General features: G+C 44.3%; 2 protein-coding genes across 4 annotated transcripts; both read left to right on the top strand.

The window, feature by feature from the left end:
* Window positions 1–13,852: 13,852 nt before the first annotated feature.
* Window positions 13,853–19,637, top strand: LOC130282301 (uncharacterized). The gene is made up of 2 exons (XM_056530392.1): window positions 13,853–14,318; window positions 19,558–19,637. The coding sequence occupies exons 1-2, from the start codon at window positions 14,063–14,065 to the stop codon at window positions 19,578–19,580; spliced, it is 279 nt and encodes a 92-aa protein (XP_056386367.1). The 5' UTR covers window positions 13,853–14,062; the 3' UTR covers window positions 19,581–19,637.
* A 7,261-nt stretch (window positions 19,638–26,898) lies between these two features.
* Window positions 26,899–179,973, top strand: LOC130282704 (peroxisomal N(1)-acetyl-spermine/spermidine oxidase-like). 3 transcript variants are annotated; one of them, XM_056531231.1, is made up of 7 exons: window positions 26,899–27,363; window positions 112,236–112,719; window positions 122,153–122,346; window positions 123,098–123,353; window positions 126,321–126,433; window positions 146,229–146,386; window positions 179,080–179,973. In XM_056531231.1, exons 1-7 carry the CDS (start codon window positions 27,108–27,110, stop codon window positions 179,227–179,229), a joined length of 1,611 nt encoding a protein of 536 aa, XP_056387206.1. In that variant the 5' UTR covers window positions 26,899–27,107; the 3' UTR covers window positions 179,230–179,973. The 3 variants fall into 3 exon arrangements, with proteins under 3 accessions (XP_056387206.1, XP_056387205.1, XP_056387207.1); XM_056531230.1 differs by lacking the exon at window positions 26,899–27,363 and adding an exon at window positions 37,057–37,596; XM_056531232.1 differs by lacking the exon at window positions 26,899–27,363 and adding an exon at window positions 39,945–40,399.
* Window positions 179,974–206,267: the final 26,294 nt, after the last annotated feature.

Genomic DNA, 206,267 nt, shown 5'->3' with positions numbered 1-206,267 from the left:
CAGACATCAGTGGGGCCCTTATCGTTGAAGCCCCGGCTGCTGATAGCGTCTGGAGCTTACCCACTATGTATCGAGCGCTGCTCCATGAAGTTACTTGCTGCAGCGCCGTACATTTAGAGCGCTTGTCCTTAAGGGGTTAAAGGGTCTTTTAACCTGCACTGAATTTTGTTTGTCTGTGTCCACCATGCCATTGATGTATTAATGGCTGCACCTTAAATGAAGAAACACTTTGGAGGAATTTTTTTTTAAACATGCGGGACATTGGTTCCTCATAGCAAAACAATCAGATTGGTTTCTTTATTTTTTAAAAGGCCTCTGAAAATTAAAAGTAGAAATCTGGTTGTTATGGGCAACTGCTCCACTTTTCTACAGTCCAAGTTTTGATAAATCTCCCCATTCAAGAGCAGTAAGTGCTGTCCATTTGTTCCATTTATGGCCTTTGCAAGCTGCTTGCACTATTACATGGGAGTAAGCACCTCCGTTCAGTAGAGTCGTCTAAAATAAGTGTATGTACTAATTTTTTACTTCACTCACTCCTATAAAATACCAGACACCCTATTGACACCATTCAAGTCAATAGGATCCGTCTGGACCTGGCAATGTCCGTTGTTCTCTGACCTTATCAGGGTCCGTTTTGCGCAAAAAATAATAGACATAGATAATAGAACAGACCCAAAATGGGTCAGAGCACAACCGCAGTGGGAACTTAGCCTTAGCAGCAGTAGTTCTCAACTAGTGGAATGATGGTTAACTCCTGCAAGTCCCTCAATGCATCTGAGTGTTCTCAGTGAACATGGCCTAATACTTGTAACCGGGGTGTTCAGAGATCTCCTTATAGTTTCTGCAGCAGAACAACCATCACGGATCAGCATCTGGAAACACTTAAGAAATTGGCCGTCGTTCTGTGCTGTGCAGCTGAGGAGCTTCCACTCCCTCCAGAACCCAGGCAAGACTGAGATGGAGAACGTCTCAGCCTCGGACTTTGCTCGCCACTTTCTGGAGGAAGAAGCCGCACAATGAAAATGCAGCCCTGGCTTGGAAGCAGACTCCTCCTCCTCCTGCTCCTGCCTCTCACTGCCCTCCCGGACACCCAGTCTCTGGGCTCAGAGGATCAGGCACTCATGGCTCTCGGGGACCAGTCGTAGTGATCGTAGGGGCCGGGATCTCTGGTATTGCAGCAGCCGAGAAGCTCCACATAAGTGTGCTTAAAAAATGTGAAGATCCTAGAGGCTACAGGGAGAACCGGAGGCCGGATTCCACACTCAGAGTTTCGGTAATTCTAGCCTGTCAGTGTGTGTGACTAACAGAATTTTGTAGAGACAAGCTTTCGGGATTCCTCCCTTTATCAAGTCCAAAGCAAATCTAAGCTCACTAGCAGAAGACACAGTTTACATTTTACAAATATGCAGGGGTTAAGAACAATGAGAATGTGGAGAATTCACACTAAGATGGGCCATAAATTGTCTTGCTATAGGAACAAGACTAAATAGATAAGCATGAGAAAAAGGGGGAGGGAGGGGGAGCAGGGGAGAGACTGATAGTTTAGCAGGACAAAGTGAAAAGCAAAAGAGAATCCAGTACAGCTAAAGGTTATAAGAAATGTTGATAATGAGATAAGAAGCTCAAATCCACATTGAGTCCCCTGTTTTTCGAGTCAAAAAACAGTATCATTTTGTCTTCAAATGTTTTTCTCTCTTGTGTGTTTTTGAAATTCCCTCTCAGTATCCTGATTGTAAGGTCATGTATGGAGTGGCATGTTTGGGTAAAATGATGTCCAACTGGGGTGCAGTAGTCCTATAACAAGACATATAACATTAGAGGACTATACTCCTGCACATCCCCAAATGTGGTCTACATGATACAATGCACCAAGTGTTACATGGGATGCTACATTGGTGAAACCAGCAGGAAAGTCAATGAAGGATGAATTTACACAGACATTCCATCAACCGCCCAGTGGCGTTGTGAACCGGGGTGCGGGGGTGACACCGGGCTGATGGGTCGACACCACTCTGCCAGCTCCCCCACCCAGTCCTCAGTTAGCGCTGACAGCAAGCCCCCCCCCCGGTCCTCAGTTTAGCGCTGACAGCACCACCACCGCCCCCCACCGGTGCTCAGTTAGCGCAGACAGCACCCCCCCCGTCCTCAGCGCTGACAGCACCAACCGACACCCCCCCCCCCCCTGTACTCAGCGCCCCCCTGACAACAGCCCCCCCACGGTCCTCAGCGCTGACAGCACAATCCGACCCCGGTCCTCAGCGCTGACAGCACCCCCCCCTGGTCCTTAGTTAGCACTGAGAGCCCCCCCCCCCCGGTCCTCAGTTAGCGCTGACAGCACCACCGCCCCCCCCACCGGTGCTCAGTTAGCGCAGAAAGCACCCCCCCCGTCTTCAGCGCTGACATCACCAACCGACACCCCCCCCGGTACTCAGTGCCCCCCTGACAACAGCCCCCCCGGTCCTCAGCGCTGACAGCACAATCCCACCCTGTCCTCAATTAGCGCTGCACCAAACTGTTTCCCCCCCCCCCGTAGCTCCGACACACGTCCCGGCTTGTGACGGAACGTCGGCGGGCGGAGCTAGATGGACGGCGCTAACAATCACGCGCCGTCCCGCACTGATCAGGCTCACACTAGTGAGCCCGGGGACAGTTGGAGCAGCCGAGCCAGCCAGGTACAGAGAAAAAGGGGTGCTGTGGGAGTTCTGGGAGGGTGGGTTGTTGCTAGTGGATTATGAGTCTGCACCCAATCATCCACCAGCACCCCCCAGCAGTAGCACCACCATCATCCAGCAGGGGGTAGGGGGGGTTTCTGGTGGATGATGGGGGTGCTATTTCTGGGGGGGGGAGGTGTTGCTGGTGGATGAGGAGGCTGCACCCCATCATCCACCCAGCACCCCCCCCCCCAGCAGTAGCACCACCATCATCCAGAAGGGGGGGGGGGGTGCTGGTGGATGATGGGGGTGCTATTGCTGGTGGATGATGAGGCTGTACCCCATCATCCACCAGCACCCCCCAGCAGTAGCACCACCATCATCCAACAGGGGGTAGGGGGGGGTTCTGGTGGATGATGGGGGTGCTATTTCTGGGGGGGGGAGGTGTTGCTGGTGGATGATGAGGCTGCACCCCATCATACACCAGCAACCCCCCCCCCAGCAGTAGCACCCCCATCATCCAGAAGGGGGGTGCTGGTGGATGATGGGGGTGCTATTTCTGGGGGGGGGGAGGTGTTGCTGGTGGATGAGGAGGCTGCACCCCATCATCCACCAGCACCCCCCAGCAGTAGCATCACCATAATCCAGCTGGGTGGGGGGTGCTGGTTTATGATGGGGGTGCTATTTCTGGGGGGGGAGGTGTTGCTGGTGGATGATGAGGCTGCACCCCATCATACACCAGCAGCCCCCCCCCAGCAGTAGCACCACCATCATCCAGCAGGGTGGGGGGTTCTGGTGGATGATGGGGGTGCTATTTCTGGGGGGAGGTGTTGCTGGTCATGGTGGATGATGGGGGTGCTATTTCTGGGGGGGAGGTGTTGCTGGTGGATGATGAGGCTGCACCCCATCATCCACCAGCACCCCCCCCCCCATTAGTAGCACCACCATCATGCACCAGCACCCGCCCCCCTCCCCCAGCAGTAGCACTCCTATCATCAACCAGCACCCCCCCCCAGCAGTAGCACCCCCCAGCAGTAACACCCCCATCATCCACCAGCACCCTCCCCCAGCAGTAGCACCCCCATAATCCAGAAGCTGATTCTATTACCATAAGGGGGAATGGGGGGGTGTTGGTGGATGATGGGGTCCTACTGCTGGGGGGTGTTGCCAGGGCACCCCCCCCCCCACCCATTCCCCCTACCCCCCTGTTCTGTGGTAAAAGCATCAGCTGGTGGATGATGGGGGTGCTACTGCTGGGGGCACGTTGTGTGAGGTTTATATTCATAGAGTGTAGTGTATACTAGGGCTGCACGATATGGTAAAAATGTGCGATTGCGATTATAGCCTAAATATTGTGATTTCGATATGTGATGCAATGTAATAAATAAATAGTGAAATCCCCTTATTTCATGTTCAATCTCCTCAATGTTACAACTATTCACCCATTTTATGCCCACCGCCCATTTCACATCTCACATCTCCCCCCCTTTTGTCATATTCTGCCCCTCTTGTCACATTCTGCCCCTCCCCCTCTTGTCACATTCTGCTCCCCCTTGTCACATATTCCCCCTCCCCCCCTTGTCACATATTCCCCCTCCCCCCCCTTGTCACATATTCCCCCTCCCCCTCCTTGTCACATATCCCCCCTCCCCCCCCTTGTCACATATTCCCTCTCCCCCCCCTTGTCACATATCCCCTTAAGGACTCAGCCCATTTTGGCCTTAAGGACTCAGACAATTTAATTTTTACGTTTTCATTTTTTCCTCCTCGCCTTCTAAAAATCATAACTCTTTTATATTTTTTCATCCACAGATTAGTATGAGGGCTTATTTTTTGCGCGACCAGTTGTCCTTTGTAATGACATAACTCATTATATCATAAAATGTATGGCGCAACCAAAAAACACTATTTTTGTGGGGAAATTAAAACGAAAAACGCAATTTTGCTAATTTTGGAAGGTTTTGTTTTCACCCCGTACAATTTATGGTAAAAATGACATGTGTTCTTTATTCTGAGGGTCAATACGATTAAAATGATACCCATTATTATATACTTTTCTATTATTGTTGCGCTTAAAAAAAATCACAAACTTTTTAACCAAATTAGTACGTTTATAATCCCTTTATTTTGATGACCTATAACTTTTTTATTTTTCCGTATAAGCGGCGGTATGGGGGCTCATTTTTTGCGCCATGATCTGTACTTTTTTTTGATACCACATTTGCATATAAAACTTTTAATACATTTTTTTTTATAAAATGTATAAAAAAAAGTAGGAATTTTGCACTTTTTTTTTTTTTTTTTCGTTCACGCCGTTAACCGTACGGGATCATTAACATTTTATTTTAATAGTTCGGACATTTACGCACATGGCGATACCAAATATGTGTATAAAAATTTTTTTTTACACTTTTTGGGGGTAAAATAGGAAAAAAACGGACGTTTTACTTTTTTATTGGGGGAGGGGATTTTTCACTTTTTTTTTACTTTTACTTTTACATTTTTTTACATTTTTTTTTACACTTGAATAGTCCCCATAGGGGACTATTCATAGCAATACCATGATTGCTAATACTGATCTGTTCTATGTATAGGACATAGAACAGATCAGTATTATCGGCGATCTTCTGCTCTGGTCTGCTCGATCACAGACCAGAGCAGGAGACGCCGGGAGCCGCACGGAGGAAGGAGAGGGGACCTCCGTGCGGCGTTATGAATGATCGGATCCCCGCAGCAGCGCTGTGGGCGATCCGATCATTCATTCAAATCGCGCACTGCCCCAGATGCCGGGATCTGTATTGATCCCGGCACCTGAGGGGTTAATGGCGGACGTCCCTGGCTGCGATCAGCTCCGATGCCCGCGGTTATGCTTAGGACGTAAATGTACGTCCTGGTGCGTTAAGTACCACCGCACCAGGACGTACATTTACGTCCTGCGTCCTTAAGGGGATATTCCCCCTCCCCCCCATGTCACATATTCCCCCTCCCCCCCTTGTCACATATTCCCCCTCCCCCCACCGTGTCACATATTCCCCCTCCCCCCCCTTGTCACATATTCCCCCTCCCCCCCTTGTCACATATTCCCCCTCCCCCCCTTGTCACATTCTGCCCTCCCTTGTTCCATATCCCCCCCTTGTTACATATTCCCCCCTTGTTACATATTCCCCCCCCCCTTGTCACATTCTGCCCTCCCTTGTTACACATCCCCCCCCCTTGTTACATATTCCCCCTCTTGTCACATTCTGCCCCCTCCACCCCTTGTCACATATTCCCCTAGGTTTGTGTGTGTTTGCAGACCTTTGAGGACTTTTACCTTTTAGCCAATCACTGGCTTGACATGTGACACCGCTGCGGCCAGTGATTGGCTGAAGGTAAAGGTCCTGCAGCTTGTATAGAGACACCGGGACCGCACAGAGGTGTACAGCTGCAGGGATCGGGAAGAGGTGAGCATAATGTTTTAATTATTTTTTATCCCTGCGCCCTTTACTTAGATCAGTGTTTCTCTACCAGGGTGCATCCAGCTGTTGTGAAACTACAACTCCCAGCATGCCCGGACAGCTTTTGGCTGTCCGGGCATGCTGGGAGTTGTAGTTTCATAACAGCTGGAGGCACCCCGGTTGGGAAACACAGACTTTTAATATTTAAATTTGTTTTTATCTGCCCTGGCCGGCCCGCACTGCAGCCGCACACGGGATCTGCCCGGGCAGATAATCGCAAATTTTCCAGGGGGCCAGATCGATATATGCCAAAAATTGCGATTCGATTGTTTTTGCGATATATCGTGCAGCCCTAGTGTATACTAGTTTATTATATTTAGAGGATACAGTGTCTGGCAGGTTTATAATAATAATTATTATTTTCATATAGAGGATGAGAATGCGCTGACATAGTGAGGAGACGTCTGGGCGTCACATTCTGCAGAGAGAAGTTTTAGCTGGACCCAGCGGTATGTACCATCTGAATTAGATAAGGAAAGACTATAGAGAAGACGTCACCTGTAGTCACTGATATCATTGTGTATTCTCCTCACTATAGAGAAGACGTCACCTGTAGTCACTGATATCATTGTGTATTCTCCTCACTATAGAGAAGACGTCACCTGTAGTCACTGATATCATTGTGTATTCTCCTCACTATAGAGAAGACGTCACCTGTAGTCACTGATATCATTGTGTATTCTCCTCACTATAGAGAAGACGTCACCTGTAGTCACTGATATCATTGTGTATTCTCCTCACTATAGAGAAGACGTCACCTGTAGTCACTGATATCATTGTGTATTCTCCTCACTATAGAGAAGACGTCACCTGTAGTCACTGATATCATTGTGTATTCTCCTCACTATAGAGAAGACGTCACCTGTAGTCACTGATATCATTGTGTATTCTCCTCACTATAGAGAAGACGTCACCTCTAGTCACTGATACATGTAGACACTGATAGCGCTTTACCATTCTGTGACAATTGGTATATTTAATTATTATACTGGAATTTTTCACAATGCGCTACACCAGTGGCATCCGTCACAACAGGCTAAAAACGTTATTATGTGGAGTGGGGGGGGGGGGTAGGTATGGGGTGACACCATTTTCTACCGCACCGGGTGACACCAACCCTAGCAACGCCACTGCAACCGCCATAAAGAAAATGACTACTGCACCCCAGTTGGACATAATTTTACCCAAACAGGCCACTCCATACATGACCTTACAATCAGGATACTGAGAGGGAATTTCAAAAACACACAAGAGAGAAAGACATTTGAAGCCAACATGATACTGTTTTTTGACTCCAAAAACAGGGGACTCAATGTGGATTTGAGCTTCTTATCTTATTATCAACATTTCTTATAACCTTTAGCTGTACTGGATTCTCTTTTGCATCTCACTTTGTCCTGCTTAATTATCAGTCTCTCCCCTGCTCCCCCCTCCCTCCCCCTTTTTCTCATCCTTATCTATTTAGTCTTGTTCCTATAGCAGGACAATTTATGGCCCATCTTAGTGTGAATTCTCCACATCTATTGTCTTAACCCCTGCATGTAAATGTAAGATGTAAACTGTGTCTTCTGCTTGTGAGCTTAGATTTGCTTTGGACTTGATAAAGGGAGGAATCCCGAAAGCTTGTCTCTACAAAATTCTGTTAGTCCAATAAAAAGGTATTACAAGATACTGCAACATTTTTTGATTTGCATATGAAAAATTAGAAAATTTAGCATTTTTCTAACTTTGAAGCTCTTTGCTTGTAAGGAAAATAGACATACCAAATAAATTCTATATTGATTCACATATACAGTATGTCTCCTTTGTGTTGGCATCATAAAGTTGACATGTTTTTACTTTTGGAAGACATCAGAGGGCTTCAAAGTTCAGCAGCAATTTTCCAATATTTCACAAAAATTTCAAAATTGGAATTTTTCAGGGACCAGTTCAGCTTTGAAGTGGATTTGAGGGGCCTTTATATTAGAAATATAGTGTGTTTTCTGAATCAGGAGAAATTGGGCTTCAAATTTTGGGGGGTATTTTCTGCTTTAACCCTTTGTAAAAATGTAAATTTTTTGGGAAACCAAGCATTTTAGGTAAATTATTATTATTTTTTTACATATGCAAAAGTTGTGAAACCCCTGTGGGGTATTAAGGTTCACTTTACCCCTTGTTACGTTCCCCAAGGGGTCTAGTTTCCAAAATGGTATGCCATGTGGTTTTTTTTTTTTTTGCTGTCCTGGCACCAAAGGGGCTTCCTAAATGCGGCATGCCCCCAGAGCAAAATTTCCTTCAAAAAAGCCAAATGTGACGCCTTCTCTTCTGAGACCTGTAGTGTGCCAGCAGAGCACTTTTCACCCCCATATGGGGTGTTTTCTGAATCGGGAGAAATTGGGCTTCAAATTTTGGGGGGGTATTTTCTGCTATTTCCCTTTTTAAAAATGTTAAACTTTTGGGAAACCAAGCATTTTAGGGAAATTTTTTTTTTTTTTTACATATGCAAAAGTCGTGAATCACCTGTGGGGTATTAAGGTTTACGTTACCCCTTGTTATGTTCCCCGAGGGGTCTAGTTTCCAAAATGGTATGCCATGTGTTTTTTTTTGCTGTTCTGGCACCATAGGGGCTTCCTAAAGGTGACATGCCCCCCAAAAACCATTTGTCGCTCCTTCCCTTCTGAGCCCTCTACTGCGCCCGCCGAACAATTAACATAGACATATGAGGTATGTCCTTACTCGAGAAAAATTGGATTTCAAATACCAGTAAAAATTTTCTCCTTTTTACCCCTTGCAAAAATTCAAAAATTGGGTCTACAAAAACATGCAAGTGTAAAAAATGAAGATTGTGAATTTTCTCCTTCACTTTGCTGCTATTCCTGTGAAACACCTAAAGGGTTAAAACGCTGACTGAATGTGATTTTGAATACTTTGGGGGGTGCAGTTTTTATAATGGGGTCATTTTTGGGGTATTTCTAATATGAAGAACATTAAAGGGTAAGCATGTTGGGGCAGAGTAGTGGAACTGAGTAAAGGTAGGTAGGTGATTTGCCCCCGGTAGGGAATCCCCCAGCAGATAGATAACCCTTTTCCCTAGTAGTGATGTAGATAGGAACCCCCCCCCCCCCCCGACCCCCATTAGGTAGATGATCCCAGTAGATAGGTAGGGAATCCCAATTGTAAATATTATGTCCCCCCCCCCCCCCCCCGGGTGAGTAGGTAATGGCCCCCTGGCAGGCATGTAGGTAGGTGTATAGGGCAGGTAGGTATCAGGTGCAGGTAGGAAGGTATATAGAACATGTAGGTATATCGTGTAGGCAGGCAGGTATATGTGGTAGAGCAGTTAGGTATTTAGTTCAGGTAGGTATATGGGGCAGGAAAGGTAGTTATATAGTGTAGGCAGGCAAGCAGGTATATAGTGTAGGTAGGCAGATATAGAGACTACATACCTGCCTGTCTACACTATTTATCGACCTACTTGCCCTATATACCTACATGCACTATATAATATAGTTCAGGTAGATATATAGTGTAGGCAAGCATGCAGTCCCTCCCTCCTCCCTCTCTCTTTCCCTCCTTAAATAAAAACTATCAAAAATCCCACTCACCTCTGCTCCAGCGCTGACATCAGGGCTTCCTCTAGACATCTTCACGCTGCTCGGCACTCTGCTTGCCTTGCATGCTTTGTGTGATTATGTCATGCATGTTGGGTAAGCAGAACACCACCTATGTACAATATTGGAGCAGGGATTCATGTTTCCTGCTCTTGTACAGTACTGATTTTATGGCTTATGGTAGCGGCGGCCCTGCCCTGAGTTTAGAGGCAGGGGGCCCTAAGGTCCAACCCCACCCGGCTATATGGCCCAAATTAAAAAGAAGTCCGCTATTTTGCAGATTTTAGGGGATGCCGTTTTTACGCAGTGCACTTCATGGTAATGTTATGTTTTCTTTAATCTATGTGTTAATATGATTAACATGATGCCCATGTTTATAGCTTGAGGGCTCTTTTTTTGCGCAATGATATTTAGTTTTTATCGGTACCATTTTTTTTTTTGATGGAACATTTTGATCACTTTTTTTTAATTAATATTGATCATATTTATAGGGTTAATAGCAGACATCAGTGGGGCCCTTATCGTTGAAGCCCCGGCTGCTGATAGCGTCTGGAGCTTACCCACTATGTATCGAGCGCTGCTCCGTGAAGTTACTTGCTGCAGCGCTGTACATTTAGAGCGCCTGTCCTTAAGGGGTTAAAGGGTCTTTTAACCTGCACTGAATTTTTGTTTGTCTGTGTCCACCATGCCATTGATGTAGTAATGGCTGCACCTTAAATAAAGAAACACTTTGGAGGAATTTTTTTTTAAACATGCGGACATTGGTTCCCCATAGCAAACAATCAGATTGGTTCTTTATTTTTTAAAAGGCCTCTGAAAATTAAAAGTAGAAATCTGGTTGCTATGGGCAACTGCGCCACTTTTCTACAGTCCAAGTTTTGATAAATCTCCCCATCAAGAGCAGTAAGTGCTGTCCATTTGTTCCATTTATGGCCTTTGCAAGCTGCTTGCACTATTACATGGGAGTAAGCACCTCCGTTCAGTAGAGTCGTCTAAAATAAGTGTATGTACTAATTTTTTACTTCACTCAACTCCTATAAAATACCAGACACACTATGGACACCATTCAAGTCAATAGGATCCGTCTGGACCTGGCAATGTCCGTTGATCTCTGACCTTATCAGGGTCCGTTTTGCGCAAAAAATAATAGACATAGATAATAGAACAGACCCAAAACGGGTCAGAGCACAACCGCAGTGGGAACTTAGCCTTAGCAGCAGTAGTTCTCGACTAGTGGAATGATGGTTAACTCCTGCAAGTCCCTCAATGGCATCTGAGTGTTCTCAGTGAACATGGCCTAATACTTGTAACCGGGGTGTTCAGAGATCTCCTTATAGTTTCTGCAGCAGAACAACCATCACGGATCAGCATCTGGAAACACTTAAGAAATTGGCCGTCGTTCTGTGCTGTGCAGCTGAGGAGCTTCCACTCCCTCCAGAACCCAGGCAAGACTGAGAGGAGAACGTCTCAGCCTCGGACTTTGCTCGCCACTTTCTGGGAGGAAGAAGCCGCACAATGAAAATGCAGCCCTGGCTTGGAAGCAGACTCCTCCTCCTCCTGCTCCTGCCTCTCGCTGCCCTCCCGGATACCCAGTCTCTGGGCTCAGAGGATCAGGCACTCATGGGCTCTCGGGGACCAGTCGTAGTGATCGTAGGGGCCGGGATCTCTGGTATTGCAGCAGCCGAGAAGCTGCACAAAAGTGGCTTAGAAAATGTGAAGATCCTAGAGGCTACAGGGAGAACCGGAGGCCGGATCCGCACGGAGAGTTTCGGTAATTCTAACCTGTCAGTGTGTGTGACTAACAGAATTTTGTAGAGACAAGCTTTCGGGATTCCTCCCTTTATCAAGTCCAAAGCAAATCTAAGCTCACAAGCAGAAGACACAGTTTACATCTTACATTTACATGCAGGGGTTAAGACAATAGATGTGGAGAATTCACACTAAGATGGGCCATAAATTGTCCTGCTATAGGAACAAGACTAAATAGATAAGCATGAGAAAAAGGGGGAGGGAGGGGGGGAGCAGGGGAGAGACTGATAATTTAGCAGGACAAAGTGAGATGCAAAAGAGAATCCAGTACAGCTAAAGGTTATAAGAAATTTTGATAATGAGATAAGAAGCTCAAATCCACATTGAGTCCCCTGTTTTTCGAGTCAAAAATCAGTACCATTTTGTCTTCAAATGTTTTTCTCTCTTGTGTGTTTTTGAAATTCCCTCTCAGTATCCTGATTGTAAGGTCATGTATGGAATGGCCTGTTTGGGTAAACTGATGTCCAACTGGGGTGCAGTAGTCCTATAACAAGACATATAACATTAGGGGACTATACTCCTGCACATCCCCAAATGTGGTCTACATGATACAATGCACCAAGTGTTATATGGGATGCTACATTGGTGAAACCAGCCGGAAACTCAACGAAAGGATGAATCTACACAGACATTCCATCAACCGCCATAAAGAAAATGACTACTGCACCCCAGTTGGACATAATTTTACCCAAACAGGTCACTCCATACATGACCTTACAATCAGGATACTGAGAGGTATTTAGTATTTAGTTCAGGTAGGTACATGGGGCAGGAAAGGTAGTTATATAGTGTAGGCAGGCAAGCAGGTATATAGTGTAGGTAGGCAGATATAGAGACTATATACCTGCCTGTCTACACTATTTATCGACCGACTTGCCCTATATACCTACATGCACTATATAATATAGTTCAGCTAGATATATAGTGTAGGCAAGCATGCAGTCCCTCCCTCCTCCCTCTTTCCCTCCTTAAATAAAAACAATCAAAAATCCCACTCACCTCTGCTCCAGCGCTGACATCAGGGCTTCCTCTGGACATCTTCACGCTGCTCGGTACTCTGCTTGCCTTGCATGCTTTGTGTGATTATGTCATGCATGTTGGGTAAGCAGAACACCACGTACAATACTGGAGCAGGGATTCATGTTTCCTGCTCTTGTACAGTACTGATTTTATGGCTTATGGTAGCAGTGGAACTGCCCTGAGTTTAGAGGCAGGGGGCCCTAAGGTCCAACCCCACCCGGCTATATGGCCCAAATTAAAAAGAAGTCCGCTATTTTGCAGATTTTAGGGGATGCCGTTTTTACGCAGTGCACTTCATGGTAATGTTATGTTTTCTTCATTCCATGTGTTAATATGATTAACATGATGCCCATGTTTATAGCTTGAGGGCTAATTTTTTTGCGCAGTGATATTTAGTTTTTATCGGTACCATTTTTTTTTTGATGGAACATTTTGATCACTTTTTTTTATTAATATTGATCATATTTATAGGGTTAATAGCAGACATCAGTGGGGCCCTTATCGTTGAAGCCCCGGCTGCTGATAGCGTCTGGAGCTTACCCACTATGTATCGAGCGCTGCTCCATGAAGTTACTTGCTGCAGCGCCGTACATTTAGAGCGCTTGTCCTTAAGGGGTTAAAGGGTCTTTTAACCTGCACTGAATTTTTGTTTGTCTGTGTCCACCATGCCATTGATGTATTAATGGCTGCACCTTAAATGAAGAAACACTTTGGAGGAATTTTTTTTTAAACATGCGGACATTGGTTCCTCATAGCAAACAATCAGATTGGTTCTTTATTTTTTAAAAGGCCTCTGAAAATTAAAAGTAGAAATCTGGTTGTTATGGGCAACTGCTCCACTTTTCTACAGTCCAAGTTTTGATAAATCTCCCCATCAAGAGCAGTAAGTGCTGTCCATTTGTTCCATTTATGGCCTTTGCAAGCTGCTTGCACTATTACATGGGAGTAAGCACCTCCGTTCAGTAGAGTCGTCTAAAATAAGTGTATGTACTAATTTTTTACTTCACTCAACTCCTATAAAATACCAGACACCCTATTGACACCATTCAAGTCAATAGGATCCGTCTGGACCTGGCAATGTCCGTTGTTCTCTGACCTTATCAGGGTCCGTTTTGCGCAAAAAATAATAGACATAGATAATAGAACAGACCCAAAATGGGTCAGAGCACAACCGCAGTGGGAACTTAGCCTTAGCAGCAGTAGTTCTCAACTAGTGGAATGATGGTTAACTCCTGCAAGTCCCTCAATGGCATCTGAGTGTTCTCAGTGAACATGGCCTAATACTTGTAACCGGGGTGTTCAGAGATCTCCTTATAGTTTCTGCAGCAGAACAACCATCACGGATCAGCATCTGGAAACACTTAAGAAATTGGCCGTCGTTCTGTGCTGTGCAGCTGAGGAGCTTCCACTCCCTCCAGAACCCAGGCAAGACTGAGAGGAGAACGTCTCAGCCTCGGACTTTGCTCGCCACTTTCTGGGAGGAAGAAGCCGCACAATGAAAATGCAGCCCTGGCTTGGAAGCAGACTCCTCCTCCTCCTGCTCCTGCCTCTCACTGCCCTCCCGGACACCCAGTCTCTGGGCTCAGAGGATCAGGCACTCATGGGCTCTCGGGGACCAGTCGTAGTGATCGTAGGGGCCGGGATCTCTGGTATTGCAGCAGCCGAGAAGCTCCACAAAAGTGGCTTAAAAAATGTGAAGATCCTAGAGGCTACAGGGAGAACCGGAGGCCGGATCCACACTCAGAGTTTCGGTAATTCTAGCCTGTCAGTGTGTGTGACTAACAGAATTTTGTAGAGACAAGCTTTCGGGATTCCTCCCTTTATCAAGTCCAAAGCAAATCTAAGCTCACAAGCAGAAGACACAGTTTACATTTTACAAATATGCAGGGGTTAAGACAATAGATGTGGAGAATTCACACTAAGATGGGCCATAAATTGTCTTGCTATAGGAACAAGACTAAATAGATAAGCATGAGAAAAAGGGGGAGGGAGGGGGGAGCAGGGGAGAGACTGATAGTTTAGCAGGACAAAGTGAAAAGCAAAAGAGAATCCAGTACAGCTAAAGGTTATAAGAAATGTTGATAATGAGATAAGAAGCTCAAATCCACATTGAGTCCCCTGTTTTTCGAGTCAAAAAACAGTATCATTTTGTCTTCAAATGTTTTTCTCTCTTGTGTGTTTTGAAATTCCCTCTCAGTATCCTGATTGTAAGGTCATGTATGGAGTGGCATGTTTGGGTAAAATGATTTCCAACTGGGGTGCAGTAGTCCTATAACAAGACATATAACATTAGAGGACTATACTCCTGCACATCCCCAAATGTGGTCTACATGATACAATGCACCAAGTGTTACATGGGATGCTACATTGGTGAAACCAGCAGGAAAGTCAATGAAAGGATGAATTTACACAGACATTCCATCAACCGCCCAGTGGCGTTGTGACCGGGGTGCGGGGGTGACACCGGGCTGATGGGTCGACACCACTCTGCCAGCTCCCCCCCAGTCCTCAGTTAGCGCTGACAGCAAGCCCCCCCCCGGTCCTCAGTTAGCGCTGACAGCACCCACCGCCCCCCCACCGGTGCTCAGTTAGCGCAGACAGCACCCCCCCCGTCCTCAGCGCTGACAGCACCAACCGACACCCCCCCCCCCCCTGTACTCAGCGCCCCCCTGACAACAGCCCCCCCACGGTCCTCAGCGCTGACAGCACAATCCGACCCCGGTCCTCAGCGCTGACAGCACCCCCCCCTGGTCCTTAGTTAGCACTGAGAGCCCCCCCCCCCGGTCCTCAGTTAGCGCTGACAGCACCACCGCCCCCCCCCACCGGTGCTCAGTTAGCGCAGAAAGCACCCCCCCCCCGTCTTCAGCGCTGACATCACCAACCGACACCCCCCCCGGTACTCAGTGCCCCCCTGACAACAGCCCCCCCGGTCCTCAGCGCTGACAGCACAATCCCACCCCTGTCCTCAATTAGCGCTGCACCAAACTGTTTCCCCCCCCCCCCGTAGCTCCGACACACGTCCCGGCTTGTGACGGAACGTCGGCGGGCGGAGCTAGATGGACGGCGCTAACATCACGCGCCGTCCGCACTGATCAGGCTCACACTAGTGAGCCCGGGGACAGTTGGAGCAGCCGAGCCAGCCAGGTACAGAGAAAAAGGGGTGCTGTGGGAGTTCTGGGGAGGGTGGGTTGTTGCTAGTGGATTATGAGTCTGCACCCAATCATCCACCAGCACCCCCCAGCAGTAGCACCACCATCATCCAGCAGGGGGTAGGGGGGGTTCTGGTGGATGATGGGGGTGCTATTTCTGGGGGGGGGAGGTGTTGCTGGTGGATGAGGAGGCTGCACCCCATCATCCACCAGCACCCCCCCCCCCAGCAGTAGCACCACCATCATCCAGAAGGGGGGGGGGTGCTGGTGGATGATGGGGGTGCTATTGCTGGTGGATGATGAGGCTGTACCCCATCATCCACCAGCACCCCCCAGCAGTAGCACCACCATCATCCAACAGGGGGTAGGGGGGGGGTTCTGGTGGATGATGGGGGTGCTATTTCTGGGGGGGGGAGGTGTTGCTGGTGGATGATGAGGCTGCACCCCATCATACACCAGCAAACCCCCCCCCCAGCAGTAGCACCCCCATCATCCAGAAGGGGGGTGCTGGTGGATGATGGGGGTGCTATTTCTGGGGGGGGGGGAGGTGTTGCTGGTGGATGAGGAGGCTGCACCCCATCATCCACCAGCACCCCCCCAGCAGTAGCATCACCATAATCCAGCTGGGTGGGGGGTGCTGGTTTATGATGGGGGTGCTATTTCTGGGGGGGGAGGTGTTGCTGGTGGATGATGAGGCTGCACCCCATCATACACCAGCAGCCCCCCCCCAGCAGTAGCACCACCATCATCCAGCAGGGTGGGGGGTTCTGGTGGATGATGGGGGTGCTATTTCTGGGGGGAGGTGTTGCTGGTCATGGTGGATGATGGGGGTGCTATTTCTGGGGGGGAGGTGTTGCTGGTGGATGATGAGGCTGCACCCCATCATCCACCAGCACCCCCCCCCCCCATTAGTAGCACCACCATCATGCACCAGCACCCGCCCCCCTCCCCCAGCAGTAGCACTCCTATCATCAACCAGCACCCCCCCCCAGCAGTAGCACCCCCCAGCAGTAACACCCCCATCATCCACCAGCACCCTCCCCCAGCAGTAGCACCCCCATAATCCAGAAGCTGATTCTATTACCATAAGGGGGAATGGGGGGGTGTTGGTGGATGATGGGGTCCTACTGCTGGGGGGTGTTGCCAGGGCACCCCCCCCCCACCCATTCCCCCTACCCCCCTGTTCTGTGGTAAAAGCATCAGCTGGTGGATGATGGGGGTGCTACTGCTGGGGGCACGTTGTGTGAGGTTTATATTCATAGAGTGTAGTGTATACTAGGGCTGCACGATATGGTAAAAATGTGCGATTGCGATTATAGCCTAAATATTGTGATTTCGATATGTGATGCAATGTAATAAATAAATAGTGAAATCCCCTTATTTCATGTTCAATCTCCTCAATGTTACAACTATTCACCCATTTTATGCCCACCGCCCATTTCACATCTCACATCTCCCCCCCTTTTGTCATATTCTGCCCCTCTTGTCACATTCTGCCCCTCCCCCTCTTGTCACATTCTGCTCCCCCTTGTCACATATTCCCCCTCCCCCCCTTGTCACATATTCCCCCTCCCCCCCCTTGTCACATATTCCCCCTCCCCCTCCTTGTCACATATCCCCCCTCCCCCCCCTTGTCACATATTCCCTCTCCCCCCCCTTGTCACATATCCCCTTAAGGACTCAGCCCATTTTGGCCTTAAGGACTCAGACAATTTAATTTTTACGTTTTCATTTTTTCCTCCTCGCCTTCTAAAAATCATAACTCTTTTATATTTTTTCATCCACAGATTAGTATGAGGGCTTATTTTTTGCGCGACCAGTTGTCCTTTGTAATGACATAACTCATTATATCATAAAATGTATGGCGCAACCAAAAAACACTATTTTTGTGGGGAAATTAAAACGAAAAACGCAATTTTGCTAATTTTGGAAGGTTTTGTTTTCACCCCGTACAATTTATGGTAAAAATGACATGTGTTCTTTATTCTGAGGGTCAATACGATTAAAATGATACCCATTATTATATACTTTTCTATTATTGTTGCGCTTAAAAAAAATCACAAACTTTTTAACCAAATTAGTACGTTTATAATCCCTTTATTTTGATGACCTATAACTTTTTTATTTTTCCGTATAAGCGGCGGTATGGGGGCTCATTTTTTGCGCCATGATCTGTACTTTTTTTTGATACCACATTTGCATATAAAACTTTTAATACATTTTTTTTTATAAAATGTATAAAAAAAAGTAGGAATTTTGCACTTTTTTTTTTTTTTTTTCGTTCACGCCGTTAACCGTACGGGATCATTAACATTTTATTTTAATAGTTCGGACATTTACGCACATGGCGATACCAAATATGTGTATAAAAATTTTTTTTTACACTTTTTGGGGGTAAAATAGGAAAAAACGGACGTTTTACTTTTTTATTGGGGGAGGGGATTTTTCACTTTTTTTTTACTTTTACTTTTACATTTTTTTACATTTTTTTTTACACTTGAATAGTCCCCATAGGGGACTATTCATAGCAATACCATGATTGCTAATACTGATCTGTTCTATGTATAGGACATAGAACAGATCAGTATTATCGGCGATCTTCTGCTCTGGTCTGCTCGATCACAGACCAGAGCAGGAGACGCCGGGAGCCGCACGGAGGAAGGAGAGGGGACCTCCGTGCGGCGTTATGAATGATCGGATCCCCGCAGCAGCGCTGTGGGCGATCCGATCATTCATTCAAATCGCGCACTGCCCCAGATGCCGGGATCTGTATTGATCCCGGCACCTGAGGGGTTAATGGCGGACGTCCCTGGCTGCGATCAGCTCCGATGCCCGCGGTTATGCTTAGGACGTAAATGTACGTCCTGGTGCGTTAAGTACCACCGCACCAGGACGTACATTTACGTCCTGCGTCCTTAAGGGGATATTCCCCCTCCCCCCCATGTCACATATTCCCCCTCCCCCCCTTGTCACATATTCCCCCTCCCCCCACCGTGTCACATATTCCCCCTCCCCCCCCTTGTCACATATTCCCCCTCCCCCCCTTGTCACATATTCCCCCTCCCCCCCTTGTCACATTCTGCCCTCCCTTGTTCCATATCCCCCCCTTGTTACATATTCCCCCCTTGTTACATATTCCCCCCCCCCTTGTCACATTCTGCCCTCCCTTGTTACACATCCCCCCCCCTTGTTACATATTCCCCCTCTTGTCACATTCTGCCCCCTCCACCCCTTGTCACATATTCCCCTAGGTTTGTGTGTGTTTGCAGACCTTTGAGGACTTTTACCTTTTAGCCAATCACTGGCTTGACATGTGACACCGCTGCGGCCAGTGATTGGCTGAAGGTAAAGGTCCTGCAGCTTGTATAGAGACACCGGGACCGCACAGAGGTGTACAGCTGCAGGGATCGGGAAGAGGTGAGCATAATGTTTTAATTATTTTTTATCCCTGCGCCCTTTACTTAGATCAGTGTTTCTCTACCAGGGTGCATCCAGCTGTTGTGAAACTACAACTCCCAGCATGCCCGGACAGCTTTTGGCTGTCCGGGCATGCTGGGAGTTGTAGTTTCATAACAGCTGGAGGCACCCCGGTTGGGAAACACAGACTTTTAATATTTAAATTTGTTTTTATCTGCCCTGGCCGGCCCGCACTGCAGCCGCACACGGGATCTGCCCGGGCAGATAATCGCAAATTTTCCAGGGGGCCAGATCGATATATGCCAAAAATTGCGATTCGATTGTTTTTGCGATATATCGTGCAGCCCTAGTGTATACTAGTTTATTATATTTAGAGGATACAGTGTCTGGCAGGTTTATAATAATAATAATTATTTTCATATAGAGGATGAGAATGCGCTGACATAGTGAGGAGACGTCTGGGCGTCACATTCTGCAGAGAGAAGTTTTAGCTGGACCCAGCGGTATGTACCATCTGAATTAGATAAGGAAAGACTATAGAGAAGACGTCACCTGTAGTCACTGATATCATTGTGTATTCTCCTCACTATAGAGAAGACGTCACCTGTAGTCACTGATATCATTGTGTATTCTCCTCACTATAGAGAAGACGTCACCTGTAGTCACTGATATCATTGTGTATTCTCCTCACTATAGAGAAGACGTCACCTGTAGTCACTGATATCATTGTGTATTCTCCTCACTATAGAGAAGACGTCACCTGTAGTCACTGATATCATTGTGTATTCTCCTCACTATAGAGAAGACGTCACCTGTAGTCACTGATATCATTGTGTATTCTCCTCACTATAGAGAAGACGTCACCTGTAGTCACTGATATCATTGTGTATTCTCCTCACTATAGAGAAGACGTCACCTGTAGTCACTGATATCATTGTGTATTCTCCTCACTATAGAGAAGACGTCACCTCTAGTCACTGATACATGTAGACACTGATAGCGCTTTACCATTCTGTGACAATTGGTATATTTAATTATTATACTGGAATTTTTCACAATGCGCTACACCAGTGGCATCCGTCACAACAGGCTAAAAACGTTATTATGTGGAGTGGGGGGGGGGGGTAGGTATGGGGTGACACCATTTTCTACCGCACCGGGTGACACCAACCCTAGCAACGCCACTGCAACCGCCATAAAGAAAATGACTACTGCACCCCAGTTGGACATAATTTTACCCAAACAGGCCACTCCATACATGACCTTACAATCAGGATACTGAGAGGGAATTTCAAAAACACACAAGAGAGAAAGACATTTGAAGCCAACATGATACTGTTTTTTGACTCCAAAAACAGGGGACTCAATGTGGATTTGAGCTTCTTATCTTATTATCAACATTTCTTATAACCTTTAGCTGTACTGGATTCTCTTTTGCATCTCACTTTGTCCTGCTTAATTATCAGTCTCTCCCCTGCTCCCCCCTCCCTCCCCCTTTTTCTCATCCTTATCTATTTAGTCTTGTTCCTATAGCAGGACAATTTATGGCCCATCTTAGTGTGAATTCTCCACATCTATTGTCTTAACCCCTGCATGTAAATGTAAGATGTAAACTGTGTCTTCTGCTTGTGAGCTTAGATTTGCTTTGGACTTGATAAAGGGAGGAATCCCGAAAGCTTGTCTCTACAAAATTCTGTTAGTCCAATAAAAAGGTATTACAAGATACTGCAACATTTTTTGATTTGCATATGAAAAATTAGAAAATTTAGCATTTTTCTAACTTTGAAGCTCTTTGCTTGTAAGGAAAATAGACATACCAAATAAATTCTATATTGATTCACATATACAGTATGTCTCCTTTGTGTTGGCATCATAAAGTTGACATGTTTTTACTTTTGGAAGACATCAGAGGGCTTCAAAGTTCAGCAGCAATTTTCCAATATTTCACAAAAATTTCAAAATTGGAATTTTTCAGGGACCAGTTCAGCTTTGAAGTGGATTTGAGGGGCCTTTATATTAGAAATATAGTGTGTTTTCTGAATCAGGAGAAATTGGGCTTCAAATTTTGGGGGGTATTTTCTGCTTTAACCCTTTGTAAAAATGTAAATTTTTTGGGAAACCAAGCATTTTAGGTAAATTATTATTATTTTTTTACATATGCAAAAGTTGTGAAACCCCTGTGGGGTATTAAGGTTCACTTTACCCCTTGTTACGTTCCCCAAGGGGTCTAGTTTCCAAAATGGTATGCCATGTGGTTTTTTTTTTTTTTGCTGTCCTGGCACCAAAGGGGCTTCCTAAATGCGGCATGCCCCCAGAGCAAAATTTCCTTCAAAAAAGCCAAATGTGACGCCTTCTCTTCTGAGACCTGTAGTGCGCCAGCAGAGCACTTTTCACCCCCATATGGGGTGTTTTCTGAATCGGGAGAAATTGGGCTTCAAATTTTGGGGGGGTATTTTCTGCTATTTCCCTTTTTAAAAATGTTAAACTTTTGGGAAACCAAGCATTTTAGGGAAATTTTTTTTTTTTTTTACATATGCAAAAGTCGTGAATCACCTGTGGGGTATTAAGGTTTACGTTACCCCTTGTTATGTTCCCCGAGGGGTCTAGTTTCCAAAATGGTATGCCATGTGTTTTTTTTTGCTGTTCTGGCACCATAGGGGCTTCCTAAAGGTGACATGCCCCCCAAAAACCATTTGTCGCTCCTTCCCTTCTGAGCCCTCTACTGCGCCCGCCGAACAATTAACATAGACATATGAGGTATGTCCTTACTCGAGAAAAATTGGATTTCAAATACCAGTAAAAATTTTCTCCTTTTTACCCCTTGCAAAAATTCAAAAATTGGGTCTACAAAAACATGCAAGTGTAAAAAATGAAGATTGTGAATTTTCTCCTTCACTTTGCTGCTATTCCTGTGAAACACCTAAAGGGTTAAAACGCTGACTGAATGTGATTTTGAATACTTTGGGGGGTGCAGTTTTTATAATGGGGTCATTTTTGGGGTATTTCTAATATGAAGAACATTAAAGGGTAAGCATGTTGGGGCAGAGTAGTGGAACTGAGTAAAGGTAGGTAGGTGATTTGCCCCCGGTAGGGAATCCCCCAGCAGATAGATAACCCTTTTCCCTAGTAGTGATGTAGATAGGAACCCCCCCCCCCCCCCCCCCCCGACCCCCATTAGGTAGATGATCCCAGTAGATAGGTAGGGAATCCCAATTGTAAATATTATGTCCCCCCCCCCCCCCCCCGGGTGAGTAGGTAATGGCCCCCTGGCAGGCATGTAGGTAGGTGTATAGGGCAGGTAGGTATCAGGTGCAGGTAGGAAGGTATATAGAACATGTAGGTATATCGTGTAGGCAGGCAGGTATATGTGGTAGAGCAGTTAGGTATTTAGTTCAGGTAGGTATATGGGGCAGGAAAGGTAGTTATATAGTGTAGGCAGGCAAGCAGGTATATAGTGTAGGTAGGCAGATATAGAGACTACATACCTGCCTGTCTACACTATTTATCGACCTACTTGCCCTATATACCTACATGCACTATATAATATAGTTCAGGTAGATATATAGTGTAGGCAAGCATGCAGTCCCTCCCTCCTCCCTCTCTCTTTCCCTCCTTAAATAAAAACTATCAAAAATCCCACTCACCTCTGCTCCAGCGCTGACATCAGGGCTTCCTCTAGACATCTTCACGCTGCTCGGCACTCTGCTTGCCTTGCATGCTTTGTGTGATTATGTCATGCATGTTGGGTAAGCAGAACACCACCTATGTACAATATTGGAGCAGGGATTCATGTTTCCTGCTCTTGTACAGTACTGATTTTATGGCTTATGGTAGCGGCGGCCCTGCCCTGAGTTTAGAGGCAGGGGGCCCTAAGGTCCAACCCCACCCGGCTATATGGCCCAAATTAAAAAGAAGTCCGCTATTTTGCAGATTTTAGGGGATGCCGTTTTTACGCAGTGCACTTCATGGTAATGTTATGTTTTCTTTAATCTATGTGTTAATATGATTAACATGATGCCCATGTTTATAGCTTGAGGGCTCTTTTTTTGCGCAATGATATTTAGTTTTTATCGGTACCATTTTTTTTTTTGATGGAACATTTTGATCACTTTTTTTTAATTAATATTGATCATATTTATAGGGTTAATAGCAGACATCAGTGGGGCCCTTATCGTTGAAGCCCCGGCTGCTGATAGCGTCTGGAGCTTACCCACTATGTATCGAGCGCTGCTCCGTGAAGTTACTTGCTGCAGCGCTGTACATTTAGAGCGCCTGTCCTTAAGGGGTTAAAGGGTCTTTTAACCTGCACTGAATTTTTGTTTGTCTGTGTCCACCATGCCATTGATGTAGTAATGGCTGCACCTTAAATAAAGAAACACTTTGGAGGAATTTTTTTTTAAACATGCGGACATTGGTTCCCCATAGCAAACAATCAGATTGGTTCTTTATTTTTTAAAAGGCCTCTGAAAATTAAAAGTAGAAATCTGGTTGCTATGGGCAACTGCGCCACTTTTCTACAGTCCAAGTTTTGATAAATCTCCCCATCAAGAGCAGTAAGTGCTGTCCATTTGTTCCATTTATGGCCTTTGCAAGCTGCTTGCACTATTACATGGGAGTAAGCACCTCCGTTCAGTAGAGTCGTCTAAAATAAGTGTATGTACTAATTTTTTACTTCACTCAACTCCTATAAAATACCAGACACACTATGGACACCATTCAAGTCAATAGGATCCGTCTGGACCTGGCAATGTCCGTTGATCTCTGACCTTATCAGGGTCCGTTTTGCGCAAAAAATAATAGACATAGATAATAGAACAGACCCAAAACGGGTCAGAGCACAACCGCAGTGGGAACTTAGCCTTAGCAGCAGTAGTTCTCGACTAGTGGAATGATGGTTAACTCCTGCAAGTCCCTCAATGGCATCTGAGTGTTCTCAGTGAACATGGCCTAATACTTGTAACCGGGGTGTTCAGAGATCTCCTTATAGTTTCTGCAGCAGAACAACCATCACGGATCAGCATCTGGAAACACTTAAGAAATTGGCCGTCGTTCTGTGCTGTGCAGCTGAGGAGCTTCCACTCCCTCCAGAACCCAGGCAAGACTGAGAGGAGAACGTCTCAGCCTCGGACTTTGCTCGCCACTTTCTGGGAGGAAGAAGCCGCACAATGAAAATGCAGCCCTGGCTTGGAAGCAGACTCCTCCTCCTCCTGCTCCTGCCTCTCGCTGCCCTCCCGGATACCCAGTCTCTGGGCTCAGAGGATCAGGCACTCATGGGCTCTCGGGGACCAGTCGTAGTGATCGTAGGGGCCGGGATCTCTGGTATTGCAGCAGCCGAGAAGCTGCACAAAAGTGGCTTAGAAAATGTGAAGATCCTAGAGGCTACAGGGAGAACCGGAGGCCGGATCCGCACGGAGAGTTTCGGTAATTCTAACCTGTCAGTGTGTGTGACTAACAGAATTTTGTAGAGACAAGCTTTCGGGATTCCTCCCTTTATCAAGTCCAAAGCAAATCTAAGCTCACAAGCAGAAGACACAGTTTACATCTTACATTTACATGCAGGGGTTAAGACAATAGATGTGGAGAATTCACACTAAGATGGGCCATAAATTGTCCTGCTATAGGAACAAGACTAAATAGATAAGCATGAGAAAAAGGGGGAGGGAGGGGGGGAGCAGGGGAGAGACTGATAATTTAGCAGGACAAAGTGAGATGCAAAAGAGAATCCAGTACAGCTAAAGGTTATAAGAAATTTTGATAATGAGATAAGAAGCTCAAATCCACATTGAGTCCCCTGTTTTTCGAGTCAAAAATCAGTACCATTTTGTCTTCAAATGTTTTTCTCTCTTGTGTGTTTTTGAAATTCCCTCTCAGTATCCTGATTGTAAGGTCATGTATGGAATGGCCTGTTTGGGTAAACTGATGTCCAACTGGGGTGCAGTAGTCCTATAACAAGACATATAACATTAGGGGACTATACTCCTGCACATCCCCAAATGTGGTCTACATGATACAATGCACCAAGTGTTATATGGGATGCTACATTGGTGAAACCAGCCGGAAACTCAACGAAAGGATGAATCTACACAGACATTCCATCAACCGCCATAAAGAAAATGACTACTGCACCCCAGTTGGACATAATTTTACCCAAACAGGTCACTCCATACATGACCTTACAATCAGGATACTGAGAGGTATTTAGTATTTAGTTCAGGTAGGTACATGGGGCAGGAAAGGTAGTTATATAGTGTAGGCAGGCAAGCAGGTATATAGTGTAGGTAGGCAGATATAGAGACTATATACCTGCCTGTCTACACTATTTATCGACCGACTTGCCCTATATACCTACATGCACTATATAATATAGTTCAGCTAGATATATAGTGTAGGCAAGCATGCAGTCCCTCCCTCCTCCCTCTTTCCCTCCTTAAATAAAAACAATCAAAAATCCCACTCACCTCTGCTCCAGCGCTGACATCAGGGCTTCCTCTGGACATCTTCACGCTGCTCGGTACTCTGCTTGCCTTGCATGCTTTGTGTGATTATGTCATGCATGTTGGGTAAGCAGAACACCACGTACAATACTGGAGCAGGGATTCATGTTTCCTGCTCTTGTACAGTACTGATTTTATGGCTTATGGTAGCAGTGGAACTGCCCTGAGTTTAGAGGCAGGGGGCCCTAAGGTCCAACCCCACCCGGCTATATGGCCCAAATTAAAAAGAAGTCCGCTATTTTGCAGATTTTAGGGGATGCCGTTTTTACGCAGTGCACTTCATGGTAATGTTATGTTTTCTTCATTCCATGTGTTAATATGATTAACATGATGCCCATGTTTATAGCTTGAGGGCTAATTTTTTTGCGCAGTGATATTTAGTTTTTATCGGTACCATTTTTTTTTTGATGGAACATTTTGATCACTTTTTTTTATTAATATTGATCATATTTATAGGGTTAATAGCAGACATCAGTGGGGCCCTTATCGTTGAAGCCCCGGCTGCTGATAGCGTCTGGAGCTTACCCACTATGTATCGAGCGCTGCTCCATGAAGTTACTTGCTGCAGCGCCGTACATTTAGAGCGCTTGTCCTTAAGGGGTTAAAGGGTCTTTTAACCTGCACTGAATTTTTGTTTGTCTGTGTCCACCATGCCATTGATGTATTAATGGCTGCACCTTAAATGAAGAAACACTTTGGAGGAATTTTTTTTTAAACATGCGGACATTGGTTCCTCATAGCAAACAATCAGATTGGTTCTTTATTTTTTAAAAGGCCTCTGAAAATTAAAAGTAGAAATCTGGTTGTTATGGGCAACTGCTCCACTTTTCTACAGTCCAAGTTTTGATAAATCTCCCCATCAAGAGCAGTAAGTGCTGTCCATTTGTTCCATTTATGGCCTTTGCAAGCTGCTTGCACTATTACATGGGAGTAAGCACCTCCGTTCAGTAGAGTCGTCTAAAATAAGTGTATGTACTAATTTTTTACTTCACTCAACTCCTATAAAATACCAGACACCCTATTGACACCATTCAAGTCAATAGGATCCGTCTGGACCTGGCAATGTCCGTTGTTCTCTGACCTTATCAGGGTCCGTTTTGCGCAAAAAATAATAGACATAGATAATAGAACAGACCCAAAATGGGTCAGAGCACAACCGCAGTGGGAACTTAGCCTTAGCAGCAGTAGTTCTCAACTAGTGGAATGATGGTTAACTCCTGCAAGTCCCTCAATGGCATCTGAGTGTTCTCAGTGAACATGGCCTAATACTTGTAACCGGGGTGTTCAGAGATCTCCTTATAGTTTCTGCAGCAGAACAACCATCACGGATCAGCATCTGGAAACACTTAAGAAATTGGCCGTCGTTCTGTGCTGTGCAGCTGAGGAGCTTCCACTCCCTCCAGAACCCAGGCAAGACTGAGAGGAGAACGTCTCAGCCTCGGACTTTGCTCGCCACTTTCTGGGAGGAAGAAGCCGCACAATGAAAATGCAGCCCTGGCTTGGAAGCAGACTCCTCCTCCTCCTGCTCCTGCCTCTCACTGCCCTCCCGGACACCCAGTCTCTGGGCTCAGAGGATCAGGCACTCATGGGCTCTCGGGGACCAGTCGTAGTGATCGTAGGGGCCGGGATCTCTGGTATTGCAGCAGCCGAGAAGCTCCACAAAAGTGGCTTAAAAAATGTGAAGATCCTAGAGGCTACAGGGAGAACCGGAGGCCGGATCCACACTCAGAGTTTCGGTAATTCTAGCCTGTCAGTGTGTGTGACTAACAGAATTTTGTAGAGACAAGCTTTCGGGATTCCTCCCTTTATCAAGTCCAAAGCAAATCTAAGCTCACAAGCAGAAGACACAGTTTACATTTTACAAATATGCAGGGGTTAAGACAATAGATGTGGAGAATTCACACTAAGATGGGCCATAAATTGTCTTGCTATAGGAACAAGACTAAATAGATAAGCATGAGAAAAAGGGGGAGGGAGGGGGGAGCAGGGGAGAGACTGATAGTTTAGCAGGACAAAGTGAAAAGCAAAAGAGAATCCAGTACAGCTAAAGGTTATAAGAAATGTTGATAATGAGATAAGAAGCTCAAATCCACATTGAGTCCCCTGTTTTTCGAGTCAAAAAACAGTATCATTTTGTCTTCAAATGTTTTTCTCTCTTGTGTGTTTTTGAAATTCCCTCTCAGTATCCTGATTGTAAGGTCATGTATGGAGTGGCATGTTTGGGTAAAATGATTTCCAACTGGGGTGCAGTAGTCCTATAACAAGACATATAACATTAGAGGACTATACTCCTGCACATCCCCAAATGTGGTCTACATGATACAATGCACCAAGTGTTACATGGGATGCTACATTGGTGAAACCAGCAGGAAAGTCAATGAAAGGATGAATTTACACAGACATTCCATCAACCGCCCAGTGGCGTTGTGACCGGGGTGCGGGGGTGACACCGGGCTGATGGGTCGACACCACTCTGCCAGCTCCCCCCCAGTCCTCAGTTAGCGCTGACAGCAAGCCCCCCCCCCGGTCCTCAGTTAGCGCTGACAGCACCACCGCCCCCCCACCGGTGCTCAGTTAGCGCAGACAGCACCCCCCCCGTCCTCAGCGCTGACAGCACCAACCGACACCCCCCCCCCCCCCCTGTACTCAGCGCCCCCCTGACAACAGCCCCCCCACGGTCCTCAGCGCTGACAGCACAATCCGACCCCGGTCCTCAGCGCTGACAGCACCCCCCCCTGGTCCTTAGTTAGCACTGAGAGCCCCCCCCCCCGGTCCTCAGTTAGCGCTGACAGCACCACCGCCCCCCCCCACCGGTGCTCAGTTAGCGCAGAAAGCACCCCCCCCCCCGTCTTCAGCGCTGACATCACCAACCGACACCCCCCCCGGTACTCAGTGCCCCCCTGACAACAGCCCCCCCGGTCCTCAGCGCTGACAGCACAATCCCACCCCTGTCCTCAATTAGCGCTGCACCAAACTGTTTCCCCCCCCCCCGTAGCTCCGACACACGTCCCGGCTTGTGACGGAACGTCGGCGGGCGGAGCTAGATGGACGGCGCTAACATCACGCGCCGTCCGCACTGATCAGGCTCACACTAGTGAGCCCGGGGACAGTTGGAGCAGCCGAGCCAGCCAGGTACAGAGAAAAAGGGGTGCTGTGGGAGTTCTGGGGAGGGTGGGTTGTTGCTAGTGGATTATGAGTCTGCACCCAATCATCCACCAGCACCCCCCAGCAGTAGCACCACCATCATCCAGCAGGGGGTAGGGGGGGTTCTGGTGGATGATGGGGGTGCTATTTCTGGGGGGGGGAGGTGTTGCTGGTGGATGAGGAGGCTGCACCCCATCATCCACCAGCACCCCCCCCCCAGCAGTAGCACCACCATCATCCAGAAGGGGGGGGGGTGCTGGTGGATGATGGGGGTGCTATTGCTGGTGGATGATGAGGCTGTACCCCATCATCCACCAGCACCCCCCAGCAGTAGCACCACCATCATCCAACAGGGGGTAGGGGGGGGTTCTGGTGGATGATGGGGGTGCTATTTCTGGGGGGGGGAGGTGTTGCTGGTGGATGATGAGGCTGCACCCCATCATACACCAGCAACCCCCCCCCCAGCAGTAGCACCCCCATCATCCAGAAGGGGGGTGCTGGTGGATGATGGGGGTGCTATTTCTGGGGGGGGGGAGGTGTTGCTGGTGGATGAGGAGGCTGCACCCCATCATCCACCAGCACCCCCCAGCAGTAGCATCACCATAATCCAGCTGGGTGGGGGGTGCTGGTTTATGATGGGGGTGCTATTTCTGGGGGGGGAGGTGTTGCTGGTGGATGATGAGGCTGCACCCCATCATACACCAGCAGCCCCCCCCCAGCAGTAGCACCACCATCATCCAGCAGGGTGGGGGGTTCTGGTGGATGATGGGGGTGCTATTTCTGGGGGGAGGTGTTGCTGGTCATGGTGGATGATGGGGGTGCTATTTCTGGGGGGGAGGTGTTGCTGGTGGATGATGAGGCTGCACCCCATCATCCACCAGCACCCCCCCCCCCCCATTAGTAGCACCACCATCATGCACCAGCACCCGCCCCCCTCCCCCAGCAGTAGCACTCCTATCATCAACCAGCACCCCCCCCCAGCAGTAGCACCCCCCAGCAGTAACACCCCCATCATCCACCAGCACCCTCCCCCAGCAGTAGCACCCCCATAATCCAGAAGCTGATTCTATTACCATAAGGGGGAATGGGGGGGTGTTGGTGGATGATGGGGTCCTACTGCTGGGGGGTGTTGCCAGGGCACCCCCCCCCCACCCATTCCCCCTACCCCCCTGTTCTGTGGTAAAAGCATCAGCTGGTGGATGATGGGGGTGCTACTGCTGGGGGCACGTTGTGTGAGGTTTATATTCATAGAGTGTAGTGTATACTAGGGCTGCACGATATGGTAAAAATGTGCGATTGCGATTATAGCCTAAATATTGTGATTTCGATATGTGATGCAATGTAATAAATAAATAGTGAAATCCCCTTATTTCATGTTCAATCTCCTCAATGTTACAACTATTCACCCATTTTATGCCCACCGCCCATTTCACATCTCACATCTCCCCCCCTTTTGTCATATTCTGCCCCTCTTGTCACATTCTGCCCCTCCCCCTCTTGTCACATTCTGCTCCCCCTTGTCACATATTCCCCCTCCCCCCCTTGTCACATATTCCCCCTCCCCCCCCTTGTCACATATTCCCCCTCCCCCTCCTTGTCACATATCCCCCCTCCCCCCCCTTGTCACATATTCCCTCTCCCCCCCCTTGTCACATATCCCCTTAAGGACTCAGCCCATTTTGGCCTTAAGGACTCAGACAATTTAATTTTTACGTTTTCATTTTTTCCTCCTCGCCTTCTAAAAATCATAACTCTTTTATATTTTTTCATCCACAGATTAGTATGAGGGCTTATTTTTTGCGCGACCAGTTGTCCTTTGTAATGACATAACTCATTATATCATAAAATGTATGGCGCAACCAAAAAACACTATTTTTGTGGGGAAATTAAAACGAAAAACGCAATTTTGCTAATTTTGGAAGGTTTTGTTTTCACCCCGTACAATTTATGGTAAAAATGACATGTGTTCTTTATTCTGAGGGTCAATACGATTAAAATGATACCCATTATTATATACTTTTCTATTATTGTTGCGCTTAAAAAAAATCACAAACTTTTTAACCAAATTAGTACGTTTATAATCCCTTTATTTTGATGACCTATAACTTTTTTATTTTTCCGTATAAGCGGCGGTATGGGGGCTCATTTTTTGCGCCATGATCTGTACTTTTTTTTGATACCACATTTGCATATAAAACTTTTAATACATTTTTTTTTATAAAATGTATAAAAAAAAGTAGGAATTTTGCACTTTTTTTTTTTTTTTTTCGTTCACGCCGTTAACCGTACGGGATCATTAACATTTTATTTTAATAGTTCGGACATTTACGCACATGGCGATACCAAATATGTGTATAAAAATTTTTTTTTACACTTTTTGGGGGTAAAATAGGAAAAAACGGACGTTTTACTTTTTTATTGGGGGAGGGGATTTTTCACTTTTTTTTTACTTTTACTTTTACATTTTTTTACATTTTTTTTTACACTTGAATAGTCCCCATAGGGGACTATTCATAGCAATACCATAATTGCTAATACTGATCTGTTCTATGTATAGGACATAGAACAGATCAGTATTATCGGCGATCTTCTGCTCTGGTCTGCTCGATCACAGACCAGAGCAGGAGACGCCGGGAGCCGCACGGAGGAAGGAGAGGGGACCTCCGTGCGGCGTTATGAATGATCGGATCCCCGCAGCAGCGCTGTGGGCGATCCGATCATTCATTCAAATCGCGCACTGCCCCAGATGCCGGGATCTGTATTGATCCCGGCACCTGAGGGGTTAATGGCGGACGTCCCTGGCTGCGATCAGCTCCGATGCCCGCGGTTATGCTTAGGACGTAAATGTACGTCCTGGTGCGTTAAGTACCACCGCACCAGGACGTACATTTACGTCCTGCGTCCTTAAGGGGATATTCCCCCTCCCCCCCATGTCACATATTCCCCCTCCCCCCCTTGTCACATATTCCCCCTCCCCCCACCGTGTCACATATTCCCCCTCCCCCCCCTTGTCACATATTCCCCCTCCCCCCCTTGTCACATATTCCCCCTCCCCCCCTTGTCACATTCTGCCCTCCCTTGTTCCATATCCCCCCCTTGTTACATATTCCCCCCTTGTTACATATTCCCCCCCCCCTTGTCACATTCTGCCCTCCCTTGTTACACATCCCCCCCCCTTGTTACATATTCCCCCTCTTGTCACATTCTGCCCCCTCCACCCCTTGTCACATATTCCCCTAGGTTTGTGTGTGTTTGCAGACCTTTGAGGACTTTTACCTTTTAGCCAATCACTGGCTTGACATGTGACACCGCTGCGGCCAGTGATTGGCTGAAGGTAAAGGTCCTGCAGCTTGTATAGAGACACCGGGACCGCACAGAGGTGTACAGCTGCAGGGATCGGGAAGAGGTGAGCATAATGTTTTAATTATTTTTTATCCCTGCGCCCTTTACTTAGATCAGTGTTTCTCTACCAGGGTGCATCCAGCTGTTGTGAAACTACAACTCCCAGCATGCCCGGACAGCTTTTGGCTGTCCGGGCATGCTGGGAGTTGTAGTTTCATAACAGCTGGAGGCACCCCGGTTGGGAAACACAGACTTTTAATATTTAAATTTGTTTTTATCTGCCCTGGCCGGCCCGCACTGCAGCCGCACACGGGATCTGCCCGGGCAGATAATCGCAAATTTTCCAGGGGGCCAGATCGATATATGCCAAAAATTGCGATTCGATTGTTTTTGCGATATATCGTGCAGCCCTAGTGTATACTAGTTTATTATATTTAGAGGATACAGTGTCTGGCAGGTTTATAATAATAATAATTATTTTCATATAGAGGATGAGAATGCGCTGACATAGTGAGGAGACGTCTGGGCGTCACATTCTGCAGAGAGAAGTTTTAGCTGGACCCAGCGGTATGTACCATCTGAATTAGATAAGGAAAGACTATAGAGAAGACGTCACCTGTAGTCACTGATATCATTGTGTATTCTCCTCACTATAGAGAAGACGTCACCTGTAGTCACTGATATCATTGTGTATTCTCCTCACTATAGAGAAGACGTCACCTGTAGTCACTGATATCATTGTGTATTCTCCTCACTATAGAGAAGACGTCACCTGTAGTCACTGATATCATTGTGTATTCTCCTCACTATAGAGAAGACGTCACCTGTAGTCACTGATATCATTGTGTATTCTCCTCACTATAGAGAAGACGTCACCTGTAGTCACTGATATCATTGTGTATTCTCCTCACTATAGAGAAGACGTCACCTGTAGTCACTGATATCATTGTGTATTCTCCTCACTATAGAGAAGACGTCACCTGTAGTCACTGATATCATTGTGTATTCTCCTCACTATAGAGAAGACGTCACCTCTAGTCACTGATACATGTAGACACTGATAGCGCTTTACCATTCTGTGACAATTGGTATATTTAATTATTATACTGGAATTTTTCACAATGCGCTACACCAGTGGCATCCGTCACAACAGGCTAAAAACGTTATTATGTGGAGTGGGGGGGGGGGGTAGGTATGGGGTGACACCATTTTCTACCGCACCGGGTGACACCAACCCTAGCAACGCCACTGCAACCGCCATAAAGAAAATGACTACTGCACCCCAGTTGGACATAATTTTACCCAAACAGGCCACTCCATACATGACCTTACAATCAGGATACTGAGAGGGAATTTCAAAAACACACAAGAGAGAAAGACATTTGAAGCCAACATGATACTGTTTTTTGACTCCAAAAACAGGGGACTCAATGTGGATTTGAGCTTCTTATCTTATTATCAACATTTCTTATAACCTTTAGCTGTACTGGATTCTCTTTTGCATCTCACTTTGTCCTGCTTAATTATCAGTCTCTCCCCTGCTCCCCCCTCCCTCCCCCTTTTTCTCATCCTTATCTATTTAGTCTTGTTCCTATAGCAGGACAATTTATGGCCCATCTTAGTGTGAATTCTCCACATCTATTGTCTTAACCCCTGCATGTAAATGTAAGATGTAAACTGTGTCTTCTGCTTGTGAGCTTAGATTTGCTTTGGACTTGATAAAGGGAGGAATCCCGAAAGCTTGTCTCTACAAAATTCTGTTAGTCCAATAAAAAGGTATTACAAGATACTGCAACATTTTTTGATTTGCATATGAAAAATTAGAAAATTTAGCATTTTTCTAACTTTGAAGCTCTTTGCTTGTAAGGAAAATAGACATACCAAATAAATTCTATATTGATTCACATATACAGTATGTCTCCTTTGTGTTGGCATCATAAAGTTGACATGTTTTTACTTTTGGAAGACATCAGAGGGCTTCAAAGTTCAGCAGCAATTTTCCAATATTTCACAAAAATTTCAAAATTGGAATTTTTCAGGGACCAGTTCAGCTTTGAAGTGGATTTGAGGGGCCTTTATATTAGAAATATAGTGTGTTTTCTGAATCAGGAGAAATTGGGCTTCAAATTTTGGGGGGTATTTTCTGCTTTAACCCTTTGTAAAAATGTAAATTTTTTGGGAAACCAAGCATTTTAGGTAAATTATTATTATTTTTTTACATATGCAAAAGTTGTGAAACCCCTGTGGGGTATTAAGGTTCACTTTACCCCTTGTTACGTTCCCCAAGGGGTCTAGTTTCCAAAATGGTATGCCATGTGGTTTTTTTTTTTTTTGCTGTCCTGGCACCAAAGGGGCTTCCTAAATGCGGCATGCCCCCAGAGCAAAATTTCCTTCAAAAAAGCCAAATGTGACGCCTTCTCTTCTGAGACCTGTAGTGCGCCAGCAGAGCACTTTTCACCCCCATATGGGGTGTTTTCTGAATCGGGAGAAATTGGGCTTCAAATTTTGGGGGGGTATTTTCTGCTATTTCCCTTTTTAAAAATGTTAAACTTTTGGGAAACCAAGCATTTTAGGGAAATTTTTTTTTTTTTTTACATATGCAAAAGTCGTGAATCACCTGTGGGGTATTAAGGTTTACGTTACCCCTTGTTATGTTCCCCGAGGGGTCTAGTTTCCAAAATGGTATGCCATGTGTTTTTTTTTGCTGTTCTGGCACCATAGGGGCTTCCTAAAGGTGACATGCCCCCCAAAAACCATTTGTCGCTCCTTCCCTTCTGAGCCCTCTACTGCGCCCGCCGAACAATTAACATAGACATATGAGGTATGTCCTTACTCGAGAAAAATTGGATTTCAAATACCAGTAAAAATTTTCTCCTTTTTACCCCTTGCAAAAATTCAAAAATTGGGTCTACAAAAACATGCAAGTGTAAAAAATGAAGATTGTGAATTTTCTCCTTCACTTTGCTGCTATTCCTGTGAAACACCTAAAGGGTTAAAACGCTGACTGAATGTGATTTTGAATACTTTGGGGGGTGCAGTTTTTATAATGGGGTCATTTTTGGGGTATTTCTAATATGAAGAACATTAAAGGGTAAGCATGTTGGGGCAGAGTAGTGGAACTGAGTAAAGGTAGGTAGGTGATTTGCCCCCGGTAGGGAATCCCCCAGCAGATAGATAACCCTTTTCCCTAGTAGTGATGTAGATAGGAACCCCCCCCCCCCCCCCCCCGACCCCCATTAGGTAGATGATCCCAGTAGATAGGTAGGGAATCCCAATTGTAAATATTATGTCCCCCCCCCCCCCCCCCGGGTGAGTAGGTAATGGCCCCCTGGCAGGCATGTAGGTAGGTGTATAGGGCAGGTAGGTATCAGGTGCAGGTAGGAAGGTATATAGAACATGTAGGTATATCGTGTAGGCAGGCAGGTATATGTGGTAGAGCAGTTAGGTATTTAGTTCAGGTAGGTATATGGGGCAGGAAAGGTAGTTATATAGTGTAGGCAGGCAAGCAGGTATATAGTGTAGGTAGGCAGATATAGAGACTACATACCTGCCTGTCTACACTATTTATCGACCTACTTGCCCTATATACCTACATGCACTATATAATATAGTTCAGGTAGATATATAGTGTAGGCAAGCATGCAGTCCCTCCCTCCTCCCTCTCTCTTTCCCTCCTTAAATAAAAACTATCAAAAATCCCACTCACCTCTGCTCCAGCGCTGACATCAGGGCTTCCTCTAGACATCTTCACGCTGCTCGGCACTCTGCTTGCCTTGCATGCTTTGTGTGATTATGTCATGCATGTTGGGTAAGCAGAACACCACCTATGTACAATATTGGAGCAGGGATTCATGTTTCCTGCTCTTGTACAGTACTGATTTTATGGCTTATGGTAGCGGCGGCCCTGCCCTGAGTTTAGAGGCAGGGGGCCCTAAGGTCCAACCCCACCCGGCTATATGGCCCAAATTAAAAAGAAGTCCGCTATTTTGCAGATTTTAGGGGATGCCGTTTTTACGCAGTGCACTTCATGGTAATGTTATGTTTTCTTTAATCTATGTGTTAATATGATTAACATGATGCCCATGTTTATAGCTTGAGGGCTCTTTTTTTGCGCAATGATATTTAGTTTTTATCGGTACCATTTTTTTTTTTGATGGAACATTTTGATCACTTTTTTTTAATTAATATTGATCATATTTATAGGGTTAATAGCAGACATCAGTGGGGCCCTTATCGTTGAAGCCCCGGCTGCTGATAGCGTCTGGAGCTTACCCACTATGTATCGAGCGCTGCTCCGTGAAGTTACTTGCTGCAGCGCTGTACATTTAGAGCGCCTGTCCTTAAGGGGTTAAAGGGTCTTTTAACCTGCACTGAATTTTTGTTTGTCTGTGTCCACCATGCCATTGATGTAGTAATGGCTGCACCTTAAATAAAGAAACACTTTGGAGGAATTTTTTTTTAAACATGCGGACATTGGTTCCCCATAGCAAACAATCAGATTGGTTCTTTATTTTTTAAAAGGCCTCTGAAAATTAAAAGTAGAAATCTGGTTGCTATGGGCAACTGCGCCACTTTTCTACAGTCCAAGTTTTGATAAATCTCCCCATCAAGAGCAGTAAGTGCTGTCCATTTGTTCCATTTATGGCCTTTGCAAGCTGCTTGCACTATTACATGGGAGTAAGCACCTCCGTTCAGTAGAGTCGTCTAAAATAAGTGTATGTACTAATTTTTTACTTCACTCAACTCCTATAAAATACCAGACACACTATGGACACCATTCAAGTCAATAGGATCCGTCTGGACCTGGCAATGTCCGTTGATCTCTGACCTTATCAGGGTCCGTTTTGCGCAAAAAATAATAGACATAGATAATAGAACAGACCCAAAACGGGTCAGAGCACAACCGCAGTGGGAACTTAGCCTTAGCAGCAGTAGTTCTCGACTAGTGGAATGATGGTTAACTCCTGCAAGTCCCTCAATGGCATCTGAGTGTTCTCAGTGAACATGGCCTAATACTTGTAACCGGGGTGTTCAGAGATCTCCTTATAGTTTCTGCAGCAGAACAACCATCACGGATCAGCATCTGGAAACACTTAAGAAATTGGCCGTCGTTCTGTGCTGTGCAGCTGAGGAGCTTCCACTCCCTCCAGAACCCAGGCAAGACTGAGAGGAGAACGTCTCAGCCTCGGACTTTGCTCGCCACTTTCTGGGAGGAAGAAGCCGCACAATGAAAATGCAGCCCTGGCTTGGAAGCAGACTCCTCCTCCTCCTGCTCCTGCCTCTCGCTGCCCTCCCGGATACCCAGTCTCTGGGCTCAGAGGATCAGGCACTCATGGGCTCTCGGGGACCAGTCGTAGTGATCGTAGGGGCCGGGATCTCTGGTATTGCAGCAGCCGAGAAGCTGCACAAAAGTGGCTTAGAAAATGTGAAGATCCTAGAGGCTACAGGGAGAACCGGAGGCCGGATCCGCACGGAGAGTTTCGGTAATTCTAACCTGTCAGTGTGTGTGACTAACAGAATTTTGTAGAGACAAGCTTTCGGGATTCCTCCCTTTATCAAGTCCAAAGCAAATCTAAGCTCACAAGCAGAAGACACAGTTTACATCTTACATTTACATGCAGGGGTTAAGACAATAGATGTGGAGAATTCACACTAAGATGGGCCATAAATTGTCCTGCTATAGGAACAAGACTAAATAGATAAGCATGAGAAAAAGGGGGAGGGAGGGGGGGAGCAGGGGAGAGACTGATAATTTAGCAGGACAAAGTGAGATGCAAAAGAGAATCCAGTACAGCTAAAGGTTATAAGAAATTTTGATAATGAGATAAGAAGCTCAAATCCACATTGAGTCCCCTGTTTTTCGAGTCAAAAATCAGTACCATTTTGTCTTCAAATGTTTTTCTCTCTTGTGTGTTTTTGAAATTCCCTCTCAGTATCCTGATTGTAAGGTCATGTATGGAATGGCCTGTTTGGGTAAACTGATGTCCAACTGGGGTGCAGTAGTCCTATAACAAGACATATAACATTAGGGGACTATACTCCTGCACATCCCCAAATGTGGTCTACATGATACAATGCACCAAGTGTTATATGGGATGCTACATTGGTGAAACCAGCCGGAAACTCAACGAAAGGATGAATCTACACAGACATTCCATCAACCGCCATAAAGAAAATGACTACTGCACCCCAGTTGGACATAATTTTACCCAAACAGGTCACTCCATACATGACCTTACAATCAGGATACTGAGAGGTATTTAGTATTTAGTTCAGGTAGGTACATGGGGCAGGAAAGGTAGTTATATAGTGTAGGCAGGCAAGCAGGTATATAGTGTAGGTAGGCAGATATAGAGACTATATACCTGCCTGTCTACACTATTTATCGACCGACTTGCCCTATATACCTACATGCACTATATAATATAGTTCAGCTAGATATATAGTGTAGGCAAGCATGCAGTCCCTCCCTCCTCCCTCTTTCCCTCCTTAAATAAAAACAATCAAAAATCCCACTCACCTCTGCTCCAGCGCTGACATCAGGGCTTCCTCTGGACATCTTCACGCTGCTCGGTACTCTGCTTGCCTTGCATGCTTTGTGTGATTATGTCATGCATGTTGGGTAAGCAGAACACCACGTACAATACTGGAGCAGGGATTCATGTTTCCTGCTCTTGTACAGTACTGATTTTATGGCTTATGGTAGCAGTGGAACTGCCCTGAGTTTAGAGGCAGGGGGCCCTAAGGTCCAACCCCACCCGGCTATATGGCCCAAATTAAAAAGAAGTCCGCTATTTTGCAGATTTTAGGGGATGCCGTTTTTACGCAGTGCACTTCATGGTAATGTTATGTTTTCTTCATTCCATGTGTTAATATGATTAACATGATGCCCATGTTTATAGCTTGAGGGCTAATTTTTTTGCGCAGTGATATTTAGTTTTTATCGGTACCATTTTTTTTTTGATGGAACATTTTGATCACTTTTTTTTATTAATATTGATCATATTTATAGGGTTAATAGCAGACATCAGTGGGGCCCTTATCGTTGAAGCCCCGGCTGCTGATAGCGTCTGGAGCTTACCCACTATGTATCGAGCGCTGCTCCATGAAGTTACTTGCTGCAGCGCCGTACATTTAGAGCGCTTGTCCTTAAGGGGTTAAAGGGTCTTTTAACCTGCACTGAATTTTTGTTTGTCTGTGTCCACCATGCCATTGATGTATTAATGGCTGCACCTTAAATGAAGAAACACTTTGGAGGAATTTTTTTTTAAACATGCGGACATTGGTTCCTCATAGCAAACAATCAGATTGGTTCTTTATTTTTTAAAAGGCCTCTGAAAATTAAAAGTAGAAATCTGGTTGTTATGGGCAACTGCTCCACTTTTCTACAGTCCAAGTTTTGATAAATCTCCCCATCAAGAGCAGTAAGTGCTGTCCATTTGTTCCATTTATGGCCTTTGCAAGCTGCTTGCACTATTACATGGGAGTAAGCACCTCCGTTCAGTAGAGTCGTCTAAAATAAGTGTATGTACTAATTTTTTACTTCACTCAACTCCTATAAAATACCAGACACCCTATTGACACCATTCAAGTCAATAGGATCCGTCTGGACCTGGCAATGTCCGTTGTTCTCTGACCTTATCAGGGTCCGTTTTGCGCAAAAAATAATAGACATAGATAATAGAACAGACCCAAAATGGGTCAGAGCACAACCGCAGTGGGAACTTAGCCTTAGCAGCAGTAGTTCTCAACTAGTGGAATGATGGTTAACTCCTGCAAGTCCCTCAATGGCATCTGAGTGTTCTCAGTGAACATGGCCTAATACTTGTAACCGGGGTGTTCAGAGATCTCCTTATAGTTTCTGCAGCAGAACAACCATCACGGATCAGCATCTGGAAACACTTAAGAAATTGGCCGTCGTTCTGTGCTGTGCAGCTGAGGAGCTTCCACTCCCTCCAGAACCCAGGCAAGACTGAGAGGAGAACGTCTCAGCCTCGGACTTTGCTCGCCACTTTCTGGGAGGAAGAAGCCGCACAATGAAAATGCAGCCCTGGCTTGGAAGCAGACTCCTCCTCCTCCTGCCTCTCACTGCCCTCCCGGACACCCAGTCTCTGGGCTCAGAGGATCAGGCACTCATGGGCTCTCGGGGACCAGTCGTAGTGATCGTAGGGGCCGGGATCTCTGGTATTGCAGCAGCCGAGAAGCTGCACAAAAGTGGCTTAAAAAATGTGAAGATCCTAGAGGCTACAGGGAGAACCGGAGGCCGGATCCGCACGCAGAGTTTCGGTAATTCTAACCTGTCAGTGTGTGTGACTAACAGAATTTTGTAGAGACAAGCTTTCGGGATTCCTCCCTTTATCAAGTCCAAAGCAAATCTAAGCTCACAAGCAGAAGACACAGTTTACATCTTACATTTACATGCAGGGGTTAAGACAATAGATGTGGAGAATTCACACTAAGATGGGCCATAAATTGTCCTGCTATAGGAACAAGACTAAATAGATAAGCATGAGAAAAAGGGGGAGGGAGGGGGGAGCAGGGGAGAGACTGATAATTTAGCAGGACAAAGTGAGATGCAAAAGAGAATCCAGTACAGCTAAAGGTTATAAGAAATTTTGATAATGAGATAAGAAGCTCAAATCCACATTGAGTCCCCTGTTTTTCGAGTCAAAAAACAGTACCATTTTGTCTTCAAATGTTTTTCTCTCTTGTGTGTTTTTGAAATTCCCTCTCAGTATCCTGATTGTAAGGTCATGTATGGAGTGGCCTGTTTGGGTAAAATGATGTCCAACTGGGGTGCAGTATGCGCTCCCGTATGGGAGAAAACGTAGTGTGAACCCAGCCTTAGTGTGAATTCTCCACATCTATTGTCTTAACCCCTGCATATTTGTGAGTTGTAACCTGTGTCTTCTGCTTGTGAGCTTAGATTTGCTTTGGACTTGATAAAGGGAGGAATCCCGAAAAGCTTGCCTCTACAAAATTATGTTAGTCCAATAAAAAGGTATTACAAGATACTGCAACATTTTTTGATTTGCATATGAAAAATAAGAAAATTTAGCATTTTTCTAACTTTGAAGCTCTCTGCTTGTAAGGAAAATAGACATACCAAATAAATTCTATATTGATTCACATATACAGTATGTCTACTTTGTGTTGGCATCATAAAGTTGACATGTTTTTACTTTTGGAAGGCATCAGAGGGCTTCAAAGTTCAGCAGCAATTTTCCAATATTTCACAAAATTTTCAAAATCGAATTTTTCAGGGACCAGTTCAGCTTTGAAGTGGATTTGAGGGGCCTTTATATTAGAAATACCTCATAAATGACCCCATTATAAAAACTGCACCCCTCAAAGTATTCAAAATGACATTCAGAAAGTTTGTTAACCCTTTAGGTGTTTCACAGGAATAGCAGCAAAGGGAAGGAGAAAATTGAAAATCTAAATTTTTTACACTAACATGTACTTGTAGACCCAGTTTTTGAATTTTTACAAGGGGTAAAAGGAGAAAAAGCCCCCCAAAATGTGTAACCCAATAAGGAAAGGAAATACCTCTTATGTGAACGTAAAGTGCTCTGTGGGTGCACTAGAGGGCTCAGAAGGGTAGAAGTAACAATAGGATTTTGGAGAGTGAGTTTTTCTGAAATGGTTTTTGGGGGGCATGTCCCATTTAGGAAGCCCCTATGGTGCCAGAACAGCAAAAAATAAAAAAAAACACATGGCATACTATTTTGGAAACTACACATCTCAAGAAACGTAACAAGGGGTCCAGTGAGCCGTAAAGGGGCACCCCGGTGCTTAGACCTCTTATCCCCTATCCAAAGGAAAGGGGACAAGATTCCTGATCGCGGGGGTCCCGCCGCCGCTCGCAGCACCCCAGTTAAAATCAGTCACCGGAGCGGGTCTGATTACCAGTGACCACGGGGCAGGCGGCGTGTGATGTCACACTCCGCCCCTCAATGCAAGCCTATGGGAGGGGGCGTGACAGCGGTGGATAGGGGATAAGATGTCTAAGCGCCGGAGTACCCCTTTAACACCCCACAGGTGTTTGACGACTTTTTGTTAAAGTTGGATGTGTAAATTTATTTATTTTATTTTTTTCACTAAAATGCTGGTTTTCCCCCAAATTTGACATTTTTACAAGGGGTAATAGGAGAAAATGCCTCCCCAAAATTTGTAACCCCATCTCTTCTGAGTATGGAAACACCCCATGTGTGGACGTCAAGTGCGCTGCTGGTGCACTACAATGCTCAGAATGGAAGGGGTCACATTTGGCTTTTGGAAAGCAAATTTTGCTGAAATGGTTTTTGGGGGGCATGTCGCATTTAGGAAGCCCCTATGGTGCCAGAACCGCAAAACAAAACCCACATGGCATGCTATTTTGGAAACCACACCCCTCAAAGAATGTACAAGGGGTACAGTGAGCCTTAACAGCCCAGAGGTGTTGGACAAATTTACGCTAAAGTTGGACGTGAAAGTGAAAAAAGGAGAAAAAGCCTCCCAAAATTTGTAACCCCATTTCTTCTGAGTATGGAAATACCCCATATGTGGATGTCAAGTGCTCTGCGGGTGAACTACAATACTCCAAAGAGAAGGAGAGAGCATTTGGAGAGAGAATTTGTTTGGAATGGAAGTCAGGGGCCATGTATGTTTACAAAGCCCCCAGTGGTGCCAGAACAGTGGATCTGCCCCCCACATGTGACCCCATTTTGGAAACTACACCCCTCACAGAATTTAATAAGGGGTGCAGTGAGCATTTACACCCCACTGGTGTTTGACAGATCATTGGAACAGTGGGCTGTGCAAATGAAAAATGTTATTTAATTTTTAAGGACCACTGTTCCAATAATCTGTCAGACACCTGTTGGGTGTAAATACTCACTGCACCCCTTATTACATTCTGTGAGGGGTTTAGTTTCCAAAATGGGGTCACATGTGGGGGGGGGGGGTCCACTGTTCTGGCACCATGGTGGCTTTGTAAACACACATGGCCTTCAATTTCGGACACATTTTCTCTCCAAAAGCTCAATGGCGCTCCTTCTCTCCTGAGCATTGTAGTTCACCAGCAGTGCTTTTTACATCGACATATGGGGTATTTCTATACTCAGAAGAGATGGGGCTACAAAATGTGTTTTTTTTTTTCCTATTTTCCCTTGTGAAAATGAAAAATGTAGGATAACACAAGCATTTTAGTGAAATTTTTTTTTATTATTATTTTCTCATTAAATTTTAACGAAAATTCGTCAAACACCTGTGTTTGGCTGAGTGTTAAGGCTCACTATACCCCTTGTTACGTTCCATGAGGGGTGTAGTTTCCAAAATGATGTTACATGTGGGTATTTATTGTTTTGCGTTTATGTCAGAACTGCTGTAAAATTAGCCACCCCTGTGCAAATCACCAATTTAGACCTCAAATGTACATGGTACGCTGTCACTTCTGAGCCATGTTGTGCGTCATAGAGCATTTTTCGTCCACATATGGGTATTTCCATTACAAATTTTGGGGGTCTTTTTTCCTTTTACTGCTTGTGAAAATTAAAAGTATGAGGCAACACCAGCATGTTAGTGTAAAAAATTTATTTTTTTTACTCTAACATGCTGGTGTAGACCCCAACTTTACCTTTTCATAAGGGGTAAAAGGAGAGAAAGCCCCCCAAAATTTGTAACACAATTTGTCCCAAGTACGGAAATACCCCATATGTGGCACTAAACTGTTGCTTTGAAATACGACAGGGCTCCAAAGCGAGAGAGAGCCATGCACATTTGAGGCCTAAATTGGGGGTTTGCTTCTGCCACCAAAATACCCTACGCCAGTGTTTCCCAAACAGGGTGTTTCCAGCTGTTGCAAAACTCCCAGAATGCCTTGACAGTCAGTGGCTGTCCGGCGATACTGGGAGTTGTTGTTTTTCAACAGCTGTAGGTTCCGTTTTGGAAACAGTGCCGTAAGTGGAAAATTTGCCGCATCTCAAACTTGCAGCAGAAAACTCACTGTAAACCCTCATCCGTGGGAATGTACCCTTTATATTCACATGGGGGGGGCACACCTTCAGCTGTTGCAAAACTACAACTCCCAGCATGCACTGACAGACCATACATGCTGGGAGTTGTAGTTATGCAACAGCTGGAGGCACATTGCTTGCAAAACACTGAGAGTTTGTTACTTAACTCAGTGTTTTGCAACCAGTGTGTCTCCAGCTGTTGCACAAGTACAACTCCAGCTGTTGCACAAGTACAGCATGTACAGTCTATCAGTGCATGCTGGCAGTTGTAGTTTGCAACAGCTGGAGGCACACAGGTTGCAAAAAACTGAGTTAGGCTAAAAGCATGCCCTTTGGTAGTTTGTGCATGCTGGGGGTTGTAGTTATGCAATTGCTGGAGGTACAGGAAAAAATGTGGCTCCAGCTGTTGCATAACTGCAACCCCCAGCATGCGCAAACTACCAAATGGCATGCTGGGAGTTGTAGTAGTGCCTTCTGCTGTTGCATAACAACAAATCCCAGCATGCCCTTTTGTGTTTGCTGGGAGTTGTTTCTAAGCAACAGCAGGAGGCCAGCCTTACCTCCTGCTGCTGCTGTGCACACACCGGATCCCCCTGCCACCGCCGCCACAGGTACACACTCCCGGCACCCGCTCCTGCCCTTCGGAATAGGGGTGGAGCGGGTGCCATTAGGGACACCCACACAGCAGGCATCCGGTAACGCCCGAGGAATCAGGACGATCGTGAGGTGGCACCAGTGCCACCTCACTCCTGCTGCTATTGGGTGATAGGTGCTGTGTCGGACGGCATCTATCACCCTTTTTTTCCGGGTCACCTGGGACCCGATTGACCTGGAATCTCCGTAAATCGCCGACATGTGGGGGTCTCAGGACCCCCCAGGGGTTTGCACGGGGTGCCTGCTGAACAATTTCAGCAGGCATCCTAGTCTGGTCCCTGCCCGGCGAGCGGCGGTTACCGGAATTCCCACGGGCGTACAGGTACACCCTTGGTCCTTAAGTACCAGGATGTCAGGGCATTCCCATATGCTTGTGGTCCTAAAGGGGTTAAAGGGTAGCTCCCACCATCCTATTTTTCCACTACTAAGATGGAGATTTATCATTGTTGTCTTTGAAAAGTTTTGAAGTCTTTTTTATTTATTTATTAATTTTTTTGCTTTGGCTTTGCTTACACGTGACATGTTTGCTTGTTAGTTTTTTCAAAATTTTTGTTTTTATTTATTTCACAGTTATTTATTTGTTCTTTCCACCAATTTTTTTTCCCACCAACCAAAGGCTGTCTGGGAATGATGGGGGTTGTAGATTCGCAACACCTGGAGGCTCCCTGTTTGGGAAGACACTGCTTTATGGGTGTTCTCCCCAGGGGAGAGCGCACAAATTGTAATAACCTATTTTTCATGTTTTGCTTTTCTTCTCTTTTCAGATCCATAAATCTTATATCTTGTGGGGGAGTGTTTATGGAATTAAACATTTTTAAAACATGTTGTTTTTTTTTAATTTACTTTACAGGCTTAGTAGTGGAAACTGTTTTATAGATGGAATCCATTACTAAGCTGGGCTTAGCATTAGCCCCAAAAACAGCTAGTGTTAACCCCCAATTATTACCCCAATACCCACCGTCACAGGGGTGCTGGGAAGAGCTGGTACCAACAGGCCTGGAGCGTCAAATATGACGCTCTTGGGCCTAGGCAGTAACAGGCTGGCATTATATAGGCTGTGGAGGGCCAGTAACAATTGTCCTTGCCCATCCTGGTAAAGTCAGACTGTTGCTGCTTGGTTGGTATCTGGCTGAGAATGAAAATAGGGGGAACCCTATGCATTTTTTTTCTTTTTTTCAACAATAAATAAAAATAAAAAAAAATGCATAGGGTTCCCCCTATTTTCATTCTCAGCCAGATAGCAACCAAGCAGCAACAGTCTGAGGTTACCAGGGTGGGCTAGGACAATTGTTACTGGCCCTCCCCTGCCTATATAATGCCAGCCTATTACTGCCTAGGCCCAAGAGTGCCATATTTGACGGTCCAGGCCTGTTGGTACCTGCTCTTCCCGGCACCCCAGTGATGGTGGGTACCGGGGTAATTTATTGGGGGTTAGCGCTAGCTGGTTATGGGCTTAACGCTAAGCCCTGCTTAGTAATGGATTTTGTCTATAAGATGGCTTCCACTACTTAGTCTGTAAAATAAATGTTAAAAAAAAAACACGTTTTAAAAATTTTTTGTTCCAAAAACACTCCCCCACAAGCCCTCGCTAACCATTTTATTAAAAGATTTAAAAAAAAAAACGCTGGTCATCAACGTAGTACACCAATTCCAAAGTAGTCCTCCGCATACACGTATCTGAAAAGAGAAGAAAAGAAAAACACGAAAAAAGGGTTAGCACATTTTGGGTGCTCTCCCCTTGGGAGAACACCCATAAAAACAGTGATTCCAAACAGGGAGCCTCCAGGTGTTGCTAAACTACAACCCCCATCATTCTCCAGACAGCCTTTGGCTGTCTGGAAATAATGGGAGTTGTAGTTTAGCAACAGCTGAAGGCTTGTTGTTCTTAAACTACAATCCCCCATATATGTATAATCCAAACAATCAAAATGTCTATGATCAGATGAATAGTCTAAAAGGGTAAGACTGTTAATCACATCTTATAGTGTAAGCAGGGGCGTAGGTAGAAATCATAGGGCCCTGATGCAAAAATTTTCCCTGGGCCCCCCTTTGTCCCGACGACATCCTTCCCTGACCAAGGATGACCCTCTTTCCCGACATTGGCCACACAAAGATATCAGCAACTACAGCACTGATCAGTGACTCACAAGTGGCATCTTCTCTGCAGTGTTTTCGATGCTCCACCAATCACTGATGTAGCATAGATTGGAATCCCCATGCTTAATTTCTGAAGTGTGAATGGGAGTGCGGAATCCCATTAAAGTCTATTGGGCTTTAATTTGATGCGGAATCCGTGCAGAATCAGCTGTTTTCTTATGCTGAATAACCCCTTTATCCCCTTCAACCCCTTCGTGACCCATGACTGATCTAATCCATCATGGTGCCACTAAGGGTGTATGGAGTGGTCTCCTGGCTTGAGCCTGCTCTATACCCGGCGATCCTCTGCTGATTTCAGTAAATCGCTAATAGCTGCCTAGCTATGGGCTCGTTCACATGGTGAAAAATTTGCTGAATGTCCGCCCGGAAAACACAGCCAGAAATTTCACAAATGCCATGTTCAGCAGCACTAGGACTGCCAGGTACCTATATAAGGGTGCTTCCCCCTTCCTGTAGTGCCTGAGCAATAGTATGGTTTTGCCATACCAAAGGCGTTTCTTACTGTGCTGATATCCTGCATCTGACCATAGCCTGTTTCCTGACTCTGCCTTAACTCTGATCCCTTGGTGCTTCCGCAGTGTATGACCAATCATGATTCTGATTCTGTTTACTAGTAAGCTGGGCTCTTCAGCTGTGCTATTTTAACAGCACCAGCTCTACTTTAAAACCAAGTCAGCTCTGCTTGTCTCTGGGGCATTCTGGCCTGCTTGGCCTGCTGTCAATTAACTGGGACCACTCTTGTTCCAGCGACCTTGTGTCTCCTCTGTAGCTAAGACCAGCTTCTGCATCCTGGAACAGGATAAAGGGTTAAAATCATGGGAATATTTAGACTTTGCTTCCAAGTTTGAACCAAAGCCAAACCGGTAACTGGCACAGCAGGTCAATGCAGTTCAATAGAACTGCATTTAACACCTTAAGGTCAGAAGTGACCGACCAATAGCAGTTCAGGGTTGGGGAAGGGGTTAAAGTTCGGTTCCCCAGTTCTGCCCACCCACAGTAGTCCGGGCAGAGCGGGGGAACCAACGGTAACCGACGCCGGAGGTCCACTTACCATCGGTGGTGGGCGGCATGGTGCTCTCTCACTTACCTGTATGCCCGTGGGAATTTCCGGGGACCGGACCGGTATGACTGCTGATGTTTATCAGCAGACATCCCGTGCCAATGCCCGGGGGGGGGGTCCTGAGACCCCCCCTATGATCGCCGCAAATGGTCCACTTACCATCGGCGATGTGCGGCAGAGGACGGTGACGCGGCTCCCTGGTGCGGCGATGCTATGGAAGCCGGTGAGTATTTGCCTAGCAAAATCTGGAGGGCTACAGTTTTGAGACCACTATTCAGTGCTCTCTAAACTGTAGCCCTCCAGATGTTGCAAAACTTCAACTCCCAGCATACCCAGACAGCAGTTTGCTGTCTGGGCATGCAGGGATTTGTAGTTTTGCAACATCTGGAGGGCCACAGTTTGGAGATCACTATGCAGTGGTCTCTAAACTGTAGCCCTCCACATGTTGCAAAACTACAACTCCCAGCAACAGATCAGTACATGCTGGGAGTTGCAGTTTTGCAACAGCTGGAGGCACACTGGTTGGAAAATACTGAGTTAGGTAACAGAACCTAACTGAGGGTTTTCCAACCAGTGTGCCTCCAGCTGTTGCAAAAGTACAACTCCCAGCATGTGACACAGGGCGGGTTTACAGTGAGTTTCCTGCTTCAAGTTTGAGCTGCTGCTAATTATACTGTCCCCCCCGCCCCCCCCCCCCAATAAAAATTAAAAACGTATCGTACGGCATTGTTTCCAAAACAGAGCCTCCAGCTGTTGCAAAACAACAACTCCCAGCATTTCCAGACAGCCACTGACTGTCCAGGCATGCTGGGAGTTTAGCAACAGCTGGAGGCGCCCTGTTTGGGAATCACTGGTGTAGAATACCCCTATGCAATCCCTAATTTAGTCTTCATATGCACATGGCACTCTCTCACTTCGGAGCCCTGTCGTATTTCAAACAGTTTAGGGCCACGTAGGGCCACATATGGGGTATTTCTGTACTTGGGAGCAATTGCTTTACAAATTTGGGGGGGCTTTTTCTCCTTTTACCCCTTATGAAAAGGAAAAGTTGGGGTCTACACCCGCCTGTTAGTGTAAAAAAAGTAAAATTTTACACTAACATGTTGGTGTTGCCCCATACTTTTTATTTTCACAAGAGGTAAAAGGAAAAAAAGACCCCCAAAATTTGTAACAAAATTTCTCCTGAGTACCGAAATACCCCATATGTCGGCGTAAAATGCTCTGTGGACGCACAACAAGGCTCAGGAGTGAGAGCTCACTATGTACATTTGAGGCCTAAATTGGTGATTTGCACAGGGGTGACTGATTTTACAGCGGTTCTGACTTAAACACAAAAAAAAAAAATACCCACATGTGACCCCATTTTGTAAACTACACCCCTCATGGAACATAACAAGTGGTTTAGTTAGCCTTAACACCCCACATGTGTTTGACACATTTTCGGTAAAGTTGGATGGGAAAAGGAAGAAAAAAAAACATTTCACAAAAATACTGGTGTTACCCTAAATTTTTCATCTGGTTGAAACATCTTCCTAATCAGTTACACACGACCCCCTGAATTGAATTAACCCAATGAAGGAGTACTGGGTATGCACATATAGAAATGACCATTTTGATGTCATCATTACCATATATTACCTTACTTCCGGTATAATGACCATTGTACCTTTTCCATTTATACACTAGGTGGCACTATTGCATAGGTAATTAGACTCATTAACAGTTAGGGTTAGTTGTTTTAAAGCTAATTTCAACTTGTCAAACATCAATCAGATGGGGACTCTTAAATTAAAATTTAAAAAGTAGACACTTAAATTAAAAGATGAGGATTACCATGACACTTCAGAGCAATAAAAAACAACTCTGAAGTAGACTTTTTGGCATCTTCAAAGTATAAATCTATGAAATAGACATTCACATATTGGCCCTGATTTACTAAGGGTGGAGTGTAGGTTTCTTTGTCGGTTTTATCCCTACAATTTTTTCCACAGTATTTACTAAGGTTTCCCTACATTTTGCACTTTTCCCTACACTTTGCTTTTTTTACACATGCTCTGATCTGTAGGGTTTTCCTCAGCTCAAATCCACCACATTTTCTGTGGAAACCTTAGTAAATATGTTGGGTTTTTGTGAAAATGTTGGAGACACGCCCCTTTTCTGTGACCACACCCCCTTTCCTCAACAGTAAGGTCCCTTTTTCGGGTTCTCTTACAAAAATGGCAAGTTTGTTGGATTTTTAATTATTTTTATTTTTTTTACAAATAATTTTTTATTAGAAATTTCACAAACAGAATACCATAGACAAAATAATATTATAACACATAATTACATTAATGCGCCTAATTTATCAAAAGGCACAAGGCTCTTGATAAATTCTGCGCACAGACTTTGGGATCTATGCTTTAGACTGTATTTAAACCTGCTCCAACATAGTCTGATTTCGGCGTACTTTCAGCCGATGCGACTTGTCGCTGAAAAGTCGCTTTTGATAAATTCAGCACCAACGCATTTCCAATGCATTTCCGTCTAAAATAGACTAGAATGCATCATGTTCTAAAAATCCTCTCGAGCAAAAGTCGCAGAAAAGTCGCACATATTTAGACTGCGACTTTCTGTGCGACAAATTTAGACAGGAAAAACCAGTCTAAATCCTTTGATAAATATCCCCCAAAATCTGGTAACCCCCCTCCCCCTTCTCCTTCTAACTGTACCCACCTTAGATATTTTATGTGTTTTTCATTTCTGATACAGACAGAATTCTGGCATAATAAGACAGAATTCTGGTGCAGATTCCGGCACAGACAGAATTTCTGGCGCACAACCCGACAAAATATGTCGGGTTGACAATAGTAAATCAGGGCCATTATGTCAGAAGATAAGGTAAACAATAGATACCTCTCTAAAACAGATATGTTAAGTCTCCATGTCCATACAAATGTGTAATTATTGATAGTTAAATTAACACCGGTTTTCATAGACAGAAACTCTGGGGATGTCCCTATTCTCCCCTAACACAAATGCATATATTCACATAGTTCATACAGTACACACCGGTGCCTATCTAGCACAGACTGGGGATTTATAACCTCCCCACATGTCTTAGAAAAGCAAACGCTGTGTGTGTAATAAATACTATTAGGTGAGAAGCATAGTACAACCTATGTATGATAACTATATGTAAAGTGTTTATAAAAGAATAGGTGCGTGTGATCTCATTGCTAATATTTGATTGTATACATGACAATAAAACATAAGTCCTTTATCATTAGAATTTATTCATTAGAATAAACATATTTAAATACCAATCCCACTATTTCTTCATTCCCCCAACCCGTTCTGCTCCATCAGCAGATACTAAGCCACTTTGGCTATCCTAAGAATATAAACAATCTCTCTCTTATGACCAGATCATAAATATCTAAGGTGACAAGAGGTTACTGGCAGAGTATGTGAGAAGAAACCTGGTGGGAATTTTTCAAAGCAATTAGAGTTTTTTTGAGCCAAAGCACTGCACTGCCAATTTGAGAGAAATCACTGCTCACTATGAAATCTCTATATGCGGATGCAGTGGTCATGAATTTATCACTGCGATGTTTCAGTAGGTAAAGTCGCAAACCCCCTCCTTTTTTTTTTGGCACAAGTCACCGTCACAAGTCCTTTGCAAACTGCTCCAGGTCTCTCTTATTGGAGGTTCAATGGGATTTAGATCTGGACTTATTGCTACCACTTCAGAACTCTCCAGCGCTTTGTTGCCATCCATTTCTGAGTGCTTTTTGACTTATGTTTGGGGTCATTGTCCTGCTGGAAGACCCAAGATCTCGGACGCAAACCCAGCTTTCTGATATTGGGCTGTACAGTGCGACCCAAAATCCATTGGTAATCCTCAGATTTCATGATGCCTTGCACACATTCAAGGCACCCAGTGCCAGAGGCAGCAAAACAACCCCAAAACATCATTGAACCTCCACCATATTTCACTGTAGGTACTGTGTTCTTTTCTTTGTAGGCCTCAATCCATTTTTGGTAAACAGTAGAATGATGTGCTTTACCAAAAAGCTCTATCTTGGTCTCATCTGTCCACAAGATGTTTTCCTAGAAGGATTTTGGTTTCTCAAGTTCATCTTGGCACAATGTAGTCTTGCTTTTTTTATGTCTATGTCAGCAGTGGGGTCCTCCTGGGTCTCCTGCCATAGCGTTTAATTTCATTTAAATGTCGACGGATAGTTCCCGCTGACACTGATGCTCCCTGGAATATCTTTGGAACTTGTTTAGGGCTGCTTATCCACCATCTGGACTATCCTGCGTTGACACATTTCATCATTTTTTCTCTTCCTTCCACGCCCAGGGAGATTAGCTACAGTGTGATGGGTTGCAAACTTCTTGATAATGTTGCGCACTTTGGACAAAGGAAAATCTAGATCTCTAGAGATGGACTTGTAACCTTGACATTGTTGATATTTTTCCACAATTTTGGTTCTCAAGTCCTCTTTCTGTTGTCCATGCTTAGTGTAGCACACACAGACACACAATGGAAAGACTAAGTGCACTTCTTTCCTTTTTATCTGCTTTCAGGTGTGATTTTTATATTGCCCACACCTGTTACTTGTTCCAGGTGAGTTTAACCCCTTGGGGATGGAGCCCATTATGACCCTAAGGATGGGAGCATTTTTTGCAAATCTGACCACTGTCACTTTAAGCATCAATAACTCTGGGATGCTTTTACTTATAAATTTGATTCCAAGACTGTTTTTTTCGTGATATATTCTACTTTATGGTAGTGTTAAAATTTCCTTCGATACTTGCATCATTTCTTGGTCAAAAATTCTAAAATTTGATGAAAAATTAGAAAATTTAGCATTTCTCTAACTTTGAAGCTCTCTGCTTGTAAGGAAAATAAAATAAAATAAATTATATATTGATTCACATATACAATATGTCTACTTTATATTTGCATCATAAAGTTGATATGCTTTTTCTTTTGGAAGACATCAGAGGGCTTCAAATTTCAGCAGCAACTTTCCAATTTTTCACAAAATTTTCAAAATCTGAATTTTTCAGGGACCAGTTCAGTTTTGAAGTGGATTTGAAGGGCCTTCTTTTTAGAAATACCCCACAAATGACCCAATGATAAAAACTGCACCCCTCAAAGTATCCAAAATGACATTCAGTAAGTGTGTTAACCCTTTAGGTGTTTCACAGTAATAGCAGCAAAGTGAAGGAGAAAAATCTTCATTTTTTACACTCGCATGTTCTTGTAGACCCAGTTTTTGAATTTTTGAAGTGGTAATAGGAGAAAAAGCCCCCCAAAATTTGTAACCCAATTTTTCTCGAGTAAGGAAATACCTCATATGTGTATGTCAAGTGTTCGCGGGCGCAGTAGAGGGCTCAGAAAGGAAGGAGCAGCAATGGGATTTTGGAGAGTGAATTTTGCTGACACCGTCACCTGCTGCCTCTGGATGGTAAGTGGATCTTCGGCGCCCAGTCCCCTTAGGTTTTCCCATCCTGCCCCGCCTATTGTGGGTGGGCAGGATGGGGAAAACGAAAGTTAACCTTCCCGCCCCCGATCTGCTATTGGTCGTCGCTTCTGATGACCAATACCAGGGATAGGAGGGGTGGCACCCCTGCCACCTCACTCCTATCCCTTCAGGGGGATCGTAGATGTCTTAGACAACCGCAATACCCCTTATATTCCAAGTCACCATAGATCTCGTATGACCCGGAATTGGCGCGAATCGCAAGTGTGAATTCACTTGCGATTTGCGCCGATCGCCGACATGGGGGGGGGGTCTGATGACCCCCTGGGCATTTGCACGGGGTGCCTGCTGATCGATATCAGCAGGCATCCCAGTCCGGTCCCTGCCCGGCACACGGCGGGGTCCGAAATTCCCACGGGCGTATGCATACGCCCTTCGTCCTTCAATACCAGGACGCAGGGGCGTATGCATACGCCCTTCATCCTCAACAGGTTAAAGGAGCATCATATGCTTGAAACAATATTATTTTTCCACAATTTTGAAAGGGTGCCAATAATTTTGTCCAGCCCATTTTTGGAGTTTGGTGTGACACTATGTTCAATTAGCTTTTTTTCCACCATTTTTTGGTTTAGTTCCAATACACCCAAAGGGAATAAACATGTGTATAGCAAAACATGTGTTACTGCAATCCTTTTCTGTGATAAATACTTCATTTTCTTGAAAAATTTCAGGGGTGCGAACATTTACGGCCATGACTGTAGAAGATATTAGTGTAAGGTCATTAGCAGAGCGAAGGGAACGTGCTGGATGGTAGACAGAGATGAGAGATGAGATGTAGGGAGGTGCAGCACTGTGAAGAGCTTTGTGTGTGAGACTGAGGATTGTGTACTGTATTGTGGACTGAATGGGTAACCAGTGTAGTGACTGGCACAAGGGGAGGCATCAGTGTATCGGCTGGAGAGGAAGAGGAGTCTGGCTGAGGCATTAAGGATGAACTGGAGATGGGAGAGTTTAGAGAAGGGAAGGCCTATTAGTAAAGAGCTACAATAGTCAAGGCAGGGCCTGCCTTAGGTGTTCAGGTGCCCTGTGCGAGCTAACCTTGTGGCGCCCCCCTATTACCCAATAAACATACACAAAGAGGAAAAAAATCTTTGTAACAAATATTTTCACCAGTCCCCCTTAAGCAGACTCAGACCCCCCCTTGACCAGTCCCATGTTCTTATTTCTCAATCCCCTGTCACTCATAATCAGACCATCTCCCCCCTTCACCCCTTAATCAGACCCTCCCACCTTCACCAGTCCCTCTTAATCAGACTTAGGTTGGCAGTATAAGTCCCCCACATTAGGTTGAAAATAATTACAAAAAAAGAAAAAGACTGGGCAGTGGCTGCAGTTCACTTCCAGTATATAACAATGGTGCCAAAAATGATAATATGACTTACACTTTGTGAGTGGCCAAAAAAAGACCACTCACAACTTTATCCCGCGTATCAATTTAAAAAAGGATCTTCTCTGGTTGCCGCTTCACTTCTTTCTGGTGGGATCAACCACCCCGATATAAAAACTGGAAAAAGAAGAAGCAACGAGGTGTGGGCACACCTATTCCCTCTATGTCTTAATGCACATTTAACATTGCCGGTACACTTACTTCATCTAGGGGAGCTAGGTCCATATTGCTCCTCTCGTGCCGATTCAATTGTAGATTTCACTCTCGCACAGGTAACTTCCACTTCTTTTTCTCATACACTGATCAAGGTGGTAACTGTGAATTTTGTATGGAAGACGAGCACTTCTTGAAGAAAACACCATTTATTACATACAATAATATGATACATCCGACGCGTTGCAGAGTTGACTCCTTCCTCGGTGAATAACCAATACCAATCCTATCTTCCTTTTTACAACCCACGCAGCTCCTTCCCCCGGAAATGAAATGAAATCCTACGAAAAAACATTTTTACATACCCTTAAAAATCATTTAAATATCATACACGTTCCAACATCTCATGAAAACCTTTAGGTAATAAAGTATTCAGTTTAAATATATAAAAACTTTCCCTTTTACATAATGTTGAAAATCGTCTTAAAAGGGTAGTCCAGTGGTGAAAAACTTATCCCCTATCCTAAGGATAGGGGATAAGTTTGAGATCGCGGGGGGTCCGACCGCTGGGGCCCCCCGTGATCTCTCTGTACGGGGCCCCGGCTCTCCGCCGAGATAGCGGGTGTCGACCCCCGCACGAGGCGGCGGCCGACACGCCCCCTCAATACATCTCAATGGCAGAGCCGGAGATTGCCGAAGGCAGCGCTTCGGCTCTGCCATAGAGTTGTATTGAGGGGGCGTGTCGGCCGCCGCTTCGTGCGGAGGTCGACACGCCCCCTTCCCGCGGACTGTCGGGGCTCCGTACAGGAGATCGCGGGGGGCCCCAGGGGTCGGACCCCCCCCCCGCGATCTGCAACTTATCCCCTATCCTTAAGATAGGGGATAAGTTGTAAACCACTGAGTCACCACTGGACTACTCCTTTAAACCTTTTTCTACCTGCTCTATTGGAGTAACCGTTAGTAATTCCGGGTCTGCATTATGCGCTAAAGCAAAATGTCGGGATACGCTATATTTTGTGCATCTATGCCGAATATTAAACCTATGGGAAGTAATTCTCTTTCTTAGGGATTGTGAAGTCCTCCCTACATATTGAATGCCTCATGGACATTCCAAAACATAAATAACATAATCTGAACTGCAGCTTAAAACAGATTTAATTTCTATTACTTCCCCTGTCATTTTACTAGTGATATATTTTGCACCATGTTTAATATTATTGCACATCCCACATTTTTCATGTCCACATTTCTGGACTCCTTTTTCTAAAATCTTAGTATTTTTATATTTATTTATGCAAGAATAAGAGGGAGCAATTTGTTGAGCAATCGTTTTTGCTCTTCTATAAATAAATCTCGGTCTATTTTCACCGAATGCTTCTTTTATGAAAGGATCACTTTCTACAATTTTCCAATATTTTAAAATAATTTTTTCTATTTGTTTAGTATTTTTTGAAAAACGAGAAATAAACGCTGTTTGGTATTTTTTATGATATCCTAATCTTTGACTATCTATTTGTTCTTTCCGTTTTATTAGATTTGCTCTTCTTCTTGCTCCTTTTACTACCTGAACAGGATATTCTTTTTCTAAAAAACGATCTTCTATGATTTTTCCTTGAATTTCATAATTCGTATCTTCCGAACAGTTTCTTCTTATTCTTGTAAGTTGTCCAAAAGGAATGTTAATGTTCCAGCTTTTTTTGGTGCTCACTTTTAAAATGTAGATATCCATTTGCGTCTACTGTTTTAAAATGTGTTTTAGTGTGAAATAAATTATTTTTTATATACATTTTTAAGTCTAAAAAGGTAAGAATACTCTTACTCTTTACTGATATTTTCCGTTAATTTCATCCCCCAATCATTTAAGTTAATCATATTAAAGAATTCATAAAAAAGTTCTTTACTCCCCTGCCATACTGTAATAAGATCATCTATATGAGGGGCATGGCTTGGCACCATCTGGAAAGGCCGCGTGTTGAGGGAGCTCCTGCTCCCCAGGCCACTAAAAATCTGCTTTAAATTGCCCCTGATGACCCTGCCATCTGATGGGGAGACACTCCCGCAGGACTAGGAACCCCTCCGCACCCTCCAGGCTGGCCAGCCCTACACCCGGGGGAATCCGGCACTTCCTTCAGCTGCCCCCTGCGCCTGCTCTGCTCCAGCCGCCATTACGGGCCCGGCGCTGGGCCTGAGGTCCCGCTCTGCCAGCTGTGCCGCGCATCGCTGTGAGGACTCACCTTCCTGCCGCTCTCCACCTCCGGAGCCTGAACGGGAATCCTCGCTCCTGCCTCCACACTCTACCGAAGCTCCGTCTCTGCCAGAGGCCACTGCCTGGCTGTGTGAAGACTGCGCTGCAGCGCAAGGACCGGAGCCCCCCCCCTGCTGCTGCTCCCCCTGCTGTGGACTCTCCTTCAGACTCCGTGCTGCCAGGACGTGCGGTGAGTGTGCTGAGGGCTCACCTTTAAGTCCTGCGGCTCCTTTCAGTGCTGCCTCTGTGTCTTCACCTGCAGCTTCCTCCTCACACTCTCCCTGCAGGCTGCCTGGGGCTGCATCTTGGGCCTCCCTGCTGAAGTCAGGTCCCTCAAATCCAGTGGGTTCCCTGTGTTCCCCGGCTTCTCCACATTGCTCAGCCTCCCCCTCCTCTGTGCCTCTCCTTAGGGGCTCTGGACTGGCTCCTGCCGTACTGCTGCCTCTGATTGTGCCTGCTGACACTGCCTTGGCACATATCACGCCTGCTCCCCAGACCCCATCTGCAGCCTGCTACCCTCCTTCTTGCTCTCCAAAGCTGCTGCAGCGAAAGCAGTTCGCCATGATGCCCTCCGGAGCCTTCCCTCCTTCCACTCGGGGGACCCCACGTCCATCTCCTGGGCCGCTGGAAGCCACTGGATTGGCGCCTGGATCCGTGCCCTGGGATGCGGCATCTGAGTCTGGTTTGCCCTGCTCGAGGGTGTCCCTACCTTCCTTGGCATTCCCTGACCTGGATCACCTCCTATCCCAAATTCCAACTAAAGAGGACTTCCGCTCCCTGATTGCTGAGGTCAGGGATGCTTGCCGGGCGGAGATTTCCTCCATGCGCCAGGATCTCCTCCATGTCTCTGAACAGGTGGATGGCCTGGAGGATGCCCATGACCAAACTTGGGCCTACATTGCACAACTGCACTCTACCATTGCTTCCCGAAAGGACTTTCTTGGAGATCTCCATACACATGTTGAGGATCTGGATAATAGAGGAAGGCGTAATAACATCAGGGTGAGAGGTCTGCCAGAGGCTACCGTGAGGAGGACCTTTTTGTAACTCTGGAGGCTATCTTTAACATGATTCTTGGAGAATCTACCTCGCACAGGATCAAGCTTGACAGCGCCCATCGTGCACTTCGCCCTAAGTCTACCACGGGCACTCCGAGGGATGTCATTTCCTGTGTGTATGATTTTCAAGTCAAGGAGGCCATTAAGGCTAGATTTATCCTGCTTAACTCTTCGCAAGAGACGCCTGCTGCAGCCCCTGCTCGAGGTACTTCATTCTCATCATATACCATATAGGTGGACCTTCCCGTTTGGGCTGCATGCCGCAGAGATGGACCCTCCGCTGTTCTACGCTTCTTCCCGGATCTTCAGGCCTTCTGTGCTGCTTTGGAGCTGCCGGTTCCTCAGATGGTGGACTGGGATCTGATGCCCCCCCCCTGATTTGCCCCCTATATGGCAGCTCGTCAGACCCCGTAGAGCTGGATCCCGGAGGAAATCCCCCCCTGGGGTCTTGGGGACCTCTCTTCGGGCTCCCCCCTGAAATGAAGATTGAACTCTTGTGTTTTTCCGGAGGGGCTTTGGTCCTGGACATTTTTGTTTTTGAAACCTTGGTTGTTGGAGGGGGTCCCCCCTCCATGGGACTTCTCAGTGTAGCTCATTCTCCCCTGTTCTTCCAGTATTATTGGATTTTGTGGTCACCAGTGGTTTTTGTTCTTTATGTACCTTTGCTATGGCCTTGGAGTGGGGCGCTTGCTTTTCTAGTGGTTGTCCTTTGATAGTGTCCTTCCATATCCCCTCTCGAGGCCATAGCAATGGATTGCCCATGCCTTGGTCCATGGTCCACTTGGATGGTCTTGGCCTCTGCATTGGCTGATTGGTCAATGGTTCCTTTTGTTCATGATTATGGTTTATTATCTGTTTTCTGATGTCTAGTCGGTTTGTTGTTTGTTTGTATATCCTTTTGTTTCTCCTTGTCTCCCTTTCTCTTTTGTCTTTTTCCCACCTTAGGTTGCTCTTTCCTGCTGCCTCTCCTGGTGACCCAGGTTCTCCGGCTGCCTCTCTGTGGTTTTGTGGTACCCATCCTGACTGCTTCTGTGAGTATGCTTCTTAATGTGCTGTTTGTCCTCTCTCCTTTTCCGCCATGGTTAAGTGTATCTCCTTGAATGTTAAAGGACTGAACTCCCCCTCTAAGAGGCGCTTGTTGCAAAGGGAGTTAGTTGGGCTACGTGCCAATATAGTTTTCCTTCAGGAGACGCAATTCTGGAACCTTTCAATTCCTTCATCTTTTCCCTCTGACCTACTCTGCCATTTCTGACAGAAAAACTGCTGGCATAGCTATTCTAGTCTCTAGGTCCTGCCCCCTGCAAGTCTCTTCTTCCTTACTTGATCCCCAGGGGCGTTATGTAATTGTGGAGGGTGTGCTGGGTGGGGTCCCGATTCTTCTTTGTAATGTTTATGCCCCCAATACTTCCCAAATCCCTTTCCTGCGTAGAGTCCTTGCTAAGCTCCATAAACTCCCTTCCTCCACTTGGTTGTTAGGTTGGGACTTTAACCTTATTTTCTCTCCCTAGATCGTCATTCCCTCTCTGACACCCCCCCCCCCTACTCCCGCTCAGCTACGCTTGGCCTCTATTTTTCGATGGCTCGTACGTGATTCATTGTTATATGATATGTGGTGGATTAATCACCCAACAGAGTGCTCCTTTAGTTTTTATTCCCATCCCCATAAAATGCATACGCGTATTGAATACTTCTTTGGCAACCTCCCTATGGTGCGCATGCTCTCCGCTGCTTCTCATGATCCCATCTCTTGGTCTGATCATTGTCCTGTTCTCCTTTCCTTTGACTCTTCTCCTTCCGCTCTCCGTTCCTGCCACTGGCAACTAAATGATACAGACGTGTCTTATAGATTATTTCGCTAATAATGAGGGCTCGGTCTCTTCTCAGGCAATCATTTGGTAGGCTCATAAGTCAGTTGTCCATGGTCATTGTATAGCTTTGGGTTCACGCCTTAAGCATGATGCTCTGGCTCGCTCCCGGGAACTCCGCGCAGAGATAGCTCGCTTGGAGGCCCTCCTACTATCTATTCCCTCTCTGTCGATCCTACAGAGCTTGGTGGCGGCTCAGGCGCAGTTGGGAGACCTGGCCCTTCATAGAGTGGAGCACCAATTGTTATTTGCAAAGCAGCGCTTCTAGAAGGGCAATAAAGCACACACCATGTTGGCCAGGCTCCTCCGGGACCGGGTCGTTGCACAATCTCCCTCAGCTCTTAAAGACTCTTCTGGTGTCCTTCATTATCATCCAGCTCATATGACGCCTCTTTGTTGACTACTATACTAAACTTTCCTTTCTTCCCTCTCAGTTTCCATCTGACCCAGGGGAACGGGCTGCGGCCCTTGATTCTTTTCTCTCGCGATGCGGGAGCTACTTTGTCGGGGGCTGACCGCGAGGTCCTCAGTGCACCTATTACTGGGGATGAGCTCTTAGAAGTTCTCAAATGCCTTCCTGCTGGTCGTTCCCCTGGCCCGGACGGCTTAACATACCTCTACTACAAGACCTATTCCTCTGTGCTAACACCTAAACTGGTACCCCTTTTTATCTCTTTCATGGGTGGGGGAGGGGATCCAGCAGTCTTTTTTGCATTTTCTCATCACCCTGATACCTAAGCCTGGAAAAGATCTTCATGATTGTTCAAGTTATCGGCCTATTGCCCTCCTCAATTCTGATTTGAAATTATTTTCTAAGGTATTAGCGGTTAGGCAATGCTCCTTTCTCCCATCCCTAATCCATAGGGATCAGGTAGGGTAGTGGATCTTGTTGATCTGATCAATCGGAGATCTGAACAGGAGCTCATACTTAGCCTTGATGCTGAAAAGGCTTTTGATAGACTAGGATGGCCATTTCTTTTTGCTACCCTTCAGAAGTTTGATATTACGGATAATTTTTTGACTGCACTGCAGGGTCTCTACTCTTCTTCTACTGCCTCTTTGAAACTCCCTCACACCCCTTCTCCTACTTTTCCTTTGTTCAATGGGACCCATCAGGATTGTCCCCCTTGATTTTTGCCTTATGTATTGAGCCTTTGGCTGCCATGATGAGGGGGGACCCAGCAACTGCAACATTTTCTATCCTCTACCACTGGCTCTGCAGTGGTCTCTATGCACACTGGATTTGAGAAACTGTGCCGTGGTGGGCGAGGGGCCTCCTCTCCGACATTTATTCCCTGCTTAATCAACCTCCTGTGGGTGTTCCAGTATCGCACCGTTTTATGGGCCGTTGGGAAGATGTTCTCAATACTGTCATTACTCCCCCTCAATGGAAGGTTATTTGGGAAAGGGCCTCAAAGGCGTCCATCTGCACGGCCTATAAGGAAACCCAATATAAATTGCTTATGGGGTGGTATCATCCCCCGGAGCTGTTAAATAGATTGAACCCTGACATTCCCCCTTGCTGGCGGTGTGGGCACGCTATTTCATATCTTCTGGTCCTGTCCTCTTATAGTAGATTACTGGAACAAGGTGCAGGGTCTGCTCTCTGAGGTTCTAGGTGTTGGTTCCCCTTGACCCCCTTATCTACCTTCTTCAACTTTCTCATTCTGCTTTGTCTAGAAAGTTGTTTAAGCTTTTTATGCATATAGTTTTGGCCGTTAAAACTCTTATTGCTAAATACTGGAAGAGAACCCTCCTTCCCTCCGAGTCTGATCTGTTGTCTCGTGTACGTGAGATTTGTTCTCTGGAATCTTTAACAGCCTCCTTGAATAATGCTATCCCTTCCTTCCTTTCTGTCTGGGAACCCTGGGATCGCTTTTCTGATAGGCAACCACCTTGACTTTCCCTTCTTTCTTACTCTTTCATACCTGCTTCCTTATGTGTGTACATGTCCTCTTTGTAGGTCTTCGTGCTTCCCCCTGTTTGTCTCTCCCACCCCCCCCCCCACCCCCTTCCCTTGTTTTTGGGTTCCGGCCCTTCATGCGGATACAAGATGCTGATAGGTCCTTTCCATGTGTACATGCTGCTGATGCTACCTTCACGGATTTCTCTGTTGGTGCCAGGAACTGCCGGAGTGGTTTCCGTTGTGGAATTTGCTTAACCTGATCCTGTCACTAGCAAGCGTTATTGTACTGTCTGTTTTTGCATTGACCGTTTCTAGGCTTTAGCCCACCTACTGCTTTTGCATTGTTTTTTTCCTTGTTTGGATTTCTATTTGTGAAAATTCATCAATAAAAAAAATATACAGTTTAAAAAAAAAAAAAAGATCATCTATATACCGTTTAAAAAAACTTTATATGTGGCATAAAAACACTATTTTCAATTAAAAAAAACTCTGAAACGCCCCCATATACAAATTGGCAAAAACTGGTGCGCATTTCGCGCCCATCGCCATACCATTATGTTGTAAAAAAAAATCCTCATTGAACACAAAAAAGTTTTTTGAAAGAATAAATTCTAGACTATTTATTATAAAAGCTTTTTGTGTATTGGGCATTAAAAGGTCTCCCTTTAAAACATCAGCGATAACCTGAACTCCCTTCTTTTGGGGGATATTTTAATATAATGATACCACATCAACGGTCACCAACCACATTTCTTCATTCCAAATAAAATTTTCAAGTTCACCTAGTAATTGCCCCAAATCTCTTAAAAAAGAAGGTAATGACATAATGTACGGTTTGTAAAATCCGATCGATGTATTCCCCTAAATGACTGGTTAGAGAATCCACTACTGCAATAATGGGTCGCCCCGGGGGCAATAACGGCTTTTTCTGTATTTTTGGTAAAATATAAAAATATGGTATAGCCGGATAATTACTATACAGATAATCTTTTTCCATTTTATTTAAAACATCATCATTAAAACCTCTGAATATCAAAGGCTCAAGCTGTTTTTTAAAAATATCTATTGGGTCTCCTTTTATTCTTCTATAGTAATTGACATCATTTAGTATTTTATAACTTTCCTGTAGATAATAATCTTTATTCATAAGAACAATTCTGTAGAAAGTTGAACGCCGCGTCTAAAACGAAAGTGAAACCTTCCCGGCTGCTCAGTCGGGCTGATCGGGACCACCGCAGCTAAAATGCGGTGTCCCGATCAGCTGGGACGCGAGCGGAGGTCCTCTTACCTTCCCCCAGCGTGTCCCTTTGGCGATTGATTGCTCCAAGCCTGAGATGCAGGCTTCAGCAATCAACCGCCAATAACACTGATCAATGCAAAGATATGGCTTTGCAGTGAACAATGTATAAGATCAGTGTGTGCAGTGTTATAGCCCCCTATGGGAGCTATAACACTGCAAAAAAAAGTGTAAAAAAAAAGTTAATAAATGCCATTTAACCCTTTCCCTAATATAAGTCCAAATCACCCCCCTTTTCCCATAAAAAAACCATGTAAATAAAAATAAACATATGTGGTATCGCCGCGTGCATAAACGTCCAAACTATAAAAATATGTCCTTAATTAAACCACACGGTCAATGGCGTACGCGCAAAAAAATTCCAAAATAACATATTTTGGTCACTTTTTATATCATGAAAAAATGAATAAAAAGCGATCAAAAAGTCCGATCAATACAAAAATGGTACCGCTAAAAACTGATGCTAAAAATAAGCCCTCATACTGCCCCGTACGCGGTAAAATAAAAAAAGTTATAGGGGTCAGAAGATGACAATTTTTAACGTATACATTTTTCTGCATGTAGTTATGATTTTTTCCAGAAGTACGACATAATCAAACCTATACAAGTAGGGTATCATTTTAACCGTATGGACCTACAGAATAAACATAATGTGTCATTTTTACTGACAAATGTACTGCGTAGAAACGTAAGCCCCCAAAAGTTACAAAATGGCGTTTTTTCTTAAATTTCATCGCACAATGACATTTTTTGGGGGGTAAAATGACTGATGTCACTGCAAAGTAGAATTGTTGTTGCAAAAAATAAGCCGCCATATGGATTTTTAGGTGCAAAATTGGAAGGGTTATGATTTTTAAAAGGTGAGGAGGAAAAAATGAAAGTGCAAAAACGGAAAAACCCGTGGTCTTTAACCCCTTAAGGACTCAGCCCATTTGGAACTTAAGGACTCAGACAATTTTATTTTTACGATTTCGTTTTTTCCTCCTCCCCTTCAAAAAAAAGTATGAGGGGTTGTTTTTTGCGCGACCAGTTGTCTGTTGTAATGCCATCACTCACTTTATCATAAAATGTATGGCGTAACCAAAAAAATACTATTTGTGTGGGGAAATTAAAAAGAAAACAGCAATTTTGCAAATTTTGGAAGGTTTTGTTTTCACGCCGTACAATTTATGGTAAAAAAGACATGTGTTTTTTATTCTCTGTGTCAAAACGATTAAAATGATACCCATTATAACATAGTTTTCTATTACTGTTGCGCTTAAAAAAAATCGCAAACTTTTTAACCAAATTAGTACGTTTAAAATCCCCCTATTTTGAAGACCTATAACTTTTTTCATTTTTCCATATAAGCGGTGGTATGAGGGCTCATTTTTTGCACCGTGATATGTACTTTTTATTAATACTATATTTGCTTATAGAAAACTTTTATTACATTTTTATTAATTTTTGGGGAATAAAATGTTATAAAAAAGCAGCTATTTTGGACTTTTTTTTTTTTACGTTCATGCCGTTAACTGTACGGGATCATTTACATTTTATTTTAATAGTTTGGATATTTACGCACGCGGCGATACCAAATATGTATATAAAATAATTTTTTTACACTTTTTGGGGGTAAAATAGGGAAAATGGGACAATTTACATTTTTATTGGGGAAGGAGGTTTTTCAAATTTTTTTTACTTAATTTTTTTAACTTTTTTTACTTTTATTTTTACACTTTAATAGTCCCCATAGGGGACTATTTAAAGCAATCACGCGATTGCTAATCCTGTTCAGTGCTATGTATAGGACATAGCACTGATCAGGGTTATCGGTGATCTTCTGCTCTGGTCTGCGGGAAGGCAGATCAGAGCAGAAGACTCACAGAAGGCAAAGGAGCCAGGTGAGGGGACCTCCGTCTGCCGTGCAGGATGATCGGATCGCTGCGGCAGCGCTGCGGGCGATCCGATCATCCTGTTAAGTGACCGCGATGCTGCAGATGCCGTGATCGGTATTGATCACAGCATCTGAGGGGTTAATGGCGGACATCCACGGGATCGCGGGTGTCCGCCATTACCGGCGGGTCCCTGGCTGCCATCCACAGCCGGGACCTGCCGCACATGATGCCAGCATCACTCCGATGCCCACGGTTATGCTCAGGACGTAAATGTACGTCCTGGTGCTTTAAGTACCACGTCACCAGGACGTACATTTACGTCCTGCGTCATTAAGGGGTTAATATCTCTTCATCTGGATAGGGCATTTGTGTGACTAAAATTCTTCTTTTTTTCTTTTGCACACGTTGTCCTCCTCTTCTTCGTCTTCTTCTTCCAGTAATTGTCTCTTCTTGGTCTCTATTCTCCCTATCGTTGGGAAAAAATCTGTCACTTTTTTTCGGGCTGGTCAGGATTAAATTAATTGTTGACATATAGGGACTGGTAATAAAAGTTTCTATCATTTTCTTTGGGGAGTTTTTTGCATGATTCAAATGGGGTTCTGATAGAACTTGAGGTAGTCCAAAAAAACGGGTGATATTGGTGGGGGTGTTTGTGGAGAAATAGTCTCCCTGTATTCCACTATTGGGCTTTTTTTTAGGTGTTATTTCTTTCAATAATATGTCCATATTTGCTGAATCTTCATCAGTTACTTCTATATTTACTGCATCTTCATCAATTAATTCCACAGTGGAGATTTCATTATCCTGTTTTGCAGTAATGGTAGTATTCCACGAACCATAAGAGGAATGTGAAAAAAAATCATTATTCTTTTTTTTGGGTCTTTGGCGTTTATTGAAATAATTCTGTGGAGTTGGAGGTGGAATATTACTATTGTAAAATATCCTAGTGAACTGAACAGATTGATTAGAATCTGTATGGTATTTATATCATATTTGTACATGAAACTGTAGTTTTTATAGGAATCGATTTATACTTTTGGGGAAATTGATTATTTTTAAGCTGTATATGGGATTTGTTAAGAGAGGGATCCATTCGATGAACATTTTCTTTATTCACCCAATTATTTTTTTGCTGCTCAAAATATCCAATGTCCCTAACTTTATTTTAACATTCAATATTGAAATCTCTTTTTATTTTATTTTATTTCTTTGTGCAAAAAATATTTTTCTGCTTTTTCTAATGACCTACATCCTTCTAAACTAATTTTGCATCCTATACCTTTACTTAGAATTTTTTGAACAACATGTTGCAGTAATTTCCTAGGTTTTTGTGCAATCTGTAACCCTTTAGGTAAATTTTTAAACTTTAGATAACATGTTTAAAAAAACCTCATCAATATCATGTCTAATAAAATCTTCCATATCTCTCACTAAAGAGTTCTCCGCACATATTAGGTTGGAAGTATAAGTCCCCGCACTTTAGGTGGGCAGTACAATTCCCCCACATTAGGTTGGCAGTACAGTTCCCCCACATTAGGTTGGCAGTACAGTCCCCCCAGATTAGGTGCAGTATAATTCTCCACATTAGGTGCAGTATAATTCTCCACATTAGGTAGAGTATAATTCTCCCCACATTAGGTGCACTATAGTTCTCCACATTAGGTGCAGTACAGTTCCCCACATTAGGTGCAGTATAGTTCCCCACATTAGGTGTAGTATAGCTCCCCCACATTAGGTACAGTATAGTTCCCCACATTAGGTGCAGTATAGTTCTCCACATTAGGTGCAGTATAGTTCTCCACATTAGGTGCAGTATAGTTCTCCACAGTAGGTGCAGTATAGTTCTTCACATTAGGTGCAGTACAGTTCCCCCACATTAGGTGCAGTATAGTTTCCCCACATTAGGTGCAGTATAGTTCTCCACATTAGGTGCAGTATAGTTCTCCACATTAGGTGCAGTACAGTTCCCCCACATTAGGTGCAGTATAGTTTCCCACACATTAGGTGCAGTTGCAGTATAGTTCCCCACATTAGGTGCAGTATAGTTTCCACATTAGGTGCAGTATAATTCCCACATTAGGTGCAGTATAGTTTCCCCCACATTAGGCGCAGTATAGTTTCCCCACATTAGGTGCAGTATAGTTTCCCCACATTAAGTGCAGTATAGTTTCCCCACATTAAGTGCAGTATAGTTTCCCCACATTAGGTGCAGTATAGTTCCCCACTTTAGGTGCAGTATAGTTTCCCCACATTAGGTGCAGTATAGTTCTCCACATTAGGTGCAGTATAGTTCTCCACATTAGGTGCAGTACAGTTCCCCCACATTAGGTGCAATACAGTTCCCCCACATTTTGGTGCAGTATAGTTCTCCACATTAGGTGCAGTACAGTTACCCCCCACATTAGGTGCAGTATAGTTTCCCCCCCACATTAGGTGCAGTATAGTTCCCCCACATTAGGTGCAGTATAGTTCTTCACATTAGGTGCAGTACAGTTCCCCCACATTAGGTGCAGTATAGTTCCCCCATATTAGGTGCAGTATAGCTCCCCACATTGGGTGCAGTATAGTTCCCCCACATTAGGTGAAGTATAGTTCCCCACATTAGGTGCCGTATAGTTCCCCACATTAGGTGCAGTACAGTTCCCCCACAGTAGGTACAGTATAGTTCCCCAGATTAGGTGCCGTATACATTAGGTGCAGTATAGTCCCCAACATTAGGTGCAGGACAGTTCCACCCACATTAGGTGCAGTATAGTTCTCCACATTAGGTGCAGTATAGTTCTTCACATTAGGTGCAGTACAGTTCCCCCACATTAGGTGCAGTATAGTTTCCCCCACATTAGGTGCAGTTGCAGTATAGTTCCCCACATTAGGTGCAGTATAGTTCCCACATTAGGTGCAGTATAGTTTCCCCACATTAGGTGCAGTATAGTTTCCCCACATTAGGTGCAGTATAGTTCCCCACCTTAGGTGCAGTACAGTTCCCCCACATTAGGTGCAGTACAGTTCCCCACATTAGGTGCAGTATAGTTCACCCACATTAGGTGCAGTACAGTTCCCCCACATTAGGTGCAGTATAGTCCCCCACATTAGGTGCAGTACAGTTCCCCCACATTTGGTGCAGTATAGTTCTCCACATTAGGTGCAGTACAGTTCCCCCCACATTAGGTGCAGTTTAGTACTCCACATTAGGTACAGTATAGTTCCCCCACATTAGGTGCAGTATAGTTCCCCCACATTAGGTGCAGTATAGTTCCCCCACATTAGGTGCAGTATAGTTCCCCCCACATTAGGTGCAGTATAGTTCCCCCACATTAGGTGCAGTATAGTCACGCACATTAGGTGCAGTATAGTTCTCCACATTAGGTGCAGTATAGTTCCCCCCACATTAGGTGCAGTATAGCTCCCCACATTAGGTGCAGTATAGTTCCCCCACATTAGGTGCAGTATAGTTCCCCCACATTAGGTGCAGTATAGTTCCCCACATTAGGTGCAGGTTAGTTATCCACATTTGGTGCAGTACAGTTCCCCTACAGACATACAGCCTTCAGCCATATAGTGTATGACTGGAGGCTGTATGCCTGTTTACTGCCCCACTTCAGTGTTCTGACCACCGCTCCTCCGGTCCGGGGACCCCGGGGAACGGGGTCACGATTTTCTGCTATGGCCTATGGGCCATAGCAGTAGGTCCCGGGACTGGGGAGCGGAGGTTGGAAAACTGAAGATGATGTGCTGCTGGTGACTTACCATGCGCGCGCGTCCTCCTCGATGCTTCGCTCCACTCTGTTTTTCTCCTATGGGCGCACGCACGGGACATCAGTGACGTCCCTGCGTGCGCTACCTCCCGGTGGCACCTGCATTTTTAAAGTTGTGGGGCCACCACATAGAGGTAACCGCTGGGACTTCCTTGTGTCCTGAAAATGTTTTCAGGACACAGGGATGTCCAGAATGTGACGGGGGCTGCAAGCTCGCACACCCCAAAGGCTGGCCCTGAGTCAAGGCCGGAATGAATCAAAGCAATAATGAGAGCTCTAGAAGTTTCAATAGTGAGAAAAGAGCAGATTCTAGAGATGTTTTTGAGGTGCAGGTGACAAGAACGTGAAAGGGACTGAATTGAGGGAGTGAAAGACAGATCAGAGTCTAGTTTAACTCCACAACAGCGAGCATGCTGCCTGGGAGTTATGGCAGTACGACATAAAGAGATGGTAATGTCAGGTTTAGGTACAGTATAAGTTGATAGAGAAAATACAAGAAGTTTTACTTTAGAAAGATTTAGTTTCAGATATAAGGAGGACATGATGTTTGAGACAGTCACTGGTATTTTGTAGGAGGGCAGGGGTGATGTCGGGGGAAGAGGTATAGAGTTGAGTCAGGTGTCATCAACATAGAGGTAGTACTGGAAATCAAATCTACGGATTGTTTTTCCAATGGGGGATGTGTAGAGACAACAGAGTAGAGGACCCAGGACTGATCCCAGGGGAACCCCAACAGCAAGGGGAAGAGGAGAAGAAGTAGAGACAGAAAATTAGACCCTGAAGGAGCAACCAGAGAGATAATAGGAAAACCAGGCAAGAGCAGAGTCCTTAAGACAAATGAAGCGGAGACTACTGAGGAGAAGTAGGTGATCTACAGTGTCAAAAGCCACGGAGAGGTCTAGGAGAATCAATAGATAGAAATTGCCATTAGATTTAGCAGTCACAAGATTATTAGTAACTTTGGTTAGGGCTGTTTCTGCGGAGTGTAGGGAGCAGAAACCAGACTGTAAGGGGTCAAGGAGTGAGTTCACAGAGAGATAGTGGATTAGGCGGGAATAGACAAAGCGTTCAAGGAGTTTGGAGATAAAGGGAAGATTAGAGACCAGTTGATAGTTGGCTGCACAGGATGGGTCCAGAGCTGTTTTTTTCAGTAGAATGTTTGAAGGAGGAGGGAACAATACCAGAAGAGAAGGAGAAGTTAAAATTTTTTAGTTAGGTGACAGGTAGGGATGAGTGAATCAAATCTGACAAATCCGAATTCGTTACGAATATCGGGAAAAATTTGATTCACAAAGAATGCGAATATTGCAGCGATTTGATCGTGTGAATCGCTTCATTATAGTCTATTCACACGTACAGTATTCTGTGCAGATTTGATGCGCAGGATTTTCTGCTTTAGATTTCAATGTAAACTGAACACAACTTGAAATCCTGAGCATCAAATCTGCGCAGAATACTGTACGTGTGAATAGACCCTTAAACTCCATTTAGTGTGGTCCAGGCTCTAGGGCATCTAAAATGGCGGATTCACATGTGAGGACATGGGACAAGGAATCCTGGAAAGGCTGGAACAAGGGTAGGCGGGATGACCCATTATCAAATGTAGCATGCAGCCTATCAGCAGCCAGCCACCCCTTTGATGTCGCAGCCCTATATAATCGACAGCCATCTTGCGGCCAGTCACTTCAGCCTGTTATTGCAGAGAAAGAGAGAGGGATAGACAGCACTGTGTGTTGCACAGAAAAGCATTTTTACAGCAGCGATTCACCTCCCAGTCACATCAACATTCTGTTGCAGAGAGAGAGGGAAAGAGAGCAGTGTGTGTTGCACAGAAAATAATTTTTACGGAAGCGATTCATCTCCCAGTCAGATCAGAGTTCTATTACAGAGAGGGACAGAGAGCAGTGTGTGTTGCACAGAAAAGCTTTTTTACAGCAGTGATTCACCTCAAGCCAAATCCAGCCTAGAAGCACTGATAGGGAAGGTAGTGAGATTGAGAGAGAATGCAATTTTGGGTGTAGTACACAGCAACTGTGTGCTGCAGCACTGGAGTGTACTGCTTGTGTTGTAGACAAATACTGTTTTAAGCATACTTTAGCGCATTTTTCTCCCCTCATAAGTGCATACCACATACGTACATCTAAGTGGTGTACTATTTTGTTCCTGTTAAAGTCTTAAAGGGGTAGATACAAAATGACTGTTATCTCAGATTTTTCCCAGATTGCAATGCGGCCGAGACCTGACTCACTAGTCAGCTGATGGCAGAGAGCCTGTCTGCTTCAATGGGATCGCTTGGTGGGGGAGAGATCAATCTGCAACTAATGCAACAGCTGAAGGCACCCTGATTGAAAATCACAGGTCTTTTTAATGGATGCAGCTCATTTATGTTTCAATGGGTGGGGTGGCTGATGTGTGGGAGGGAGGAAAACGGAATTATGGGATTTGTAGGCAAAAGAAGAAAACTCAAACAGGAAATACCAGTTCACAAAAAGTTAGCCACAGTGTTATAGTACTCTCACAACATAGCCATTTAGCCCCAAGACAAGCGCATATCTTTCCTAGCATGTCAATTACTGTCTGTAAGGTACGTACTAAAATTACCTTATGGTGGATAACCCCTTTTAGGGCCTAGATATTGTGAAAGGCCAAGCAAAAATACACACCTGCTGGTGTTGTAGACAAATACTATTTTAAGCATAGTGGAGCGCATTGTCCTCCCCACATAAGTGCATACCACATACGTACATCTAAGTGGTGTACTATTTTGTTCCTATTAAAGTCTCAAGGGCCTAGATTCTGTGAAAGGCCAGGCAAAATTACACACCTGCTGGTGTTGTAGACAAGTACTATTTTAAGCATAGTGAAGTGTATTGTAATCCCTTCATATATGCACTAAAGTTGGAGATTTATCAAAACCTGTGTAAATGAAAAGTGGTGCAGTTGCCCATAGCAACCAATCAGATTGCATCTTTCATTTTCAAAGAGGCCGGTGAAAAATGAAAGAAGCGAGCTGATTGGTTGCTATGGGCAACTGCACCACTCTACCACTACAGTGGTTTTGATAAATCTCCCCCTAAGTATTTCAGGCAGAAAAGTGCCAAGATGTGCACAGATGAGTGGCAGAGGTTGCAGCAGACTAGGGGCGAGTGGCAGCAGGAGTCACAGAGAGAGGCATGAGCTCCTGGTATCAGCTAGCGGTCGTGTCTCGACCAGCAACCCATCTGCCGTCATCGATTGGTTAACACGGTCATCTACTTCATCACAAGTGACATCTGACATCCCAAGTCAACAGTCGGTGGGTTCCTCAGACACAACCCTCAGTTGGCATGGCCCGGGAGCAGTCCCTATCCTCCCATTGCCTCTGTCCTATGCTGTTCCCTCCCCCACAGAAGTATATTATGCTGTGGGCAGGGCTGTGGAGTCGGTAGATAAATGTTCCGACTCCAACTCCGGAGTTTTCTGTACTTCCAACTCCGACTCCTCTGTATTAATATGAGAATGTATTTTATACATTCCTTGAAGGAAAGAAAGGCAACATACATGTCATTACCACAGGACTACTGGCTGGGAAGCCAACAGTCTACTGTATTGAACAGTTTGTGTGCTGATCTGATGCTGATGATAGGGCAGTGGGAGGATCCAGGAAGGGGCATTTATTATAAAACATGATTTCCCTAGTAGAATCCCATAGTCATGTTTAAAGTTTAAAGGGGTACTCCGCCCCTAGACATCTTATCCCCTATCCAAAGGATAGGGGATAAGATGTCAGATCGCCGGGGTCCCGCTGCTGGGGACCCCCGGTATCGCCGCTGCGGCACCGCGCTTTCATTACTACACAGAGCGAGTTTGATCGATGCGTAATGACGGGCGATACAGGGGACCGAGCAGTGTGACATCATGGCTCCACCTCTCGTGACGGGCCATCCCCTTAATGCAAGTCTATGACAGGGGGCATGATGACCGCCACGCCCCCTCCCATAGACTTGTATTGAGGGAGCTGTCCGGGACATCATGAGGGGCGGAGCCATGACATAACGATGCTCCGGCCTCTGTATCGCCCATCATTATGCACAGAGTGAACTCTTGGGGGGTACCCAGCAGCGGGACCCCGGCGATCTGACATCTTATCCCCTATCCTTTGGATAGGGGATAAGATGTCTAGGGGCGGAGTACCCCTTTAAACTTTAAACATGACTATGGGATTCTACTAGGGAAATCATGTTTTATAATAAATGCCCCTTCCTGGATCCTCCCACTGCCCTATCATCAGCATCAGATCCCCTTTGGATAGGGGATAAGATGTCTAGGGGCGGAGTGCCCCTTTAAGCTAACAATAGAGTTTACAAGTTTTTATAGCCTTAGCTGAATGGCAGAAGTTTTTCCAATGGTTTACAGCTTCAGTCTTGAACTATTAACCCCTTATTAATTCCCTTCACTTATACAAGTGTCTTTAGCCCTGCAAAAAACATATTTACTTAATCCCTTAATCCCTAGGTTACCCATGGGTTCCCTATAACAGCAGAACACAACACTATGGAAAGTATAAGTATTGCCGCTCCTAATTGTGCATGAAAAGCATGCTTCTTCACGGTCACTTAACGTGTTCGTTTTGCAGTTACGTGAGGCACTGCATGCATTGGTCTTTATTCTTAAAGTAGAGAAGTCATTAATTATAACTTGTGAATTGGGACATTTAAACTTGCTTTTTTTTTATTCCAATCTAAATTTAGTAGGAGTCGGAGTCGGTGCATTGTTTGCCGACTCCGACTCCAGGTACCCAAAATTTTGTCCGACTCCACAGCCCTGGCTGTGGGTTCAGCTCCACTATTTAGTGAGGACGATCTACTAAAGGACAGTCAGCAGCTACTGCCCAGCCAAGAAGTGGAGGAGACATCTTCCTCCGCTAGACGGACAAGTAGTGAAGAGGAGAGTGGCGTGGGAGGTGGTGTTGCGAGCATTCAGGCTCCTGAAGCAGACGCTGCTGAGGAACCTGAGGAGGACATCAGTGACGTGCAGACACAACTCTATGATGATGAAGCCGATCGCACTTGGGAGCCGGGTGCAGAAGGGGCTTCATCATCAGGAGAAAAGGGTTGCAGGTTGCCCGTGAGGCAGCAGCTGAGCCAGCAAGGTAGTGGCATGGTTGGCAGTCAGCATGGTGGCAGAAGTGGAAAGTCTGGAGCCAAACGTGCCCAGGGGAGACCACCTGCTTCACGGTAGCCTACCTTCCCGGGAGGTAGTCGAAGGGGGGTTCCTGGAGTTGGCGGCAGTAGCAGTCAATCAGTGGAGACTGTTGGTGGGAAAATCAGCTACTCCGTTGTGTGGCAGTTTTACATCAAGCATCCAGAGGAGGTTAACATGGCCACATGCAAGATGTGTCGGCGGAAGGTGAAGCGTGGCCAGGGTCCCAATGTTGGCAGCACAGCCCTGCGTCAACATATGCAGCATCACCCTAAAGCACCCAGTGGCACACCACTCCCTGTTTCAGGCTCCACCACCTCAGCCGAAGGGAGCTGTGTGTCATACCCATCTTCTGTCGCTCCAGATGCTCCTGCTCCTCTTATTTCGAGTCAGTTATTCCGCCAGTAATCCATCGGTGAACCATGTCGAAGAGACAACAGTATGCGCCCTCTCATCCAACGGTGCAGAAGCTAAATGTGCTCCTGTCCAAGTTGCTAGTGCTGCAGTCCCTCCCTTTTTTCTCTGCACCTTTCAGAGAACTGATGGCTTGTGCCGAGCAGAGGTGGAGAGTCCCAAGACATCATATCTTTGCGAAAAAGGCAGTACCAGCCCTGCACAATTTTGTGGAACAGAAGGTGGTCCATTCCTTGAGTCTGTTAGCGTGCACCAAAGTGCACTGCAGCACCGATGTGTGGAGATGTAACTACGGTCAGGGACAATACATGTCCTTTACGGCCCACTGGGTGAATGTGGTTACTGCACAGCCACAATAGCAACTTGGACAGGTCACGCCACTTTCTCCTCCACGCTTTCAGGCCTTTGGTCCTGTCACAGTGTGTGACTCTGCCTCCTCATCCTCAACCGTGTCCTCAGCCTCCATTGCACGGACAAGTCTCAGTGCCCCTCCAGCATACCATGTGTGCAGGGCACGGCAGTGTCACGCTGTTCACATGGTTTGCCCTGGTGAACGGAGTCACACAGGGGAGGAACTGCTAAAAGTAATTCATCAAGAAATTGAATCATGGCTTACTCCACGAAAACTGGAAATGGGAACCATGGTGACCGACAACGGGAAGAACATCTTGTCTGTGCTGCCACAAGGAAGCCTGAGCCATGCGCCCTGCATGGCACACATGTTCAATCTAGTTGTCAATAGGTTCCTGAAGTGTTGCCCCATCTGCAAGACATCATAACAATGAGAAGGAAACCTTGCATGCACTTCAGCCACTCATAAAACACAAAGCACACCCTCCTTGAGCTGCAGCGTCAGAACGGTATTCCCCAACATAGTCTGATTTGGGACATTTCCACAAGTTGAAATTCCACCTTCCATATGTTGGACCGACTATATGAACAGAGAAAAGCAATCACTGATTTCTTGATGATCCAAGTGGATAGGGGGACTCCCTGTGTAACTTCAATGTCAACCAGTGGCAGCTCATACGTGACACCTGCTGTTTGCTCAGGCCCTTTGAAGAAGCCACATTATTAGTCAGTCACCAAGATTACTGGATGAATAACATAATTCCACTGATTCATCTACTACAACATGTGTTGGAAACAATGGCTGGTCAGGGCACTGGAGACATTGTGCCTACATCTCACGGCCACATGAGCCCTGTGGGGGCTGAACTGGAGGAGGGGGAGGGGCACAGTGGAGCACAGTTTAGGTTGTGCAAGATGGGTGGTTTTTCTAGTCATCAGACAGGAGAGGAGGAGTTGGAGCAGCTAGAGGGTTATGAGGAAGACGAGACAGAGAACCCAGACTCACCTTGGCAGTATCCAGTGGAGATGGAGGCAGGGAGTCCCTCCGAGTTACTTGCACAAATGGCACGATGCATGCTCACTTGCTTGTGTAGTGACCGCTGAATTATCACCATTCCTCTATACTTACTTGTGCACACTAACACTTTAAAAAAAGACACAAATGAAGAAGCAAGAAGGGCCGGCACAGCTTCAGCAAAGGTACAGCTTGCCCACACAGTTTATAGGCAGATAACAGCTGGTATAGCACAATTGGACCTCGTACACGTCCCGGTTTTTGGGTGCTCAATCCTTAAGGCAAAGTTCAAGTGAAAATATGTAAAGCAGATACAGGAGGCACTCACCACTGGATTGCGTGATGCATAAAATTCTTCTTTATTTTAGGAAATACAGCAGCAGACAGGACATGTGTGGACGCAGCACACTACAAACAGGTAACAGCTATTTCACGCCCCCTATGACCGCTTCATCAGACCACGCCTTTGCTCTTCCGTTCAGGTGCTTAAATCCAAACACCTGAGTGACGTCAGAGCAAAGGGCATTTTCAAAAAAGATAAAACCACAATAAGTGCAAGGGTTAAAAACAAAACGTAGTGTAAATACTATGTAAAGATACTAGCTTTATGATGCACATATTTCATACTGAAAAAGTAATAAATAAATGGAGAATAGAAAATTACAATAAGGTATGGGAATTTAAATATGAACGAGCAAATATTAGACAAACGGACTCAGATCAAGTCGATCATTGAGTCCTTAGTTTCCCTGCGCATTAGTTTTAAGAATCCACTTAGCTTCACATTGAAGCAACATTTTACGTCTATCGCATCCTTGCTCAGTGTGAACACATTCTAAGCCGAAAAAGGTAAGTACTTTAATGTCCCCTCCATGTTCCTCCCGGACATGTTGTATAAGCCTTGGGGAACCTTTTTGTGTCTTTACTGAATGCACATGTTCTCGAAAGCGTATATTGAGCGCTCGAATCGTGCAACTTATGTAGAATCTGGCACCAGTGCATTGAATAGCGTACACTACAAAATTGGTCCTACAGCAGATAAAATATTTGGTTTTTATATGGTTGCTTCTATTCATCCCAGGGATACGCATTTATTAGCATAGAAAAATGGGCACCATGAGCAATTCCCACAGCGAAAGTTTCCCATGGGGGTAGCATTCTTTAACCAGTTTTTACCAACAGTTGGTTATTTGAATCTGCTGTGGACCAAGATGTTGCTAATGTTTTTACCTCTTTTGAAAGTCACAATCAGTTTATTTTTAGTATAATCTGACAAATCAGGGTCGCTATTCAGGATAGCCCAATTGTCATATACTGCTTTCCTTATGGTAGAAGCCATTGGGCTATATTGAAAAGAGAAGCAAAAGCATTTCTCTTGGTGATTACCAGTAGTTGACTCTGTGTTCCGTTTTTTTCTTTTATGCAATAAGTCATTGCGCTTCTGCGCAAAAGCCTTATTCAGAGCTGCATCTAACAGAGGGCCAGGATACCCTCTTTTAATGAGGCGTTCTCGCAAATCATTGGACTGCTGCAGAAAATCAGTATTGCTACTATTTATCTTATCCTCCGTAATTTAAGAAACTGCCCATACGGGACAGCCTTTTTTACGTGTTCTGGATGAAAACTCTGAAAATGGAGCAATGCATTGCAGGCAGTTGGTTTGCGATATCCTATAGTTGCTAAGTCTCCCTTATTTAGTTTTCCTTTGGTAACCAAGAATTCCAATTTATCCGTGGCTGTCTTGAATGTGAATTTCAGATTCATGGTATTAGATTCGTTCAGGACGGACCCAAAGTCACCAAAGGAGGACTCCGTGTCCGTCCAGACAATAAACACATCGTCCACAAATCGTCTATAACAACTGATAAATTTAAGGAATTTGTTATTTTCAGAAAGTATATATTGTTTTTCAAAGACAGCCACGTATAAATTCACTAGCGTACATGCCACTGGTGTCCCCATGGCTACTCCTCCCACTTGGGAGTACCAGGTGTTGTCAAACGTGAAGGTGTTATAAGTAAGAATGAAGTGTAAGGCATCGCAGATAAAATCGATATAGGCAATACTTTTGTCTGATAATAGAAGGATTTCTCTGATGACATTCACACTCTGGAGTTGGGGAATGCTAGTGTATAGGCTCTCGATATCAATCGAGGCTAAAATACAGTTTTCAGGCCATTCCGCATCCTCCAGAGTGAGTAAAAATTCATTAGTATCTTTTACTTGTGTGGGAATTTCTGTGAGTAATGGATGTAATAACCAGTCAAGAAATTTTGACAGCCGTTCTGTAATGGATCCCACCCCGGAGACAATGGGGGGGGGGGGGGGGGGATAATCCAGTGTTTAATGGACTTTAGGCAAAAAATACCAGCACGCCTCTTTTGGGTGTAAGGGAAACAGTTTCTCTGATACTCTTCGATAGTGCACCTCTTTCAACATAAGTTCGTAATAACGTTTGTAGTCTGTCTGATATTTTATTCAATGGGTTATTAGATAACTTTTTATAATTTCTAGTATCTTGTAGCTGGCGCGAAGCTTCTCCTACATAGTAGTGACGAGACATAAGAACAATGTTACCACCCTTGTCAGATTTTTTGATTATCACATTCTCGTTTCTTTAACCTCTTCAGTGCCTCTCTCTCTCTCTCTCTCTCTCTCTCATGTTGATGCCAGCTCCAAGCTGTCTCATACTGCCACCATATGTTCTCCTTGTGCTGCTGCCACCTCCAGGCTGTGTCATTCAGCCACTATATGTTCTCCTCATGCTGTCGTCAACTCCAGGCTGTGTCATTCAGCCTCTATATGTTCTCCTCGTGTTGCCACCACCTCCATGCTGTATCATTCAGCCACTATATGGTCTCCTCATGCTGCCGCCACCTCCACGCTGTGTCATTCAGCCACTATATGTTTTCCTTATGCTGCCGCAAACTCCTGGCTGTGTCATTCAGCCACTATATGTTGTCGCCAACTACAGACTGTGTTATTCAGCCACTATATGTTCTCCTCTAGCTGTCGCCACCTCCACGCTGTGTCATTCAGCCACTCTATGGTCTCCTCCTGCTGTTGCCACCTCCACGCTGTGTCATTCAGCCACTATATGGTCTCCTCATACTGATGCCACCTCCAGGCTCTGTCATTGTGCAGCTCTGCGACAGTGATTCTAATAGTGACGCCTCTGATCTGCATGTCATACTGAATAACAGTATTCTTTCACTAACCGAGCACACATCTTATGCGTGTTACAGCAAGGCAAAGTGTTTTACACCCCTATTGAGGCTCTCTGTAGGTCAGAAATAGCCATTTTTAATAGCGATTCGCTGAAAATAAATTGGACCAAAACACAATTTATTTGTAGGAAAATAAAACTTACACCCTTGAATCCCATTAACCCCAATAACATAAAGGATGGTAATTTAAAGTGTATGTTCACAAATGCCAGAAGCCTAGCAAATAAAATGGGGGAGCTTGAGGCCTTGATACTGGAGGAACATATTGATATAGTTGGGGTCACTGAGACATGGCTGGACTCCTCGCATGACTGGGCTGTCAATCAGGGGTTTACATTGTTTCGCAAAGATAGAATGAACAGAAAACGTGGTGGAGTCTGTCTGTATGTAACAAGTGGTATGAAAGTCAGTGTGAACAATGCCATAGTGTGTGATGATTCTGAGGATGTGGAATCACTGTGGGTAGAATTACAAAAGGAGGGAAATACTGAAAAAATGATATTTGGTATAATCTACAGACCCCCTAATATCACTGAAGAGATAGTAGGTCGGCTGCATAAACAAATAGAGAGGGCCGCCCAGGCAGGTACAGTGGTAATAATGGGAGATTTTAACTATCCAGATATAGATTGGGGTCCGGGGTTGGCTAAAACTACAAAGGGGCGACAATTCCTAAATTTATTGCAGGATAATTTTATGGGCCAGTTTGTGGAGGACCCAACAAGAAGTGATGCCTTGTTGGATCTGATCATTTCCAACAACGCAGAGCTGGTTGGTAATGTAACTGTGCGGGAAAACCTTGGTAATAGCGACCACAATATAGTTACTTTTGACTTAAAATGTAGAAAACAAAGACAGGCGGGGAAGGCAAAAACATATAACTTTAAAAAGGCAAACTTCCCTGGGCTGAGAGCTGCACTACAGGACATGGACTGGGGGGAGGTGTTCTCAAATACTGATACAGAAGGTAAATGGGACATCTTTAAATCAACTCTAAATAACTATACAGCTAAATATATACCAAAGGGGAACAAATATAAACGATTAAAACTAAATCCTACATGGCTGGCAAATTATGTTAAAAGAGCAATGAACAAAAAAATAGCTTTCAAAAAATACAAATCTGATGGGTCAGCTATAACATTTTAACAGTACAAGGAGCTTAATAAAATCTGTAAAAATGTAATAAAAACAGCAAAAATTCTAAATGAGAGACAGGTGGTCAAAGAAAGCAAAACTAACCCTAAATATTTTTTTAGATATATAAATGCAAAAAAACCAAGGACAGAACATGTAGGACCCCTTAATAATGATAATGGGGAGGTTGTCACAGGCGATAAAGAGAAAGCAGAGCTACTGAATGGGTTCTTTAGTTCTGTATATACTAAGGAAGAAGGAGCTGACATTGGACAGGTCAGTGCTGGTAACACATCATGTAATGTACTGAACTGGCTTAATGTAGAAATGGTACAAGGTAGGTTAAGTAATATAAATGTAAGCAAATCTCCAGGGCCAGATGGATTGCACCCAAGAGTTCTTAGAGAACTAAGTTCAGTAATATCTGTACCCCTGTTCATGACATTTAGAGATTCACTGGTGTCTGGTATTGTGCCAAGGGACTGGCGCAAGGCGAATGTGGTGCCAATCTTCAAAAAGGGCTCTAGGTCTTCCCCAGGAAACTATAGACCTGTAAGTCTAACGTGCATTGTGGGTAAATTGTTTGAAGGACTTATAAGGGATTACATACAGGAATACATAGGGGATAATAGTATTATAAGTGATAGCCAGCATGGGTTTACTAAGGATAGAAGTTGTCAAACCAATCTAATTTGCTTTTATGAAGAAGTGAGTAGAAGCCTTGACAGAGGAATGGCTGTGGATATAGTGTTTCTGGATTTTGCTAAAGCGTTTGATACTGTCCCTCATAGACGTCTGACAGGTAAGTTAAGGTCTTTGGGTTTGGAAACTTTAGTTTGTAACTGGATTGAACACTGGCTCATGGATCGTACCCAGAGAGTGGTGGTCAATGATTCGTACTCTGATTGGTCCCCGGTTATTAGTGGTGTACCCCAAGGTTCAGTACTGGGACCACTGTTGTTTAATTTATTTATCAATGATATAGAGGATGGCATTAACAGCTCTGTTTCTATCTTTGCAGATGACACCAAGCTTTGTAGCACGGTACAGTCTATAGAGGATGTGTATAGGTTACAAGTTGACTTGGATAGACTAAGTGTCTGGGCATCCACTTGGCAAATGAGGTTCAATGTGGATAAATGTAAAGTTATGCATCTGGGTACTAATAACATGCATGCATTGTATGTCTTAGGGGGGATTAAACTGGCAGAGTCACTGGTAGAGAAGGATCTGGGTGTACTTGTAGATCACAGACTACAGAATAGCATGCAATGTCAGGCTGCTGCTTCCATGGCCGGCAGGATATTGTCATGCATAAAAAGAGGCATGGTCTCGAGGGACAGGGACATAATACTCCCCCTTTATAAAGCATTGGTACGGCCTCACCTGGAATATGCTGTTCAGTTTTGGGCACCAGTCCATAAAAAGAACAATGTGGAGCTGGAAAGGGTGCAGAGACACGCGATTAAACTAATATGGGGCATGGAACATCTTAGTTATGAGGAGCGATTAAAGGAGTTACAATTGTTTAGTCTTGAGAAGAGACGTTTAAGGGGGGATATGTTAAATGTATATAAGTATAATAATGGCCCATACAAAAAATATGGAGAAAAACTGTTCCAGGTTAAACCCCCCAAAGGATGAGGGGGCACTCCCTCCATCTGGAGAAGAAAAGGTTTAGTCTCAAGGGGCGACACGCCTTCTTTATTATTAGAACTGTGAACTTATGGAAGAGTCTACCTCAGGAACTGGTCACAGCAGCAAAAATTAACAGCTTTAAAACAGGGTTAGATACATTCCTGGAACAAATTAACATTAATGCTTATGAAGAAATATAAAATTCCATCCCTTCCCCAATATCGCGCTACACCCCTACCCTTCAATTCCCTGGTTGAACTTGATGGATGTATGTCTTTTTTCAACCGTACTAACTATGTAACTATGTAACATTTTTTGGGAAAATTCGTCGATTGGCCGAATACAATTTTTCAAAAGTTCGCTCATCTCTAGTGTCAGGTGATAGTGGGGGAGAAAGACTAGAGGAGGTGTGAGGGGATGGGGTCACTAAAGCAGGTCGTGGGGCGGGAGGAAGAGAGGAGCCTGGAAACTTCATCCTCAGTTACGGGCTCAAACTGAGAGTGATGAAGAGGAGATGCGGTTGAGAATTGGATCAGAACTTGTGGGGGACTGGGAGAGAATTTTGTTTCAAATATCATCTATATATACAGTGGGGCAAAAAAGTATTTAGTCAGCCACCAATTGTGCAAGTTCTACCACTTAAAAAGATGAGGGAGGCCTGTAATTTTCATCATAGGTATACCTCAACAATGAGAGACATAATGAGAAAAATAAGTCCATAAAATCACATTGTCTGATTTTAGAATTTATTTGCAAATTATGGTGGAAAATAAGTATTTGGTTAATAGCAAAAGTTCATCTCAATGACAGAGGTCAAACATTTTCTGTAAGTATTCACAAGGTTTTCACACAGTGTTGCTGGTATTTTGGCCTATTCCTCCATGCAGATCTCCTCTAGAGCAGTGATGTTTTGGGGTTATCGCTGGGCAACACTTACTTTCAACTCCCTCCAAAGGTTTTCTATGGGGGTGAGATCTGAAGACTGGCTAGGCCCCTCCAGGACCTTGAAATGCTTCTTACGAAGCCACTCCTTCATTGCCCGAGTGGTGTGTTTGGGATCATTGTCATGCTGAAAGACCCAGCCATGTTTCATCTTCAATGCCCTTGCTGATGGAAGGAGGTTTTCACTCAAAATCTCACGATACATGGCCCCATTCATTCTTTCCTTTACACGGATCAGTCGTCCTGGACCCTTTTCAGAAAAACATCCCCAAACCATGATGTTTCCACCCCCATGCTTCACAGTAGTTATTGTGTTCTTTGGATGCAACTCAGCATTCTTTCTCCTCCAAACACGACGAGTTGAGTTTTTACCAAAAAGTTCTACTTTGGTTTCTTCTGACCATATGACATCCTCCCAGTCCTCTTCTGGATCATCCAAATCCTCTCTAGCAAACTTCAGATGGGCCCGGACATGTACTGTCTTAAGCAGGGGGCACGTCTGGCACTGCATGATTTGAGTCTTTGGTGCCGTAGTGTGTTACTGATGGTAGTCTTTGTTACTTTCGTCCCACCTCTCTGCAGGTCATTCACTAGGTCCCCCTGTGTGGTTCTCAGATTTTTGCTCACCGTTCTTGTGATCATTTTGACACCACGGGCTGAGATCTTGCGTGGAGCCCCAGATTAAGGGAGATTATCGGTGGTCTTGTATGTCTTCCATTTTTTAATAAAGGCTCCCACAGTGGATTTTTTTCACACCAATCTGCTGGCCTATTGCAGATTCAGTCTTTCCAGCCTTGTGCAGGTCTATAATTTTGTTGCTGGTGTCCTTCAACAGTTCTTTGGTCTTGGCCATAGTGGAGTTTTGAGTGTGACTGTTTGGAATTTTTTTACGTTCTCAGTATAAAAAACACCTGTTCACAATCTCAAAGTCCAAAATAGTGTATTTTGGTCACTTTTTATACCATAAAAAATGAATAAAAAGCGATCAAAAAGTCCGATAAAAGCAAAAATGGTACCGATAAAAACTTCACATCATGGTGCAAAAATTTGCCTTCATACATCCCCATATGCGGAAAATTAGAAAAGTTATAGGGGTAAGAATAGGATATTTTTAAACGTATTAATTTTCTTGCATGTAGTTATGATTTTTTCAAGAAGTAAGACAAAATCAAACTTATATAGGTAGGGTATCATTTTAATCAGATGGACCCACAGAATAAAGAGAAGGTATACGTTTTTACCGAAAAATGCACTGCGTAGAAACTGAGGCCCCCAAAATTTACAAAATGGCGTTGTTTTTTTTTTTTTTTGCAATTTTGGCACAATGATTTTTTTTTGGGTTTCACCGTAGATTTTCGAGGTAAAATCATTACAAAGAAGAATTGGTGGTGCAAAAAATAAGCCATCATATGGATTTTTAGGTGAAAAATTGAAAGGGTTATGATTTTTAAAAGGTAAGGAGGAAAAAATGAAAATGCAAAAACTGAAAAATGCTCCTTAACCCCTTAAGGAGCAAACCGATTTTCACTTTAAGGACCATAAGATCTTAATCTTTCCAGTACTTTTTAGGGACTGTAAACTACAGAGGAAATGCTTTTCTTTTTGGATTTCTCTTCTGTCATGACCACAGTGCTCTCTGCTGACCTCTGCTGTCCATTTTAGGAACTGTACAGAGCAGGAGAAAATCCCCATAGCAAACATATGCTGCTCTGGACAGTTCCTAAAATGGACAGAAGAGGTCAGCACTGTGTTGTTGTGACAGAAGAGAAATCCAAAAAGAAAAGCATTTCCTCTGTAGTATACAGCCCCTAAAAAGTACTGGAAGGATTAAGATTTTTTTAATAGAAGTAATTTACAATTCGGTTTAACTTTCTGGCACCAGTTGAAAAAATTTTTTTCAATGGGAATACCCCTTTAAGCATTAACAACTCTGGGATGCTATTACTTATGAATTTGATTCCACAATAGTTTTTTTTCGTGACATATTCTACTTTAACATAGTGCAAAATTTTTGTCGATACTTTGATCATTTCTTGGTGAAAAATTCTAAAATTTTATGAAAAATTTGAAAATTTTGCATTTTTCTAAATTTGAAGCTCTCTGCTTGGAAGGAAAATATACATACCAAATAAATTATATATTGATTCACATACACAGTATGTCTTCTTTATGTTTGCATCATAAAGTTGACATGTTTTCACATTTGGAAGATTTTTCACAAAATTTTCAAAATCAGAATTTTTCCAGGACCAGTTCAGTTTTGAAGTAGATTTGAGGGCCATTCCCATTAGAAATACCCCATAAATTACCCCATTATAAAAACTATACAAAATGACATTCAGAAAGTTTGTTAACCCTTTAGGTGTTGCACAGGAATAGCAGCAAAGTGAAGGAGAAAATTCAAAATCTTAATTTTTAACACTAACATGTTCTTGTAGACCCGATTTTTGAATTTTTACAAGGGGTAAAAGGTGAAAAAGACCCCAAAATGTGTAACTCAATTTCTTTGGAGTAAGCAAATACCTCATATGTGAACGTAAAGTGCTCGGTGGATGCACTAGAGGCCTCAGAAGCAAAGGAGCGACAATGGGATTTTGGAGAGTGAATTTTGCTGAAATGGATTTTGGGGGCATGTCACATTTATGAATCCCCTATGATGCCATAACAGCAGAAAAAGAGAAAAAAACACATGGCACACTATTTTGGAAACTACATGGCACGTGACAAGGGATACAGTGAGCCTTAACACCCCACAGGTGTTTAACGACTTTTTGGTAAAGTCGAATGTGTAAATTAATTTTTATTTCACTAAAATGCAGTTTTCCCCCCCAAATTTACCATTTTTACAAGAGGTAATAGAAGAAAATGCCCCCCAAAAATTGTACCCCATGTGCTCTGTGGGTGCACTGAAATGCTCAGAATAGAAGGAACCACATTTGGCTTTTTGAAAGCAAATTTAGCTGAAATTTATTTGGGGGGCATGTCTCATTTAAAGAGGCACTGTCATTGTTAAAAACTTTTCATATATTGCAGGACTCGTTATAATATGACATTTCACAATATTCACCTGTTAAAAAAAAATTACATTTTCACCAGAAATTAAAGCTCAAAATAGCCGCCACTAGGGGTCGCCTGTCTTTTAGCCAGACAGACCAGTCTAGATTTTGCAGCATACTGGATACTGGCCGTAAAGCATACCGGTATCCAGTATAGGAGATTTCTATTGAGTGTATGAGCGGGCACGCACTGCCTGTGAACTAGCACAGGGAGCGCGCTCAAACAGCCATTCACTCACCCCCCACCCCTCTCCTTCACTGCCTTCAAACAAGCACCAAGGTCAGTTCACAATTCAGCCTTACCTAAAATGTTGTCACTGTATAAACCCTGCTGCGGCCCCTGCGTTGTGCCGTCCTCTGGTCACCCTGCTGTTTTCCTGTGCTGTACTGCGGCCCCTGCATTGGCCCGTTCTGCTGCCGGGCCCTTGCATTGTCCGTTCTGCGGCCCCTGCTGTTTAACTGTGCTGTGCTGCGGCCCCTGCATTGGCCGTTTCTGTGTCCGGGCCCCAGCATTCTCCCGTTCTGCGGCTGGACCCCAGCATTCTCCCGTTCTGCGGCCAGGCCCCAGCGCTGTCCCATTCTGCGGCCGGGCACCTTTCGCTGTCCCGTTTTGCGGCCTGGCACCTGCTGCGGCCCCGGCTGGGTTTGTAAGTATCTTATCTTAGCTATCCTCCCAGCCAGGGCCTCTGCACATGGGGCTAGGTGCACTGCAGAACATTGCACCCCTTGCACAGACCCTAGGGTGCAATGCTCTGCAGTATGCACATACCCCTCCATGTGTATAGCAGTGTGTGTATGTACACTTCTGTACAGGTGGGAGTATGTGCAGAGCATTGCACCCTAGTCTGCAATGCAATGCTCTGAACATACCCCCACTTGCATAGGAATGTTCCTACACACTGCTATACACATGGAGGGGTATGTGCATACTGCAGAGAATTGCACCCCATTGTCTGTAGAAGACCCTAGGGTGCAATGCTCTGCAGTATGCACATACCCGCACCTGTATAGGAGTGTACATACACACACTGCTATACACATGGAGGGGTATGTGCAGAGCATTGGACCCTAGTCTGTACTACAGATTAGGGTGCAATGCTCTGCACATACCCCCACCTGTATAGGAGTGCTCATACACACACTGCTATACACATGGGGGGGTTGTGCTGACTACAGAGCATTGCACCCTAGGGTCTTCTACAGACACTGGGTTGCAATGTTCTGCAGTATGCACATACCCCTCCATGGGTATAGCAGTGTGTGTATGAACATTCCTATACAAGTGGGGGTATGTGCAGAGCATTGCACCCTTGTCTGTAGTACAGACTAGGGTGCAATGATCTGCACATACCCCACCTGTATAGGAGTGTACATACCCCCCATGTGTACAGCAGTGTGTGCGTTTGTACACTCCTATACAGGTGGGGGGTATGTGCAGAGCATTGCACCCTTGTCTGCAATGCTCTGCAGATACCCCCACCTATATAGGAATGTACATAAACACACACTGCTACACACATGGAGGGGTATGTGCATACTGCGGAGCATTGCACCCCATTGTCTGTAGAAGACCCTAGGGTGCAATGCTCTGCAGTATGCACATACCCCTCCATGTGTATAGCAGTGTGTGTATGTACACTCCTATACAGGTGGGGGCATGTGCAGAGCATTGCACCATTGTCTCACACGCACAATGCTGTACACATGGTGGGTATTTGCAGACTGCAGAGCATTGCACCCTAGGGTATTCTATACACTAGGGTGCAATGTTCTGCAGTCTGCACATACCCTATGGGAGTTATACCAAAAAGCAAAAAGTGTATAAAATAAATAAATAATTAACCATTTCCCTAAATAAAATATTGAATCCCTCCCCCTCCGTCTTTCCCATTTTTTTTAAATAAAATGTAAAAAAGAAAAATGTACGCACAAATGTACTACAGACAAGGGTGCAATGCTCTGCACAACCCCCCCCCCCCCCCCCACCCTATGTGTATAGCAGTGTGTGTATGAACATTCCTATACAGGTGGGAGTATGTGCAGAGCATTGCACTCTTGTCTGTAATACAGAGAAGGGTGCAATGCTCTGCACATACCCCCACCTGTATAGGAATGTACATACACACACTGCTATACACATAGTTTCATAGTTAGTACGGTTGAAAAAATATATATGTCCATCAAGTTCAACCAGGGAATTGAAGGGTAGGGGTGTGGCGCGATATTGGGGGAGGGATGGGATTTTATATTTCTTAATAAGCATTAATGTTATTTTGTTCCAGGAATGTATCTAACCCTGTTTTAAAGCTATAAATTTTTCCTGCTGTGACCAGTTCCTGAGGTAAACTGTTCCATAAGTTCACAGTTCTCATAATAAAGAAGGCGTGTCGCCCCTTTAGACTAAACCTTTTCTTCTCCAGACGGAGGGAGTGCCCCCTCGTCCTTTGGGGGGTTTAACCTGGAACAGTTTTTCTCCATATTTTTTGTATGGGCCATTAATATACTTATATACATTTATCATATCCCCCCTTAAACGTCTCTTCTCAAGACTAAACAATTGTAACTCCTTTAATCGCTCCTCATAACTAAGATGTTCCATGCCCCATATTAGTTTAGTCGCGCGTCTCTGCACCATTTCCAGCTCCACAGTGTCCCTTTTATGGACTGGTGCCCAAAACTGAACAGCATATTCCAGGTGAGGCCGTACCAATGCTTTATAAAGGGGGAGTATTATGTCCCTGTCCCTTGAGTCCATGCCTCTTTTGATACATGACAATATCCTGCTGGCCTTGGAAGCAGCAGCCTGACATTGCATTCTATTCTGAAGTCTGTGATCTACAAGTACACCCAGATCCTTCTCTACCAGTGACTCTGCCAGTTTAATCCCCCCTAAGACATACGACACATGCATGTTATTAGTACCCAGATGCATAACTTTACATTTATCCACATTGAACCTCATTTGCCAAGTGGATGCCCAGACACTTAGTCTATCCAAGTCATCTTGTAACCTATACACATCCTCTATAGACTGTACCGTGCTACAAAGCTTGGTGTCATCTGCAAAGATAGAAACAGAGCTGTTAATACCATCCTCTATATCATTGATAAATAAATTAAACAGCAGCGGGCCCAGTACTGAACCTTGGGGTACACCACTAATAACCGGGGACCAATCAGAGTATGAATCATTGACCACCACTCTCTGGGTACGATCCAGTGTTCAATCCAGTTACAAACTAAAGTTTCCCAACCCAAAGACCTTAACTTACCTGTCAGACGTCTATGAGGGACAGTATCAAATGCTTTAGCAAAATCCAGAAACACTATATCCACAGCGATTCCTCTGTCAAGGCTTCTACTCTCATCTTCATAAAAGCAAATTAGATTGGTTTGACAACTTCTATCCTTAGTAAACCCATGCTGGCTATCGCTTATAATACTATTATCCCCTATGTATTCCTGTATGTAATCCCTTATAACTCCTTCAAACAATTTATCCACAATGCATGTTAGACTTACTGGTCTATAGTTTCCTGGGGAAGACTTAGAGCCCTTTTTGAAGATTGGCACCACATTCGCCTTGCGCCAGTCCCTGGGCACAATACCAAACACCAGTGAATCTCTAAATATCATGAACAAGGGTACAGATATTACTGAACTTAGTTCTCTAAGAACTCTTGGGTGCAATCCATCTGGTCCTGGAGATTTGCTTAAATTTATATTACTTAACTTACCTTGTACCATTTCTACATTAAGCCAGTTCAGTACATTACATGATGTGTTACCAGCACTGACCTGTCCAATGTCAGCTCCTTCTTCCTTAGTATATACAGAACTAAAGAACCCATTCAGTAGCTTTGCTTTCTCTTTATCGCCTGTGACAACCTCCCCATTATCATTATTAAGGGGTCCTACATGTTCTGTCCTTGGTTTTTTTGCATTTATATATCTAAAAAAATATTTAGGGTTAGTTTTGCTTTCTTTGGCCAAGTGTCTCTCATTTAGATTTTTTGCTGTTTTTATTACATTTTTACAGATTTTATTAAGCTCCTTGTACTGTTTAAATGTTATAGCTGACCCATCAGATTTGTATTTTTTTTAAAGCAATTTTTTTGTTGTTTATTGCTCTTTTAACATCATTTGTCAGCCATGTAGGATTTAGTTTTAACCATTTATATTTGTTCCCCTTTGGTATATATTTAGCTGTATAGTTATTTAGAGTTGATTTAAAGATGTCCCATTTACCTTCTGTATCAGTATTTGAGAACACCTCCCCCCAGTCTATGTCCTGTAGTGCAGCCCTCAGCCCAGGGAAATTTGCCTTTTTAAAGTTATATGTTTTTGCCTTCCCCGTCTTTGTTTTCAACATTTTAAGTCAAAAGTAACTATATTGTGGTCGCTATTACCAAGGTTTTCCCTCACAGTTACATTACCAACCAGCTCTGCGTTGTTGGAAATGATCAGATCCAACAAGGCATCACTTCTTGTTGGGTCCTCCACAAACTGGCCCATAAAATTATCCTGCAATAAATTTAGGAATTGTCACCCCTTTGTAGTTTCAGCCAACCCGGGACCCCAATCTATATCAGGATAGTTAAACTCTCCCATTATTACCACTGTACCTGCCCGGGCGGCCCTCTCTATTTGTTTATGCAGCCGACCTTCTATCTCTTCAGTGATATTATGGGGTCTGTAGATTACACCAAATACTATTTTTTCTGTATTTCCCTCCTTTTGTAATTCTACCCACAGTGATTCCCCCTCCTCAGAATCATCACACACTATGGCATCGTTCACACTGACTTTCATACCACTTCTTACATACAGACAGACTCCACCACGTTTTCTGTTCATTCTATCTTTGCGAAACAATGTAAACCCCCGCAGATTGACAGCCCAGTCATGCGAGGAGTCCAGCCATGTCTCAGTGACCCCAACTATATCAATATGTTCCTCCAGTATCAAGGCCTCAAGCTCCCCAATTTTATTTGCTAGGCTTCTGGCATTTGTGAACATACACTTTACATTTCCATCCTTTATGTTATTGGGGTTAATGGGATTCAAGGGTGTAAGTTTTATTTTCCTATGAAGCATATGAAGTATGGAGGGGTATACTGCAGAGAATTGCACCCCATCGTCTGTAGAAGACCCTAGGTGTGCAATGTTCTGCAGTATGCACATACCCCTCCATGTGTATAGCAGTGTGTGTATGTACACTCCTATACAGGTGGGGGTATGTGCAGAGCATTGCACCCTTGTCTGTAATACATGTCTGTGGTGGAACTATACTACACCTAATGTGGGGAACTATACTGCACCTAATGTTGGGAGCTATACTGCACCTAATATGGGGAGCTATACTGCATCTAATGTGGGAGAACTATACTGCACCTAATGTGGGGAACTATGCTCCACCTAATGTGGGGAGCTATACTGCACCTAATGTGGGGAGCTATACTGCACTCAATGTGGGGGGAACTGTACTGTACCTAATGTGGGGGAACTGTACTGTACCTAATGTGGGGGAACTATATCGTACCTAATGTGGGGGAACTGTACTGTACCTAATGTGGGGAAACTGTACTGTACCTTATGTGGGGGAACTGTACTGCACCTAATGTAGAGAACTATACTGCACATAATGTGGGGGAACTGTACTGTACCTAATGTGGGGAGCTATACTGCACCTAATGTGGGGAGCTACACTGCACCTAATGTGGAGAACTATACTTTACCGAATGTGGGGGAACTGTACTGTACCTAATGTGGGGGAACTGTACTGTACCTAGTGTGGGGGAACTATACCGTACCTAATGTGGGGGAACTCTACTGTACCTAATGTGGGGGAACTGTACTGCACCTAATGTGGAGAACTATACTGTACCTAATGTGGGGGAACTGTACTGCACCTAATGTGGAGAACTATACTGCACCTAATGTGGGGGAACTGTACTGTACCTAATGTGGGGATCTATACTGCACATTATGTAGGGAGCTATACTGCACCTAATGTGGGGAGCTTATACTGCACCTAATGTGGAGAACTATACTGCACCTAATGTGGGGGGACTGTACTGTACCTAATGTGGGGGAACTGTACTGTACCTAATGCGGGGAAACTGTACTGTACCTAATGTGGGGGGACTGTACTGTACCTAATGTGGGGGGACTGTACTGTACCTAATGTGGGGGAACTGTACTGTACCTAATGTGGGGGAACTGTACTTTACCTAATGTGGGGGAACTGTACTTTACCTAATGTGGGGGAACTGTACTTTACCTAATGTGGGGGAACTGTACTGCACCTAATGTGGAGAACTGTACTGCACCAAAAGTGGGGGAACTATACTGCACCTAATGTGGGGGAGCTATACTGCAACTAATGTGGAGGAACTATACTGCACCTAATGTGGGGGAACTGCACCTAATGTGGGGAGCAATACTGCACCTAATGTGGAGAACTATACTGTACTTATGTGGGGGAACTATACTGCACCTAATGTGGGGAGCTATGGTGCAGTATAGCTCCCCACATTAGGTGCAGTATAGTTCCCCACATTAGGTGCAGTATAGCTCCCCACATTAGGTGCAGTCACCTAATGTGGGGGAACTATACTGCACCCAATTTGGGGGAACTATACTGCACCTAATGTGGGGGAACTATACTGCACCTAATGTGGAGAACTATACTGCATCTAATGTGGGGGAACTGTACTGCACCTAATGTGGGGGAACTATACTGTCAACCTAATGGGGGAACTATACTGCACCTAATGTGGGGGAACTATACTGCCTACCTAATGTGGGGGAACTATACTGTCTACCTAATGTGGGGGAACTATACTGCCAACCTAATGTGGGGGAACTACAACCTAATGTGGAGGGAACTATACTGCCAACCTAATGTGGGGGAACTACAACCTAATGTGGGGGGAACTATACTGCCAACCTAATCTTGGGAAGCTATACTGGCAACCTAATGTGGGGGAACTATACAGCCAACCTAATGTGGTGGGAACTATACAGCCAACCTAATCTTGGGAAGCTATACTGGCAACCTAATGTGGGGGAACTATACAGCCAACCTAATGTGGTGGGAACTATACAGCCAACCTAATGTGGGGGGAACTATACAGCCAACATAATGTGGGGGGAACTATAGAGCCAACCTAATGTGGGGGGAACTATAGAGCCAACCTAATGTGGGGAGAACTATACAGCCCACCTAATGTGGGGGGAACTATACAGCTAACCAAATGTGGGGGGACTATACTGCCAACCTAATGTGGGGGAACTACACAAAAATATAAAATTGTACTATTCTGATCCCTATAACTCTATTATTTTTCTGTAAATGGGGATGTATGAGGGTAATTTTTTGTGCTTTGATTTGTAGTTTTTATCTGTACTATTTTTGTTTTGATGGGACTTTTCAATTGCTTTTTAGATATATTTTATGGTATTTGAAGTGACCAAAAATGTGCAAAATCCCCCTATTTTGATTTGGCTTAGGGCCATGCTAAGCCTAAAACCAGCCCTGGGAATATTGCAGGCAAGCTACAAGCATCTTCCTCTGCGTAACATGTACAGCATGAAACCAGAGAGGAAAGTGTTACAGAGTAGAGTTGGCTGACTGCCCAGGCTCGCTCCCGAGAATCAGAGCAGATGAGTCGTATCTGTGAGGGAGACAGACTGACACGCACCCTCCAGCCTGCACAATGAAAAAGTTACTCACCAGCATATATATGCTTTTATCTCTGGATATATAGGTCCGAGACACATACAAATTATATGCACGTGATCAGGATCACGATTTTTTTGCACTATGACAGGTACGCTTTAAGAACAGCAAAAAAAGCCCCACATGGCACACTATTTGGGAAGCAAAACCCCTCAAGGAAAGTAACAAGGGGTACAGTGAGCCTAAACACCCCACAGGTGTTTGACAAATTTCGGCTAAATTTAGACGTGAAAATGAAAAGCCCACAAAAATGTTTAACCCCATTTCTTTTTAATATGAAAATACCCCATATGTGGTTGTAAAGTGCTCTGCAGGCGAACTACAATGCTCAGAAGAGAAGGAGCACCATTGGGCTTTTGGAAAGAGAATTTGTTTGGAATGGAAGTCGGGATCATGTGCGTTTACAAAGCCCCCATGCTACAGAACAGTGGACCCCCCCCCCCCCCACATGTGACCCTGTTTCGAAAACTACATCCCTCACGGATTGTAAAAAGGGGTGCAGTGAGCATTTACACTCCACATGCGTTTGACAGATCTTTGGAACAGTGGGCTGTTTAAATGAGAGTTTTAATTTTTCATTTTCATTTTCATTACCACTATTCCAGAAATCTGTCAGACATCAGTGAAGTGTAAATGCTCACTGTACCCCTTGTTACATTCCATGAGGGGTGCAGTTTCCAAAATGGGCCACATTTGGGAGGGTCCGCTGTTCTGGCACCATGGGGGCTTTGTAAACGCACATGGCCTTCAATTCCAGACACATTCTCTTTCCAAAAGCTCAGTGACGCTCCTTCTCTTCAGAAGATTGTAGTGCGCCAGCAGAGCACTTTACGTCCACATATGTGGTATTCATGTACTCAGGAGAAATGGGGTTACAAATTATGGGAGGCTTTTTTCCTATTACCCCTTGTGAAAATAAAATATTTGGGATAACACCAGCATTTTAATGACATTTTTTTTTTTCCGCTTTCACATCCGGGGTTGTAGTTATGCAACAGCTGGAGCCACACTGGTTGCAAAACACTGAGAATTTGTTACTTGACTCAGTGTTTCCCAACCCGTGTGCCCACAGCTGTTGCCAAACTACAACTCCCAGCATGCCTGGACAGTCTCGGCATGCTTTGAATTGTAGTTTTGCAACATCTGGAGGGCTAGAGTTTGGACACCACTATATAGTGGTCTCCAAATTGTGCCCTTCCAGATGTAGCAAAACTACAACTCCCAGCATGCCGAGACTGTCCAGGCATGCTGGGAGTTGTAGTTCTGTAACATCTGAAGGGCCAGATGTTACAGAACTACAACTCCAAGCATGCCTAGACTGTTTGGGCATGCTGAGAGTTGTAGCTTTGCAACATCTGGAAGGACACAGTTTGGAGACCACTGCACAGTGGTCTCCAAACTGTGGCCCTCCAGATGTTGCGAAACTACAACTTCCAGCATGCCCAGACAGCCAAAGGTATCTGCCCTGCAGCCATCTTTCCCCGCTCTGCCCGGACTTCCAGGGGCAGGCAGAGCGGGGATCTCAACTGTCAAATTGGAATTCCCACGTGCGTACAGGTACACCCTGTGTTCTTAACTACCGGGACATCAGGGCATACGCCCTATGTCCTTAAGGGGTTAAAAATCAGACAATGTGATTTTATGGATTTTTTTTTTCTCATTATGTCCCTCATAGTTGAGGTATACCTATGATGAAAATTACAGGCCTCTCTCATCTTTTTAAGTGGTCGAACTTGCACATTTGGTGGCTGACCAAATACTTTTTTGCCCCACTGTATAAAACTCAATTGTATGTGTGTATGTATGTATGTTCCAGCATCATGTCCAAACGGCTAAAGATATTGTAACGCCGAGCACTCCGGGCCCCGCTTCCCCTCCGGAGTGCTCGCGGCGTTACTCCTCTGCTTGCAGCGCTCCGGTCTGCGAGTCGGACCGGGAGCGCTGCTCTGTGTCCCTCGGCGGGGATGCGACCCGTGTCTCTTACCGGTCCTTCCTTCTGCTCAGTCCCGGCACGCGCGGCCCCGCTCTCTAGGGCATGCGCGCGCCGGGTCTCTCAAATTTAAAGGGCCAGTGCACCATTAATTGGTGCCTGGACCAATTAGTTCCTAAGCACTTCCACTCCATATAAACCCACTTCCCCTTCCTGTCCCTGCCGGATCTTGTTGCCTTGTGCCCTGAGAAAGCGTTTCTGTGTGTTCCATTGCCTGTGTATTCAGACCTTTGCCGTTGCCCCTGACTACGAACCATTGCTGCCTGCCCAGACCTTCTGCTACGTCCGACCTTGCTCTTGCCTTGCCCTTGTGTACCGCGCCTGTCTCAGCTGTCAGTGAGGTTGAGTCGCTATCGGGTGGAACGACCTGGGGGTTACCTGCCGCTGCAAGTCCATCCTGCTTTGCGGCGGGCTTTGGTGAAAACCCCTTAGTTTCCGTTCCCCTGGTACGGCCCACGCCATCTCCTCACTGACACAGAGGATCCACCACCCGTGTCCTCTCCACATACCAGTCCGGATCCTGACAGTAGATCCGGCCATGGATCCCGCTGAGGTCCCGCTGCCTAGTGTCGCTGACCTAACCTCTGTGGTCGCCCAGCAATCACAGCAGACAGCTGACTCAGCTGACCGTTATGCTGCAACAGCTTCTGCCACAACAACAGCAACCATCTCCTCCGCCAGCTCCTGCATCTCCTCTGCAGCGAGTGCCTGCTCCCATTTTCTGCCTGTCTCTTCCTGACAAATTTGATGGGGACTCTAAACTGTGCCGTGGATTCATGTCCCAGTGTTCCCTACACCTGGAGATGATGTTGGATCAATTCCCTACTAAACGGTCTAAGGTGGCATTCGTGGTCAGCCTCCTGTCTGGAAAGGCCTTGTCATGGGCCACACTGCTTTGGGACCGCAACGATCCTGCCACTGCTACAATCCAGTCCTTCTTCTTAGAAGTACGTAGTGTTTTAGAGGAGCCAGCCCGGGCTTCTTCAGCCGAGACTGCTTTGCTGAATCTTGTCCAAGGGAGTTCTTCTGTGGGCGAATACGCCATCCTGTTCCGCACCCTCGCCTCAGAGCTTTCCTGGAATAATGAGGCCCTCTGCGCGACCTTCAAGAAAGGCTTATCCAGTCACATCAAAGATGTCCTGGCCGCACGAGAAATTCCTGCTAACCTGTCTGAACTCATCCATTTGGCCACCCGCATCGACATGCGTTTCTCGGAAAGACGCCAGGAGCTTCGTCAGGAAAAGGAACTTGTTCACACCAGGCGGTTTTCCTCCCAGGCTCCTCTCCTCCAACATCATTGGCAATCTGTTCCTGTGCCTTCTGCTGAGGAGGTTATGCAAGTGGATCGGTCTCGCCTGACCCAACAAGAGAGGACTCGCTGTAGGAATGAAAACCTGTGTCTATACTGTGCAAGCACCGAACAGTTCCTAAAAGACTGTCCTATTCGTCCTCTGCGTCTGAGAAACGCACCCACTCACCTAGTCAACGTTGGAGAGTCGTTGCTAGGTGTGAATTCTACCTCTCCACGATTGACTTTACCTGTGCAGATTGCTATACTTGCTAATGCTACTTCCTTCTCCGCTGTGGCCTTCTTGGACTCGGGTTCAGCAGGAAGTTTCATTGAAGCCTCCCTAGTAAACAGATTCAACATTCCAGTTACCCGTCTCGTCAAGCCCCTCTTCATTTCATCCGTCAATGGAGAGAGACTGGTCTGCACCGTGCGTTACCGCACTCAACCACTACTCATGACTGTTGGAGTTCACCATCATGAGCATATTGAATTTTTTGTGCTACCCAACTGCACTTCTGAAATTCTTCTGGGCTTGCCCTGGCTCCAACGTCATTTGCCTAGCCTCGACTGGGTCACCGGGGACATTAAGAGCTGGGGATCTTCTTGCCACAAGCGATGTCTTCACCCAGTTTCTTCCTGCCAAGTCTCCATGGCTACTCCTTTGCCAGGTCTTCCTAAAGCCTATCAGGACTTTTCGGACATCTTTTGTAAAAAGCAGGCAGAGGTCTTACCACCACATAGACCCTATGACTGTCCTATCGACCTGCTCCCTGGTGCCACACCGCCCCGTGGTAGGATTTACCCACTTTCTGCCTCGGAAACCCAAGCTATGTCCGAGTACATACAGGAAAACCTCAAAAGAGGTTTTATCCGGAAATGTTCTTCCCCGGCTGGAGCTGGATTTTTCTTTGTCACTAAAGAAGATAGATCTATCCGCCCTTATATTGATTAACGCGGTCTCAATAAAATTACCATAAAAAATCGCTATCCTCTGCCACTCATCTCCGAACTCTTCGACCGTCTGCGAGGTGCTAAGATTTTTACCAAACTAGATCTAAGGGGCGCATATAACCTCTTCCGTATTTGAGCAGGCGATGAATGGAAGACCGCCTTCAATACCAGAGATGGAAACTTTGAATACCTAGTTATGCCATTTGGTCTATGCAACGCCCCAGAAGTCTTTCAGGACTTTGTTAATGACATTTTTTGGGATATGCTGTACTCTTGTGTGGTAGTCTATCTTGACGACATCCTCATTTTCTCCTCCAACCTAGAGGAACATCGCCTTCATGTTCATCAAGTGCTCCAGCGACTACGCCAAAATCTACTTTACGCCAAAATCAAGAAGCGTCTATTCGAATGCAGCAGTCTTCCCTTCTTGGGTTACATTGTGTCCGGACATGGTCTTCAAATGGACCCTGATAAACTTTCTGCGGTAATGGATTGGCCTCGTCCCACTGGCCTGCGAGCAATCCAAAGATTTATTGGATTCGCAAATTACTACCCTCAATTAATTCCCCACTTCTCCCCCATCGTTGCTCCTATTGTAGCACTGACTAAGAAAAATGCTAATCCAAAATCCTGGCCGCCTCAGGCAGAGGAAGTCTTTAACCACCTCAAAGCCGCCTTCTCTTCTGCTGCAGTCTTGTCCAGACCTGATCCTCAGAAGCCCTTCTTCCTCGAGGTTGACTCCTCCTCCGTTGGAGCCGGAGCTGTTCTCCTACAAAAATCCTCTAAAGGAAAAAATGTCACTTGCAGATTTTTCTCAAAAACCTTTTCACCTCCAGAGAAAAATTATTCCATCGGAGACCGTGAACTGTTGGCGATTAAGTTGGCCCTTGAGGAGTGGAGACATCTTTTGGAAGGATCCCTTCACCCCATCACCATTTATACAGATCACAAAAATTTGCGGCGGCTAAATCCTCGCCAGGCAAGGTGGTCGTTGTTTTTTGCCCTTTTCAACTATCAGATCCATTTTCGTCCCGCAGACAAGAATGTCAGAGCTGATGCTCTATCTCGTACCACCGATGCCTCTGAAGCCGAGACCCTTCCTTAGCACATCATTCCTCCTGAGTGCCTGATCTCTTCTGCTCCTGCTTCTCTGGTACCTGTCCCTCCAGGAAAGACTTATGTTCCTCCCCGTCTTCGCCTCCGGATCCTCAAATGGGGCCATTCCTCCCTTCTGGCTCGTCATGCTGGAATAAAAAAGATTTTACAGTTGATTGCCAGACACTATTGGTGGTCCTCCTTGGAAAAGGATGTGACCGATTTCGTACGAGCCTGTACAGTGTGTGCACGTGACAAGACCCCACGTCAGAAACCTTCAGGTCTTCTCCATCCGCTGCCGGTGCCTGAACAGCCTTGGTCCCACATAGCCATGGACTTCATCACTGATCTTCCTGTATCTCATGGCAACACGGTCATCTGGGTGGTCATTGATCGTTTTTCCAAAATGGCTCACTTTGCTCCGCTTCCAGGCCTTCCTTCTGCGCCACAGTTGGTGAAGCAATTTTTTTTGCAGATCTTTCGTCTTCACGGGCTTCCCACGCATATCGTCTCGGATAGAGGCGTTCAATTTGTGTCTAAATTTTGGAGAGCTCTCTGCAATCAATTAAAGATCAAATTAAATTTCTCGTCCTCCTACCACCCGCAGTCCAATGGACAAGTGGAGAGAGTGAACCAGATCCTTGGCGACTATCTGCGACATTTTGTTTCCTCTCGTCAAGATGATTGGGTCGACATGTTACCCTGGGCTGAATTCTCGTACAATTTCAAAAACTCTGAGTCATCCGCCAAGTCTCCGTTCTTTGTGGTGTACGGCCGTCACCCTCTTCCCCCCCTCCCCATCCCCACTTCATCTGGAGTTCCTGCAGTAGATGATTTGACCCTGGACTTCTCTTCTATCTGGAAGGAAACTCAAAAGTCACTCTCACTGGCCTCTTCTCGCATGAAGAAACACGCGGATAAGAAGAGAAGTGTTACGCCGAGCCTCCGGGTCCCTGCTCCTCCCTGGAGCACTCGCAGCGCTCACCTCAATGCAGTGCCCCGGTCTGACCCGCTGACCGGGAGCGCTGCATTAGTGTCACCAGCGATGATGCGATCCGCATAGCGGATCGCATCCGCCCGCGGCTTGCATCCCAATCCCCTCACCTGTCCCGTCCTCCGTCGGCTCAGTCCCAGTGCGCGCGGCCCCGCTCCCTAGGGCGCGCGCGCGCCGGCTCTCTGAGATTTAAAGGGCCAGTGCGCCATTGATTGGCGCCTGGCCCAATCAGTACTCACACCTGTGTAATCATAAAAAAAAAACACTTCCCCTTCCTAGCATCGCCGGATCTTGTTGCCTCAGTGCCAGTGAAAGCGTTTCTTGTGTATGTTCCAAGCCAGTGTTCCAGACCCTCTGCCGTTGCCCCTGACTACGATCCTTGCTGCCTGCCCTGACCTTCTGCTACGTCCGACCTTGCTTTTGCCTAATCCCTTGTACCGCGCCTGTCTCAGCCGTGAGCTGGGGCCGTCAGATCGGGTGGAACAACCTGGGGGTTACCTGCCGCTGCAAGTCTATCCCGCTTTGCGGCGGGCTTTGGTGCAAACCAGTAACCCCTTAGACTCCTTTCCCCTGGTACGGCCCATGTCATCACTAGTGTTGAGCGGCATAGGCCATATTCGAATTCGCGAATATTCGCGAATATATGGACGAATATTCGTCATATTCGCGAATATTCGCATATCCGTAACATCCTCGCTTTATTTTCGCATATGCGAATATTCGTGAGTGCGAAAATTAGCATATGCGAAATTCGCATATTCAAAGATTAGCATAAGTGACAATTCGCATATGCGAAAATTAGCATATGCAACTTTCGCATATGCGAAAATTCGCACGCCGGTCTCACACAGTAGTATTCCGGTCTCACACAGTAGTATTAGAGCCTTCTTACACCACATAAGCTGGAAGCAGAGAAGGAGGATCACTGTGATGTGTACTGTGAAAAAAAAACAAAAAAAAAAAAAAAAAACGAATATTCGTAATTACGAATATATAGCGCTATATTCGCGAATATTCGCGAATTCGCGAATATGCGATATTCGCGAATAAAATTCGAATTGCGAATATTCGCGAGCAACACTAGTCATCACCCCACTGACACAGAGGATCCATCACCAGAATCCTCACTGTATTCCCATCCGGATCCTGACAGTAGATCCGGCCATGGATCCCGCTGAGGTCCCGCTGCCAGTTGTCGCTGACCTTACCACGGTGGTCGCCCAGCAATCTCAACAGATAGCGCAACAAGGACAGCAGCTGACCCAACTGACCGTCATGCTGCCACAACTTTTGCCATAGCTTCAGCAACCATCTCCTCTGCCAGCTCCTGCACCTCCTCCGCAGCGAGTGGCCGCTCCCAGCCTCCGCCTGTCCCTGCCGGACAAATTTGATGGGGACTCTAAACTATTACGTGGTTTCCGGTCTCAATGTTCCCTACACTTGGAGATGATGTCGGACCAATTCCCCACAGAACGGTCTAAGGTGGCTTTCGTGGTTAGTCTCCTGTCTGGAAAGGCCTTGTCATGGGTCACACCGCTCTGGGACTGCAATGATCCTGTCACTGCCACTGTCCAGTCCTTCTTCCCGGGCCTCCTCTGCCAAGACTGCTTTGCTGAACCTAGTCCAAGGAAGTTCTTCCATAGACGAATACGCCATCCAGTTTCGTACCTTCGCCTCTGAATTGTCCTGGAACAATGAGGCCCTCTGCGCGACCTTCAAGAAAGGCTTATCCAGCAACATCAAGGATGTACTGGCCGCACGAGAAGTTCCTGCTAACCTGTCTGAACTTATCCATTTGGCCACCCGCATTGACATGCGTTTCTCTGAAAGACGCCAGGAGCTCCGACAGGAAAAGGATCTTGTTCGCACCGGCTCCTCTCTTCTCAAGTCCACTGCAATCTGTTCCTGTGCCTTCTGCTAAGGAGGCTATGCAAGTGGATCGGTCCCGCCTGACCCTACAAGAGAGGACTAGCCGCCGTAACGAGAATCTATGCCTGTACTGTGCTAGTACCGAACACTTCCTAAAAGACTGTCCTATCCGCCCTCCGCGTCAGGAGAGATGCGCTCCGTTTCCTCACAAAGATGAGACAGCTCTAGGTGGGAATTCTGCTTCTCCACGTCTCACTGTGCCTGTGCGGATTTCTCCTTCAGCTAACTCCTCCTTCTCAGCTGTGGCCTTCTTGGACTCCGGTTCTGCAGGAAATTTTATTTTGGCCTCTTTTGTTAATAGGTTCAATATCCCAGTGACCAGTCTCGTCAAGCCGCTCTACATTTCTTCAGTCAACGGAGAAAAATTGGACTGCACTGTGCGTTACCGCACAGAACCCCTGCTTGCATAGGACTGCATCACGAAAAAATTGAATTTCTTGTCCTACCCAACTGCACCTCTGAAATCCTCCTTGGTTTGCCATGGCTCCAACGTCATTCTCCTACCCTTGACTGGACCACCGGAGAGATCAAGAGTTGGGGTTCATCTTGTCTCAAACAATGCCTCACGTCTGCTCCCATTTGTCAAACCCCTGTAGCTCCACCTATACCACGTCTTCCCAAGGCCTACCAGGACTTTGCCGATGTTTTCTGTAAGAAAACAAGCAGAGACTTTGCCACCTCATAGGCCTTATGACTGCCCTATTGACCTCCTTCCTGGTACTACTCCACCCCGAGGCAGGATCTACCCTCTGTCCGCCCCAGAGACTCAAGCCATGTCCGACTATATCCAGGAAAATCTAAAGAGGGGATTCATTCGAAAGTCCTCATCCCCTGCTGGAGCGGGGTTCTTCTTTGTTTCTTAAAAAGACGGTTCCCTACGACCATGCATTGACTACCGCGGTTTAAATAAAATCACCATAAAAAAAGCTATCCCCTGCCTTTGATCTCTGAACTCTTTGACCGTCTTTGTGGCGCCAATATTTTCACTAAATTGGACTTAAGAGGCACATATAATTTTATTCGCATCAGGAAAGGGGATGAGTGGAAAACCGCATTCAATACCAGAGATGGACATTTCGAATATCTTGTTATGCCCTTTGGGCTCTGCAACGCTCCTGCAGTCTTCCAGGACTTCGTTAATGAAATTTTTCAGGACTTGTTATATACTTGTGTTGTGGTTTACCTGGATGACATCTTGATTTTCTCCTCTAGTCCTGAGGAACACCGTCGTCATGTCCGCCTAGTGCTCCAGAGACTCCGCAAAAATCACCTGTATGCCAAAATGGAGAAATGTCTCTTTGAATGTGAATCTCTTCCTTTCCTAGGTTACCTAGTCTCTGGCCAGGGACTTCAAATGGACCCAGACAAACTGTCAGTGGTTTTAGATTGGCCACGCCCTTCTGGACTCCGTGCTATCCAACGCTTCCTAGGATTTGCCAACTACTACCGACAGTTTATTCCCCATTTTTCCACCATTATGTCCCCTATTGTGGCCCTGACCAGGAAAAATGCCAACCCTAAATCATGGCCTCTCCAAGCGGATGAGGCCTTCAATCGCCTCAAAACTGCCTTCGCTTCTGCTCCAGTGCTGTCCAGACCTGATCCATCGAAACCTTTCTTGCTGGAAGTGGACGCCTCCTCAGTCGGAGCCGGAGCCGTACTTCTCAAAAAAAAACTCTACCGGACGTAATATTACTTGTGGTTTCTTTTCTAAAACCTTCTCTCCGGCAGAAAAAAATTACTCCATTGGTTATCGTGAACTTCTAGCCATCAAGTTAGCACTCGAAGAATGGAGGCATCTATTGGAGGGTTCCAAACACCCCATTGTCATTTACACTGACCACAAGAATCTCTCGTACCTCCAGTCTGCCCAGCGTCTGAACCCTCACCAGGCTAGGTGGTGGTTGTTTTTTCCCCCCTTTAACTTCAAGATTCACTTTCGTCCTGCTGACAAAAACGTCGGGGCTTTCGCCCTTTCACGTTCCTCTGATGCCACCGAATCTGAAGTCCCTCTACAGCATATTGTACCTCCTGAGTGCCTGGTCTCCTCTGCTCCAGCTTCTATTGGTCAAACTCCTCTTGGAAAGACCTTTGTCCCTCCACGCCAGCGCCTCAAGATCCTCAAATGGGGACATTCCTTTCACCTCGCTGGCCATGCTGGCATCAAGAAGTCCATCCAGCTTATTTCTCGTTTATATTGGTGGCCTACGCTGGAGGGTGACGTCACTGATTTCATTCAGGCCTGTACAGTTTGTGCCCGGGACAAGACTCCTCGCCAGAAGCCTGCTGGACTCCTCCATCCTTTACCCGTTCCTGAGCAGCCGTGGTCCCAAATTGCCATGGATTTTATTACGGATCTGCCTGTATCCCATGGCAACACCGTCATCTGGGTGGTCGTTGATCGTTTCTCCAAAATGGCACATTTCATTCCGCTTCCGGGTCTTCCTTCTGCGCCACAATTGGCGAAGCAATTTTTTATGCATATTTTTCGCCTTCACGGGCTACCCACGCATATCGTCTCGGATAGAGGCGTTCAATTTGTATTGAAATTTTGGAGAGCTCTCTGTAATCAGTTAAAAATCAAATTAAATTTCTCGTCTTCCTATCACTCCCAATCCAATGGGTAAGTAGAGAGAGTTAACCAGATTCTTGGTGACTATTTGCGACATTTTGTCTCCTCCCGCCAAGACGATTGGGTCGACCTTCTACCCTGGGCTGAATTCTCGCACAATTTCAAAAATTCTGAATCCTCCGCCAAATCCCCGTTCTTTGTGGTGTACGGCCGTCACCCTCTGCCCCCCCCTCCCCATTCCCACTTCTTCTGGATTGCCTGCTGTAAATGAAGTTACCTGGGACTTCTCTATTATCAAAAGTCGCTCCTACTGGCCTCGTCTCGTCTGAAGAGACATGCCGATAAGAAGAGAAGAACTCCTCCTGTCTTCGCTCCTGGGGACAAAGTGTGGCTCTCTGCCAATTATATTTGCTTCCGCTTTCCCAGCTACAAGCTGGGACCACGTTACCTTGGACCATTTAAAATCAAGAGTCAAATCAATCCTGTCTCCTACAAACTTCTTCTTCCCCCTTCTCTCTGTATTCCTAACTCCTTTCATGTTTCACTTCTCAAACCTCTCGTTCTCAACCGTTTCTCCCCCAAGGTTGTCGCTCCAGCTCCTGTCTCTGGCTCCTCTGATATCTTCGCTGTAAAGGAAATCCTCGCTTCCAAAGTGGTCAGAGGTAAAAAAAAAAATTCTCATAGATTCGGAGAATTGTGGCCCCAAAGAGAGGTCTTGGGAACCCGAGGATAGTATCCTCGACAAGGAGCTCATTCACAGGTTCCTGGGCTCCAAAAAGAGGGGGAGACCCAAGGGGGGGGGGTACTGTTACGCGGAGCGCTCCGGGTCCCTGCTCCTCCCCGGAGCGCTCGCGGCGTTCACCTCCATGCAGCGCCCCGGTCAGACCCGCTGACCGGGAGCGCTGCATTATTGTCACCAGCGGGGATGCGACCCGCGTAGCCCGCCCGCCAGCGGCTCGCATTCCAAACACCTCACCTGTCCCGTCCTCCGTTGGCTCAGTCCCGGCACGTGCAGCCCCGCTCCCTAGGGCGCGCGCGCGTGCGCCGGCTCTCTGAGATTTAAAGGGCCAGTGCACCATTGATTGGCGCCTGGCCCAATCAGTACTCACACCTGTGTCCTCATAAAAAAAAACACTTCCCCTTCCTAGCATCGCCGGATCTTGTTGCCTCAGTGCCAGTGAAAGCGCTTCTTGTGTACGTTCCAAGCCAGTGTTCCAGACCCTCTGCCGTTGCCCCTGACTACGATCCTTGCTGCCTGCCCTGACCTTCTGCTACGTCCGACCTTGCTCTTGCCTAATCTCTTGTACCGCGCCTGTCTCAGCCGTCAGCTGGGGTTGAGTCGCTATCGAGTGGAATGACCTGGGGGTTACCTGCCGCTGCAAGTCCATCCCGCTTTGCGGCGGGCTCTGGTGAAAACCAGTAACCCCTTAGACTCCGTTCCCCTGGTACGGCCCACGTCATCACCCCACTGACAGAGGATCCACCACCAGTATCCTCACTGTATTCCCATTCGGATCCTGACAAGAAGATCTCCTCCTGTCTTTGCCCCTGGTGACAAAGTGTGGCTCTCTGCCAAATATATTCGGTTTCGTGTCCCTAGCTACAAGTTGGGTCCTCACTACCTCGGACCTTATAGAGTCAAAAGCCAAATCAACTCTGTCTCCTACAAGCTCCATCTCCATTCTCTTCGTATTCCTAACACCTTTCATGTATCAGTTCTCAAACCTCTCCTTCTTAATCGCTTTTGCCCCAAGGTGACCGTTCCTGCTCCTGTTACTGGGTCCTCTGACGTCTTCTCGGTAAAAGAAATCCTCGCCTCCAAGGTCGTCAGAGGTAAAAAAAAAATTATCGTTGATTGGGAGAATTGTGGCCCCGAAGAGAGGTCTTGGGAGCCCGAGGACAATATCCTCGACAAGGAACTCATCCTTAGGCTCCTAGGCTCCAAAAAGAGGGGGAGACCAAAGGGGGGGTACTGTAACGCCGAGCGCTCCGGGCCCCGCTTCCCCTCCGGAGCGCTCGCGGCGTTACTCCTCTGCTTGCAGCGCTCCGGTCTGCGAGTCTGCCCGGGAGCGCTGCTCTATGTCCCCCCGCGGGTCGCATCCCGTGTCACTTACCGGCCCTGTCCTTCTGCTCAGTCCCGGCATGCGCGGCCCCGCTCTCTAGGGCGCGCGCGCCGGGTCTCTAAGATTTAAAGGGCTAGTGCACCAAGGGCCAGTCGCTATCGGGTGGAACGACCTGGGGGTTACCTGCCGCTGCAAGTCCATCTCACTAAGCGGTGGGCTCTGGTGAAAACCAGTAACCCCTTAGTTTCCGTTCCCCTGGTACGGCCCACGCCATCTCCTCACTGACACAGAGGATCCACCACCCATGTCCTCTCCACATACCAGTCCAGATCCTGACAGATATTAACATGAAACTTGTTACTTATATGTCAACAACAAACATAGGATAGGTAATTTAACCCTTACTCACCTCCATTTGCCAGAATCAGGGTTTTTGTTTAAAGTCCCAAGTCTATGGAAAATATATGTTACTGCATAACTTCCAAACAGCTGGAGATATTTCGATAATACTTGGCCACATGTTACATATATGTAAAGACAAAAAGAGAAAAGGCACAAGTGCATCTAGTGTGATACCGTGAGATAATGGGCAAATGCAATTAAAGTCACACTTACCAAGTAGTGTTGCGCTAAGGGCACAACACCATATAGAGTATTAATCAATGGTGATCTGTCAGCAGCCTCGATCCTCTGGTCGATCCTCGCTCACCAGTCCAAACAATAGAAGCAATAAAAATTATACAAACATGGATCTTCCCAGGCACATAGACAGCGATAAATCAGGTTGAAGAGGCGTCAAAGTTCATTGCATAAGGATCTATTGGGTACAAAGAGCAACACGTCTCTTGCCCGTAGCGGGCACTTCATCAGGCAAATGTGCATATACAGATATCAGGCAAACAGACATTTAAATAGACAGTCCCTACGTATGTTTAGAAGGTCACGTTAATGAGGCTATTCAGGGTGAGTTACGACACCAAGACTAGCGAAGTTACAAACAAATATTGATAGATATACCTAAAAACATATTATGGATAAGTATTCCATGTACTTTAATAGATATAAATATGGAAATAACTGTGCAGTGGTCACAAACTCTGTCTACTCTTTTATATCTATTAAAGTACATGGAGGTCGGGATATGGAGACGGGATCTGGGAACGGGATATGACAATATATGAGGATGGGATATAAAGTCAAACTCCTCCTCCTTTGTTGATCTTCCTCCCCAACAACGATTAGGAAGGAAAAACCTTGCAACGCCAGGTACTCAGCTAGTTAATTATATTTATTTTTTAAGTATATGACCAGGTCTTCAGCCCAGAGATCAGTAATTGGTGATTGTACTTTTGGCCTTTTGGTCAAAGGAGAGAGTTGAATGTGTTAAAGTCATTTTGGGTTTTTAGACAGAGAGGAGAAGAGGGAGGTGAAATATGTTTGTTTGGCAAGATGAAGAGAAGAGTAATAGGATTTTAGCATGAATTTATAGTGCAGATAGTCTTATGAAGTCTTAGTTTTCCTCTGCAGACGTTAAAAGGGTACTCGGGTGGAAAACTTTTTTTTTTTTTTTTTTAAATGAACTGATGCCAGAAAGTTAAACAGGTTTGTCAATTACTTCTATAAAAAAAAATCTTTTTCTTTTGGTATTTCTTTTCTGTCACGACCACAGTGCTCTCTGCTGACACCTCTGTCCATGTCAGGAACTGTCCAGAGCAGGAAAAAATCTGCATAGCATATGCTGCTCTCGACAGTTCCTAAAATGGACAGAGGTGTCAGCAGAGAGCACTGTGGTCGTGACAGAAAAAAATACCAAAAGAAAAAGAATTTCCTCTGGAAGGATTAAGAATTTTTAATAGAAGTAATTTACAAAAGTTTTCCACTTGAGTACCCCTTTAAGCACACCTAGAGCACCGCCGGAGAAAGTAGATTCTTAGCATGTGACAGGATTGCTGCTGTCTGTGTCAGGAGGGTTAGTATTTTGGGGGGTGCTGTTTTAATCCAGGGTAGACTTGAGGGTGTCATGGGAATGTTCGGCTGTTAGATTGGGGCAGGAGAGGGAGGAAATTGGGGACAGTAAAGATTGTAGAGCAATGTTTCCCAAACGCGGTCCTCAAGCACCCACAACAGGTCATGTTTTCTGGATTTCCTTAGGCTTTCACAGGTGATATAGTTGTGGTGATGCCCGATGCACTGACCACAATTATATCACCTGTGAAAGCCTAAGAAAATTCTGAAAACATGACCTGTTGGGGGTGCTTGAGGACCGTGTTTGGGAAACACAGTTGTAGAGTGTCTATAAGTTGATTGATGTTTATGGCTTGTAGGTTTCTGTAAGTGTATGAAGTTGAAGTATCCAGAAGAGGATAAGAGTTTTTGATAGAGAAGGAGAGGAGGTTGTGGTCAGAGAGCTCAAAAGGAGAATTATTCAATTCAGAGAGAGAGAGCAAAGTATAGAGAAGATCAAGTCCAGCGTATTCACATCCTTGTGTGTGGGAAAGTCAGTAAGCTGTGAAAGGCCAAAGGATAAGGTTAAAGATAGAGGCTGAGAGGCAGATGAGGTTATTTTGGTATCAATGGCGTATTAAAGGGTACCTCTCATCAAAAAAACTTTTGATATATTATAGATTAATGTATGCAGAATAACTTTACAATTGCATGTTATTAAAAAATATGATTCTTTCTATTTAATTTTCCACTTTGAAGAAATGACCACTAGGGGTCTCCCTACCAGTCCGGGCAGCAAGCGTTTCAGACTCATGCAGGAGTCCTAAACACTACGAGCTGCCAGTCTGCTTTGTTCACAAAGGAGAACACTCAGAGCTGCCAGCCTGCTTTGTTCACAGCCTGTTTGGCTGTGAACAAAGCAGGCTGGCAGCTATGAGTGTTTAGGACTCCAGCATGAGTCAGAAATGCTTGCTGACAGGACTGATCGGGAAAAATACAATAGAAAGAAGCATATTTTTCATTAACATGCTATTGGAAAGTTATTCAACATTCATTAATCTAAAATATATCAAAAGTTTATTTGATGAGAGGTACCCTTTAAAATCACATATGATGAGTTTAGGGGTTTCCAAGGAAAGAAAGTGAGGGAGCCAGGTAGCAAAATGATCAAAAAACATTTGTGTTGAACCAGGAGGTCGATAGATGACCATCACTTTGAGAGAAAATCGGCGGAAGAGTCTGAGGGTGTGGACCTCAAACAAGGGAAATATAAGCTGGAATTTTTTCCTTTCTATTACTATTTTAATATTCTGGTTGCAGCTACTAGACAGTTGGAGATAAGGGCTGTTTCCCCAAATTCTTTATATTGGGAGTGTCCCCTTCCCCACCTCTCACCAATGATTGACAGCTCTAACATCCAATCAGAGAAGTCAGCTAGGGTTGGCAATCATTGGTGAAAGGTAGTGCCAGGAATGCTCCTATTACAGAAAACTCCGGAGAAAAAATTTGCCTCTCAACAACTATGGTGTTGTTTTCTCTGTCCTGCACTAACCTACGCTGTGGATATTTAGGGCTGTCAGCAGTTTAAAGGACATCTGCAGCCTAGATACACTTATCAACTATTCACAGGATAAGGGATAAGTGTTTGATCGCGGGGGGTCCGACCGCTGGGATCCTGAAAAATGCATTGTGGGGAGAGAAGCACCCTGACTCCCCCACCATGCCTGGTATCAGATATGGGGAAATGGGAAAATTGAATATAACGCCCCACCGGCAATGCTGATAATGTTGTTTATTTACAAAGTGCATACAGAGTCCAAGGCAAAAGGCAAATCCAATAACAGGCAGGGGGTCAGAAGACAGGTATCAGAACAGGCAGGTTACAGAAACCATAGCAGTGCAGGTACACTCCAGGATAAGCAAACAAACAAAATTGCTGAGGCCCAGAACATCAGGTGTGGCCTCTTTAAATAGGGATTGCCTTCCAACAATTGGAAGGGGAACCACTAGGGAGCACACACCAGCCCTATATGACAAAGCCAGTGCTCGTACGTGACCCTTAGTGGACAGATCAGCAAGTCACACATCATACCAGGCAATACAGCAGGAACATGGCACTTAGAATTTCGCACGGCACTGGTAAGACCCAGGGCACATGGTACACTGGTGGTTGCCAAACAGCAGCGTTACAGTGAAGGTCACTGTAAGTTAGAGCAGCGGGGGAAGCAGTATTGGAAGGTTGTAGCCATGTTTCTGTAAGAGCCAGCAGGTTAAAAGAATCCTTTGATAAATAAGTCATGAATCTGGTTGAGTTCGTTGTACACAGATCGAGAGTTTAGGACTTAAAGGAGTTCTCCACTGCCCTGCCTTCCGGAGCTCCGCTCGCAGCGTCCGGAAGTTTATTACTCCGAACGCTGTGTGCGGGCTTCCGTGTTCGAGGCCGCCCCCTCATGACATCATGCCCCCTCGTGATGCCACGCCCACCCCCTCGTGACGTCCACTCATCGGAAGTCTATGGGAAGGGGGCGTGACAGCGGTCGCGCCCCTTTCCCATAGACTTTCATTGAGGGGGCGGGCGTGACGTCACGAGGGGACGGCCTCGAACACGGAAGCCCGCACACAGCGTTCAGTGTAATAAACTTCCGGATGCTGCGAGAGGAGCTCCGGAAGGCAGGGTAGTGGAAAACCCCTTTAATGGGAACAAGAGGGATTGGAAAAGGGAGTCATCAAAATCTTAACCAAGTTAGCAGGGGTTCTGTAAGGGGCAGATATAGCTGTAGAAATATTAATGAAAGGTGGGCCAGGGTTAGGAGCGATGTCCCCAGCAGAAAAGTAGAAGAATAAAGAGATGGTTAAGTGACTTGACGTAGCGACTTCTGTGCTGTACCAGGGAATAAGATAAATTAGGGTCATTTATGATGGTGAGCAATGCATGTGAGCAATACATGGGTGAGGGAAGGGACTGATGTAGGTGGAATCCACTGGGAAAATAGGTGGGAGGCAGTTATGAAGTTAAAGGGGTATTCCAGGCAAAACCTTTGTTTATATATATCAACTGGCTCCGGAAAGTTAAACAGATTTGTAAATTACTTCTATTAAAAAATCTTAATCCTTCCAATAGTTATTAGCTTATGAAGTTTTCTGTCTAACTGCTCAATGATGATGTCACGTCCCGGGAGCTGTGCTTGATGGTAGAATATCCCCATAGGAACTGCACAGCTCCCAGGACGTGAGTCATCAGAGAGCAGTTAGACAGAAAACAACAACTCAACTTCAGAAGCTCATAACTATTGGAAGGATTAAGATTTTTTAATAGAAGTAATTTACAAGTCTGTTTAACTTTCCGGAGCCATTTGATATATAAAAAACAAGTTTTGGCCTGGAATACCCCTTTAAAGAGCACTGATGTAGAAAAGGAATGTGAGCATGTTTTTTTTTCCAAGGAATGTCTACTTACTTTATTGGTTTTGATGTTTTATGTGTTACCTTTTGTTCCCTTCTGGTTAAATTCTGTTGTTGCTGTTTTTTACTTTTTTACTTTCTTTTTTATATGCACAATATAAAAATAACAAATTTTTTTCCAATGCCTTGTTGACTGTAATAAACGTGTAAACCCGCCCTTAATGGTGTTTTTTTTCTTTTAGCAAAAGGCCTGGTTGAGATTGGTGCACAATTGATTAATGGACCATCTCCGGGCAACCCGATCTTCCAACTGGCATCTCAGTTTGGTCTTTTAGGCCCAGATGCCTTGCTTGAGGAGAACCAGAAAATGTACTTTCACAATTATCCTCCCTCCACCCTAGTTATCTACAGTAGTTCTGGAAAAATAATTAATCCAGAAGAGCTAAAAAATATTACAGAGTTGTATAACACCTGGCTGGAGGAAGCCCGGAATTTCACCAGTGGCGTCTGCGATCCTAAAGATAGCGTGGGAAATTTCATCCAACAAAAGGCTTTAAACAGCTCACAGGAGTGGGACAAAGAACTTGCAGAAAAAAATATGGCTTACTTGAGGGCAATGCTCAATATGAAATGCTGTGCATCAGCAGCCCATAGTATGGACTATGTAGCACTCTGTCCTTATGGGGAATACACAATACTTCCAGGGCTGGACTGCACCTTTCCTAAGTAAGTATGGTAAAAAGATGAAAACACAATTTTATGGTGCATTTTGCACTTTGTATTTCAATAAATCAACAACATATTAATATGCATGACTGCTGTATGTTGGTGTTTTCACATGCATTTTTATTTCTAGCACTTCCTGCGCTTTCAGGTTAGGTCACACTATCGCTCTGCCAATAAATTCTTCAGTCCTATAATGTTTCAATCATGGGCTGAAGTTTCTCACATTCTGTACCTTTTATCAATGTCACAGGATAATTTATAAGTTCATCTGTGATTGACTGTGCTGTAATACACTCACTAAGGCTGCTTTCACACTATGAAGTTCACCGTTAATAAACGTATGTTATTATTTATTATTAACAGACGTTTAATAACGGGTGAATTAAGGGATGCTACAAAACATCCGTCATGTACTGGACGTTTTTACACCTCTGCCTACAGACTCCCACAGCCAGGACTACTACTACTCCCATCATGGAACAGACTTGTTTCCATGATGGGAGCAGTAAATCCCTAGCACGGGAGTCTGCCGACAGCTGGGGAGGCTACATTAGTGTTTGTACTACTACTCCCATCATTGGACAGAGTCTGTTCCATGATGGGGGTTGTAGTACAGGGGCTGAGGGATTGATCGCACCGGGTCTCACTTCTGACACCCGATGCGATCAGAAGTTATTAAGCAGGGGAGCGGGCGGCATGGTCCGCAACCCTGAGATCACAATGTATTTTTTACTTTCATTTTTTAATTCCCCGCGGGGATCCCTGAATGGCCGGTACTGAGGAGCCAATCAGGGATCCCCCTGGGGTTTTAAAAATGGACAATGTGAGGGGACATATGTATAATAAAAGTGTTTATTGGGGGGGGGGCATAAAGCGCTATATATCTAGCCCCCGCCAGCGCATTAATAAAAATATGACCCCTGCCAGCCCATTTATAAGTATATATCTGTGACCCCGCCAGCGCGTTTATAAGTATATATCTATACCCCCCGCCAGTGCATACTGTGACCCCGCCAGCGCATATAAGTATATATCTAGCCCCTGCCAGCGCATACTGTGACCCCGCCAGCGCATTTGTCCTAATTTTCTATTGCAGCTATAAGTGACAACCATACCAGAACGTATTCAGCAGCGCCCCGCCAGATGATCCTGACAGATAGACTATTCATTCATAGCGCCGGCAGCTGTATATGTATGTATATAGATGTTCTGGGGGGGCAGACATATAGCGTTATCTGCCCCCCACAGCGCTTCTATATACATATGCAGCTGCCGCGATATGAATGAATTGTATACCTGTCAGGATCATCTGCCGGGCGGCTGCTGGATGCGCTGCTGACATATATACTTGTCATATATAGCACATTTGTACAGCGTTGTATATGACAAGTATATATGTCAGCAGCGCATCCAGCAGCCGCCCGGCAGATGATCCTGACAGGTATACAATTCATTCATATCGCGGCAGCTGCATATGTATATAGAAGTGCTGTGGGGGGCAGATAACGCTATATGTCTGCCCCCCCAGCACATCTATATACATACATATACAGCTGCCTGCGCTATGAATGAATAGTCTATCTGTCAGGATCATCTGGCGGGGCGCTGCTGAATACATTCTGATAGGTATGGTTGTCACTTATAGTTGCGCTGCAATAGAAAATTAGGACAAATGCGCTGGCGGGGTGTATAGATATATACTCATATGCGCTGGCGGGGTCACAGTATGCGCTGGCGGGGGCTAGATATATACTTATATGCGCTGGCGGGGTCACAGTATGCGCTGGCAGGGGGTATAGATATATACTTATAAATGCGCTGGCGGGGTCACAGTATGTGCTGGCGGGGGGTGTAGATATATACTTATAAATGCGCTGGCGGGGTCACAGTATGCACTGGCGGGGGTATAGATACATACTTATAAATGGGCTGGCGGGGGTTATATTTTTATTAATTAATGCGTTGGCAGGGGCTAGATATATAGCACTCTATGCCCCCCCCCATAAACACTTTTATTAGATATATGTCCCCTCACATTGTCCATTTTTAAAACCCCAGGGGGATCCCTGATTTGCTCCTCAGTACCGGCCATTCAGGGATCCCCACGGGGAATTTAAAAATTAAAGTAAAAAATACATCGGTGATAGCAGGGTTGCGGACCATGCCGCCTGCTCCCCTGCTTAATAACTTCTGATCGCATCGGGTGTCAGAAGTGAGACCCAGTGCGAAAAATGCCTTAGCCCCTGTACTACAACCCCCATCATGGAACAGAGTCTGTTCCATGATGGGGGTAGTAGTACAAACACTAATGTAACCTCCCCAGCTGTCGGCAGACTCCCGCAGTGGGGAATTACTACTCCCAGCATGGAAACAAGTCTGTTACATGATGGGAGTAGTAGTAGTCCCTCAGCACTGCAGGAGTCTACTGATGTCCCCTCTTCTGAGCATGCTCAGTAAAAATAATGTCCGTTATAATAACGGGCATTAACGGGTGTATTTTCTAATGTATGTCGGCCATAGACTTCAATGTTAAAAATAACATACGTTAATATACCCGTTTTTTGTGATGTGCGAAAAATTTGTGCATGTCACGTTATTTCTCCCGTCACAACTAACGTACGTGTTACGCCGAGCGCTCCGGGTCCCCGCTCCTCCCCGGAGCGCTCGCAGCATCCTCTCATTCGCAGCGCCCCGGTCAGACCTGCTGACCGGGTGCGCTGCAATATCACTCCCAGCCGGGATGCGATTCGCGATGCGGGAGGCGCCCGCTCACGATGCGCATCCCAGCTCCCGTACCTGACCCGTTCTCCGTCTGTCTTGTCCCGGCGCGCGCGGCCCCGCTCCTTAGGGCGCGCGCCGGGTCTCTGCAATTTAAAGGGCCACTGCGCCACTGATTGGCGCAGCAGGCTTAATCAGTATGTTCACCTGTGCACTCCCTACTTATATCTCACTTCCCCTGCACTCCCTCGCCGGATCTTGTTGCCATTGTGCCAGTGAAAGCGTTTCCTTGTGTGTTCCTAGCCTGTGTTCCAGACCTCCTGCCGTTGCCCCTGACTACGATCATTGCTGCCTGCCCTGACCTTCTGCTACGTCCGACCTTGCTCTCGTCTACTCCCTTGTACCGCGCTTATCTTCAGCAGTCAGAGAGGTTGAGCCGTTGCTGGTGGATACGACCTGGTTGCTACCGCCGCTGCAAGACCATCCCGCTTTGCGGCGGGCTCTGGTGAATACCAGTAGCAACTTAGAACCGGTCCATCAACACGGTCCACGCCAATCCCTCTCTGGCACAGAGGATCCACCTCCAGCCAGCCGAATCGTGACAGTACGTTAGTCATGACGGGCTATAACGTGTGACAAAGAGTAAACGAAAAAACCCATTGACTTTAATGGGGTTGTTTAACGTGTGTTAATAATTATGTTTCAAACGTACGTGTATTAACGGGAGAACCTCATAGTGTGAAAGCAGCCTAAGCCTGAGTGTGTGGCCAGTTCGTCTGCCAACATGTATAGAGCATCATGTTTCACCTACATGCAGGGCTGGATTTCTGCCAAGGAATTCTTACCTCGAGCATGAGGGTTTTTTGCCTTCCTCTGGATCAACTCAGTAGGGAATTATCGGGGTTATAGGTTGAACTTGATGGACTCTGGTCTTTTTTCAACCTTATGAATTATGTTAAGTTAGTATGACATGCGCCCTGACATGGAAAAACTTAAAAGTCCAGTTTTGTGGTAGTTAAACTGCTGACAGCCTTAAATAGCCAAAGGCAAGGTTAGTGCTTACATATCCATGCATGACTGAGAAAACACAATTTTAATGCCCCAGTCACAGCTGCTGAACAGTCCAAGAGGCAGGCTCTTTCCCGAGCTCTCTGTAATGGGAGCGTCCCATCCCGCCAATTGTATGAGTAAAGACTATTTTAATGTGAATACAGTCAAAGAAAAATATAACCAGCTCACCGCTTATGCTGCGTTGTTTTCAAGCACCTTGTCATTATTATCCAGAAGCCAGGAGATAGTCAGGCCATTGTCCTCGATAACGTAATAGAAAGGAAAAAATTAAAAGGATATTAAAATGGTAATAGAAAGGAAAAAATTCCAGCTCCCTGGAAAATTATGAAAAAATAAAAGTCCAAAATGTATTAGTCCATTTTAAAACCAAACGAGAAACACCCAGTGCTGTTTTTCGTTTGGTTTTAAAATGGACTAATACATTTTGGACTTTTATTTTTTCATAATTTTCCAGGGAGCTGGAATTTTTTCCTTTCTATTACCATTTTAATATCCTGGTCGCAGCTACTAGACAGTTGGAGATGAGGGCTGTTTCCCCAAATTCTCTATAATGGGAGTGTCCCCTTCCCCACCTCTCACCAATGATTGACAGCTCTAACGTCCAATCAGAGAAGTCAGCTAGGGTTGGCAATCATTGGTGAAAGGTAGTGCCGGGGATGCTCCTATTACAGAAAGCTCCAGGGAAAAGATTTGCCTCTCCTATGGTGTCGTTTTCTCTGTCCTGCACTAACCTACGCTGTGGATATTTAGGTCAGCAGTTTAAAGGACATCTGCAGCCTAAATACACTTATCACCTATCCACAGGATAAGGGATAAGTGTTTGATCGCGGGGGGTCCGACCGCTGGGATCCCCAACGATCTCCCAAACGGGCATCTGCACTGCCGCTCTGTGAGAGCAGCTAATTCGCGTAGCGTCAGCCTAACTGAGGTCGACGGTACGCCCCTCCCCATACAGCTCTATGGGGGAGGGGGAGAACTACATGTAGGAGGCGTGTCGGCCACGGCAGAGCCATGGCCCCGTGCAGGAGATCACGGGGAGACCCAGCATTCAGAACCCCCGCGATCAAACACTTATCCCCTATCTTGTGGACATCTGCAATTGATAAGGTAGGATAGTACCCAAAACGCGTCTTGCTTCTGTACAAGCATACTGTCTTTCTAATAAAGTATGGTTTTGCTAATCCAGTTAGTCAATTTTAGTTCATATGGGATATCGCCACTCTTTGGAGTTCCTTTTCTATTTTCTTTATCCTGTGGATAGGGCATAAGTGTATTTAGGCTGCAGATGTCCTTTAATATCACAAAACTAGTTATAGATGCACCTCAGCTCTATCTATAACTGTGTAACAGGTGGAGACTTTGTGCTGCCGCGGTCGTGTGTAGCCGTGCGGAAAAGAAGTGACATGTCACTTTTTTTCTGCATGGTTCCTATCTCCTACTGATGTTAATGGGTTTGCCATTGCGTGTTGCCATTGCGTGTTTTTTTGCCATGGAGATTGGTACATTTTTCATTTTTAAAACTAATTGGATTATTCCCTTATGCAATTTATACAGAGGGTTGATGTGCTGCTGAGTGTCATAGGCCCCAAGACATATGATCTCGCCGCTCTCTGATGTCTCCTAATAAACCCAGTGACTATTCTTATGAGGAGATTATTACAGTGTTAAAGAATCAATTTGCTCCTACCCAATCAAAAACTGATAGGAGTTTCCATTTCAACAAAAGGAATCAGCTTCCCGATGAAAGAATCACAGCTTACATCACTGAACTGCACAAATTGTCAGAAAACTGCACGTTTACCAACAGTTTATAGTCACTTTTAAGAGACAGACTTGTGTGGTGTGTGAGATGAGGCCCTTCAGAGGAAATTACTAGTCATAACAAACCTAACCTTCACTACAGCACAAGAGGGGGCATTGGCCTATAAGGCGGCATTTCATAATTCAAGAGATATACAGACGTCTTCTGGTAAAGTACATAACCCAAAGGTAAATCTGCTGCGTAATAGAGAGCACAGTGCTACATCAACTCTACAAAAGGGTCATCGCTTCATCTTTGGTGGAAATCACAGGCGGGATCAATGCCATTAAAAAAATGCCATCTGCCACCAATGTAAACGTCAGGGCCACATACAGAGAATTGTGTCGGCAAGAGAACCTCTACCAAGACACAAACACGTAAAAAGAGAATTCATCACACAATTCAGCCCATAAGGTTCATATATCTAGTGATGTTCCTAATCTAGATGACAGTGAAAATACCTCAGAATTTGTCAATATTATAGAACCTCAAAAAAGGGGACATAAGAAGCATACTAAAGTAACAATGAATGGAGTAAAATGCAAAATGGAGGTGGATTCTGGATTTTAATATTCCTTAATTTCTGAGGAAACTTTTCATACATTATGGCCCACAAATATTCCTCCTAAAGTACTGTGAGATCTTAGAATAAACAGGAAGTGGAAATAAAAGTTGCATTTTATGTCAAGGTGTACTATAGAAAAGACAGAGGCTAGCTGCGACTCATTATCACTAAAGATCATCATGCAAGTTCACTAGGAGTAGATTGGTTTGAACTTCTAGGTATTCTATTACAGGAATACACATGTAAAAGTGGACTATCTGCAGGATATCAATTATGACTTTTCTGTTGATCTTGAGGAAGGTCTAGGAAAATTCACAGAACCACCAATATATTTCAAACTAGATCCAAAAGTAACACCAATATGCATGAAACCATGATCTGTTCCATTTGCTTTATGTGCAAAAATAGATGCAGAAATTGATCGCTTGGGGACACAAGGTTTATTAATCGGAGTAACAAACCCTACTTGGTCGACACCTATTATCCCTGTTCTAAGGCTAGGACTCGATTGACATTTTTGCCCTGCAATTTTTGTGGCATAAAAACGCCAGAAAAAAGCAAGAAAAACTGCCACAGTTTTTCCCTGCGTTTTTGCGTTTTTTCTGGAATTTTTTCTTGCGTTTTTACCTTTCTGTGTAATTTACCGTTTTTGGCCCCTTTTGGCGTTTTTTTTTTTTTACAAAATAGTTGGGTACCAAAAAAAAAGGATGCAGTAGGGATGTAAACATTTATTTAACTAAATGTTTATTTTTTATAACAACGTTTTTATAATTTTTTTTTATAAAGTGTGTGTGTGTTTAACTTATTTTTTTATTTTTTATGTAGTACTACTACTCCCAGCATGAAACACACTGTTCCATGCTGGGAGTAGTAGTACCTGTACTATAGACATATCGCCCCGGGTGTCAGTCTGACACCCGCTGCGATCGTCCATTATATAGCAGAGAAGCGGAGCGGCTCTATACAGCACTCCCATCTGCTCTATTCACATCACTGGCCGTTCATATTTTCCGCCCAGAGCTGTGAATGGCCGGATGGTTGCAGCCAATCACAGCTCTGAGGAAAATATTAATGAATGAGTGGCCGGCCCGGAGTACAGTGCAGAGCAGAAATGTGAGTGATGTATACAGCCGCTCCATCTCTGCTATAGACAGGACGATCGCAGCGGGTGTCAGTAGTGACACCCGCTGTGATGTGTCCTTAACTGCAGGTACTACTACTCCCAACATGGAGCACACTCTGCTCCATGCTTGGAGCTGTAGTACCGACATTAATAGACAGATCGCAGCGAGTGTAACTTCTGACACCCGCTGCGATCTGTCTATTAATGCAGGTACTACAGCTCCCAGCATAGAGCAGAGTGTGCTCCATGTTGGGAGTAGTAGTAGGAAAGATCACAGCGGGTATCACTACTGACACCCGCTGTGATCCTCCGGTATAATGTACGGATGCGGCCGGCGCTCTCCTATGGTCCCCTGCACGCTGTATATATACACATTCCGATTTCTCACAGAGAGCTGTGATTGGCTGGAGCCATCTGGCCAATCACAGCTTTCTGCGGGAAATGTGAATATGTGTATATATACGTCAGTGCAGGCGACCATAGGAGAGCGGCCGCAGTATCTATACATTATACAGGAGGATCGCAATGGGCAATCTGTCATTTAGTACAGGTACTACTACTCCCATCATAGAACAGTGTGTTCCATGCTGGGAGTAGTAGTACTACCTAAAAAATGTAAAAAAAATAAAGTGAAAAACACACACACACACCACATTTTTATTATTGTCGGCTACATTTTTATTGCCCTGCCCGCACACATAAATTGATCCCTGTTTAAAAAATAATAAACATTTCGTAATAAAAAAGATACATTTCGTTAGGTCCAATTTTTTCCATCACTACTGTATCTTTTTTATTATTATTTTTTTAAAGGTACCCTACGAAATTTTTATAAAAAAGGTATCTCCATCACTTTTTTGGATCGGTAAAGTCCAAAAAAGAATAAAAACGCCATGTTTCAGGGCAAAAAACGCCATGTCGGGCATTTTGAAAATCGCGCCTCTGAGCCCGAAATTGCTGAAAAACGCCAAAAGGATTTAAAAAAATGCCAAACTGAAAAACTCCAAGCGAATCTGGCATTTTGCAGTTTACTATTGACTTGCAGCTAACATCTGGAAAAACTGAAAAACGGCGTGCGGGAAAATTGGCGTTTTTGCAAAAAAAAAACCTCAGTGGAGTTCCAGCCTAATGGTGAAGTCAGAATTTGTGCCGATTATAAATGTACAAGGCTTTTTCAAAGTTTGATGGATGACCTACTAATAAAAATGACATAAAAAAATCTCTTTAATCTCTTCAATGTTGACGCCATATGGTCTCCCGGCTGCCACATTCAGACGCTCTGCGGCAGTGATTCTAATAGCGATGCCTGTAATCTGCAGGTCATACTGAATAACATTATTATTTCTCTAACAAAGCACACTCCCTATTGAGGCTTTCTGTAGCCCAGAAATAGTTGTTTTTAATAGCGATTTGCCATGAATAAATTCAGAAGGAAATTTATTTTTGGGGAAAATTCAGCGAATCAGCTGAATCGAATTTTTCAAAAATCCGCTCATCTCTAGTACACTCCTATCAGTTTACTTCATCAAACTGCTTGAGCACTACAGTATTGCACCCGGGAGCACCCTCTTGGTTATTTAGGCATACATTTTTAGTAAGAATAACTGGAACAGCAAAACACAGAGCTATAAGAAAAACTGCTCCAGAAAAATTATCTCTTGGGGAATACAAGCATTTACTAAGACAGATATGGCAAAAGAGGCCAAAGGTCCTTTTTAAGTTTTGCATTTAAAGGGGTTATCCAGGAAAAAACTTTTTTTTATATATCAACTGGCTCCAGAAAGTTAAACAGATTTGTAAATTACATCTATTAAAAAATCTTAATCCTTTCAGTACTTTTTAGCTGGTGAAGTTGAGTTGTTCTTTTCTGTCTAAAATCCAAATCCCCATAGCAAACCTATTCTACTCTGTGCAGTTCCCAAGATAAGCAGAGATGTCAGCAGAGAGCACTGTTGCCAGACAGAAAAGAACAACTCAACTTCAGCAGCTGATGATTATTGGAAGGATTAAGATTTTTAATAGAAGTAATTTACAAATCTGTTTAACTTTCTGGAGCCAGTTGATATATAAAAAAAAGTTTTTTTCCTGGAATACCCCTTTAAATCCTCTCTCTATTTTTCTTCCTAAAGAGTATTTATGTTTGTCTCCTTTTTAGAGGTTTTGAAAGCCTGGTGAACCGCATTAAGGCACCCCTTCCAGATGGCACTGTGTTATTAAACAAAGCAGTGAAGGGCATTCACTGGAATGGATCTTTTCATGGTGACAACTCTCAAGTGTATCCTGTGAAAGTGCAGTGTGAAGATGGTGATAGCTTTTTGGCTGATCATGTCATTGTCACTGTTCCCCTAGGTAAATAAATACACATCGTACTTTAACCTGCTATATTGGTATGGAAAGAGTTTGTTTGACTAAATAGTTCATATGTGAACGTGGTGGGGGAACAAAATAAAAACTGACATACTGACCTGCTACAGGTGCCATCTCTGCTGCGAAGAGTTTCCATGGGGGAGGTATTATTGGAACTGAACCAGTGGAATAGTGTTGGTAGGCAAGTATGTGTTTTAGTATTTATTAGGGGAGATTTATCAAAGCTGTCTATGTCCCGCATCAATATAGACCAAATTACAGAGCGTTAGGCTGGTCTATTGTGCGCCTAATTTATCAAAAGGAGCACAGCTCTTGATAAATTCTGAGCACTGACTTCGGGATCTATGCTTTAGACCGTATTTAAACCTGCTCCAGCATGGTCTAACATTTCAGTGTACTTTCAGCCGATGTGACTTTTCCATCTAAAATAGACTAGCAGGCATCATGTCTAAAAATCCTCTAAAGCACAAGTAGCACAAAAGTCGCACATTTTTAGACTGCAACTTTCTTTGCGACAAATTAAGATGGGAAAAACCAGTCTAAATCCTTGGATAAATACCCTCCATTGTGTTTCTCCCCCAATCCCCCCCCCCCCCCCCCCCGACTACTTTTACATATCAAATATTTACTCGGACAAAACCTCTTAAGGTATCACCTAGGTTGAATCTGAACCCATATAAGTTAACTTGTCACTTGTTTCATGTGACTTTAAAATGTTTTAATTTGGTTTCAGGATTCCTGAAAAAGCGATCTGTGGATTTACTTATCCCTCCTCTTCCACCAAACAAAATGCAGGCTATTAAGAATTTAGGATTTGGAACCATGAATAAAATTTTGGTGGAATTTGAAAAACCCTTTTGGGACCTAAACACTTCTCTAATCCAACCAGTGTGGGAAGGTGATTCTCCTCTTACAGAGCCAAAGAAAGACCTGAAGCAAAACTGGATGAAAAAAATTTCTGGATTTGTGGTCCTGGAACCACCTGCACAGTAAGTGAGAAACTTTAACCTGTTAAAGGGGTTATCCACCATAAGATGATTTTAGTTCGTACCTGCAAGACATTAATGGACATGCTTAGGAAAGAGGCTGTGCTTGTTTTGGGGGCTAAATGGCTATGTTTCGAGATTTCCATAATTCTGTGGCTATCTTTTGGTGAACTGGCTATTTCCTGTTGGAGCATTTTCTCTCAAACTAAAAATCCCATAGTTCCTTGTTTGTAAGTGTGAGGTCACTTTCCTCCCTCACACAGATCAGCCACCCCACCCATTAAACACAAATGAGCTGCATACCATTGAAAAGACCAGTGTTTTCTAACCAGGGTGCTTACAACTGTTGTTAAAAAAAAGTTTTTACTGATTTTGTTAAAACTTTTTATTGTTTTAAGTAGTACAATATTCAAAAAACTATATAAATTTGGTATTGTTTCAATCACATTGACCTACAGAATGAAGAAAGCTTGTAATTATTTACTATAAAAAAAAGCACTGCTTAAAAATGAAATCCCTCAAAAGTTGCATAGCAAAAGTTTTCTTTTCAATTTCCCATAAGTTTTGGGGGTAAGGGGGATTCCCTTTTTCTTTTTTTTTCCCTCTTCATCCCGGGATCTTAGGGAGGGGGGTTGTTGGTGTGCGGCTGGCTACTTAACCTATCTGACAACCTAACCTACATAGCTACCTTCCTGGTTGCCTAACCTACATGGCTACCTAACCAACATAGCTAGCTACCTACTTACCCACATATTTACATACCTACTAATGTACCTAGCTGCTTACCTACCTACCTACTTATTGAACTACCTAGCTATCTAAATAGCTACTTATCTAGCTACTTGGCTACCTACCTTCTTACCTACTTAGCTAGCTAGCTACCTTCCTACTTATTTACATAACTACTCACCATCAACCTACCTACCTACTTATATACCTACATAGCTATCTAACTACTTATCAACCTAGTTACTTGGCTACCTGCTTACTTACCTACATAGCTACCTACATAGCTACATATCTACTTACCTACATAACTAGCTATTTACTTGTCTACCTACCTACCTAATAATTATCAACTGGAGAGGGGTTGATCTGCCTACTTAAGGATGTATTTACCTACCTGCCTATATACCTGCCTATGGAGGGACTACCCAATAAGATAATGAACTGTTGTGGGACATACCTACCTGCCTACTGGGGAAATATACCTACTTAATGGGGGACCTACTATTCTACCCACTTTTACTGTGCAGTTTGGGGGCCTATAGATGGGGAGAATGTGTAGAGGTGAGAAGTGCACTGGAAAAATGCAGAATCTAAGATATCCTACCAATGCTGAGATTACGTTTTCGCTGAAAGAAGTCGTCATGGCGGTTTGAGTGAGATGGAGCAGAAAAGGGAAGTGGATACTAGCTGTCAGAAAAGATGTCAAATTGTGAATCATTTAACTGTATAGAAGGGTGAAAGGGCGTTGAGGCATGCATGCAGGGTCACGCATACTACCAAGAAATTTAAAGGGGTACTGCAGCTGAAATCCACAGGATAGGGGATAAGTAGCTGATCACGGACCTCAGGAACGGCCCTGGTTCTGAGTGAGGAGCATGTGCTGTAGACGGCACACTCTCCATTGACTTCTATGAAGAGACCAGAGTCCAACATTCATCGATGCTCCCATAAAATTTAATGGAGCGTGTGCTGTCTATCAGTAGACGACACACACACGCTGCTCAAGCGAGATGGGGTCCCTATCCACAGGATAGGTGATAACTAGCTGACCTGTGGATAGGGGATAAGTTAATTTCGGCTGCAGTACCCCTTTAAATATTTAATAGGTATATATACAGTACAGACCAAAAGTTTGGACACACCTTCTCATTCAGAGTTTTCTTTATTTTCATGACTATGAAAATTTTAGATTCACACTGAAGGCATCAAAACTATGAATTAACACGTGGAATTATATACATAACAAAAAAGTGGGAAACAACTGAAAATATGTCATATTCTAGGTTCTTCAAAGTAGCCACCTTTTGCTTTGATTACTGCTTCGCACACTCTTGGCATTCTCTTGTTGAGATTCAAGAGGTAGTCACCTGAAATGGTTTTCACTTCACAGGTGTGCTGGTGTGGAGGAGGAGGTGTGATGGTGTGGGGGTGCTTTGCTGGTGACACTGTTGGGGATTTATTCAAAATTGAAGGCATACTGAACCAGCATGGCTACCACAGCATCTTACAGCGGCATGCTATTCCATCCGGTTTGCGTTTAGTTGGACCATCATTTATTTTTCAACAGGACAATGACCCCAAACACACCTCCAGGCTGTGTAAGGGCTATTTGACCAAGAAGGAGAGTGACAGGGTGCTGCGCCAGATGACCTGGCCTCCACAGTCACCGGACCTGAACCCAATCGAGATGGTTTGGGGGGAGCTGGACCGCAGAGTGAAGGCAAAAAGGGCCAACAAGTGCTAAGCATCTCTGGGAACTCCTTCAAGACTGTTGGAAGACCATTTCAGGTGACTACCTCTTGAAGCTCATCAAGAGAATGCCAAAAGTGTGTAAAGCAGTAATTAAAGCAAAAGGTCGCTAGAACCTAGAATATGACATATTTTCAGTTGTTTCACACTTTTTTGTTATGTCTATAATTCCACGTGTTAATTCATAGTTTTGATGCCTTCAGTGTGAATCTACAATTATCAGAGTCATGAAAATAAAGAAAACTCTGAATGAGAAGGTGTGTCCAAACTTTTGGTCTGTACTGTATATATATATATATATATATATATATATATATATATATATATATGTATATGTATATATATATATATAATTTTTTTTTTTTTTTACATGTCTTGGCCACAAAAAATTGTGTATAGCTGGGGAAAAAAGGGAAAGGTAATTGAGCTTTTCTGTTTTTTGGGAGTATATGGACAGAATTCATAACAGTATGATATGATTGTTTTTTCCAGGATGGGGCATGTTCTGTGTGGTTTCATTGCTGGAGAAGAGTCTGAATTTATGGAAACATTAACAGATGAAGAAATTTTCTCTTCAATGACTGATTACTTCAGGACATTCACAGGTAAATGACTATTTATACTCTTTTTATTGCAATGTGTTTTTCTTGCTTTTTTTTACAAATTTTTTATTAGGCTTTTATAAGTAAAAGTAATACAATGTAAAGCTTATGCATAACAAAGATGTTCAGTGTAAGGTAAAAATAGTTCAGCTAGACAGTACACTACATGCACAATGTAATAGTAGGAAAGAAGTACAACTGTAAAGAAGAAAAAATGAATATTGTAATGAGACCATCATCAAACCTTGTGTTTTTTATGTATTTTTCTATTTAATTTCAGCTGCAAATCATGAAAAAAAACTAATGTTAACAACTTGGGTTGTATGTCTCTAAACCGGTTGCCCAATCTGCATCTTGCTCATAGACTGGGGTCTCATATGGACAAAATCCCTATGTAGACCATATAAAAGGGGTGGTCCAGATGACAAAACTCCTGTAAACACCTTTAACCCCTTTACGGCATTTGAGTCACATCTGTGTCATAATGTCGGGATGGAACTATTACACGAGCTCAGGAGCTGAGCCTTCCTCATACATTATGGCTAGTACCAGCTGTGCTGCTCAGCTGACACCTATCATCAGTGCCCATTTAACCACCGTAATAGTGCAGTCAATACCCCCTGTCATTTAGTCTCTTTTGTTGCTCCCCTCAACTTGGTGCTAAGTTAAGATGAAACCACATAGGAATTCACTAGCACCGTATAACCTGTTTCACTCACAGTAGATATTCAGACGTGTTTGGTATCAAAAGAACCTCCCTTAATATAGCATTTAGGTGGTGATTCACATGTGAACAAGGACAGAACATTCGACATTTACAACAAAGAAAATGTCACAACAGCAGCATCTTTAATATGTATCCTCTTACATGTGTTACAAGCCAGAGTAGGGAAAGTTTGTGTAGGAGAGCAAGATGACGATGAGGCGAAAGAGTGTTCACAGAGGCTAAACACTCCTGTAAACACTCCCTCGCCTCATTGTCATCTCTCTTCCCAGCACCAACTTTACCTACTCTGGCTTGTTACACATACCATGAATGTGAGAATACAAATTGACGATGCCACTGTGGTGAGTGCTTCGTTTCTACTTCTCTTTATTGTAAATGCTAAATAAGTAGTGAAAACAAAAGAGAAGAGCGCTCCATAGCGTAATACCACTACTGTAGGGTCCAATTTAAAGTGGTATAAAACCCTTACCGAAGGAGGTTGTGTGAGCTCACACACAACAATGGTCTGCGTGGATGAGCGAGTTCATCTGGTCTGCAGCCTCCCCGACCTGGGCAATATTCAGGAGGTGAGGACTTCCGAGGGGCGGTGGGGGATAATGGCGCTGACCAAGATCGGACACGTCTGGTGAGTGAAAGATTTTTTATTCAAATGCAACGCGTTTCACCACGCTTACGTGGCTTCATCAGGCATGACAAACAGGATAAGGAGGGAGTTTATATACAAAATAGTATTAACCCTATCAGGTCACAATACATCATTTTTAAAAATTAACCCATTCAGAGAGGGTAACATCATTACATACACATAAAAAATATAGGATTTACAGAGAATTAATATATAATATATAAAAAGTACAAATAGGATGAATATGATATTTCGACTGCACAGACAATAAATTCTATGGATGCGCAGATGTGCAAAAAAATATATAAAATAAATATATATCAAAAAATATATAGATACATAAATATATCTAAATATAGGTATTTTATTGTGAACTCATTTATTAATGTATTCTATCTCAAAAAAATGTTTTTTGATAAATGAATGAGGAATGTATAGGAACACTAAAATAAGTGTACGTGTTGAGAAGGCAAGATGCACACATAATCGCGCATCCATGTGCACATATGATTACAAGCAAAATTTATATAATAATGGAAAAATAAAATAAAAATAGAGATGAAAATCAAAATGAAATTACAATGAAAAATAAATATTAAATTAAATTAAAAATGAGAATAAAAATAATCATAAAAATTTATAATAAAATTAAAATGTAAATTAAAATGAAAAATATGTAATATAAAAATAATAATAATAATATGGTGTAATAAAGAAATCAGCATGAACAGAAAAAGAGAGAAGAAGAGAAGGGCATCAGAATAATATTCACCTTACATTTTCAATCGTCTCATTTAATCATTGAGGGACCAATGTAACAAGTTTATGAATCCAAAAGGATCCCCTGTTAATTAAGCGCTGGAATCTACCAGGGCAATCTTCAGGAATATGTTCTAATATAATTAAATGTAAAGACCTCACGTCCCCCTTGTGAATAATTGAAAAATGTCTTGAGACACTATGTAATAAAAATATATTTTTGATATTCGATCTATGTTTGCAGATGCGGGATCGCACCGTCTGTACGGTGTGACCCACATATTGCAGACCGCAACTACAGGTCAAGAGGTATATCGCAAATTGTGTGCCACAATCAACAGAATCTTTTATAAAAAAAAAGTTTTTTTAGTTTGAGACTAAATAAAATTGTCAATTCTGATGCCCTGGATCATACCACAGCATAGACAGCGACTTTTATTACAGGGGGCGCATCCTTTTACTGTTGTTATTTATGTATCTACCACAGAATTGATGTTTTTGAGTCTGCTTGGTGCCAAAATATATTTCAAATTTTTGGCACGTCGAAATGTGATATTTGGGGAATTTGGAACCATCTCCCTGAGTATGGGATCAGCCAAAATAATAGGCGAATTTAAGAAAAAATTTTTTTTATCTCATTTGCACTGTTGTTAAAATTAAAATTATATTTAAATCTATTTTCCTCATCTGAACTTACATTTTTGGTTTTCACTTTGTTTGTTAGAAAATCTGTTTGTTTCATAATTTTTACTTTATTATACGCTGTGTGCAATATTTTTTTGGGGTATCCCCTATCAAAAAAACATCCCTGTAGTATCATGGATTGTATTTTAAAATCTGCATCTGTCGTGCAGTTTTTCCTGATGCGGACATATTGCCCGTATGGCACACTTCTTAACCAATTTGGATAATGAGCACTATCAAAACTCAAAAAACGTCTACCTGTTTAAAGTGAGTACGTGTAATGACTTTATTATTTTCAGTTTTTATAATTTCAAGATCTAAAAATTGAATTACTGTGTGTGAAAAATGTGGGGTGAATTATATACCCCATGTATTTGAATTTAAATAACTAACAAATTCCTCTGCCTCCAACTGGCTACCTGTCCAAATAAAGAATAAAAAAATGTGATGAAAAAAAGGAGAAGACTGTGCCATGTACTGGGACTCGAATCGCCCCATAAATAAATTAGCATAACTTGGGGTGAAACGAGTCCCCATGGCACAGCCTTTGGTCTGCTTGTAAATGGTGTAATTAAATGTAAAAATATTGTGCTCTACAATAAATTGTATAGAGTTCAACAAAAAAGAAGACTGTTCATTTTTTATATCCAGATCATTGGTTAAGAAATGTGCCACACTCTCCAGACCAAATTTTGTGCTGATATTGGAGTAGAGAGAACACGCATCCAATGAAAGAAAAGAAAAGGAGGAGGGGAGTGGAGTGTCATTAAGAACTTGAATTACTTGTGTAGAGTCCCTCAAATAGGAGGCTAACTGTAACACATATGACTGGAGAAATAAATCTACATAATGGGATAAGTGAGCAGTGATCGAATGAATACCAGAAATAATGGGACGACCTGGGCGGTTAACTAAATCTTTGTGCAACTTAGGCAAATGATAAAAAATGGGGATATAATCATTTTTAATATTGAGGAAGGTGTGTTCTCTTCTGTCCAACAGATTTAAATCCACAGCTCCATTTATTAACCCTGTATATGACAGAAAATATTCAGATGAGGGATCACTCAACAATCTTTCATAGTACCCCTCATCAGATAAAATTCTATTCGCTTAGTTGATATACTTTTCCCTATTGAGGATAGCTATACCGCCCCCCTTATCGGCAGGGCGGATAATAATATTTTTGTTATTCTGTAATGACTTAATACCAGCTCTTTTTTTTTATATTTAAATTATCTCTAAATGAAGATATTGGTATGTTTTCGCACAATTGATTGAACTACTTCTGGACAATTGTATAAAATGTATCTAGATAATTACCCCTATGATGTAGGGGATAAAAAGATGTTATAGGTTTAACTGAAACATGTTTAATTGTGAGGTCAGTAATGGTGGATTCTGTGATATGGTCCATGGGTTGTGTATCAGTACTCTGTGTGTTTCTTTTAATGATAAAAAAGTGACGTGGGGCAAAAAGAAAGACCCCTACTCAATAAGCTTGTCTCATATTCAGTGGGTAAATAAGAAGATAAATTAAATAGTTTCATTGTCTGTTTTTTTGTGAATTGGTGCATTCAAGTTGGATAGAGGGCTGGGCTCTAGATTTCAATTTTCTAATAGTGGTCCCTCCTCTGCAGCCACGGGGGTTCCTTTTCTTTTTAATTGATGAATTGGTGGGCCTGATATAGTCGGGAAGTAGTGTGTGATTTGGTGCGATGTGGATTGAATGAGTGGTGTCTGTAGTGGTACAGTGTGCACAAGTGAGGGTCGGGAATCTAAAAAAGAATTGGAAGAATGGGTGTCTGTGAGAGTGTCAGAGGAAGTGTCCTGTATAGTGAACAAGGATGTGTCCGGGGATTGTATTGCAGAGGATGTGGATGTAAACTGTGGTGTAGTGGAAGAAAGAGGGAAAGGGACAGAAGATACAGATGGGAACGAAGACACAGGGAGACAATGGGGAGAAGGCAGAGAAGGGTCAGGGAGTGAACAGGGGGAACTAAGTGATTGAACAGGAATGGTGTGTGAATGGGATCGTGTCTGTGAAACAGATGGAATAGCAGAATGAGATGAGTGTGTCTGTGAAACAGATGGAAAAGCAAAATTGGGTGAGAGAACAAAGGGTTTAGAACTTGCTATATATGCAGAATTGAATATGGTATGGCCCTGTTCAGACTTAGAAGGTAGAAAATTTGAAGAACCAGCATTAGTAGGGAAACTCTTTGGTCTCACTCCCGTGCCGTCACTGGAGGGTGGTGGCAAGGGGGCGGGAACCCTAGTTTTATGAATAGTAGAATTAGCCATATTTTTAGGTCCATAATATATTTTTAGGCCCATATTTATTTTTGTTCATATTTTTATTTTTATTGTTGTACTGATTTGGACCAGCAGGATTAGTCTGCGATGGTGGTGTATATCTGGGCCATTTATGAATTTGGCCACATAGGTAATCCTGCTTGTCCCGAGTGAATTTGTGGACATTTTTATTTATAGTATCAATTTCAAGTCTGTGTAAACGGTTATAAATTGCACTGTCCAATTTTCCATAGTCAGAACTATGACAGAACTTGGACAGGGTGCCTTGGACTGCACCCCGTGGCTGTAGAGGAGGCACCACTATTAGAAAATCGAAATCTAGAACCCAGCCCTCTACCCAACTTGAATTCACCAATTCACAAAAAAAAACAGACAATGAAACTATTTAATTTATCTTCTTATTTACCCACTGAATATGAGACAAGCTTATTGAGTAGGGGTCTTTCATTTTGCCCCACGTCCAAACCAAGTGATTTCCAGCTTTTCCTGGATTTAAAGAGGCACTGTCATTGTTAAAAACTTTTCATATATTGCTGGACTCATTATAATATGACATTTCACAATATACACCTGTTAAAAAAAATTTACATTTTCACCTGAAATTCAAGCTCAAAATAGCCACCACTAGGGGTCGCCTGTCTTTTAGCCAGACAGACTAGTCTAGATTTTAGAGCATATTGGATACCGGCCGTAAAGCATACCGGTATCCAGTATAGGAGTTTTCTATTGTGAATGCAAAACTACAGATAAAGGATGTGTGGACATACTGGGAGCTGTAGTTTTAAAACAGCTGGAGGCAACACTGCTCTAACACAGTTATTTGCAAACATTGCAGCTTCAGTTGTTACTAAACTACAACTCCCAGCATGCTGAAATAGTCAAAGCTTTCTCGGACTCCTGAATGACAAAGAAGTTGATCAGACATTCAGGAGTCTGTGAAAGATTAATGACACACATAGTGACAGCTATGCTAATTAGTAGAGATGAGCGAACTTTTCAAAAATTCGATTCGGCCGATTCGCCGAATTTTCCGGAAAAGTTTGTTTCGATCCGAATTTTTTTTGCGGCGAATCTATATTAAAAAAGGCTATTTCTAGTCTACATACAGCCTCTATAGGGGTATAGAACACTTTGCTGTGTTCTAGAACGCATATGGAGTGTGCTGGGTTAGTGAAATAATACTGTTATTCAGAATAACATGCAGATTACCGGCATCGCTTTTAGAATCACTGCCGCACAGCAGCACAATGACAGAGCCTGGTGGTGGCATCTGTGTCAGGAGACCATATAGTGACTGAATGACAGCGTGGAGTTGTTGGCAGCATGAGGAGACCATTTAGTGGCTGAATGGCACAGCATTGAGGTGTTGGCAGCATGAGGACACTATAAAGTGGCTGAATGACACAGCTTGGATGAGGCTGAAGCATGAGGACACCATATAGTGGCTCAATGACACATAATGGAGGTGTTGGCAGCATGAGGACACCATATAGTGACTGAATGGCACAGTGTGGAGGTGTTGGCAGCATGAGGACACCATATAGTGGCTGAATGACACAGCTTGGATGAGGCTGAAGCATGAGGACAATATATAGTGGCTCAATGACACAGCATGAGGACACCATATAGTGGCTGAATGGCACAGTGTGGAGGTGTTGGCAGCATGAGGACACCATATAGTGGCTGAATGACACCGCTTGGATGGAGCTGAAGCATGAGGACACCATATAGTGGCAGAATGACACGGCATGGAGGTGTTGTCAGCGTGAGGACACCATATAGTGGCTGACTGACACAGCATGGACATGTTGTCAGCATGAGGACACCATATAGTGGCTGAATGACACAGCTTGGATGAAGCTGAAGCATGAGGACATCATATAGTGGCTGAATGACACAGCATGGAGGTGTTGTCAGCATGAGGAGACCATATAGTGGCTGAATGACACAGCATGGACATGTTGGCAGCATGAGGACACCATATAGTGGCTGAATGACACAGCTTGCAGGTGTTGGCAGCATGAGGAGACCATATAGTAGATGAATGGCACAGCCCGGAGTTGCCAGCAGCATGAGTAGGCACTAGGCCTTCACAATCCCTAAGATTAAAAGATGAATTAAGAAATTTAAACCGAAGATTTTGGATAGCGGGTGCTACCTATGAGAAAATTTGAAATTACCAGACCCAGGCCCCACAGCGGCATCAGTAACCCATATATTGCCTGAATGACAGTCTGGAGTTGGCTGATGCACGAGTACACACCAGGGCTTCACAATCCCTCCAAAAAAAAACACAATTTTAGAATTTTTTTTAAAACATTTTGGATAGCGGGTGCTACCCATGAGAAAATTTGAAATTAACAGGCCCAGGCCCAGCAGCGCCATCATTTTTTTATATGAAATTTAAAACAACCTTTGCGTGTCCCGGACCCCAGCGTGTGGGTATGAAGGACCAAATCCAACAAGCCCCCACAGGGCTCATGTGGCCGTGACATTTAGGCGAAACGTCTCCATTGCCCTGACCAGCCATTGTTTCCAAGACTTCTCGCCAAGGCAAACCATGTTAAGAACAGCGTGACACCACCATGACCTGCACACATGGAAGGGCCACTGAAACTTGTCCGGGCAGTGGAGGCTTAAGACACAGAGGAGGATGTGGAGGCGGAGTAGCACACTCTCGTAGGACCAACGGGCTGACAGAGTGTAGCAGGAAGCAGCATTGAGTACACACCAGGGCTTCAGAATCCCAAAGAAAAAACAACCATTTTTAAAATAATTTTAAGAATATTTAGGACAGCGGGTGCTACCTATATGTTGCATGAATGACACACCCTGGAGTTGGCTGATGCATGAGTACACACTAGGGCTTCACAATCCCTCAAAAAAAACACAACAATTGTAGAAATTTATGAAGAAGACTTATGGATAGCGGGTGCTACCTATGAGAAAATTAGAAATTCCCAGACCCAGGCCCAGCAGCGCCATCAGTAAACCATATATTGCCTGAATGACACAGGCTGGAGTTGGCTGATGCATGAGTACGCACCAAAGCTTCACAATCCCTAATAAAAAAGACAAACATTTTAGACGAAAAATTTTTACGAAAATTAAGGACAGCGAGTGCTCTCTATATATTACCAGAATGCCGCAGCCTGGAGTTCGCTGCAGAGTGAGGAGACCATTGAAATGTGTGATTTTTTTATTTGAAATTTAAATCAAAATTTGTGTCACGGACCCAGCCGTGTGGGTACAAAGGACCTAATCTCACAAGCACCCACAGGGCTCATGTGGACGTAAGATGTAGGCGCAACGTCTCCATAGCCCTGACCGGCCATTTTTGGCTTTTGTACCTTTGTTTAAGAACAAGCGCATATCCAAGAGTCCAGAAGACTCTATAATGCAGGACGGTGGACTACCAAAAGACATTCTTCTATAAAATATTTTTTTTATGAAATAAAGAAGCAGAGTTCATCCCTCTGCGTATTTTTTTTTTGAAAATTTTACTTAAAAAAATCACACGCAACAATCGTTCAATGGTGTAATGGTTATTATTGCGGAAAATTCAAGTTTATTACTGTGATAATTATCAGAAAATTTGAAAAAAACACTACCCAAGAGTGTTTAATAACCCCATATATTGCACCATAGATGTTGAAATTTAAATTAAGCATGTATGTATGTATGTATTTCAAAAATCCTAAAATTAAAGGCCCAAGCCCAGAAGCATCAGGAAGTAAAGTACTTCCTGAAAGACACAGGAGCAGTCAGGAGTAGGCATCAGCAGTACCCAAGAGGCTTTAATAACCCCTTACATTGCACGATCACTCGCGAGATCGAGCAATAATAGGTGTGTTATGCCCTCAAATGTCCGGGGCTGCACGCGCGCTACACTGAACGGACCAGCGTGTGTCTATCTTTCACCGACAGGTGCGGGTAACCCGCTGAACCCCCTTCACGATAGGGATCAGGGATTGCAATTATTTGCCAGGAAAGAAGAATCACAACTAATCATAAGCTCGGGTTCATTAAGTCTCTGCCCTTTGTACACACCGCATGTCTCTACTACTGATTGGATGGTTTAGTGAGGTCCTCGGATCGGCCCCGGCGGGGTAGGAGAAGGCCCTAGCAGAGCGCCGAGAATTTAAAGATCATTGTTGAAATTAGCTTTAAGCATGTATTAGCTACTGCTAAACTTCCAAAAATTTAAGGCCCAAGGCCTGAGGCATCAGGGAGGCAATTATTTCCTGAAAGACACAGAATGAGTCAGGAGCAGTCATTCACAGTACCCAAGAGTGTTTCATAACCAACCACTTACATTTAAAAGTCAATGTTGAAATTTGCATTAAGCATGTATTCAGCTACTGCTAAACATCCAAAAATTGAAGGCCCAAGGCCTGAGGGCAGGGAGGCAAGTAGTTCCTGAAAGACACAGAACGAGTATGGAGCAGGCATTTGCAGTACCCAAGAGGGTTTCATAACCCCTTACATTTAAATATAAATGTTGACATTTGCATTAAGCATATATTTAGCTACTGCTAAACATCCAAAAATTAAAGGCCCAAGGCCAGAAGCATCAGTGAGGCAAGTAGTTCCTGAAAGACACAGGATGAGCCAGGAGCAGGCAATCGCAGTACCCAAGAGGGTTTCCTAACCAACCCCTTACATTTAAAGATGAATGTTGAAATTTGCATTAAGCATGTATTTAGCAACTGCTAAACATCCAAAAATTTAAGGCCCAAGGCCAGAAGCGTCAGTGAGGCAAGTAGTTCCTGAAAGACACAGGATGAGCCAGGAGCAGACAATCGCAGTACCAAAGAGGGTTTCATAACCCCAATTGATAACCCAAGAGGGTTTCATAACCAACCATAATTGGGAAATGTTGGTGTAGCAGCTTGGTCAATCTACTCTGAGGCATCTGGCATTGGTGGCTGGAAATCCTGGCTGATCCATCCCTGATTCATCTTGACAAACGTCAGTCTCTCCACATTTTTGGTGGAGAGACGAGTTCGCCTTGGGGTGACTTTGGCCGCACTAAACACCCGCTCTGATGGCACACTACTGGCCGGGCAGGACAGCTTTTCCAGGGCAAACTCTGCTAGTTGTGGCCATAAATCAAGTTTGGCTGCCCAGAAGTCCAGCGAATCTTCAATGGTTGTTGGCATGGCCATGTCAAGGTATGCCACCACCTGTTTGTTCAGGTCCTGCTCCATGTCTACCTGCTGCTGATGAGTTGCTTCACAATGCGGGTGAAGAAAGCTACTCATCAGCAACTGTAGACTCAGGCTGCTGGTGATTGAGCTGGTACTGCTCCTCCCACCCCTCCCCTCCCCAGCAGCCATGGTAGTGGAAGGTGAGCGCAGAGGGCCCCCCGAGTCAGACCTGCTAGTGGATGGACCATGTGGCCGATAGGCATCAGCCAACTGACTACGTAGAATGTCTCTGTAGTAGGTCAGTTTGTCCTCCCTCTCAGTGGGTGTAAAAAAGGCCCCTATTTTGGGACGGTAGTGAGGGTCTCATAACCCTCCAGCTCCTCTGGCTGCTCCTGCTCCTCCTCTCCTGTCCGAAGACTAGAAACACCGGCCATCTCATCCAACTTAAACTTTGCTCCGCTCTGCCCCTCATCATCCTCCTCCTCCAGTTCAGCCACCACAGGGCTCATGTAGCCTTGAGAGGTAGGCGCAACGTCTCCATTGCCGTGACCAGCCATGGTTTCAATCATTTGTTGTAGGAAATGTAGGAGTAGAATTACGTCGTTCATGGCGTAATCCAGGCGACTCACAAATAATGTGGCTTCCTCAAAGGGCCTCAGCAAACGGCAGGTGTCACGTATGAGCTGCCACTGGTTCACATTGAACTTACACTCCTATGTGCTTGAATCATCAAGAAATCGGTGATGACTTTTCTTTGTTCGTATAGTCTGTCCAACATATGGAGGGTGGAATTCCAACGTGTGGCAACGTCACAATTAAGACTATGTTGTGGGATACCGTTCTGACGCTGCAGCTCAAGGAAGGTGTGTTTGGCGGTGTACGAGTGGCTGAAGTGCATGCACAGTTTCCTTGCCATTTTCAGGATGTTTTGCAAATGGGGTGAAGACTTGAGGAAGTGCTTGACAACCAGATTCAACATGTGTGCCATGCAGGGCGCATGTTTCTCACTTCCTTGTCGCCGCGCGGACACTATGTTCTTCCCGTTGTCTGTCACCATGGTTCCCATTTCCAGATTTCGTGGAGTAAGCCATACTCGGATGTCTTTACGAATGAACTTTAGCAGTTCCTCCCCTGTGTGACTCCATTCGCCAAGGCAAACCATGTGAAGAACAGCTTGACACCGCCGTGCCCTACACACATGGTACGATGAATGGCCACCGAGATTTGGACGTGTAGTGGAGGCCGAGGACACGGTGGAGCATGAGGCGGCGGCGGCGCACACTGTAACAGGACCAACTGCCTGGGAGCGAGAGCGTGGAGGAGGAAGCGGTGTGACCTGTTCAAGTTGCTGTTGTGGCTGTGCAGGAACCACATTTACCCAGTGAGCCGTAAAAGACAAGTATTGTCCCTGCCCGTAGTTACAGCTCCACATGTTGGCGCTGCCGTGCACTTTTGAACACACCGGCAGGCTCAAGGACTTGCCCACCTTCTCTTGTACAAACTTATGCAGGGCTGGTACTGCCTTCTTCGCAAAGAAATGACGGCTTGGGACTCTCCACCTCGGCACGGCACAAGCCATCAATTCTCTGAAAGGTGCAGAGTCCACCACTTGAAAAGGGAGGGACTGCAACACCAGCAACTTGGACAGGAGCACATTCAACTTCTGCACCGTTGGATGAGTGGGCGCATACTGTTGTCTCTTGGACATGGCTTCGCCGATGGATTGTTGGTGGAATGGCTGACTAAAAGCGGGAGAAGCAGGAGCGACAGAAGGAGGGTTTGACACACAGCTCCCTTCGGCTGAGATGGTGGAGCCTTGGCTGGATGAAGGAGGGAGCGGATGACCACTGGGTGATGCAGCAGGCTGGACCACTACATCGGAGCCACGGTTCTCCCAGGTCGCTTTATGGTGGCGAAGCATGTGTTGACGCACGGCAGTGGTGGCGACAATGGGACCTTGGCCACGCTTCACCTTCTGCCGACAGATCTTGCATGTGGCTACGTGAACCTCCTTCGGATGCCTTATGAAAAACTTCCACACCGCCGAGTAGCTGATTTTCCCACCCGCAGTCTGCACTAATTGACTGCTACTGGCGCCGTCACCAGAAACCCCTGTTCCACTACCTCCCGGAAGGGTAGGCTGCCACCAAGCAGGTGGTCTCCCCCGGGCACGTTTGGTTCCTGAATTTCCACTACTGCCACCACGCTGACTGCCAACCGTGCTACCGCCTTGCTGCCTCAAGGGCAACCTGCAACTCTCTTCTCCTGATGATGATGAAGCCCCTTCTGCACCCGGCTCCCAATTGCGATCGGCTTCATCATCATCAGCAGTTGTGTGCACTTCACTGATGTCCTCCTCAGGTTCCCCAACAGTGTCTGCTTCAGGACCCTGAACACTTGCAACACCGCCTCCCACGTCACTCTCCGTATTACTACTTGGCCGCCTAGCGGAGCAAGCGGCGCATGTCTCCTCCCCTTCTTGGCTGTCCAGTAGCTGCTGACTGTCCTCTATTGGACCGTCCTCAGTAAATAGTGGAGCTGAACCCACAGCATAAGATACTTCTTTAGGAGAGGGAACAGCATAGGACAAAGGCAATGGGAGGACACGGACTGCTCCCGGGTCATGCCAACTGAGGGTTGTGTCTGAGGAACCCACCGACTGTTGACTGGGGGTGTCAGATGTCACTTGTGATGATGTGGATGAGCGTGTTAACCAATCGACGATGGCAGATGGGTTGCTGGTGGAGACACGACTGCTGGCTGATAACGGGAGCTCAGGCCTCTCGCTGCGACTCCTGCTGCCACTCGCTCCAAGTCTGCTGCCAACTCTGCCTGAAGTACTTAGGCCTCTGCCACTTCTCTGTGCACATCCTGGCACTTCTCTGCCTGACATACTTAGTGCGTTTATGAGGGTATTACAATACGCTACACTACTCTTTAAACAGTATTTGTCTGGAACAGCAGCAGGTGATTACTTACGGCTGTCCTTGAACAGCATGTAGGCCCTTGACAGATTAACAGGTACTAGATGGTACAATACTTGGATGTACCTATGTGGTATGCACTGATGAAGGCAGTAATATGCCTAACTATTAGCAGAAAAAACTCTGTATTTTTGTAATACACCAGCCGGTGGATACTATTGTTTGTACTTTGACGGTTTGGAGCACCTTGACAGCTGCTAAATGGTACAATACTTGGATGTACGTATGCACTGATGAAGGAAGTAATATGCCTAACTATTAGCAGAAAAAACTCTGTATTTTTGTAATACACCAGCCGGTGGATACTATTGTTTGGACTTTGATGGTTTGGAGCACCTTGACAGCTACTAAATGGTACAATACTTGGATGTACATATGTGGTATACACTGATGAGGGCAGTAATATGCCTATTAGCAGAAAAAACTCTGTATTTTTGTAAAACACCAGCCGGTGGATACTATTGTTTGGACTTTGACGGTATGGAGCACCTTGACAGCTTAACAGGTACTAAATGGTACAATACTTGCATGTACCTATGCGGTATGCACTGATGAGGGCAGTTATATATGCGTAACTATACGCAGAAAAAACTGTTTAAAAAAAACAAAAAACAGCCAGTGAATAGTATTGTTTGGACTTGCACTGTATGTAGCCAGCCCCTTGACCGATTAACAGGTACAAAATGGTGCAAATGCACTACAGTCCACTGAACAATCACGTATTTCTGAACAGCAGCAGGACCCAACAGTGCAGCACCACAAAAAAAAAAAAAAAAAAAGGGATTAAACTATAAATTGCACTCTGTCACACAATTCTGAGCAGCAGAAGTTTTGTGGAGCAAATAAAAATTAAACTCAATTGGGCTGAACAATGAGGAAATAAGATGCTTCAGAAAGTTCAGGCAGCTTGGAGATCTGTATGAGGCAGCTGACAGCTATCTGCCCCTCTTTGCTGCAATGCTCAATAACGTGAATAGGAGGTTTAGCAATCAATGATCCTTCTCAGTGTAACAGCAAAGCACTCTGCACTCCTGCCTTTCCCTAATGCTGATGTGTGTAGCAGTTGCAGTGAAACGCTGTGGTATGAGCTATTCACACACACACAGTCTCATCCTCTCCATCTGAGTGCATAGATTAAATGAAGAGGGTCTGTGACATCACAGAGGTCAGTGAACACTGATAGGCTGCATCTCACATGTGATTCAGGGTCAGCCCGCCTACCTTCATTCCCGCCCTCCCATAATCCCCTGCCCCATGTACTCACATGTGGATTCGCCCTCTTAGGTCCCCAATAGCCTGGAATGCTGTAAAGTGGAATTTAATGAAGTGATTCGCGCGATATTTGTCTTTGTTGCGAATCGAATTTTTCATGAAATTCCTTACGAATTCGGGTTCGTCAACTTCAAATCGCTCATCTCTACTAATTAGCATCCAGCTTTACTAGGAGAAGATAAAACAGACAGAACATGTATTCATAAAAATGCTGTACTTTTATCTAAAAAATCTTTGCACTATAATAAAGATCTATTCTTATATTTATACAATTTATCCTGTTATGAATTCACCATAATGTCTTCTGATTACTGCAGGCAAGCTCCAAGTGTCTTCCTCTGACACATGACACAGCATAAAACCAGAGAGGAAAGGGTTACAGAGTAGAGAGTACTGATTGGCTGACTGCACAGGCTTGCTCCTGTGAGGGAGGGAGACTGACACGCCCCCTCCAGCCTGCACAATGAAAAAGTAACTCACCAGCACATAAATGCTTATATCTCTGGATATATAGGTCCGAGACACATAAAAATTATATGCACATATTTGGGTCCTGAGTAACATATCACTTTTTTTCTTCTTTTTTTTTTGCACTATGACAGGTACGCTTTAAATCAGTACATTTGAAAGCTGACATTAACACGTCACTTTTCGATTACACACAGAGTACTGATACACAACCCATGGACCATATCACAGAATCCACCATTACTGACCTCACAAACATGTTTCAGTTAAACCTATAACATCTTTTTATCCCCTTCATCATAGGGGTAATCATCTAGATACATTTTATACAGTTGTCCAAAAGGAGTTCAATCAATTGTGTGAAAACATACCAAAATCTTCATTTAGAGATAATTTAAATATTAAAGAGAGAGCTGGTATTAAGTCATTACAGAATAACAAAAATATTATTATCCGCCCTGCCGATAAGGGGGGCGGTATATCTATCCTCGATAGGGAAAAGTATATCAAGCCATACGAAGCTAATATAATTTTATCTGATGAGGAGTACTATGAAAGATTGTTGAGTGATTCCTTTATCTGAATATTTTCTGTTATATACAGGGTTAATAAATGGAGTTGTGGATTTAAATCTGTTGGACAGGAGAGAACACACCTTCCTCAATATTAAAAATGATTCTATCCCCATTTTTTACCATTTGCCTAAGTTGCACGAAGATTTAATTAACCCCCCCAGGTCGTCCCATTATTTCTGGTATTCATTCGATCACTGCTCACTTATCCCATTATATAGATTTATTTCTCCAGTCATATGTGTTACAGTTACCCTCCTATTTGAGGGACTCTACACAATTAATTCAAGTTCTTAATGACACTCCACTTCCCTCCTCCTTTTCTTTTCTTTCATTGGATGTGTGTTCTCTCTACTCCAATATCAGCACAAAATTTGGTCTGGAGAGTGTGGCACAATTCTTAACCAATGATCTGGATATAAAAAATGAACAGTCTTCTTTTTTGTTGAACTCTATACAATTTATTTTAGAGCACAATATTTTTACATTTAATTACACCATTAACAAGCAGACCAAAGGCTGTGCCACGGGGACTCGTTTCACCCCAAGTTATGCTAATTTATTTATGGGGCGATTCGAGTCCCAGTACATGGCACAGTCTTCTCCTTTTCATCACATTTTTTTTATTCAAAAGATTTGATAATGATATATTCTTTCTTTGGACAGGTAGCCAGTTGGAGGCAGAGGAATTTGTTAGTTATTTAAATTCAAATACATGGGGTATATAATTCACCCCACATTTTTCACACACAGTAATTAAATTTTTTGATCTTGAAATGATAAAAACAGAAAATAATAAAGTCCTTACACATACTCACTTTAAACAGGTAGATGTTAACAGTTTTTTGAGTTTAGATAGTGCTCATTATCCAAATTGGTTAAGAAGTGTGCCATACGGTCAATATGTCCGCATCAGGAAAAACTCCACCACAGATGCAGATTTTAAAACACAATCCATGATACTACTGGGAGGTTTTCTTGATAGGGGATATCCCAAAAAACACAGCGTATAATAAAGTAAAAATTATGAAACTGATTTTCTTACAAACAAAGTGAAAACCAAAAATGTAAGTTCAGATGAGGAAAATAGATTCAAATATCATTTTAATTTTAACAACAGTGTAAATAAGATTTAAAATATATTTTTTTAAATTGGCCTATTATTTTGGCTGATCCCATACTCAGGGAGATGGTTCCAAATCCCCTTAAATATCATATTTCGACGTGCCAAAAAATTTTAAATATATTTTGGCACCAAGCAGACTCAAAAACATCAATTCTGTGGTAGATACACAAATAGCAACAGTAAAAGGATGCGCCCCCTGTAATAAAAGTCGCTGTCTATGATGTGGTATGTTCCGGGACATCAGAATTTACAGTTTTATTTAATCTCAAACTAAAAAAAACTTTTTTTTTATAAAAGATTCTGTTGATTGTGGCACACAATTTGCGATATACCTCTTGACCTGTAGTTGTGGTCTGTAATATTTGGGTCGCACCGTACAGACGGTGCGATCCCGCATGTGCAAACATAGATCGAATATCAAAAATAGATTTTTATTACATAGTGTCTCAAGACATTTTTCAATTATTCACAAGGGGACCATGAGGTCTTTACATTTAATTATATTAGAACATATTCCTGAAGATTGCCCTGGTAGATTCCACCGCTTAATTAACAGGGAATCCTTTTGGATTCATAAACTTGTTACATTGGTCCCTCAAGGATTAAATGAGACGATTGAAAATGTAAGGTGAATATTATTCTGATGCCCTGTTCATACCTAGCGTTTTTTATTTTCTTTTTTCTCCTCCTCTTCTCTCTTTTTCTGTTCATACTGATTTCTTTATTACACCATATTATTATTTTTATTTTTATATTACATATTTTTCATTTTAATTTCAATTTTAATTATATTATTTATTTTTATTATTTTTATTCTCATTTTTAATTTCATTTTAATTTTACATTTATTTATGTTTTTCATTGTAATTCTATTTTTATTTTCATCTCTATTTTTATTTTCATTTTCCATTATTACATAAATTTTGCTTGTAATCATATGTGTACATGGATGCGTGATTATGTGTGCATCTTGCCTTCTGTTACGCTGAGCGCTCCGGGCCCCCTGCTGGCCTCGGAGCGCTCACAGCTTGTGTCCCCAGGCAGCGCTCCGGCGTCTCGGCGTGTGCGTCCCCGCTCTCTAGGGCGCGCGCACGCCGGGACTCTTAGATTTAAAGGGCCAGTGCACCAGTGATTGGTGCCTGGGCCAAAGGGGTTATTAAGGGTGAATGTTTGTGAGAGGCAGTGCTATTTGGACTTAATTAGGCATTCACCTGTGCACTGTCTATAAATACCTTCTCCTCCCACAGCCTCCTGCCGGATCTTTGTGCCTTGTGCCTAGAGAAAGCGTACCCTATTGTTCCTGTGTTACCCTGCCTGTTGCCGACCCGTTGCCCTAGACTACCGCCTTAGAACCTGTGCTGCCTGCCCTGACCATTGCTACGTCTGACTACGCTACTGCCTATCCCTCCTGTACCGCATCTATCTCAGCAACCAGAGGAGTTGAGTCGCTACCGGGTGGAACTATCTGGGGATTACCGCTGCCGCAAGACCATCCCACTTTGCGGTGGGCTTTGGTGGAAACCAGTAATCCCTTAGACTCCATTCCCCTGGTACGGCCCACGCCATCTCTCCTCTGGTCCAGTGGATCCACCTCCTACCATGTGACCGGACCGTGACAGCTTCTCAACACGTACACTTAATTAAGTGTTCCTATACATTCCTCATTCATTTATCAAAAAATAATTTTTTGAGATAGAATACATTAATAAATGAGTTCACAATAAAATATCTATATTTAGATATATTTATTTATCTATATATTTTTTGATATATATTTATTGTATATATATATTTTTTTTGCACATCTGCTTGCGCATCCATAGAATTTATTGTCTGTGCAGTCGAAATATCATATTCATCCTATTTGTACTTTTTATATATTATATATTAACTCTCTGTAAATCCTATATTTTTTATGTGTATGTAATGATGTTACCCGCTCTGAATGGGTTCATTTTTAAAATGATGTATTGTGACCTGATAGGGTTAATACTATTTTGTATATAAACCCCCTCCTTATCCTGTTTGTCATGCCTGATGAAGCCGCACAAGCGCGGTGAAACGCGTTGCATTTGAATAAAAAATCTTTCACTCACCGGACGTGTCCGATCTTGGTCAGCGCCATTTTCCCTCACCGCCCCTCGGAAGTCCTCACCTGCTAAATAAGTAGTGAAGGCCCTTATGCCTTTCATCATAGTACTATAAGGTTGCAGCTAAGGAAATACAGCTAGGAATTTCCCATGGATCTGTGCTGTTCAAAATTATATCTTTGTCTGCCGCAATCATTGACAATGGCACTTCATCAAGCCCACACACAGCTCCATAAACAGAAAAATAAAGTTCTAGGGGTCAGAACATAGTGATGCCAAGTAATGTTTTTATATACCCGTAAATTGAAAAAAAACAAGACCTCAGACAGCAGTGATTCTTGGAATGTTTTAAAGCAAAAATGGAAAAACAATCAAAAACATGCAGCACTACTGCATGCTTCCCCCAGCTATAATTAATGCTCAAAATCCTTTTATATGTTGTACATCTTGGCAAAAGATTTACCTTTCCTAATATACTTCATAGAAAAATTGTATCTCCTTTTTATAGAAATCTTGGTTCATAAACAAAGACCACTAGGGGTCCCCATACCATCCAGAACATAATCCTGTCTGGCTGCAGCATCATCTTTGTCCCAGTTGAAGCAGGAGCTGGGACAAAGTCTAGTAAGTAAGGACGAGACTAGCACTACTCTGTGCTCACTCCTGTCAAGTGTATCAGACTTCTATCTAAAAACATAGAGAAAGGGGTTATAGAGCAGCCTGCAGTGATTGGATGAAGATACCCAGCACAGCTGAGCAGACTCAGGAAGGAAATGAATGCATGCTGAGTGATGGCATGCTCAGTGCCTGCTTTGGGTAAGCCATTTCCTGAGCAGTGAATGTCAGAATGAGTGAGCAGCAAACAGAGGGATTTGTAGCCAAATACAGTAGCTACATCCATAAAAAGATATGTGAAGACTAATTGAACAAATTTTAGTTCACTAAAATAATTATTTTTCTTTGTATAGCACTGTGTCAAAACCACATAAGTAAAGTAAAAGATGATTGTTTCTAACTTAATACAGGAAATCCTGAACTGCCTCCACCAATCAGCATTCTGCGTTCTCAATGGCATAGTCACCCGTTCACTGGTGGATCCTACAGCTACGTAGCAGTAGGCAGCTCTGGTATTGATGTGGACAATCTAGCAGAGCCACTACCCACAGACAAAGAAGCTGTCAAGGTGAAGTATATGTTTAGCTACTAGTGCTTTTTATTCTATCTGCATTATACTTTATCTATAACGTAATCAATTCAATCCTTAAATGGTAAAAAATTTAATAAAACCTGCTTTAGAACACAGATTAATGGAACTTATATTTACATTGCACTATCACATATTGTATAGAATCACAGCATGTGAATATTATTTGCAGTGTACATTTTTTTTCTATTGGTTTGTAAGAATGAACATTATCAGTAGCACAAAATAATGATCCTAACCAAAAGCTAATTTAGGTTCTCTCCACAATGGATACAAACTGACTTTAATGGTTCTGTTTGGCTCCCTGAAGTTTAGACAGCAAAACGTTTTTCAAAATGTAATTTATTTTTATTTTGACACATAGCAAAAAAAGCAGTATATACACCCACCCCACCCCACCCCCACTATAATGGAAGAAGGACCAGATCAAAAAGTATATATATATATATATATATATATATATATATATATATATACAAATACCAGGCAGTTTAGGGGGCATCTGCCCAGTATTTTTATATATCTATGCTTTCTGATATGGTCCCCCTTCCATTATAGTGGGGAGTTTGTATATACAGCTTTTTTGCTATGGATTAAGTTTATTAAGTTACATTATATACAGAATATTGCAATATTGAACTGATTCATTGGAAATGATGCACTTTTTTGTCCATTTGCATATGTATTTACTCTGTGTAAATATTGTCATTTCAGTCAGGTTTTTTTTTTCTATATTAAGAGGGCAGGCGCCCTGTAAGTGTTTTTAAATGTGTGTCTACTTTCTCTAGTTTTTTCAATCTGGTAAACAGTTGACACAATTGGTGGCACCAGAATGAAGTGATAACAGCTGAGCCCATTTCTTATTCTGTGATGTAGTCTGGTTCCTTTCACTATAAATTTCAACATTTTCACATGTTTGTCTGGTTTGAGTAGATTCCAGACCTGATAAGTAGTTGATTACTTCTTTTCCAAGAAACTACTTTCTCTGTTAAATTTTTCCATTCTGAAGAGATTTCTTATTGATCCTTCTGATTCCAGAAACCTAGTACTTGGACATCATTCTCCATTGATAGACTGGTTGTCCAAGTTAGATTTTCCCCTGCTCATAGCTGTTAGTCTAGTAGCTTCCCTCTTTTTCTACCATCATGTTAGTACTTTGAGGATATTGGGGGAGATTTATCAAATAGGGGTGTAGAACACTTTGCCTTGCTGTAACAAGGATAGGGTGTGTGCTGAGTTAGTGAAATAATACTGTTATTCAGTATGACATGCAGATCAGAGGCATTGCTATTAGAATCACTGTTGCAGAGCAGCACAATGACAGAGCCTGGAGGTGGCATCAGTGTGAGGAGATCATATAGTGGCTGAATGACAAAGCCTGGAGGTGGCAGCAGTATGAGGAGACCATATAGTGGCTGAATGACACAGCGTCGAGGTGGCGGCAGCATGAGGAGACCATAAAGTGGCTGGATGACCCAGGGTGGAGGTGGCGGCAGTATGAGGAGACCATATAGTGGCTGAATGACACAGTGTGGAGGTGGCGGCAGCATGAGGAGACCATATAGTGGCTGAATGACCCAGGGTGGAGGTGGCGGCAGTATGAGGAGACCATATAGTGGCTGAATGACACAGCGTGGAGGTGGTGGCAGCATGAGGTGACCATATAGAGGCGGTGGCGGCAGCATAAGGAGAACATATAGTGGCTGAATGACACAATGTGGAGGTGGCGGCAGCATGAGGAGACCATATAGTGCCTGAATGACACAGCTTGGAGGTAGCAGCAGCATAAGGAGAACATATAGTGGCTGAATGACACAGCCTGGAGTTGGTGGCATCATGAGGAAACATATAGTGGCTGACTGACTAAGCGTGGAGGTGGCGGCAGCATGAGGAGACCATATAGTGGCTGAATGACACAGCGTGGAGGTGGCGGTAGCAAGAGGAGACCATATAGTGGCTGAATGACACAGCGTCGAGGGGGCGGCAGCATGAGGAGACCATAAAGTGGCTGGATGACCAAGGGGGAGGTCATATAGTGGTTGAATGACAAAGCCTGGAGGTGGCGGCAGTATGAGGAGATCATATGGTGGCTGAATGACACAGCGTCGAGGTGGCGGCAGCATGAGGAGACCATAAAGTGGCTGGATGACCCAGGGTGGAGGTGGCGGCATTATGAGGAGACCATATAGTGGCTAAATGACCCAGGGTGGAGGTGGCGGCAGTATGAGGAGACCATATAGTGGCTGAACGACACAGCGTGGAGGTGGCGGCAGCATGAGGAGAACATATAGTGGCTGAATGACACAGCCTGGAGTTGGTGGCATCATGAGGAGACCATATAGTGGCTGACTGACTAAGCGTGGAGGTGGCGGCAGCATGAGGAGACCATATAGTGCCTGAATGACACAGGGTGGAGGTGGCGGCAGCATGAGGAGACCATATAGTGCCTGAATGACACAGCGTGGAGGTGGCGGCAGCATAAGGAGAACATAAAGTGGCTGAATGACACAGCCTGGAGTTGGTGGCATCATGAGGAGACATATAGTGGCTGACTGACTAAGCGTGGAGGTGGCGGCAGCATGAGGAGACCATATAGTGGCTGAATGACACAGCGTCGAGGTGGTGGCAGCATGAGGAGACCATAAAGTGGCTGGATGACCCAGGGCGGAGGTCATATAGTGGCTGAATGACAAAGCCTGGAGGTAGCGGCAGTATGAGGAGACCATATAGTGGCTGATTGATACAGCGTCGAGGTGGCGGCAGCATGAGGAGACCATAAAGTGGCTGGATGACCCAGGATGGAGGTGGCGGCAGTATGAGGAGACCATATAGTGGCTAAATGACCCAGGGTGGAAGTGGCGGCAGTATGAGGAGACCATAAGTAATGATGCAAAGACCTCTAAAAGGTGGAAGGGAACAATGTATTGTCCATTGTAACCGGTGGGGGTAAAAACTTCCCCTGTAAGGCCCTACTCTGGCATTATTAATTCCCTTCTTGACAAGTGTTACTCGCCCTAAAAAAGGGGGCCCCACACAGGAACCTCTCCCTACAACACTGCCATTTCCCAGGGTTTTTAGGTGGAAAAAGGGATTGGTTCCTATGTGGGGCTGCCCTTTTTAAGACGAGTAACACTTTCCTCGAAAAGGTGGAAGGGAACAGCGTATTGTCCATTGTAGCAGGTGGGGGTAAACACTTCCCTTGTAAGGCCCTACTCTCGCCCTATTAATTCCCTTCTTGGCAAGTGTTACTCACCCTAAAAAGGGAGGCCCCAAACAGGAAATTCTCTCTATTTCCACCTAAAAACCCTGGGAAATGGCAGTGTTTGTAGGGCGAAATAGGGAGAGGTTCCTGTGTGGGGCCGCCCTTTTTAGGGCGAGTAACACTTGCCAAAAAGGGAATTAATAATGCGAGAGTAGGGTCCTACAGGGGAAGTTTGTACCCCCACCGGTTACAATGGACCATACATTGTGCCCTTCCCCCTCTTAGAGGTCTTTGCATCACATCAATACTTGGTGGTGTAGGTGACACATGGTGTTTTTTGCACACCTTTCCTTTTGTTTGATTTCAAAAAAATTTGGGGTGCATATATTTTATCCTTAGATTATTATTAAAAGTTACATTTTACGTAATGCATATCCTCAATACTTACTTGTGGTCTGATGCGGAGGAATGTCTGTAACTGGAGAGCAGCACCTTAAATATGATTAGCTTAGCACTATACATATTTGTGTCACGATTAGGCTAGCTGGATGTGGATCCTCTGTGTCAGCGAGGGATTGGTGTGGTCCGTGTCGGTGGACCAGTTCTAAGTTGCTACTGGTTTTCACCAGAGCCCGCCGCAAAGCGGGATGGTCTTGCTGCAGCGGTAGCAACCAGGTCGTATCCACCGGCAACGGCTCAACCTCGCTGACTACTGAGAAGGCGTGGGACAGAAGGACTAGACAGAGGCAAGGTCAGACGTAGCAGAAGGTCGGGGCAGGCGGCAAGGTTCGTAGTCAATGTGGATAGCAGAAGATCTACAACACAGGCTTTGGACAACACTAAACGCTTTCACTGGCACAAAGCAACAAGATCCGGCAAGGAAGTGCAGGGGAAGTGAGGTAATATAGCCAGGGAGCAGGTGGAAGCTAATTGGGCTAATTGGGCCAGGCACCAATCATTGGTGCACTGGCCCTTTAAATCTTAGAGAGCTGGCGTGCGCGCGCCCTAAGGAGCGGAGCCGCGCGCGCCAGGACATGACAGCCGGGGGCCGGGACAGGTGAGTGACTTGGGATGCGATTTACGAGCGGGCGCGTCCCGCTATGCGAATCGCATCCCCGCCGGCAATGTCAGTGCAGCGCTCCCGGTCAGCGGGTCTGACCGGGGCGCTGCAAAGAGAGGAACGCCGCGAGCGCTCCGGGGAGGAGCAGGGACCCGGAGCGCTCGGCGTAACAATTTGTGAAGTGTTGGTGTGGCACCATGGTCAATCTACTCTAATGCATCAGGCATTGGTGGGTGGAAATCCTGGCTGATCCATGTCTAATTCCTCGTCACATTTTTCATGGACAGACTAGTTCTCCTTGGGGTTACTATGGCCCCTGCCGCACTAAACACCCGCTCTGATGGCACACTAATGGCCGGGGCAAACTCTGCTAGTTGCTGCCACAAATCAAATTTGGCTAACCAGAAGTCCAGTGGATCTTCAAGGTGTGTTGGCATTGTCATGTCAAGGTATGCCACCACCTGCTGGTTCAGGTCCTGCTCCAGGTCTACCTGCTGCTGATGAGTTGCTTCACTATGTGGGTGAAGAAAGCTACTCATCAGCGACTGTAGACTCAGGCTGCTGATGGAGCTAGTACTGCTCCTGCCACCCCACCCCTCCCCAGCAGCAATGGCAGTGGTAGGTGAATGCAGAGAGCCCCCCGAGTCAGACCTGCGAGAGGATGGACAATGGCGCAGATAGGCATCGGCCAAATGACTACATAGGATGTCTCTGTATGTAGGTCAGTTTGTCCTCCCTCTCAGTAGGTGTAAAAAAGGCCCCCATTTTGTGCTGGTAGCGAGGGTCTAATAAGGTGGAGAGCCAGAAGTCATCTTGCTGCCAAATGGTGACAATTCGGCGGTCATTACGTAAGCGAGTATGCATCGTGCCATTTGTGCAAGTGACTCAGAGGGACTCCCTGCCTAATCCTGGCGACTGACTAATAATGTGGTTTACACAAAAGGCCTGAGCAAACGGTAGGTGTCACATGTGAGCTGCCACTGGCTGACATATAAGTTACACACGGGAGTCCGACTATCCGCTTGTATTATCAAGAAACACGTGTGAACACGTGTGCCATGAGAGCGTGGAGGCGGAAGCGGTGTGACCTGTCCAAGTGGCTGTTGTAAATTTGTAACTTTAGGTGCACTACTGTGGTAGATGTAAACAGTTATATATGGCTAACTCTCAAACTGATGTTAAAATTGAGACATTTGCCAGTATATCCTTACAGTGGGGATCAAACGTTTGGGCACCCCAGGTAACAATTTGTATTAATGTGTATAAAGAAGCCAAGGAAAGATGGAAAAATCTCCAAAAGGCATTCAATTACAGATTAGACATTCTTATAATATGTCAACAAAAGTTAGATTTTATTTCCATCATTAACACTTTCAAAATAACAGAAAACAAAAAAATGGCGTCTGCAAAAGTTTGGGCACCCTGCAGAATTTATAGCATGCACTGCCCCCTTTGCAAAGCTGAGAAATACCAGTGTCATGGATTGTTCTCAATCATCATCTGGGAAGACCAGGTGATGTCAATCTCAAATGTTTTAAATGCCCAGACTCCTCTGACCTTGCCCCAACAATCAGCATTATGGGTTCTTCTAAGCAGTTGTCTAGAAATCTGAAACTGAAAAAAGTTGACACTCACAAAGCTGGAGAAGGCTATAAGAAGATAGCAAAACATTTTCAGATTTCAATATCCTCTGTTCGGAATGTAATTAAGAAATGGCAGTCATCAGGAACAGTGGAAGTTAAAGCAAGATCTGGAAGACCAAGAAAAATATCAGACGGAACAGCTCGCAGGATTGTGAGAAAAACAATTCAAAACCCACATTTGACTGCGCAATCCCTCCAGAAAGATCTGGCAGACACTGGAGTTGTGGTACACTATTCCACTATAAAGAGATACTTGTACAAATATGGTCTTCATGGGAGAGTCATCAGAAGAAAACCTCTTCTACATCCTCACTACAAAAACTTTGCAAATGAACATATAGACAAGCCTGATGCATTTTGGAAACAAGTTCTGTGGACCGATGAAAACATTTAACTTTTTGGCCGGAGCAAAGGTACATTTGGAGAAGAAGGGGAACAGAATTTAATGAACAGAACCTCTGTCCAACTGTTACGCATGGGGGTGGATCAATCATGCTTTGGGGTTGTATTGCAGCCAGTGGCACAGGGAACATCTCACGAGTAGAAGGAAAATTTGATTCAATAAAATTTCAGCAAATTTTGGATGCTAACTTGATGCCCTCTGTGAAAAAGCTGAAGTTAAAGAGAAGATGGCTTCTACAAATGGATAATAATCCTAAACAAACCTCGAAATCCACAGGGGATTACATCAAGAGGCGTAAACTGAATGGGAAGGCCATGGCAAAACCATCTCCTGACCTCAACATAATTGAAAATCTATGGATAGAGCTTAAAAGAGCAGTGCATGACAGACAGCCCAGAAATCTCAAAGAACTGGAAGACTTTCGTAAGGAAGAATGGGCAAAGATACCTCAAACAAGAATTGAAAGACTCTTGGCTGGCTACAAAAAGCGTTTACAAGCTGTAAAACTTGCCAAAGGGAGCAGTACAAGATATTAACTCTGCAGGGTGTTCAAACTTTTGCAGATGCCATTTTTGTTTTCTGTTATCTTGAAAGAGTAAATGATGGAAATAAAATCTAACTTTTGTTGACATATTATAAGAATGTCTAATCTGTAATTTGATGCCTTTTGGAGATTTTTCCATTTTTCCTTGGCTTCTTTATGCACATTAATACAAATTTTTACCTGGGGTGCCCAAACTTTGATCCCCACTGTATATGAAGGACATACCTGAGCCTGCACACCAACGCCAAGGTTTCTCAAGTGGCACGGGACCTAACACTAAACCAACCTGTGCCGTATGGGCAATATCAGGGGCCAGTGGGAAATTACAGCAGCATTAGGTCCGACTCACAGCCTGCTCCCAGTTACCTCCAGTGTGGCTGGGCACACATACAATGGGAAGAGGGAGGCAGGCTATAAGCCCCACCCAAGTTGGCTAATGTGTTGCCGGCCTCACAGGTGAACCTAAATGCTGCCTAGAAAGTGATCAAGGCACATTAAATGTGGAGTTTATACACCTCCAAATATAGGATTTAAACAACAAGAAGAAAAATTGTGGTCTCAAAAAGCAGGAGGTACTCAACCCCAAATGCAGTTGTGCATTTATACTGGGGGAGTAAATCCTGCGCTTTTGGTCTGTTGCTAAGGGCAATCCCCAGCATAGAATGCATACAATAGGGGATGCCTGCAGCAGACTACAAGTGCCACAAGGGCATCCTACATCCACACCTTTCATCTGGTGTAGGATACCATTGTGGCACTTGTAGTCTGCTGCAGGCACCCCCCATTGTATGCATTTTATGCTGGGGATTGCCCTTAGCAACAGACCACAAGCGCAGGATCTGCTCCCCCAGTATAAATGCACAACTGCATATGGGGATGAGCACCTCCTGCTTTTTGAGACCACGTTTTTTCTTCTTGTTGTTTAAATCCTATATTTGGAGGTGTATAAACTCCACATTTAATGTGCCTTGATCACTTTCTAGGCACAAGGGGTTATCCAGGAAAAAACTGCGAGAAAAGTCCCTTTCTACAGTTCAACTCTGTATAACTATAAGAGTTGAACTGTAGAAAGGGACTTTTCTCGCACTTTCAACCTCTGGAGCACCCTCAGGGAGAGCCCACGCAGGCATACAGCATCAAGCATTCTCCTCTATAATACCCATACGGATTCAGCAATACAGCTCTTTAACAGGTATCAATAGGAACGACTCTGCCGAAATTATTTATCACTCCTTTCACTATAACCAGATTATTTAACCCATTTTATACCACAGGAACATCACCCTCTCAGCTTACCACTTCAGCTGTTCGAACCTCCATCGCTCGCACCAGCACGACTGATCATTTAAAGGTAGACCACGCTATATAGACAGAGCTCAAATCAATTGACACGCATATCATTTTACATAATTAAGTCACTGTGTATTCATTTTTAGTCATCAGGAGAGCACTCCCTTCACAGTTCCATCTATATCACCAGGATCTCTCCCTCCTTCTACAGCATTTGCAGATTTGTAAATTACTTCTATTAAAAAATCTTAATCCTTTCAGTACTTATGAGCTTCTGAAGTTACTGTTGTTCTTTCCTGTCTAAGTGCGCTCTGATGACACGTGTCTCGGGAACCGCCCAGTTTAGAAGCAAATCGCCATAGCAAACCTCTTTTAAACTGGGCGGTTCCCGAGACACGTGTGATCAGAGAGCACTTAGACAGAAAAGAACAACCTTAACTTCAGAAGCTCATAAGTACTGAAAGAATTAAGATTTTTTAATAGAAATAATTTACAAATTTGTTTAACTTTCTGGAGCCAGTTGATATATAAAAAAAAGTGTTTTCCTGGATAACCCCTTTAAGGTTAACCTGTGAGGCTGGAAACACATTAGCCAACTTGGGTGGGGCTTATAGCCTGCCTCCCTCCTCCCATTGTATGTGTGCCCAGCCACACTGGAGGTAATTGGGAGCAGGCTGTGAGTCGGACCCAATGCTGCTATAATTGCCCACTGGCCCCTGGTATTGCCCACACAGCACAGGCAGGTTTAGTGTTAGGTCCCGTGCCACTTGAGAAACCTTGGCGTTGGTGTTCGGGCTCAGGTATGTCCTTCATATAAGGATATACTGGCTAATGTCTAAATTTTAACACTAGAAACTTGGAAAGGAGCACATTCAGCTTCTGCGCTGTTGGATGAGTGGGCGCATACTGTTGTCTCTTGGACATTGCTTTGCTAATGGATTGCTGGCGGAATGACTGACTCAAAGTAGGAGGAGCAGGAGCATCTGGAGCAACAGAAAATGGGTATGACACACAGCTCCCTTCGGCTGAGGTGGTGGAGCTTTGGCTGGCTGAAACAGGGAGTGGCGTGCCACTGGGTGATGCAGCAGGCTGGACCCCAACACCGGAGCCACAGTTCTCCCAGGCCGCTTTATGGTGACGCTGGTGGCCCCTTCTGCCGACACATCTTGCATGTGGCCAGGTTAACATCCTCCGGATGCTTGATGTAAAACTGCCACAACGCCGAGTAGCAGATTTTTCCCACCAACAGTCCGCACTGATTGACTGCTACTGCCATTGACTCCAGGAACCCTTGTTCCACTACCTCCCGGGAAGGTAGGCTGCCACGAAGCAGGTGGCCTACCACAGGCACGTTTGGCTCCAGACTTTCCACTTCTGCCACCATGCTGACTGCCAACCATGCTACCACCTTTCTGGCTCAGCCTCTGCCTCACGGGCAACCTGCAACCCTCTTCTCCTGATGATGATGATGATGATGATGAAGCCCCTTCTGCACCCGGCTCCCATATCACTGCACGTCACTGATGTTCTCCTCAGGTTCCTCAACAGTATCTGCTTCAGGAGCCTGAACGCTCAAACCACTCTCCTCATCACTACTTGCCTAGCGGAGGAAGCGGCAGATGTCTCCTCCACTTCTTGGCTGGGCAGTAACCTGACTGTCCTCTAGTAGATCATCCTCACTAAATAGTGGAGCTAAACCCACAGCATAAGATACTTCTGTGGGGAGGGAACAGCATAAGACAGAGGCAGTGGGAGGACAGGGACTGCTCCCGGGCCATGCCAACTGAGGGTTGTGTCTGAGGAACCCACAGACTGTTGACTGGGGATGTCAGATGTCACTTGTGATGAAGGGGATGACCGTGTTAACCAATCGATGAGGGCAGATGGGTTGCTGGTCGAGACACGACCGCTAGCTGATACCGGGAGCTCAGGCCTCTCGCTGCAACTCCTGCTGCCAGTCGCCCCTAGTCTGCTGCGACCTCTGCCTGATGAATTTAGGCCTCTGCCACTCCTCTGTGCACGTCCTGGCACTTATGATATACTTAGTGTGTATATGAGGGGAGTACAATACACTTAAAACAGTATTTGTCTACAATACCAGCAGGTGGGTACTTTCGGCTGGCCTTTCACAGTATCTAGGCCCTTAAGACTTTAACAGGAACAAAATAGTACACCACTTAGATGTACTTATGTGGTATGCACTTATGAGGGGAGGACAATGCGCTCCAGTATGCTTAAAACAGTACAGTGGTCCCTCAACATACGATGGTAATTCGTTCCAAACGAGCCATCGTTTGTCAAATCCATCGTATGTTGAGGTATTCGTGCAATGTAAAGTATAGGAAGCTGAACTCACCTGTCCCCGCCGCTCGAGATGGTGTCCCCGCCGCTCCCGATGGTGACCCCGGCCTCCGCTGGGCTCTCCGCTGTCTTTTCTGGTCCTCTGCTGTCTTCTCCGGTCCTCTTCTGTCTTCCGCAAGGCCTTACTGGGCCTGCGTAGCGACGTCATCACGCCGCTGCGTACGACATTCCTATTGGATGATGTGCGCAGCAGCGTATTGACGTCATCGGAAAGGGCCGAGAAGACACCGGAAGACCAGCGCTGGACCTGGAGGGCACCCCGGAGCATCGTGGAGGGGTAAGTAATACTTACCGCACCACACGGGGAACATTAAGCTGCTATCCGGCAGCAGCTTAAGCATTTGGCGCTGCCGGATAGCACTTAATGCGATGGCCCCGACATAAAAAAGCATCGTGTGTCGATGCTGACATCGACATGCGATGGCCTCTGAGAGGCCATCGTATGTCGATTTCATCATATGTCGGGGCCATCGTAGGTCAGAGGGTCACTGTATATGTCTACAACCCCAGCAGGTATGTACTTTTGCCTGGCCTTTCACAGTATCTAGGCCCTTAAGGCTTTAACAGGAACAAAATGGTACACCACTTAGATGTACACACAGGTTACACTTGTAATAGAGGGCAATATGCTTTTAGTGCTCTGCTCACCCTAACTGGTTGGCTGCTATTAGCTTTTCAGTTCTTGTACACACCAGTGCTGCAGCACACAGTCGCTGTGTACTACACCCAAAATTCTCTCTCAATCTCACTCCCTTCCCTATCAGTGCTTCTAGGCTGGATTTGGGCTGGAGGTGAAACGCTGCTGTAAAAAAAGCTTTTCTGTGCAACGCACTGCTATCTGTCCCTCTCTGCAATAGAACGCTGATCTGACTGGGAGGTGAATCGCTGCTGTAAAAATGCTTTTCTGTGCAACACACACTGCTGTCTGTGTCTCTCTCTCTCCCTCTTCACTAAAAGGCTGAAGTGACTGGCTGAAAGATGGCTGCCGATTATATAGGGCTGTGACATCACAGGGGTGGCTGGCTGCTGATAGGCTGCATGCTGCATGTGATTTAGGGTCATCCCACCTTCCCAGGATTCCTTGCCCCATGTCCTCACATGTGGATCCACCATTTTAGATGCCCTGGAGCCTGGACCGCACTAAATGGAGTTTAATGAAGCGATTCGCGTGATTGAATCACGGCGATATTTGCATTCGTTGCAAGACAAATTTTTCCTGAAATTCGTAACGAATTCGGTTTCGTCAGATTCGATTCCCTCATCCCTACCTGAGAACATTTATATGTAGTTTTATTGAAAATGTTTCAGTATGTTTTGTCATTTATTTCTGTAATTCTCTGCTTATTTTGGGCTTTGTAGTCAAGTGGGCTGTCCTACACAGAGCAGTTATTTTCCAAATGCATGAGATTTATTAAAAGGTTTGTGATTTTTTTTTTAATAAGTGTTTATTAAAGTTTACAGTAAGATATACCAACAATAATAAAACAAATTAAACGGCAGTCAGGGAAAAGTTCCCTCAATCAACTTGAACATGGAACGTACATGAAGAATCGCTAGCATAAGGGTCCATGGTAGAGTCTTACCGCTTTTGTAAAACAAGAGGATACAGATATGCTTGTTCTGTAGGCAAAGAGGGAAACATGAGGCATAGCATTTGCCAGGTTTAAAAGCTTTCGGACAAGGATTCCAATTGTGTGTGAAGGAAAAAAGGAAGGGGGGAAAAGACAGGGAATAAAAAGGAACAGTGAGATAATTGTCATTGAAGGAGAGGGAATAAGGGAAGATTAGAGAGAAGGGAAAGTGGGGAAAAGAAAAGAAGAGGGAAGAAAGGAGAAGCGAAATGTACATGCAAGAAGGAAGCTAACCTTGCTGACTGGAGCTGTTTATCACTGAGCTAGACCACCCACTTAACTAATTAGCCCAGAATGATGAGAGATTTACAGAATAAATGGCAAATGGCAGTTTATTTTATTCTTCCTTTGTATGTATTACCATGCAAAAACAGACTTTTCTCTATAGGTCATTTTTAACCAAGTTGTCTTACTTTTGCTTGGACTGCGTCTACAATTTGTTGTATGAGCCCTATGTTTGTTACCTCTATACTTGTATAGAGTCTATATGATTCTTTCCAACAGACTGCCTTTAATCTGCACTCCACTCACTTTCCAGACTTTGTGAGCTTTCCTACAGGGTTTCTCACACCCCTGTCTACTTTCTGAGTCTGGTATGTAATCCCTTCCATGCTGTTATCTCTGACACTGAGAGGGCAGAAAGTCTTTCAGACCTTATCTTATCTTAGATCTTATCTTTGTAGCAGCTAAATTGTAGGAAAAATCTAATAAAGACTATTTAGAAAGTTGCTTATTTTGCATAGAGGAAACTTATGAACAATAAACAGAAACAGTAAAAAGGTGTCCCTAGCCTTTAAAGAAAATCTTGAGATGTTTCATTAGGGTGTCCATTATATCTCCTGGAGACAAATTTTTTATGGTTACAAAAAAAGATGGATCCTTTTACATAAATGAAGTCACAGTGAAATAGGTATCTGCTTCTGGTAATCTCAGGGCTGTACTAAAGGGGTACGCCACCCATAGACATCTTATCCACTATCCAAACGATAGGGGATAAGATGACTTAACACGGGGACCCCCCCCTCGATTTCTGTGCAGCACCCGGAATTCTGTGCTGGCTGCTGCTCTATTCTCGGAAACCTCTGAGTATCCAGGACTGGAGACGTGATGTAAAACCACGCCTCCTTGTGATGTCACACCATGCCCCCTTCATTCATGTCTATGGGAGGGGGCAGGACGGACGTTCCCCCTCCCTTCCAAGATTAGCAAACTTCTGCAGTTTAGGCCTTCAGTCATCTTCTGTCCCAGCTTTTCATTATCAGGATTACAAATTTCCATTCTTCCTAAGAATGATACCTCATCATTTGGAGTAGGTGTTGTGTTTTCCCTGCATAACTAAAGGATTAATGTTTCATTCATGTGGCTTCTTCTGTACTAAATATTCTTCTGCTGAGAGAAGTTATTCCATTTAGGATATCATTTGCTGTCATCTTCAGGACGATAAAATCTAGAATACCTTCAGTTTGCTTATGGATTTCATCCTTGTGCAGCTCAATGGGCTCAATTCAATTTTATTTTGCCCTTACCTGTCTTCCAGCCAACAAGAATCTTAATGCAGTCAAGGACTCTTGACACATCTGAATCTTGTTCATGTTATTCATCCAAACTGTATACTTGCCTTGACCAAAAAAAAACCTTAAAAGATGATCCTTTGCATCCTTGGACTTCGTTATTAATTTGTTTTCCACTCTGCTCACTCACTGCCATCTGGTTGGTGGTAGATCTCTTCGCTCCTCAGCTGGCCAAGACTTTCTTCATGGTCTCCATGGTTACAGATCATGTAGTGTAGTTTATGTTCAAAGTTTAGAAATTCCTCATTGTCTTGGACTCTTCCTTGGGATACTATACACTACAATACTATAATAGATGTCAGACAGTGGATTAACCAGGTTGTGTAGCAATATCTCTGTACATATGCAAATGCCCACTGGCCATGCCCAGTTGCTAGGCAACACTTCCTTCCCTTGTTCCAGTTTTCTTCCATGGCCTGCAGTCTCCTTCTCTGGTTTTGTAGCTGTACCAGTTTTATAAGGCAATTGGTTACTGAAGATCAAGGTTTTTGGTCCTGGCCACTTGTTCTAAGTGTCTATAGCATGCAGCTTTATCCTTCCCTGGCTCAGTAAAGAACAAAACAATCGTTACAAATCTTGTAATCAGTAAACAGATAATTCTGACTCTCAGGCATCTTTGCTATGTTAAAAACATAAAAAGTAGTAGCTAAACTAAAATCTTAATTTATCATTAGAACGATTGTCAGGCTAGAGAACAGGTAAATTACATGATCATGTAAATGTAGACATATAGAGCTCTAACTATAGGGCTCTAGTAGGGGTTCTAACTATAGTTTGATATCCTCAAAGAATAAGTATAGTTAATTGTACCTAAATAGTTATTATTGTTGTATCTTTAGAACGTCTGTATAGGACTGTGCCTAAATGTTGACGTGATTCGGTGTTCCACTAGATTTTGTCATTCAAACTCTATCTCTACTGTGATTGCATGGGTCTTTATGTTTCTAGTTATGGTTTGTTACTTACTTAACCACATTAGCATCTGGAAAGTCCACTGATTTTCAGCTCTATATCATGCTCAAAGCTGCAGACATGTACAGATAACAGAGAGAGATAAAGCAAATGATACCTGCTCGCTGATTCTGTTATAATGACCTGAATGTCAGTTTTTTTTTTTAATTATCAATCATGAAAAATAACAATCATCTAACTGAACCCCAACTGTCCCCATTCTAAGTGTATGGGACCTGTTGGGTTCCGTTGATGTCAGCTGTCACCACCTCCATCACAGCCCCATTATCAGCAGTTGTAACTAAGCTCCCTAACCAAACTTCACAACGCTGATGAGAACATTGCGTAAGCTGATGGTTGTCAGCAGAGTTACAAAATCATGTTTTCCTTCCAAGCTCAATTGCCATAAAGGCAGTGCTAATCTTTATATATAGGTGTCAGGTTAATAAAAGTACTGTATTATGGTTCGTCTCACAACTTGTCTTATGATTTGGATATTTTAATAATATTATTTTTAATATATCAAAGGTACCCAAGTGCTAACATTATTTGCTTTCTGTTTTAACTTTTTTTTTTTTTGGGCCCAAAGGTTGCCGGGTTTGCTTTAGAGCACTCAGTATTTTTGTTATTATCCTTGAGTAGCCCTAGTGATAGTCCCAGTTGCACATTTTGTGTTTTCATTACATAGCATGTATTGTAACAAGGAAGATAGTCAGGCACAGAACTGTAGTATGCAGTTAAAAACTCAGAACTTTATTTCAGCATAACGCAGTACACAGAAGCCTGACGGGTTTCGCACCGGAGTGCTTAGTCGTAGGTAACAGGTGACCACAATGAACGTCTTAAAATACACAAGATAGCGGTCACATGACCGCACACATCATAGTAAAATCGTTCTCATACAAGACATGGTGCTGGAGTATCGGATTGGGAAAACACAAATTTTTTTAGAACATGTTCACACCTGGGTACCCCAAAGCGTTAGTTGTTATAATAAACTTTCTCTAAAAACAGTGTAAACATTTACATCATAGGTTAATAACTATTTTGAGAATAGCCAGGTAGAGACACTCATCTGCAAGAACAGTAACCTGAGTATTATATTTTTTGTTTTTTATTTATTTATTATTTTTTCAATTATTAATTTGTATATGTACCATTCTCAGTTATGTTAATATTACATTTAAACATGACTATCTGTTGGGGTCTAAGGGCAAGTGAGAGCTAAATCTAATCTTTTATTTAAACCGAGGGGATGCCTCGTACCAAGGAGGAATATCCAATATGCCTCCCTGTTTTAAAGCTTATTCCTAAGGTCTCCCCCCCTCGGACCCAAAGTAACCCTTTCTACTCCAGATACCCGTAGACCCGTCACATCTCCTCCATGTACCTCCTTAAAATGACGGGATAACATCGACATACCTGTAATATTGCTTTTAGCATCTGAGACATGTTTTCTAAACCTCATTTTTAGACAATTGCTAGAACAACCTACATACTGTATCTTGCAGATGGTGCAGGTAGCTACATAGACAATGGACTTGGTGTTACAATTTGTGAAGTCCCGTAATTTATAAAGATTACCTGTGGAGCAAGATGTCACCGTGTCAGAGTTCACCATGTGGTCACACGTGAGACATCTTGTATGTCCACATTTTCTATTTCCCACAGTTTTTAGCCAATTATGTTTGCTACTAGACAATTTGTTGCTCTGGAACAAGCTGGGCGATATTTTTGAGCCTATTGAGGGGCCCTTTTTAGATACTATTTCTATGCCCTCCGACACTATTTCTTTTAGTATCGGATCAGATTCCAATACTGATATGTATTTTTTGATGATACCCTTGATTTGTCCAAAGTTTACACTGTATGGCGTTACGAAATATGGTTTGGTGACACTTTTATTTTTGTTTTTGCCTACCATCCCCTCCGTATTGTGTCCTCCTCTCCTTGGTTGCTTTCTCCTAGAGTAGGTGACTAACTCCTTTCTGGTGATACCACTGACTTTTTCATGAGCTAGATCAATGGTGTGCTCACTGTACCCTCTATTTTTAAACCTAGTGTGTAGTTCTGATGCTGCCACCCTAAATTTGCTGTCACTAGAACAATTCCGTTTCACTCTACACAATTCCCCAAAGGGAATGTTATCCAGGACATGTTTAGGGTGGCAGGATGAGGCCAGCAGTATCGAGTTGGTAGCTGTCTCCTTTCTGTACGGGAGTATTTCTATATGGTCTCCTTCACCCACCACTGTGATATCCAAGAAATTAATCTCCTTTTTGTCAAAATGGTAGGTGAATCTAAGGTTAAGTTCATTTCTACCTACATATTGTACAAATTGTTTGAACTGTTCCTCTGACCCTCCCCAGATTATAAGGAGATCCTCTATGAATCGTCCGATCCAATGTATGTAGCTACTAAAAGGGTTGTCATAGTTGAAAACGAACATCTGTTCCCACTGGAACATAAAAATGTTCGCGAAGGAGGGGGAGTATTTCGCCCCCATTGAAGCTCCCCTGGTCTGAAGGTAGAAATCACCATCGAACACGAAATAATTATGCCTAAGCAAAAATTCCGTGGCGATGGTGATAAATTCCCTCAGACCAGGGGAGTATGTACTAAACCTTTCCATGTGTACAGATAACGCCTCCAATCCCTTATTCCAAGGGATGGATAGATACAGGCCAATAACGTCACACGTTGCCCATGACAATCCCTGGTTCCATTGTACTCTATCCAATATATTGATGACATGCTTCCTATCCTGGATAAAGGTGGGGGTAATTTTTGTTAAAGGTTGGAGATAGTGGTCCACCCACTCCCCAAGGCGCTCTACAAGGGACCCAATGCCAGCGACAATGGGTCTCAGGGGAGGTGGAAAAACCCCTTTGTGCACCTTGGGGAGTGAGTGAAACACCGGTGTGATGGGATTTGCTACAAAGAGGTATTCTTCCAATTTTTCATCTATAGCCCCCAAAGCTACACCCTCCTTAAGCGTTTTTTTAAGTTCTGTTTGAAAAGATTTAGTGGGGTCACCTCTAAGTTTCAAGTAAGTTACTGTATCGGATAGGACTTCTGTATTGAGTTTTTTATAAAGACCTGCGTCCAAAACAATGACGTTTCCGCCCTTATCGGCATTGCGTATAACAATGGACGTATTATCCATAATATCTTTCAATGCTTTACGTTCACATTTATTAAGGTTGTCATAAGTTTTAGCAGAAGAAGTCCTATCTCTTAATTTCACTAGATCCCGCTCTACCAACTCTTGGAATCTATCCAGGGCCTCCACACGGGAGGCCACAGGATAGAAACCAGGGTTGGCAGAGCGGTATGATTTTTCAAGAGTATCATCATCAATCCCACTTTCCAGACACATGCTAGACAAATGCAATAAAAGGTTCTGATCTTGAAAACTACTACATACGGTATTCGCTCTGTAGTCTGAGCTGTCTGCTATTGCATATAAAACCTCACTAGTATTCCCAGACGTTCCCTCCCCCACATCAAGATCACAGTCCATGTTGAAGAAATGTCTCTTTAAAGTAAGTCCCCGAGCAAGCTTATTAACATCTAATATTGTATCAAAGAGGTTGAACTTACAAGTGGGTACAAAATTCAAACCTTTGCTTAGGAGGTCTATCTGGGCAGAGGATAGGATGCATGCAGAAAAGTTCATGACAGGGCTCAGCGAGGCGTCAGGAGCGAACGCAGTGGATATCTTCTTGCGTCCATGTCTCCGGCCGCTTCTCCTGGTTTTTTTGTTGTGATTTCTGCAATGATTTTCTTCTCCTTCCCTTCAGTGCGGTTTTTTGGTACCGCTCCCTGGTCCTTTTTTGTGACATTTGTAGTAGCTGCCTTCTTTTGTTGAACTGGAACACTAGCTCCTTCTTCCTGAGAGCTTTCCGGATCAGAGAAGCTTACTTTTCTTGCATGTCTGGACCTGGAGTAATTCCTACGTTTGGACCTGGAGCGTGGATTTCGCAGGATGGAACGGGGTGTGCTCGGATCTTCCTATTTATTGAGGTGCCATGTAAATACCTGATCCTTGTTGTAGTCTATCACATCCCTCTGGAACTTGCCTTTTTTCATATCCATAATGCCACTCTCCGTATTGTCAAGTTTTTCTAAGATCATTTGCTCCATTGCGGCAAAGTCTTTATGATCTTTAAACTTGGCTAGTTGGTCCCTGAGACTTTCCAGTTCCTTTTGCATATTGTTGAGCTCTATTGATTCTTCCTCGGCTATGTATGACATAAGTTTGGCCGAGGATTCCAATAGGGCAGAATCCCACTTAGTGATAAACTGTTGCGAATATGTCTTTATAGGTCTTTTCTTAAGTCTTAGACCTCTCAAGATAGGTAGTGAGCGTCTTTCTCAAGATAGGTAGTGAGCGTCTTGTAGTTCCACCATGTTTTGGTTTCCCGAATCATCAGGTTCTCCAGCTGTCTCATAGTGGATAGCATATCCGGAGGAGCTACATTTACCAAGGGAATTGTAAATTCTTTAAACACTGCTTGTGCCTTGGTGTCTCGGCTGGGTCCATATAGGTCCATGTTTCTTTCGCCAGTCGGTGTAGACTCCCCGGTCTGTGTAGGTTGCGTATCCTGATTGCTTTCAGCCATATCAGGTAGCAGGGTGGGAGCAGTATTCTGCGGGAAACTCAAATATAGGTGTCAGGTTAATAAAAGTACTGTATTATGGTTCGTCTCACAACTTGTCTTATGATTTGGATATTTTAATAATATTATTTTTAATATATCAAAGGTACCCAAGTGCTAACATTATTTGCTTTCCGTTTAACTTTTTTTTTTTTGGGCCCAAAGGTTGCCGGGTTTGCTTTAGAGCACTCAGTATTTTTGTTATTATCCTTGAGTAGCCCTAGTGATAGTCCCAGTTGCACATTTTGTGTTTTCATTACTTAACATGTATTGTGTACTCTGTATTGAGTGATGACCTGGACAAGCATTTATCTTTGGAACTAGATATTGATCCCAACCTTGGCCATGCTCCTGACTTGTCCTGTTGTGTAGTCTCCTGTTTATCAGTTTTGTTTTTTGTTTTACTGACTGCATTCTGATTGATATCCTGGTGATTTCAAACCATATCACAGTTGTGACATCACCATGGGACCCCAACTATGTCTATTCTGACTGTATAATAGAATAGATGAGGGGATTCCTTACAACCTGCTCTGCAGTCTAGCCTGTGTCAATAGGACTGAGAATTCACTTTCCATTATGTGACACATGGTAGCATTATCTCACAGAAATCTTTTTGCTTGTCTTCAAAACGTAAGGACATCTTAAGAATCATAAGCTATCCTATGGCTTTGCCTAGCTAGTCTGTAGTCTTTATATCTGATCTGAAATGGGACAGCCTCTATCTCCCAGCTCCCTTCGGGTATTTATCAGGTAAACCTGTAACAGGCTCCCTCCTCCCCTTTATGTGGGGCCACCGGACCCTTTAACGTTGGCAAGGTTTGTCCAGATGAAAGGTCTGAATTCTGTTAATGAGGGCGGGATCATGAATAGAAGAGGCTGGGACCCACAATGTTTTCTCCGACCATGACCCCTCCAATGTACGAGATACTGTCAAAAATCTTAGATGCTTCGTACAAGTTTGCCATCAATTTCAACAGGAGGAGAAGTTTAGAAACAGGGAGGGAACATGTTTTTGAACAATCACTGATGAAATGCATTGTAAATTGTGAAGGATCTTGATTATTTGAACTTATAACAGACTGGATTTATGACTTCAGATACTTCATAGGGCTCAATGAAGCAGGAGGTCATTTTTCCTGATGGTACCTTGAGACGTAAATTTTTGGTTGAGAGCCAAACCTTCTCACCTATCTTAAATTTTGTGCTACAAGTATGTCTCTTGTTGGCATGTTTTTGTTCGATTTCTTGGGCATGCTTCAGGTTCTCTTGAACCTGAGCCCAGGATTGCTAGATTTATTCTCACAGCAAGAACTAAGGGTGCAAACCATAGACACAATAGAAGGGAGACATGCCTATAGAGATATTTCCATGATTATTTAGGGCAAACTCCGCCTGGGGCAGAAACAAGACCCATTCATCTTGTGTGCCACATATCATCTGAGAAATGTGGAAAAGAGATAAAAGAGACAGGGAGAGGATAGCGCCTCGCGTAATTCAGTGGGATAATCCCGGTCCGCAACCCCAGTGTTAGTGGTACTCACCTGGGGTATGGCTTGATATGTGCATATCTCCCCTCCGTGTGGGGTCAGATGGTCTCTGGCTGCAGCCTGCAGGATCCAGCCGGGTCCTCGATGAGAGATCGGCAATAAACTTGTGGAATGGTGCAAAGATTGCAAAAAAATATGGTCTGCGGTGGCGCTGCCTTGTATAGAACGGAATGAAGCTTCGCTCTTATAATTAAAATCTCATTTATTGTAACATAAACTGAGATGTGGAAATGCAAAACGCGTTTCGAGGGTAAGTTCCCCCTTTCTCAATTGCAAGAAATTATATTATAAGGTACATACAGTCAGGCGCCATTTATATAAGGAAAAAAGGCGCAAAAAACAAAAACTCTGTACTGCCCACAAAGGGGCGTTTTCAATAAAATTCACATTGACTGTTAAAATTGCATATGATCAGTTTTATACACATATTATACAAAGACATATAAAAAAAACAATGCGGGTATAAAAAAACATGTGGTTGCGCAAAATTATGTTAATATTCTATATATCTGTAATCTTTTATGAGCGTGAGATGTATTACAGTGTATAAGTCCAGAAAACAGGGTTGGACTTTGGGATAACCAAGACGAGGCTTGGAGTCGGATGTATACGTCATATCTGGCGCTGGTACGCTGGTTCATTCACAAACCACAGCGACCAATCATCGTAGAGCCGCACATGACGTCAACATTGTTAGTAGCCAATAGAGCACGTTATCGGCTGGGGGAATGTACGTCGTAAAGGTCGCTTCGTATATGAGAAATACGCCGACCAATCACTATGAAGTGCAGAGCGAGGTGGCCAATCAGAATCCCTTGTATTCTGTCAATGGATGGTGCAAGATTCAAACTTCAAAAAAAGGTCAGAAAGGGGCTGCTAGGCCAATCAAATTTTTTGCCGGATTGTTTGGTATTTTCCTGTATGGTGCTCGTATGTATACGTAGCCACTTTCGGGTATGCGCCATTGGTCTGGGCGATTGGCCTATCAGTGACAGGCCGGTATCTGTGTAGCTTTTCAATGGGAGAGTGCATAATGATATTTGTGATGGTCCCCGCTGTGAGTTTCGTAGGTCCAGTGACCAATCCCTGGGGCGCATACCCGACCAATGGCGCATACCCGAAAGTGGCTACGTATACATACGAGCACCATACAGGAAAATACCAAACAATCCGGCAAAAAATTTGATTGGCTTAGCAGCCCCTTTCTGACCTTTTTTTGAAGTTTGAATCTTGCACCATCCATTGACAGAATACAAGGGATTCTGATTGGCCACCTCGCTCTGCACTTCATAGTGATTGGTCGGCGTATTTATCATATACGAAGCGACCTTTACGACGTACATTCCCCCAGCCGATAACGTGCTCTATTGGCTACTAACAATGTTGACGTCATGTGCGGCTCTACGATGATTGGTCGCTGTGGTTTGTGAATGAACCAGCGTACCAGCGCCAGATATGACGTATACATCCGACTCCAAGCCTCGTCTTGGTTATCCCAAAGTCCAACCCTGTTTTCTGGACTTATACACTGTAATACATCTCACGCTCATAAAAGATTACAGATATATAGAATATTAACATAATTTTGCGCAACCACATGTTTTTTTATACCCGCATTGTTTTTTTATATGTCTTTGTATAATATGTGTATAAAACGGATCATATGCAATTTTAACAGTCAATGTGAATTTTATTGAAAACGCCCCTTTGTGGGCAGTACAGAGTTTTTGTTTTTTGCGCCTTTTTTCCTTATATAAATGGCGCCTGACTGTATGTACCTTATAATATAATTTCTTGCAATTGAGAAAGGGGGAACTTACCCTCGAAACGCGTTTTGCATTTCCACATCTCAGTTTATGTTACAATAAATGAGATTTTAATTATAAGAGCAAAGCTTCATTCCGTTCTCTACAAGGCAGCGCCACCGCAGACCATATTTTTTTGCAATCTTTGCACCATTCCACATATCATCTGAGGTACTTTTGCACAATTTGGTTCATTCTCTCAGTCTGCCTGTTCGATAGGGGTTTGAGAGAGTGACAATTTTACCTCTAATTACAAAAAAACTTCCCAAATTTTTTTTTTAGCTGTGTATATATATTTTATACATTTTTACATCTGAAGATATGACATTTACAATACACATTTGATGTACAAAAAGTGTGCATTTACACATATACACCTTTGCATCCTGCTCATATAAACTTGAAAGCTTCTTCATATACATTAAGAAGTTATTACCAATTTCTTCACAGTAATGTTTATTTTAAGTCCTTCTGTAGTGAAACCCTGGGTGCTTGCTAAAAGTGCTGGTCCTGGAGAGGCTGCTCTGTTAGATCTGTTATCTATTATGTTAAACTGCACAAAGTATATAAAATCTCATGTTCTTTACATCTAATGGCTTTCAGTTCCTCATCAGTAGCGGTCACCATGTGAGATATCCAGGTGTGCTCATTTTCTATGCATCTGCTGCCATGGCTCTAAAAATATTTGGCATCTGGCATGACTGCTGTTTTGGGTGATTCCCATTGTCCGTGTTCAGTCTCTTCAATTTACCGTTGTGGGCAAACAGCTCTTCACGCTGACAGATGTTCGGCAGAGAGAGATTTAACAGAGTTGGGATCATCAGAATTGTTCCGAATTAATTTCTTTTCCTGGATAAAAGTTGCAGAATTCCTCTTGATCACATCCATCCCCACAACATTGTCTGAACTGGAATCTAAATGTACTGTGTTTTTGCCAAGATCAAATTGTACGGAATTTCTCTTCTTCTTCACGCTGGACTCTTTATTGTCTAAATCAGACTGGAGAGAATCCTTCCTGATATGATCTGACCGGAAAGAATCCTTCCTGATAAAACCTGGCTGGTTACAATTCTTACTACAGTATACCGGTTGAGTAGTAAAATCCTTTCTGCTGAGATCAGACTGGAAAGAATCCTTTCCAGTAAAAGAGTCCTTCCTGCTGTTATCTGGCTGTTGAGAATCCTTTCTGGTGGATCCAGGTTGAATAGTAAGATACTTTTTGAGTGGATCAGACTGGAGAGGACCCTTCCTGCTGGCGTCCGTCAGTGCTGTTCCTGTGTTTCTATAATGTGGACTTGTAGAGCGTATATTGCTAGAACTGGGAGTGTGTTTTTTCATTGGTTCTTCTGGACCCAATGCTTTTATCGCTTCCCCCATAACTAGAACTATTTTTAACCCCAGCCAAATCTCATTCGCTACGGTCAATACGAAATGGATCAGCAGTTCGATAATGTCGCATAAAATGCTCAATATGGTCGACAAGGCTTTCAGTATGTTACTCAATGCCATGATGAAGCCCAGCAATAAATTTTTAATGTGACCAACGCTTTGATGAAATTCCATCCAGAGGTTTTCTTTTTTTTTTTTTTTTTTTTTTTTTATTTTGCAACATAATAAACTACAGAACAATAAGTATGTGCAATATTAAATAAGAATACAATACCAGTATATAAAGAAACAAAATTATTCGAGAAAAAAAAAAATTTATCAAGGGTATTTAGGTACTACTTACAATATCCAATGGCCTTAAAAAATAAATAAATAAATAAATAAATATAAAAAAAAATGGGGGGAGGAAAGGAAAAGAGAAAAAAAGAAACCCTCTTGTACAGAAACTAAATTACATTAGTGTCTTATAATCCACCTATTCCAAATCGCACTAAATTTGTCTGCTAGTCCTCTCTTTAAGTAAATCGCTTTCTCCCAAGCGACCACCTGCTCCATCTTTTTAAGAAATTGTTTTTTGCTGGGAGGAGATGAATCTTTCCACAATTGTGCTATTAGTTTCCTAGCATTGTACAAAAGTCTCCCAATAGCCACCTTTATATGAGCTGGTATGTCTAAGTTATCTAGGTACCCTAGTATACAAGTTTTGAGATCCAGAGGCAGGTCAATATCCCATACAGCACCTATATATCCAATAATTTCTTCCCAATACCGCCTGATATCTAAGCAGCTCCAAAACATATGTATAATGTCCGCGGAATCTTGGAGACACCGAGGGCATTTTGAATCTTTACGGTAACCTATTTTATGAAGAAGGGCCGGGGTTCTATATGCTCTATACACAATATATAATTGAGATAGTCTCGCCCCTTCTCCAAGAGCCTGACTGGGAATATTATTGAGTACTGTTTTCCATTGTTCTTTACTGATATCCGCATCCCTCTGCCATTTCATAAAAGCTGGTACCGACTGCATCGGCCTGCCACTCGCGATAAGAAATTTATATATTTTCGAGATAAAACCCTTCTGTTTCTTCTCTTTTAGTATTACATCTAGAACTAAGTCTTTTTTTGCAATTAAAGAGAAACGTTTTTGTTGTGCACTGGCCGCATGGCGCAGCTGTAGATATTGAAAGAATGCATTAGCGGGAACATTGAAATCCTCCTGGAACTCTCTGAAAGAACGGAAGTTACCAGCTTTAAACAGATCTTTTAACCATACTACCCCTAGTCTCTTCCAGTTGTCAAAGCCTTGTAATTTTTTAATTTCTAAAAGCTGTGGATTATCCCATAAGGGAGTATACTCATTGACTCTCCCCAACCCTCTCATATCTTTTACTTTATTCCAGACTCTATGTATTAAATTAAAGGTTGGGAGAGCTGAGTTTTTACTTTTCTTAAGTTCATCTGCTTCTAGAGCTATTATTAGATTATTACGTAACAAAGTACTTGTTATCATAGTCATACTAGGATTAGAAGACTCCATATTGTCCCATCCCCTAAGGTGTTGGCACTGTGCTGCCAGGAAGTATATCCAGGGGTTAGACAAAGCCAATCCGCCCTCCTGTTTTGAGCAATAAAGATATTCTAATTTTAATTTGGGCTTACGCCCATTCCAGATCAACTCACGAAATTGAATATTAATTCGCTGAAAGAGACTGAAATTTATCCAAACAGGAGAATTATGTAAAAAATAAAGGAGTTGTGGCATAACTGTCATCTTAATAAGATTCACCCTACCAACTGGGGAGAGATTTAATTTCCGCCATGCAGCACTTTTCATCTTAATACGATTGAGCAAGGGTACTAAATTTAACTTTTCATAGTCATATACAGAGGATGATATTTCTATACCGAGATATTTGATTTGGGTCGCACATTCTAGACTTACTTTCTCGTCCACCTTTACATAAGATACTCGTCTATCCAGAGGCATTAAGTAGGATTTATCCCAGTTTATGATAATTCCGGAAAATTTACTAAAACAAGTAAATATTTCTATCGCCTTTTTAAGAGAACGACCCATATCGTTCAAATATAATAGAGTGTCATCTGCGTATAAAGAGATTTTATTTATATAGTTTCCATACTGAAACCCTTTTATCTCGGGCGTAGCTCGAATAAATTCTGCAAGAGGCTCCATTACAATAGCGAACAATAACGGGGAGAGAGGACAACCCTGTCTCGTTCCGCGATGCAATGGAAAGCTGCAAGAAGTCTGTCCATTTACCCTAATACGTGCTAATGGGTCTTTGTACAGCAACCTTATCCAGGCTATAAACTTTGGGCCAAATCCCATAACCTCCAGAGTCGCCCAAAGACAGGGCCATTCCACGGAGTCGAACGCTTTCTGCGCATCCAACGCAAATATGGCCCTGTCTTCGGGGGAGTCCGAAGGGACCTGTAAGCTTAAAAAAAGGCGTCTAATATTTATAGATGTGGATCTAGTTGGGATAAAGCCTGTTTGATCAGAATGTATAAGTTTTGCAATAATTTTGTTTAGTCTTAATGCCAAAACTTTAGCTAAAATCTTTACATCGCTTGTCAACAGAGAGATAGGTCTATAAGATGCGGGATCCGCAGAATCTTTACCTTTTTTCAAAATAACTACGATAATTGCTTCTCGCATTGATGCAGGGAGGACGCCTACATCCATCGAATGTTTAAAAAGATCTAAAAGTTTTGGCAGCAAGACATCCCCATATTTCTTATATAATTCAACGGGAAAACCGTCAATACCAGGTGCCTTATTATTTGCTAATATATTAACCGCATGTTCTAATTCTCCTAGCGTAATCTCCGCCTCCAGAAATTCACGATCTTCCCCTAAGAGTTGTGGAAGTTTGATTTGTTTAAAGAATTCCCACATATCTCTAGAGGGATATTCACTTCTTGACTGATATAACCATGAGTAAAACTCCACAAACACATTTAAGATTCCCAAATTTTCCCTCCATTCCTTGCCGCCTTTGTCTACTATTAAGGATATATGTGGCGGGGGTTCTTGTGCTTTAAACACATTAGCTAATATATGCCCAGCCGCCTCACCTTCTGCGTACTTTATTTGTAATTTCATCATTCTCCTATTATTCGCTGCTTCCAGCAAATGAGTTCTTAATTCCGTTTGGGCTTTAAGCATTACTTCCCCCGCTTGCCTAGAGGGGTCTGCCGAGAATCTAGACTCTGCTAAACAAACAAAATCATGTAAAGTGTCTGTTTTTGAAAAGATTACACGCCTATAGTTGACAATAGACTTTAGCAGAATCCCTCGAAGATAGGCCTTCATTGCATCCCATATAATTTGAGTGGATGCAGTATTATTATTCAATCTGAAATATTCAGAAATCTCCAATTTTATAAACTGAGTATCTTCTAGGATAGACAGCCAGTATGCGTTAAGCTTCCACATAGGTCTCACCGGGCTCTCATTTTGTACTATAATTTTTACCTTCAGGGGGGAATGGTCTGACAGGGTCCTGGGCGCATAAGAGATATCATTGATATATGGAAGAATCAGAAAATTTCCCAAAGCCAGATCAATCCTTGACAATGAAAGATACGTAGCTGAACAACATGAATATTGTCTGGCTAATGGATATCTTATGCGCCACAGGTCCGTCAGACCGGCCTCTGTAACCAGGTTACCAAATGGGGTGATCTTAGATTTAGCTACATTTTGAGTGGCAGAGTATCTATCTAGAGATAGGTCTATAACATTATTAAAATCCCCGATCACCAATAATAAAGCCTCGACATGTAGCAGAATAATAGAGAAAATTTTTCGCATAATGTTTGATGAGTATGGTGGAGGTATATATATATTCAGGATTAAGAATTCCCTATCATAAATATTACACACAATACCTACATATCGGCCCTGATCGTCCACATATTGTTTAATAAATGAGAAAGGGAGCCTACGGTGAATAATAACACTCACCCCTCTAGAGAGATTAGTGTGGGTTGAATGATATGCCGCCTTAATCCAGGATTTCTCAACAATCTGTAGACGATCCGGGGTTAGATGTGTTTCTTGAAGGCAAAACACTGATGCCTGAGAAGTAGATAGAAAATGAAGAACGGCTTCCCTTTTGTCATTATCTAACAGACCTCGAGTGTTCCAACTAATTAAAGAGAATGACATAGCTGAGAGGTTTTAATAGTAATGACAAAAGAGTGAATTTAACATAAGAGAGGGGGGAAAAGGAAGAGAAGAAAAAAAAAAAAAAAAAAGAAAGAGAAAACATGTACCAATACACAGGCCATAACGTAGTACCTTGAATTAAATTTATTAAGACAACCCAAACACCCTTTACCATATCCATTTTCTCCATATTTGGAGAACGGGAGGTATCTAATCCTGTACCTGACCCTCTAAAGACACCCATAAGAAGCCACTGCCTCCACCCCCTAACCCACAATCCAGATCCTAATATCTAACCAAAGCAACTCTTGCTGAGGGAGAGATTTATGTCACTCAGCCCCAGTATTACATACTACATAAACAAGCAGTCTAGGCAGGCCGTCTAGGTCTTAGAATGATAATGCTTAATACGGTCCTCATTATTATCAAGCCATTCAGTTGCTGCCTCTGCACTATCAAAAAAGAGTATCGTATCCAAAGCCTTCACCCGCAACCGTGCTGGATATAACAAGGCATATACAAGCCTCATTTGCTGAACCTCCTTAAATTTAAATCTGTTTTTCTGGACCTCCATTGAATAGTCAGAGAACAACAAAATGCGCACTCCATTAAATTCCAGGGCCCTTGAATCCCTCGCCTTACGAGTTATAGTCTCCTTGTCTTTAAAATGAAGAAAACGGGCTATAATAGGGTGGGGTGGTCGAACCGGAGACAACATTCTAGATGGTACCCTGTGGGCCCGTTCTATAGCAGGGTTTAATGTTAAGGATTCCTGACCAAATTGCTCTCTGATCCATTTTTCTATAAATTCCACAACATTTTGGCCCTCGGCCTTCTCAGGAAATCCAACAAACCGAACATTATTCCGCCTGGAGCGGTTCTCCAAATCATCTAACTTTGACTGTATAACAGATATCTCTGTAGCATTCAGGGTAATTTGTTTACTGTGACCCCCCACTTCATCTTCTATCCTAGATATTCTTTCCTCTGCCTCTGTAACCCTGGAAGAGATTTTTTGAAATTCATTTCTCAGTATAGATATATCCTGTTGTATATGTCCCATCTGTGTGGAGAGGCCAGTTATGGCCGAGAAAATGTCTCTTAACGTAGGTTCCTTCTCATGTTTATTTGGCTGACCATAATCCTTAATAGTGCATAGTGGTATACTCCGGACAACTTCTGCACTCTCTGCGTTAGCCATAGATGTATATGCCGGTTCAGCAGAATTAATATCAGGGGACCCCTGTTGCAAATGTTCCATCTCCCTCTGGGGAGTATTGTTTGATCTGGACGGACCTTGTAATTCCCTTAATGATAAAGAGGGTTCGCTGCTTTCGATCACAAAGTCCTCCATATATTCCTCAGTACCCCCCAGCGAAGTCTCAGCGACCACCGCCTCCTGAATTGCCAATGCCTTTGCCAAAGCCTTAGCGCGCCTCTTAGCTGCCGCTGCTGCCATAGTTAAGAGATTATCATCCCCCTGCTTATAGCCTTAAGTCCCCTCAAACACTTCAGCCTTCAAATAGTAATATTGCAATATGTGTGCTTTCACACCAAGTTTACTTAGGGCATATATCCACTCACCCCGGCAGGAGCTGTGTCTCTCAGTTTCAGTGGTGCTTATCCAGCGCCTCCACTTGTCCTTGGCTGCTCGGTGCTGCTTAAAGTTCTTCCTCCAATCTCTGTTACAGAGGGGTGGCTGCCCCTCTTCTCTGTGTCCCCTGTGTTAGGGACCCCTGAGCGCCAGGCCACCACGGGGGGGGGGGGGGACGGAGAGAGGGACGGCGTGCGCAGCTTCAGCGTGTACCCTCCGGCACTTCCAATCCCGCCGACTCTCCCGCCCCACGCCGCACCAAGCCGATGCGCGTCAGCCAATAGATGCAGGGCTCTCCTCCTCCAGCCGTACACACCAACGCAGACAGTGCCGGTGCTCCCAGCCGAGACCAAACAGAGCCACAGGCGCAGATTCCCGAACAGATCCAGATGGGAGACCAGGCGGTAAGTCCAGACCGAAAAAATAGAAAAATACAGCAGGGGGTAGGATATTCCTAAAAAATCATATTCAGGAGGCTGTAGTAGGGATCCAGCTGGGGGTACAGGGCTACAAGATCCAGGGGCTCAGTGAGACATGGATACGCTGGGACTGTGGGTCAGCAGGTCAGCGAGGCAGCATCAGCTTCCTACGTCATCCTCGGCCAAGCTCCTCCCAGAATTTAGAAACAAACTGAACTCCCTAATTCCTAAACAAAAAAACACAAGCGCTCCAATATGCAGGAACTTAGCTGTAAAGCAGAGTCCCCAATAATAGGATAAGACTCACTGGAAAGTGTTGTGCAATGAATGAACGAGGCACAGCTCTCAATAGGCTCAATTCACATATGCATCCTCACGGGTAATGATTGCCGTAGTAGTTACTTCCTGGGTGGCTGCAGCTTTCTACCTTGCACACTTCCTAATGTCTGAGAAAGGGAACAGATCGTCCCTGAAACACGTCACATGTTATTTATTAAATAAAATTCAGTTAACTTATTTCAGTTATCCTGATCTGTGACAGTGCTTACATTATTCCAAATTCCGCACAATTGATGTAAATCTATCTTCTGCAATCCCTACACAGTCAGAGATACAGTTTGTCAAACAGTTTAAACCCCCTCTGATCAGTTCTCCAAAGGTCCAGTCAATCTGAATTATGGCATTATAGCGTTGCAGACCCATAATTAAATTAATAGACACATTGTTTAACACCAGAAATTTTACCTTTTTAAAGTGGAGTGAACCCAATAGCAGTCCCACCTCAGGTGTGGTTTGTGACACTTGTCCACCTGACAGGGGAGTATTATCAACACACATGTTAGAATGGGACACTTTATAGACAACATGGGAAGAGCTAGAGAAGCAATAAAATCAAATCTACGAAACTAGCCACAGTGCCACTGTCAATATTTTAAAAACAATCATTTGGGAATACCTGTGCACCTGAGTGATCTCTTTGACAACCACTCAGGCGCTTGGCATTTCCCAGATGCTGATGTTCTGGACAGACTCGTAGCATAGACCCTTGTTCCTTCCAAGGTTCCTTCTCTCTTAAGATGGCATAGTACCAACTTGCTTGGCCTCATAATCAAAAACCACCTGAGGTTGGTAAGTGGAGGATAGAGTAGAAGGAGAGCGAGAAAATGGGTTGAAAGATAATGTAGGAGATCGTTCATGCATCCGCTCTCTAAGCTTCAAGTCTATGTGAGTTTCCTAAGTCATTGTCTGCTCTAGGGTGTCAGGAGTATGCCTCAGTGCTTTGGACTCACTAATTGCGTTTCTGCATAAGCCACTCTATCAGGTTCATCATACAGCAGATCTAAGGAGGCAAACAAAAACATCCACAGAAGGTGGAAAAGAAAAAGCCCTCTGGTAGTTACCTTGGGGAGGGACATCACAATTCCCACCCTCTGTACAAGCAGATTGAGGCTTCATACGAAAATATAGCCTACAACTTTCAAGAAAAAGCTGGTAATTTTTAACTTAGGTTCAACTGCTACCATTTTAGGAGGTCTAGAGGCCTAAATCTGAGATTACTCCTGGCTTAAACCTGCTTTGTTAGACTATGGACTAGTTAAGGAAGTCCCTACATCTGCTCTACCAAAGCCACCATGGCATCCATAACAACAGGAAAGCAGCAGAAGCAGTATTTGAGCCTGCAATGTCACATTAGGCAGGGATACATGCAGCCCTGAGCTTGCATGACAGACCCTCAACTGGGCAACAGTCCCTATAATGGATAAGTGCAGGGAGTAGGAATGTCAACATAATATTGCAAAAAAAAAAAACAGTACAGAAGTCAGGGAACAACTCAGAACACAAAGGGTTATCAAAATTACAAAGCAGGGAGCACAAAACAGTTACCAGCAAACTGACAAACAGACAAACAAAGCAAGGTCAGGCAGGCCAAGCCAATACCAAGATAGCAGCAAGGTACAGAACTGGCAGGCAGGGAATAGTCAGGTCACTAAGCCAAAGTAGAAAACATAATCATACCGGAGTTCAAAAGTGCAGAGCCAGAAACAAGAAGTAAACTTCTATCGCACGCAAGGCTAAAATGACTGATTGGGGTAAAAACAGCCCAGCCATAGGTGTGAGCAGATTGAGCTACTGCTTAGAGGTAACGACAGACACACCTGTAACAAATGGCTCTTAGTAAAGGTATAAAATAGTCTTTTATCTTAGCAGCTCAAATGCCATAGGCATGCTGAGCCACAGCCGGCATACCTACGCCTTCCCATCTCCCTATCTTCTTTTAGTGATTGATGTAAAGAGTTATGTGCTAAAAGCTGAGCCACGTACATTAATCATGTATTTTCTGTATTTTGTAAACCGAGAAGTAGTTTGTGTTTTGGTTCTAACTCAATGCCTTCTTTAGCCGTTGCAGATTCTTTTTGCTGGAGAAGCCACAATAAGAAACTTCTATTCAACAACTCATGGAGCCCTCATGTCTGGTTGGAGAGAAGCACAGCGCTTAATTGACAAATATCCTGAAATCGAGGTGACCAATAGCAAAGCCAAGCTCTAAGAAAAAAGGCCATCTGCAAACAAAACTGCAGCAATATATTTATATTTTATATTCTTATGCATATTTGTTATTTGTTTATTACTTATTAAAATAAGGAGGACATTTATTCAAATTATTCAATGATTTACTTTTTTTTGTTTATTGTTTACTGTTCTGTACAGTGGCAAAATAAATGCTTTTCTGTGTGCAGTTTTTTTTTTTTTTTTTTTAATCAGGAGTACTCTTAAAGGGGAATTCTTATCTCGGTAAACATATTTCAATACGTCCCATAGGAGTATGAGTATATGTAAATACATAAAAGGAGAGATCCAGCTAAAATTAACTTGTCCCCTATCCTGTGTATAGGGAATAAGTAGCTGATCTGGTCCCAGTGTTCGGATCGCCCACAATCCCCGGAACAGGAACCTGTACTCAGTAAGGAGTGCGTGCTGCTGGGAACCCTGCGATCTCTGGGACAGGATCCCAACTCTCTCATTGAGAAGCGTGTTTCATCTTTTTGGCACTCCATTAGAAGTCAATGGAGCACTGATTTCCAAGGGAGTGCCAAAAAGATGAAACATGCTTCTCACTGAGAAAGTCGGGATCCCTTCCCATAGATCGCAGGGGTCCCGGCAATTCAATGGATGCAAGACCTGTGAAGCTGCTATCAAATAAGGGGTCCTATGTTAAATTGTAACGTGACCAGTTAAAATGTTGTTAAAAGTTTGATTGAAATAGCTTTTGATTTCATTAAATATGCTGAAAACACAACAAATGACAATGTTCAGTTCTTTACGACCTATGAAGTGTTTTGAAACTTACTGTGCGTAATAATTTGAAAGAGTGCTTTTTACGTTTTTTATGTTTATGTCACTGCAAAGTAGAATTGGTGGAGCAAAACATAAGCCATAATATGGAATTTTAGGTGCAAAATTGAAAGGGTTATGATTTTTAAAAGGTAAGGAGGAAAAAACGAAAGTGCAAAAACTGAAAAAGCCTGAGTCCTTAAGGGGTTAATATTCTCCCACTACTGTACACAACACACTGCACATACATGACAACACTCTATTCATGGTTTCTGGAGCAGTGCCTCTCCGTAGAGAATGCATAGAGCGCTGGTCCACTCTCTCCATTTCCAGGGACATTACTCCTCTATTCTTCAGTAGGTGTCCCAGTGGTCAGACCCCCACCGTAAATTTTGTGACTACCTCAAAGAGCAATAATGTTGCTAGCCTGTCACCTGAGTTTAAGAGGACCTCTTATATTGACAGACTGACAACAACCACCATCAATATCCTGGTATAGCATGATGGGGGTTGTAGTAGTAATAGTATTACTGACATCAGGCCCGTCGCTACAGGACAGGCAAACCAAGCAATTGCTTGGGGCCCCGTGCAGTGCTGATGCTTGCCGTCCTTCTGCCTCTGTCACCCTAAACTAAAGCCGCTCAGCCTCTGGCTCCTATTTTTGTGCCCGCCCCGGCTCAGCTGTAGATTACAGCCTGTAGTTGCCGGTGGGAAGTGAACTCAGGAAGATGTCCCCGCCCCCAGTGCCGTACAGCTGCGCGGTGAGGTGCGCAGTGCGCGTAGCAACAGCGCAAGCAAGGTTCTGCCCTGATTCAGCCCCTGAATTCCTCCCGGCAACTGCAGCAGCAGAACAGGTACCAGCTGGGGCCCCGGGGGGTCTAATGATAACCTAGGGGTACTACTACCTGCATACTGGGTCTGGGGGAGGGGGTTAATCTGGGGGTACTACCTTCCTACAGGGAGGGGGGAATAATCTGGGGCCCACAAATTATCCCCGCCCCCAGTAGGAAGGTGGTACCCCCAGATTAACCCCCTCCCCCCCCCAGTAGGTAGATGGTACCCCCAGATTAACACCCTCCTGGGGTACTGGGGGTACTAGTTGCCTACTGGGGGGGGTTGATCTGGGGGTACTACCTGCACACTGAGGGAGGGGGTTAATCTGGGGGTACTACATGCCTACTGAGGGGGTTAATCTGGGGGTACTACCTGCCTACCAGGGGGGGTGGGGTCTAATATGGGGCTACTACCTGTCTACTGGGGGGGGAGGGGGTAATCTGGGGGTACTACCTGCCTACTGGGGGTTAATCTGGGGGTACTACCTGCCTACTGGAGGGAGGGGGTCAATCTGGAGGTACTACCTGCCTACCGGGGATCTAATTTGGGGGTACTACCAGTCTACTGAGACGGGGGGGGGAGGGTGTTAACATGGGGGGAGAATGTCACATGGGGTAAGATGAGACAGGAGGTAGGGATGGGAAGGGGAGAATGTGACATGGGGGCATAGAAATGAAATTGGGAGAATGTGATTAGGGGTGGTGGATATAAAATGGGGGAATAGATGTAAAAGGGTGGAAATTGGACAAGAAATTGGAGGATTTCACAATTTGCTTCTAATATTGAAATTTCAATATTTAGGTCCATAATCGCAATCGCACAGTTCCCCATATCTTGCAGCCCTACTAGCTATGTACCTGGCTACCTAACTATCTACATCAGTGTTTCCACACCAGGGTGCAAAACTATGACTCCCAGCATGCCCGGAAAGCCAGAGGTCGTCTGGGCGCTGTAGTTTTGCAACAGCTAGAGGCACCATGGTTGGGGACTGTTGGGCACCATGCTCTGTTACTGAGTGGGACACCAAGGGGGGCATTATTACAGGCCTATAGATGAAGAGATTGTGTAGTGTTAAGGAGAGCACTGGAAAAATGCAGAGTCTAAGATGTTTGTTCTGCAGATGAAGAAAGATGAAGTTATGGCTGGAAGAAGACATCATGGCGGTCTGAGTCGGAAAGGAAAGAGGACGACGCTGATCAGAAAAGCCGTGACCTGTGAGTTCCTTCATGTAGCTGTAATCACTTATATGGGGTATATATCCTGTGTACAGCTGGTATATATCTCTATATGTTCCTGTATATAATCTTTTTTGCGTGCGTAAGGTGGGGAGGGGGTAGGGGGGTCTCCATGTCTATTTTGCTTGGGGCCCCCAAATTCCTTCAAAACGGCCCTGACTGACATATAGCACCAGTATAGAATAATGGAGTTGATAGTAGTAATAGTATGACTGACATAACACTAGGGTAGTAGTAGTGGTATGACTGACAGAGCACTGGTAGAGTATGATGGGGGGGGGGGGATAGTAATAATAGTATGACTGACACATATAGCACTAGTATAGTATAATGAGTAGACTACTACTATCATCTCCATCATGCTATACCAGTGCTATATGTATCAGTCATAATATTACTAGTAGTATGACTGATACATATAGCACTAGTATAGCATGATTGGGGTGATAGCGGTAATAATATGACTATGGTCACATGGTATCTGGTATGAATGGGAAGTAGCAGCACGCTGCTGATGCTGGTGGGTCCCTGTGTTAGGTTTGTTGTGCTCTCTGCTCCTCTTCATCGGGCGCCACACAGGGAAAGGGAGAGACATGTCAGGGCATCGCAGGGCCTTGCAGCAGTGCCAGAATGGGAACAAAAATAGGCCCGGGCATTTTAGAATAAGCAGCCCATTTTTTTTGGTAGGGGTCCAACTGCTGAAACCCTGACCGATCATCTCAGTTCAAGTTGCTCTTCAGCTGTTGTAAGGCTACAACTCCCATCATGCCTGGAGAGCCTAAGGCATTATGGGAGTTATAGTTTTGCAACAGCTGGAGCTCAACAGATTGGGGTACAGTTTCTACAATAATAACTGAAGAGTGACTACAGTGATGGGACAGTCAGGAGAATACACAACTATATCAATGACCACAGCTCTGATGGGACAGCCAGGAGAATACACAATGATATCAATGACCTGAGTCATGTCTTCTCTGTTGTCTTTCCTTTTCTTTTTCATCTCGTCCAGGCGCCAGGACTTCTTGCAGCTACATCTTCCTATGCAGAATCTGACCTGGACATCATTGGTTCCTTAACTCCTTAACGACGCAGGACGTATATTTACATCCTGCGCCGCCTCCCGCGATATGAAGCGGGATCGCGCCGCGATCCCGCATCATATCGCGTCGGTCCCGGCGCTCATCAACGGCCGGGACCCGCGGCTAATACCACACATCGCCGATCGCGGCGATGTGCGGTATTAACCCTGTTGAAACGGCGGTCAAAGCTGACCGCCGCTTCTAAAGCGAGAGTGAAAGTGACCCGGCTGCTCAGTCGGGCTGTTTGGGACCGCCGCGGTAAAATCGCGGCGTCCCGAACAGCTGGCAGGACACCGGGAGGGCCCTTACCTGCCTCCTCGGTGTCCGATCAGCGAATGACTGCTCCGTGCCTGAGATCCAGGCAGGAGCAGTCAAGCGCCGATAACACTGATCACAGGCGAGTTAATACACGCCTGTGATCTGTGTAAAAGATCAGTGTGTGCAGTGTTATAGGTTCCTATGGGACCTATAACACTGCAAATAATTTTTTTTTTAAAGTGTTAATAAAGGTCATTTAACCCCTTCCCTAATAAAAGTTTGAATCACCCCCCTTTTCCCATAAAAAAAAAATAAAACAGTGTAAAAAAATAAACATATGTGGTATTGCCGCGTTCGTAAATGTCAGAACTATCAAAATATATCATTAATTAAACCGTACGGTCAATGGCGTACGCGCAAAAAAATTCAAAAGTCATTTTTGGTCACTTTTTATACCATTAAAAAATGAATAAAAAGTGATCAAAAAGTCCGATCAAAACAAAAATCATACCGATAAAAACTTCAGATCACGGCGCAAAAAATGAGTCCCCATACCGCCCTGTACATGGAAAAATAAAAAAGTTATAGGGGTCAGAAGATGACATTTTTAAACGTATAAATTTTCCTGCATATAGTTATGATTTTTTCCAGAAGTGCGACAAAATCAAACCTATATAAGTAGGGTATCATTTTAACCATATGGACCTACAGAATAATGATAAGGTGTAATGTTTACCGAAATATGCACTGTGTAGAAACGGAAGCCCCCAAAAGTTACAAAATGGCATTTTTTCTTCGATTTTGTCGCACAATTATTTCTTTTTCCGTTTCGCCATGCATTTTTGGGTAAAATGACTAATGTCACTGCAAAGTAGAATTGGCGACGCAAAAAATAAGCCATAATATGGATTTTGAGGTGGAAAATTGAAAGGGTTATGATTTTTAACCCCTTAAGGAGACAGCCCATTTTCACCTTTAGGTGTTTTACAGGAAAAGCAGCAAAGTGAAGGAGAAAATTCAAAATCTTCATTTTTTACACTTGCATGTTCTTGTAGACCCAATTTTTGAATTTTTACAAGGGGTAAAAGGATAACATTTATACTTGAATTTGTAGCCCAATTTCTCTCGAGTAAGCACATACCTCATATGTCTATGTAAATTGTTCGGCGGGCGCAGTAGAGGGCTCAGAAGCGAAGGAGCGACAAGGGGATTTTGGAGAGTACGTTTTTCTGAAATGTTTTTTTGGGGGCATGCCGCATTTAGGAAGCACCTATGGTGCCAGGACAGAAAAAAAAAAACACATGGCATACCATTTTGGAAACTAGACCCCTTGGGGAACGTAACAAGGGGTAAAGTGAACCTTAATACCCCACAGGTGTTTCAAAAAAAAAAAAATTTTTTTTACACTAAAATGCTTGTTTTCCCCCAAATTTTAATAGCAGAATAATAGCAGAAAATACCCCCCAAAATTTGTAACCCCATCTCTTCTGAGTATGGAAATACCCAATAAGTGGACATGAAGTGCACTGGGGGCGAACTACAATGCTCAGAAGAGAAGGAGCATCATTGAGCTTTTGGAGAGAGAATTTGGCCATGTGCATTTCCAAAGCCCCCCCCCGTGGTGCCAGAACAGTGGACCCCCCCACATGTGACCCCATTTTTAAAACTACACCCCTCACGGAAGGTAATAAGGTGTGCAGGGAGAATTTACACCCCACTGGCATTTGACGGATCTTTGGAACAGTGGGCTGTGCAAATTAAAAATTTTATTTTTCATTTTCACAGACCCCTGTTTCAAAGATCTGTCAGACACCTGTGGGATGTAAATGCTCACTGTACCCCTTGCTACATTCCGTGAGGGGTGTAGTTTCCAAAATGGGGTCACATGTGGGTATTTATTGTTTTGCACTTATGTCACAACCGCTGTAAAATCAGCCACCCCTGTGCAAATCACCAATTTAGACCTCAAATTTACATGGTGCACTCTCCCTTCTGAGCCTTGTTGTGTGTCCCCAGAACACTTTGCGCCCACATATGGGGTATCTCCGTCCTCAGGAGAAATTGCGTTACAAACTTTGGAGGCTTTTTTTCTTTTACCGCTTGTGAAATTTTTAAGTATGGGGCAACACCAGTATGTTAGTGTACAAAAATGTTTTTTTTTTTACACTAACATGCTGGTGTAGACCCCAACTTTACCTTTTCATAAGGGGTAAAAGGAGAAAAAGCCCCCCAAAATTTGTTAGGCAATTTCTCCCGAGTACGGCGATACCCCATATGTGGCCCTAAACTGTTGCCTTGAAATACGACAGGGCTCCAAAGTGAGAGCGCCATGTGCATTTGAGGCCTAAATTAGGGATTTGCATAGGGGTGGACATAGGGGTAATCTACACCAGTGATTCTCAAACAGGGTGCCTCCAGCTGTTGCTAAACTCCCAGCATGCTTGGACAGTCAATGGCTGTCCGGAAATGCTGGGAGTTTTTGTTTTGCAACAGCTGGAGGCTCCGTTTTGGAAACACTGCTGTAGGATACGTTTTTCATTTTTATTGGGGGGGAAGGGGTGGTGGGGGGGGGCAGTGTACGTGTGTATATGTAGTGTTTTACTCTTTATTTTATGTTAGTGTAGTGTAGTGTTTTTAGGTTACATTCACACTGACGGCGGATTACACTGAGTCTCCCGCTAGGAGTTTGAGCTGCGGCTGCTGCAGCTCAAACTTGAAGCAGGGAACTCACTGTAATCCGCCGCCAGTGTGAATGTAACCTGTACATTCACATGGGAGGGGGGGGGGGCAAAACTACAACTCACAGCATGCACTGACAGAACGTGCATGCTGGGAGTTGTAGTTTTGCAACAGCTGGAGGCACACTGGTTGGAAAATACTGAGTTAGGTAATAGAACCTATTACCTAACTCGGTATTTCCCAACCAGTGTGCCTCCAGCTGTTGCAGAACTACAACTCTCAGCATGTACTGATTGCCAAAGGGAATGCAACAGCTGGAGGCACGCAAGTACAACTCCCAGCATGCCGAGCCATTTGCTGTTCCTGAATGCTGGGAGTTGTAGTTTTGCAAGATTTAGAGGGGTTCAGTATGGAGATCACTGACAGTGGTCTCTAAACTGTGGCCCTCCAGATGTTGCAAAACTACAAATCTCAGCATGCTAAGACAGCAAACTGCTGTCTGGGCATGCTGGGAGTTGTAGTTTTGTAACATCTGGAGGGCTACAGTTTAGAGACCACTGTCAGTGATCTCTAGCCTGAACCCCTCTAAATCTTGCAAAACTACAACTCCCAGCATGCCAACACAGCAAACAGCTGTCAAGGCATGGTGGGAGTTGTAGTTTTGCAACATCTGGAGGGCGACAGTTTAGAGACCACTCTCTAAACTGTCGCACTGCAGATGTTGCTAGGCAACAGACTCCCGGACACGCGGCGTCATACTCACCTCCACCGCCGCCGTGATCACAGCCGCCGCCGGGTAAGTGATCGCCGCTGCCGCCGCTACTGCACGGTTCCCCCCGCTGTGCCCGGACACCGATGGGTGGGCATAGCGGGGGGAACCGAACTTTAACCCCCCCGCCCCCAGTCTGCTATTGGTCGGTCGCTCGACCGATCAATAGCAGGGATAGGAGGGGTGGCAACCCTGCCACCTCACTCCTATCTCTTCAAGGGGGATCGAGGGTGTCTTGGACACCCTCGATCCCCCTTATTTTATCGCGGAGCCGCCGTTGATGGGCAGGGGGAGCGCTCCCCCTGCAAACACCGTAGATGCCGTGATCAGAACTGATCACGGCATCTATGGGGTTAATGCTGCCGGGACCGGCACGATCGCGGCCCCGGCAGCTGCGGTGGGACTCCGGCTGTGATTGACAGCTGAGTCCCACCCGCAATCTCCTGCGCTGCCCGCGGCAGAGCAGGAGATCGCTTGGACGTATGCATACGTCCATTTGCGCGAACGTGTAATTCGCCTGGACGTATGCATACGTCCAATAGCGGGAAGGGGTTAAAAGGTAAGGAGCAAAAAACGAAAGTGCAAAAACGGAAAAACCCTGAGTCCTTAAGGGGTTAATTTGTCAGTAGATCCTCATCCTCTGTATAACAACAATAATCATTATAACCCTGCCAAGCACTGTGCCCCTTGAATATATCCCTGCCAGGAACTGTGCCCTCTGCCACATACTGTACTTGTTATAATATTGCCACACTTTGTTTCTTCTTTGTTCGGATGAATCCAACCCCTGCATTGTCTTCTTCATCCAGACCCCTTTGTTCCCCCCTTAATTCAGACACCTCTGTACTTCTTTTCATCCAGACCCCTCTGTCCTCCTCCTCATTCAGACCCCTCTCTTCTCCTCCAGACAACTCTCTCCTCCTCCAGACTCCTCTCTCTTCCTCCAGACCTCTCTGTCCTCCTCCTCCAAACCCCTCTCCTTCTCCTCCAGACCCCTCTTCTTCTCCTCCTCCAGACCCCTCTCTCCTCCAAACCTCTCTTCTCCTCCATACCTCTCTTCTCCTCCATACCTCTCTCTCTCCTCCTCCTCCTACAGACCTCTCAGTCTTTATCCCGGCTCATCTGTCTTATCATACACACATCTATCATACATACATCTATCATGCATACGTCTATCATACATACAGTGGGGCAAAAAAGTATTTAGTCAGTCACCAATTGTGCAAGTTCTCCTTCTTAAAAAGATGAGAGAGACGTGTAATTTTCATCATAGGTATACCTCAACTATGAGAGGAGAAAAAAAAAATCCATAAAGTCACATTGTCTGATTTTTAACCCCTTAAGGACCAGGCCATTTTACACCTTAGGACCAGAGCGTTTTTTGAACATCTGACCACTGTCATTTTAACCATTAATAACTCTGGAATGCTTTTACATATTCTGATTCCGAGATAGTTTTTTCATGACATATTCTACTTTAACATAGTGGTAATTTTTTGTGGTAAATTGCATCCTTTCTTGGTGAAAAATTCCAAAATTTGATGAAAAAATTAAAAATTTAGCATTTTTCTAATTTTGAAGCTAAAATGGATATTCCAAATATTTTATTTTTTTACTTCACAAATACAATATGTCTTCTTTATGTTTGCATCATAAAATTTATGAGTTTTTACTTTTGGAAGACACCAGAGGGCTTCAAAGTTCAGCAGCAATTTTAAAATTTTTCACAAAATTTTCAAACTCACTATTTTTCAGGGACCAGTTCAGGTTTGAAGTGGATTTGAAGAGTCTTCATATTAAAAATACCCCACAAATGACCCCATTATAAAAACTACACCCTCCAAAGTATTCAAAATGACATTCAGTAAGTGTTTTAACCCTTTAGGTGTTTCACAGGAATAGCAGCAAAGTGAAGGAGAAAATTCAAAATCTTCATTTTTTACACTCGCATGTTCTTGTACACCCAATTTTTGAATTTTTGCAAAGGGTAAAAGGAGAAAATTTTTACTGGTATTTGAAACCCAATTTCTCTCGAGTAAGCACATACCTCATATGTCTATGTTAATTGTTCGGCGGGCGCAGTAGAGGGCTCAGAAGGGAAGGAGCGACAAATGGTTTTTCGGGGGCATGTCACCTTTAGGAAGCACCTATGGTGCCAGAACAGCAAAAAAAAAACACATGGCATACCATTTTGGAGACTAGACCCCTCGGGGAACATAACAAGGGGTAAAGTGAACCTTAATACCCCACAGGTGTTTCACAACTTTTGCATATGTAAAAAAAAATAAAAATTTTCATAAAATGCTTGTTTTCCCAAAAATGTTACATTTTTAAAAAGGGTAATAGCAGAAAATAACTTCCAAAATTTGAAGCCCAATTTCTCCCGATTCAGAAAACACCCCATATGGGGGTGAAAAGTGCTCTGCTGGCGGACTACAGGTCTCAGAAGAAAAGGAGTCACATTTGGCTTTTTGAAAGCAAATTTTGCTCTGGGGGCATGCCGCATTTAGGAAGCCCCTATGATGCCAGAACAGCAAAAAAAAAAAAAAAAACACATGGCATACCATTTTGGAAACTAGACCCCTTGGGGAACGTAACAAGGGGTAAAATGAACCTTAATACCCCACAGGTGTTTCACAACTTTTGCATATGTAAAAAAAAAAAAAAATCATAAAATGCTTGTTTTCCAAAAAATTTTACATTTTTAAAAAGGGTAATAGCAGAAAATAACTCTCAAAATTTGAAGCCCAATTTCTCCCGATTCAGAAAACACGCAATATGGGGGGTGAAAAATGCTCTGCTGGCGCATTACAGGTCTCAGAAGAGAAGGAGTCACATTTGGCTTTTTGAAAGCAAATTTTGCTCTGGAGGCATGCCGCATTTAGGAAGTCCCTATGGTGCCAGAACAGCAAAAAAAAAAAAAAACACATGGCATACCATTTTGGAAACTAGACCCCTCGGGGAACGTAACAAGGGGTAAAGTGAACCTTAATACCCCACAGGTGTTTCATGACTTTTGCATATGTAAAAAAAAAAATGTATCCCGAGTACGGCGATACCCCATATTTTACGCCAGTGATTCCCAAACAGGGTGCTTCCAGCTGTTGTAAAACTCCCAGCATGCCTGGACAGTCAGTGGCTGTCTGGCAATACTGGGAGTAGTTGTTTTGCAACAGCTGGAGGCTCCATTTTGGAAACAGTGGCGTACCAGACGTTTTTCATTTTTATTGGGGAGTGGGGCTGTGTAGGGGTATGTGTATATGTAGTGTTTTTTACTTTTTATTTTATTTTGTGTTAGTGTAGTGTAGTGTAGTGTTTTTAGGGTACAGTCGCACGGGCGGGGGTTCACAGTAGTTTGAGCTGGCAGTTTGAGCTGCGGCAGAAAATTTGCCGCAGCTCAAACTTGCAGCCAGATACTTACTGTAAACCTCCGCCCATGTGAGTGTACCTTGTATGTTCACATTGGGGAGGGGGGAACATCCAGCTGTTGCAAAACTACAACTTCCAGCATGTACGGTCTATCTATAGTTTTGCAACAGCTGGAGGTATACTACTTTGGCTGGGAATGCTGGGGTTTGTAGTTATGCAACAGCTGGAGACACACTGGTTTGCTACTTAACTCAGTGTTTCACAACCAGTGTGCCTCCAGCTGTTGCAAAACTACAACTCCCAGCATGTCTGGTGCATGCTGGGAGTTGTTGTTTGCAACAGCTGGAGGCACACCGGTCGTGAAACACTGAGTTAAGTAAAAAAAAAACTCTGTGTTTCACAACCAGTGTGCCTTCAGCTGTTGCAAAACTACAACTCTCAGCAGTCACCGACAGCCAACGGGCATGCTGGGAGTTGTAGTTATGAAACCAGCAGATGCACCACTACAACTCCCAGCATGCACTCTAGCTGATTGTGCAAGCTGGGAGTTGTAGTTATACAACAGCTGAATGTACACTTTTCCATAGAAAAAATGTGCCTCCAGCTGTTGCAAAACTATAAGTCCCAGCATGCCCATAAGGGAATGCTGGGAGTTGTGGTGGTCTGCCTCCTGCTGTTGCATAACTACAGCTCCCAGCATACCCTTTTTGCATGCTGCGAGCTGTTGCTAAGCAACAACAGGAGGCTGTCACTCACCCAACTGCTGATCCGAGCTGCAGGTCAGTCCCTCGCCGCCGCTGCCGCCACTCCTGGGGCCCCGATCCCAACAGGGATGCCGGGGATCGGGGTCCCCAGCTGCCGGGGTCCACGTCCCACATCCGCTTACGTCCTCCGGAAGAGGGGCGGAGCGGGTTGCGGGACTGACACCCGCAGCAGGTGCCCTGATTGGTCGGCCGGTAAACCAGCCGACGAATTAGGGCGATCGTGAGGTGGCACCAGTGCCACCTCTCCCCTGCTGGCTATGGCTGTTCGGGGCCTTCTCTGACGGCCCCGATCAGCCAGTAACTGGAGACCCGATTGACCCGGAATACGCCGCAGATCGCTGGGCTGAATTGTCCAGCGATCTGCGGCCATCGCCGACAACGGGGGTCATCATGACCCCCCTGGGCGATATGCTGCGATGCCTGCTGAATGATTTCAGCAAGCATCGGGCACCAGCTCCGCTCCAGATGGCTGCGGGGGGCCGGGAAAGCACATGACGTTCTCATACTTCATGTGTCCTTAAGGACTCGGAAATGGAGACGTATGAGAACGTCATGTGTCCTTAAGGGGTTATAGAATTTATTTGCAAATTATGGTGGAAAATAAGTATTTGGTCAATAAAAAAAGTTCATGTCAATACTTTGTTATATACCTTTTGTAAGCAATGACAGAGGTCAAATGTTTTCTGCAAGTCAGCACAAGGTTTTCACACACTGTTTCTGGTATTTTGGCCCATTCCTCCATGCAGATCTCCTCTAGAGCAGTGATGTTTGGGGCTGTTGCTGGGCAACATGAAGTTTTAACTCCCTCCAAAGGTTTTCTATGGGTTTGAGATCTGGAGACTGGCTAGGCCACTCCAGGACTTTGAAATGCTTCTAACGAAGCCACTCCTTCATTGCCCGGGTGGTGTTTGGGATCGTTTTCATGCTGAAAGACCCAGCCACGTTTCATCCTCAATGCCCTTGCTGATTAAAGAAGGTTTTTACTCAAAATCTCACTCTACATGGCCCCATTTATTCTTTCCTTTACACAGATCAGTCATCCTGGTCCCTTGGCAGGAAAACAGCCCCAAAGCATGATGCTTCCCCATGCTTCACAGTAGGTATAGTGTTCTTTAGATGCAACTCAGCATTCTTTCTCCTCCAAACACGACGAGTTGAGTTTTTACCAAAAAGTTCTACTTTGGTTTCATCTGACCATATGATATTCTACCAATCCTCTTCTGGATCATCCAAATGCTCTCTAGCAAACTTCATGCATGATTTGAGTCCCTGGCGGCATAGTGTGTTACTGATGGTAGACTTTGGTCCCAGCTCTCTGCAGGTTATTCACTAGGTCCCCTTGTGTGGTTCTGGGATTTTTGTTCACTGTTCTTGTGATCATTTTGACACAAAAGGGTGAGATCTTGTGTGGAGCCCCAGATCGAGGGAGCCTATCAGTGGTCTTCTATGGCTTCCATTTTCTAATAATTGCTCCCACAGTTAATTTCTTCACACCAAGCTGCTTGCCTATTGCAGATTCAGTCTTCCCAGCCTTGTGCAGGTCTACAATTTTGTTTCTGGTGTTCTTCGACAGCTCTTTGGTCTTGGCCATAGTGGGGTTTGGAGTGTGACTTTTTGAGGTTGTGGACAGGTGTCTTTTATACTGATAAGTTAAAACAGGTGCCATTAATACAGGTAACGAGTGAAGGACACAGGAGACTTTTAAGAAGATGAAATAGGTCTGTGAGAGCCAGAAATCTTGCTTGTTTGTAGGTGACCAAATACTCATTTCCCACCATAATTTGCAAATAAAGTCTTGAAAAATCAGACAATGTGATTTAATGGATTTTTTTTCTCATTATATCTCTCATAGTTGAAGTGTACCTATGATGAAAATTACAGGCCTCTTATCTTTTTAAGTGGGAGAACTTGCACAATTGGTGGCTGACAATACTTTTTTGCCCCACTGTATGTGAACAAAACATATGTTACAGAGCTATAAAAAAAAAGTGGTTTGCTGTCCTGCTGTATTTCTGCGATGCTCATGATGCATAATAACACTATACTATTTGAGCAAAGAAGATACAGGTCTGTGAGAGCCAGAAATCTTGCTTGTTTGTAGGTGACCAAATACTTATTTTACTGAGGAATTTACCAATTAATTCATTAGAAATCCTACAATGTGATTTCCTGTATTCTTTCCCCCCATTCTGTCTCTCATAGTTGAAGTGTACCTATGATGAAAAGTACAGGCCTCTCTCATTATTTTAAGTGAGAAAACTTGCACATTTGGTGGCTGACTAAATACTTTTTTGCCCCACTGTACATGAATACATCAATCATACATACACATCAATCATACATACATGCATACATCTATCACACATGCATACATCTATCCAGTGGCGGATCCAGGGGGGGGGGGCAACGGCCCCCCCGAGATTGCCCCCACGAGATTGCTGCCCGATACTATAGTATTGATGAGCGGGAGCTGTCAGCCCCGGCTCCACTGTCCCCTCACCTGCAGCATGTGAACCGCGGGGACACCATCCTCTGCAGGCTGCCTGTCAGTACTGAGGATGCTTCGGTCTCAGCATCATTACACTGTGCAGGGGCTGGGAAAAGAGATAAGCTCCTCCCCCTCTCACTCCTCTGTATTTCCTGCAGGCCGGGCTGAGTTTCCGGCACCTCCACCACAGGCCCGGACACCCACCCAATGCCTCCAGACCCCCCCTCCCCCCTGCACACCCTGATGCTGCCCTTCATGGTAAGTAACTTTGGGGTGAGGAGGGGGGGTCAGGAGACAGTGAGAGGTAAAGGGGGACTAAAACTACAACTCCCAGCTTGTATTTGGCTTTGTGGGCATACTGGGAGTTGTAGTTTTACAACAGCTGGAGGCACCCTGGTTGGGGAACACTGATCTATCTGTCTATCTATCTATCTCCTATCTATCTATCTATATCATATCTATCTATATATCTATCTATCTCATATCTATCTATCTAGAACAAATAGAAACGGCACAACCAAAGTCCAAAAGAAAATAAGAGGTAGGTCGGGGTGCCCGCATACTTGGAACCTGGGTCCACTGGTTCCTCAATCAGTAAACAGAACAATATGATGCAGCACGCCACAAGGTTGCAGAAAATGGTGGTTTATTCCATCATGTGCATAGACAACTTTTCGCCAGTCTCACACTGGAAAAAGCCAGTGTGAGGCTGGCGAAACGTTGTCTATGCACATGATGGAATAAACCACCATTTTTTGCAACCTTGTGGCGTGCTGCATCATATTGTTCTGTGTATCTATCTATCTATATCTATCTATCTATGTCATATCTATCTATCTATCTCATATCTATCTATCATCTATTTCTCTCATATCTATCTATCTATCTATCTATCTCATATCTATCATCTATCTCTCTCATATCTATCTATCTATCTATCTATCTATATCTCCTATCTATCTATCTATCTATCTATCTATCTATATCTCCTATCTATCTCTCATATCTATCATCTATCTCTCTCTCTCTATCACTCTATCTCATATCTATCTCCTATCTATCTATCTATCTCTCATATCTATCTATCATCTTTCATCTATCTATCATTTATCTATATATCTATCTATCTCATATCTATCTATCTCCTATCTATCTATCTATCTATCTCCTATCTATCTTCTATCTATCTCTCATATCTATTTATCTATCTATCTCATATTTATCTCTATCTCTCTCTCTCTCTATCACTCGATCTCATATCTATCTCCCATCTATCTATCTATCTATCTATCTATCTCTCATATCTATCTATCATCTTTCATCTATCTATCATTTATCTATATATCTATCTATCTCATATCTATATATCTATCTATCTCATATCTATCTATCTCCTATCTATCTATCTATCTATCTCCTATCTATCTATCTATCTTCTATCTATCTCTCATATCTATTTATCTATCTATCTCATATTTATCTATCTATTTATCTATCTATCTACCTATCTCTCTCATATCTATCTATCCATCTATCTCCTATCTCTCCTATCCATCTATCGCATATCTATCTATCATCTATCTATCGCATATCTATATATCTATCTATCTATCTATCTATCTCATATCTATCTATTTCTCATATCTAGCAACAGAAGAATGCAGCAGCACACTGCCAGCACAAGGATATAGGTGAAACATGAATATGCAGTTAAAACATGGAGAGCTATACAGCTATGGTGTAATAGATGCAAATGTGAAACTATGAAACTATCTCTCATATCTATCTATCTATCTCATATCTATCTATCTATCTATCCCACGTCTGCCAGCATCTATTTTTCATTTATTTACAGCCTATTTAGACGCAGAGACAGAGGATAAGTTATAGATGGTGAGGCATCCGAGCGCTAGGACCCCCTACAATCTCCTGAACAGGGCCCTTGCAGTCTGCTTTAAGGGGGTGTGCAGAACCCTGCACGGAGTGCCGGCTGACATGCCCCCTCCATGTATCCCATGTGTTGGCCGCGGCTTCCTGCGTGGGACATTGGAATGGCCACTTCCGGCAGACTGACAGGGCCCCGTTATGTGCCCCTCACTTATAATGCCCCCCTGTCTTGTGCCGCTAACAAATAATGTGCTCTGATTTATAATGCCCCCTTTTATGTGCCCCTTACTTAAAATGCCCCCTGAGGGTGCAGGACAGGGGGCATTATATGTGAGGGGAACATAACAGGGCATTATAAGTTGAAGCACATTATATGTTAGCGGCCTAAGACAGGGGGGCATTATAAGTGAGGGGCACATGACAGGGGGGCTCCTCACGTATAATGATCCCCTGTCATGTGCCCCTCACATTTAATGCCCCCTGTCATGTGCCCCTCACATTTAATGCCCCCTGTCATGTGTCCCTCACTTATGCCCCCTGTTATGTGCCCCCTACTTAAAATGCCCCCTGAGGGTGCAGGACAGGGGGCATTATATGTGAGGGGAACATTGCAGGGGCATTAAATGTGAGGGGCATATGACAGGGGGGCATTAAATGTGAGGGGCACATGACAGGGGGGCATTAAATGTGAGGGGCACATGACAGGGGGGCATTATAAGTGAGGGGCACATAACAGAGGGCATTCAATGTGAGGGGCACATGACAGGGGGGGATTACAGGCCCTCACTTATAATGCCCCTCTCTCTTTGGCCCCTCACTTATAATGCCCCCCTTTCTTGAGCCGTTAACATAAAATGTACTTCGACTTATAATGCCCTGTTATGTGCCCCTTACTTATAATGCACCCTGTTATGTGCCCCTTACTTAAAATGCCCCCTGAGGGAGCAGGACGGGGGCATTATATGTGAGGGGAACATTGCAGGGGCATTATAAGTGAGGGGCATAGCACAGGGGGGAATTATATGGTAGGGGCACAGGACAGAGGGCATTATTATTATGAGGGAAAACAGGACAGGTCATAGTTATATGTGCGGGCAAAGGATGGGGCATTATTACTATATATGAGGGGCACAGAGTATAAGAAATTTCTGGGGTAGTATGATTTTCATTAGCCACAATACATCACAGTATTGTATTCAGAGGGATATTTAGAGCGTACAGTGTGTGGTAGTATTATATTCTGAGGTTACAGTGTGTGGCAGTATTATATTCAGGGGTACAGTATGTGGCAGTATTATATTCAGAGGTAAAGTGTGTGGTAGTATTATATTCAGGGGTACAGTGTGTGGCAGTATTATATTTAGGGGTACAGTGTGTGGCAGTATTATATTTAGGGTTACAGTGTGTGGCAGTATTATATTCAGGGGTACAGTGTGTAGCAGTATTATATTCAGGGGTACAGTGTGTGGCAGTATTATATTCAGTGGGTACAGTGTGTGGCAGTATTATTCAGTGGGAACAGTGTGTGGCAGTATTATTCAGTGGGTAAAATGTGTGGCAGTATTATATTCATTGGGTACAATGTGTGGCAGTATTATTCAGTGGGTACAATGTGTGGCAGTATTATATTCATTGGGTACAGTGTGTGGGCAGTATTATATTCAGTGGGTACAATGTGTGGCAGTATTATATTCATTGGGTACAGTGTGTGGGCAGTATTATATTCAGTGGGTACAGTGTGTGGCAGTATTGTATTCAGTGGGTACAATGTGTGGCAGTATTCAGTGGGTACAATGTGTGGCAGTATTATATTCAGTGGGTACAGTGTGTGGCAGTATTATATTCAGATGGTACAGTGTGTGTCAGTATTATATTCAGTGGGTACAGTGTGTGGCAGTATTATATTCAGTGGGTACAATGTGTGGCAGTATTCAGTGGGTACAATGTGTGGCAGTATTATATTCAGTGGGTACAGTGTGTGCCAGTATTATATTCAGAGGGTACAATGTGTAGCAGTATTATATTCAGTGGGTACAATGTGTGGCAGTATTCAGTGGGTACAATGTGTGGCAGTATTATATTCAGTGGGTACAATGTGTGGCAGTATTATATTCAGTGGGTACAGAGTATGGCAGTATTATATTCAGTGGGTACATTGTGTGGCAGTATTCAGTGGGTACAATGTGTGGCAGTATTGTTCAGTGGGTACAATGTGTGGCAGTATTATATTCATTGGGTACAGTGTGTGGCAGTATTATATTCAAAGGGTAAAGTGAGTTGTAGTATATTCGGAGGGTACAGTGTGTCAGAATTATATTCAAAGGATAGGATGTTTGGCAGTTTTATAATAATACTTGTTTTCATATAGAGGTTCAGAATCCGCTGACATAGTGAGGAGCCATCTGGGCATCAAGTTCTTCAGCGAGAACATTTAGCTGGACCTGGCGGTATGTACCATCTGAATTAGATAAGGAAAGACTATAGAGAAGACGTCACTTATAGTCACTGATATCATTGTGTATTGTCCTGACTGTCCCATCAGAGCTGTAGTCAATTGTAGGTTTTGCAGTAATGATGGGTGAAACAACAACTCCCAGCATCTCCTCCCCACTAGTTAGGTCATACTGGGAGATGTAGTTTTAAATAGTAAAAACTTCTTTAGCGCTTTCCCATTCTGTGGCAATTGGTATATTTGATTATTATACTGGATACATTTAATAATATTGTAAGTTCTTTAAGAAACACCTTATTTTCTGTCCACCAAAACGAAATTCTCTAATAGTGCCCCTCCCGAGACTAGACCCTGGATCTGCCCCTGTTTGATACATACATACATACATTTATCAAATACTTTACTATGGTATTATGTTGCCCACGCTGCTGCTAAACTTTTAGTATGAACCTGTGTAAATCAACCGAAAAAGTATAAAAGTATTTCAATAAGTAAGTTAGCGCTGCGTAGGACTTTTATAAGAATCTACTTTTTTATTATAAAATACTGTATTGTTAAAGGAGATATGCGGCAACATTTTGCACAAAAAAAATTTTTACTCACCCTCCTGCATTCCCCTGTTGCGGAGATATCAGGTCCCGTTCCACCACTGCTGCAGGTCTTCTGGCTTCTATAGGCTCGAGGCTGGTGATAGGGTGAGCGAACTGTCATGTAAAGGTGCCCGGCCAGAGCTCCTTGCATGACAGTGCGCTCAGCCTATCACCAGCTGAGGTGGGACATTGCTGCGGCTGGCGATACGCTGACGGCTCTGTGATGTTTCGAGCCTATAGAAGCCAGAAGACCTGCAATACCGGAGGAACGGGACCCAAAATCTTCCCAACAGGGGAACGCAGGAAGGTGAGTAAAAGTTTGTTTTTTTATTTTTGCAGTCCGGGCACAGGAATAGTTAAAACATTTTTTGCTGCATATCTCCTTTAATGATACCAAATCGAATAATCCAAACAGAAATAAAGTTATATTCTCATACCTTTATCTGTGAATGATTGAACTTTCCAGTGGCAGGGTGCTTTATTATACCAAGGCTGTAATATTACAAGTACAAGGTATATTACAAGGTATATTGTAACTACTGTTATATAGAGAGTTTAAACAAACAACAAAAAACGTGGTCTCAAATGGCTGGAGGTGCTCAACCCCAGATGCGGTTGTGCATTTATACTGGGGGAGCAGATCCTGCCCTTGTAGTCCGTTGCTAAGTAACTGCGGTAACTAGTTCCACAACTCTTGGTACCTACGTCAATGAAGTTTCACATAGTCTTCTGATTTGTACTGTGGGCAAAATGTTTCTCCAAGTCTAAGGATGGAAGGACTTTGGATCTCGGAGCATCTTGTACACTTCTTCGTGGAAGGACATTTGGATCTCAGAGCCGGGGCGATGTCCCATTACTTCCGATCTGGAAAGCATCCTTGGACTTGAAGAAACATTTGGCCCTTGGTAAAAATCAGAGGACTATGTGAACCTTATTGATGGTACCAAGAATTGGGGAACTAGCATCACAATGTGCATAGGGCTCTATATATAACCTTAGCTACAATATACCTATTTAAAATAGTGATGAAGGATTTTGTTTGTTCTATTACAGCCTTGGTATAATAAAGCACCCTGCCATTGGAAAGTACAATCATACACATAGACAGGTATGAGAATATAACTTTATTTCTGTTTCAATTATTGGATTTCTATCACTTACAATACAGTATTTTATACCAAAAAAGGTATATTTTTATAAAAGACATACACACCGCTAACTTGCTTATTGAAATACATGCACACATTCAATCTATTATACACACATACACCATACATGCATGCATACGTCATAAATCATAAATGCACACATCTATTATACATACATCTAGCGATTATACACACACCTATCATGCATGCACACATCCATCTATCTATCATATATACATCTATTAGGTCGGATTCACACTTTGGAATCTGTGGACGGATTTTCTGCTGGAGATCATGCGAGCGGCGGAATGAATTTCTGAGCAGATTTTTCAGCGGTCCTAGTGCTGCTGTGGGATCTTCTGCAGAAATTCAGTCCAGAGACTCTGTAGTGTGAACCTGGCCTTATACATACATCCATCATACACACATACATCTCACATGCACACATCACACATCGATTAGGCTCCTTTTACACTATGAGTATTCATCCGTTATTAACCATCAGTTTTCTGCATAATAACGGATGTATAACAACGGATGAAATAACGGATGCTAATAGCTGAATAGTGTCCATCAAAATAACGGGCATATTGAACGGTTAACCAATTCACCAAAGAGATTGTGCCTGGAGGTTACAGGGCAAAATAGTCTATAACAACCATTAAGGGGTTACCCCCTAGCGGGGAAACCCTTACTAGAACCCCCCTTAAAAATATATCTTTATTAAATTGTCTTTAAAATATACCCCACAAAGACGTTTAAAATTCCAGCAGCACTTAGGTGGTATATGTGTAGTGAATACCTGGCATTCACTTTATAGGGGACATATGTTTAGGTCCAGAATATTGCTTGTGAACTGTGTGCTTACTATATAGCACCCCTTAGCCTCTGGTACCAAGTCCCTCTCCTGTTAATGCCCCCCTATGTGTCCGCTGTATTAAAACAAACAACTAATAGCCCGCCCGACGTTTTGCTGAAGGAATCAGCTTTGTCAAGGGTAGCGAGGCATTAGGGGCTGAGGGATTGATCGCACCGGGACTCACTTCTGAGACCCCATGCGATCAGAAGTTATTAAGCAGGGGAGAAAGTGGCAAGCTCCGCAACCCTGCGATGTATCGTGTGTTTTTACTTTCATTTTTAAATCCCCTGTGGGGAGTCCTGAATGGCCGGTACTGAGGAGCCATTCAGGGCTCCCCGCAGGGTTTTTAAAATGAATAGAGATGTTGCGGATTGTTCGCCGGCGAACAGTTCCCGGCGAATTTCGCATGTTTGCGTTCGCATCGCCGGGCGAACATATGTGAAGTTCGATCCGCCCCCTATACTTTAACATTGCAGTAAACTGTGACCCTGTGAGTCAGCAGACACATTACAGCCAATCAGCATCAGTCCCTCCCTTCCAGACCCTCCTACCTCTTGCACGGATGCCATTTTACCTTTATTCAGCATGCTGCAGGCTTAGGAAGTGGAGGGTCAGAGAAGCTGCTCCTGCTGTATAGGGAAAGCGATAGCTAGGCTGCTGCTAGGTGGTGTATTCAGGGTCCAGTTTACTTCTAAAGCACTAGTGTAACATCTGCTTTAAGGACAGCACCCAAAAAAGCCCTTTTTAGGGCTGAAAGATATCAGTCCTGGTTGGGTGGGAACCGCTGGTTAAAAGGGGTACTCCAGAATCAAACTTAAGTTCCTTCAAGCAACTAACTACTACAGTATTCAAAGGGCTGAAAGATATCAGTCCGTGTGTTTTGCAACAGCTGGAGATCCCCTGGTTGGGGACCACTACATAAAAGGGGAACTCCGCTGGCAAGTTTTTTTGCTCATTGTCACACTAGTGCAAATCACATTAGGTGTGACAGTTGTGCAAATTTAAAAAAAATACCTTTTTGGCTGTTAAATAAAATCAGCCGTCACTGTTAGTTCACGTCACAGTTGCCATTTTTCCTGCCTGCAGGGCAAATTGTGTCACCCTAGTGCAAATCACATTAGGTGTGACAGTTGTGCAAATTAAAAAAAAATACCTTTTTTGGCTGTTAAATAAAATCAGTCGTCAGTGTTAGTTCACGTCACAGTTGCCATTTTTCTTGCCTGCAGGGCAAATTGTGTCACCCTAGTGCAAATCACATTGTGTGATACTTGTGTAAATTTAACCAAAAAAATGACAGGCAGAGGAAGGCTACCCCGCAGGGGCCATCGTGGTACTGGGATTCCCTTTGGCCCTAGAATAGCCAGTGTTCAGAGGTCACGTAACCTGAACCCCCAAAGTTCTGAGGACTTAGTTGACTGGCTATCACAAGACACCCAATCTACTACTAAAGCTTCCGTTCGGAACCTTGATGCACCGTCCTTCTCCTCCTCTAGCTTAGCTTCAGGCACCTCTCATGCTACCACTTGCCCGCCTGCCGCCACCACCAACACTAGCACCACAGCAGCTTTACTTGATCCGTCAGAGGAGTTATTTCCACCTCAGTTTGAAGACATGAGTGATGCACAACCATTATTGCCAGAGGATGTAGTTAACAGGGATATGTCTCAGTCAGGCAGCATTACACACATGGACGTACGATGTGATGATGATGTTGTACCCGCTGCTGCTTCCTTTCTTGAGGTGTCAGATAGCGGTGAAGGTGTTGATGATGACGATGTGTCCGTGGATGCCACGTGGGTGCCCGCTAGAAGAGAAGAAGAGGGGGAAAGTTCAGATGGGGAGACAGGAGGGGGAGACGAGTTGGAAGTAGGGGGAGGTTGTCGCAAGGAGCTAGTGGCACAGTCAGACAGCATGCATCGGCACCCGGGGTCAGCCAGACGGGACGCCAATCAACGCATGCTGTTGCCACCACCAGAATGCCGTCATCGCAGAGCTCAGCAGTGTGGCATTTTTTTTGTGTGTCTGCCTCTGACAACAGCGAGGCCATTTGCAACCTGTGCCAGAAGAAACTGAGTCGTGGGAAGTCCAACACCCACCTAGGCACAACTGCTTTGCGAAGGTACATGATGTCACATCACAAATGCCTATGCGATCAACACGTCAGTACAAGCAGCACACAAAGTCAAAGCCGCCATCCTCCTCCTGGTCCAACATCTTCAGCCAGGTCAACCACTGCTGCCCTCCTTGCCCCCTCTCAACCATCCGCCTCTCCGTCTCTCGCCTTGAGCAGTTCCTGCTCATCTGCCCACAGTCAGGTGTCTGTCAAGGACTCGGAGATGTTTGAGCGCAAGAAGACAATTTCTCACAGTCTCCCCCTAGCCCGGTGTCTGACAGCTGGCTTGTCGGAACTGCTAGCCCGCCAGCTTTTACCATACAAGCTGGTGGAGTCTGAGGCCTTTAAAAAAATTTGTAGCCATTGGGACACCGCAGTGGAAGGTACCTGGCAGAATTTTTTTGCACAAAAGGCAATCCCCAACCTTTACTCCATTGTGCAAAAGGAATTTATGGCATGTCTGGCATGGTCCATCTCACCAGGGGGGCAAGGGTCCATCTGACCACTGATACCTGGTCTGCAAAGCATGGTCAGGGCAGGTATATCACCTACACTGCGCATTGGGTAAACCTGGTGACTGCTGCCAAGCATGGAATGCGTGGCTCTGCAGAGGAGTTGGTGACACCGCCACGATTTGCAGGCAGGTCTGCTGCAACCTCCTCTACGCCTCCTACTCCATCCTCTTCCACTGCTGCGTCTTGCTCCACATCACCGGCACCCCCCCCCCCCCCCCCCCCCCAGCTCCACAGGTGCTATTCCACATCCCGGATATGGCAGTGTCACGCCATCTTGAGGTTGACTTGCCTCAAAGCGGAGAGTCATACCGCACCACCGTCCCGCATTATAGAGTCTTCTGGACTTTGTGTAATGGTTAGTACTCTTGAAGATTCTGGACTCTTCTGGACTCTTGGATATGCGCTTGTTCTTATATTTCAGCCATGTGTACATGCCTAATTTTTCTGGCCTCTGGTGCTGCACTTTTTCTGCTGCTGCAATTTTTCTGGCCACTGCTTTCATCTTGATTTGATGAAAAATGTTATTTGGAAAAGGATTTCTCTGTGATTTTCACCGTCCTGCATTCTAGAGTCTTCTGGACTTTCTGATAATTTAAACTTGAATTTTCCAGAGTACTAACCATTACACCAAGGAACGCTTGTTGCGTGTGATTTTTAAACTTAAATTTTCAAAAATAAAATACAGAGAGGGTTTCTTTATTTGATGAAAAAATTTATTTAGAAAATAATTTCTTTGTCTGTTTCTCCATCCTGCATTATAGAGTCTTCTGGACTCTTGGATATGCGCTTGTTCTTATTTTTCAGCCATGTGTACATGCCTAATTTTTCTGGCCTCTGGTGCTGCACTTTTTATACTGACGCAATTTTTCGGGCCGCTGCTACAGCAGCGGCTGCAACAATACCAAATTTTTGAGCCATGTTTACATGCCTAATTATTCTGGTACTCTCTGCTGACATCTCTGTCCATTTTAGCAACGGTGCATATTAGATGTATGGTAAGGGTAGCATGGTGGCTAAAAGGTTAGCACTGCTGACTTGCAGCGCTGGGGCCTTGGGTTCAAATCTTATGGGTTCAAAATTTTATGTTCGCGACATAACTAAAAATGAACATTGTGAGTGGCAGCGGGTGCCATTTGTATATTAAAAGCGCTGTGGGGGCAAGATATATAGCCTATATATCTAGCCCCCTAGCGCATTTATAAAGATATGACCCCCGCCGGTGCATTTATAAATATATACCCCCTGCCGGCGCATGTATAATGTGCCCCCCCGCAGCGCATTAATAAAGACATGACTCCCCGCCGGTGCATTTATAAATGTATACCCCCCGCAGCGCATTTGTCATATTATGCCACCGCAGCGCTATATGTGAAAAGTATATCTATCAGCAGCCGGCCAGCCTTATGATGCTGATACATTACTTATCATACATAGCGCTGTAGGGGTATATGTATATAGAAGTGCTGTGGGGGGCAGATAATGCTATATGTCTGCCCCCCCAGCACTTTTATATACATATGCCCCTGCAGCGCTATGTATGAAAAGTATTGTATCAGCATCGTGGGGCTGGCCGGCTGTTGGCCCGATGCGCTGCTGATAGAAATACTTTTCACATATAGTGCTGTGATGGCAAAATATGAAAAATGCGCTGCGGGGGGCACCTTATCAATGTGCTGGCAGGGGGTATATATTTATAAATGCGCCGGCAGGGGTCATATCTTTATTAATGCGCTGCGGGGGGGGGGGCATATTATTAATGCGCTGGGGGGCTAGATATATAGGCTATATGTCTGCCCCCCCCCCCCCCGCAGGCTATATATATATATATTTAAAAATGAAAGTAAAAACACATGATACATGGCAGGGTTGCGGACTATGCCGCCAGCTCCCCTGTTTAATAACTTCTGATCGCATAAGGTCTCAGAAGTGTGACCCGATCAATCCCTCAGCCCCTGTACTACAACCCCTATCATGGAACAGAGTCTGTTCCATGATGGGGTATTAGTAAAAGCACTAATGTAGCCTCCCCAGCCACCGACAGACTCCCGCAGCCAGGGAATTACTACTCCCATCATGGAAACAAGTCTGTTCCATGACGGGAGTAGTAGTAGTCCCACAGCACTGCAGGAGTCTGCTGATGTCACCTCTTCTGAGAATGCTCAGAAGTAATAACAGATCTTTTAACAGAACAACTTTATAGTGTGAAAGGGGCCTTATACATACACACTGCTATAATGCATACCAAAGACCAAAAACCTTGTTTACATGGCTGTTGTGCTCCAGTAAAGAGAGCTGCGACGGTAGGATGGGAGTTGAGTAGAGAAAATAATAGTGCATGTCCTTTATTTTCTCTGTTGAACTCCTATAAAATATCAGACACCCTATGGACACCACTGAAGTCAATGGAATCTGGACCCAGCAAAGTCAGTTAGTTGTTCTCTGAACAGACGCTAAATGGGTCTAAGCACAATGGATGTGTGGTAGCCCTTGGGGGGTATAATGTAGTTGTGGTGTTGCTTCAGAATATGAGGGGTTAATTTAACCCCTGTCACTTGTGACGCCAGGGTGAGGGTTAATACGCTGAGGTAAATCTCAGGCCTATCGCCACCCTTCCCAGGAACGATAGGTGCGTGCTTAAATGAAGGAAGGTCCACAATGGAGATGAACTTGAACTTGCATAAACTTTACTGAAGTACTTGCGGTACATCCAATTAACAGCAACAGTCTTAGTAATACAGTCTCTATATAGCACGTCAGTGATTGACAGATGCTGAGGACCATTGACTTATCCAAAGAGTTATTAGATTTAGGATTTTTGCAGAGATCCGTCCGGATTTAGGGGAATATTTAGGTCCGGTGATCTTGCTGAGGTAATAGGAATTGAAGTAACTCACAGTTTTTAGAGATGACCGTTGCCGCAAGACTTAGGCCTGGTTACTGCTAATGACAGCTGCGCAGATCCGTCCTCATCAGCAGCCCACGAGGAAAAGAGAGATTAATGGCCGCCGCTCCCCTATATGGGCAGGGGCAGGGCCGTTTTGGATTGGTCCATGTCATCTGTCACTCACCGTTACAAGGCATGGTGGGTGAACACGTCACGGGGACCTCCAAAGGTCCTTAAGAAAAACCATAGAGTTTCTACCTGATCACGTGACCCACAGGTCCTGCTACGCTCCGTACAGGTAAATAACCAAATATATACAGTTTCTATACC

This window comes from Hyla sarda, chromosome 7, assembly GCF_029499605.1.
Source record: "Hyla sarda isolate aHylSar1 chromosome 7, aHylSar1.hap1, whole genome shotgun sequence".
Lineage (NCBI taxonomy): Eukaryota > Metazoa > Chordata > Amphibia > Anura > Hylidae > Hyla > Hyla sarda.
The sequence above is the reverse complement of the archived record's forward strand: the minus strand, read 5'-3'. Positions and strand labels throughout refer to the sequence as shown.

Coding starts and splice junctions, on each gene's coding strand:
- LOC130282704 (XM_056531231.1), top strand. CDS start 27,108: ATGAAAATGCAGCCCTGGCTTGGAAGCAGACTCCTCCTCCTCCTGCTC. Junction 112,720..122,152: donor CTGGACTGCACCTTTCCTAA/GTAAGTATGGTA, acceptor TCTCCTTTTTAG/AGGTTTTGAAAGCCTGGTGA. Junction 146,387..179,079: donor CAGACAAAGAAGCTGTCAAG/GTGAAGTATATG, acceptor TGCCTTCTTTAG/CCGTTGCAGATTCTTTTTGC.
- LOC130282301 (XM_056530392.1), top strand. CDS start 14,063: ATGAAAATGCAGCCCTGGCTTGGAAGCAGACTCCTCCTCCTCCTGCTC. Junction 14,319..19,557: donor GATCCACACTCAGAGTTTCG/GTAATTCTAGCC, acceptor ATTTTCATATAG/AGGATGAGAATGCGCTGACA.